The 276,707-nt window shown below is 49.6% G+C and overlaps 10 protein-coding genes and 1 non-coding gene across 27 annotated transcripts in view; 7 read left to right on the top strand and 4 right to left on the bottom strand.

Annotated features, from left to right (window-relative positions):
• PRPF4 (pre-mRNA processing factor 4) overlaps positions 1-8,520 on the bottom strand; it is a 9,158-nt gene extending 638 nt beyond the window's left edge. The window contains exons 1-14 of the mRNA XM_009093529.4: positions 8,329-8,520; positions 7,438-7,615; positions 6,716-6,902; positions 6,045-6,132; positions 5,256-5,335; positions 4,938-5,031; positions 3,970-4,064; positions 3,702-3,760; positions 2,972-3,095; positions 1,754-1,843; positions 1,115-1,237; positions 704-811; positions 501-619; positions 1-377 (exon numbers count right to left, since the gene is read on the bottom strand). The exon at positions 1-377 is cut by the window's left edge and continues 638 nt beyond it. Of these exons, the coding sequence (XP_009091777.1) occupies positions 184-377; positions 501-619; positions 704-811; positions 1,115-1,237; positions 1,754-1,843; positions 2,972-3,095; positions 3,702-3,760; positions 3,970-4,064; positions 4,938-5,031; positions 5,256-5,335; positions 6,045-6,132; positions 6,716-6,902; positions 7,438-7,615; positions 8,329-8,379 (1,590 nt within the window). The 5' untranslated portion in view covers positions 8,380-8,520 and the 3' untranslated portion in view covers positions 1-183. The remainder of the gene's footprint in view (positions 378-500; positions 620-703; positions 812-1,114; positions 1,238-1,753; positions 1,844-2,971; positions 3,096-3,701; positions 3,761-3,969; positions 4,065-4,937; positions 5,032-5,255; positions 5,336-6,044; positions 6,133-6,715; positions 6,903-7,437; positions 7,616-8,328) is intronic.
• A 142-nt stretch (positions 8,521-8,662) lies between these two features.
• Positions 8,663-14,370, top strand: CDC26 (cell division cycle 26). Its single transcript, XM_030232588.2, has 2 exons — positions 8,663-8,823; positions 8,891-14,370. The coding sequence occupies exons 1-2, from the start codon at positions 8,743-8,745 to the stop codon at positions 9,068-9,070; spliced, it is 261 nt and encodes an 86-aa protein (XP_030088448.1). The 5' UTR covers positions 8,663-8,742; the 3' UTR covers positions 9,071-14,370.
• Positions 11,382-38,898, bottom strand: SLC31A1 (solute carrier family 31 member 1). 6 transcript variants are annotated; one of them, XM_050980981.1, is made up of 6 exons: positions 32,293-32,396; positions 23,347-23,727; positions 18,438-18,590; positions 16,158-16,230; positions 15,599-15,767; positions 11,382-15,003 (listed from the first exon to the last, which is right to left on the bottom strand). In XM_050980981.1, exons 2-6 carry the CDS (start codon positions 23,512-23,514, stop codon positions 14,802-14,804), a joined length of 765 nt encoding a protein of 254 aa, XP_050836938.1. In that variant the 5' UTR covers positions 23,515-23,727; positions 32,293-32,396; the 3' UTR covers positions 11,382-14,801. The 6 variants fall into 6 exon arrangements, with proteins under 6 accessions (XP_050836938.1, XP_009091776.1, XP_050836939.1 ...); XM_009093528.4 differs by lacking the exons at positions 23,347-23,727; positions 32,293-32,396 and adding an exon at positions 38,796-38,898; XM_050980982.1 differs by lacking the exons at positions 23,347-23,727; positions 32,293-32,396 and adding an exon at positions 38,623-38,763.
• Positions 38,899-39,041: 143 nt separating this feature from the next.
• On the top strand, positions 39,042-64,940 carry FKBP15 (FKBP prolyl isomerase family member 15). Of its 5 annotated transcripts, none has more exons than XM_050980972.1 (29): positions 39,042-39,180; positions 40,334-40,443; positions 40,745-40,829; positions 41,358-41,427; positions 42,767-42,841; positions 43,879-43,977; positions 44,358-44,507; positions 45,199-45,267; positions 46,182-46,325; positions 46,753-46,898; positions 47,897-47,945; positions 48,625-48,744; positions 48,973-49,066; positions 49,759-49,862; positions 50,501-50,594; positions 51,319-51,428; positions 51,817-51,927; positions 52,555-52,649; positions 53,231-53,333; positions 56,559-56,730; positions 58,174-58,310; positions 58,701-58,856; positions 59,268-59,420; positions 59,711-59,803; positions 60,226-60,336; positions 61,135-61,242; positions 61,428-62,158; positions 62,584-62,674; positions 63,346-64,940. In XM_050980972.1, the coding sequence occupies exons 1-29, from the start codon at positions 39,128-39,130 to the stop codon at positions 63,418-63,420; spliced, it is 3,708 nt and encodes a 1,235-aa protein (XP_050836929.1). In that variant the 5' UTR covers positions 39,042-39,127; the 3' UTR covers positions 63,421-64,940. The 5 variants fall into 5 exon arrangements, with proteins under 5 accessions (XP_050836929.1, XP_050836928.1, XP_050836927.1 ...); XM_050980970.1 differs by lacking the exon at positions 39,042-39,180 and adding an exon at positions 39,304-39,621 and having other exon boundaries at positions 62,584-62,671; XM_030230157.2 differs by lacking the exon at positions 39,042-39,180 and adding an exon at positions 39,307-39,621.
• A 3,376-nt stretch (positions 64,941-68,316) lies between these two features.
• Positions 68,317-94,960, bottom strand: LRSAM1 (leucine rich repeat and sterile alpha motif containing 1). Of its 5 annotated transcripts, XM_050980974.1 has the most exons (25): positions 94,508-94,960; positions 90,317-90,499; positions 89,101-89,157; positions 87,448-87,492; positions 86,927-87,004; positions 86,061-86,129; positions 85,419-85,503; positions 84,074-84,195; positions 82,316-82,406; positions 81,249-81,379; positions 80,624-80,653; positions 79,917-80,039; positions 79,691-79,830; positions 79,115-79,159; positions 78,068-78,138; positions 77,218-77,317; positions 76,433-76,520; positions 75,732-75,806; positions 74,239-74,319; positions 72,286-72,381; positions 71,652-71,750; positions 70,487-70,618; positions 70,025-70,106; positions 69,711-69,859; positions 68,317-69,251 (listed from the first exon to the last, which is right to left on the bottom strand). In XM_050980974.1, the coding sequence occupies exons 2-25, from the start codon at positions 90,386-90,388 to the stop codon at positions 69,126-69,128; spliced, it is 2,187 nt and encodes a 728-aa protein (XP_050836931.1). In that variant the 5' UTR covers positions 90,389-90,499; positions 94,508-94,960; the 3' UTR covers positions 68,317-69,125. The 5 variants fall into 5 exon arrangements, with proteins under 5 accessions (XP_050836931.1, XP_050836932.1, XP_050836933.1 ...); XM_050980975.1 differs by lacking the exon at positions 74,239-74,319; XM_050980976.1 differs by lacking the exons at positions 77,218-77,317; positions 78,068-78,138.
• A 110-nt stretch (positions 94,961-95,070) lies between these two features.
• Positions 95,071-97,863, top strand: RPL12 (ribosomal protein L12). 2 transcript variants are annotated; one of them, XM_030233721.2, is made up of 7 exons: positions 95,071-95,237; positions 95,320-95,393; positions 95,702-95,800; positions 96,449-96,530; positions 97,080-97,166; positions 97,567-97,679; positions 97,767-97,863. In XM_030233721.2, the coding sequence occupies exons 1-7, from the start codon at positions 95,201-95,203 to the stop codon at positions 97,770-97,772; spliced, it is 498 nt and encodes a 165-aa protein (XP_030089581.1). In that variant the 5' UTR covers positions 95,071-95,200; the 3' UTR covers positions 97,773-97,863. The 2 variants fall into 2 exon arrangements, with proteins under 2 accessions (XP_030089581.1, XP_050836941.1); XM_050980984.1 differs by lacking the exon at positions 96,449-96,530.
• On the top strand, positions 96,171-96,298 carry LOC115484708 (small nucleolar RNA SNORA65). The gene has a single exon (XR_003945415.1). It is a non-coding gene; the product is annotated as a small nucleolar RNA SNORA65 (small nucleolar RNA).
• A 2,798-nt stretch (positions 97,864-100,661) lies between the features above and the next one.
• Positions 100,662-110,698, top strand: ZMYND19 (zinc finger MYND-type containing 19). The gene is made up of 6 exons (XM_030233097.2): positions 100,662-100,806; positions 101,059-101,118; positions 102,485-102,591; positions 107,322-107,462; positions 108,405-108,585; positions 109,993-110,698. The coding sequence occupies exons 1-6, from the start codon at positions 100,756-100,758 to the stop codon at positions 110,134-110,136; spliced, it is 684 nt and encodes a 227-aa protein (XP_030088957.1). The 5' UTR covers positions 100,662-100,755; the 3' UTR covers positions 110,137-110,698.
• Positions 110,699-114,795: 4,097 nt separating this feature from the next.
• On the top strand, positions 114,796-123,518 carry DPH7 (diphthamide biosynthesis 7). Of its 2 annotated transcripts, none has more exons than XM_018917844.3 (9): positions 114,796-114,986; positions 115,408-115,544; positions 115,976-116,063; positions 116,775-116,869; positions 118,416-118,582; positions 119,375-119,447; positions 120,239-120,304; positions 120,470-120,642; positions 121,584-123,518. In XM_018917844.3, exons 1-9 carry the CDS (start codon positions 114,849-114,851, stop codon positions 122,195-122,197), a joined length of 1,551 nt encoding a protein of 516 aa, XP_018773389.3. In that variant the 5' UTR covers positions 114,796-114,848; the 3' UTR covers positions 122,198-123,518. The 2 variants fall into 2 exon arrangements, with proteins under 2 accessions (XP_018773389.3, XP_050836846.1); XM_050980889.1 differs by having other exon boundaries at positions 121,385-121,719.
• Positions 123,519-124,347: 829 nt separating this feature from the next.
• On the bottom strand, positions 124,348-125,189 carry MRPL41 (mitochondrial ribosomal protein L41). Its single transcript, XM_009093524.4, has one exon. It carries the CDS (start codon positions 125,032-125,034, stop codon positions 124,627-124,629), a length of 408 nt encoding a protein of 135 aa, XP_009091772.1. The 5' UTR covers positions 125,035-125,189; the 3' UTR covers positions 124,348-124,626.
• A 132-nt stretch (positions 125,190-125,321) lies between these two features.
• On the top strand, positions 125,322-257,533 carry PNPLA7 (patatin like phospholipase domain containing 7). Of its 2 annotated transcripts, none has more exons than XM_050980884.1 (36): positions 125,322-125,463; positions 126,109-126,143; positions 128,531-128,596; positions 129,275-129,362; positions 129,916-129,998; positions 132,153-132,241; positions 132,583-132,723; positions 134,034-134,193; positions 135,652-135,732; positions 142,060-142,188; positions 143,488-143,568; positions 144,091-144,226; positions 145,164-145,256; positions 151,884-151,984; positions 153,163-153,309; positions 157,487-157,564; positions 158,388-158,593; positions 164,445-164,576; positions 167,299-167,422; positions 181,858-181,971; positions 194,625-194,685; positions 197,240-197,389; positions 207,755-207,818; positions 208,275-208,443; positions 209,527-209,709; positions 210,936-211,054; positions 227,512-227,668; positions 233,766-233,882; positions 237,861-237,930; positions 239,834-239,950; positions 241,855-242,003; positions 244,556-244,708; positions 247,006-247,113; positions 251,040-251,127; positions 255,691-255,791; positions 256,755-257,533. In XM_050980884.1, the coding sequence occupies exons 1-36, from the start codon at positions 125,442-125,444 to the stop codon at positions 256,830-256,832; spliced, it is 3,990 nt and encodes a 1,329-aa protein (XP_050836841.1). In that variant the 5' UTR covers positions 125,322-125,441; the 3' UTR covers positions 256,833-257,533. The 2 variants fall into 2 exon arrangements, with proteins under 2 accessions (XP_050836841.1, XP_018773386.2); XM_018917841.3 differs by having other exon boundaries at positions 144,088-144,226.
• Positions 257,534-276,707: the final 19,174 nt, after the last annotated feature.

The following is a 276,707-nucleotide window of genomic DNA, read 5'->3' as shown; positions in this document are numbered from 1 at the left end:
AGCCCCGAGACTTGACACCAACCAAGCCTGGGCCAACAGTGGTGCTTCAAACACACCCAAACTCCAGAGCAGCCATGACTGCAGCTGCTGTAACACACTGGATTCCTGCTTTTTTCTTTAATATAAAAAAGCAACCAAGAGTCATTAACGTCCCTGTCCCAGTCCATAACCAGTCCCTCTGAGCTACTCAGCTGTCCAGAGCTTGAAGGTTCTGTCGTAGGAGCAGGTGGCAATGAGCTGCCCATCCAGGGAGATGTCCAGGCCCATCACCTTCCCCTCGTGCCCCGCCAGTGTCTTCAGGGGGGACCAGCCAGGGTGGGTCCAGATCTTGGCCGTGTTGTCGTAGGCACCCGTGAGCAGGAAATTCCCGTGGTTGGCTGCACAGAAGAAAATTGCAAATGAAAACATGACATCTCTGCTCACCAGCACAGGCCTTGCTGAGCTACAGGTGTGGATGTGAGCTGCTGGAGGGGCAGGGCTAGGGAGCAGCAGGGACTCACGTTCAAACCTGACGCCAGTGACCAGGTTCTGGTGGGCAGGGATGGTGTAGATGCACTTCCTCTGCCGCAGGTCCCACACCTTGCAGGTGTTGTCCCCACTGCCCGTGGCCACGTGGTACCTGCCAAGGACGGGAGGCAGAGCAGTGTTTAGGGAGCAGAGTTTATACTCAGAACTCCCCCATCAGTGCCAGCTTCCTCCTTACCCGTTTGGGGAGAAGTTGATCCCGTAGATCTCCTTCAGGTGCCCTTCCAGGAACATGATACAGCGGCCTGTGCGCAGATCCCACACCCGGCCAAAGGCATCCAGGCCTCTGCAAGCACAGGATCACACACTGGGTTGGGCTGGGAGGGACCTTACAGATCACCCTGGCCATGGGCTGGGACACCTTCCACTGTCCCAGCCTGCTCCCAGCTCCATCCAACCCGGCCTTGGGCACTGCCAGGGATCCAGGGGCAGCTGCTCTGGGCACCTTGTGCCAGGCCCTCCCCTTCTTCCAGGGAAGAATTCCTAATTCCCAATATCCCCTCCATCCCTGCCCTCTGGCAGTGGGAGCCATTCCCCAGCAGACATTCCTGGTCCCAGGCAGCCCTCAGTGCAGAGCGAGGGCGCTCACCCGGTGCCGGCGAGAGAGCCGTCGGTGTGGAAGGCGATGTCGTAGACGCCCTTGCTGTGCCCCTCCTGGTGCAGGATCTCCTCCTGCGCCTCCAGGTCCCACAGGCGCCACGAGTGGTCGTAGCTGAGGAACAAAGCTCTCTTTAAATCAGAGTCACTCAGGCTGGAAAAGCCCTCCAGGACCATCAAGTCCAACTGTTAACCCAGCACCACCAAGTTCACCACTAACCCACGTCCCCAGGTGCCACATCTGGGTGTTTTTTGAACACTTCCAGGATGGTGACTCCACCCCTGGGCAGCCTGTGCCAGTGCCTGGCCACCCTTTCTGTGAAGACCTTTTTTCCCCAATATCCAACCTAAAACTTCCCTGGTGTAATTTGAGGCCGTTTCCCCTGGTCTCCATGTAACTCCAGGGAGAATAATACGATATTTCACCAACTCTGGGAGCATTTTATTCCCAGTGTCTCACACAGGGGCAGGGAAAGGAATCCCAACGACCTGCTGTCACTGACACTGCAGCAGCCCAGCTGTGGTCACAATGGCCAAGCCCTGCCTTGCTGTGGACAAGCCCTGGCACCACAGGGCCACCAGGCGGGCAGCCCATGGTCATTTCTGGAAGCCAGTGCCCAGGTGTCCGTACCAGGTGGTGCCCAGGAACCTCCCTGAGGGGTGCCACATCACACGGGCCACTCTCATGCTGTGTCCCTCGATGTCTGCCACCGGCTCATCACTGAAACAAGAACAAACCATTGGCCATTGGCCACAGGGGTCTGGCTCAAGCCAGGCCTTTGCCCACAGATTGGCAAAGAAGCTCTGCTGATGAAATCAAACCAGGCAGGAACACCAGAGCTGTAGCCAATGACTCTGAACTTTGCCTTTGGGCCACAGTCACAAAGCTCTGAGTGAAACCCTTTCTCCACACCTCCTGCTGGTTGTAAAGCTCTCCTGGGATTATGATGATGATTATTAATGAAAATTAACAAGGCCCTTGTCATTAGCAGTTTTGGAAGTACAGAAACAAACCACAAACTACCTGAACTGCAGGGAGTTCTGAGAACACAACATCCTGAACTGCAGCAACTCCTGCTGTTCTGCAGGATGCAGGCAGACAGGATGGAGGGAACATTCATTCTCCCAGAATGACAGGCAGCAGGTGAGGAGCATTCACACACAATCTGAACAGCATTGAAGTTTCTTTCCAACAGGTTAATTAAGAGATGTGGTCACATGAGCCTAACAATCCCCCTGTCCCTTTGCACAGGGGCACTTTTGCTGTTACAAACTGTGATTTTCAGCTAAAGATACACAACTGTGGCTCTGGGAGCTGCCTGCCCTTCCCAGGAGCACTGCAGGCTCCACTTCCCAATCAGGTGATGCTAAGACTCAGTACCTGAATCCTTCTCTTCCCAGGCCTGAGGGAGGTGCTGCCCATCTGCCAGAGCTCCTCTGTGCAGTTTGCACAATCTCTGTGTATTTGATCAATCCCTGTCCAAATCCTGGTGCTTTTCAACCACTCAAAAATTCATTTACTAATATCCAAGAGGGGCAATTTTCTCCTAAGCGAGCTGTTAGAATGAAACAGTCCCCAGACCTTCCATCCATCACCCCCAGCAGTTCAGCAATGCCCAGCAGCAATTCTGCCTCAATCCCTTTCAGACCATCTCCCTCACCTTGGCTCCCTAATCAGGGTGATCTCTCTTCCTGCTGAAGAGGGTGGCACATACTGAGGCCAGGGAGTGCACTGGGGTAGCTACAAGAAAAGGTCATATTGGCAGGAGGATGGTAAATGTCTGCAGGAACATGGAATGAACCCCAGCACAGCAATGCTGCAGCTATGCACATGTGGATCAGTTCTGACCTTTCCAGGTTCCAGAGTTTGACAGAGCCATCAGCTGCACACGAGGCCAGGCTCACATCCTTCTTGTCCAGGGACACTGTGGCCTTGGGGTGGAACACAATTGCCCCTACGTTGGTGCTGTGTCCTGAAGGGCAAGAAAACCAAAATTCAGAATGTGCCACGGGATCTTGGCCTGTTCTTCAGAAAAGCAGCATTCCCTTGGCACCTCCCTCACCAGTGCCAGTGAACTCTTCACTGTGTCCTCAGTGCAGGGTGGCATTGCCCTGTCACCCCCAGCCAAACTGCATTTCCAGGAGCACCCAAGGCAGAGCATCCAAACTGAAGGTTTGGAACCCTCAAAGTGCAAACAAAATTCAACATATGAATCAAAGGATTTGTCCTCACATCTATATTTAGTCCAAGTTGTGACCACTATTCAAAGAACCTCACTGTTGGTGACCTGCCCAAAACTGCTGCTGTTTGTAACCAGAGTAACTCAAACTAGGTTTGGAAACCAAACCAAATTGTTCAGAAATAGAAACAACAAACTTGGAGCTGAGGTTTGAGATGAAGGCCAGGTCTCCCTTCTCATTATATGACACATTCCCATGCTCCCAAGCCAAGGGATGCTCTCAGTAAGACAGAAATCTGCCTAAACACAACATTTTAAACCACAAAGTAATTCAGATGTGGGAGCTCAGCACAGAGAGGAACAAAAGAACCAAAAGCCTCAGTGAGAGCCCCTTGCTACCTCGTAAGGTGTGAACCAGGTTGCAGTCAGGCACAGACCAGAGCTTGCACAGCCCACTCCTGTGGAAGACAAGGAACGGATGTCAATGGAAAAGGACATCAAGGAACAGATCAATGTTCTTGTTCAACCAGCTCAGATCAATGAATCTCTGCTCAGCTCTAAAATGAGGTGATGCGAGCTCAGAGCAGCCTCTCACGATTCCCAAGCCTCCAAAACCATTCCTGTGGTCTCCCAGCCCCCAAAGCAGGTGCTGCCAGAGCAGTCTCACCAGCAGGCCGTGGCCAGCAGTTTGGAATTGGGGCTGAAGTGGCAGTAGGACAGTGGGCGATCGTCCCCAATCTGGCTGCAGAAGTTATTCAAGGACTGTAAGAAATACAAAGAAAATCATCAATAAATGACTGAAGTACAACCAGCCCAGAGCTATCCCCAGCCAAAGCTTGAGGTGAGGGAGGCAAATGTGCACAGGAGGAGGCAGAGGCCCTTGGAAAGTCAATTTCAAAGGCAGATGCTGCCCCAGAGCCACTCCAGCTCCAGGCAGGAGGGCCAGGGCAAGCCTGGCCCAGGTGGCCCAGCACAGCCTGGGGGCACAGCTCAGCCCCCCAGGGCCACTCATGGTGTGTGCCCCCCAGCCCCAGAGCTCTGCAGCTGCAGCTCTGACACAGAACTGGCTGGAGTTTGGCATCTGCCCACAACTCATCCAAAGAATTCAACCAGACAGACGGGGCAGAGGGGAGAAGCAATCCTCTGGAGTAAACAGGATTAGGGTGGCAGCTCAAGCTCTACCTGAGCCTCTCTGGTTAAGCTGGGAATCTGGCTTAGCTTGCTCAGAAAGGGCAGCTCAGAGTCATCCCAACCATGTTCAGCACCCAGAGCTGGTATTTGCCTTGCATTCCCTGGCTCCCCAGCCAGGCAAACCCCTGCCAGAGCCAGGAATACATTCGTTTAGCCTCACAGGTGAGTGGCAAGGCAAGACAGGGACGTCTCTGCACCCTCTGCCACATACAGGGACAAATTACATCTCCCTGGAGAGAAATTACATCTCCTCCTTCCTTCTCTGAAGGAATCAGAACATGCTTCAGAGACACAGGGAAAGAGGAAAAGCAGAACTTCCCAAGACTGCAGAGACTGATGTGCATGTGGACAGCACCTCAGGCAGCTGAATTCCTGCTGGGCTCCTGGAGGATCAGCCAAATCTTGTGAGCACAGTAGTGGAGCAGCTGCCAAACCCAAACCTACCCGCAGGGATTTGTGCAGCTCCTGCCTCTGGGATGTCCGGGTGGCCTCGGGGATCTCCTTGAGCAGCCGGGCCTCCTCCAGCCGCTTCGCTGCCCTGGGGAGAGCAAAGGTGGGGTGGCAGCCCCCAGAACTGCCCCTTCCCTGCTCCTGGAAATGCCTCTTCCCTGCTCTTCCCCCAAACTGGGCTAATGCTGGATCAGTCCCTGAGAGCTCAAGCTCTGGTCTCACTGGACCTGCCTCCCCACTCCCTGGATTTCCCGTGCTCCCCACAGTGGGATCTGCCCTTGCATTTGACAAATGTTTTCTGTTTTTTCTCACCTGGGGAGGGAGTAGTTGGCCAGCCACAGCCTGGCTGTTTTCAGACTGCGTGGGCCCTCGTGGTACCAGGTTTGCTGATACTGTTAAAACAGGAATAAAACTGATGGAAAAGCTGTGGTGCTGCTGCCCCTGTGTTCATTCCCCTCAGCTCCTCCCAGCACCTGCCTCCAAACCCTGCTGTGCTCTGCCTCTTTTTAAGGGCCTTATGCACAATTAAGCCCCAGGAAAAGGGATTTGGAGAGATAAATGAAACTCTCTGCCCTACAGATCCAATCCTGACATGCTGCCACTTCACTCAACATTCCAGATGAACCCTGACTCATCTGCATTTACTGACATGTTACTCCCTCCTTGTTTACACATCACCCAGTAAAAAGAGAAAGCCCAGAGCTGCAGAAATTATTTCTTACAGTACAGCTCAAAAATAATAAGGCAAAAGAGAGACAGAAGTAGAAAGAGTAATCAAAGGCAGAAACAGATGAAGCAGCAGGAACATATTTTTTTCTTCCCAAGTGTGAAGGAAAGTAAGGGACTTGCTCCAGTAGGTAAGAGCCCACACACCTGCTCTCCTGGTTTGCACAGAGAGCAGGGTCTGTGAGTAAAAACCACACTTGGTGCTCCTCACCGAGACCAAACATTGCCACAGATTTGCTGAAATGGGCAACACAGAAAAAGCCTGAAGGGATGGCATGAGAATCCAGAGGCGGGCCAAAACCAGGAGTCCTGGATATATCAGAGCTAAATATACCATCCCTCCCGCAGTACTGAGGAGACAGGAGACACCCTTACCTCTTCTTTGGACTTTTTGGACCTGTCATCATCTTTCCTGGTCTTTTTTAATGCGTCTGTACCAACCACTGAGAGGATGTTTCTTAACCTGAGAGGGAAGTCACGAAGCTGGATTTAGTCAGGGAATTGTCAGCTCACCTGACAAATATCAGTGTGACATTCCTTCTGCCTTGGGGTTCTTGGAACAGAAATCCCAGACTGGTTTGGGGTGGGAGGGACCTTAAAGCCCATCCAGTGGGCTTTCCCACCCCACCCCTGCCATGAGCAGGGATACCTCCCACTGTCCCAGGCTGCTCCTAGCACTGTCCAGCCTGGCCTTGGGCACTGCCAGGGATCCAGGGGCAGCCACAGCTGCTCTGGGCACCCTGTGCCAGGGCCTGCCCACCCTGCCAGGGAACAATTCCTAATTCCCAATATCCCATCCATCCCTGCCCTCTGGCAGTGGGAGCCATTCCCTGTGTCCTGTCCCATCCCTTGTCCCCAGTCCCTCTCCAGCTCTCCTGGAGCCCCTTCAGGCCCTGCAAGGGGCTCTATGCTCTTTCTGGAGCTTCCCCAGCTCTCCCAGCTGCCCTGTGGCACAGCACTGACACGGCAGGGCTCGCTGCACCCCAACTGCCAGGAAAAGCTCTGAGATTTGCCAGGTGGCCCCTCCCTGTGTACAGGCACAGCACCTCTCCCTGCGCTCCGCAGGGCCCTCTCCGAAGAGCGTGATGGGCTCTCCCAGGGCCCTCAGGCACGCCTTGACCTCGCAGTCGTCCGTGGACACGTTGATCTGCCGCGCGCGCTTGCGGCGCTCAAACTCCGCCAGCACCTCCGCCTGCCGCTCGCTCATGTGGTCCTCGAGGTCAAACACCTCCCCTGGGCACACACAGCCTGAGCACATGCAGCCAGCATGGCCCAGGCGACAGCCGGGGCTACCAGGGACCTCTGCAGGTCACCCAGATCATCCCCTGCCCCGGCAGGGCCACCCGCAGCAGGGGACACAGGAGGGTTTGGGACATCTCCAGAGAAGGACCCTCCACACCTCTCTCAGCTCTCCCAGAGTCCCTCAGCCCCTGGATCCTTCTCTCAGCTCTCCCAGAGCCCTGGGATCCCTCCCTCAGCTGTCCCAGAGCCCCTAGATCCTTCCCGCAGTCCCAAAGCCCCTCTGCCCTGGATCCCTCCTTCAGCTGTCCCAAAGCCCCTCTGCCCTTGGATCCTTCCCTCTGCCCCTGGATCCCTCCCTCAGTGGTCCCAGAGCCTCCCTGCCCTGGATCCCTCTGGAATGGGAAGATCCAAGCACGGAGCCGCCCACCCCTGGCTGCTTTGAGGTGATGCCCAGAGAGTAAGCAGAGACATTTGGAAGTGTCACATCTGCGGGGAGGGACAACAAAGGGTGTTCGCACATCCTCACCACTGCTGATGTTGATGTTGCCAGCCTCCATGGCAGCCTTCATGCCCTCCTTGCCCAGCAGCCCGGCCTCGCCCTTGGCCAGGCGCTCCCGCTCTTTCTCCTCCAGGCTCCCGTAGAAGATGGGCCCCCGCTTGGCCGGGGGAGCCTCGGCCTCCTCAGCAGCCTTGGCCTTGGGGGGCTGCAGGGAGAGCCGGGGGGGGCAAAGTGTGGGGACAGAGCACCCAGCAAACAGCCTGGCTGTGCCAGGACAAGAGGGCTGGGCACCATGCAAAGACCTCTCAGAATCCCAGCCTGGTTTGGATTGAAGGGGCATTAAAGCCCATCCAGTGCCACCCCTGCCATGGCAGGGACACCTCCCACTGTCCCAAGTTACGTCAAGCCCTGTCCAGCCTGGATTGGGGCACTGCCAGAGATGGAGCAGCCACTGGACATTGAGGTTTTTGCCTGAAGGCCAAACCACAAAAGTAAAATGCCACATTAAATTGCTGAAATCAGGTAATATTGGGTCCCCTTTAATAATTATCTGCAAAGGTATTTTTTGAAAAAGCTTTAGAATACGGAGCTTTTCCTCCTCCTGCAGCAGCACAGCCAGGAGCGATGCTATGCTCCAGCTCCCTGGAAGGCTGGGGAGTGCGCGGTGCCCGGCTACCTCCCCCCGGAGAGGCCTCACAGGAACTTCCAGGAAGACCAACCAGGATTAGGTGGAAGTGCAGGAAAACACGGGGGCCTTGGGGCTCCTTTAGAGCTCCGCTGTTACCGGTGCACCATAAACCCCGCAAAGCAACAGTAGTCGCGACTCCCGCGGCCTCTCCCGCTCCTGGGGGCCCGCGGGCGGCGCCGCGGCCGTGCGGGGAACGGGCCCGGAGCCGCCCCCATCTCCCGGACACTCACCTCGGGGGGCCGGGCCCCGCCGCGGGCCGCCGGTGCCCGCGCGGTGGCCATGGCGAGAGCGGGAACAAGCCTAGGAACCGATAAGAAGCTTGGAAGGGGAACGGGAACCAGAGAACAGGAACAGGGTAAGACTCGCCGCGCTCGGGCTCCGGCGCCTCACGGCCACTTCCGGATAGCGCAGGGCATGCCGGGAGGAGTGGCCACCACGCTAGTCCTGCAGGGCATGCCGGGAGATGCAGTGCTCTTTAAGGGAGAAACACGCAAGGCACGCCGGGAGACGCGGCGGGGTGAGGGTACGCGCGAGGCACGCCGGGAAATGCAGTACCCTCTAAGGGCGGGACGCGCAGGGCACGCCGGGAGGTGTGGGCGGGGCCCGCTGAGGTTGTGCTGCGGGTCGCAGTGCCTCCGGTTGCGATGCTCCGTCGGAAGCCGACGCGGCTGGAGCTGAAGCTGGACGACATCGAGGAGTTCGAGAGCGTCCGGAAGGAGCTGGAGGTGCGCGCGGGGCCGGGCGCGGGGGGCTCGGCCCGCTCCCGGCCCTGACCCGCCCGTTCGCCCGCAGAGCCGCAGGAAGCAGCGGGACGATGCCGAGGCGGCGGCGGGCGGCGAGGAGGCGGCGGCTATCGGAGCGCTGGGCACGGAGCACAAGAGCCGCGAGCAGCTCATCAATGACCGCATCGGCTACAAGCCGCAGCCCAAGGCCGGCGGCCGCACCGCGCACTTCGGCGCCTTCGAGTTCTGACGGGGCTGTCCCGGGACCCCCGGCAGCCCCGGGCCCCTCAGCCGGGGGTGCCTCGCCATTCCCCCTCTTAGCTGTTACATTTTTGGTTTTTAAGTTTGGTTAACACGCCTGTGAACGCCCCTTTGCCGAGTGTTTTGTTTTAAACAAACCCTTATTTTTTAAAATAAAATAATAATAATCCCACGACCTGGTGTAAATGGCTGCAGTGACCATGTGGGGGTGGAAACACCCGGACCACCCGTTCCTTGCTCCTGTGAGCAGGGGGATAAAACACCGCGGGAGGATCCTCTGGGAAAGTGATCGGGTGATCTTAAACCAGACAGTGGAGTGGCCACCTGAACCTCCTGAGAGAATCAATCTTAAATAGTGTTAGATCCAGGCAAACCCACAGGTTTATCTTGCTATTCTTTCACAACCTGCGTTTTTCTAGTAACTTGTATTTCACAGAGCTCACCTATGAGCTGGTTCATATAATTGTTTGCAACAGCATTTTGTGTTAAAATCAGAAGTGTCTGAAAGGAGAGAGGGAACTTATTTCTTCTCTTATTTCTTAGAACTTATTTCTTCTCCTTTCCCTTTTCTTCTATTCTTTCCTCTCTATTCTGCTAAATGAATCAGAAAATGTAAAATACTGTCACTCTTGAAAAGGCAAATCTTTGAATGATAACAAACACCAGATTTTCAAGTTATTTTCAGTGTCATCAACATGCCTGCGCACATTAGGCTCATGTGGATAGCACACACATACACAAAATCCCCCTTAATAATTTTTTAATCTTTTGAATCATCTCTGCATCTTATCACTTTGGAAAGTTTGTTAAATCTGTTTTGGCCCAAAGGTGCTTGTATTTACATGACAATCTGTACAAAGAGCTGTTGCTCTTTGTCTTTTTTTTTTACTACCTTTGGGAAAAATCCTTTTGCTGTAACATTAAAAGTACTGGGGTTGAAATAGTTATTGGCCCATAACCAGCAAGGTTTATTTCAGTGAAATCATAAGGGAAAAACCCGCCCTACTCTGGTGGCCCCACTGAGAAGAAGGTGCTGGAAATGTCTGAGAAGTGTTTTGGGATAAAGGTGCCACAGTTCTGGTGCCAGGCACTGCTCTGTCCTTTCCCAAGGCAAGCAGGAAAGAATCTCCTGTGTGTTACATCAGCCAGTCCCAAAACATCCCAGAGCTGCTTCAGTCTGTGTCACTGCTGGGCCCTGGACAGGGAATGGCTGCAGGCCTGGATCATGGGCTGCCCACATGCATGGGGAGTGACAGCCCAGATTCTCTGAGCAGCTTTTCCTTTGCACTTCCCTGTTCCATCTCCATCCAGCTCTGCTCAGCGTTACCCCAGCTGCCCTGGTTTGTCACCCCTGAAGTGGAGCTCAGGGCTGTTTGCTGCTTGGATCAAAGGCCACCAAACAGCTCCTTATGGCTGCTGGCACATGAAAAGGCCAAGGGCACGTGGATTCCTGCAGCTGGTCCCTAGACACCCCTCAGGAGGTGCTGGGCAGAGTGAGCTCAAATTTGGTTTAGGTGAGAGGAAGGTGAGGTTTGGGGCAGGAGGAGTCTGGCACACAGCAGGGTGAGCTGAAGGAAGCAACTTAAAAACCTGAGCAGCCTCTTGGTGCTAGGGAAACTCTGCTCCCTGCAGCCTGGGCAAGGAGCAGGGCAGGCTGCCATGGCCCTGGGCCTGCAGCAGGACACCTGCAGGGAATTCAGGAGCTGGAGGCTCTCCCTGCCTCTGGCCAGGGATGTTTCTGACCATCTTTAGCACAATGACCAGGGCTGGTTTTTCAGCATTCCTCCAAAGCAGACTTCAGTTAAATTCAGGCTTCCTGTGTTGTAGGTGCATCAAATTTCCGGTCAGGCTGGGAAAATGTACAGAACTTCAAACTTTTCCAACTTGAAAAGAGCCCCAGGCTGGCCTAGCAAAGAGCTGCATTTCCTGTCTAACACCACAGACAATGATCAGGGGCTGCTCTGCTGGGCTGGCATTCCCAGCAGGCCCCAGCTCTAAGAGTACAACACCTCAGGAGGTTGTTACAGCTCCCTAAAACCCCTCTCCAGGGCAGGCAGATCTGAGAGGCACCAATTCCTCTTTCCATCCCTCCCCAAGGCTGCAAAGTGTGACTGAGCTGGAACAAAGAGAGACTTCTCAGTGAATCTCCACATTCCATTGCAGCAGCTTCAGGGAGCTGGGGAGGCCCAGGGGATGCTGCTCCTCACCCAACCCCCAGCACCTGAACAGGAACACTGGGCCCTGCTGCTCCCTCCGAGGGTTGCACTGAGGACTGTTCCCAGAACACAGCCCCACCAGAGTAAAATGCAATCTATTTTATTGGTTAATTATGTACAGGAGATTCTTGATATTCACAGTAACACCAGACAAGTTACCCCCACAAAGAGCAAGAGTAAAAACAAAACTGACAGTCCACTGTAAACAAAACTAGAAATCCTGCTGGATTGGGTGGGACTGGCTCCAGACAAACTCCAAAGGCACTCAAAGAAAAGCAACAAAAGCCCTCTGAGGGACAGGGCCCGGATGCTCTGAGCTCCCTCCTCGGTGATATTCCGGAGGCACAGCGTGAGCAGGGCACAGAGACAGGCACAGGGTGGCACCCCCGAGCAGGACAGCACAGCCGAGCGCGCTGCACGTGGGTCACCCTTCCAGCCCTGCCCTCCCGTCTTACCAGGACAACTCAACTCAGCAGAGGGGCTGGGGCTGCCCCAGAGCTGCCGATCCCGCCCAGAGGGAGCTCAGGCTTTGCTCAGGCTCATGCACAGCACACAGTAACCTGGCTGAGGACACACCGTGCTGGCATCTGGTGGCAGGGGGGAGGCTGGGACGGGAGGTCGATGGCTGCTATGGATTGTCACATTGAACTGGGGAAAGCACAGCCATGGCAGGAAGAGCAGCCTGGACACGGCCCTTCCTCAGCTGTGCCCCAGGAGCTCAGAGCAGAGGGCACACAGCATGCCCTGCTCTCCTCAGCCACCTCCCCTCTCACCTTCCCTGGGCAGCCCAGGGTGCCCAAACCTCCCCTCGTGCAGGCCTGGGAGCAGCTGGGGCACCTGAGAGCCCAGGTGAGCCCTGCCAGGGCAGTGTCCCCTCCCTGTGCATGCTGCAGAAAGCTCTGTGCCCTCTCTGGGAACAGCATGGGCAGAAGAGCTCATTCTGAGGGAAACAATTCCAGGGGCACAGGTGGAACAAGAAGAACGAGGCAGAAAAGCTAAACAAGAACCAGACTGACACTGATGAGCCACAGCCTGATCTCCAAGTCATCCCTCAGACAATTTGAGTCTGGCCACTTGGATACACAGAAAAGTGGCTAAAAGGTGACAGCAAGATCAGGCCAAGCAGCTTCTGTTCCAAAGAAAGACACAGCAAGAGGTATATGAGGTGACCAGTGCCACCACACAGCCACTCCTCACTCCAGCCTGTGATTGTGATGGCAACAATTCCAGCCCCTTCCAGAAAAACCAATGGCAGCAGTGACAGTGTCACCCTGAACTCCTTCAGAGGCTAAGCCCTACAGTGCAAACCTCCCACATCAACCACCACCTCCAGCTTTTAACAGCTCCAGTTCTCTCTGACAAAGACTCAGATTTCCTCTCAGTTCCAGCAGGAGTGGGAAGGGATTGTCCATTTTCTCTGTCCAACACTAACATTCCTCCCAGCTCTCCAGGGATGGGGAGGGTGAGGTTTCCCCTCCATGATAGCCTGGAGGGTACAGCAGAGTTTCACCTTTGTGACAGGTGCAGAGAGGGCACCAGGAGGTTCTGTCACAGAGAGAGCTCCCTTCAAAGATCAGACTGGGGAAGGAAGCACTTTTCCTGTCCCTCAGCAGGAGGTGGCTAGAACTTTTCCATGAAAATAACTTTGCCTCTCTCACCCAGATGTGAATTTGCTAGAGAAAGCAGCTACATAGGAACCTAAGCCTGCTTTTAACTCAGTTCCTTTTATTCTCTAGTTGCGCTGTCCAGAGAAAACAAGATGTCCAAATAAACACTTGGCATCAGCCCAGGAGGGCTTTCATGAGGTGCAATTCAAGCCCTGGTAGCAGCAGTTGTGGATTTCCTTACAAAGGGTGGGAGGGTGGGCTCTGTGCAGGGACAGCAGCACCAGCACCATGGAGCACCCAGGGACACAGGGATGGCCTCACCCTCTAAGGCTCAGGGGCTAAAAAATCTCATTCCAAAGATTAGCTTTCCTCATATATCTGCTGCCAGAAGTCACCAGCAGCATCTTCAGGGAAAAAAAAAACCCTTCCTGTGTGTGCCCAGAGGCTTTTTCCCAGCAGGATTCCCTGTTCTCATGGCATGTCCCAGGCACCAGTCCCAGTCTGAAAGTGGTGCCTGTTCTCAGTGCCTTTCCCAAATTCCCACTGTCTTCTCTTCTAGCCAGTTACAGGTACAAAGTGGGCAATCTGGGTAGAAGGAAGACTCCAGCTTTGCACCCCTACCTCCAGCTTGGCAAAACCTTTTTAACATCCAGGTGCTAAACCAGGGCAGCTCCCCAAGTCTGGCCGGGCACCAGCCAGGCAGGAGGGTGGTTCTGCCCCTTCACAGCCTGTCCTACCTGGGCACTGGGCAGAGCCCACAGCACTGACTGAGTTCTTCACTGTCCCCCACTGCACTGAGAACCTGCACCTCCAGCATGGGCACACTGTGATTATCAAGACAAAGAGGAGTCATTTGGGTCAGGAATACCTTTTGATTATCCCACGCTGCTCCAAATTTCACCTGAGAAAACTGAAGGCTGCTGTAGTCCTGTATTTTCCTTCTCCTCTTCCCCAAATCTCTCCTTTACAGGAATGTGCTTGTTTCCCCTCTTCACCTCCAGCCAGGAATACCTTCCAGCCATTTTAACTTTAGTGTCATGAAATCATTATTTAGCTCTTGCCTCATTTACAGAACCAGTTTTAGTAACCCAAAGCTTAGCTCTATTCCATCCAGGTGCAGCTCCACAGGAAGTACCTGTGGGTTCAATGGTTTATTGGGAATCTTTTTGCCCTGTAAATGCAGAACTATTATCTGCTCCATAATTGGGAAGGGAAAGCAGCCCAACTCAAGTGTTCTCCCTGGAGGCTGAGTAAAGCTGCTGGATACATCAGATTAACAACACTCATCATCTCTGGTGGGCTTGGAGGGCAGGTTCATCCAACCCCTGAAGCACACAGTTCACATCCTTGGGTCAAAGTCCTCCCTCGCCAGGACACACCTGAGCGTGTCTGATGTGCAGCACCAAATCTTCCTCTGAGGCTGAGTCCTACAGCAAAAGGTGTCATTGGCCCCAAAAACCACAATGCCAGGGCAATCTCCTCCCCTGGCATTATGTACACATTGAAAAAAAAATCAAAATGAAAACAGCCATTCACACGTTATTGGCAACTGATCTTTTCCTACTGTTCATTAAACCCTCACTGATGAGCATTTACAATTTAAAAATAAAATGGTTTTGTTTTCCTTTTAAAATAATTTCTACAGTTCTGTCAGCCAACTAATTTCAATCACAGCGTAATCTAAGAATAAAGCAAATCCTGGCCAAGAATGGCTGCCATGGACTCTCAGAAGTCAAGGGGAGCAGCGTGTCCCAGCTCCTCACATCCCAGCATCCCTCCAGGAACCTGTAGTGAACTCCAGTTGATTTTCTTTATCATGATTCTCTTGGCAGCTTAGGAATGCTCCAGTCCTCAGGTGGCTGCACTGGGGATGGAGAGGCCTGTGGCACATCCAGTGCTAATGGCAGTGCTCTGTGATGTCCACCACCACTGCCTTCTTCCAGCTGAAGAAGAAGTACCCAGTGCCCGCTCCCGCGGCCACGGCGATGCACAGGTACCCGTTGTAGGTCATGAAGATCAGCATGAGGAAGTAGCTGACCACCACCTGGATGATGTGCAGCACAGTCTGCAGCAGGTGGGGCAAGCTCAGCATCTGCTGGCTGGGAACACAAACCCAAACAAGTCAGCAAATGGAACAGGTGGGAAATGCACATCCCCAAAGAGAAAGCTGCCAGGACAGCAAGGTGGGCGTGGGGTGGCACAGAAGGTGACACCAGCCTGGGCAGGGACTCCTGGCACCTGGAGCTGTGGTTTTGCTCACAGAGCAAAACAAGCATGGAGCTTGCTGGGAAGACACAATTTTTAGCTGAGAAACAGACTTTGCCAAGCTTCTTTTACCCCCCCTTACTCAAAAGCTGACTGGTTCCTGTTCTGCACCTAGGCCTTGACTACCTGTCAACAAAAGGACCCTGAGTGTTTTCTGTCAGGATCACTGGATGTAATATCCAAACTCTGTTCCTCAGAACTCCCCTAAACGTGTTCATTACAAAAACCCCAAGCCCATCTGGCTCCTTGCTGCTTTCCTCCTTTTGCATCATCCTCGAGGGTGCTCAGGAGTCCCCCATCCTCCAGTGCCATGCAGCACCGCAGTCTGGAGCCAGGACACTCTCCAGAGATCGAAACTGGCTGCAAAAAATTTCTTCTGTGCCAGTTCCACCTGCAGAGCTTTGCTTTAGAATGAAGTGCAGGCCTTACCCCACGGTTTTGTGTGTCTCCATCAGGATGGTGCCATTGGGGCCGGGCACTGGCATGGAGTTGTAGCGGATGCTGACTTGGGATTTCCGGAGCAGACACTCCCGGGCAATCTTCAGGCCTTCATAAAACATGGCCAGGAAAAAGACAGCCACAAAAGCACCAGCCATTTCTGACAAGAGAGGAAAGGAAACATTACTGTCTCTGGGCAAGAGAAATGTGTCAGCAGAGTCACTGTGTGATTGAACCCCACTGTGCTGCACAGGCCATGGCCAGGCTCCGTGTGCATGCACAGATAGGTGGGAAATGGGAATTTCATCCAGACTCTCACTGCAATTCCACCCATAAAGCAAAAGCAGCAATCACTTTTGCTAATAAAACCAAATTCTTGAACTCTACTAATATCTCCATTTTTCTTTCAACCCACAGATGCCATTTAAACCAGATTCAACACAGCATGTCCACAGATTTTTAGCACAAGTAACAAAGTAATTCCTGAAACATGGATCTGAAACACCAACTGCAAACCTTTTGTTTGGACTGCACAAGATGTGTTACTAACCTCCAGGAGAATTGATTGTAAGTCCAGAGAACAGCAATGGCACATTCTCACAGCTGAAGTGGAAAGTCATGGCCTGCCCAAAACACAAAGAACACCAAGATGAGCCTGAAGAGCTCACCTCGAGGAGCTCACAACAAGGTGTGGCAATGGGGTTTGTATCAGAACAAGAACTCAGATCCATTTATTTGTTCACCACCTAAACTCCAAGAAACTCTCCAGCGATCTGGTGTAACACACAAATGAGACAGGGATGAGATGCTCCAGGCTCCAGTTCCCAGCTCCTTCAGGCAGCCCTGGGCAGGAGGCCCTGTCCTTCACAGGGCTCCAGAGAAGTGCCTTCTCCTTGCTTTTGGAGCTCCTTTTCCCTCAGCATCAGCAGTGGTCAGGGACTGGGGATGTCTCCATGGAGCTCCTCCTTGGCTCCCCATCCCCTCTGGAACTGGGGACAGGGCACTTTCCCCTCCCCACTTGGACCTTGTCTGGATGATACAGGTAAGGGTTGCACAGGTGAGTCTGCTGGTCCTCTCCTGCACTGTGCCAGCAGTGTTGTCTCATGGAATTCCCAATATCCTGTGGGAAACAGAGGCCTAAACACAGCCACACAAGGAGATAAAGCCAGTTCACAGCTGCCCCTGGGTGAAAGTAAAGGCTCCTGAGCCTGCACAGTGAATGCTGTGGGAAGGGGAAACAGCAAAGATCCCCAGGCCAGCTGGAGGTGATACCAACTTCCCATCTAGGTAAAAACAGCTTGGCATGTCTTGGGCACAGCTGCACACAGGGTTTTCACATGGGAAGTCCTGACCAAGCAAGAGAAACTTCTCTTTGAACTTCCCTCATTGCTTAATTAAGGTTATTTGCTGAAGCTCAGAATTATGATTCATTTCAGCATCTATAAGAATCAGCTCATTTTCCCCAGAGCAGAATTTACTGTAAACCACCTTTTAGAGAGTACTTTCATCTCTTCAATGAATTGAACATATTTACATTTAAAACAAAACACACATAAATCAAAGAACTGCAGCTGAACCTGAGCCTGTTACTTGGTACCAGAGAGGATTGGGAAAACACACAATTAATCTGCTCAGTCTGTTATCTAAGATGCTGCACCTATGCACTGCCTTCCCTAAGGCAGATTTATTTGCAATATGAATTCAAAATCTGGTGCAATTACTCACAGTTTTCAGCTGCAGGGCAGGGCAGGGTCCTGTAACTATCCAGTCAACACTTGACATTTGTAAAGAAATGACATTTACATGGAAAGTAATGGCCCAGGGATGCCAATACTGAGCTGAGATGATGGGAAGAGCTTCACAAGGAGAGCAGTGGCAGTGCTGGACTGAGAGCTCCACGTGGGCCATGCCCACCAAGGTTGTTCTGGTGCTCTCCTCTCCTGCTGTGACACTGGTTGCAATAGAAATAAAAGCAGAGGTTCTTGGTTCTCTCCTCAGGCACAGAGCTGGCAAACAAACTCCAACTGATGGTTTGCAAAATCCACTCCTGAGAACACTCTCATATGAAATAGAAATGTGCCCTCTCTCCCCTGCTTTTGAAATTTAATCATAAACAGACATGTTTTAATAATCTGAAACTCACTCCAAAAATATTTAGGAAAAGGAGAAAAAGTTGAAAAAGTTCCTAGAACTGGCTACACAGAAACACTGACCCTCCAACCATCTCCATGGAAACTCTGACCAGAATCTCTGCAAAGCCTCAGTGATGCCAGAATGCACAAGTCTGAACCTGCTGCAATCAAAGTCAGCTGGAGCAGCAGGAATCAGGACCTTAATGTCAACATGGCAAAGAGCCCTGGCACTGCTGTGCTACCCAACCAAGTGTGCCCTGAGGGTTCAGGAGGGAAGGGCACAGAGGGAGCTCAGCACAGCCCCTCACATTGCTGGGCAATCCTCTCAGGGCTGCCTGGAGCTCCCACTGCCAGCCTGGAGAACTCAATCCATCTGTTTCCTGCAGGAAAAATCTTGCTTTGCATGTCTGCCCTTAGCTGGCTGCAGAGCAGACACTGGGCTGGATGCTGGAAAGGTTTTTTCAAGAAAAGATAATTTTGCCAAAGGATCTCCAGCTATGAAGTCCATTCCTGCTCTGTATCCCTCATGTCACTCCTTCACTCCTGAAGACCCACAATGGGATCTGGGCTTAACCTGGATGGATTCCTGCCTGCCAAAGCTCAGCTTCATTTGCAGCTCTCCAGAGCACAGTCTTTAAGATGACAGGTTACTCTGAACCACAGACAAGGGAAAGCTCTCTGGTTAATTCCCCACTTACCATCATCATCATGTCGTGGCCCCCATGTCCTGAGGCTGTGGTGGTGGGGTGATGATGCTCAGGAGGATGCGAGGTTGGCAGCATGGAGCTGTTCATGTGGTGAGACATCTTGAGGACAGAGAGATTCAGAAAGGCACATAGAAAAGTGGGACCCTGAAAAACAAACAAACAATGAAGCCCTTTTCTAAACAGAATGCGGTTTCTCTACTGCTGCTGCATGAGAAAATATTCCAAGGCACTGAGAACTGCTGCCTCTGGAAAACTCCTAGAGCTTCCTCATGGTCCTGCTCTGGCTACAGAGAGCACACAGCAGGACACTTTAGAGAAGGTGTGTCCCTCTGCAGCCTAATTTGATTGAGATGTCACCTGGGGCAAGTGCTCAGCATAAAGGAACATTTCTTATCTACATTAGGAAAAAAACAGAACCCCTTCCCAAGTGCAGTCTTGCAACAGGCAAAAATACCACAAGCACCACTTTAAATTGCATATACTAAAGGATCAGATTACAGGATTTCTCTTAATTGACAGTTATGCATTTTATTGGGAACATGTTTAACACAGAAATTGTGTTAGTTGGAACAAGACCTAATGTCAGGCAAAGGTCTGCAACAGCTACAGGCAATCCAATTTCATTTCCATGAGCTTTACATTGCCACATCTCCCCTGTAATCACATTACCCACATTGAGAGAAACACTCAAGAGGCTGCCAGTCCCAATCCTTAATCTGGTTACCACAAATCAAGGCTGTCTGGACACACTAAAAAAAATAAAAAATAAAAATACTCTCTTTGGTCACCTGTGGGCATGGCTGCTGCACTCTGGCCCAGCACTGCCTGGGCTGGCAATTGCTGGTGGGAAATTAAAATCATCAGGTTCAAACAGCAACAGGAGAGAAAATAACCTGGGAATACCAGTCAGTCCTGAAAGCACAGCATCTGTCCTATTGGACCCTGCCTTTATTCCAGTCCTGCACTGAAGTAAAACCAAAAGCAAATTTTGGACACTTCATCAAATTAAAGTTTAAAAAGAAATGAGATACAGACTTCCTTCAACATAAATCATCAGGAGAGTTTACAAGTGTGTTTTTTCATTTTTTTAAGCCAAAATGCAGCACTGAGTTTGAACAGGTAGGCATGGCTATATTTAGATTGAAGAGAGGAAATGAGACTCTAGAAGAGCTTTCTGAACTGCAAGTAGCAAATACAGCCCTGAAAGGCACCTGGTGGTGGAGCTAGCTCAGTGTATGGCAGTGACCCTGTGCAGGGGTCACTGGTGGCCCAGAACAGCAGTGCCAGTGCAGCCCCATGACAGGGGACATCCAAGGCCTTTGGGGTTAAACTGAAGCGAGCAACGAGAAATTAAACATTTGGGAAAGGTAAGGAAACAAAGTCAGCAGTGCCAGGGAGGAAGTCGAGAAAGACAGAGGTAATACCTTGCAAACACAGAAATTAAATAATGCAGGGAAGCACCAAGAAGTAACACCAGGTACTCACAGCTCAGGTATGTTCTCCATCTCTGTGCAGAAGTTTGTATCCCATCTCTTATTTCATCAGACAACCTCACAATACTCCCCTGGACAGTAAATTGGAATCATGGAATCCAATGGCACTGGCTAAAGCAGAATGAATTCCCTGTCCATATTTCTACTAATATCTTTTAACTCACTTTGTCCCTGATTTGTGCTTAAATATTGAGACCAGAAAAATGTTCATAGGGAGATAAATAGGAGAGAGAACAATGTAAGCAGCAGCTCAGCTGAGACAGAAAAACTTCACCAAGGGATACCTGCAGAATGCCCAATATGATTTCCATATGGCACAGCTTAGAGGGTTTTCCTGTTCAAGAGCTGAAATGTTCAGGCTCTAGAACTGCAGTCCCAAAACATCTGGGAAAAGAACTCTCTGCCAAAACACACAAACTTCAATTTGTCTTCTGCATCAGGGAAGGAAGAAGAATGGCCCAAGTGCTTTACCCAGAGGATCAAAGGTAAATGTGCTGGGAGAGGAAAGACGTAACACAAGAACTTCCCCTCTCCTGCAGCCAAAATCTCCTGGAATCACAGAACCAAGGAATATCCTGAGCTGGAAGGGACCCACCAGGATCGCCCAGCCCAGCCCCTGTCTCTGCCCAGACCCCCCACCAACCCCACCCTGGGCATCCCTGGCAGCACAGTCCAAAGGCTCCTGGAGCTCTGGCAGCCTCGGGGCCGTGCCCATTCCCTGGGGAGCCTGGGCAGTGCCAGCACCCTCTGGGGGAAGAACCTTGCCCTGAGCTCCAGCCTGAGCTGCCCTGGCCCAGCCCAGCCGTGCCCTGGCTCCTGTCCCTGAGAGAGCAGAGTTTTGAGCTGTCCCTGTCTCTTCCCTCTTCTCAGTTAACTGACCCATTGCTTTTCCTTTGAATACAACATCCTCACCAGCTACTGTCCAATGATTATTTATTCCTTTTAGGATTTCACATTCCTGTCAAGCTCAGCAGGTTTCAAAATGCTCCACAGAAGCCCTGGCTGGTTATCAGGTAAAACTGCCTTGGTGGCTGGGCTGTGTCCAGCTTTTCACTCCTTTCCTTCTCACTAATCATCATTTGTCTGCAGAAAGGGAGAAACAGTGGATGTGTTTGGGGATATTTACTCTGTAGGAACAAAGAACACAGTCAGGTGTTCAGGAGTAGCTGCCTGTGCCTGGGCAGGCCTTGGTACAGGTTACAAAGGGCAAGCTTGACCCTCACCCAAGTATCTCCTTCCCACCCTGCTATCCCAGTGCTCCAACACCAAATCCAAGCCCTTGCTGCAGCCACCCAACACTGAAGGACATTTTATGAGATCCTGAAAGGAGGAGGTATTAAGTAGCTTAAGAGGAAATAACCTCACCTGAGCCACTTCAGCTGTGTTTTGTGTCACTGAAAGTAACAGTGGATAAATTTCTGTTTAAAAAGAAATCTGTTCCAGTGAACAATCAGACTCTGATTTACAACTTGAGAGATCCCTACCTAAGTCTCAAAGTAAAAAGCAATATATAGGGCAGCAGCAGCAGCAACAGGTTAATGGGTGTCTAATATTCCAGGCTGCATATCCCTGGTTGGTTTACACAGCTCCTAAGAAACAAGCTGAGAGATGTGGAGCTCTGTGTGTCACAAGAAGGTGGTGCTTTAATAAGAAGGTGGTGCTTTAACAAGGCTGACTCCATACCTGAAGGGAAAAAAATCCACCCCCTATAAGTTTCTATTATTGTAAATTCTTTAAATAGGCTTAGCCTTGTACAAAGCCAGCCTTTCAGCAGGTATTTCTGCCTGAATGGGTGATTTGATCCTACTCCATATGTTTGCCCTGAGAGGGAGAGGCATTGGAGCAGATTCCTGAGCATGGAGCCCTGGAGAGGCACCTGCCACAGCCCCTGGCTGCTTCAGGCTTAGGTACTCTGAACACCTGAAGGGGACAGACCCCAGGGTGTACCTATCACAAGGGACACACACACACACACACACACACACACACACACACACACACAGAGTGATTTTTGTGCTCTGCAGTAACCTACTGCCTAAGAAAACAAACAGGGTGGAACAGGAGAGAGGAATGAGGAAATTCTCCTCCAGGGCTTCTTTCTTTCCCTCTTAGTGCTGTTACCCCAGGTGAGAGAAGACACAGCCTCCATTTCACAACCCCTCAGATTTTTAAGAAAAACTGCAAGACTCAGAGCTGCACACAGGACTTTTCTTTTTTTAAGCAGGAGCTCAGACAGGCCCTGCACACTCTGAGGTTTCTGTCCCTGCACACTCTGAGGTTTCTGTCCCTGCACTGCCACCGTGGCAGCTCTGCAAACCACGCTCAGGACAGGTGCAGTAGGAGCAGGATCTGACAGCAGCAAACTGTCAGCACCAGGACTCACCCCCACCCCAACCAACACCAAACCAGTGCTGCCTCACCTCACACACACCAGGAGGCCACAGTTTGCAACTCCAGGGCACAGAGAAGGGGAGGACAGGCAGGAGGTGCCAGGGCACATACGAGTGCAGGTAAAGGAGCTGGACCAGATGAGATGCCAAAGCCAGAGCAGTCCTTTCAAGTAGGTCTCAGCCAAAGATCACTGCCATTACCCCCTCCACAGCTTCCCAATCTATTCCTTCTGCTGCGTCCATCCAGAGTCCTGAAACTTCACAGCAAATCACAGTTTTTTCTGTGCAAACACCTAAGGAAAATACACCTTCCAATGCAGAAACACAGGACATGCAGAAAGAGGACACATTATGAGAAGGATCTAGCAAGCTCCCAGGAAGTACTTTACAATCAGCTCAGTGTCAAACAGATCTTCCGTAAAGTCCCAAAGGGAATGAAGCCCCTTTCTAAATCAGAAGTCCAACAGGATTAACAGTGGAGCCCTAAATCAATGCCCATTACAGCATCAACTCTTCCCTTCTAAACAGTGCCTCACCTTTCCCAAACCAGCTCAGAAAACCCAAGAAATAAAATTCCACTGGCTCTGCCCAAAAGGACCAGAGCCTTAAAAATCTCCTCTGCAGTCTCCTTTAGAGCAGTTTGTCCCACAGAGAAGGTGCTGCTGCAGTGGCCAGCACAGGACTGGCTCCTGCTTGGAACCCTCCCGACCCCTCTCAACAGCTGGAGTGATTCATACCCAAAGTCTCTCACCAACACTTCTGATAGCAAGAACAGGTCAGGAGGTCCCTCGCTTCTCCTGTACAAGTGAGAAACACTTGGCAATATTTACTAAGAATTAAAATCAAAGTTCTGAGAGAAAGCCAAGGGAAAATTATTAAAAATAGGAAGCTGGAAAAGCAAAGACCTGTTGCTTACATTATCACATATGGTTCAGTGCTGCATGACATAAAGGAATGCTACAGAAAAAGCACAGAAGGAATGGAAAAGGCACCCAGGAGTAGAGTTGCTCTACTTACAGCAGTACTGCTGGCAGACCCACCTCCACTGGCTCCCAGCTTGTGGTCCCAAGCCCAAACCCTTTTTTGTTTAGCAGTGCTGTCAATGGAGTGGGAGGGAAGCAGCAGCCTGCAGACACTGCAGCTCTGTTCACTGCCTCTAGCTGTGGGCTCCACTGAGCTCGTCATCAGGAGACCTAAGCACTGCTTTTAGTTTATTCAATTTCCTGGCAAACTTTTCCACTTTAACTGCTTCCTTTCCAAATGGGTGGACTTGTGATTCTTCCAGGATGCCAGGCAGAGCTCCAGAGCTGCTTAAAGGCACAGCTGAGGGACACAGCAGTTCCACCTGCTCATGCTGAGGCAGCACCCACCAACAGTAGCCAGGGTCCCTGGGCCAAGCTGTAAAGACACATTTTAAAGACACAGGGAACAAACACCACATTCTTCAGCAATGCAGCAGAACACGTGTTACAGATACACACTGCTGTTTCCCAGTGTGAAAATTCTCCCTGGAACTCTCCCAACTAGCTTCAGCAACCCCAGGCTGGCACTGAGACACAGGGAGGGACTGTGCTGTGCCCAGCACATTTAATTGCACACCTCTGGTTTTCCCTTGCACAATTCCTGAAGAAGGAGCTCTTAGAGTTATATTAAGAACTCAAGGAATGTTTGTGAGCTCACAGCAGAACTGTGGCTTGCCCTAGTACTGCCTCACCACCTTAGTCTCATCCTAAAGCTTTTTCCAGAAGTTTAAGACTTTGCAAAAGCTCAACACACCAGAAGGGGTTTGAATAAAGGGAAAGAGAAGGGCACAGCTCCAGAGCTCCAATACACACTGAGGGTGAGGCTGTACAAATTTGGATTTCCTGGGGCTTGTCCCTGATCATGGAAGTTTGCTGGATTCAAACTGGATCAGCAGAGCCAAGGAACAACCCACAGTGTGACACAGGGCACATTCTCCCTGTCTACCTGTGAGCAGGCTGAGCTATTCCCACCCACAGGTTCAGAGCTTCTGAAGGATGACAGGCACTCTGGAGAATGTCCAGCCAGAGATGCCAGAGGCTGCAGTGCAGAGAGTGGAGAATAATGGGCAAAAAAAAAAAGAGCTGAGCAGGGCTGCAAACAACATCTTGTGTTCAGGTTCAAAAGGGGACAATGCTTGGGCAGCCTCTATGGAAGGAATGCCAGGGTGGAAGCAGTCAGCAGGGATAGGCAGCCAAGCTGGGAGCAACCAGAGCCCAACTCTTCCAGCACAGGCAAAGAATGGACTTTTAAAATGATGTGCAGGCTTTCATGTTTTGTGAGGGAAGAAATCCACACAGATCTGATCATCTGCCATCACCTCCACTGAGGATCCCAGCTGGAACCATTACAGCACTGTTGTGGATGCTGAAGATAATGACAAAGTTTTGGCACATTAAAACCACTCTGCAGTTCATGAGACATGCCCACAGCTGATGGGATTTGCCCAGGCTGAGACAGACCTTTATTAAGGTGATCCTGAAAAATCCCACAGGCAGGATGTGGGAGGAGAAGGAAGCAAAACCACATCACCCACCCAGGGAGGTTTGGGGCTGATGCTTTAAGCCAGAGTTGCGCTCAGGTTCTCTGCAGCACAGGCAGATCACAGGGCTGGGGCCACCAGTCACACCTTGCAGTACCTGCTCCTCCAAACACCCACCCTTCAGGCCTCCTGGTTCCATCATTTACTTCTTGTACTAATATGTTTGTCCCTCTCTTTACCAGGTTGCTGCGTCCCCAAGGCTCAGGCCACCCCTTCCATATGGAGCCATCACACAGCACCCACAGATATGGCAAAAACCCCAAACAGTGCTCCAGTTCCACACTATGGATTCCAGTTGGGATGCTGGCTCACACAAGCTTCCTGAAGGTGCACCACATCATTTGGCAGCTTGATGCAGCTATATGCATTAATGAAAGTTTAATTAAAATGAAGATTAAAACAAGACTATGAAGTATCAGCCTATGTTCAATCCTTAAAGTCCTGTCCTCTGCTCTGAATCAAAGCATTCCTCAGCTAAAGCAACTAAAAACTAAACTACTAAAACTAAAGCAAAGCTGGTCACAGCCACTCAGCACAAGCCCCATTACTTGAGGGGGGGCCAGAGGTCTTCCTCTCAGCATGGCTATAATAATGGCCCTTTGATGGAGTTTATTTTCATAGCAAACCTGCCTGATCACTCTCTGTTAGAGGCTTTGCTAGAAGGGGATGGTCATTCCTAACCTCCCAGCTTCTGCAGACGCCTCAGGAAATCTGTAATCTTTGAACAAGAAGAAAAAATAACCCAGGACAGATTGTTCTTTACAGGACAATATACTGAACTTCATTAAGTGAAGCACACACCATGTCATTACCCACAGGCCCAGTGGAGTGAAAGGCAGCTGAAAATAACCCTGCAGAGCACAAAACCTCAGACTCTAAGCCTGCTAACATCAGAGAAAAGGCTGAGAAATGCTGGCAGGAGCTGTGTAAAGGTGACAAAATAATGGGGAGTCAGGCTGAGCCTCCCCTGTGGTCAAGCGTTTTCCTCAGCCATACTGAAACTGCAGGAGACAGCAAAGCAGTCAAAGGATCTCATGAGAGGCATGGTAAAACTGAGGAGTCCTTGCCAACCCCCTCCTGGTTGTAGACTCATTTCTGCAGAGAAGTGTGGCCCAGCCCAGGCGCAAACACCTGGAAGGCACACAGAGCTTTGCATGGAGATCCAAGAGTGATCCTCTACTGTCTCCATCAAGCTGAGACCAGGCAGTTACACTTACTGAAGGTACCTACCAACTTAACATTCCTATTCCTCTTCTATCCTACTCTACCCTACAATACCCTTCTGCTTGTGCTGGCCACCTCTCAACCCTTGCCTTGGCAGCTGTCCTAGGGTGACTGTTATCCCCATTCGTGTGTATGTAATTTATGCTGGATATTATGTTCTGTGCCTTTAAGACTGGCAGAGTGAAGGTTTTGTTTTGGGCCTCCTATCAGCTACTCGGCGGGACATACAGATAGCACCAGTGCATGTTGCAGCTTTTTTGCTTTTTGCCCTGCTTTTTTGCTCTCGCTGTTGCTTCTGCTTCGCTTCTGCTTTGCTTGCTCTTGCTTCTTTCCCCCCTTCTCATTAGTTACTTTAGCTAAACAATCCAAATTCCTTTCTGGACTGTTCCCCCCACCCCGTTGGACCTGCTGACTGCTCCGGACTGGGATTCAGAACACGGAAAGAGCGTTTACACCTTGTGACTGCAGCAGCTGCCTCAGCACCGGAGGGACTGACAACAGCAAACCCCCAGGAGAGACTTTTCTGAATTTGTCATCTTTCTCAGAGCAGTGGAAGAGTGGTGTCATCTGGTATTGCTCACTGTGTGTGCTGGGGGGGGGGGGGGTGGTGCTGTGATTGTCAAATAAACAGGTTCTTTCCACCTCTCTCTGAGGAATTCTTCCCAAACCAATTAGGGAAGGGGCCTGTGGGTTTGCTTTTGGAGAAGCCCTTTTTGGGGATTCTCTCCTAAATTTGCCCTAAACCAGGACAGCAGCACAGCTAAGATCCCTTCCACAATGACCACAGGAACCTTTAGCAAGAGGTGACAGAACCAACTCTGTCACACCTCAGTCTGTCCCTCACAAATCCAGCAATGCAGGGGGTAGAAATTCCCCTCATCTACACAGGAATCCCACACACATTCCCACACATCCCAGTGAACGTTTTCCTTTGAAAGAAGCACTGCAATCTCAAATTGATCCATGCCTCCAACTGTTGGGCCAACTCTTGGGGTCCCCATGTGCAGGTGCTCCCCAGGGCACCCCATTCTTGGCAGGACATGGGACAGCACCCAGCAGCACAGCTCCTTGCCCTCTGCTGTGGTGACAGTGGTTTGGAAGGTGCACACCAGGGTTGGGGCTCAGAGTCCAGCACTGGGTACATGTGACTGGTTCATTCCCATGCCTTTGCAAATGCAACACACTCCTTGCTCTGCCCAATGCATAACAGAAGGAAGGGCAGGACACCAGGAATTCCACTGGAATTTGGTCTGGCAGCTCCTGTGAATGCCACAGGGTGCAGGCTTGCAAAACAGTCTGTTTGGCAGATGTTGCTCAGGGCACATCTGTCACAGAAGCCTGGCTCAAGAGAGGGAGTTTGGGGTGCCAGACAGATACTGGAGGCTGTCACAAGGCTGAGGACACTTATCCACACAAGGGACCCTTATCCACACAAAGGACAACCAGGCAGAGCACAGAAAATCACTTTGGAGAAGTTGATGCTAAGAATGCCATGATCTGAAGTTTTCAGCAAAACCTGCTCCTATTCTCATAAAACAAATACTTTCAACCTGCATGAGCCCAAATTAACCTCAAGTCCCCAGTGGGACACTTTCCAAGGATCAGAGCACATTCCAGCATTGGCTGTCTTGAAGAACCCCAGCCAGGGACTATAATAAGCCAAGCAAATACGAAGTGGAGCTCAGGGAAGAAAGCAGAGCTCACTTGGCCTGGAGTCACCTGTGCACTGAACCAGGAGCAGAGGGCCAGGAACAGACATGTCAACCACAAGTTGTTTTTATTGCCAATAAATGCCAATCAAGATTGTATTCATAAAGGGAAACTGCTGTATCAGCAGGCACTGAAGAGGATAGTGACAAGGTGCCAATTAAAAGGTGATTGGCATCTCTTACATACTTCAGTTTCCTTGTTCATCTGCCACAAAACTTCCCCCTTTTCCACGTTACTGCTCCAAGAGAACAGCCCCCAGCCAGCTCTGCCCTCTGGGCAAAACCAGCAAGGACACCAATGTCCTCTGGGAGGTCAAAGCCAGAGCACATCCATTCTGCACTCAGGAGTGCCTTGTCCTGCTCAAGCCCACCAAGAGCACAATTTCTTCCATTCTGTCCATGGACAGTGTTTTTCTACCCCATTTTCATTTCTTCCACCACCAGCTTTTTGAACCCCTTATTTGCCCCACGCTGTCCATTGCTCCCCTTTCTGTCTGGGTGGATGAGGCAGCTGTCCCCCCTTCTGGCACACAAGAGCACAGACATTTCTGGGAAGTGGCAGAACTGAGGCACCTCAGGACATGCAAGAGCTGAGGAGTGACTGCCATTCCCACAGCTACCAAAGCAGAGGAGATGCTGTACCACAGCTGACTTGTGATTCTGTCATCTGCAGAGAACAGTACAGCACCAGAGATACCAAAACTGACACAGGATGCCACACTGTGGTGTTACATTTTAGCCCAAACAAACTGCTACACCACATTACAATTTCTTTATGAAACATCCAGGATAGAAGGCATGGCAAACACCAAAATTCCTTATAGCCAACACCAGCATGAATTCAGAGCTAGAACTGACAAGTTTCCATCAAAGGCAAACCCCAGGAGGCACCTACAGAAGCACTTCAGCACTTCCTCTGCGCACCAGAGTCTTCAGAAGCTACTAGCCCAGGTCTGTAGACCAGCGGGACACACCATCAGAGCTTCACCTCTCTTCCTCACATCACCAGGGGCATGACACAGGAACACAGCAACACAAATCCAGGTCACAAAGCTCACAGGATTCAGCACCCAGGGAGGAGAAATCTGGCAGGAAGGGAGGAAGTTTAGCCAGGGATAAGGTAGAATGGCTCAAAGGCCAGGAGAGTAAGAGCTGTGTTGAGATGGAGGAGCAGGAGGGTGGGTGGGGCTCAGTCAGGAGTCACCTGGATACCTCCTGCTAAAAACTCCCAGCACTCACTCCTCAGCTGAGGACAAGCCAGGATCCTGAGCAGGGAGGAGACACAGGACAGCACCAGGAAGTGGAGACAGAAAAGCAGGGCCATGTGACCCATCTTTTCCAAGATTACATAATTCCTGAATAAACAGATACTCCCTTATCCTCAGTGGTGGTTTTTGCTCAGATGTTACAAAACCAAACACAGGAATGGTGACCAGGGAGATGTGATCCATATGGCCAGAGAGCAGGAACCATCCTGCCGAGAACAAACGGGACAGTCCTGAGCCTTGTGATAGTCTTAAAAAACTTTTAAATATAAAAATATATTGATATTTGGAACCCCATCTTGCAAGACATGTATTCTGTAAGATTAGACAACTTCTGCTTCCTTAGAAAAAACAGGCCTAGCAGAGAATTTTACTTCCTATTTCATATGCCCTAATCAAGAACAATTTCTAGCTTGTACTCCTCTACCTATACCAGGCACTTTTTAAAGGAAGGGAGAAGTTTTCTCTCCAAATGAAAAAAAAAAAAAACCAAACCAAAAACCCTCAGCATTTGCATAAAAGGTTCTTTATCATGCCCACTAATTCAGCATCCAGATTCTTGCACATTCAACACCTTCTCCACCACTTGTACCTATGGAAAGGAGCCTGTCTCCCAAAAAAAATGTCTGTCCACAGGGTAAGGACACAGATTACTGTTTGGGGCTGTTCAGTGGCCACATGCAAAAGCACTCCATCTCTAAGGAATGACAGACATGTCAGGATGCAAGACAGAGAACTACTTGCAAGTTAATCCTGACAAACCATTGCTCCATGCTTTGCTGGAGTGGGAAGGACACAACAGGCTACACAGCATAAACAACTCTGGCCAGATTGATTTTATGGTGTCTTTGAGCCTTAAACCCTGTAAATCTTTAAAATAATCTCAGGAGACAAAAAATGAAATCAGAGTCAAGAAGTACATTCCCAAGAAAGGAAGCACAAGCTTCCTCAGAGCCAAAAGTAATTCAATGTGTCCTAGAAGTACATTAGTGGGCCTTTAATACAGGTGAAGGATCACACACAGAAATCACACAAAGAATGATTGGGTTGGAAGAGACCTTCAAGATCATTGAGTCCAACCCAGCCCCAACACCCCAACTCAACCCTGAAACACAGTGCCACATCCAGGCTTTGTTAAACACACATCCCTGGGCAGCCATTCCAGAACTTTATCATCCTTTCTGTAAAAACTTCTTCTTAATATCCAACCTGAATTTCCCTTGGCGCAGCCTGAGGCTGTGTGCTCTGGTTCTGTCAGTGCTGCCTGCAGAAAGAGCCCAGCCCAGCTGAGCACAGGCACCTTTCAGGAGCTGTGCAGAGTGATGAGGGCACCCTTTGAGTCTCCTTTTCTCCAGGCTGAGCATCCCCAGCTCCCTCAGTGGTTCCTCTCAGGGTTTGTGTTCCCAGCCCCTCTCCAGCCTCGTTGCCTCCCCTGGACACATTCAAGCATCCCAAGGTCCTTCCCAAACCGAGGAGCCAGAGCTGGACACAGCTCTCCAGGTGTGGCCTCAGCAGTGCCAGGTACAGGGGCAGAATGACCTCCCTGCTCCTGCTGGCCACACCAGTCCTGACCCAGGCCAGGATGCTGCTGGCCTCCTTGGCCACCAGGTCATACTGCTGGCTCATGTTCAGTCAGCTGTGGAGCAGTATCGCCAGGTCAGTTTCAGATTACAGATGTTATCTGTTACTGCCTCTTTACAGATGTTATCTTACAACAGCATAAATACCTTTATCTAACTAAACCTGAGGGTAATAAATGGATGGCACTGGTCTATTAGAGGCCTCATAAAAGGGAGTCCAGCACAGGTGATTCACTGGAGATTCCCAGATCTTACCCTACTTCCCCATTTTCTCACAGTTAATTTTCCATCTCTGGCTGCTTTTCAACATTATAATCAGACTTAGCCCAGAAAAGACAACACTTCTACAAGTTCTGAACCGACTTTCAGGTGTTTTGGGAATCTGAATAACAAGAAAGCCACACTCCAAAACTCCTGGTCAATTTTTAGGAGGCCATTCCACACATATATGACACATACTGGTTTAAGCAATCCACACACATTTTTCCATGTCCAGAACAGCCACACACACATTACCTTCCACCACACGGAAAAGTGTTCTTGCAGAGCAATTCTCTTTCACTCCTTTCTTTTCATATTTAAGCAGTTGTTGGTCTGTAATTACCCCTCAGAAGCATGTCCATGTGCAGACACAGCATCTTAAGGTGGCCACTAAACCATTCCCCTTCCCTGGAGCTGCCACGTTCCAGCCTGTGTCAAACCTTTCCTCAATAGCCATGTGCTGATGTCAGCTCCTGCTGGGATACCCTGGGATTTCCAGCTCCTGTCAAGGTCACCTTTGAAAAGTAGGCTTTGACTAAAGACCTATGAGCTCACAAGACTGACTTTTAGAAAAATACCTTTTCTTGTAGAGAAAAAATGGATGTGTGTTCATTACAGCACCATCCATGACTGTCCCTCAACACAAGAACCTGTTCTACCACAGCCAAGAATCAAATTCTTTTGTGCCTCTAACAGTTGTTTTGAAAAGCCTCAAGCTGTTCATGGGCAAATACAAGGTAGAACTCAGGTCACATGCAGCAAAATCCATTCCAGTGGGTTTTTAATTAAGCCCAGGAAGTCAATCTCTGTTTTGGCAGATGGTTAAGGCCAAATATCCATCACCAGAGGCACCTTCCTACTCTTGATCCATGATCTTGGCAAACAAGTGGATGGTGCAGTGATATATAAACAGCTTCCAGGTAGTAATGCAAATACTTGTAAGGGTTCAGAGAAAAAATTCATAGCCCCAATCCACAGAACAGAGCACTCTCCCTTTGAAAATGCAACTGAACTATTGGAAGTATTATTGAAACTACTGAGTCACTGAAAATACACTCTCAGCAAGGCAGAAGATCTCCAGTATCAAGAAGAGGAAAAGATTAATCAACTCAATTCTCTGGAAAGGAACTTATCTTTGGAAGAGCCTTGGCCTCGTGACACTCTTCTGACAGGAAGAGCCATGACTGTAGGGCATGGAAAGCCAAAACAAAAGCCATCAACAATTTTTCTATGAGTGACAAAACACCCTGGGAAAGAGCTTAGAATCCTGGCTTTTTCATCATTTTCAAACCCCCGGACAGCCACAAAGCTGCTAATCCAAAGCAGAAATGATTCAGAGCTAAAAAATGCTGAGTACTTACTCTTTCAGAGACAGGTTTTCCATCTACCAACTCCAGCAGAACCTTTTTCTCCAGAGAGGCAACAAGTCTGAGACTGATCAAAGTTTCTCAACCCTCACATAATGCTGACAAGCACATCATTATCTCTATCAAAGACTAATCATTAACTACTGCTCAGATTAGCTTAGGACCAGACCAAGCACTAGGATGCTCACAGAGAGATCCACAGAGCAGCAGAAGCAGCTCCTGAGTCTCCCTCACTTTGCACAAATGCAACCAGATTTTAGAACTCTCTGATTAAGTGCATTGCAGAGATTACTTTCCAACACGTTAACCAAAACACATTTCAAACATTCAAGTCTCTATCAGATAAATTAGTGGGTTGCTTGCTCCTGGATATCGCAACAAAGACAGCTTAGTTTATTTTAGTATTTAAGTATTTTAGTATTCAAACTGAGAGAGAGCAGGTTTAGATAAAATATTAGGAAGAAATTATTCCCTGGGAGGGTGGGCAGCTCCTGGCACAGGGTGCCAAGAGCAGCTGTGGCTGCCCCTGGCAGTGTCCAAGGCCAGGCTGGACAGGGGTTGTAGCAGCCTGGGACCGTGGGAGGTGTCCCATAGTAGGGGTGGAAGACGAGCTTTAGGGTCCCTTCCACCCCAAATCATCCTGTGACTCTATTTGCCCCATAATGAAGAAATTATGATTTTTCAAAGCTATCAGTCAGTTTTTAGGAGCATTGGGAAGTGAGAAAAAAAAATAAAAAAAAAAAGCCAAGGCAAATAAATAATCAATTGTGCAGAAATTCTTCAACACTGTTTGTACGAGACACACTTTGTCAGGGTCACTGGCTCTGGGACCCTTCTGCTTGGAAAGCTGGAGCCAACAACTGCTATGAAAAAAAAAAGGGACAAAGCAGAAAAAGTGCAAGAACAGCTGTGCAGTGCCTTGCAACACCAGGGGCCTTGTGGCGGGGGCTGTGGTTTCAAGCAAGAGTTACACAAAACGGGATCAACTGACAAGCAGTGCACATGATCCTGCTGTTATGATGTCCTGGAGGGTTTTACTTGAGGAATTCAGAAAATTAAGAAAAGTCAGGCTGCTGCCAAGAGGTTTTTTAAACTAGAAGCAAAATAATCAGAATCAAGTGTATTAGGCTTTACCACCCATACAGAGGATATCCCATAGACATTGCTCTGTGCCTTTTATGAAAAGAGCACAAAAATGGCTTTACAAGTATAACCAAGTCTATAACAGGAACATGAGGGCAGCTGTGAAACTCCCAACCAACTTTGTCTGCAGCTGTTTAGGTTTCAGCCTTACAGTATCTATAACATGCTCCTCCAGCACACTTCAGCCTCATGTGACACCACCTTAAACACTGAAGTTCAGTATCCTCTTGAGATAATGTCTTATCCCAAGTTAATGAAGGGCACTAAAGCCAGTGGTAACTTGATTTGTATAAAACTCACCTGGCAGTGAACCCAGAAATCAGGACTCAGTCCCCTGTCAAATCCATTAGTCCAGGAGCTCAGACAAACACAGGATTCAAGAAAACCAGACTGCAACACTGACTGAATTTTACTTGCCCTGCATCCTGAGGTTGGGTGTGTTCCTCTGGAGCTCGTGCTCCCACTTCCCTTATCACTTTGATGTACAAGGGTTGATTTACCCATTGGAAATGCTCTCCCATGGAGCCACACTGATGGCAGCACTGCAGTGTGACTCCCTGAGGGCTGCAGGAGAGTGACCTGGGATGGCTCCACTGGGTGCACTGGCTTGGAGTCTGCTCCACGTTTGTGCTTCTCCTTGCCAACTAAAAGATTCAAGCTTGAAAATGCAGTGCAGCTGTGCCAGTGAGCTGTTTGAGCCTCTTCAGAAGGAGGCTTTTGGAGCAGGGAAGGTTAACAGGGGAAGCAAGTGAGTGATGGGATCCCTGGCTCCCAGTCCAGCCTCTGGCAGAGCTCAGCCAGGGTGGCATGAGCTGCTGCCATTGTCCCAGCCAGAGTGCAGCCACCAATTAGAGACATCAGACAAGGAGCAGGCTGGGTCACAGGGATGAGCCTCTCCCTGAGGAGGCTGGAGCTGTATCCCTTTCCAGGAGCTGTTTTTCCCAGCTCTCTGGAGCAGGCCAGCCAGTCTGCTCACACCATTAGCTCAGGATGAGGACTGCACCTCACAGGTGGCCTCAAAGCACTTCTTAATCCTACAGAGCCAAGTCCAATTATATTTTCTCTAATGTGAAACAAGTCTGAAAGTGCATTTGCCAGGCACTCCTTCCCGCAACAGATGCAGTGTTTAGGCAAAAAAACCAGCCAAGACTGCCAGGGTTCCCTTTAACCTGGTTAGCCAGAAGATCAGCTAAATATATCACAAAGCTCATATTCCAAGCTCCTGTACCTTCATCAGAGAATGAGATCTGAATCCATGATAACTAATGAGTAAGTGTGGGAAAAGAAGCTTTATGGAAGTGAAGTGGCTCTTCTACAGTCTCAGGAGAGCTTGGGGCACTCACTGTGAGTTCCATGCCAGAACACCTCCACTTTGTTCCCAGTTTTCTCCCAACCTCTCAGGATTCACAACAGGACATGCTGAGCAAGCAGTGAGAACAGAAGAGCCTCAACCACTCAGAGCATTTGGCCTGTGCTGTAGAGCTACCATGGACTGCTCTAGTCACTTAGATAAAGTGAAAAGATTATATATTGTACAACTTTTTTAGCAGATGATAAATGCTGTTTACATCTGTGATACAGCAAATGTGAGGTTTTTCTAAGATTATATCCACAGAGAGGAAAAGAGCAGGAAGTAAAGCCATTGTTCTGGCAGCAGTCACAGTTGCTGAAGTGCCACTGGAAATCAGCTGGGGACCCTTGTAGATATGAACTGATAGCACAGGGAAGAAAAGACAATGGGAAATGACATTAAAAATAAAAAAGGAAAACTAAAAAGGAGCTATTTCATCACAACCTGCCAGTTCTAGATTGGCTTCTAAACCAGGAAATTCTAATTTCAGGACCAACAAATGAAAGGCTTTGGAAAGTACAGCAAAATAGGAGTTTAATTTCTTTACAACAACTAGTCCCATTATTCTCTACATTAGCAGATTCCAGCTTTCAGATGAAAAAAAAGGTTAATGAAAAAACCACTGGCATGGTGTTCTCCAGGACCTGATTGGGAACATTTCCAGAAAATTAGATTGAAACAAAAGGCAATGGAGTAGATTAACTAAGATTGGATTTCCCAGAGAAAAACAAGATAAACTAGATTGAGTCTTTTTCATCCTTCCCTAAGAAAAAATTGCCAAGACTCCCAGTGATTTCCTGGCAGACTTGTGGAGAAAGAAGTTCATGCTGGCAATGTGCTTCAGCTCAACTTCCCAAAATTCTGCTGCAGGCTCCTGCTAACTTTCAGGTGACCTTCAGGCCAGAGCAGGGAAGGCAGCTCTGCAGAGCCATGGCAGCTTTCTGTTGGGTAGAGAGGTCTTCATAGCAAATAGAGAAACCAAGGAGGAAAGGAGAAAATAGTTCATTTTAGTTCAAAGAACAAAAAATTCTGTCTTCTCTTGGACCTAATGCCTGACTGGAAAACAAGCCAGCTGAAAGGAAACTCCTCAGGGCCCTGCTCAAAACTCACCCTGTGAACATGGTAGATTTTGTCATTTACTAGTAATGTAAAACTGGCAAAGATCATTCTCAATGCCCTCCCTTCTCAGGCATTAAGCTTTTGTTCAGGGACACAGGATCTCACTAATCCAAATCTTGAAGTTACATTGTGAAGGGAAAAGTGAAGTGAAAAATCCCCCCAAACCTCTTTTCAAAACAAAAAACCAAAAAAAAAAAACCCCACAAAACTTGTCCTTGTACCACTGCAAGTCAGAGTCAGTGGTAGGGATGATACCTTTAAAACAAAAAAGCATACATGCAAAAGTGCTTGGAAAGGTGATTTAATTCCTCCTCCCTACTGGCAGAAATTATCCTAATTCCCAGCTTAGTTAACAACCTGGCCTAGATGAGAAATCTGGTATGAAATGAAAAGCAGCCAAATCTCAGTAGGAAGTGGCTGTACAAAACTCCTCCATTCTCAACCCAAAGGTGTGTGGGAGCCTGCAACTCCTGCCAGTTCCTATATTTTCAGTACCTTGTTTTGGGGGGGGAGAAGAACAAAAGAAGCAAAATCCTGCTTACCACAACAATTTTTGTGTTTGTAGCAAAAACCATCACTTTAATTTTGTATTGTACAGCAGAGCAGCCACAGCTTCACCAACAAATCCTTAGTTACAAAACCAATCTTCATTTAAACAGCAACATTCAAACATTATTCCCAGTGCCCCCTTTTTAATGAAGAATGGGGGGAAAATAATGCAGAGTCCAAAGCCTGATGAAAGCCTGAGGAAACAATACATCATAAATGACAGATTTGGGGTTATTAACTTGAATGCTAACTTACCCTATAAGATCCCATATTACTACTCATGAAAAATCCTGCAAAAGCTTTACTGACCTTAGGCTCAAGCAGAGGCAAGTTAAGATCAAACAGACTGAGAATCAACTTAATAAACACTTGTGAGGAGTGTTTCATCCACCTGGGCACAAAAAGCAGGACTAGTAAGCATTCTGGAGCTTGGAATTCGAGCACAAACAGGAAAAATTGGCTCTGCCTGGGAATTGTGTGGAACCACAAGCCCACTGCACACTCAAATACAGATGAGGACTATGAACAAAGCTTAAATTAAAAAAGGACAAGTGGCTAAGATGTGATGCTTGCTGAGTGCTGCTGGTTATGCTGCTACAGCCTCTTCCCCACAATGGTATTAAAACTGGCCAGTGCTGAATCCCAGTTAAAAAAAAAAAAAAAAAAAAAAAAAAAAAAAAAGGAAATATACACAGGTATAACATTGGGCTAGGAAGATGGTAAGGGTCTGAAAGGGCCACACAAGGAGCAGCTGAGAGCACTGGGATTGTTCATCCTACAGGGGAAACTGAGGTCAGAACTCACCAGGGGTTGCAGCTCCTCCTGAGGAGCAGCTCTAAACTCTGCTCTGTCCTGAGGGAATTGCTTCAGGCTAATCCAGGGCAGCTCAGGCTGGAGCTCAGGGCAAGGTTCTTCCCCCAGAGGGTGCTGGCACTGCCCAGGCTCCCCAGGGAATGGGCACGGCCCCGAGGCTGCCAGAGCTCCCGGAGCCTTTGGACAGCGCTGCCAGGGATGCCCAGGGTGGGGTTGGTGGGGGGTCTGGGCAGGGCCAGGGGCTGGGCTGGGGGATCCTGGTGGGTCCCTTCCTGCTCGGGATATTCTGTGATACCTGTACCTAAAAAACCTAAATTGAAGTGCCACTGGACTTAGCCACATGGGATTTCATCACTTAAAACTACCTTAAAAACCAACCAGATAGAAATACAGGAGCCAAAGCAACAAACTCTCTTCCTCCAAGGGAGCACATTCCCATAGGAAGGAAGTTCATGCCCACCTGCCTTACCAAGGTCGGAACAATCTCCTCCCACTGGGAATTTACACCAAATTATTGTGATTTTTGGTTTTCATTAACAGAAATAAGATTCTGACCCTTTCCAGGCATCATTCTAAATTCACACATTCTGCAAGATTATAACAATACCCTACTTAACAATACCCTTTATCTTCTTCCTTTAGAAGTGGAATCACTGATATCTCCTGAATTACTGCAAACTCAGCTCTACAACAGACCTGGCAACTTCCTGCTCAGACTCAAACATCCAGTCAGTAACTGACAGTACAAACTTCAAACCAGTGCCAGAAAGTACCCAAAGCCAGGAAATATCAACCCTTATTGCCATTCTGACCTCCAGCATTTTGTTCTTCTGCATTTCAACATCATTTGAATCTAAGGTGAAATTAAAGCCAGTCGGTCTCACAAAGCAGGTAGAGATACCAGCCCTCCAAGAGGGGGAAAACCACACAGGAAAACCACAACACGCTACAAAAAATTCATTAAGCAAACTAACAAAAAGGTGTATTTCCCAAGGTACGAAGGAAACTGCTTCAGAGGGGCGGCTCAGACGCAAGGAACCATTGGGATGTTCAGAACCCAGCGCATGGCTGGCGCCCTTGGGTATCCCAGACAGCGAACCTGGAGCACAGCAGCGCCCGGGGGTGCTCAGCCCTCCCGCCCGAGCCCCACGGACCCACAGGGCCCTCAGCAGAGCCATGGGGGCCCTGCGGCTCAGCCCGGAGCTCCGGCGGGTCACGGCTCCCTCACGGCAAGGGCAGTTTGGGGCCGCGGGGCCCGCCTGTCACCTTGGGAACAGCAGGGCCGGCCTGAGCGCCTCCCCCAGAGCTCGGGGAGCGCTGCCTGCACCCACACCGAGCGCGCCCCGCACCTCCACCTTCACGTCCCAGGGCTGCCCATCCCCTCGGGGCTCCCGGCGGCCCCAGCTCGAGGTCCCAAGTCCCGGCCGGAGGGGAGGGGGGGCGGCCATGGGGCCCCTCAGGCGGAATAGGGTGGCGGGGGCGCGGGGGGCACGAGATCTCCCCGAGCCCGTCCGTCACTCACCGCTATAGCGCCACGAGCCACGGCCTTCGCTCCGCCCCCACGGCTAAGTCCCGCCCCCTCCGGGGACCCATAAGTCCCCCCAAGTTCCCGCCCGCGGCCACTGAGCCTCGCCCCTTTCGACGTGTCCATCAAGACTCCGCCGATGACCTGTCATACAAGCCACGCCCTTCGGTGCAGTTAAGCCACGCCTCCACCCCGCACGCCCCTCCGCTTTGCCACTGAGGCCCCGCCCCCTGTGACGTGCAGCTCAAGCCCCGCCCCGCCCGCGCCGGTGCCGCCGGCCGTAAAGCGCTGCCGCCGCCCGCCCGTCCCCGCCCCGGCTGTCGCTGGCCATGTTCGCGGCGGCGGAGGAGGACGACGCCGATTTCCTGTCCCCGGCCAGCGGGTGAGCGCCGGGGGCGCGGCGGGACCCCCTCCCCGCTGCCGGGTGGGCGCGGCGGCCCGGGCAGGCCGCGGGGCCGTGGCCCCGGTGAAGGCCCGCGGCCGTGAGGGGCGGGCAGGCCGCCCCCTGTGCAGCCGGGCCCGCGGCTGGGGCTGCCCTCCTGTGACCGGGGGTGCCGCCGGGGCTGTGCCCCGCTGCCGTCCCGCTGCGGGAGCGCCGTATGGGCAGCCCGGGAAGGGTCCGGCTGCCTTTGCTCGGGGTCCCTCCCGCTGGGGGAGGCGGAGCCGCTCCGGGGTCGCCAGGGCAGAGAACTCGGTGTTTCCATTTGAGTAAGGAGAGGTGGGAAGTGCTGGAAGTGCCGCTTTGGGGCCGTTCCCCCGTGCTGGCCCCTCCCAGGCCGCTCCCGGGATCCCCCGGATCGCGTCTGTGTGCGGCGCATCAGGGGTTTGTATCACTGACTTGTTGCTGCTCCAAGAGCTGTAATTCTACTCCCCGCCCCCTTCCAGGAGCTTCTCTTGTAAACTCATACTCTCTTTAGAAAATTTAGTTATTTTTAAAGGACATTCACTGGCAATGGTGTCATTTTTTGGGTTTTTATTCCCTTGCCCCATGATATCAGGAATAGGTTAAGTGGAACTGGCCTTGAAGCAGTAAAATTGCAAACAATGTATCCTGAAGGAATAACCTCCAGCATTAAACCCTCTGCCCTTAGCTGGGAGAGCTTCTGCCATTTTAAAACTTAATGGGAGAATCTGTTTCCTGGACATTTAAAGACAAAAAACTCCAGGAGCTGAATGTTGGTTTCTCTGTCACATATTATTTGGGTATTGTAAGAATCAGCTATTTTATGTCAAGTTAGTTCTAGTCATTGTTTCAAAGTAACTTTTTTTTTGTTGTAGTTTCAATTCTCACACCTTCAGTCCATTTTTGAGGAAATGAAACACAGTTTTACCACTTTCCCAGCCTCTTCATATACAAGTTCTGCCTATTCAAAATTAGATGCTTAATTAACATAAAGCAGCTTAACCTGCAGCTCTTTGTTTACTTCCAAAGTGATGGTAAACACTTTTTATTTGTAAGACCCTCTAGTTAAGGGTGTTCATTATGTATAGTGTCCATGTTAAATAAGGTTAAATGGTTTTATATCCCTTTCTAGAGCCAGATTAGCCTCTCTCTTTGGCCTGGATCAAACAGTCTCAAGCCAGGGAAATGAATTCTTCCAGTTCACTGCACCAAAGCAGCCCAAGAAGGGTCAGACAGCAGCTGGTGAGTAACTGGGCTTGAGCATAGGGAACACACTCAGCAGCACGTGTGTGTGGGGAGAACAAGGGCCCTTGTGAAGAGCAGCAGAGCAAATAATTCCCTGAGCTTTCCTCAGGGATGTTTTCCTCCAGTGCCCTCCTGCACCTGGATTTTCAGCTGGCCTTGGGTGACTTTGGAATTCTAGTCTTTGTTTCTTTGTAATTCCCACTGGAGTTACTTCTCCTTGTGGGAAGGTACCTGTCGTGGTTGTGCCCCCAGGCAGTGCTGTGCCTCTGAGAGCTGTCCCTGGTCTCTGTCCCCACAGGGCAGCCCCAGAAGGCCCCGGTGGCCCCAGCGGCCTCAGGAGCCCCCTCGGTGCTGGTGGCCATGGCGGTGCTCGCGTATCGATAGTAAGTGACTCCTGCTGCAGCCTGTCCCTGATCCCAGAGGGGAGGTATTCCTGGATAAATGGGAAGAGGTGCTTGTTTTCAGCCATATCTGCATGGTGGGAATGCTGCAAGGCAGTGGAAGTTTCTGCTCAAGAACAGTTTCAGTTGCTGTGTTGCAGCTCTGAGTGAGGCAGTTCTGAGATAAAGAGCAAGCTCTGGGTCTGGCTGTGGCTGGGAGCTGTGTCCTGCCTGCTGGGCTGAGATCCTGCTCTGCTTCAGGAGGTTCTGTCAGATGCTTGTGCTTCATGCCCTTGAGAATTGAGGCATGAGCAGAGTGAGAGCACTAAAACTGTTTGATGCTACCATCATGGGGAAATGTTTCTGCCATGGATCTGTGAGAGCAGTTGTCAACTCGCTCCACGATGTGTGCTCTTGGCTCTAAGCTAAGCAAGGCTGCCTGACATTTTATACCTGGGAAAAGGGCTCTGAACTCTAAAGAATTCTGAGTTAGGGGCAGTTGTGCAGCTGAATGTCTCCCTTATCTTCCAGTACAAATGGGCAGTACTTGAAGCAAGGCAAGTATGGAGCAGCTGTAGTGGGGAACCATGCCACCAAAGAGGTGAGAGACACTTCCTTCCCTAACTCTGCCCTGCTGAGGGCTCACTGCTATGAGATGGTGTTTTCGTGAGCTCTCAAAGTGTTTTGCTTTTGGTGTTGTTCTCCTGCTGCCTTTCTGCCTCCTGGGTTTTCCCAGGGGCTCAGCCATCCACCTTGGTGACATCTTTCTTTCCTGCAGTCTGTGAGTTTGTAAGATCTCTTACAACTTGTGCCTGAAATAGTTTGCAGTGTTTCTGGAAGTCATATGTTCTTTTGGTATCAAAAACATCTTTCCTTCCCAAGTGTTCCTTGAAGAACACAGAACTGAGGTGCCCAGTAAATGGGTGTGTTTGAAAGCTACTTTGAAAACTCTCACCCTTCCCTGCTCTTGGTATTTGTGATGTTTCATATCCCCCAAGTCCTCATTCATGTCTCACTAAGTTGCTTCTGCTTTGGCAAGAACAAAATAAATCTTAGTTGGGTAACTCAGTTCGTGAGTCAGTGATCTGGAAAGTGTTGAGCTGTGTTGTTCTGGGGGAGCTGGGGTGCACAGGCAGTGCAGGAGGAAGCTGAACCAGCTTTCCTCAGGCTGCCCATGTGATATTACATCCAGCTGGGAGCAGTAACTGGGTCACTCCCAATTCACCACTGAACTGTGTCCAGTGCAGGTGCACAAAGGAAAACACATCTCCATAATAGATTATGTTTAGTAGACTCAAATATGTCAATAAATCTCATATCTGCATTGTTTAGCACTTGGAAAAGTCCCTCCAACTCAGTGTGTTGGTTCAATAGGTTGATGCAAAGATGGAAGATTTCACACACAAACCTCTTGAGGGAAAATGTCTTTCCCAAAAGGGTGGTCAGGCCCTGGCACAGCTGCCCAGGGCAGTGGTGGACTCCCCATCCCTGGAGGGGTTTAAAAGCCATGTGGATGTGGCAGCTGGGGACAGTGGTGACCATGGCAGTGCTGGGGGAGTGATCTTGGATCATTCAGTCTCTTCCAGCCTAAATGGCTCTGTGATGATTTGATGCCATGTGTGGTGAGTTCTGTATCTGGAAGGGTTAGTGCACCATCTTTTCCCCCTGTAATTGTGAAAAATGTGGAATTAGTTAAAGCATGTTGTTTATTATAAAACAATGAGTTTCACTTGCTTGGTTGCTGCAGCTAAATAAAACCTTTGAGAATAAACCAGTTTTAATAAGTGTCACAAAACTGTGTTAAGTATTTTTGCTGAGGTATATTTGACAAATAAATACTGAGCCTTAGTCTTTGCATGTGACAAAGCACCTTAGCATTGAAGACGTTTTGAGTTCCTGTTTTTGTTCTTTTTCCTTGTCTAATTCCTTGTGGAATCCAGTACAGGATCCTCCTTTACATCAGCCAGCAGCAACAAATCACCTCTGCAAGGATCCACCCAGGCTTTGTGCTCACGGTGAGCCTCTGGCTTGGAAAAGCCTTTTCTGATCACAGCAAACACAAAGTTGGCTCTAAAATTCTTCCTTAAGCCTTGGTTTATAAACTTTGAGATCAAATATCTGAGTGACAGAGAAGGAGGTGTCCCAGTGTGACTGCTCTCCTCTGTATTACACAAGAGGCTTTGGCTGGTCACCTCCTCAGATTTCCAAACCAAGGCTCCTGTAGGAGGTAAATTATTACCTGTGCTCACAGAGGAGTTTGGGGTTTGCAGCCCTGGAGTGGATAAAACCAGCAAAATTCCTTTTGCTGAGAATTTCGAGTTAAGTGTCTGAGAGAATACAACTGAGTAAGCAGAAGGAAATGACAGCAAGGAAATGTTTTCTCTCAGAAAATTTGCACTCAGCATTTTCCTGCTGTTGAGAACAATCTGGAGCATTATGAGCTCCAAAATGGAATCTCTCAGGAAGTTGGCTTCTGCCAGTTTTACAGAAAACTGAAGCGTTGGTTTACTGTTCTTAGCTTGTCATCAGATGGCATCAAATCTCTTCATATGAGAGATGGAAATTTCACTCTCAAACAATGAAATTTCTGTCCCAGCTTAGACCTTGCTCTCTAGTTTTTTATAACCACATTCTTGAAAAATTAATGGGTTTTATAGTCACTTCTGATGACATGGGTTTAGAAGTGAGGAGGAAGTGATTTCTCCAAATGATTCTGGAAGCCTAAATACAATAAACTATGAAATGGAAATCACTCTCACTTAAAAATTCTCAGTATATATCAAAGAACCAGGCTTCAAGGGAGTTTCTGAAAGGTTTCACCTTCCTGTGTGAACTGCAGCATGTAGGAAGCACTTAATGTTTGCTCACATATTTGAGTTATAATAATTCTTCCATGATAATGAGCACGTAAATAAAGGCTAATTTTGAACTTTGGCTGTAGAACAGCAGGGTTCTTGCTGCCTTATTTCAGTAGCTCTTATTTTAAGCTTCTTTTGGATGTGGGTTTTAGTTAATTTAATATCTAAGATAGAACTGATTTCCTCTCCCACAGGTTCAGCCCAACAATTACAGCACGTTCTATGATGATCAGAGGCAGAACTGGTCCATCATGTTTGAGTCAGAAAAGGCAGCAGTGGATTTCAGTAAGCAGGTAACTGCTCCCCTCTGGGCCAGCCAGTTCTGATGGCTGGTTTACAACAGGGGCAAATCAAGTTTTGTTTTCATTGTAGTTCAGCTTTGAGTGTGTGCATAACTGTGATGGAGACAGATCTGAGAGGAGCCTGCCCTGAGTTTTGTTCTTTAAAACAAATCTCTTTGAGGCAGGGAGCCTGTTGCTTCTCAAGATTCCCAAGTGCTGCATATCAGTGGTTCTGTAGAGCAGAGGGTGTTCATTCAGCACAAGGAGATGGGGAATGCCCTGGGAGTGCATTTCTAATGTGGGCTTGATCAGTACAGCAAGGAATGCATCAGATTAATGAGTGGGACTTGTCCATTAAAGGCCAGAGACACTGCTAGGCTTTCCCTCTGCAGGTGTGCATTGCCAAATGCAACAGCTCTCCAGCTCTGGACTCAGTCCTCTGCCAGGATCTCCTCCTGGGAGAAGGGCAAGGGGTGGAAGGAGGAGACTCCCTGGAGGTTGCCTATACAGGATGGCTGTTCCAGAACAATGGGCTTGGACAGGTAAAGATACCTCTGCCACTTTCTAATGCTGAGTGGGACAGTCCTGGCAGGAACCTGCTCATCCAGCATAGTACTGGTGTTGATGTTAAAGTGTACTTTGGACATTTGTGGCACTGTAAGTGGGGTAATTTCTATTGCCTATAGAATAACAAGGCATTCTGGCATCTTACAAAAAAATGTGCCTCACTGAAAGGGTTGTTGAGCATTGGCCCAGGCTGTCCAGGGCAGCACATCCCTGGAAGTGTTCAAAAACCATCTGGATGTGGTGCTTGAGACATGGTTTGGTGGTGAACAGGGCAGTGCTATGGGGATGGCTGGACTTGGTAATCTTAGAGGGCTTTTCCAACCTTAATGTTTCTGTTATTCTGTTATGTTCAGGGGGAGTTGATTGAAATGCTTTTAAACTTCTGTGGGCACTCTGACACATGAATATTTAATGTTGTGTTTTGCTTGACCCAGCCCTGTCCTAAAGCAAGTCTGAGTCTCCAGTTATCATTCACTTCATGAAATTGTACTTCAGGAAATGGACTAAAGCTCTGTCTTACAGCTGAGAATTAATTTTGGTAGTAGTTGGATGGGAAATAGCATTTAAGCAGAGGTTCTAAGAGTTGATGGAATGTGTTAAGCAGCATTCAGAATCTAGAAACAGTTGGGAAACCCATGTATTTTGTGTTCTTGTTCAACTCTCCAGGTGTTTGACTCTAATGTTAAGAAAGACAAGCTGCTGCGGCTGAAGCTGGGCTCTGGAAAGGTCATCAAGGTACAACTTGTGGCATTTCATTACAGTAATTCAAGTCTCAGAGCTTTGAATTACTGCACTTCTTGTTCAGGATTCATACCTGCTGTTTCTGTTTCATTTCTTAGCAATCAGTCTGTGACAGTGAATCACTCAAGCTTTGCACAATAGAGCCCAGTCTCCTTTTCAGTAGTGTTAGACAGGAGTTGTCCTCTTTGGTAAAAAGGAAATTCCTGTTTTCAGGAGCTGGGATTTTATTGTCTTTTGTTTTTTCTGGAAGTCACTTAATCCATTCCCTTGTTCTTGGGGAACCCTATTTCTAAAGGAAACAATTTTTCATCCAGGTGTTGTGATACTCCCTTAAGTTATTCCATAAAATCAGGGTTTGAGTCAGAGATGCCTTTGTTCAGGTAATTTCCATGACCTGAGTAATTCATGTATGACCTGTATAATTCAAATATGACCTGTTACAAGTTGTCTTTTATTGAAGATGTGCTATTTGTCTGCTTTGCTTTATCCTGTATCTTACTAATTTTGCCTGGCTGTTAGAGCCATCCTGTTCAGTGCTGACATCCCTTAGGCAGTTTGCAATGCTCTGACTTCATGTCCCTCATTACAACTATATTCTTTGGTTGCTTTGTAAATCTAACCAGAGTAATTCAGATCTCTTTGGAGTCCAGTTCTCCCCCAGAATGCTGAGTGAGTTTGCTACTGTGTGGTGGAGCTGCATCTTTATTCTTAAGTTAACACTGGGATTTACAACTGGCTTTCAGGATTTGTGGCAAGACAAAGGTTTAGTGCTGCACATTGAAAATAAACAGGATTTTGCAAGAATCTCTATATGTTTTGGGACCTTTGCCTGAAGTTGTCTTAATGGGGGTAAATAATGTCACTGATCCAAGTGTTGCTCTCTCTTCTGTTGCCTGTGCACACCAAAGGGCTGGGAAGAAGGAATGCTGGGCATGAAGAAAGGAGGGCGAAGGTTTCTCATCATTCCCCCAGCCTGGGCCTATGGGGCTCAGGGCGTGGCTGCTCGTGTCCCTCCAGACTCCACTCTGGTGTTTGAGGTGGAGGTCAGGCGGGTGAGTGTCTCCTGCCAAATGTTTGCTTTCCATCTGGTTTGTGACTGCAAGGGGCAACCTGCTGGTAGTATGAGAACTCCAGCTCAGAAACTGTTAGAAACCTCAGCAAGATGTGTATCTTTAATTCAAACAAACAAACACCCCTCAAGGCTGTTTGTCTGTTGTAACTGTCTTGGGATCTTTTAGGTGTCTTATTTGTGAGTCACTTGGGAAAACAAAATACTGTGGGAGGAATGAGAGGATGTAAAGACTCAGCTTCTCCAGCTCTGAATCAATTGGCTGCTTTTCCTTGAAGTGCACGAGCTCCACAGGCAGTGCCATCACAAATAAATTAATGACAATTTTTACAGGAACCCAGAAAAAACATATCTTTTTTTTTTTTTTTTTTTTTTTTTTTTTTTTTTTTTTTTGCTTCATGCTTTTTAAGGTGAAGCTGGCAAAGGAGTGCTCTGGTTCAGATGGGCTGAGTGTCAGTTCCAGGGATTCCCCTGCACCTTCTCCAGTTCCCAGCTCAGATGGCTTCTCCTCAGACTCGGGTTTAGTGCCTCCCTCCACCATCCCTCCAAAGCCTGGGTAAGAGGCAGCATGGCCTGAACAGCTTTCTGTGTGAATGCTGGTGATGCCCACCAGCACAGTGCTGCACTGACATCTCATTTGGCAAATGTGGGGCCTCTGTGCCAGCTCAGTGCCCTCCATGTGGCAGAGCAGTGCTTGATAACAGGACTTGCTGGAATTTTCAGCTTGAGTGATGACTTCCAGATAAAAGCAGTTGGAATGGGCTCCAGTAAAGAAAGTCATTCCAGCATTGCTGAGATCCAGTGGGATTGAGCTGTATGGGTGCTGCTCTAACAGCTGTCTCATCTCAGCTGGCATCATTGGCATCAGTTTGGACCTTCTCAGTCTCCACAATCCCCTGAAAAGAGGGTGTAGCCAGGTGGGGTTGGGTTCTTTTCCCAGGTAATAAGTGACTGGGGAGAGGAAATCACGTCTTAAGTTACTCCAGGAGAGGTTTATACTGGATATTAGGAAAACCTCCACTGATAGAATGGTCAGGCATTGGCACAGGCTGCCCAGGGTGGAGTTACCATCCCTGGAGGTGCTCAAAGAATGCAAATGTGGCACTTGGGGTTGGGGTTTAGTGCTGAACATGTTGGGGCTGGGTTAGTGGTTGGTGACTCAACCTTAGATGTATTTTCCAACCTTAACAATTCTATGTTCTCTTCCTTTAATTAAATGGGTCAGTCACCCTTTTTAGGGAGTCCAAGTAAGTGCTCCTCTTGTTGCCATTAGTAGTTTTTTGGACTTGGTTAAAATTATTTATACCAGAACATGGTTGCTAAAGCAAACAAAATTATCTTTCTATAATCAGCTGTTCCAGTGGGCCACAGTGGTGTCCTGAGCATATCTACAGATAACACTGTAAAGACTGTTTCAGAAGTGTGGGCTAAAAGAAATGCTCAGGATGTGAGAAAACAGCTTTCCTAGGGAGAGGTGTATTTAAGTGTTTATAAATCCAGAATGTTGGCTTCTGAATCCTTCTGGCTAATCTCCACTCCTGTGTGGCTTTGCAGGGAGCCAGCTGTCCGGGCCAAGTCCAACTCCATCAGCGAGCAGCTTGCAGTAAGTGCTGCCTTCTCCTATCTTGAAGCCTGAGTAGAGAAGTTCATTTTCACTTTAAGAATTTACTGCTAAAGATAAAGTGAGCATCATGCAAGACACTAGAATGTTCACCTTACAGCAGCTTTGGGCCTTGTTTTTGAAGGAATTAAGGGTTGGACTTGATAATTAATGGTTGGATTCCATGACCTTAAAGGTCTTTTCCAACCTTAATGATTCTGTGATTACCAGGACCTGAGGAACCCCAGCCCCAGTTCCTGCTCTTAAATGCAAAGTGACTTTGACCATGTGGATGTTCACAAGGCTGGTTGTCTTTTGGGATAAATGGATAAATTTAAAATAGATAACAAAGGAATTGGAGCATTCAGGATAAGTTTTTAGAGCTGCATGAGAAGACTTTGTGCCTCCAGACAGAAAAAGCTGCTGAGCAGCTTCCTGAACTCACACAGTTTCTTGTTGATGTTTTGTGCAGGGACAGATTTTCCTCGGTAGTGACAGCACTGTCATCCCAGAAAGAGGATATATAAAACAAGCTAGATTAACAATCCTGGTGCTTGAAGAGTAGATTCTCACCCAGTCATTGAAAAATTGAGTCAACATTCAGTCTGAGATTTTGAAGTGTTTGTAATACCCGAAAAGCCTGGGCTGAGACAAAGAGGGAGTAACTAAACGTTTCTTTTAGAACCCAGATGTAGCAAAGGCAAAGCTGATTTCTCGGATGGCTAAAATGGGACAGCCCATGCTGCCTTTCCTTGCTGGAACAGCAGGGAGCCAGCTGGACTCCAGTGACTCGGAAATAGAGGTACCAGTCACAGCAGGGTGACTCTTTCACTGCTTTTCCTACACTGGGGCTTGCTTCAAGTGGGATCTGTAGCAGTGGCTCTGCCCTTGTCCAGGGAAATCTGCTCTGGTTCTGTGACAGAAAGATTCCACTTGGGTTCCTGGGGTAGCACCTTGTCTCAGGTGACTTTGGGCTCAGGCTGCTGCCTTGTTCTTTGGTGTTTCTTGTAACATGAAGAAATCTTTTTAGGATCCCAATACTCTGAGAGGGACAACACAGCCAGTGGCTTCAACCAGACCCTCCCAGCCAGCTCAGGCAGTGCTGCCCACAGTGTCCACACAAGGTACCATGCTGGGGAGCTGCTGCACTCCCTTTCCACTCCAGGGGGGCTGGGGGAACAGAGCATTCCTTCCAGGAGCTGAGATATTAACTGGAAGCTTCTGATAAGGCTTGCTGATCTATGAGCCACTAATCCATGGAGCACAAGACAATCCTTGGAGCGTTTCTTCATTGCAGTCTTGTGCTTGAGGAAGAGCAGCCACCATGCCTGAGCTGTCCCGTCACTGGGCACTGAGATTGGTAGGCCATGGGATTGTAAATGGAATGTTACAGATCCCCTCCCAGTGAACAGTACTTTAAGGAATGATGGAAATCCAAGTGAAGGACAGCATGGGGCCGGATGTGTCTTCCCATGATGGAATGGTCACATCAGCTGCTGGTCAGCTGAGCAGCCTTCAGAGTCAGTCTGAGTCACACCTCGTGTCAGTAAACTTCAGAGCTATCTCTGGTTGAATGAAAAGAGGTTATTTAAATGGAGCTAGAAGTGGGACTTCTGTGAAAGGTTACTCTTTTCTTGACCTATTATCACTTGCTTGACTGGATTTAATTTTCACAAGGTTGCACACAGGCTTTGGTTAAACTTTTGTCAATTCAGTTTTTTCGTTATTGGTGGGGTTTTTTTGCCATTTCACACTAGGTGAATTAAATTCCTCTGAGCTGCTTTATAGCATGCTGACTTTATTTCTTCCTTTTCAGTACCTCAAGCATCTGGTGCTGCACCTTCAGTATCTTCTGCTGCTTTAATTCCTGCAGCGATCCAACCCAATTCTGCTCTGCCTGGAGGAGCACAGGGCTTTCAGGTACCAAAATGAAATCAAGGAGAATATTGGCACTTCTGTCCTTTGTCCTGAGTCTTCTCCATTGCTGGGAGCAAGGACTTTAAAATTAGGGTGAGATTTCCAGGCTGTTTCCTGTGACTCTTTGGCATTCTCAGGTTTTCATCATATACCTCTTAAAATGTATTCAGAAAGGGCTAATTTCTGTTTATGATGGGTTCTTAAACTATGGATGAACCAGGCTTTGTTAATACCTGGTTTTGTAGTGGATACAACAAAAACTTCCAAGTTCCTCAGCAATGAGCAGTCAAGTTGCAATCAAGTTGTGTTGTGCTTTTTTGACCCCTTTTTAGGAAATAACCTTGTGTTCAAATTAACATCAGAGGGACCTGTTCACATGCTGATCTCTGACTCTCACAAATGTAGGATGACAGTTTTGCTGAAATTTGAGTGAAAGTGGGAGCTAACTAACCCTCAAAAGAAGAGTATTATTTTCCTTTCAAAATGACTCTAGTGTCTTTTGACTTTCCAACTCCTTAATTATTTGATTTTTTTTTTCTTTCCAAACATCATCCTTGCTCTTGGGCTTCAAAAAATATGAAACTGTGAGGACATGGGGAAACAGCAAAACACATTCTAACCTATTGAATTTGTCCTGCAAGGCATATCCAGGAGTGGCATTTGCTTACCCCCAGACTGCTGCATCTGCCTCTCAACTCCAGCCTGTGGGTCAGATGTATCCTGCTCCTTACCAAGGTATGTTTTAAAAGGTACCTGCTTCCCAGAGGGCTGCAAGTCCTGCAGGAAACAGCTGGTGATGACGATTTATGACTGTGGCAGCACTGTGCTGTTTCACAAATGCTTATTTTTTTAATATCAAATAGGGGCAAGCACTTCCCAATAAATACCCATCTCTTTCTTACCTTGAAGAGCTTTGTTCTGTGTGAAAGGGGCTGGAATTTCTGTGTCTTCCTAAGACTGGGTATTACTAAAGGAGTTTGGTAGATGGTGCTTCTAGTTATAAATAGAACTACCAGCCAGGGAAAGAATTGAACTGTAAAAGGCAAAACCTAGGAAGGACCAAGTGCATTTAAAGAACCATCAAGTCATCCCAGTTGGTGAAGTCTTGGGTGAACTGAGCCTTTCTTGGAGCCTGTTTTTGCAGTGCAGTTTCAGAAGCTGACCTTCACTGCTGTGGTTTGATTGTGCTCCTGTATTGATTGCCCTTCTGTTGCTCTGGTGTGTCTGGGGGCTTTGCTCTTGTTGAGCTGAGCTGTCACATGGCTCAAGAATTTGCTGTACTCAAAGCTGCCTGTTGAGTTTATTTGGGAAATACCTACATTATTCATTTTCCAAATACCATGTCCTTTTCATTTCTGGGCTTTGCTGGTGGCAGGCTTCATGCAACCCAGCTTTTGCTGTGTCTCTGCAGGTATTTCCTTCCCCTTGTCACTGTAAATCTCTCTCCTTTCCCTTCAAGCCCCTGGAGATGTCACTTCCTTTTTGATGACAGAAGCTCGGCAGCACAACACTGAAATCCGACTGGCTGTGAGCAAAGTCGTGGATAAAATGGATCACCTGGCTGCCAAGGTATGGGTAAAATGGATCACCTGGCTGCCCAGGATATTTCTGCTTTCCAGGTGTGCTGAGAGCAGTTGGCTCTATTTAAGTGCCTGCATTAAGTGATACAGTAAATGAGTAAAATTCCAATATTATAACACCTTTAAGTGGCAGCAGTTCAGCTGCTGTGTGAAAACAAAGCTTAAGCTTGGGGAAAGGTGCTTTCTTACTGTCTTGAATATCATGTGATACATTGTTTGGAGGATTCCCTGACCTCTGGGAGTTGTCACACTTGATTCAGTGCCTGTTGCGTGCAGCTGAGCAGAAGGAACAGTGAAATGCCTCTTTGCACATGTCTGACTCTCACCTGCATCCATAAATTCATTTCAAATTATTTAAGACTGGTTTCTCCCTGCAGGTGGAGGAGCTGAAGAAGCAAAGCACTGCTAACAGCTCCCTGCTGCCTGGCATCTCCTCTGTCACCATGGAAGCCTCCATGATCATGAGCAACATCCAGCGCATCATCCAGGTGAGCGTGGCCAGCCTGCTTTCACTGCCATCAGCAGCTGGGGCTTTCATTATCCCTAATGAGAGCAAATGTCCAGCCACCCATGGCTTATGGTTTTGTGTGGTCAGAATGAGGATGAGACTTACAATGATTTCCATCCCTCTTTCCCCCTCCAAAAAGCTCTTCTCAGCATTTTGGGGTTTGGGTGTTTTCTGAGTCAGAGTTGTGGGTGTTTAATGGGCTGTGACAAAAAGTTCATGTGGGAGAAGTTCAGCTTCTCAAACCATTATGGATATAACCCCCAGTCTCCAGAAGAGCAATTTCACAGCTCAAGTACCATGTTGTAGAAACCACCTGCTTCTGCTATTCACCATTTAATTTTATGCTTTGAAGCCTTTCTGAGCAGCAGCCATATAAACTTGGGGTTTGTGGGTAAGGAAGTCAACCAGACACAATATTTTCTAGAATGGGATTTAGCAGCCACTGTGCCATGCCAGGATTCTGCTGAATGTGGCAGGTGCCTTCCTGGGCTGCTCCCACAGAAAGGATGAGCCTCACCACTGTCCTGTCTCTGTGCAAAACAAAGGTTTAGGAACTGCTGCAAGGAAATCTGAGTAAGCTGAATATTCATGCTGAGCTGTGCTTTAGGAGAATGAGAGACTGAAGCAGGAGATATTTGAGAAGAGCAGTCGGATTGAGGAGCAGAATGAGAAGATCAGTGAGTTGATTGAACGCAACCAGAGGTAAGGGGTGGGAGCCTCATTGCATTTCCAGACTCTCCAGCTTACACTTGGGCATAACTCAGGGGTGTTTGTTAGGAGATAGCCATATTCTGATATTTTGATTCTTTTTTTAAGGTATTTAAAGTGTAGGATTCCTCCCACCCCTTCTCTGCAGGGCTTATCCCCAGAGCTCTGGTTTACAGTAAACATGAATGTGTAAAAGGGGAAGAAAATCCCTCCTTCTGTCTTTGAGCACACTTGCCCTGCCTCTGGGAGTTTATTTTTGCTGGCTTTTAATGAGGTGAAGAAATTGTAGGGGGGACGTGGAGCCCTTTGTGAAATTCAGCTACCAAGTTACCAAAACTCTTGGAACATGAGACATTTTCAGAGAGTGAAGCACTTACCCCAGCTGATAAAAGCTCTGCTCTGCCAGGCACAGCCCTCTCACTGCTCTTGAGATTAGCACATCCTGTTAGATTGTCTGGGACTTGTCATGAATTCACCTGAGACCTCCTGTGCTTTGGAATGTCACCTTTTCTGTTGGAGCCCTTGGCTCCAAGCCCTGGCTTTCCAGGAATCCCACAGAGTCTCCCTGTTCACAGGTATGTGGAGCAGAGTAACCTGCTGATGGAGCAAAGGAACCACTCCCTGCAGACCAGAAATGAGAACACACAGGCAAGAGTGTTGCATGCAGAGCAGGAGAAGGTAACAGTGGCATGAACAAAGCCAGGGTTGTTGCATTAAAAGAAGCTGAAGTCTTGTTCGTCAAGGCAGTTTTCTTAGAAGGTATCTGCAGTTCTGAACTTAGTTTTGAGAAAAAAATGGATGTTTTGATGGTTTTCATGACCAAAGCATCACAGAGGATATAACCATTTCATACTGTCATTGCTTTAATACTGTTACCTTGTAGGAGAGTGTCTGATTTATTGCTAACTTTGTGGACACGTGGCCAATGTGTTGTGGAATTTTGTATCACAGGGCTTTTGAATTGGAAATACTTCAGTTATTTAGTTGCACTGATAGTTGCAGAAGAGTTTTATTCCTTTTATATAACTGATGTAGAGTGAATATGGATACAAGAAAAATATATTTCCTGCTGGAGTTTCTTCGTTGCACTTTTGTGGGTTTTTTAATGCTAATCAGAAGCTCTTTATTTCTCCCAGTAACACTTTGTGCTTTTATGACAGGAACTGTTGGGAAATAGCTTTTAAACCAGTGAAATTCATTTCTGCATGGCTGCATACCCTGAACCATCCCTATAGGCCAGCCTAGCCCTGGAGTGCTGCTCTGGCTCTGCCATTGCATGGTGCCTGCTCTGCTTTCTCAAGCACTGGCTTCTTAAATTGCACCAAGTCCAGTCTTGCTCTGTGCTCTCCTGCTGAGCTGTCTCTCTCCAGTTCAAATGTGAGGTGACAGATGTTTCCCCTGTGTAAGAACCACAGCTTGGTGCACCTAAAGCTGACCAGAACTGCAGCTTTCCAGTGGGTGGTCAGGAGCAGAGCAGGGAAGGGCTGAGAGCAGGCAGGGAAAGGGGCTGCTTTTCCACCCCCAGCCCAGGCTGCACACCCACAGTATGTAGGAGTGTGAGATATTCTAACCAGGAATAAGTCAGACTGAAATAATAAATTGAATTCCCTCCTCAGTGAGGACAGCATCCTGCTGGTACAATAAAGCTTGGGGAGGAGTCATCTTTTGGAAGTATAAGATCTTCAGGAGTCTTTTGGGCCTCATCTTCATCAGGACCCCCCTGACTGAGCAGTCACTGCCCAGGGATGATGTTACATGAACAGGCTTCAGGCCAGACCAGGAAAGCCCTGCCTTGCCCTGGGAGATTTCCCCTGGTCCTGTGGGAGTATTGACTGTAAATATGAAGGCTGGTATTCCTTCCTCTTCCCTTTATCTAGCCCAGCTTGCCTTGAGACTGCAGTCCCTGGATCCCCAGGAAAGAGGATTGACTGGAAGCTGTGTATCCATTGTTTACACACAGATTTGCTCACCATTTGGTTGCACTCAGGGTCACTGAGGTGTTGGTTACTCACTGCTTTGGGTTGTGGATCTTTGGCCCTGGCAGAGCAAGTCACAGCTTTAGGTGAAGCTTGTGGACCATAAGTAATTCCTCAGCTCTCCAGTGCAGGTCACAGCCAGGACTGCTCCCAGCTCTGGTATGTGACATACCCTAGGGATACCTTTAGTGTCTTTCTTTTTACATCAGGCTTCACTCCCCTTTTCTGTCTAAGCTTTTACAGTCCTTGGAGTAATTTAAAGGCTTCTCTGGCATGCCTTAGGCTCCTGTTATGAAGCATTTTGCTTTTCTGCTGATGAATGCCTCTGCCTTTCAAGTTGTGTTCTTAACCCTTGCTGTTTCCTGTTGCTGCTTTCTCTTCCCAGCACATGCTGCCAGTGGATCGGGGCTGGGACCAGGTGAGGCAGTGTCTGCTGACTGTGTAGGTGCTACATGGGTGTGCCCTAGCAAGTGCCAGCCCAGCTTCCTCTTGAACTAGAAACTGATTGGCATGGAAAGAATTGTCTCAGAGCTTGAATGAGCACAGATCCCTCACTGGAAAAGGGCTTTAGAACTGGCAGTGTCTCCCCACTGGCCCCCTCTTTCTTGGGGAGCCCTTTCCAAGAATTCTCTCACATTGCTGCTTGTTCCACTCCCCACAGGAGAGCAGGATCACTGGCAGAGCAGGGACAGGTCACCCAGGATTCCTGGTGCCTGAAAGCTGGAGGCTGGATCTGAGCTGTGGACATGAAGCATCCTCTGTAGAAACTTCTGTCTTGTAACACTTCCTGCCATAGGATCTCCTAATTTTGTTTTCTTTATTTGCCGATAAAGACAGAGGCGAGGGTTAAAGTAACCTTTAGGTGTCTTTAGCTGTGCCATGGGGTTTGGTTTTAGCTTGCCAGGAGTCAGTGTAGCAGTGGGACATTTGTGGAAGCACAGGAGGAAAGCAGATCTGGCTTTGGCCACTCTCTTAAATGCTGCCTCCTCTTTAAAATGAGTGGTGTGGTATCCCAGCCCTTCAGGTCAGCACATCCTGATCATCAACATAGCTGGAACAATTTTGCTCACAGCTCTTCTGTGCCAGAAAGTGCTGGTCCTCACATGGAGGGAATTCTGTTAGGGGGATAAAGCAGAGAGAAAATCCAGTTCTCCTGACCTTACCTGTTTCAATAATGTGAATAACCTGTTGGGAATCTCAAAATAGGCAGAGGTGTGGAAGCTGTTTAGGGATTCCCTGTGCAAATTCTGTCTTTGCAGAGCATCCTCTGAAGTTTGTGTATCACTCAGCAAGATTGGGAATGGGACTTTGTGTCTGTCTTGAGCCCCTGCTAACATTGTTTACAAGTTGTCTAACAAGCTGTGCTAGTGCCTGGTTTTATGTGAATCACTGACTCTCAGCAATCCTAAATCTAAATAGGTCCCCACATGACTGAGAGCTGTGCTGGGAAATGCCAGCCTTGCCCATGGGCAGCCAAGGTGACCTCGTGCTGTCTGGGGACAGGGTGCTCTCCTGGCTGGGACCAACCTGTGTTCAAGTGGCTCTTCAGTGATTTGTAAGCTTATGGAAGACAATTAGATGTTGGAGCCCAGGCTTTTTACTCAAATAGTTGTTTTCACAGCCTGAAAACTGAGTAGAGCCACCAGGCACTGGTACCAGGCTTAAACATATTTAACCTTTTCAGGAAAACTCACTGGGTTGGACTGCTGTAGTGATGAGGTTGTTGGTGGCCTCTTGCAGCTTTCTAGTCAGTCTGGACAAAACTGACATGGTAGAAAAGTCACTGTTGCCTCCTCACTCTGGAGATGTCTTCCCTCATAAGGTCTCCAGCCCTTTTCCAGCTCTTCCTGAGAGAACAGTTCTGCTGTTTCCTCACACATCCCTTTCCCCCCTCCCTCCCTTTTCCCTCCTCCATTTTGTGCTCCAGGCCAAAGTTGCAGAGGAGCTGGCAGCTGCCACAGCCCAGGTTTCCCAGCTGCAGCTGGAGCTCACTGCCCACCAGAAGAAGGAGATGGACCTGAGGAAGCAGCTCTCCTGTGCTGTGCAGGATGCAGAGAGACAGGAGGCACAGCTCAACAAGCTGCAGGCACAGGTGGCAGGTGGGAGCTCCATGGCTCTTTTCTTTGATAAATTGTAGTTTTTTCCTGTCTTCTGGGGCATCTTCCTGCTTTCCCTAGGATCAGTCACAGGGGATGGAAGAAGTATATGGGTGCACTGAAATATCTGAGGGATGTGCATCCTGGTCACCACTGAAGGCAGAGTGGGATGACTCAACAAACAAAATCATCCTGTTAAAGGGAAGCCTTTTGTAGAACAATCTCTTGGCTTTTCTGTCCAACATCCTGTAGAGCAGCCAGAGATGTTCCAGAGGATGGAAAGCTGAGATAAACCTGAGGTGTTGTCTTGGTTTGAAAAGCCAGGTGTCTGTTAAGGAAGGCAGGAGCCTCCCCTGAACTGGAAACTGTAAACCCCCTCCCTCCTAACTGCTGAAATTAAGTGGGGGGCTCTCCTTAGAGAGAGATACGGGAGTAGGAATAACAGTTCTTTGTTAGGGAAGAAAATAAACATAAAATAAACAATGCAGTAATACACAACAACACTGACAGAGTCAGAATAGGAGCCGACACCCTGTGGGTCAGGGTGCTGTTAGCAATCCATTTGGAATTGTGGCTGCAGCCCTCCTGCAGTGACAGCTGTTGTTCTGTTGGAGCAGGGATCCTGTAGAAAGGTGTAGTCTTCCTCTGAAGATCCAGTGGAAAAGGCAGCTGTTCCTCTGGGAATCCAGAGGAAAGGCTGTGTGTGGTGTCCCAGAATCTGATTGTATCCAGGTAGGAATGCTTGGCTCCTCCCTCTGGGCAGAGCATCTCCTAGTGGGATGCTATAATTTTTATCAGTCATGCAGGGAAAATCAATAGCCCATTAACAGCTGACATCTTCCCAGAGGGAGGACTGGTTTGTGGAAGAGAGAAAGAAAACAGCCCAATGAACAGAAGAGAACTGCCCCACCTCTAACAGATGGCAAATAGAACTCATCTTGCAGTGCAATCTAGGACAGGTGTTCATTCATTCCTCTGTGCTGGGCACTGCTGTGGCCCCACCTTGAACCCTGGGGTCCCTTCTGGACCCCACATGACAAGAAGGACATTGAGGGGCTAGAGCACCAGGAGAGGCTGGGAAAGGGCTCAGCCTGGAGAAAAGGCGGCTCCGGGGGACCTTGTGGTTCTGCACAACTTCTGCCAGGAGGGGACAGCCAGGGGCATCGGGCTCTGCTCCCAGGGAATGGGGACAGGAGGAGAGGGAACGGCTCAGGCTGGGCCAGTGGGAATTTAGGTTGGATATTAGGAAAAATGTCTTCACAGAAATGGTTGCAGAGCACTGGAACAGGCTGCTCTTGATAAATTCTAGTCCCCACTCCAGGCACAAGTGGAGTTGTTGACTGCACTGTGCAGGAGACTCCGTTCCCTCCCCATCAGCCCCCATCAATCCCCCTGCAATGGGACTTGCACCCAAGCTCACAGGGAAGTGTGGGGCTTTGTTTGCAGAGCTCCAGGAAGCCTCTCAGGACACTCAGAGCAGGTTCAAGGCTGAGAAGCAGAGCCGCAAACAGCTGGATATGAAGATTGCAGCACTGGAGGAAGAGCTGACAGACCTGAGGGTGGAAAAGGAGACTCTGGAAAGGGTATGTCCAGTGCCAGCAGCACAGTTTCAGTTGTTTACTGAAGGTTAACCCAAGGCTAACCAAAGGTTCTTGCTTTTAAATATGTAAGTAAATCTTGACTTATCTGCTGGCTGGTGGATCCTTTTTGCTTATGATAATTCATTATTTATTCTTTTATTTATTTATTATTATTGTTGGGTTTTATTAATCATTATTATTTATTTAATTTTATTTATTTAATTATTTATTTAATGTCTTACCCAGTAATGTGTCAACCTTCCTTACCTCTGAGATAGCCTCAGCTTGATTTCAAGTGATGAAGTTCCCTGCCCAAGGAACCTCCTTCTGCCTGAGGGAGAAAAGCTGCTTTGGTGCAGTCTGGCCTATTCTGTGTCACATTCTGTGTTGCAGAATCTTGCAGAGAGGAAGAAGAAATCCCTGTCAGAGAGAGCTCAGGCAGAGGAAGAGATGGAGGAAATTCGCAGGTCATACCAGCAGGAGCTGGACAAGCTCCGGCAGCTCCTGAAAAAGGCCCGGACCTCGACTGACCAGGCAGCAGCAGAGCAGGTGGGGACTCAGGGGAGCTGCTGCTCCAGGTCTGGAGTGCTTGTGGGAGCCTACAGGTAGGAAATAATGTGAAAATGCTCAGCTAGAGGAAGAATAAAAGCATTACCTGCTTGAATTCATGGGTTATTGTCAAACTGAGGAAAGGAGAGGCACCAAATTGAGATTGTAGTAGAGAGAAGAATATGGGACTTGTGAGGAGTGAAAGGTTGTTCAGAATTATGCCAAGAGGTCTGAAATCTGAGCCAGATCATCTGGCCAGCCTGGGGCTTTGTGGCTGAAGCTGAAGTGAGAGGTGTGGGTATGAGCTGGTGGCTGCACCCTATCTGTGGGTGTCCAGCCCTGGCTTTCCCCTCCTGTGCAAACACAGATCTGTGTGTGTGTTCCTGATGGTGTCTCTTGTGCCATGGGCAGCTGTCAGTGATCCAGGCAGAGCTGGAGTCCAAGTGTGAAGCCAAGTGTGAGCGTGCCCTGGCCTCAGCCAAGGAGCAGCACGCCCGGCAGTGCCAGGAGCTGTGTGAGCAGAGGGATTCCCTGCAGCACCAGGTGGTCCAGCTGGAAGAAAAGGTAAAGAGCTAATCTTCATTGCTGCAATGGGCACTAACGCTAGCAGCTGTTACCAACAGTCTTCTCCCACCTAACTGGGGCTTTCTAACTCCCTGCCTGTTATGGAGCTTGATCTCAGCCATCTGCAGGTGCAGGTGTTGGGTTTATTATGGAGGAGGGAGAGCCAAGGGGCTGATAGTGCTGAACTGCAGCAACAGCTACAGCTTCCACTTACCTGCACTGTCCTGAGTGGCTGTTTGGAGTGGGTGACACTGCCAGGAGCTGGACCTGCTCTGTTTCTTGTGTTTCAGCTGACAGCTATCAAACACTCGAAAAAAGCAGAGGAGCAAAAATTGTCTGAGGCTCAGCAACGTTTGGAGGAGCTGGAGCCTATCCAAGAGAAGGTAAAGGAATAACACAGCAGCTGGATGGGAACTGGAGTGCAGGGATCACCAACCTCAGGCTAGTCAAGAATAACAAGGATGGGAGTTCCAGAATATGGTGGGGAAGGGATAATTTTGTGTGGTTTCCAGCAAACCAGAATAGGCCCAATAAGAGACCCAGCCTTCATCTCACTGGGATCTCAGTTATGCTGCACCCGCCTATTCTTGATGGCACTTGAGCTGATGACACAACTGTCATCAGGCTCTCCAAGGCTGGCTTGGCTGTCCTTATTTTGGTGCTGTTGCTTTCAGCCAAATCTTTTATGATGTGCTTAAAACCCCACTCAGAGTTAGTGTCTCACTCCAGCCCTTGCCAGGTGACCCTCGAGGTGGGGCTGTGGTGTGAGGAGCAGCTCTGAGAGTGCCTCTCTCTCCCCTGGCAGTATTCAGCCCTGCAGGCAGACGTCGGGGCACTGAGGGCTCGCTACGAGCAACGGATCCGAGACCTGCAGAAGGATCAGGATGGATCTTCCCCTGCAGACTACACTGAGCAAGTGAGCTTGACCCTCCAGTACTTCTCCTTCCCGAGCAAACGGATTTATCTTGAATTATTTCTCTTTGAATTAACAGAAGAAGGAAAAGTATAATTTTCTCCACAGAGCACTGTGCTTGTAGTAACAGTCCACAGAGGAAGAAGGGATGGGATCTTAGAGTCATGGTCACACAGAATGGTTTGGGTTGGAAGAGACCTTAATGTTCATCAATTCCATCCCCTCCCATGAGCAGGGACACCTTCCACTGTCCCAGGTTCCACCAAGCCTGTCCAGCCTGGCCTTGGGCACTGCCAGGGATCCAGGGGCAGCCACAGCTGCTCTGGGCACCCTGTGCCAGGGCCTGCCCACCCTCCCAGGGAACAATTCCTAATTCCCAATCTCCCATCCATCCCTGCCCTCTGGCAGTGGGAAGTCATTCCCTGAGTCCTGTCCCTCCATCCCTTGTAAACAGCCTCACTCCATCTATCTGCTGCCTACTTTGTTGCCTGACTTTTATTTCTTGTTAAAACTCTACATTTGAGGTTTAGATTTAAAAACTAAAATAAGAAAGAAGTACCAGTCTGCCTTGGCTTTGTGCAGCCTGCCTCAGTTTGGGGGGATAAGTTTGGGTCACATAGTGGTTCTGAGTTAAGGTGGCCTGATGTGGTGAGGATTTCTGGTTTGGAAAGTAGATTATTTGACAAACCACCTGTGTGTTTGGATTTATTTTTAATTCCCTTGGAGAAGTGCCTGGTGTTGAGTGCAGTGCTTCACATGCTAATGAATTGTATCTCTGTTTCCTGTCATGCTCTTTTGCAGGTAAAGAAGATAATGAATGGTGTATTTCAGTCTCTTCGGGGTGAATTTGAGCTGGATGAGATGTACAGTGGCAGGACAGTCCTGGGGGTGGTCATGAACACTATCAAGGTATGACAGTGGTTAGACAAGAGAGAGCCTTGGGCTAAAACCTCCAGTCTGTACTGTGAGACTGAAATAACTGAAGGAGGATTTGTTGTGGGTGGCAAAGCAGCCTGGTAGGAGGAGGTGATACAGGGATCTGCTATGGTTTGTATGTAGGGTGTAACTTGTGTTCTCTCTACTCCCTTTTCCAGACTGTGACACTGCAGCTGCTCAACAGGCAGCAGGAGAAACCAGAGCATGGCAGTGAAAATGAGGAATCTGGCACAGGAGCAGGGAGACAGGAGGGATCACCTGGAGCCAAGACTGAGCACAGCCCATCACAGAGCACTGCACCTCCAGCTGACCCTGGGGAAGTGACCAGAGGCTCTCTGCAGTCTGAGCAGCAAGGCCAGGCTGCTGCTCACCCTGCTGGGCCCAGAGCTCCTGAGGAGGAGCATGAGACACAGAGCAGTGGGGTGCCAGAAGATGAGAAGGTTCAGGAGGAGCATCTCCCTCCCACAGCTGATTCCAGCCTGGATGCTGAGAAGGAGCCTGTGCTTGCAGGGCAGCCTGTTCTTGGGCTGGAGCAGAGGCTGGACAGTGTTCCCATCAGGAAGGCTGACCCAGAACAGGATCCCTCTGCTGTGCCTTTGCAGGCAGCAGCTGCAGAGCCTTCTGTTCCAGGAGCCAAGCCAGGAGAGGGGGATGAGGCAGCACCTCCAGCATGTCCAGCTGTGGAGCAGAAGGCAGAGGAGGCTGGGGGATGTTTGGAGCCTCCTCCCTTAAATGGGGAGGAGGGGAGTGGCACAGACCCGTGGGATGGAGCTGGCTCTGAGCAGGAACCTGCCTCAGTGTCCAGCAGAGCAGAGCCAGGCTCAGCTGTCCTGGGAGAAACTCCAGGATCTCAGGAACTGGACTCCAGCCCCAGGCAAACAGATTCCAGGTGAGGGGTGGTGCTGGGTGCCAGGGTCAGGTGGGGCTGGGACAGCAGCAGGCCCAGGTGTGTCCCTGCTGCAGGACAGCACAGCTGGGGGCTGCAGTCCCCCCAAGATGCTGGCACTGGGTGGCACCAGCCAGGAGCTGGTACAGACCAGGCTGCCCAGGGCACATTCCACTGGGAGCAGCCCCAGAGCAGCCTCCTGTCTGCTGGAGGCAGTGGAGAACATTCCCAGGGGAGTGTGCAGTTCCTGTGCAGTGATCCTGGTGCCTGCCAGTCCCAGATTTGCCCTGCAAACAGTAGGTACTGCTGAACAGTACCTGCCACAAAGGCTTCCCTCTGGCAAAGCTTTGCCATCTCTCAGTAACAGAACTTGTAAAATCAAATCCCATCCTCTGAGAGCCAGCTGCTCATTCTTTATCTCCTTGCAGCCTCTTTGAGGAGGACAACTTCTTTGAAACAGCATCTCCTAAACTACTGAAGCCTCAAGTTTCCTCAGAAGAGGAGGATGAGGAGGAGGTGGTATGTATTTGGGTGTTTTGAGTGTTTGCTCTGATTGAGGCATGGTCTGTAGCTTGTCTGTAACATCCTCCCTGTGGCAGTGGGGGCCTGGCTGAGCTCAGGGCTCCCCATCCATTCCCTGTGTAAATCAGGAGTGTCTGGGGTCAGTGACTGAGCTGGGAGGGGCTGGCTTGACTAAGGGAGTGGTAACAGACTCCTGCTGGCATGAAATCAGTGGGACTTGCCAGGTTAATTGAAGGGTTTTAGTGTTTGGCCCCTCTCCAGTCCCTTTTAGCCTGTAAGCAGCTCCTGGAATCAGAACCAGAGAATCCTCAAGGTTGCAAAAGACCCTTAAGATCATCAAGTCCAGCCATCCATGTAGCATCATTCACCATTGAACCATGTCCCCAAGTACCACATCCACCCACTTTTTGAACACTGCCAGGCTGTGATGACTCCACACTGCCCTGAGCAGCCTGTGCCAATGCTTTACATTCCTTCCCATCAATAATTTTTTCTTGCTACCTAATCTAAACAGCAAACCATCACATGAGAAATAAAAACTTGGGTAATGAGGCTTCTTGTTCCCAGCTCTGAGGAGCTGGCAGAGATTGCAGAGCAGTTTGTGTGGTGATTAGGAAATGCCAGGAAGCTGCTGGGGCTGAGCAGTTTCCCACTGGTGTGCCTTGCAGAGCATGAAGGGGCGTCCCCCTCCCGCACCGCTCTTTGGTGACGATGATGATGATGACCTGGACTGGCTGGGATGAAGATGTGGCTGCTGAGCCCTCTCCTCTGGGCATGGCGTCTTCCTGTGCTCTGAGCCCATGGCGAGCTGCCCACGTGGGACATTGGGAATGACCAGGGACTTCCCAGCTCTTGTCCTGCCGCTGGAGCGGGGCTGGCAGCAGGGGGCTTGTCCTGCACTCGTGGGTGCTCAGTTCCATCGCTCTGAGCTGCCAAACACTCTGGGCTTGAGCTGAGTGCAGGAGCCACCCACTGTCCCCCTCCCCTGAGCCCTGGATTCATTAATCTCAAACCTTTTGCAAATAGAAACTTGGTGAAGAGCTTCAGCAGAGCAAGTCTGGCAGGACCCTGCGGTGGCAACACCCTGTTAAAAAATCAGACTAAAATCTCCTTCCCCAGTGATGAACTCTTTGGAATGTTTCTCAGTCCCCAGGTGGCTCCCAGGGACCTTGCACCCTCTCCCCACTCTGTCTGAGCTGTGTGCCACTGGAGGTTCCCCCAGGAATCCCAGTCAGGTGTTTCTTGTGAGCCCCTGGGGGCTGAGGTGGTTCAGGTGGGCACTGACCCAGAGCTGCTGAGCCTTGGAGCTCTGGTAAAGAGCAGGGCCTGAGCAGCTGTGATGGTACAAGGAGCCCAGTCCCTGCTGTGTGTTAGACACTCACAGGCAGCTCAGCTCCTCTCCTGGGCCCACAGCTGAGGTGGCTTTTGCTGGCTGTGTTTCCCTGTGGGAGCAGCAGCCCAGCTCTGGGCTGTGCTGTGTGTTTGGGAAGTCATTCCCCACAGCCCAGCCCTTCTCCCGTGCCTTTGGCTCTGCTGCTGTTGAAGTGTGACCATCCCAGCACTAGTCAGACTGTACAGAGGGGTGGGACACGAGGCCAAGGCTGGGCTGGGCAGCCTGGGATGTCACCCTGCACTCTGAGGGGACCAGAAGGGGCAAGGAGTGAGGACAGAGCTGGGCAAACAGCCTGAGGCTCTCACAGCACTTTTATTCTCCACTCATGGGCACTAACACAACTCCATCCCACAAGTCTTTAAAATAAATAAACCCCTGCATATAATGAAAAGACTTAAAATAATTCTACTAATTCTATGGTTTTAGCTGCCTTTACAGTCTCTGACTGGAATCAGATCTCTGTCCCCCTAAAGGTGATTTCTTGGGAGGAAAACACCCAAAAGAGTACTGGGTGTTGCTGTTGGGGTGTGCCCCATCCTCAGTACCACAAATTGCCAAATGCAGATCGAACTTGGGCAGAGACCAAAGCCTGTGACAACCACTCTGCTGCCATGCAGGGTGACCTGAGCTGGGCCTTCCTGGGCATCACTCAGTGCTCAATGTGAGGGTGTTTGGAACTGGATTTTTAGGGGGTACTTGTGCTGCTCGGAGTGGTAGTGCCCTGTTGTGGCTTCTGGACCCATCCCTGCAGTGTCCCAGGGGTGATCATTGCTCATACTAACAACTTCACTTCTCATTCCCTGTTACAGATAAGACATGCTGAGAGATTAGCATTTCACTTCTTGGAAAATAAAGTGCAATTAAACCTGATTTTTTTTGCTTGCAGTGGCTTTACGTTAGTCTGGCTTCATCTGTCACCTGAAAACTGACTTTGCTCTTAAGTTGGGAATAATTGTACTTAGAAGCTGTTCTTGTCTGTTCTTGTTGAAGCCCTCTCCTGGGAAAGGAAAAAACGTCCCTTTGTGCTCTGCCTTCTTGGGCTCTCACACTGGACTGGGTTGGAGTGAGAAGCTGGAGCACAAAGAGCTTTGATGGTCACAGAGGGCACTTGCCTGGTTCCCCTCAGATTTTATGGGAGGGGATCTTTGGCATCTCCGGGGGTTTGCAGAGCCCAGTTCCTCCTGAGCTGCTCTGGGGCTGCAGAAAGGTTCAGCTCCACTGTGCCTGGGAGCCCTGAGCAGGGATTGGGGTGCAAGAGTTGGGACTGAAACTTGTTCCCCCCCACCTTCAGGCCCAGCAGGTACCACAACCCCTTCTGTTGGGCCGTGATCTGAATTAACCCTGTCTGTGCCTGTGGGAGCACCTGCCTGGGGTGAAGGGGGCAGCTCTGGGCTCCCAGGGGCAGTGCAGCCCCGGGGAGGGAGGGACGTGCCAGGGCCCAGAGACGACGATGCTGCTAACCGACGATGTCCGGTTAGCCCCGGACAGTGCTGGGGCTAACCCTGTCACCGGAGGCTGAGTTCTGGCCAGAGGTAGGTGAACCACAGAGAACTTTGCTGAAGATGTGCCCAAGGGGGTTGCTGGGGGCCGGGAAGGAGAGGACCCCTTGCTCCATCCTGGTGCTCAGCCCCTGCCCTGCCTGCCGAGGCTTAAGGACTCACAGAAAGCTGCGGACGCGGTGCTGGGCCCATGGCTGGCTTTAATGTCTCGTGTCTCATCTCTGAGCCCTTCCCCGGCTGCCTCCTCGCTCTGCGGCCACCGCTCCAGGCTCTCTCCTGCCGGCAAAGGGCTTGGAGTCGCCTTGGAACAGCTTCGCCCCGCGGGCAGCGCTGCGGGACCCTTCAGCCCGCCGGGCAACCTTCCGGCCCCGCGGCCCCACACGGCGCCTCCCGGCGAGAGGGCCCCGGGCCTTCGGGATGGAGCGTGAGCACAGCCGGACCCCGGAGCAGGAAAGTGCTGCAATAAGTTCATTTTTAGAGTCTGATGGCCGGGGGCTCTCGTGCGGGACGGCCGAGCGTCCTGCGGGCCCCAGGGCTGGATCCAGGCCGGTGCTGAGCCCTGGCCGTGGCCGCGGCCCTGCCCACCGTGTCCGCGGGCCGAGCAGTCCCTCAACCAGCACCGGCTCCATCCACCGGGCTGGGGCGGGCTGGAATGGCATGGGAGCCCCGCTCCGCCACGCGGACCTACTTGAGGAAGACGAGCAGGAAGAAGGTGGAGACGATGAGCACGAGGATGCCGGCGGCGAAGGCGAGGCGCAGGTTCTCCATGGAGGCCAGCGGGGGCTGCGTGTCCACCAGGAGCCCCCGGCCCAGCAGCCCCAGCACGAGGGCGTGGGGGGCCTCGGAGCCGCGGCGGAGGCCGCAGGGGGACACCGAGCTGCTCACGGCCAACACGGGGGAGTGGGACGAGCACTGCGCGGCCGCCGAGCGCGACGAGCCCTGGACGGGGTCCGGGGGGGCACCGCCGCCGTTCTCCGGCTGCCGCTCTCCCCGCGGGGTCCCCGGCTCCACTGTCGCGGCCGGGGCCGGCTCGGGCAGCAGCGTCACCGTCCTGCAGAAGGGGCAGCTGACGAAGGCCACGGTGGCGGCGCGGCACACGAGCCTGCGGAGGCAGCGCTGGCACAGCGAGTGGCGGCAGGGCAGCTCCTGCGGCCCCCCCGCGGCACCCCAGTACGCCTCGTAGCAGATGCCGCACTCCCGGCCGGGCTCGAGCCCCGCTGCCATCGCGCTCCGTGGGCACGGCCCGGCCCGGCCGCTTTTGAAGGCGGGGGGCGGCGATGGCCGAGCCCGGGGAGGGCTGAGGGGGCCTGGGCGGCCGCCCCCCCTGAACTTCAGCCTGGCCCCAGGGTGCTCGGCGGGCGCTGGAGCGGCACAGGGAATGCTCCACCTCCATCGCAGAGCTGCTGTCCCTTAAACACCTGCTGCTCTTTCCCTTTTCCCGTTCCGAATCCATCCGATTCTTAGCACTTCCCAAGCACATTTTCTATCGCTGTTAATGAACTTTAGGACCAGCTGAGCAGTGGGTGCAGCAGCCCCGTCGCGCACCCATTTCCCACCAACCCTGGAGTCTGTTTGTCACCCGGTGCAGGAGGTGGCCCTGGCCACAGGCACAGCCACCTCGGGGCTGCAGGGATCGACGGGGCGGCAACCCCCGACTGCCCGGCACTGCTGGGGCTGGCTGGGGCCGAAGAGTGCTTTTTAAATTATTATTTTACTTTCTCCCGCGGTCTCAGAAAGTGCCCGGAGTGATGCTCCAGCTGTTTTGTCTGACCCGTGGCTGAGCGGGGCTGTCCCTGCAGTGGGGCCGTGCTGGCCCTGGCGATGAAGGGCAGCCCGGTACTGCCGGCGCTCCGGGAGCGCTGGCCCCTCTTCATTGTCCCCGAGCGGACCTTGCCCTGAGCTCCCGTCACCCATCGCCAGCCCCGGCACGGCTCGGCGGTCACCGGACGGGATGGAGGGGGCGGTGGGATGGGGGACAGAGAGGATGGAGGGGCTGTAGCAGCCTCGCTGCTGCCGGCCGGGTGTCGGGGCAGCCCTCGGGACTCTCCTCCCTCTCCGGCCGGATCCGTGGGGTCCCCGTGTGGTCTCTGGCTGCCCCTGGGGAAGGGGCGCCATGGGGGGCTCCTTGGGGGGCTGCATCCTCTCCCTGCTCCTCCCTCAGGCCAGGGCTTCTGACTCCTTCTCCCCGACCCCAGGGAATGCCGAGGGACGGGGAGCAGGGAGTGAGGGCGCTCCATGACCCTTCCTGCCCCCATGCGGGCACCGCCCCAGGGCTCCCCTGCTCCATGCCAGCACCTGCCGCTCCGGGTGCAGCCCCTTGCCCCGCCCCGTAGAACCTGCCTGCTCTGACGGGCAGCAGCAGCAGCAAAACGTGAAAACAAAGGCTGGAAAAACATCCCCAGGCTGTTCCCAAGGCGCCGGCCCTGGTGCTGTGGCACGTCCCCAGGACACTGGTGGCACTGGGCACGAGCCACCTCCACAAGGCCACACACGTGTCCTACAGGGATGTTCTGCATGGGGCAGCTCATGTGAGGCAACCCAAGCGCAGGGTCCAAGGTCTCTCCTGTCTAGACATCCCTGGGGCAGCTCCACGATGAACAACACCCTGAGAGAAGGCCCAGAGCCTCAAATTCTTCTCTGACAAGATTAGAAGGATGAGGTGACACTGGGACAGCCGGGCCTGGGGTGGTGGCCCCGGCCCTGCTCCAGCCATCCCCCCCTGCAGAAGGAAAGAGGCAGCAAACACCTCCAGCAGAAACCAGCTGCAGTTTAATGGCTGCTCCTGGGGAAGGCTGTGGTGGGACTGAGCTCGTAGCAGCATTTTTATATTGCAGGCTCAAGAGCCGAGGAGGAACAATTCCGATAGGAATTGTTACTAACCAATGACAATGGAGCAGTTCCCACGCCCCCAGTGCAGAAACACCGTGGTCCTGAGCTGGGCACAGCCCCAGCCCTGCCCCAGTGCTGTCCAGTGGCAGCAGCACTTTCTGCTCCCTGCCTGCTTTGTGGATGAGGGACCCCCACGGGCTTCTCCAGGCCGGGGGCTATTGCTCTCTCCCCTCCCACAGGAGCAGGAACTGGGGGCTGGGGAGCTCCTGGCTCTGCCTGCCTGAGGCTGCAGACCCAGATACGCTCCTGTGGGGCTCCAGAGCAGAAGGCCCAGACCTTTGGCATGACAGAGGTGCATGGCAGCGTCAGCACACGAAGAACAGCACGTCCTGACCGAATGCTCCCACGGGAAACTTCCCTCCCCCACTCCGGGCAGCACTGCTGGAAGCAATCGCCGCGTCCCTGTGAGCCCCAGGGCCTTTCTGACGGCAAACACCTCTGCCAGAGAGGAGGAGCCACAGCTGCGCCTGGATTGTCACCCAGGCACGGGGACGCAGGGCGGGCGGGCAGCAGGAAGGGATTCACTGCAGGAGCCCGGGGAGCTGGGGGATGCTGAGGCAGCGCGGGGCCGAGCACGGGGAGGGCAGTGCCGGCCGTGGGCTGTTCACAGGGACATGAGCGGCAGCGGGAACAGCCCGGGAGCGGGGCCGGCGCCTCCCGGGCCGGCCTAGGCGCTGTGGAAGATGCGGACGCGCTGGGCGATGTCGTGGCGGCACAGGGGACACGAGTGCAGCCGCTCGCAGCAGCCCTGACAGCAGCAGACGTGGCCACAGGGCAGGAAAATCATCTCGGGCTGGGGGAGAGACAAAGAGGTGACACGGAGAGTGCTGCTGTCCTTGAACACGGCTCCCAGCACGGGGGAGCTGGGGAACACCCGCGGGGTCTCAGAGTGGGGGGCAGAGCCCCGCACCCCAATCTCCGTCCACCGTGGGTGTGCGGGGCCTGGGCTGTGCCGAGCAGGAGCGCGATGGGACACCGGGAAGGACAGGGCGGGGATGAGCTGAGCTGAGCTGAGCAAAGCAGCCCCGTGAGCGCTGCCCAGGGCCGGTGGGGGAGCTCAGCGAGCTCCTGCCAGAGCCCGCACGAGCCCTATCCGTCCCTGCCCCGCCCTTCTCTCCCCATCCCCGCTGCGATTCCCAGCCCGGCTGTGCCCGGGATCGGGCGGGATGAGCACCCGGGCACTGCCAGGGCTGCGCTGGATCCCGCCCTCCCTCCGCGCCCTGCTCCAGCCCCGGGCGGTGCCGGCTCTCACCTCCTGCTCCATGCACACAACGCACTCCGACTTCTTCTCGTCCCCCTGAAGCGGTGGGGCCGTGGGGGCCGCGGGGCCCGGGGGCTCCTCCAGGGGAGCGCTGGGCTCAGGCCCCGCAGGGACCTCGCTGTCCTCTGCCTTCCGCAGCTCTGCAACCGCAGCCAGCTGAGTCCCCTGAGCGCTGCCCATCGCCCCCGCAGCCCGGCCTACCCTCCTCACACACCCACAGGAGGTGTCTGAACCACAGAGCTCCCTGCTCCAGGCTCAGGTACCGGCTGTGAGTGTAAAATGTGGCAGAAAAGAACTGGGGGTACCTGGGATGGTTGTGGCCACGGCCAGGATCTCCCGAGCCCGCCTGAGGATGGCATGCTGCAGACCAGCCTCTGTCACACCGAGCTGTGGGGAAAGAGGAGGGTGTTGGCCCCAGACGGACAGCAGGGGGATGTCCCCAGGGGGACACTGAAAACTCCTGGGCATTGCTGGCAAGACGTGGCCATGCCAAAGAAAGCCCCTCTGCCAGGCACCAGGAATTCCCTGGTGCTATATCTACTACAGAGACCATCTGGAGGATGTTGGAAGATGGTGCCAGGCTGCAGCTCACCCTGCAGGTCTCTGGAAGAGCCACTGCCCACAGGGAGAGGCAGAGCAGCACAAGCACCTGTCTGTGTGGGGAGGTGACACAGCAGAGCATCCAGCCAAGCACAGGTGGATTCTGAGCAGGGACAGGAACAATCCCTGCTGGTGCTGTCCCACACTGTGGCTCTGCTGCCTCATACCTTCTCCAGGTCACTGGCACTCATGGTGCCCAGCGTTTCCAGGGATATTCGGTGGTGAGCGAAGATTGGCACGTACTGCTCAGCAGAGAGCTCCAGCAGCAGGGTCACCAGCTGCTGCTCCAAACCTTTCTCCTGCAAAACATGGAATGAGCTCCCCTGGGGCCAGGCAGCAGCTGGCCTGGGGCTGTGATCATCCCTGGCCTCCCCTGCTCCAGCTCTGCTGCATCCCAAACACGCCAAAGCCTGGAAGTCCAAGAGGTGGAGCAGCTCTGGCCCCAGGTGTTTTATGGGCATAGTTCAAAATGCTGAGGTCTGGGAACCACAGAATCCCTTGAGCTGGAAGGGACCCACCAGGATCCCCCAGCCCAGCCCCTGGCCCTGCCCAGATCCCTCACCAACCCCACCCTGGGCATCCCTGGCAGCGCTGTCCAAAGGCTCCTGGAGCTCTGGCAGCCTCGGGGCCGTGCCCATTCCCTGGGGAGCCTGGGCAGTGCCAGCACCCTCTGGGTGAAGAACCTTGCCCTGAGCTCCAGCCTGAGCTGCCCTGGCCCAGCCCCAGCCGTGCCCTGGCTCCTGTCCCTGTCCCAGAGCAGAGATCAGAGCTGCCCCTCGGGAGGAGCTGCAGCCCCTGTGAGCTCCCCTCACACATGAAACAATGCCCTTGGCAATCCATGTCTGCATCAGGCCCTGCTTTGCCAGCTCAGGCCGATTTACAGCACAGGCAGAGCTCAGATCAGTCTCCTTGTGCCCACCCTGAGGGGATTTTACCAGCATGAATTCCTGGCTCAAGCCATCAGGAGCAGGAGTTGCTGTACTCAGTCGTGTTTGAAGGGGAATTTGGGGAGCCAAGCAGAGCCCTTTGGGTGCTCAGCTGGAACAAGAAGCCCTGCCTGGAAGGTTTCTGTTCCTGACCAGCAGTCTGGGGCTGGGATAGCAGCTCCTGCTGGGAACAGCTGAGGTGTTGGCTCCACAGGGACCTGGGCAGCTCCACCCCTCCACAGGCAGGAATGAGGGAGCTCAGAGCACCGTGGGCAGCACTGGAATGAGGGCTGTGACCTGCTGTGTGAGGGCTCTGTGACCTGCTCCCAGCCTTAGCTCAGAGGGCTGTCCTCCCTCCCCCCAGAGCAAAGCAGAGCCACAGTGGCAGCAGGAGCAGCAGCAGCACCTGGAGTTTCAGGGAAAGGGGCTTCTGGTTCAGCAGGCGCTGGTACTGGATCAGCCAGTAGTTCTCCTGCTTGGTTTCGCTCTTTGCCTCCATTTCCAGCTGAAAAACAAACTCAATTAATTCAGCAGCCTGAGGGAACATGGCCAGGGGGGTTCAGGGATGGGTGTACAGGAGAGAGCCCTCAGCCTGGGCAGTGCAGGGGCCAGCCAGAGCACTGTGATGGGGGTCAAACAGGATTTCTGGCTCCTGCAGGCTGGCCCCACTTTGACCCCACACAGGGCTGTGCATCTCTCTGCTCCCTTTGCCCCAGGACCTGTGGCCTGGTCTCCCGAGGCTCAGGAGGGTCTGCAGATCTTCAGTTTTGCAAGACCACAACTCCCATCCCTTGTGCTCATCCTGCTGACCACTCCCTTCCCAGCAGGGTCACTGAGGGTGATGATGGTGCCCATGCTGCAGCAGGCAGTGCTGCTGTGCCCCCCAGGTTTACATTAGAATTTCCTAGGGCTAAATTGGATTCTGGACCCGGACACAGCCCTGCTCTGCTCCCCTTCACTCCCATACTGAGCCATGGACTTTCCCTGCAGCCAACCCAAATGCTTCCTCACCCACAGCACTGCATGAAGGGCTTTATTACCAGGATTTGTTGCAGTTCTTCCTCCCTTTGCTTCTTCTCCTTGAGCAGCTGCTGCAGGAGGCAACTGAGTGCCTGGCGCTGCTCCACGACTGCCTCCTGCAACAGGAGAGCTCTGGCAGCCACAGCCCCACACTGCTGCCACCCTGTCCCCTTCCCAGCAAAGCTCCTGCCAGACGCACAGCAGTCCCATGCTGTGCAATCCCTGTGCCCCACAGCTCAGATCCTCTCCTAGCACTGGCAGGGCAGAACCAGCTGAACCTGCTCCCTCAGCCCTGCACTGCTCTGCCAGCCCCAGCCCACCCTGGCTGCAGCAGCTCCTCCTCACCACATCAGGAGCTCAGCCAAAAGTATTCATGGTACCCCTCCTTAGAATCATGGAATCTTAGACTGGTTTGAGTTGGAAGGGCCCTTAAAGCCCATCCAGTGCCACCCCTGCCATGGCAGGGACACCTCCCACTGTCCCAGGCTGCTCTAAGCACTTCCAACTGAGAAAAGACCACCTGAAAGTAGGTCTGGAGTCCTGCAGGTGAACAGGACAGATGAGGTCCCCATGCCTTTGGGATGCTTCTTTCCCCTGGGGTCTCACCCCAAGCACAGCAGGGCAAGGCCAGGCATCCCTGCAGCCACTCCTTGGCAGTGGAGAGTTAAGTGGCTCAGGAATGTCCCATCATGTGGCCCCTCTGCAGCTTCAGTCCCAGCTCACCCATATCTGAGCAGAGATCAGTGGCCAACAGCCACAAGGACTTCAGATGCCCATGGACAGAGGGACAAGGATTCTGTTACACCTTAAAGTTTGGGGAAACCTTCACTGATCACAGAATAACAGAATAGTTTGGTTGGAAGGGGCCTTAAAATCCATCTTGTTCCACCCCCTACCACAGGCAGGGACACCTTCCACTGTCCCAGGGGGCTGCAAGGCCTGTCCAGTCTGGGATCAGCACCTGAACCCTGCACAGGGTCAAGGCCCCTGGTTAAGAGTGGAGCAGCTGCCCCTCCCAGGCCAGCCCCACCTCCAGGTGACCAGAGCTGCCTTGCCCTGACAGAGGCAGGCAGCATCAGCACCTCCAGGGAGGGAGAGGGAAAACTGATGACAGGAGGAGCTGCTCCAGCCCCAGCAGGGACCCTTTGGGGTGCACAGCACCAAGGGCAGGGGGATCCAGGCAGATACAGGTGTTCAGGCCTTGTTCCTCAGCTCCTGGTGCTGAAGCTGCAGGGCAGGGCCCTGCTTCCTGCACTGCCCTGCAGCTCCTGTCTCACCAGGTCACACCTGGTCTGCCCTGCACAAACTCTGGGTGGTCCCCACCCTCTGCCCTCCAACACCACAGAGTGACACAGAGGAGCTGAGCAAGTCCAGGTAGCACAACCCAAACCTGACACCTGAAGGATCCAGGACAGGGCTGGGAGGCACTGCTGCCTGAAGCCAGCACTTACCACTGCTCTGTGACAGCCCTGGCTGTTTGTCACTGATTGTGGGCTGACTAAACAGGTGACCTGACCTGGCACATGGCACACAGAAGAAAAGAACTGATGCAAATCATCACAAAACAAAATTTAAAGCCAAGCTGCTGAAGCTAAACCTGCCATTCCTCAATGTGTGACTGCTGATGATGTCAAAACTAAAACACAACACAATGTAAGAGAACATGCAATGCAAAGCAGGCAGGTGGTTTTGGGAGAGCCAACAACTGGATTGCAAAATCCTTCCCCACCCAGCACACCTGGAACTGCCCAGCCCTATCAGGGCTCCTCTGTCTCTCTGCTGAGAATGCCTGGGGATGTTTAGGAGCAGCAGTGATGTCCCACATTCCCAGGACACACAGGGGTTGGTGTGTCCTGTGCAGAAGGACCTTCTGACTGAGCATAAAACCATCTGGAAAATGCCAGGAGCAAGGGAAGCAGGTGGAGCAATCCCAGAGCAGGGAGGGTGGGGGGCAGCCCCAAAGCCCCACGTACCTGCAGTGTCTCTGTGTCCAGTTCTTGCCTCTTTAACTCCAGCTGTGTCAGCTGCAATAACTCTGTTTCTATTAATTTAATCTAAACAGAAGATGAAACATTTTTTACTGACATTTAAAATTACTTTAATTTATGCCCTTTTAAAATGAAGTCTGACTGGCAAGGGCAGCACTGCAGAGCACCCAGAGGTTGGGGGAGCTGCTTGTGCCCTTTATTGATGTGTGTGCTGAGGGTCCCTCTTCTTTTACCTGAGGAGCTGTGTCCCCCCACTCCAACTGTCTCTCTACTCTGAACACTTCTGCTCAAGTCAGAAGCCTCACACTGCAATCAGTTTGGGCACCCAAACCTTTTGCAGCCACCCTGGAATGCAGAGTCAAGGCCCTCCCAGCTCAAACCTCAGACTCCTGGGACAGTGCCCTGGTTTCCAGGTGCTCCAGCAATCTCAGAACAACACCTGTTCTTTCAGGTGGGACAACTGAGACACAGAGAGGTGAAGTGAGTTGCCCAAGGTCCCACAGCAAAGCAAAGATGAGAGCTCAGCTCACCCCTCTGCCAGGCCACCAGCTGTCCCCAGGCCACGCTGCTCCTGCTGAGCCCAGGGCTCTGCCCCTGCAGCACAGGGTGGGAGGGGTCCCAAGGTCCAGCCTTGGCATCAAGGCTGGTGGGAGGGGTGGGAAGGGTGAAAGGTCCAGCCTTGGCATCAAGGAACAAACTCCCTTTGTTCACAGAGCAAAATGCAGGGCCCTTATAGTGAAGTCAAGCAATGATGGGGAGCTGTCAGGCAGGTCACAGGCTCCCAGCAGAGGTTGGTCACTGGGGCACTCAAAATATCCAAGCCCTCAAGTTTATCCACCAAATCCTGAACTGAGACTTTTCTTCTGTGTCAAATCAGGAGAAGGAAGATTCTGGAGCACTGTGTCAGAAACCAGCAACCCTCCTTCCTGCATGCACCACTGCTGCCTTCCCACCTTCCTGCATCATCCCCTGCCGCTTTTCCATCATCCTGCATCCTACTTTCTCCACCAGGTCTTGCTCTTCCCCTCAACTACATCACTGCACCTTCTGCAGAATGGAGCTCAGAAAGGCAGGCTGAGAATGGGAAAGAAAAGGTGAACTGATGGCTCAAGGTGCAGCTCTGATGTGCTGGATGGAGATGCAGTGGGCTCATGTGGAAGCAGCAGCCCTGCCAAGTACACAGCCTGAATCATCAGAGGTGCAACTGCAGATCACCCCCAGAGCCAGCGCAGGTGACTGAAGGAGTGGCAATGCCACCATCTCCAGGAATCTAAAACCTGCTTTGACACTGCCTCCCTCAGAGCTGGAGTGTAACCAACACTGCCCAACTCTGTCCCAGAGCTCTCAGCAGCACCAGAGCTCTCCATGTCCTCAGACCCTGCTCTGTGCTCACAGCACTTTGCTCTTCCTCCCAGGATCTCTCCAAACAGCAGGATGAGCTGAAGAGGTGGTTGCTCTTTCCTCTGTTGCTGACTCACCTGGTTCCTGATCTGCCTGTGCATAAGATCCTTCTTCACCTGGAGAGCTTCAAAGGCAGTTTTCTGCATCTCAGTCTGAGGGACAGGGAAAATCCTGCTTAGTGAGGTGGTTGGTGCAGTTGCTGATGGGCTCAGAAGCTGCTGCCTTGCAGGGACTCAGGTAAAAGTCCCTGAGTGGTGCTTGCTCTGAGCAACAATGTCCTGAAACAGAGCTGAGAGCCCAACAGGTAAAGCCTACCCTGGAGACACACAGAGGAATATTAATGTTATTCAAACATTCATCTGGAATGCTCTGTGTGACCCCACCTCTCCTTTTCAGCAGCACTGAGTAGCCAGGCTGTGCTGCAGGGCACAGCTGCCCAGCACTTCTGAGAGCAAGCTTTGAAAATGCTTGTCCCAAGTCCCCCAGGAAACCTGCCAAAAAACAGAACTTCTGTCTCAAAATCCCCTCTTAATCATCGTGTCAGTTTTGCTTCCCATGGTCCGTGCTTCTGTCCTTTCTGAAAATTTGCTGGCTAGATAAAAAATAAATTTTTTCAACCACTCAATTTGTCAGAATAGAACGTATTTTCAAAGTTTAGCATGTAGTGTTAAATAAATCACTTCTGCATGCAGCCCAGCTCAGCCACTGCTGCTCCTGTGACCCCCTCTGGATCCTGCTCTCCCTCCATCCCACATGACCAGTTTGCTCCTTTGCCTACCTGCTGCAAGATCTGACTGACAGCTTTGTTCTGATCCAGCTGCTGCCAAGCCAGGATCTGCTGGAACTTCTGATCCATCTCAGCTAGGCTGCAAGGAGATGGATGTGACATGGAGTTAATGCTGAGTCTAGGGCTCAGAGGAAAAGCAGGCAATGGGGAATGAAGGAGGAGGAATTTCTTACTGAATGAACGGGGGAAGAGCAGTGGCACTGCACAGCTGAAGGCCACAACTTTAACACCTCCTTCCCTACACCCAAACCAAACCTGCACCACAGGCTCCTGTGGCCCTGCAGAGCAGGTCACAGGCTCACAAGGCTGGTTTTGGTTAGTTCCAGATGTTGGCAGATTAAAATTTTTCATCTTGTTGTAAACAGTGAGCCAGGATGCTCAGCAACACTCATGTGCTACTTATGCACACCCAGGACCCTTGAGGCAGCCTGGGAGGTGAGGCGAGCAGCTCTGGGCTACAATTTGGCACTGAACTGCCTCAAGAAACAGGAATACAACTGGTCTAACTCCATCCTCCATATTTAGCAGAATGTATAAGGGAAAATAAACAGTGCAAAAAGTGACAGCTCCCCTGCAGTGTGATTAACATGCAAATGGTGGTCATTAGAAGGTGGTTCATTTAAGGCAGTCTGACAGTTTAATTTGCAGTGTCCTGTGCTGTTACAGCTGTCCTGCTGCATTCCAGCAGCTCCAGAGGGTCCTGGTTTAATGGGAATTACACTGCTGAAAGAAGGGGATTTCACAGCAGCACCACCAGCCCCAGACAGCCCCTGCACCTGGAGCAGGCCTGGCTGACAAGGTCCTGCCGACGAGACTCGGAGGTCACTTGGAGGAGCTTGTTCTTGTAGGTCTCAGCCAGCATCTGCTGCATGGCAGCTGGGGACAGAGGGGACAGAGGGGGTGTCAGTGCCTGCCTGGCCTGGGTGTGCAGAGCAGGACTCACCCACCACTGCTGCTGCAGTCACTGCAACCAACAGAGGCTCCTTTCTCATTGCTCTTCCCATTTCACTGATTCCAGAGCACACCCACCCACCTGTGGCTCTTTATTGGGAAAAGAGCTGAGCAAACTCCACTCTGCCTGTGCCTGCACCTCTTCAGTGCTAAGAGAAGTCACAGAATCACAGAATATCCTGAGCTGGAAGGGACCCACCAGGATCGCCCAGCCCAGCCCCTGGCCCTGCCCAGACCCGCACCAACCCCACCCTGGGCATCCCTGGCAGCACTGTCCAAAGGCTGCTGGAGCTCTGGCAGCCTCGGGGCTGTGCCCATTCCCTGGGGAGCCTGGGCAGTGCCAGCACCCTCTGGGGGAAGAACCTTGCCCTGAGCTCCAGCCTGAGCTGCCCTGCCCAGCCCCAGCCGTGCCCTGGCTCCTGTCCCTGTCACAGGGAGCAGAGAGAAGATGGGCTCTGCCTGTCTTGAAAGGACTTAAGGCTGTTTCCTCTTCTCTTGTCCCTTGTTCCCCGGGAGCAGAGCCTGATCCCAATTTGGAGACACCCTTGTTTCAAGGAGTTGTAAAGAGTGAGAAAGTCCTCCCAGAGCCTCTTATTCTCCAGGCTGAGCCCCCTCAGCTGCTCCTGGTGTCCCAGACCCTTCACCTCATCTCCCCAAGGACCTGTCTGGACTCACAGGCCACTTCCCTCCTGCGCAGCTGCTCTGTCTCCTCCTGGGTTATTGCCATCAGCTGTTCCATCCTGATTCTGCCAACAAACAACACTTCAGGCACTCCTTCAAAAGATCCCTTTTCTTCTACCCACCCAGCTCAGAGCCTCAAGGCTGGGCAGGTTCACCCTGCTCAGGGAAGCTGGGCTTATCAGAGACACCAAAGCTCGGTGATTTTTTGGCGAAGAACCTCTAAGTTTTATGGGAGACAACATTCGCTCAAAACCACAAGGACAGTGGCTTTAGACAGAGAAATTGATTTTTCTGAGAGACAGAACATCAACACAATGTGCACATGCTCTTCCCAAACAGTGCCAGATCCTTCCTTGGCTTTCCTTTCTCCTGAGGCTGGATGAGCCCGGCACAGCTGGCCCAAGTGAGCAGTGCCACTGCAGGCAGCAGCCTGGCCTCCCTGCCCAGCACCCCTGTCCTTGTTCCAGCACATTTTCCCCACCATTTACCAGGTCAGGAGCTGGTGTGAATGGGGAACAGTCTGACAAACAACTGGATGATGTTCACCCAATTTACTGGGCCACAGCACAGCTGGCTGAAGGGAGGGGGCAGCTCACAGGCAGGGCAGAGCTGGGGACAGTCACTTTTGGTGCAGAGTTAGCTCAGAGTGTTGGCTCAATGGCAGATTTGCTTCCCACCTGCTCCTCCCAGCCTGAATACATTGCTGGAACACCCTCATATCTGCCTTGCTTGCCAGCAGATGGAGGATCTCTGTTGGTCCTTGATATTGGAACACAGAATTTTGTTCCCAAACTTATTATTTAGGACCATTCAGAGATGAAAAAGAGATAAAATCACCCTGTGAGTGGGTGTGCCAAACTGGGTAGGACCAGGCACACCGAGTCCAGTGTCTTGCCTCCAATAGTGACCAGAGCCAGTTGTAGGTATGAGAGGAACCTCACCTGACTTAGGGTGGATTCAGACTGTGACTTTGAAAGGCAGCTCCCAGCCCTCTTCCCAGCTTCTTACCTCTTTTCAGACAAGTTTATTTCAGAGACTCACCTCTCATTCTCCAAGGACTTCAAAATGTCTGAACATTGTTTTTGCCTAAAAAAAAAAGATAAAACAAAAGGTTTTCATCAAGCTGAGTAGAACATCCTGGTCCCCCAGAGCGGAATCACAGTCACAGAATCCTGACTTGGAAGGGACCCACAAGGATCATCCAACTCCAGGCCCTGCACAAGACCAACCCCAACAATCCCCCCCATGTGCCTGAGAGAAAACAGTTTTGCTGTCAGGCACAGCAGAGCAGCTTTCAGCAGGCTGGGCACCTCCCATCAGCACCAGCTCACATGGAGACCCAGCAGACACAGGCAGGGGCACCTTAACACTTCAAATTTGCACCTTCCATGAGGAATTTGAATTTCTTCCATAGCACTGCAAAATCCCAACATCACACATCTGTGAAACAGTTTTTATAAGCTGCAGGTTCCATATGCTTTAAATGGGTCTTTGGCAGTCCAGGAGCTAAGGCAGCTCCTCCAGACATCAATCCTGACCAGGTCCGAAACACTCAGGGGTGAACTGCTCAAAACAACATGACAAACAAAATCAGAGCAAGACCCCCTGGGACCCCACCTCTGGTTGTCCTCCAGCAGCTTCTGGATCCGGCTGGCAATGCCCTGCTCTGTGTCCTTCAGCTGCTGCAGCAGCTTCAGCCTCTCCTCCTCCAAACAGCGCTGGTGCTTCGACAGACCCTGCTCCAGCCTCTGCTGCTCCTGCCCAGAGCAGGGAAAGCAGGAGGAGGTGGTGAGTTTGGGGAAGGCAGTGGGTGCCCTGGAAGGGCCCTGTCCAGCACACCCACCTCTCTCACTGTCTGCAGAATCTCATCCTTGTGGCTGCTGAGCTGCTGCACCAGCAGGGCCTGTTCTCGCTGCCCCATGTTCAGGCGCCGCTCAAACTCCAGCTTCTCCTGCGCTTTTCTTTCCTGAGAGGAATCAGAAGAAAGATGAATGACAGGAACCTCCTTCCCCAGCAAGAACATATTCTGACAAAAAGGCAAAGCAAGGGATAGGAGTCCCTTGCAGAGAAGAAGGGAAGCTAAAGGGGCCAACAGGAGCCTTGTCTAAGGGAGGGGAATGTTCTCTCCTTAGGAACCCAAAAACTGGGAAGCAGAAGCTGCTGCTCCCTTCATAACAATCTCCAAACTCTTTCATGTCATGGAGCTGAATTCCCTGGGCATTGACTGATACCAAACCAGCCAATATAAACACGTGCAGGGAAGCCAAAATGCAGGTTGGGTTCAGCTCCACATGGCACAGAACTCCCTTGTCTGAAGGAAGCAGCCAGCCCCGAGCAGCTTGAGCCAAGGGCACTGGGGAACTGCAAGGCAGGAGCTTCTGGCTGTTTCAAAGTGAGCCATGCACAGGGGAAGAGACAGAGACCAGGGAAACAAAAAGAACAAACTGAAAGTGCAGCCAGGTGACGGGAATGAGAAACAAAAAGATGGAAAACAAAAACCAGAAGCAGACTCAGGCTGCAGACAAAGCAGTTGCAGGAGTTGATCCTTACCTTCCTCTTCTCATAATCCAAGAATTTGTTCTGAAAAATAAGCAATATCAGCAGACATTTATTCCAGAAGTACTATGATGTAGCTATTTTTATTCCACAGTACAGTCTCCCCATACTGAGGAAGATGAAGACATCAACCAAAGGTACAGCAACACAATTCCCAAGTCCAGTCACTCAGGCTTCTCCAGGGGCAAAGGCAGTGACTCTGCACTTGCCAAAGAGCAATTATCACAGCTACCACAATTATTGGCCCAGCCTCCCCTTTCCCAGGTAGGGCTGAACATGTCTAGCACTTGGCTGCGAAGCACAAGGTTCTTCTGCAGTTTGCTGTCCCCCAAAAACACACTGCACACTCCATGACCCCCTGTCCCTTGGCTCCATCACTGCTTTCAAGGATGGGGACAGTTCTTTGGGATGTGTCTTCCAAGAGTAAGTGTGGTGACACCAGCCCCAGCTGAGGAAGGACGAGCCACTCTTGCACACACTGTGCTTGGCTGCTCCCTCGATCCCAAAAGACACAACTCATGGAGGGGAAGGTGATGAGGGATGTTGAGCCAAGTGCTGTGAGATGCTTTGGTGGAGCACAGAGACAAATCCCAAACCCTCTGGTACAGGAGAGCCTCACCTGCCACTCCCTCTCCTCCTCCAGGTACTTCTCCACTGTCCTGTCCAGCCCATCCACTGAAGTTCCTCCTCCATCGCTCTCCAGCGTGGGGAGCAGGTACTCTGAGGGAGGGTAGTATGCAATTCCACACTCTGCAAGGCACCAGACACAAAATAAGTACATTTGAGGCTCAAAGAGCTCCTTGGCACCATGGCTGTGAGCTGGCTGCTGTGTGGGACTGCTTCTAGCCGTGCCCCCTCTGCCCACACACCAAGGAGTGCCTGGCAGGGCTCCTCCAGCTGAGGCTCATTTTGCCATTTAATGATGGCAAAAAATGATGGAGCTCTGGGGGGAGGTGGGGCCACTCCATTCCTACCAGGATTCAGCTCAGTGGGGCTGGACAAGGAGCTCTGGGAGGAAGGTGGAGCCAACTCCATCCCCACCAGGACAAGGATCTGTTCAGACACAAACACATCCTGTACACTTGCACGTGCAGGCTTGGTGACTTCTGCAGGGCTGCAGATGTTACTGCCCAGACCAAATAAGTTCTGACTGTCCTGTTTTTTCAGGGAATATCCCAATGTCTGGCAAGGCACTTCCCCTGCATAAAACCTCCACCAAAGCTCTGTATTGAACACAAATACAAACTCCCAATATATTATCTGTAAGTTTGAGTTTTCCATCTGTTTTCACCATTCTCCTAACAACCTGCAGGGCCCAGGTCCTTCCTCAGAGAAAATGAGGGCAGCAGGGACCTTGAGTGACTCCTGAGTCTCTCTCCTTGTCCCAAGGCAGTGACAGCTGGACAATGCCTAATCCTCCCACAGGAGAAAATCCAAATAACCACAGGAGATGTACTGACCTCTTATGGCCACTGAGACAGCCTGACCCAGCCACTCTGATTTTTAACAAACCACTCTGCATTCCAGTGTGGCAGGGCTCAGGGAAGGACTCCTGTTGTGCTGTTTGCCAACAAAGACAGGTAACCAGGTGTGCAGGGCATCAGCAACCACCCCAAGCAGAGCCCACACCATGTCTATTCTTCAGAAACACCATCTCTGGGCACAGCCCAGGGGCTCCTGGCTTACCTTTGCAGAGGAACTGCTGGATGGCCTCTGTGCCTGCACTGCAGATGTCAGGGGGTGGGTAGGTCATGGCAGAGGCATCCAGGGTCAGTGTCTCCAAAACAGAACACACAGAGCTCCAGGTTATTCTGAGTCCAGACAGAGGCCAGCTGCAGTTCTCCTTGCAGCTCCCCAAAATCTTACTTCATGTTACCCTAAATCCTAACATAAACATGAGGCTGTATTGAATCCTGTGGCAGTATCAGTCGTTGCTTTTTCTGGGTCTGGATTGAAGGCACTTGAGACAGGAATTCATGTTGGAACTCAAGTGTTTATTATTTCTTATCAGTAAAACAGTCTCACTGCTGTGAGTTCAGCAGCTTTTCATTAGAAGGCACAAAATGGCCAACAATCTCTTAGTACAAGGTCTTTTAAGACTGAACTATCCAATTAAGAACTGACACCTAGATTATTTTCCCTTTTAACCCAATAACTGATCCCACAGAGCTACAATGCAGAGTTTTCTGCCCCATTACAAAATGCCACCCAAATCCATGGAGAAGAAGGAAGAAGAAGCATGAAGAAGAAACCCAGGATGACACCCTGTGCCCTCAATCTTGCTTTCATCCACAACACACTAAAAATTCCAAAACCTCAATTTCTCACCTGGTGACACACCTACACTGCTCTCTATAATCTATTTCACACTTTTGTGGGTTCCAGTCTGTCTTGAAGTCTAGGAAACTTTCTCCATGAATGAGGGTCAAAGTCAGTGCTCCTCTGGGGGTCAGGGCACCCCAGAGCAGATAGAGAAATATTCCCAGTGCCCTGGGTTTCCACAGAATCCCTGCTGGGTGTCTGGCACCTTTCAGAGGTCACTCCACTGCCCCTTATCTGGAAGTTTCAGAGCTGGCATTCACTGAACATTCCCCTCATGCAGGCACTGGCACTTCATCTTCAGGTACCAGAGGTCAGAGCACTTCTCAGCTACAGACATTCCCTACTCCATAGCAGGAGTTCCCTTCAGCATGGGAGCAGGGGTGATACCAGGGCATGGAGAGGAATCCCATAAAGAATGAGGGGAGGAGCCACTTGTTTTGTCCTTCTGTGGCCACCAAAGGACCCAATGCTGCCTTGTGTAGGGAAGGGCACAGCAGGAAGGCCTAGAAGGAACCACTTTGCCAAGCACAGGGGGCAAAGCTTCACAGATGCCTCAACTCAGGCTATCCTCATGAGAAGTGAAGAAAAATGTTGTGTGAGACAGGAGAGCATTTATTCACACCTTCCTGCTGGTGTCTGAGCCAGCCCTGTTGCCTCACACTTGCACCATTTAGTACTGACAGGTTTGGCAGCCAGAAGGCAACATATCCATAAAAGTCTTGCTGCTTTTCCCATTCTGAATGTGCACTTCAGAGAGCCATAAACACATGAAAGCTGATAACAAGTTAGAGATCTGCCAGGGTGATAGAAGCAGGATTTGTGCTCTTAAATACAGCTCTGGAAGGTAAAATCCAGGGGTTCACTCTCTGGGGATCACTTTTGTCACAATTAAATGACAAAATGATCAGAGCTAAATGACAAAATGATCAGATTAAATGGTAAAAATGATCAGAAAAGACCAGAGCAGTTACAGAAAAGTCATTGTGGACAGTGTGAACAGCCCTGTTACAACTCCCTGCAGGGTATCTTGCCCAGACCCTACAGAAATCAATCCCCTCGTGGGCTGGATTTATTCCCAGCTGAGGGAGGCAGGCTGGGAAGGGCTGGCCCCAGGGTGGGTACCTGCAGGCTGCGGGCGTGGGCCAGCCCCCGGGGCAGCTCCTGCAGCTCGTTCCCGCTGACATCCAGAGCCCGCAGGCTCCGCAGGCCGCTCACGCTCCCGGGCAGCGCCCTCAGCTGGTTCCCTGCAGGGACAGAAAGGCAGCTAAAACCATGGAACCACACAATTCACAGAATCACAGAATGACCAGGTTGGAAGAGACCTTCAAGACCACAGAGTCCAACCCAGCCCCAACACCCCAACTCAACCCTGGCACCCAGTGCCACATCCAGGCTTTGTTAAACACACCCAGGGATGGGGACTCCACACCTCCCTGGGCAGCCATTCCACAACTTTATCACTCTTTCTGTAAAAACTTCTTCCTAATATCCAGCCTATATTTCCTTGGTGCAGCCTGAGGCTGTCCTCTGGTTCTGTCAATTCCTGGAGAAAGAGCCCAGCCCCAGCTGAGCACAGGCACCTTTCAGGAGCTGTGAGAGTGATAAGGTCAGCCCTGAGTCTCCTTTTCCAACCTTCCCAAAGCAGGAGCCAGCAAGCTCATTTGTTCCAACACCAATCCATAACGACACATACAGCTCATTTCCACAGGGATGGGGCTGTGCCAGGTCACACAGGGACTCAAAGGATGGCACTGCCCACCAAAGGCAATTTGGGATCCAGATCTCCTCAGCTGAGGTCACTGCTGCAGGCTGGATCTGTGCTATTTACCAGGAGAATACTTGAAACATGGGATGTTCTTCCCTTGGCCTAAGTCCCAGGGATGGGAGGAAGGGGACTGAGTGTGAGATTGCACCCCCCAGGTTCAGAGCCCAAGTGCTGCAGACAGACAGACAGACAGACAGACAGACAGACAGACAGACAGCCAATGATCTGAGCTGTCCTCCCAAGCTTCTCACTCACCACTGCCTTCCCTGTATCACCAACAGCTCCACATAACTAAATCTCCTTTTTTCCCAGATTTATGGCACTGCATAGCTGGGGAATGTCCAGGAGTCTGGAAAAGAGCTGTGACCTTTGTGCCTGGGCTGTGCAAGGCTGGTGGGGACACACAGGCTCACAGGAGCCAGCTCTGGGTCTTGGGGGACCCAACTGTAGTTCACTTTATCTGGCTGAGTGCTCTGCTTGCTTTACTGGAGGGCTTGAGGCTGACACATTTTCTGCTTAGATCATGTCTCCTGCCTTGCCAACTATTTGAATCCAAACCTTCCTTGTGTTCCTCCTCAGCACCCAGAGTGTAAACCATATGGTGCTTGTCTTGATTGAAAGGAATAATTGCTAATGCAGCTCACCAGATAATGAATGACCAGATAATAAATGTGCTTTGTCCAGAGCAATCCCATTCCATACCTTTCACATTGAGGACCTGGAGCTGTGCAAGGTCTCCTACAGATTGTGGAAGGCTTTTTAAAAGATTCCTTTCAAGGTTTAGGACCTAAGGTATTAACAGAAAAGATATTAAAAATATTTATCCAAGTCTCATGTCTTCTACACATCTGTGCTGCTGGGACTTTCAGACAACTTGAAATTGGTTGTAGATAGCACTTTCAGGGTTAAAAAATTGTATTTTCCACCAGCCCAGGATGAAGGGAACGCCAAGCTACCAGGGTCAGTGAGAAACCCTGCTCACCACCAACATCTGCTGCTGGATCCAGATGCAGGAACTGGGAATTGGAGTGTCCATGGCAGCCCTCCCCAGCTCCAGCTCTCACCTAAAGCTGTCCCCTGAGCAGAGAGACCCTGAGTGTGCCCTTAGACACCGCTCTGGGTTCTCAATGTAACCACCCCAGGGAGAACAGCAAAACCTGAATGTTTGGGGAGATCAGCAGGACTCTGCTTGCTCAGAGCATCTGCATGGCCATGGGAGCCACTTGAGCTGCACCAAGCTGGAGAACATAACCAAGCCTGGCTTTTCCTGCTCTTCTCCTGCTCCTTTCCTCCTTTTTTCCATGTCCTGTACAGACACCTGGGATGCAGCTGCAAATCTTTCACCTGAAGAGCTGCCAGCTGACCAATATCAGCAGGAAGTGATGCCAGCTGGTTGTCATGCAGATCCAGAACCTGGAAAAGCAGATGATGTCACCAAACAAGGTTGGGAACAAAAGTCATTAATTCTCTCACAATGAAAATTACTTTGCTTCCAATGGGGACTTTGAAAAGCAGCTCAAGTTTTCCAGGGGACATGGGTACTTAATTCTTGGAGGTCTTCTGGAAATTCAGGCATCAGTAACAAACAAGAGACAAGGGAGAACAGTGACACTGAGGGTGAGGGAGAACTGGAGGAGCCAACTGGATAAATCATTCCCTTGGAACCAGGCTGGCAGCAGGAATTTCTGCAGGATCAGTGAGCTGAACTGCTCTTTCGAAGCTGAACTGCTGCAACAGCAATGCAGGGAGAGGGTGGGACTAGACCTGGAGACCTTCCTCCCTCCTGTGGAGCTGCTGAAATGGCTCTGCCTCTTGGGGAATCCCAGCACCACGGAGATACAGCTCTGTACACCCATCACCAGTTTCCTTCCCATTCCAGTGACCCTCCAGAGCAGGGGAGAAATGGATCTACCCCACAACACACCCAGCTCTGCTTGACCATCACCACCAGTGAGGCTGATGAAGGAGAAACTGTGGGATTCTGAAGGGGATAAAAATGATGTGGGACTAATGGTGATGTGACACAAACCACTCAGTGGCTGCTGTCTGCCAGCCTGGGAGCTGAACCCAGAAAAGGCAGGTGTCACATCTGGTACTGATCCCTGGCAAAGCCAGCCAGCCAGGAGGGATTTGCTTGGGCTGGTGTGTTTTAGTGCAGCTCAAATCCAAGGAAAATAGGCTGCAGTTGAACTGTTAAGAATCACAATTACCTTCACAGTTATGAGACTCAGGAGGCTGCAGGACTTTGGAACTAAGGATGTCAGATTATTGGTATGAATAATCAGCACCTGGGGAGGAAGAACCCCACTGTCACATAAACACAAGAGACACCAGAACAAACACTTCTGTTGGGATTGAACTGGGGAGGCTGTATAAGAGCTCAGTATCTTATTCAGTATCATATAAAACATTGCAGTAGGAAATGGACTGTCAGAGAAGGTCAAACATTTTACATGAGATCTAAACCAGAGCCCAGCTCCTCACATGAGAAATACTCTTAGGTGGGCTAAACCACCTCTTCTTTCCTGGCAGAAGTTAACTGTAAAAAACACAGACAGGATTGATCTGATTCAAAATACTCTCTATGTAGTATCACCCAGGTGGACAAATTCCTGACAAGAAAATTCCTTCTGGACCACCATAAAACAACCACACACAGTCATACCAAACATGACAACAATAGTTAAGCATATTAATAGAATTATTTAATAATTTCTTATTACAACATTACCTTTTTTTGCAAGACCTTGCAAGTTGCAAAGGCCCCATAAGGAACCTAAAAACAATAAAAAATAGTCATGTCAGACTTCTCCTTTAGGCAGTTCTACATTGTCCACCTCTAAGTGTGAACAGCTAGACTGAAAATAAAAGTGATTCTTAAAATCACTGCCCTCTGATTTGGGCCCAGTATTTCTCAGAGAGCTTCCATTTAAACAGCTTCCAGTGGCTCTCCATGACACAACAGTGCCACAGAACAGACTGAGGCTCAGGCAGGACTTCAAGCCTTGTGTGATTTAATATTCATTGTGCAGATGAGCTCAGGCAAAGCTTCAGCTTTCTCATCACAGCAATGCATTCTGTGCTTTGGCAACCTCACAACCACTCTGCAGCGTGCTGAGAGGGAGAGGTGAGCAGCAGGCAGGACAGAGTGTCCCTGATGTGCCAGGAAAGGGACAGGCAGACCAAAGAGATGCCAGTTCAGCCTCTGCCAGGCACAGCTGGGCACTGTGACCTTCCCTGCAGCACAAAACCAGCAGTAGCCAGACTCCATGGTTAACTGTAAAACCAAATTGATGTCTCACTTCCTTTATTGAAACAACAATGAAAATGAACAACAAGACAGTTTTATGGTCCAAAAGGAGCTGCTGGGCACCCCAGATTAGCTGTGGCACTGAGTGGAGCTGGCTGGGTGGATCCTCTGTCTGCCACCCTGCCACATCCAGGCTGTCCCACACAGCCTGCAACCCACACAGAGCTGCTGGTGGCTCCTGAGCTTGGAACAAAACATCCAAAAGTCTCAGCAAAGCCATTTCACACTGCACAGCAGGCAGCTCTCCTCTCCAGGATGGTGTCAAATCTCCACACTTTGCTTGGCAAGGGCACCCTGTATTCAGGATCAACATTTTGGAAGCATGAGACAAGGAATAAAAATGAGAAGTGAGATAGAGATGGGCTTCTGCCTGAGGCTGGCCTGGCTGCCAGCAGGAAAAGCTGTGTCTGGGTGCCTGGCACTCTGTCACTGCCTGCCCACACACCAGCAGACAGATTGTTTCTCATTTAATTGGTTGCCATAAAAGAAGCCAAGCCGGGAGTGAGACTTCCATCCTTATCCAGCAACTTGGAAGCAAGATTGGGATTTTCACTGACACAGAAAAACAACCATGGGTGGCCGAATATGTAGCTCTAAGATCAGAAATACTCAACCTCTGGCACACCAATTCCCTCAGGACCAGCAAAATTTAGCCATGAGGTCCCAAACTAGGGTCAAACAAGGTACTGGTGGAGGGTATGAGACCACTCTGCCCTTCTATAGGATTCCCAGGACATAAATGGTGTTGAATGAGACAGAACAGGCTAACTCCCACCAAAAAAAAAAAAAATCAAAACAAAAAAACCAAAACAAAACAAAAAAAACCAAAAAAAAAACCAAAAAAAAAACCACAAAAAAACCCAAAACAAAACAAAACAAAAAAAAAAAAAAAAACCCAAAAAAAACAGGGAAGAAGCCCCTCAGAACTCAGGAGATAGAGGAAAAGGTGGAGCAGCAACAATTTCTGCCTCAAGGCTCACAGGCATGATAGTAAATCTGACAGTTGGTACCAAGAAGCAGACACAGAATCAGAGCTGTGAATGATGACTGGAAGGTCAGAGGTAGAGGACATACCTCTGAGAGCTCACATCTGGATATGTCAAGGGAGTCATCAGCACCAGCTTCTTTTGCCTGGAGAGGGAAGAAACACATCCAGAGAATCAGACCATGCAAAAATACAGCACCTCTTGCTGCATCTTGCCCAGAGAGTTTGTGGGCTCCCATCCCTGGCAGTGTCCAAGGCCAGGATGGACAGGGCTTGGAGCAGCCTAGGACAGGGAAAGGTGCCCCTCCTGATAGCAGGGGTGACACTGGATGGGCTTTAAGGTCCCTTCCATCCAAACCAGTCTGGGATTCTGTGATTCTGTTCCAAAGTATTTTCCATGTTCAAATCAAGTCCATCCAATGCAGCTGCTAACAGCAATGAACCTGGGCAGACACCACTCACCCTTGTCCCCAAAGCCACATCTATACACCTCTAGGTCACTTCCAGGGATAGTGACATCACCACTGTTCTGGGCAGTCTGTTGCAATGTCTGACAATGCTTTTCAAGAAAAAAAATGTCCCAATATCCAACCTGGGCCTCCCCAGGCACAGCCTGAGGCCGTTCCCTCTCTTCCTGTCCCTGTTCCCTGGGGGAAGAGCACTCCCCCCTCCCCCCAGCTGTCCCCTCCTGGCAGGAGCTGTGCAGAGCCACAAGGTCCCCCCTGAGCCTCCTCTTCTTCAGGCTGAGCCCTTTCCCAGTTCCCTCAGCCCCTCCTCATCCCTTCCCCAGGAGATTCCCTGGGCCAGAGCACCCTGGTGAAATCCTTCTCCAGGAAAACAAACAGCAACATCTAATGAGTTAATCCTCAGGGTGGCAGGAAGATCAGAATAATGGAAAGCAAAAGGGAGGCACAAGGCAAGGCAGATGTGATGGGAAGTCACAGGTTCCCTGGAAGGAAAAGCAAACTGGGAGATCTGCAAGGGCAAAGGGGCATGGAGGAGAAAGGAGAGCTGAGATCCCATCTGCTGCAGGCTGGCAGGAGGTGGGGTGGGATGGAGGATGCCCCACGGAACCACACAGAGAGGGATGGAAGTGGCACCAAGGGGACGTGGGGGTGGGAGGGCAAAGGCAGATGGGGAGGGCAGAAATTCCCTGAGGTGCATTAGGGAGAAAACCTGCCCTCTTAGTGGGATCAGGAATACAGTTACTGCTCATGGAACATGGCTACTGGTCATGCAGGGATACCAAATCACATGGAGTCAGGATCAGGTATGGAGAACAGAAATGACCCTGGCAGTGCTTACCAGGCACATTTGGTACTCAAGGCGCTTCCGAGCATCGTCGCTGGGTTTTTTCTTCCTGGAGAAGAGAGGCATCTTCAGCCCTGCCCCTGCCTCTGTCCAGGGGCACAGATGGTCACTGCAGAGAAAGGCTAAGGGATCCTGGGCTCTGTGTTTGCTGGGCAATCTGGGCTGCAGAACTGGGACCTAATGAGTTGGGGGGGGGGGAGATTAAAAAGAAAATAAATGTGTCAGCAAAGGTCTTTGTTTAGCTGGATCCCACAGGCAGTTCCAGCACAGGGAAATACAAACATGAGGAACTCAAGCCCTGCTGTGGTCTGAGAAGGGTTGGTTATCTTGGTTAGCCCTGGGATAGGCACAGAGAAAGACTGCTGAGGGATCAGAGAAATGCAGGGTCCACTCCAGGAATTAAAAATTAAAAAGCTGAATCAAGAAATCAAGTACCAGGGATAAAACCCAAATTATTTAAACTCAAAGTCAATTCTGGCACAATAAAAACTGAGTACAAGGATTCCAGTTGGTTCAAGTGTGAGGGAAAAGAAATTGAACCTGAGACAGGAAAGGCTGGTTGCAGGAAGATGCCAAAAGGTGGAATCAGGAGTGCAGGTGGCTGAAGGGAACAAACACCAGGCAGCTCTGGGACAGGGCTCTGACCCAGCAGGGGAGGAAAAGGAGCTGTTGGCAGATTTTGAGGGAAAGGCAGAAAGTTGTGGCTGGACAAGGAATGGGGAGAGCAGCTGGTAAGGAGTGGTACCAGTAGGGATGCGGGAAAAGAGATGGGGCCAGCTGAGCAATGACATCAAGGAGAAAAAGGGGTTTATTGTGGCTGCATAGGACCAGGGGGCACAAATGGGCAAAGCACAAAGAACCTCAGCTGGGGCTGCAGCTGAACAGGGGCTCCCAGAGGGACCTGGCTGGGAGGTAAGGCTGGGAGTTAGAGAACAGCAGGAGGGCAACAGCGAGCCCTGAACCTGGAGAAACATTTTAAACACTTGCAGTGACTTTTTAAACACTTAAGATATCTTAGCAATTAAACATCAGCACAAAAGAGGCACTGCTTCACCAGTGGAGCAGGAAGTGGCACAGCTACACTTAGCTCAGGGCTCAGTGGAGCTCAGGGGTTGCACATAAGGTGCTGGTTCTCTGCCAGCTCCGTGTCTGCAAACGGGAGCAGCTACTCACAGGATCCAGCCAGGGAGGTTCCCTCAGCAGGGAGAGCTCTGCCAAAACCTCTGTAAAATCTTTACAGAGATAAATCTTCACTGCAAAAGTAAAATAATTCAGTATAATTCATCCCTCTTCCTTTCACTGCAGGAACAAGGAGGCAGAGACATCCTGAGTCCCTGTCCTGCTGTCATAGCACTCACTGGGACGAGGCATGGGCCACAGCAGGAGGTGGCTACAAACTCATCTCCAGCAGTTCTGTGGCTCCTTCCCTGCCATCCCAATTTCTGCCTCTTAAACAAGCTCAGATGATTGAAATGCTGCTCAGAGCCAGCTCCCAGGAGAACTTAAAGGACTGAGCAAGAAGGGAAGCTGACTGTCAGGGAAATGCAGGGCAGAACCAAGGGCAAGACATCAGAGGCACAAACAAAAGGAGAATTTCAAGACAAGAAAGCAGAAGGCAAAGGTGCCTGCAATAGGATATACTTGAATTGGTGACCATGTTCAACTCTGCTGAGCATTTCTGCATGCCCTTGTCCCACCTCACCCTTCCCTATTCCACCCAGACCTCTTTGGTCATGAGGACAGTGGGAAATCACCAGTTTTCACCCAAGAAAACAGATAAAGACATGAAGGACAGTGAACAGGAAAAGAATCATACCAGGGGTCACAAGATGAAGGATCAGAGATTTGTTACATGCATTGAATAGCTCTCAAAAGTGGAAATTCGCTTTAGTGAAGACACACCAAACTCAGCAGCCAGGACTGAAAAAGGCCCTTGGCATGCAACCACTACATGTAATTTTTATTTATTACATTACTGAAAGAATTGCCTGTGCCCAGGCCAGCACCCACCCTGCAGACAGTGAGCACCCAGGGACACCAAACCCTGATCCCTGCAGGCAGTGAGCACCCAGGGACATCAAACCCTGATCCCTGCAGGCAGTGAGCACCCAGGGACACCAAACCCTGATCCCTGCAGGCAGTGAGCACCCAGGGACACCAAACCCTGATCCCTGCAGGCAGTGAGCATCCAGGGACACCAACCCCTGATATCTGCAGGCAGTGAGCATCCAGGGACACCAAACCCTGATATCTGCAGGCAGTGAGCATCCAGGGACACCAAGCCCTGATATCTGCAGGCAGTGAGCACCCAGGGACATCAAACCCTGATCCCTGCAGGCAGTGAGCATCCAGGGACACCAAACCCTGATCCCTGCAGGCAGTGAGCATCCAGGGACACCAAACCCTGATATCTGCAGGCAGTGAGCATCCAGGGACACCAAACCCTGATCCCTGCAGGCAGTGAGCACCCAGGGACACCAAACCCTGATCCCTGCAGGCAGTGAGCATCCAGGGACACCAAACCCTGATATCTGCAGGCAGTGAGCATTCAGGGACACCAACCCCTGATATCTGCAGGCAGTGAGCACCCAGGGACACCAATCCCTGATATCTGCAGGCAGTGAGCACCCAGGGACACCAAACCCTGATCCCTGCAGGCAGTGAGCATTCAGGGACACCAAACCCTGATATCTGCAGGCAGTGAGCACCCAGGGACACCAAACCCTGATCCCTGCAGGCAGTGAGCACCCAGGGACACCAAACCCTGATATCTGCAGGCAGTGAGCATTCAGGGACACCAACCCCTGATATCTGCAGGCAGTGAGCACCCAGGGACACCAATCCCTGATATCTGCAGGCAGTGAGCACCCAGGGACACCAAACCCTGATATCTGCAGGCAGTGAGCATCCAGGGACACCAAACCCTGATCCCTGCAGGCAGTGAGCACCCAGGGACACCAACCCCTGATATCTGCAGGCAGTGAGCACCCAGGGACACCAAACCCTGATATCTGCAGGCAGTGAGCACCCAGGGACACCAAACCCTGATCCCTGCAGGCAGTGAGCACCCAGGGACACCAAACCCTGATATCTGCAGGCAGTGAGCATTCAGGGACACCAATCCTGATCCGCCTGCTCCCTGCAGGCACCAGCTCTGCCTGAGGAACAGCCACACACTCAGGAAGGGCACAGAATGTTTGCTGGGTGTTTCCCAGTCTGCAGCTGCTGGGGTGATGGTGGATGACAGCAAAATAAAACCAAACGTTTCATTTTACTAACAACTGTAATTCAAACACAGTGACATAGCTCTGGGAGAAGCCAGAATTTCAAAAAATTCTGGACACCATAAATTCATCTGGGCACTGTAAGGAGGCAAGGTGAGAATGTGGAAAGAAAAGATGTTTTATTTAGTCTGGGAAAACACACTCAGGAGCACAGTGAGGCAGCAGTGAGCCAAGGTCAGCATCTGGGTGGGCTCCTGAAGATGCTGCCTGGCTCTGGGGGGCACAGGGTGTCAGCAGCCAGCCACAGGCTGCTCTGGCTGTCTGACAGGGTGTCAGCAGCCAGCCACAGGCTGCTCTGGCTGTCTGACAGGGTGTCACCAGCCAGCCCTGCAGGCACTGGAACAGGCCCAGAGGAGGCAGCATCTGAACTGCAGCTCTGGAACTCGCTGTCCTGCATCGTTTGCTCTCTGTGCTGGAGCTGCCACTCCTGCCACAGCCTGATCCTGCCCTGGAACAAATCTCCGCTCGTCTTCACCACTCCAGCTCTGCCTCTCAGTCCTTCCTTTCCCTCACCATCACTATTCTTCTCTCTGCGGGTCCCCCTCCCAGGCTCACACAGCAGCTTCCAAGCTCCTCGTCTTCTTTACCCTTCCCTCATCCAGAACAGCGCCGTTCTGTGCCCGAGGGCCCAGAACCTCGGAAGGATGGAGGACTGAGTCGGCGCTGCCGGGATTGTGGCTCGAAGCCCTCGGGCACCGGCCCGACACCTGGGGAGAGCAGCGACAGTGAGCGAGGACAGCGCCTGCTCCGAGACGGGCACCACGCAGCTCCGGGCACCGCTTGCTCCGGGGCCCTTCCGAGGAGCACTCCCGAGGCGCGGTGCCCGATGCCGGCCCGGCGCAGCCCCAGTGTCCCCCAGCGGGTCCCACAGCCCAGCCCAGCCCAGCCCAGCCCCGCTCACCGCTCGGCGCCGCCATCGCCGTCTCCCCGCCGGCTCACGTGATCAGCGGCACCAGCGAGCGGCGCGGCCAGAGCGCCCCGCCCCGGCCGCAGCGCCCTGCCCGCCGCGCCCGTGCGCCCCCTGGCGGCCGGAGGACCGCCCCGCCGGGCCGCGGGATTCCAGGACTGTCCCGGATGGGAACGATCCCCCGGGATCACCGAGTCCAGCCCGGGACTGATCCCCGCGTAATCCCCAGCGCAGAGCGCTGAACGCCACGGCCAGCCGTTCCTTGGACACCTCCAGGGGCGGGGACTCCACCGGTGCCCTGAGCAGCCCCTGACAGAGCCTCAACGCCCTTCCACATAGTCCATGTTTTGCAACAGGGCTGGCTCTATCTAATCTATCTATCTATCTATCTATCTATCTATCTATCTATCTATCTATCTATCTATCTATCTATCTATCTATCTATCTATCTATCCATCCAATCATGTAATTTATATTATATAGAAATACAAATACACATCTACAAAGATCCCGCTCTTCACCTCTCGCGAGATCTCGGCCGGTATTTATATCTTCCTGTCGCCTCGCGAGATCTCAGAGGGTATATGTTAGGCCCGCGGCAGCCGCGCTGTCTTTCTGCTGCCGCCGGAAGGCCTCGCCTAGCGCTCCGGGTTCCATCCGCCTCCATCCCCGCCATCCGCCGCCGCGATGCCGCCTAAGTTCGATCCCAATGAGATCAAAGTCGGTACGTGGCTGGCAGCGGGGCGGGAGGCGGGCGGGGGCCGCGGGGCCCGGTGAGCGCGGCTGACGCGGCGCTGTCCCCGCAGTTTACCTGCGCTGCACCGGCGGCGAGGTCGGAGCCACGTCCGCGCTGGCCCCCAAGATCGGACCCCTGGGACTGGTACGTACCGGGGACGGGGACACGGCGGTAGAGGTCGGGGGAGCGGAGGGCGGGAGGGACCGAGCACGTGCCGAGAGCCGTGGGGAAGCGTGTCCTGCTGGGGGAACGAGAGAGTCCCAGGGGGAATTTCGGCGGGGTCTGGGCGGGAGGGACAGTGCGCGTTCCGCAGGTGCTGGGGAGCAGCTGCCGGTGCTGCTCCGTCCTGGAGTACTGCGTGCAGCAGTACCGCACTCGGAGGGGCACCCGGCGCACTCTGGGGCTCTCGGCTTTAACCCGAGCCCGTGTGACCTCCACGTGTCGTCCCTCAGTCCCCCAAGAAGGTGGGCGATGACATCGCCAAGGCCACGGGCGACTGGAAGGGGCTGCGGATCACGGTGAAGCTGACGATCCAGAACAGGCAAGCGCAGGTACCGCACGCCGCAGGGGCCGGGCCGTGCTGTAGGCGTGGAGCCCACCCGAGCTCCGCCTGCTCCAGGCACCGGCCCGGATCCCGGCAGGGTTGACTCAGCCCTTCATCCTTCCGAGGTGGATAAAATGAGTGCCACACGGGGGGCGTGTGGGGGTCTTCTGGGAAGACCTTAAAACGTGGGTGGGGGGGTGTCTGTGGAGCCTTGCAAGGCTGCAGGATCCAGAGAAGCTATCCTCATGTGCCAAAATTCAACTTTCATCCTGTTGCAGATTATTTATTCATTCTACAGAACATCGAACCAGCAGAAAAGCTTTATTTAAAGCAGTATAGAAATATTTAATTAAAAATCTTGCCAACTCCTGTAGCCACCTGCCACCGTACCTGTTCTGATGTCTGTGGCTGGTACATTCCAGTGGTGAGCTGAGAGGAAGCCCCAGGCAGGAAGCAGTCCTCTCCTGCTTGTGGGGAGGCCTGTGCCGAAAACCTGGGAACAGATTTCTGCAGCACAAAAAACCCGGAGCATGAGGGAACTGATCAACCCCACACTGCTCTGGCAATTACCTTTGCTGAAATAATTAACAGGTTAATTCAATATCTTCATTCGTAATGTAGAATGGGGGGAGGAAATTAATTTCTTTGTATTTAGATAGAGGTTGTTCCTTCTGCTTCTGCTCTGATTATCAAAGCTCTGAAGGAGCCACCTCGTGACAGGAAGAAGCAGAAGAACAGTAAGTGTTCCCCTGGATTTGGTTCTCAATATTTTGGGGTTAAAAGAGAGGAAATACCAGTACCTTTCTCTGGGATTATTCAGCACAAACTGGCAAATGGGACACAAGGCGGGTTTTGGGCATCCCTGCAGTGCCAGAGTACCAGCTCTGCACATCAGCAGAGCTCAGTGTTTGAGGAAATTATGGCAGATTATGGAGTCATGGGCTGGTTTGGGTTGGGAGGGACTTAAAAGTTCATCAATGCCATCCCTGCCATGGCAGGGACACCTTCCACTGTACCAGGGGGCTCCCAGCCCCAGTGTCCATCCTGGCCTTGGGCACTGCCAGGGATCCAGGGGCAGCCCCAGCTACTCTGGCAAAGCTTGGGTAGAGCAGGCCCCTGCCCCTGGGCCTGTCCTCTGTCACAAGGCCTGGCACAGCCAGGGGAGCTGGCAGAAATGACAGCTTGGAAGGAGCAGTTGGGGAGTCTGAGTGCTGCGAATGGTGCTCCCAGAGGGAGCAGGGAGCTGGCAGTGCCCAGGTGCCCTCACTGCTGCCATTCCTTCCCAGTTAAGCACAGTGGCAGCGTCACCTTCGACGAGATTGTCAACATCGCGCGGCAGATGCGGCACCGCTCCCTGGCCCGGGAGCTCTCGGGTGAGTCCTGGGGTGTGCAGGGAATGCTCAATGCTCCATTTCCTGCGAGGGAGGGTTCCCAGCTGAGCTCCAACACCTGGGGAGGGGAAGGGCACAGGGAGTTTGCAGTGTCTTCCTGGGGGAGTCTAGGGTGTAAGATCTAGGTAAAGGGAATTGATGATCCCTGGTGAGCCCTGAGGTTCCAGCCTGCAGATCCCTGAGGGGAGAGGGGCAGCTGAGAGCTTTGAGGAGTTCTCTGTCAGAATCCAGACTGGCTTGGGTTGGAAGGGACCTTAAAGCTCATTGACTTCCACCCCTTGTCATGGGCAGGGACACCTTCCCCTAGCCCAGGCTGCTCCAGGTAAGCTCCTCAGATGTTTTCCCCTGGTAAAGCAGTAACAGGCTGTGTGTGCTGCTGCAGGGACCATCAAGGAGATCCTTGGCACTGCCCAGTCCGTGGGCTGCAGCATTGATGGGAGACATCCCCACGACATCATCGATGACATCAACAGTGGTGCCATCGAGTGCCCAGCTGTGAGTACCCAGCTCTGACTGAAATTAATGTACAACATCTAATTCTGAAAGACTCCACTAATGAGCTGTGTTTGCTTTTTCTAACAGAGCTAAGACTGCAGAAAAGGAAGTTGCCACATGAAGGCTCCTTCAGTTTTTTGTAGCGCTTTAAATACTAAAATAAAGACCCAGCTGTCTGCAAACATTTACTGGTTTGGTTTGTCCCTGTACCATGCTGTGAATTTTCCTTTGGGGAATCTCCCCTTGTATTCTGGAAATACAGCACCTTTAGTGGGGTGTGTCCATGCCCGTTCTGGGTGGATTGGGGCAGGGATGGAAGTGTGGCTGTTAAAAAAATTGAGTGAATAAGAGCAGGAGGTTTAGCCTTGCTTGTTCAAAATGAGATCCATTTGCTCCCTGATGATATTTGGGTCACTCCCCTGGTGACTTGAGAGCCACAGAGCCTGAAGTAGGGCTGTAGTGACAGGGAAGGGCATGATCAAAAAAGCCCATTTTAATCAAATCCACAAGCCCTGGCAGACCCCAGTTGTCTAGGACATGCCAGTGTGTCCCTGTCAGTGTGGAGGAGAGCTGGACCCTCCTCACTCCTAAAGTGAAACTGAGCAAAGCCTGACCTGGGTATTCTCAGCCATGAGAATGCCAGGAGCTCAGGGATGTGTCTGTCACCTGTCCCTGCCTGGTGTGGCTGTGTCTTGGGCACCTCTGCCCGGGCTCCCGGCCTGTGCTGGCCCCTCTCGCCCTGTCCCCAGCTCCACGTGCAGCTGATGGAGTCAAAACCAGCAGAGTTTGTGGCTCTGCACTTTCATCTGTGTTTTCCCCCAGCTGATTGTAGGGCCTTGTTCTGAGGCAGCCGAGAAGAAAAATACAGCTGAAATTCCAGGGATTTGCCATGCTGGGGGAATAGCTGGAGCTGTGTCAGGGTCAGGCTAGAGCTCAGGGCAAGGTTCTTCCCCCAGAGGGTGCTGGCACTGCCCAGGCTCCCCAGGGCATGGGCACAGCCCCGAGGCTGCCAGAGCTCCAGGAGCTTTTGGACAGCGCTGCCAGGGATGCCCAGGGTGGGGTTGGAGGGAGGGTCTGGGCAGGGACAGGGGCTGATCCTGGTGGGTCCCTTCCAGCTCAGGATCTTCTGTGGATTTATCTGGCTCCTTTTTTGGAACTGACCCTGTTACCATGTTTCAAGCTGGGAATCATTTGGATGCTCTCTGAATAGGTGTGGCTGTTTGTGCTCTGTAACCTGCCCCATCTCTCCAAGGGTTTGTGTGGCACAAATTCTGATAAGGTTCAGGGGGAGAAAACCTTTGTGTGGAGTGGCCACAGGCTGAGGGGGCTGCAGAGGTTGGGGGGGATCCCCATCCTCACCCCAGGCCAGCCTGGCTGCCATGCCAGGGGAGAGTTGGGTCCCTTCCAGCTGAGGCTTTCCAGGGGTTTCACACACCTGAGGCACCTGAGGCTGGGCAGCCTGGCAGAGGCTGCAGCCCCTTCAGCAGCAGCTCTGCTTTAAACTCTGTTAAACTCTTTGTGCCCCTACTGTTGAAAACCCACTCTGGAGTGAGCCCTGGGAGTCTCAGGAGCTGTTCAGCCTCGTAATGTCCACTTGGCAGTGCTGGAAACAGTTGGAAAAATGATTTCATTTCATTACAGCGAGTTCTCCTGGGACATGACCCGAAACCTTTCCTTTCCCTTGCTGCCTGAGGGCACATGCTCTGGTAGAAGCAAAGTAGTGCTTGGGAGGAGGGTTTGCCCTGCCAATAAATAATTTTTTCTAAATCATGCTTCTTCAAAAGGAGACAGAGGTTTCCAAAGATAACAGCCTACATTAACGTCACATTTAAACCCATCTTCTTAATTGAATTTAGTATCTTTATTAATGACATAGAAGAAGGGATCAAGTGCAACCTCAGCAGGCTTGCAGGTGACACCAAGCTGAGGGTGAAGTGACAAATGTGAGGGATGTGATGGCATCCAGAGGGACTTGGACAAGCTCTAGCAAGCTCGACAACCTCATGAGGGCCTCATGAGGTTTAACCAGGCTGAGTGCTGGAGCTGCACCTGGGTCTGGGCAAGTCTGGGATCAATCCAGGCTGGGGATAAGCAGATGGAGCAGCCTTGGGAGAAGAATTCCACAAATCTTGAGGGTTTTTTGAAGGAATGAAGATGTAGAGGACGCCTTGGGCTGATATCTGAACCAAAAAATTGCTGTGATACCCTGAAAGATCCTGAAGTAACCCCCAGTGCTGGAAAGGCTGGAAGTTCTAGCAGTAACTGCCCTGGTGGGGACCCTCTTGGGGTAACCCCACAACAGCTCTGGGGGAACTCTGTGCTGTCCCCGCTGGGCCTGGCCGCTGCCCCCAGGCAGGGCACGGCCCCGCAGCTGCGGCCGCACAGCAAAGCGCAGAGCGGCTCTCCGGGCTGCACCGGGAAGGAACGCCGGGCTGCCCGGGAGCTGCACCCCGGGATCCCGGTGGGTGTCCCCAGCTCCGGACCCTCTGATCCCTGCCCGAGCCGGCCGGGACGCGGCTCCCCCCGCAGGGCTCGACCGTCGGGGCAGCGCGGGGTGTCCGAGCGGAGCGTCCGAGATCCGGCGCAGCCACGCGGCGGGGCCGCCGCCGCCATGCGCCACCGGCACGCGAGCGGGGGCTCCTCGGGCCTGGGGGCGTCCCTGGTCCCTTCCTGACGTCCCCGGGGTCCCCGTTCGGCCCCCGGGGGGGGGCGGTCCCTTTAAGCGCGGCCGCGCCCCCGCTGCCGCCGGCACGAAGCTTCCCGCGAACGTGACGTCACCGCCCGCGCCTCCCGCGCCCGCGCCGCCCGCGTCCGCGCGCGGGGCCCCGTCCCACGTGACCCGGGCCGCGGCGCGCCGCGCGCACATTGGCCGCGGCGACGGCGTTCGCGGGAGTGACGCGAGGGCGGTGCGGGCTCCCATTGGTCGGCCTCGTGCGGGTGGGCGGTGGCGCGGGCCGCGATTGGCCGTGAGGCGGCGGGGGGGCGGTGGCGCGGCGGCCCCGCCCCCCGGGAGTGCGCGAGGCGGCGGCGCGTGGCAGCGGCGCGGGGCGAGCGGCGGCCCCAGCCCGGCCCCGCCATGACCGACTTCAAGCTGGGCATCGTCCGGCTCGGGCGGGTGGCCGGCAAGGTGAGCGCGGGGCGCGGCGGGCCGGGCCGGGCTCGGCCGCACAGGGCGGGGTGGGGGGCGGTGGGGCCGGGGCAAGGGGTCCGGCCGTGCGGGCCGGGGGGGCCGGCCGTGCTGTGCATTACCGGGGCCACGCTGAGGCCGTGCCGGAGCCGTCCGGGGCCGTGCCGTGCGCAGCCGGGACCGCACCGTGCGGTCCCAGGCCTTGCCGAGCCGTGCCGTGCCCGCGCTGACGGAGCTCTCGCTGTGTTGCAGACCAAGTACACGCTGATCGACGAGCAGGACATCCCGCTGGTGGAGAGCTACTCCTTCGAGGTGAGGGCCCCGCCCGCTGCCCGCGCTCCCCTCGCGGTGTTTCCCCGGGTTCTGTGACTCCCTCTCCGCCCGGGGCTGCCCCGGCCCCGCCGCCGCCCCCCCGCCCTCCCCGGGCCGCGCTGTAGCTCGGGCTCTTCCCTCTCCTCGTGCCCTGCTCCAACCCGGCAGCTCCTGGAGGAGCTGTGCCTGCAGCTCCCCTGACTGGCGGAAAAACATTTCACTTTTAACTTAACGAAGTCCCAACGTGGAGATTCCAAGCAGGAAAAGTTCTGGGTTTTCATTTTTTTCTTTTTTAATCAGACGAACGTTGTTGTAAAACATTTATTTATTTATTTATTTATTTATTGATTTTGTAGCGTTTTTATTTTCATACTATTTCTGTGCTTTTGGAAAACTGATAATTTGTCCTCCCGTGGACATTAAAATGTTTACTCTTTACTTAGTCTTGGATGAGGAAAACTTGTGTTATTGTACCTGATTATGTGTCCAGAAAAAAGTGTTTCCTCTTCACATCCACTGGTAAACGGGTTCTTCCAAGGCTTTGAAAATGAAAGACAATGGTTACAAAATCTTCAACAAATAAGTTTTTTTTTTGGGGGGGGGGACCATCATCTGCTAAATTTTTGCACTGCAGTGGATGCTTTGGGGCTGCTCTTAGGGATTTGGGGAGTTTGGGCAGTGCTGCTGCCTCTCCCTGTTTGTCCATTCCTCCCCTCTGGCAGCCACTGTGTCTATCTGTGTGGTAACACACCCTGACTGCCCCAAATGTATCAAGCTCTGGCTGTGCTTTGCGAGCTTTGAACAGCGTTGTGGAGTGTAGGAAAATGTGGAAATGATAGGAAAAATGGCAGAAAAATGTGAGAATGCAGGAAAAATGGCAGAAGGCCCTTGCTCTCCCAGCGAGGTGGGTATAGGGGCAGTGCTGGACCAAAGCCCTGGTGGCTCCCAGGGGCAGAGAGTGATTCTGCCATGAATCCCAGCCCCAGAGCTGCATTCCTGCTGTTCATTATCCAGGCAGCCCCATCTCCCTCTGCCCTTTCCCAGCCAGGCTCCACAGGGTCCATCCCACACCACAGCCCCAGGGACCCCTTCTGGGGGGATGGAGGTGCCCTTTGGCTTTCAGCACCCAGAGGTACCAACAGCTGGCCCAGGGAGCACAGGAGTGCTAGGGGTGTCCCCAGCTGGTGTCCCCCAGAGTGCTTTTGGGCCAGGCCAGGCTGGCTGGGTCCCCCTGGGGCTTTGGGCCAGCTCAGACCCCACCGAGCTCAAGGGAGGTGCAGGGACAAGTGTGAAATGTGGTGTCCATGGCAGTGGAGGGGTGCTGTGTGCCCCATGGCTGCTCTCACAGCCTTTCCCTTCCCTCTAGGCTCGCATGGAGGTCGATGCTGATGGAAATGGTGCTAAAATCTTCGCTTACGCCTTCGACAAGAACCGGGGCCGGGGCTCAGGGCGCCTCCTGCACGAGCTGCTCTGGTGGGTACTGGGGGAGCAGAACACCAGGGCTTCCCTTGGCTGCCCCAACTTGGGAGGGGTGATCTCTGCCCAAGGCCCCTCCGGAGAGTGGCAAACCCAGCCCAGGCTGCCCACAGGGTTTGGGTTGCAGGGTCACACAGCACAGCCCGTGGAACGTTCCAGGCAGGGAGAGCAGAGGCAGAGGTTCAGGGACACCCTGAGAATGCTGCCCAAACTTCAGCTGGGGGATGAGGACCTGCCCCATTTGATAGGGGAAGACAAACCTTTGAAGGTTTGTGAGGTTTTTTGTCTGCTGAGAACTGGCAGAGCACTGGAGAGAGGGAACTCCTGATAACTTCAAACTTTAAAGTGTTTTTTATGGCTTTCTGCAAAACTGCCTGAGGTGATGCTGCTGATGGTTCATTTCAGCTGCTGCATCTTAGTTTCCATACTCTACAAATCCCTGAAATCCTTCATAGGGTTCACATTAAGTTTCAGGGCCAATTTCCTCATTTGTGAGAGCAGCTCACCCTCTGAACTCATCTGTTGCTCCTTTTAGATGTTGGTGGGTTTGTACAAAAGGTGGGATCTGCTGAAGAAATCTTATTTATTTTAAAAGCCTTCTGGGAAAAAAATAAGAATATTTTCTATTCAGTTCCACATCCTTGGAAGTCACAGTGTCCAGGATGCCCTTTATCTTTCCAGGTTATCTTTTATCCCCTAAAACCAGGCTTTGCACCGGAGGAAGGAGACAAAAAGAATATCAGATTATTATTTCCAGTCTGCTTATTAAATATGGATTTTAACCTGTATCTGTTAATATTTAATCTTATTGCACATAGAGCTTTGTTGAAATTATGAAATTGGCTGCAATATGTAGAGCAAATCACTGACAGCTGCTGCTAACTGTGAACCTCAGACAGTCATAATTATTATCTGTAAGTAGCATTAAACAGCACCTGAAAATTATTCAGGTCATTTGTTGAAGGCTGTGCAAATGATGACATCCCAGCTATTTGTTTATGACACAGCCCAGCCATTGCCTCTGCTGGCTTGTTTTACTCCAATTAGGAAGTCATTTGAGCATATTCAGTTAGGAAATTCAAATTGTGTCACTCGAGCATGGGCTGTGGTTAAAAATAAGAGATTGTGTGTAATGGGGATTTTGGAGAGGCACAGAGGGGGGTGTCAGCTGCCAGACAAGCAGAGCTGCAGTTCTGAAGTTGCAGTCAGATTTTTGGAGAAGAAGATATAAAATATCTCTGGTGTTCCTGTGAATTCATCCTGGTCCTGAAGGTGTTGGTGGTGCTGATCTTCAGTTGCAGCTCAAACACTGCAGGTCACAGGCTGAGTCTCTGCAGGGGCTGTGAAGTTTCTGCCCCTTTTCAACAGAGCAATTTTGGGCTGCTCTGAGCACAAAGCAGGACTGGGGAGCAGGGTCAGGTCCTTCCATTGGTGAGGAGGGGCAGTGCTGGAGGTTTGGAGCCTGTAAGAGTCAGGAGAGCTGAGCAGAGCCAGGCAGTGATTGCATTTCCCAGTGCCAGCCTGGCTGCTTGGATGAATGAAAACCCAAGAAATGGATTACTGCAGGTGTAGGTGTGTAATTCAGTTACTCTCTGCACATGAACCCCCAAAACCCAGCCAATTGTGTGCCTCTGGTTTAAGATACAGTGAGTAGCATGTGGTAGATGCAAGTAAAACAGATTTTTTTTTTTTTCTAGTTCAGCAGGTATCTTTGGGGCTCATCATGAGGCCCTTGAGATAAAAATCCTGGATCTGCTGGATCTGCAGCAGTGACAGGAACCTTCTCCCAGAGCTCTCCTGCTGCCCTGTGCAGAGGCAACTGTGGGATCAAAAGGCATCTAAGAGCTGGAAGTTCCCCACATGAGCTGCAAAAATTCTTACAGGGAAAACTTCCTAATGGTTCTTCAGCCTCTCTGCTGCTTGCTGTGACTTCCACGTGGAGTCTTGTCTCCCCCAAAGCAGGGTTTGGGTGTCTCTGCAGGAGTCTTATCCCCTCTTCAGTTCCCTGTGGAGCAATCCCAGCTCTGTGTTCTGCTGGTGTAGAGATGTTCCCTGGGGAACAGCAGCAGCAGGGGATTAGTCATAAGTAGCACCAACTGCATGTTCAAAAAGACATCCAGGACCTGATTTCTGAGGGTTTTTAAGGGGTTTTTTTTAGAGCTCTTGCCATCTTTCTGCCTATAACAGGCTCAGTTCTGGCTCCTGGTGCTTGGAATTGCTGTGTGTGCACTTGTGTTCCAGTCCTGGGCTCTGAGGTGCTGAAAGACCAAAAGAAAAGGATCCAGATGATCCCTGAGAAGTCCTGGGGGAAGGGTTTTGCCTGGCATCTTGCAGGAGCTCAGGAGTGCAGGGGGAGGCAGAACATCCAGCTCTGCAGTTCTGGCTGCACTGCTGAGCTGTTAACAAGGCAGGTTCTGTCAGCCTGTCCTTGCTGCTCACTTTGGATGAGCTGGGATGGTCACAGAAATGCCTGGGGAGGGGGGTGCTCCTGTGTACAAAGCTTGGAGACAAGGGACCACCCTGAATTTGGCATTACCAGGTCTGGCACCTCAGTGCAGTGGTATTTAACGCTGACTGCTCACCAGCAAGGCCCAACTTCCAGCTTTACCTAGGCTTTTGTCACCTGAGGCCACAGAAAGCTGGCAGTGATGTAGATAAATGGGTTTTCATACAAGGAGGTAAAGACTGGCTCAGTGTGGGAGGGGATTTGGTCAGAATTTGCTTTTTGGGGTGCTGGGTGCAGATCTGGGCTGTGGAAGAGCAGGGGTAGCTGTGTGCCACTCTGCTGTGCCACCCCAGTGTCAGGGACAATCTCTCATAGTCCTCTCTCCTTCCCCAACTCCAGCAGTTTCTAAACTCATCTAATAAAATCAAAAATATTTCTGAACTTAGTCTTGGAATCCCCTTCCCTTTCCCCCCTGCACAGTCTGTTCTTGCTCTGAACTTCTGTCTCCTCCTCCCAGATTCCTGTCTCCTATCTGTCCCATCTCTTCAGCTGGCACTATGTCCCAGGCTCATTCTAAGAACCTTAACTCCTTCCCTGTCTCAGTATCTGACTGATGCTCACCTCCAGCAGTTCTCCACTTCTTGGAGCCCTTGGAACTCCTGATTCCCTTTGCCAGACCCTCTGCTGGCCTTCATCAACTCAGAAGTTGCTGCTACTGTAATGGCCTCCCAGTGCCAGAGGGCAGGGATGGATGGGATATTGGGAAGGAATTGGTCCCTGGGAGGGTGGGAGGTGGCCCAGGATCCCTGGAAGTGTCCAGGGCCAGGCTGGATGGGGCTTGGAGCACCCTGGGATAGTGGAAGGTGTCCCTGAATTTTAAAGTCCCTTCCAACCCACATCAAGCTGGGATTCTGGGATTCCTCTTTTAGGGCACTTCAGCAGACTCTTTGCCATAGTTTGTTTGCTTTGATGTGTGTAGTTTGGTTTCTTTTTCCCAAAAAGAAGGATTTTATTGGTTTTACCTTCAAAGGGAAGAACTTTTCCCTGTTCCATGAAGGCCCAGCAGACTCTCATGCAGGGAATTCTCACAGGAATTACCTGGTGGGAGCTGGAGCACATTCTGTGTGCAGGTGCTACTTGTAGCCTCTCCAGGGGGATTCTCCTCAAAAGTTTTGGGTCATATGTGAAGTGCAAGAGTTTTTCTTAGCCCCAAGGTATATAACTTAGACATATCTGGATAGATTTAGACCAAGAATACAAAATCCTACATTTCTCATTGTAAGGCACATTAAAATGAGTTTCCTGTTCTACTGTGTAATGCTGAGCTTTATAAAGGTAAAAAAAAGTGGGAATTTTTAAACTCAGGCAAATATCTCTTCAAAATTAAAATAACTGTTTGAGCTGGAATGTTCAGTGGAGGCTGAGCAGGACTCAGTGTCCAGGCTGGGCTTGGGTGAAGCTGCTGGAAGGTCTCCATGAGGAGGTGCTGGGTTACCCTCAGTGAGTTCTGTCAGCTCTGCTTGGTCCTTGTTCTCCTGGGCTGGGAGGTTCCTCATGGCAGAACAGTCATAGGGACACAGCCTTGTGTCCAAGCCTTGCATTTCAGCTGGGATGGGGATTCCTGCAAGAAGTGATACCAAAACTTGTCCAGGCGTGAGGGTGTTTGACAGTGAACTTGATTCTTGATGAAACAGAGAGAGGAGAGGTGAAAAGAAGGGGGAAAGGCAAATGGAAACTCTTAGAAGGCAGTAGGGAAGATTTCTCCCTGCAGCCATCCTGGCTTAGTCCTGCTTTGGGTTTCAGGCAAGTTTCGGGTGGGTGTCTCTTGGTCAATTGTGGAGTCATTTCAGACTTTCAGTGTGTCACTCACAATTAGTCTAAAAAGATTTGCACACTTGGTGAAACCTCTGTCCTGTTGCTGTTCAGAGATGTTTCTTCATAAATAACAAGCCCTGTGACACCACACCAGTGCCAGACTTGCACAAATGTGCCTGATAGAATTTCCTATGGAAATAATAAGCCAGTATTGGCACCTTCTGTGGAACTAAGCAATATGCTTGAAATTACTCCATACTCCTTTTGATTCTTTTGATTCAACTAATTTATAATTGAAACCATCTGCTGGAAAAAGGCACTTTCTCCTGGGAGTTCCCTGTCTGAAGTAGCCCCTGGAGTCTGTTTGCAGCTCCCAGTTCACATTGCCTCTGGAACTGCTGTGATGCTTTGTTTTATGGCTGTTCCTGTTCAGCACTGACCCTCAGGTTGGTTTTGTGTCCTGCAGGGAGAGGCACAGGGGAGGGATTGCTCCTGGCTTTCAGGTGGTGCACCTGAACTTGGTGACCGTGGACAACCGCCTGGACAATCTGCGCCTCGTGCCCTGGGGCTGGAAGCCCAAGGCTGAGGACATCTCCAGCAAACAAAGGTATGGCAGCACCTGCAGGGGAATGAACATCTCTTCAAATGTTGTCTCCTCCCTTCAGTGATTTTTGCCTTGGCAGAGCCTTTTTGATAAAGCTTTGGGTGCTTTACACGTCACTGTCCTGGCTTCCTCACCTGGGGCTCAGTCTGTGCTCGTGTCCCTGCTGTGCAGGGCCCATCCCACCCATCTCACCCTCAGGGTTGTGCCAGGCGGAGCAGGAAACCTCTGTGCCCTCCCAGCTGGGCAGAGGCTCAGAGAAATCTGCACCTCTCACTGCCTTGTGTCCCTCAGGCACTGAAATTCCAATAGGAACTGGGAACTGCAGAATGCTCCTGATGGAAGTTGTGAGTTGGGGTTAGACTCACTCAGGGGGAGTTCTGGGCTCAGCTTCCAGCACCTCTCAGCAGCAGCTTGGGGGAGCTTCCCACGGGCTGGGTTTCAGTGATGCCACTCAGCACATCACACTCTGTGCCAGGATGGATTTGGATAATCAGTGAATATCCAGACACACAGTGGGAGACCCACAGACTTCACATCACACTCTTCTCCTGGAACACTTGCAGCAGCAGCTTTAGCACTGGGGTGTTTAGAGCTGGTTAAACTGATTTTGAGAAGCTGTAGTGAATTACAAATGCTCTACGTGATTTTTGGGGGTTCAAGAACAAGAAACAGACTTAATGCCAGAAATTAATTTTGACTTGGTGTGAATAATTTTGCACAGCATTAACTTTGCTCGATATAAATGTTTTTAATTGATGCCTTTAAACTTTTGGGGTTTGCACTTAGGCTAAAATAACCATAAAAATACCCAATATGTGAGCAGTATGTGCAGTCTGAGGCTAAATACAATGTTAACCTTATTTATTAATAAATTTGGAATCACTGTCTCTGTATGAGTATTATGAATTGATGTACCAAACTTGTACTTGTTTGGTTTTTTTCCAGGGAACAAAGTCTGTACTGGCTGGCAATCCAACAACTTCCTACAGACCCCATAGAAGAGCAGTTTCCTGTCCTGAATGTAACCAGATATTACAATGCTAATGGGGATGTTGTGGAGGAGGAAGAGAACTCCTGCACTTACTATGAATGTCACTACCCTCCCTGTACAATGATTGAAAAACAGGTGGGTTCAGAGAGCTGGGAGTGAGCATGGATTGCCTTGGGCTAGTGGTGTGTCTAGGGATTTATTTGTTATTTAAAATGTAGAGCTTTACACATTCAGTGGCTAAAAGCAATGATTTTTCTTCCACTCAGGTTTTCTTTGGCCTGAACCTCCAGACCCTGTGATAGTTTTCAGTTTTCTTACAGGAGGGAATGTGGGTTTGAGCTGCAGCAGTGGATATTAGGGGGCTGCTGGGAGGAGGGTGATTTCTGCAGAGTGCACAAGAAGCCAGGTGGGAGCTTTCCTGCAGGGAGCAGAACTGGGATGAGTGAGCAGCTGTGTGAGGCAGTAGGAAGCATGGTATAGGAGGGTTTGGATGGTCATGGAATCAAAAAATAACCTGGTTACCATTTCCCGAGGTGAAGATGAATTGCAGTGGCCTTCATTCAGGGGAGAGCTGGGAGGAAAAGTTCTGCTGGAGGAAGATAAAGCAACATCAGGAGTGAGAGAATGAGCTGTGCAAGGGCTGTGCCTCTGTCACGCAGATGCCTTATCTATAAACAAGGGCTTTTCTTGTGATAGCAGATGCTGAGTAGGCTAAACCCATTGTGTTCCGCTTTCTGCTGTGGGGAAGGGAACATTTGCAGAAATGATCTTAAATTCCCTGTATTTGAAACAGAGGCAGCTCTGCCTTTTATTTGGGTCTGTGCCCAAAAGCTCCCTGCATAACAGTAACTTTGGCAGTTGCTGAACTTGTGCAGCCCTCCTGATAATTTCTGAATTTCAGGTGTTTGTAGTTGAAAACAGAACTTAAGTTGGTAAAGCATTGTGACAACGAATGTGTAATGCTCCAATATTTTGTCTGCAAATTAAGCCCATTTTACAGGAGCAAATGTACAGCCACAGAAATTGCTTCAAACCCTTCTGGTTCTCTGAAACTTATAGTGGGGTGTTTGTGTTTCATAGAATCCCAGACTGGTTTGGGTTGGGACTTAACAATTCATCTCATTCCATGGGCAGGGACACCTTCCTCTGTTCCAGGCTGCTCCAAACCCTGTCCAGCCTGGCCTTGGACAATTCCAGGGATCCAGGGGCAGCCACAGCTCCTCTGGGCACCCTGTGCCAGGGCCTCCCAGGAAGGATTTCTTCCCAATATCCCTCTCACCCTGCCCTCCTCCAGCTTCAGGCTGTTCAGCCTTGTCCTGTCACCTGTTTGTGACAGGCATGGAGAGAGGCACGGGGGAGGGATTGCTCCTGGCTTTCAGCTGGTGCACCTGAACTTGGTGGCCATGGCCAACCGCCTGATCGTGAAGCTCCTTGGGAATGCTGTTGGTTCCTCTTGGGAAAGCTGCTGGGGTGTCCCCTGGGGGGGATGCTGAGGTTCTCCTGGCCCTGAGCAGCCCCTCTAACAGCTCCTTTTGTTCCCAGCTGCGCGAGTTCAACATCTGTGGGCGCTGCCAGGTGGCGCGGTACTGCGGCTCGCAGTGCCAGCAGAAGGACTGGCCTGCCCACAAGAAGCACTGTCGGGAGAAGAAAAGAACCTTCCAGCAGGAGCTCGGCCCAGAGCGGTGACCGGGTGGCAGAGGCCTCTCAGCAGCAGGATTCCTTCCCAAAGGCATTGGACTCTTGCTTTTGCACAGTATGACAGACTGCTTATCAAAGCCAGAGGCACTGAAGAAAAACCCTGTGATGCTTGAGCAGAATGGCTGACTGGACTAAGCCAGCTCTGACTGGTGCTGTGGAAAGGGATTGGGTCTGCCTTTCCAGTATTATATTCTCAAGCAAAAAGACTACTGTGGAGCTCCAGGCAGGAAGCTTCTCATTATTTATATGTTAATACGTTTGTAAACTCATGTACAGTTTTTGTTAGGAATTCTTGATAGCACTCATTAACTGTAATGTTCAGATGAGAACATGTTGTTGGCCTAAAAGTTAAAAAAAAAAAAAAGAAAAAAAAGAAAAAAAGTCATGTAGCAAAAGCTTTTCCTCCCATGTGGCAGAAGTGTCTGTGGCAGTGCCAAGGCCGGCGGGCAGGCTCTGGCATCAGTACTTACTCTGGAGAACTCTGCATGGAAGCTCTATTTAAAAAAAATACAAACAAAAAAAGAGCAAACCAAGTAAAGGTTGGAATGAATCCATGTCTGCTCTCTGGCTTTTTCCCCTTCCCTTCCAGCTGCCTTCAGAGCTCAGTCAGCCCTGGCTGCTGGCAGTCCCTGCAGGCAGGAGCAGTGCCCCAGGAGCTGGCGTGGGGCTTTGGGATCCTCTGGGATCTGAGTCGGGGCACTGCAGCTGGGGCTGCCTCCCAGGGGCTGCTGGAGATGGACCTTGGAGCAGCCAGGATTCCCAGGGAGCTGGATCAGCTTTCTGTTCCAAAGCCCTTGCACAGAAGGCAGTTGTAGGGGAGCTCAGGTAGCAGCTGTGTGTGGATGTGGTTGCCGTCGTGGCTTCCCCGTAGCGTAGGAAACACTCCAGTCATGTGCAGAGATGTTTAAATATCTAATATTGGGTAATTTGAATTATTTATTCACTTTTTTAAGAGTTGTCATCAATCCAAGAATCACTTTCTGATTTTTTTTAATGTAGTACTGAGTAAAAATAGTATGGGAGGAGGATTTCCCTTGCAGAGCACATGCCTATTTTTCTTTTCATGAATAACTATTTTCTATTCCATTTTTGCCTTAGAAGTGTAAGGAACATCAGTTGAGTTTCCTGAAGAGCTAAATGGATAATATAGTGCCAGGTGTTAGTCTTGCTTCACAGTAGAAGAATGTGAGCTGCTGAGTGCTTAATGCAGAGCCTTTCTTGGAGTGTTTAGTGAAATTTTTTTTGTAAAAGCCGTTTAGAATTTTCATTTTTCAATCAGGATTCACTTTGCCACTTCATGTTGCAATGTTGGTCTTGCTTGTATTCAATTTGTTAGAAAATTGATCTGCTGTGGACTTCCAATATTATATTCTGTTTCTAATACCTGCACAGGAAGTTCTGAATTATTAACATTTGGGTGGGTTTTCATCCTTTGGCTTTAAGCATCTTGGGAAATAGCAAAAAACGTCTGAAACTTTCTGCTGGAAGTTCACTTGAAGGCACTTGGTTGAGTTGCCACTCTCAAACCACAGTTGTACTGTAACTTTTCTGTTCAGGCAGCCCAAAATGCCCTTTAGTATGACAAAACCAAGCAGGACCCAGACAAATTTTCCTGTAATGGGTAATCTTTTTTTTTAAAGGAAACATTAATTCTTTCCTTGAAGTGAAAAGCGGTTTTTGATTAATATAAAATGGGACATAAGGAATATTTTGTTCATTATTTGAGGTCATCCATTGACTAGAGCAGAAGTATTGACTTTTTCCCTTGCCTGTTTAAAAGGCTGCTATTTGTCCTGCCAGTTTTCCATTTTATTACCAAGAATCACGTTTATCAAAACAAAGTGCAGTCTTCGAGCCCTTAAACACTTGAGCAGCACCAAGCAGGGAAAAGTTGGTGCAGATGTTTCAATGCTGCTGCTGTGAGCACAGGGACAGGCTGCAGCCCAAGGCCTGGTGGGGCAATAGGGAAATTCCTCTGAGGGAATCAGGGATGGGTGGGACTCAGGGAAGGGGGGGACAAAGCCAGGATGGAGGTACTTGGGGAATTCCTGATCCCAGGGAATGTGGGAGGGTGGGGTACAGCAGGAGGGGAGATGCCCACAGGGCTAAAGGGCTGTGGGACCAACCCAAGTGGAAAGAAACTGCCCAGACATCCTGCAGAGGTTCAGGGAGATAACAGCTGGCTGTGTGATCTGTGAGCCCAGACTGTCCCTGTGCCAGAGGAGAGAAGTGGTTATGGGGATTTTGACTCTTGGGAAGGTCTTGAGGACAGACATCTTCCCTCTCAGTGAGGAGGGTCAGAAAGGAACTTGAAGGTGGCAGCTCCCCAAGCCAGCCCAGAGGATGGAGCTCTTGTAAAGGCCCTCCTTACTCACAGAGAAGCCCAGCTGGCAGGGATATCTGTATGGACAAGTATTCAAAAACCCAGGATTGGAGTCATTTATCTGGGAGCAGACCTGAACAGTTCTGATGAAGAACTGATTTTTCCAAGGGCTTCCCCCCAATGGAGATGTTCTTCATCCAAGTTGTTTCCTGCAGGGAAATCTGGTAAATCCAGCTCAGAGTAGGAGGCTGCAGTGTTCCTGATGCTGGCTGGAACAGAGGGCTGCACGCCCCCTGTAAACACTGTGAAATGTTGGTACAGGCACCTTCCAGTGCTCCTTCCTATCCAAGTAGCATGATATCCCCAATCCCAACATGCGGAAACACAACTGGAAATCCTGGCTGGGCTAAGAAACACCAAATATGAAAGACGGTAGATTGCAAGGCTTGGTGTTCTGATACTTGCACCTTGAAAACAGCATCTGGTTATGGTCTTAGTTTTCCTTTGTGACTTAATTTTAAATTAAACCCTTGGTAAAAGGAGCAGCTGAAAGAAATGTTTATGGGAGGCATGGAGATGGTGTAAGACACCACATGGGCCAGGAGCAAAGCTTCACTACCCAGCAAAACAGCATTGAGAGCAAAAGGAGGCTGGTGTGATTAAACAGGAGCATGTGGGACACTCAGAGTAAGAGAAAATCCTTGGTAAACTGAACTTGTGTCCAAATGTAAGAGATGGAAAGAATAACATTTTGGCAGGTGAAATGTGGAACAAGCAAAGAAACAAACCAACCCAGCAAAATAATGCAAAGAAAAATGAATATGAGGAATGTTCAAGTCATAAAACTTGCATGACTAGTTTTCAAAAAATCAGGAGCAGGGGGACTGCTGGAGTCAGCAGAGACTGATGCACAGCAAAGGGAAGGGCTGGCCTGAAGATTAAAGCCTCAGCAGAAGAAAATCCAGCGACTTGTTTGCATATGTGTTCCCTATGAAAGAGCTGGTGGAGTTCACACAGGAATACTTCCATATGGAGAGCTCCACGGGGAATCTGCTCAGAACAGAAGTGCTTTCAGGAGAGAAAGCACTTCTGTTCTGAGCAGATTAAAGTTCAGCTGAAATGACAGCAACAAGTTGTCAGGACCCACCTACGGCTCCGAGGGAGCTCAGGGACGAACAAGCTGAGCTCCCAGCTGGGATGGCGACCTCTCCCTTGGTACAATGTCACAGCAAATGTCACAGCAGCTTCTGGAAGGAATTTCAAACTACAGCCCCCTGCACTTCGTGAATTCATGGATGCTGTGATGCAGCACCAATGGCTGAATACCAAGGAGGAGTCAGTGTGGGTTCTGTACAGGGAAATCAGCTTCAAAACTTTACTGGAATTGCTTCCATTCCAGGCATCAACAAGCAGGGAAAAGGGGATTTGGTTGGGACAGTTTGCACTGCATTTAATGATGACTTTGCTTGGGGCACTTAAGGAAGAAAAGCTGCTGGTCAAAAAGGGAAAAGTCACATAGACAACTGTTTGAAAGACAGGAAAGGAAGAGTAGAAAGGAGGGTTTTTATTGTGGTGGGAAGTAAACAGCTGGATGTCCAATATATTAAAAAAAATAGAAAAAAGGTAATGTATAATGAAACTGACAACATCCACTGATGATATTATTCAGTGTAATGATAATAAAGGCTGAGTGAATTGCAGAAGGATGTCATGAGAGAGTGGGAGATGAAATTCAGTGTCAATAAATGTAGGGTTGGTTATGGGAAAACCGGCCTTTGCTGATTTCATTCAGCAAGACCTTAGGATCTTCAGGATTTCCGCCAGGGAACAGCGGCAGTGCAGGCTCCAGAGCAGCGCAAGGAGCGGCACCGCCGTGGGAATGGCTGCGGGGCGCATCCCGAGGTGCGGGACCCGCCCTGCGACGGGGAAAGGACTGAGGGGAGAGGAAAGGCTCAGGGCAGCGCCCAGGAGCGCTCCGAGGTCCGGAACAGCTTCTGCTCAGGAACGGCGGTACCAGCCCGGGTGTCCTCAGGAAGGGCCGGGCTGAGAAGGTCTCTAAGGGAGGCGCTGGGAGGATGGCGAGGAAAGGCGGATCCCGGATTTCTCTCGTGAGCGGCTGCGGGGTTCAGGGTACAGGTCCCTCCCCGGGGGGGCGCTGGAGCCGCAGCCCCTTCCCTCGGCAAGGACACCTCAGGCAGGACCTCGGACAGGAGAGGAGAACTCCGGGCGTGCGGCCAGCCCGGCCGGGGGAAGAGGCGGCTCCCCGGGGGCAGCTCCGCCCCGGGCCCGCCCTGACCGGGAAGCAGACGGGCGGCGGCCCCGCCTCCCCTCAGCCTCCTGGGAGCCGCCCCGGCGGCGCAGCAGGGCCCGGCCCGCGATGGCCGCGCCGTGCAGGACGCGCACGCTGCAGGTGGTGGACACGGAGTTCAGCGCGGACGCGGTGGAGTGGTGCCCGGTGGAGGGCTGGCACAGCATCCTGGCCTGCGGCACCTACCACCTGCGCCCGCCCGACCAGGTGAGCCCGGCCCCGCTCGGGGCGAGTCCACGTCCCATCCCCGCCCGGCACCGTTCCAGGGCGAACTCCCATCCCCGTTTCTGCCCGGTACCGCTCCGGGGAGAGCCCCGGCCCCATCCCTGGCCGACACCACAGCAGGGCGAGCCCCCGTCCCCGCCTGGCCCCGCTCCGGGGCGAGCCGCATCCCCATCGCCGGTCCCCGCGGCGAGGCCGTGCCTTGTCCCTGCTGGGGCGGCTCGAAGGGGAACAGAGCGGGGGAACAGAGCGGCCCCTCCGGTGAGCGTGGCTGGCCCCGATGGGGGCTTACATCCCTCAAGGCTGGGACTGAACAAATGGAAGCCTCAGCCCTCGCTCCTAGCAGGATCTCCAGAAGGCAGAAGCGCGGTTGAGCTTGTCCTTTTCTTTCCCGTGTTTGCCACAGAGCGATTCCCGGGGGAGCGATGGGGCCTGTGACCGGACGGGGCGGCTCTACCTGTACCACTACAACGAGGAGCAGCCCTACATCCCGCTGACCGAGATCCAGCGCATCGACACTGCCGCCATCCTGGACATCAAATGGTAACTCTGGCCCGGGCAGGCTCGGTGCCACAGCAGCACACTCTGCTGCTCCCGGCATCCTTTTTTGGCATGGCAGCAACAGCAATAGTTACTAATGGAACAGTTCCTGACTTCTTGGAGGGAAATACTTTCCAGTTTGTTCCAATGAGCAAAGACTGCCTTATTTCTGATTTATACTTTCTGCTCACTTCACTGGTCATGACTTTTTATCTCATTTATTTATATAATAACAAATAGTAGATCTCCCTTGTACAGAATCCCCTCTTTGCAGGTGTGTGGGAACTTGAGGAGTCTTAGCTTTTCTTACTGTGAGATTTTTTTTAGTCACATACCTTCTCCTTGTACATGTTGGAATTAAAGTTATGGCTTTGCTTTATTCCTAAAATACAAGAAAGATGGACATTGGAGACTTGTTTAACTTGATCTTTTAGGTGCCACATTCCTGTTGCAGAACATCCCATGGTTGGCATTGCAAACTCCACAGGTGCTGTGGAATTTTGCCACCTGACTGGAAGTGAGGTGGGTGGATGCAGTGCTTGCTGCTGCTGCTGAAGCTGGTTTTAACATGTTTGCTACATCTCTGCATTTACTGATAGTGTGTATAGGCTTGCAGGAAAGCTGGTTTCCATGGCTTCCTCAGCATGCTTAGCTTTTTAAATGCTTATTTTGTCCTCTGATAATGTTTGTCATAAATTCTATGAACTTGTTAATGGTGCTAGAGGGTTGGGCTGGGCTCTACCCATCTGCAGAGTGAGGGAGGAGAGGCAGGAGGAGGGAAGAAGCAAACCCTGGAAACAAGTATGGCCTTACTAGGAAACATCAGAAAGTGCAAAGCTGGTAAAAGCAGGGAGGATTTTTGGAGTGGAGTTTCTTTTGGTGGTGAGAGAAGAGGATGATCAAAGAGCAAAGAAAGCAGAGGCCAGTCTGTAAGGGAATTCAGCAGTCAGGTCATCACTTCTGGTGCACTTCATTGCTCCCTGAGAAGAAGCAGAGTTTAGGGGAGGTTTGGTGGGAGATGAGCAGCAGAAGGGTGGGGTCCTGTGTGTGCACGTTTGCCCCTCAGCCAGCACTGGATGATTGTATAGTGCTGTGGCACATTTCATTGCTTCCTTAGTGTGGGACCCTCATTTGCTCATCAGTCTCTGGAAAACCTGCTGTAGGAAGCAGTGCACCTGTTATTATGTGCCTGCTGTCTTCCCAGTCTTAATCCACTCCTTTTGTTTCCAGTAGAAGAACAGCTGCATGTTGGAGCCACGCTTCAGGGTGGATCTCGGGGCACAGCGCCTGGCCTTGTCCTTGGACTGGTCCACTGGACGAGAGCAGTGGTGAGGATGGGAGATGGAGGCTGGGGCTGGAGTCAGGGTGTGTGGGACAACTTTCAGCAGAAGTTGAGGGCTTGGATGAAGCAGTCTTTAGTGGTTTTGACTTTCTTGATCCCAACTGGCTACCTGGCCCTGCTCTAGAAGTAGCTCTTTCCAGAGCAAAGGTAACAGGAACACAGTGTGGCCACTGGAACAGGAGCAGACTAGCCAACAACAAATGGAAGGTTGTGCTATGGGGAATGGCAGCAGGTGAGCCAGGGATGTGTCTTCTGCTGCCTTTGTTAAAAGGAAGGACCAGAACAGGATGCAAATGGAGCTGCTGGTACCAGCTCTGTCTTAGAACAGCTGAAATTTTAGTGTGGAGTTCTCCTTAAGAACTGCTAATAATAGCACATGTAGGAAGTTTAATCATAGGTTAGTGAGAAATAGGAGAGAATTGGTTTGGAAGTGGCTCCTCCTCCTCTCAACTGCTCATAGATGAGATTTCAGAAAGGGCATTGCTGTGTGAAATAAGCTGAATTAGCTGTACCTTGAAGGGGGGGGGGGTGTTAATGTGTTCTGTGCAGATGAAGAGTGGTGCCTTTGGTGTGAGGCTGGAGACCAGGGGTGTCAGACAATTACTGCTTAATGCTGTAGGGCAAATTTGCTAATTAAAGCCATTTCTCTGTGTGCTGATGTGTTAATGAGTAAGTAGAATTGCCAGTCAGACTTCCTTCTTACATTCCTCCTTTTTGTCTCTGTCCTTCATGATAAATGATTGTTGCCATGATGAAATGCCCCTTTAAACCTGTCATTGTTGTCACTTGAGAGACCAGTAACTTCTCCTAGAAGCTAGATGTACATTGTTCACATCTCTGCAGGAAGGGGGTGGCCCTGTATCTTATGTGAGAATTTGGGTGATTTAGTGTGGTTGAATCATTTGATGCAGAACTGGAAAGAAGCCCCAGGCCACCAAAGCAGTGCCTGCAGGTGCAGGTAAGCAAACAGAAGGGACCTAGTTCATTTCAGGGAATGACAGAAAATCTGTGCACTGGGAATTGAAAAATATTTGCCAGTGCTCCAAGGTCATTGTGTCTAGAAACTGTAACTGTACTGTGGCACAGGAAGAGAGCAGGAAAGGTCAGAATCAGCCAGTGCTTTGGGTTTCAGTGATAGCAAGGAAATAAAACATCTCTTTGTACTCCAGAAGAGGGAAGAGGCTCTGAAAGGGCATTGTCAGTCTGACTTGGAGAAAAAAAATAAAGAACCCTCTTCACATGGAATTTGTTTATTGATGTAACGTGAAGCATGCAAGAAGTCAAGTTTTGCATCTCTCAGAAAGAGAAGAGCCAGTAGTGGTTCCTTCCCTGACATGGGAGTGAGTGGTTGTTCCCTGTGAGAGCAGGGAGTGGCAGCCACTGGGGCAGGTGATTTTAAGATGAAGCTGAAAAGAATTGTATGAATGTGTCATTCTTGCCACCATGCTGCCAGTCTCTGCCAGTGTTTATTTGAATAGAAATATTTGATTGTTGCAGTAATTCCCAATGTTTTTTTGTGTACCCTGCTGTAGTGGATGTCCTTTAAGAGTCATCAGCAGTGATTCAGAGGGGAAGCTGAATCTTTTCTCCATAGATGAATCTGCTCCTTCTGTGCATGTCCTGAACCAGTGGGAAGCTCACAAATTTGAGGCCTGGATTGCTGCTTTTAATTATTGGGACACTGATATTGTGTATTCAGGTCTGTATGGGCTGGGAATCTCCTTGGGGGCTCCTTGTGTGGGGATGTGTTCCTTGGGTTTTTACTTTCCAGGGTTGGGTGAGCTGCTTTCATCACCTCTTGAAAGAGCTGGGTCCTCTGATTAGGGGTGAGAGGCTTCTTTTCTTGATGGTAGAAAGGGATTGGAGTTAATTAGGAGAAGCTGTACCCTGAAAACTGTACTTTGGGTGACTGTTGGCAAAAAAGATTATATTCTCCTGCAGTATGCTAAGAGCCAGAGAGCTGTTTGAGTCCAGTCTTTATGACTTCTAATTCTTTTTCTTACCAAAGAGGAGGGTACCACCATATTGATACCATTTGTGTTTTCAGTGGTGATGAGTATTGGGAGCCTAATGTGATTTTTGGTGTGTCTATTAAATTCTGTGAGATCCAGGGCTGGAAAGCATCAGCTCTGTGTCACAGACTGCCTCGAGAAGGAAGGGACCACCAGGATCATCAACCCCATCCTGGATCCTGCCCAGACCCCCCACCAACCCCACCCTGGGCATCCCTGGCAGCGCTGTCCAAAGGCTCCTGGAGCTCTGGCAGCCTCGGGGCCGTGCCCATTCCCTGGGGAGCCTGGGCAGTGCCAGCACCCTCTGGGGGAAGAACCTTGCCCTGAGCTCCAGCCTGAGCTGCCCTGGCCCAGCCCCAGCCGTGCCCTGGCTCCTGTCCCTGTCCCAGAGCAGAGATGGGAGCTGCCCCTCGGGAGGAGCTGCTTTGCCCCATGCTCAGGGCTGGTGCTGAGGGTCACAGTGTTTTGTCCCTGGGCAGGAGGGGATGACAGCCTGCTCAAGGGCTGGGACACCAGGTGCAGTCCGGAGGCTCCAGTCTTCACCAGCAGGAGGTGAGTGAGACCTGTCTATGCCCAGCCCTCCAGCAGTGGGGTGGGAACATTTGCTGCTGCCCTGCCCCTGCCCAAGCCACTGAATTCAGACATGTGCAGTGATAGTGGATCCTCATTCTGCCTCCCTTGGGAAACGAAGGCATCTATTAGGTTTTTTTCATTAGAACAACTTCAGGTTGAAAATTTCTTCTATATGTCCTTTAACACAGTAAACCAAGTGCTGACTTCCACATGTGAAGAAGGTGGTAGTTTCTTTCTAAAAAAGGATCCTGATTTACACTTTTATTTGGGCAATTTTTGTGTGTGTTAAATTTGGATATATTAATATTAATGTTTTTTAGAAAATATTTTGTTCTCCACTGTTCAGTTATTTGAAGTGATCTCTTTTCTGTCTTATTTTTAAAAATGGTTAAAACAATATACACAGATCTCCAGTGGAATTCTGTATGTAAACTTAAATTACACTTGTGACGACAGCTATGGAAGTACTAATTTTGGGAGTAAAGTCTCCTGGGAATGGAGTTGTTCTGCTGGATTTCTTAGGGCCTTTGAGCAGCAGTTTATGGGGTAAATATTACTAGAAAATACTTGTGCTGAGAGATGGTGTGAATAGGAGTTTTGTCCCTGGGAAGGCTGTTATACTGTGTAGATGAAACTCTGCTTGGGTGGGTCATTGGACTGAAGTTTTGAGCTTACCTCTCCTGAGACACCTTGATGAAATAATGTGGACTGAAAATCCTTCAAATTCAAGGAAGAAGCCCTTCTCAAAATGCTGTCTCTTCCATCTGCAGACATTCCATGGGTGTGTGCAGCATTCAGTGCAGTCCCCACCGGGAGAATCTCCTGGCCACAGGCAGGTGAGTCCCTTCCAGCTGTTCTCCTCTGGTGTGCCCAACCTCCTCTGTTACTTGAATGTGCTGCTGCCTCTGCAGAAATTCCATGTGGTGCAGAGCATGTGGTCTTTCCTACCTTTCTTCTGTGCTCTGACCTGGCTGTGCTTTTCTGCCTGTTTGTGTCCCCAGCTATGACGAGCACGTGCTGCTGTGGGACACCAGGAACATGAGGCAGCCTCTGGCTGACACCCACGTGGAAGGTGGGGTGTGGAGGCTGAAGTGGCACCCAACGTGTGACTTTGTGCTCTTGGCAGCCTGCATGCAGAGTGGCTTCAAGATCCTGGACTGCCGTGGGAGCCTGGGTGAGTGTCTGGGGAGCAGAGGTGCTCCAGGGCTGCTCTGCTGCGCTCCTTCGCTGCCTCCAGGTTCATGGGGAGCTCCAGCTCTTGCTGGAAGGATTGAGATGGTGCTAATAGCCATAGGCTTCTGTTCCAGTTTGAGGTAACTTCCAGCTTTTCCACATCTGGGCACTCTCCTGGCCTGCTTGGTTGTGCCAAGGCCCTGTCACTGGTTTGTGTGCATTGTGATGGTTCAGAGAGGTGCTTCTGACTGTCAGGTGGTGCTTTCCTGTTAGCAGGAGTCACTGACCTGCTGGGGAATCAGTTATTGCCTCAGGAAGGAAGTGCTTTGCAGCCTGGTCAATCCAGAATAACATGAAAAAGCCCTTCATGTGAATCACAAGGTACTGCCATGGTGGAAAAGCCCTTTGCATTCACATTACAAATGCAGTCTGTCAGAAGATGGTTGGGTTCCTGGGATCTCCAGACCTTGAGCACATCAGCAGCTTAGGAAATGAGGAAGGCATTTCTCCTGTGTGGGGAAGGAAGGAACTCACTGTGAGAGTCAAATGCTGAAAGCTGACAGGAAGAACATCTGCAGTGTGTTAATAACCAGGACCTAGCAATCCCCCAGGTGTGTTCATGGCTCAGTGAAGGTGGTGGTGTGACCAGTCTTGTCTGTCTTGAGCCTTTGTAGGCACTTTGAATAATGATGCTCTTTAATCTCATGCATGTTAAACCCTCTTCTCCTCTGCTACTGACCCAGGAAGAATCAAGGCCATTAAGAGATGGCTGAAAAATGGTCAGAACCTCATTCCTCCTGGAATGCTGCACTCAGTGGTGAAGAAGGGAATAACCAGAGAACTCTTCCCATGAGACACAGCCAGCGCTGGAATGGCTGCTGAGAGCTCTGCCACAACCCACAACTTGTTTTCTAAGTAATTTTATCTTTTCTTTTTCCTAAGCGGAAAACACAGAGGAATGTATCATCCTGTCATCCTATGTCCTGCACAATTCCTTGGCCTATGGGGCTGACTGGTCAAGGCTGTGTCCAAGGGATTCCTTGCCTGCCAGCCAGGACCTTGCTGCTGCGTGCCAGCCTTCGGAGGAGCTCGTGGGAGCATCAGGGCAAGGAGACGAGAGGCTGAATTTGCAGGTCCAGAACCTGAAGATAATTTATGAGTCTCCTACAGCTACTTTTGATGTAATCCTGGATGAGGAGAGTGAAAGCCCTGCTGTGGCACTCACAGCAGGGGCTGGGCCAAAGCTGGCTGGGGATCCTGGACTGCTCAGGGGCTCTGGTTTAAAGGGAGGTTTAGATTTGGCTGCCCAAGGGGCAGATCCAGGGTCAGCCAGCAGCTCTGACTCAGGAGCCAAGAGACCGAATGGAATTGGCCTGGACAGAGGCAGTGACTCAGCCAGCTCTCCAGACAGCCCCAAAGAAATGAGCATTGTGGCCACTTGTTCTTTCTATGACAACATCCTCCATGTCTGGAAGTGGGAGATGAGCCTGGTGACCCCTCCAGATGTGCCAAGTCTCAGATCTCCATCCAAAGTAACAGCTGAAAGTTTGCATTGACCAGTCCCAATGGAAGAGGGAGGAAAACTCCTGAACTGAGAGTGACAGCTGAACTTAATGCCCTAACTTCTGCTGGGCTTTCCCATCTTACTGCTGAGCTTGGGAGTCCTTCAAGGCCAACACTGATGGGATTCCTGATGTTTTATTTTCAGCACAGAGGGAAGCCTTTGCTTAGAGGCCTGTGGTTATGGCCAGACAGGTTTATTTAGTTTTTCCTTTAATATCCCAGTTCCTCTTACAGGCTGCTGCTTTTGTACCTCAGATCTGAATCCTTTCAAGGCTGGTTTGCATTTCACAATGCATCTTTCAGCCTGTTCTGCTCCTTCCCCCACAAACCAGACTTGGCTGTGCTGCTGTGCAGACCCAGTAAGTGATTAGAAGGTTTCCTGAATGTCTCAGAAAAGCCCCTGAGCAGAGGCTTGGCTGTGTGATGGGAGAAGAGCTCAGACAGGCCAGATGCAGTGCAATGTGCTCACAGTGATGTTTAACAGAGAGAAGTCCTGGTTCAGAAGGAAGTGCAGACGGTGTGATGGGAAGTGCTGTGGGATCCTCCTTGTGAGGATCCTGGTGCTTCTCCATCATTTTCCATCACTCCTCACCTGACTGCAGATTCCTTTATCATTCCCAGCTGAGCACACCCTGGATCAGATAGATAAATCCTATAGTGACCCCACCATGTTTTAGTGCCACTCAACCACCCCCATGGCCTCTCCATATTCAGCTCATTCTTTCTGCTCTCCACAAAGCCACATTTAGGTCCAAAGTCAAGCTCAATTTTTAAAAGGTGAACAGCTTTAAGATCAAAACCTCCAAAAATTGTAAGTGGTGTTTCTTGACATCTTTTTAAATTTAAAATAAGTACAGAAACCAAAATCTTAACAGCATTGCCCTAACTACCTCCAGGAATGGCTGCAGGATTTCTCATGGTTGCTCCATTAGCTCTCTTTTTTTCACTGTGAAATATCAGCAAAACACCCTTTCTGGAATATTTCTCTATTCCTAGAAACAAAAACCAGCTTAAACTAGATCAGTAACTTTTAAATTGCGTGGTTTGTCTTTGAGGGTCCTAAAGAAAGAGTTGTCTGGAAGGAAAGAAACACCAGCAACAGGTCTCTGTGTAACAGTGCTGCAACTAAATGAGCTGCAGCAGATGAGAACTTTGCTGCTTTGTAACCCCCTTCTCAAGGGTGAATGTGTATTTTAGCAAACATTCTGGGGCACTGTTACATGAAGATTCATATTAGTAATGAAAACAAGAGCTTTTGCTAAAGAAAAAACATGCTATTTTTGGATGTTTGTAAAATAAAACAAATATAAGTGATTTATCTTCTTTTGGTTGTTTGGAGTTTTAAGAATCAAAATACTTGATAGTCCTTATGAGGACCTCCTGCCCTGGCCTGGGACAGCTCGGGCTCCAAGGGGTGAAGATTCTTTGGGAGTCAGAGTGGCCAAGCCAGTTTCCTGGGAAAGCCTAGGGTGTGTCCCTGTATCTGTTTTAAAGGTTGTAATGCCTTTTATTGCCCTGTAAGAGCAGAGGGAACAGCCCCAAGGCAGCGAGGCTGCAGCGGTGACACCCACTGGGACCAGCCTGGTTTAGGCTTTAGGCCAGGCCTTGCTTTGCTCAGAACAATGAGGTGAGCCAGTTATGATCTGCCTTCACAGGGGGTGTGAGGCAAATGACGTGGTCAAGAGCAAGCTGGAATCGGCAGCATAGGGCACAGGATCTCCTGCTCTCCAGCCTTGCATCCCCCTCCAGGCACCAGCCAAATGCCCTGGCTGGGCAGCAAGGCTCCCAAGGGAAGGGCTGAAGGGCCACGGCTGCCAACAGCAGCAGCAGCAAGGCAGGAACAGCCACTTGTGGGTGACTTGTTCTGATCAGCTTCACAGGAGGGGAAAAATGAGGAGTTCAGTTAGAAAAGCTGTGCCCTCCCCATCCCCACTGTGGCTGATCCCTGAGCACGGCTCATCCTTCTGTCAATGGGGCTGCAGCAGCCCCACTGTATCACAGCCCTGCCCAGCCCCGAAAATGTAGGGTTTTTATCCCCCCACCCCACCGTAAGGACTCAGCTGGCAGCCCTAATAACAGACAAAGTGCTCACCAACCATCCACTGATCTGGCTTCTTTTCTCCCAAAGTGAACGCTTTCAGTCTTAATTTAATTTTTAAAGTTTAATTCCTAAACTTTGCAGTACTTTTTATTTAGAAACGTCATGGACCCCTCATCCTAAGAACCGCAGAGAGGGCTCTGCTCAACTTTCAGGCACAACTGTCTCCCAGAAAAATCACCAGTCATGGATGCGAAATCAAACCGCAGATTTCACCAGGATTTAAATCAGATTTTACAGAAGAACAGGGCAGAAGGATTTGCTTAAATGTTCAGTGAAGGAGTCTGTCGCGTGCTGTCCCGTGAAGGTATCACCGCCCGCTCCCTACCGCACGTAGTTCTTGGGGAAGAGCTGGAAGAGCTTGCCCTCCTGCGTGGGCTCGAAGCCGTACTTTTCCAGGCTGTTCGGGTCGAATGTGCCGTCCTTCACGTCCTTCTCGATGCGCGGAGCCACCAGCTGGTCGAAGAGCTGCTTGGCCGTCATGGGCGGCTCGGAGCCCTCGGGGGCGCGGTACGACACGTAGGGCCGCAGCTTGAAGCCCGTCAGGTCGGGCACGACGAACTCGGGCACCATCTCCTTGACGAGGAGGAACTTCTTGTTGCGGGTGAGCACGCCCAGCTTCTTGGCACCGCGGCCCTTGTTGTGGCTCCGCGGGCCGCGCTTGCTGGTGAACGGCGACACGCGGTCGGCGCCGCGCACCAGCCCGCGGACTAGCTGGGTCAGCAGCCCCATGCCGGGCACCGAGGGCTGAGCGAGGCCGGAGCCGGCCCCTCCAAGCACCAGGACCTCCCCGAACCGCGCCGGGGCCGGGTCCCCCTCACGACCCAGAGCAGCCCCGCGGCGCTCCCTCCTCCGCACGCCCCAACACCGCCCGCTCCCATTGGCCGGGCCGCGCCAGCCAATCCGCAGCGCCGATGCTTCCCCCGCGCGACACGCGCGCCGAACGGCTCGAGGGGGGCTTTCCCCGCCAATCAGCAGCGAGCGGCCCGCGGCGTGGGCGGGGCCTAGCGCGGCCGCGCCCCCTGGTGGCAGCGGGCGGGGTCTGCTCTCGGCGCCCTTCGCCCCCGGCCCGGGGACCGAGAGCGCCGAGGGCAGGGACCGGCACCGGGAACGGAGCTGGCACTGCCACCGGCACCGGGATGATGGCGGGGGAAGGAGCAGGTGAGAGGGTGCCAGGGATCACTGGAGCGTGGCGGCGGGACGCGGGCCTGGCGGGCTGCTGGAGCCGCGCGGTGCCCCCGGCCGGTGCCGGTGCCCCAGGCCCGGCGGCAGGAGTTGTTGTTGTCTTGTCTGGAGCCCGTGTCCCGAGCTCTTGCCTGGCGGAACGGGGCTGGGACAGCCCCCAGGGCTGGCCGGCAGAGGGACCCGGGTCTGGCCGGGAGAGTGACCCGGGGCTGGCCGGGGGTGCTCATGAGGGTGACCCGGTCGGTGCCCGTCCGTGCCCGGGCGGAGTCGGGCTGTCCCCGGGCTCTCCCGTCCCGCGGGGCCGTCCCGGTGTTTGCTTTCTGTAGGAGCAGGGCTGGGTCCGGCTGTGTCCGGGCACGAAGCTCTCCCGCAGCCTCTGTCCGTGTGGGGAGGCTCCCGGGGAGCTCCTGCCTGCATTCCCGTGCTGTGGAGAAGGTTATTCGGGGGAAGTCCCGTCCCCCAGCGCTTCACTGCTAGGTTTTATTGCTCAGCACAAAGGGAGGATAAAGTTAAAAAATTGTTGTTCCCCTTGTGTTGTTCGAGAGTTTGCATCGGAAGCTGCGGTCATCTCCTAATTCAGTCTTCTCTTTGCTTTTGTCTTTGGTCCTGCCGCTCGTCCAGACATGGATGAAGGGGACGACAGCACCAGCCTTCAGGTACAATTTGTTTTGCTCTTATTTTTGGACTTATTTATTTCCTTGTGGGTGTTTCCAGAAGCTGAAAGCAGCTGTACCTAATTTGGTAGCGTTGGGACCATGCCTTTAGATGCTTTTACTTGGAAAGAGCCTTTCCTGCTGGGAGTTTTATCCTTTCAAACTTTTGAGGATTGGTCCCATTTTATTGTGTGTGTGTGTGTGTTTTGTTTCTTGCAAGCCATTCATGCTCTGCTTCATATTCTAAACTGTTTTAATAATGCTATGATTTAAATACTTTCATTTTTATCCTGAAAAAGGAGGAGTTGCAGAATTCTGGCAGACTGCACTTCTTGTGTTTGTTTTTAATCACCGATGTGAAACTCACAGACTAAAAAGGCACATGATGCTTTCCCTAGTGTGAAAAACAAACCCCATGAGAGGAAATAGTTCTCAAACTAAAAAACACACACAGTGTACTTGTACACAGTTAACAATGTTTTGAGAAAATCCAAATTCCGTAGTCAAAACAAGGCTCGGGTGCCTCTGAGCTGTGAGGAAGCCTTGTGTTTGGGCTAATCCCGATTTTAAGTCCTTGTTTTCGGGGCTCATAAGCCTTTCCTACCCCTGCCTGCCTGGGGAATGTGTCAGTGTTTGCCTTGGACTGCATTGAGGAGTGGTTGCACTCTCAGCAGTGCTGGGTGTCTGGACCCTGGATGGGTGTGAGCTGCACTTGTGGGGCTGCATGTTTGTGCTGATTGCTGCTCAGCGCCGAGGTCTTAAGGAAACTCGGACCTCAGGAGGCAGAGAAATGCTCTTTGTGCCAGTCCATGCTCTGGGCAGGTCGAGGTCTTTGTGCCAGGTCCATGCTCTGCTCATGTTCAGATGGAGACAGGGCCCTGCAGGGTGATCCCACAGGTGTTGTGGGTCTGGGGGTCCCTTGGGTGAGGTGAGGTCCTTGGGTTGGGGTGCTGAGCACAGCCCTCCTCAGAGAGGAGTGCCCTGGTGACTTGGCTGTGACCTCATTCCTGTGCCAGGAGCTGTCACAGCAGTCACTGACATGTCTCAGGTGTCTGCACAGCTCAGCCTGGCTGCTTTGCTTCCTCTGCTGGTCCACAAGGATTGCCCAGGCTGGGAAAGATCCCCCCTGAGTCTGAGCAGGGGAGTATCACACTGTCACTTGTGAAAGCTTTGCAAGAACCTCTCAGGGGTTCTTGGAGCTCTGAATTTCATCTTTCCCCTCTTGCTTTTCTGTACTGAGGCCCCAGCCTGGGCATGTTTGTGTTTTATTCTTTTCCCCATGGATTTGTTTCTCCTCTTGCAGCAGCAATGTGAGTGTCAGTTGGCAATTACTATTTTTGGTGTTATTTGAGATCAGACAGGCCCGGGGAGCAGCAGAACTGTCCATGTCCCAGTGTCCCTGACACTGTCAAGGGGAAATAAAGGCATTAAGTGACCAGAACAGACTTCCACCAGGAACTCTGTGTCACCAGGTGTTCTACCTGTTGCTGACACATCTTCAGCTTTTTATTTTTTTCAAAACCTTGTGACTTTTCACTGCAATCCCATGAGTAATAGTCTGATAACAATAGTGACAGAGTTAGTTTGACTCTTGTTGGGTTTAAGTGCTAAAGTGACCTGAGAAGACAAAGGGAGCCCAGGGATCTGTGTGAGGTGACTGGTCTGGCAGGAGTTTTCTTTGTGCTGTAAAACTGGAATTAGTTCCATTAGAGAGACCAGTTTGGTGACTTGGTGTCAAAGCTGAGTTTCTCTTGGTGGCAAAGCTGAGTTCAGCTGTCATCCAGGTCTGGAACCAGGGGCAGGAATGGGACCTGAGCTGTGTGTAGTGCTTAATTCAAGTGCTTTTAAGGCTCAAGACTTAGAGGGGGGGTATATTTGTCCTTGTTCTCACATTGTTTTCACTTGTTCCTAAGATTTGTTTTACCTTTCCCCCCTTTCTCTTAAGGTTTGGGTTGGCATTTGTGGGACTGTTTTAGGTGCCAGGTTTTATTCCTGGGTGACACTGGTGGACACAGGTCCCAGGACAGCACACCTGAGCTCATGTGCATGATCTGCTTTTTGTGATGACTTCAATATGCTGGTTTGTGACTTGTTTTCTCAGTCTCATAAAGTCCTTTGCATTCCATTCTCATCCTTGTTGTTCTGAATAACACAGAATGATGTTAAACACTTAAAAAAGTGTTCATCTCTGACCCTGGTTTAGGCTTGTTCAGGAATGCACTGAACTGACAGCAACACAAAACTCCTCAACTGATCCCTTTCCACTGAATGTTTCTGTTTGCAAAGTGGATTACAAGTCAAAGAAAAACACAATAAAGTTGGTTGAGATGTTTTCATGGGGGCTTTTCTCCAGCTGTAGGAAACTAATTTCCCCTTCCTTTTGGTGCCAGGTTGTGATGCCAGGAGGTGGGACCCCCATCCTGCAGTTTGTGGAGGACAGGATCCAGACCACTATGGTAAAGTAGAGCTGCAGTCAGCTGGGGGTGCATCCAGAGCAGCTTCTCCTGAGCTCTACGAGCTCTGCTGAGCTACTGCCAAACTCTGAGTGTTTATTTCTTTGCTGTCACTGTGCATGAGGCAGGAATTAATTGCTGTTAGTTACAATCACAGGCTGGTTTGGGCTGAAAGAGACCCTAAAGCCCATCCAGTTCCATCCCCTGCCAGGGACAGACACCTCCTACTGTCCCAGGCTGCTCCCAGCCCTGTCCAGCCTGGCCTTGGGCACTGCCAGGGATCCAGGGGCAGCCCCAACTGCTCTGGGCACCCTGTGCCAGGGCCTGCCCACCCTGCAAGGGAAAGATTTCCCAATATCCCATCTAACCCTGCCCTCCTTCATCTTGAGGCCATTCCCCTTTGTCCTGTCCCTCCATGCCCTCATACACCCCCTGTGCATTGAGTTGATCAGCTCCCAGATCTTTAGGGAGAAAAACATGGAATATTTGCCATGTGATCATAGGACTGGTCACTGGTGCAGTTTAAACTTCTTGCATATGAAATGTTTGAATTAAGTATTTATGAATGTGCTTGGCTTTTAGACATCTCACTGAGCTGTGTTCTTCAGCCTTTAAAAAAGTATGTAGTAACTTCTGAAGTTTGAAATTACTAACTTCTTTCTCCCTAAATTTCCCTTACAGCTGACTGGAATTGCAATTGGAGCTGCAGTTGCACTGTTGCTTATAGCAGTTGTTGTGTTTGTCGTGTACAGAAGAATGAGGCAGTCTGGTAAGTACTTGATAGTTTAAAACTTGTAAGTTTTAAACCCAGTTTTTCCTCCAATCTTGAGTCTGTTTGTAATTTTCTGTGGTAGTTGTTTGCTGTAGAGGTGTGGTTCTTGCAGGACAGCAGCTTTAAAGGATGAGAACTTAGTGTTGGTTCCCTTCCCCAGGCCCAGAACTGTCACGTGCAGGACCTGCAGGTTTTATTTCTTTGGGGTGAGCAGTGCCAGCCTCAGGACCAGTTGGGAATTCTGCAGAGGAATTCAACCCTGCAGTGATTTCACTGTCACAGATGGAGAAATGATTGAATTAGAGGTTTCCTTGAGGAGATGAAAACTGTCCAAGCCTTCAGTCTGTTTAGAGAGCTCTTTATCCCCTCTGGGGCTGAGGTGGAGCCTCAGGGCAGCCCTGCCTGGGTCTGGCTCGGCCAGAGCTGGGGAATGAGGGATCCCAGGGTGGTTTAAATCCCAAACCCTGCCCACAGGAGCTGCTCTGGAGGCTGTGCTCAGGTGTTCTCTCAGCTGCTGCAGGTGGTTTCTGATGTGATGCTTCTGTTGCAGAACAAGCTCAGCCCCACGTGCCTCAGTACAGGTTTCGCAAGAGGGACAAAGTGATGTTCTACGGGAGGAAGATCATGAGGAAGGTGAGGGCACCTGGCACAGGGGAGGGAAGGAAAGATTAAAATCCAGTTTGGGAGGTGTGAAATTAGAAACACTTCACTGGCTGAGCCTGGCCCAGGGCCTTCAACCTATGAATCTCCCTGGGATGTTGTGGATGTTTCAGAGCTCCTGCAGTACTGGCTGCATTGCTGATGGAGCAGCAGCAGCCTCTCTTTCTGGCCAGACCTTTCCTCTTTGAAAAATATTTGCAGTCAATGAGGGTAGCAATAAATCAATAAGTATCTAACTCCTGTAGGAAGTTGATGATTGTTCAACTATCCCAGAATCCCAGACTGGTTTGGGTTGAAAAGAACCTTAAAGCTCATCCCACTCCACGCCCAGCCATGGCCAGGGACACCCCCCACTATCCCAGGATGCTTCAAGCCCTGTCCAGCCTGGCCTGGGACACTTCCAGGGATCCAGGGGCAGCCACAGCTTCTTTGGGCACCCTGTGGCAGGGCCTCCCTGCCCTAACAGGGTCCTGGCTGTTCTCTGTGCTGCCAAGTCCAGGTGTGCACTCCCTGCAAACCAACATCTGTAGAAAAATAAAGTACAGGGAAGTAACCATCCTTACTCACCCTGTGTGGGGGAACACTTCCTTCTGTGAACTGCCCCAGCCTCTGCCTCCCACACTTCACTGAGGTGAATTCAAACACTTTGACTTAATTAGACACTGGTGGGTTTAATATTCAGTTCTGGAGCTGTTTCATAGTGGAAGAGATGGTTACTCCCTGAATCTTGCATGGCAGGTCAGCCTTTAAGTAGAACTTGGCCAAAAAAGCCCTTAGTGACAGGAAATTTTGTGTCTGCAACTTGATAGTTTTAATATTCTTGATGATTTTCATGTGCAACTTCATAATTTGAGTAGTTCTTAACCAAGCTGTTTATCTGTAACTCACATAAGTAAAGAATGCTTAGAATTCCACATGGCAAAATAATTTCAGGTAATTTTTTGTTTGAATTTTAGACCTTACTTACCTTACTTTTTGCTTTTCTTCCTGAGTAAGGCAGAGAACATTACACCCAAACTGGTGTGGGTTGCACTTCCTGAGGTTTTATAGCATACCAATATTTTATTTTCCAAAAAAAAAATCCCTTAAAACTAATAAAGATTCCTTTTGTGAGAGAAACTTTTTACAGAGATTCAACTCTTAGGGTAGCAAATGGAAAACTGGGAATGTTTTGAAAATACTTAATGAGGGGTTTGCTTGGTGTAGCAGTTGTGGTGTTTCTCCAGAGGGTGGCATCTGGGAACTAGGAAATGTAAGGAGAAGCCTTGGTTTGTCACCATCACAGTCAGATACAATCCTGGAATATCCTCAGTGGGAAGGGACCCACAGGGATCTCCCAGCCCAGCCCCTGGCCCTGCCCAGACCTCCACAAACCCCACCCTGGGCATCCCTGTCCAAAGGCTCCTGGAGCTCTGGCAGCCTCGGGGCTGTGCCCATTCCCTGGGGAGCCTGGGCAGTGCCAGCACCCTCTGGGGGAAGAGCCTTGCCCTGATCTCACAGAAGTCACAGAATCCCTGGGTTGGAAGAGACCTTCAAGACCATAGAGTCCAACCCAGCCCAAACACCTCAACTCAACCCTGGCACCCAGTGCCACATCCAGGCTTTGTTAAACACACCCAGGGATGGGGACTCCACACCTCCCTGGGCAGCCATTCCACAACTTTATCACTCTTTCTGTAAAAAACTTTTTCCTGATATCCAACCTGAATTTCCCTTGGCACAGCTGGAGGCTGTGAGCTCTGGGTCTCTAGCCTGACCTGCCCTGGCCCAGCTCCAGCCATTCCCTGGCTCCTGTCCTTGTCCCAGAGCAGGGATCACTGCCTTACTCCTTTTCCTGATGAGTGTTCCTGAATGAGAACCACAGCTAGCAGTCCTTCCCCTCTACCATCCCTTAGCACTGTAGTAGTTGATTGGTAAAATCAAAATCTACTCCACTTGCTTTATAGAAAGGAAGTGATCCTGAAGTGGATATTCCAATCCTCCAAGGCCTTACAGGAGCTCTTCACTCTGCTCACACTGTAATGGCTGGTAAATGTGTTGGTGCCTCAGCAGGGTTGGAATTAGCAGGCTGGTTTTTTTTGGTTTTGGGATTTTGTGACTGTTTTTGTGTCCATTATTCCCCCCTAGGTTACAACTCTTCCCAACTCTCTGGTTGGGAACACCGTCCCTCGCCAACGGATGCGGAAACGGGCAAAGGTTTTGTCTCTGGCTAAAAGGTACTTGGGACTTTGGGAAGGAGAAAATTCACATCGTGGGGGCTGGTTTGGTGTTTCTGTTTGTGGTGTGGAACTTATCCCTAGCAGAGCCCTATTCTGTAGCTGTTGGTTTCTCCCAGTCCTGTCAGCTATGGCTCAGCTGGGAGGTCTGCTGGACTGGGATGGTTTTGGTGAGGAAAGGCAGGAGGGTGGAATGTTTTAGCTAATTGATAATGTGTCACTTGGGATGGTGAATTTTAGAACTTATTATATGCTTATTTAGCATTTCCTATTAGTACAAATTTAACATTTCCTATTAGTATAAGAGAGGGAACACCCTGAACTTCCTTTTTCCTTTGTAGGATTCTGCGTATTAAGAAGGAATGTCCAACTCTGCAGAGGAAAGAACCTCCTCCTTCTTTGCTAGAGGCAGATCTGACTGAATTTGATGTCAAGAATTCCCACTTGCCATCAGAAGTCCTGTACATGCTTAAGAATGTCAGGTAATGTTAAATGGAAAGAGAAATTTAGAGTTTGGTTTTGATGGATGTTCAAGTCATGTAAATATTTGACAGTTTGTGTCAAATCTCAGATTTTACAACTGCATGGTCAGAATCCTGAGGGAGTTGACTGAAATTCTCTGAGCATAAGGACAAAATTAATGACTTTGAATTTTCTAGAACCGTTAAAAATATAGTTGAGTTTTTTGTAAAAATTTAAAAAATAGATGAGGGGAGGGAAAGGAAGTAGTTTAGTTGTCTCAGCTTGGGAATAGTGCTAATAAATGTGTTCTAACATGAACAGATTTAGTGCATCTTAAAACTTTTGTTTAGGCTGTATCAGGCAAATTTTTTTTTTGTACAGAAAAGCATTATAATTGGTAAATGTTAATTGGATACCATATTGACAGCTCCCTGGGCTGCAGGATCTTTTACCTCTCTGGCTGAAAAGGTTGCAAATAAATCAAAGTCAACTTAATCCCCACAGCTCTTTGGCAGACTAAGGAGAAGGGTTGGTCTTTGTGCCCCTTCAGCAAGGGGTTAAATTGCTGACACAGCAAAGAGGAGATCTTCCAATCTGTAATTTTGGTTTTGCTTGTGGATGTTCATTTTTCCTCTCAGTAGTGATATAATATAACCCTGAAGGTCAGTCATTCTCAAATAAAAATGCTATTTCAGTCATCTGAACTTGCTGCTGTGAAATTATGGTCTCCTATGACTAATGGATGTTGCAGTTGATGCATTGATCCCGATAAATGTGAGCTGTTGGAGCTCTGTACAGAGTGATCAGGTGTGAAACCCATATTTCTCTCTGCCTGGCAGTGACTGACTGGAGTCCAGGTGCACGTTACCAGCAGGAGATGGAATATTCCAAACTTGCAATTGAATGCAGATGACAGGAGCTTTTCCCTCTTTTCAGTATTTCTCCTGTGTCCTGCTTCCATGGACAGGGCAGCTGCACTAAAAGGGGAAGTTCCTGGGGTAACTTTTCTCACAGAGTGTGTGTATCAGGCAGGTTTTTATTTTTCTTCCCCTCCACAGGCCATGCTGCTGTTTGCTGGAGGAAGTTTGGCTGTCCTTCTGTCTGAGCCTGCATTCCTTGGAGGGCTCCTCCAAAGGAGCCCCAGCATTTCCAGCTCTGTGTTTCCTGCTGCTCTTGCACCTCATTTTGGGCAGCTCTTTGGGGCTCCTTCCCTGCAGCTGCTCCTCTGGGCTTCCTCTGCTCCTCGCAGCTGGGGCTTTGCTAACTCAGGAGGGTTTTTCCAAAGGCTGTGGTGATTTCAGGTTTTCCCTTTGCTTTTTCTTTGCTGCAGGGTCCTTGGGCACTTTGAGAAGCCCCTGTTCCTGGAGCTGTGCAAGCACATGTTCTTTGTGCAGCTGCACGAGGGCGAGTACATCTTCCGTCCCGGGCAGCTGGACGACAGCATCTATGTGGTGCAGGATGGAAAGCTGGAAGTTTGCATCCAAGAAAGTGTAAGAACCTGTTCAGACTCAGGTGTTTATTAGTTCTTAGTTGTGTTACAGTCTCACAAGCTGTGAGTTCTGCAGTACTTTACTCTAACAAGGTAAAAATGGAGCCCTATCTCTCTCTCTACAAGGCCTTTTAAGGATAAACTGTCCAATTAAGAAATGACACCCCAATTATTTTTACTTTTAACCCAATAACCAGCTACCCATGCCTTGCATTGTGAACTTTTTTATCCAATTACACAAAACCACCCAAACTCATAAAGAAGAAGGACTAGCCTCCACCCTAAAACCTCCATTTTGCCTTACATATATTTCTATATTCTAAAACCTTAAGCTCTAAGTTTTCCACCATGTGATATCCCACACTTCTATTCAAACTCCACACCCACAGTCCCTGTTCTATCATTCAATTTTGGAAGCCTTCTCCACGGCCTCAGGTCAAATGCAGTGTTCTCTTGGTGGTCAGTGCCTGTCAGCACAGAAAGTCTGAAATTCTCAGCATCCAGGGTTCCAACAAGAACCCACTGCTCTGCACTTCCTGAGAGAAATCTGTTGACACAGCAGATAGGCTGGCATGAATCATTAAGCACTGATTAAACTTAGACATGTGAATCACAGTGGTTTAGAGGGATTAATCCCAGCTCTTTGGGGCTGTGGTGTTTGTAAAGATCAAAGTTTGTAGCAGTCCCTCGTGTCTCAGATGAGAGAGCAGAACACAAAACTGATGAGGCAGCTGGAATGATCCTCATATAGGAGATGCAGAAGTTACTGAGGGAAGACAGGGTGCAAGATGGGCTTGGAAACATTCACCTTTTAAAGGTCATTACAGAATGGATTTGGGCACAGAGAGCAGGAGAGACCAGCCTCTCCTCAGAATAGTCCAGCAGGAGTCAGTGGGTTTGTCTGGGAGGTGGAAGAGTCAGATTCACTTTTGGGTAGATGGGAGAAAAGGTGGTGGTTTGTTTTCCATGTGAGTCTCAAAATGTTGAACACCAGTCCATGTCATCCCTTCTGCCAAGTTAAATTCTTAATTTTTACCTTCATCCTGACTGAACATTGAGTTTAACTTTTGCATGTGAGCAGTTTTCCAGTGCCTGTAAGTTTAATGGGCTTGTGTTTGGAAATTATACCAAATTTGCTGATTTCTGTGTATTTTTACATTTTGCTGCTCCTGTTTTGTACAACCTCTTGACAGGTAACCCCTCAGTAAAGGGAGCTCATTGTGCCTCTGTGTTTTGTTGGTGTTACACAGCAAAGACTAGCAGATCACATCCCTGGAAAGAACTGGCTCAAGTTTCTATTAATTTATCACTTTTAGAAAGCTGGTTTAAAACTCCAAGTTTGGAATTAGCACATTTCCATCAGAGCAGAGAGAAAAGAAGCACTCTAGCTTTCTGAAATGCTGCAAGTTTGCCCAAATGCAGCTGTGAGGCTGCAGTAATGCTGTGTGTGTGCTTGCAGGATGGAACGGAGGTGGTGGTGAAGGAGGTGCTGGCAGGAGACAGCGTGCACAGCCTGCTGAGCATCCTGGATGTCATCACGGTGAGTCCTGGCAGGGGCAATCCCTGCTGCTCCCACTGAGCCTGGCAGGGCAAGCAGGCCTTGGGCAATCCTAGGGAAGAATCAGGATGCAAAATGGGTTTTTTGATCATTCTCCTCCTCCCAGACCTTTGCAGGTGTAAGCTGAGCTTAGTGGTGTGGAGGGTGCTTGTGAAATGTGTGCTTGACTCGCTGCTTCTGATTGGCAGGAGGATCTGAGGATCTGATCCCTTTGTGTCTGGAAAACTGAGATTCCAGTTTGATTTGCTCAGATCACAACTCAGGCATGTCAGGAAAATTAATCCACAAACACCAGAGGGTTTATGTCCAAAAAGGAGACAGAGGAGTCCTTTTACTTTATTCCCATAAAGGGAGAGGCCATGGGGCATTCCCTGGGGTCTCTCACAGTTTTGGAGAATGCAGCCTCCTTTTTATCCCAATTTCCAGCCACATTCCCATTCCCTCTTTTCCCATTGGCTGAGGTACTTAAGAGGTTCAGATTTACCAAAACACCTGACACCAGAGATTGCCCTCTAATGTACAACCCTCCCTTTTAAGTTTTAATTCTTATGGAATTAAGGGGGTTTTCTTCCCCATTGTTTCTTTCAGCTTTCAATGTCTAATTTCATTTATCAGCAAACCTAAAGTTGATTTGTAAAAGCAAATCTCTTTTTCCATTCATCAAACAGTGGAACCCTTCCCATTGTTTCTTTTGTCTCCCAGTGCTGGTTTTATCCACCAGCAGACCCACAGCCTGTTTGTAAGGACAAATCCTCTATTCCTCTCAGGCAGGAGCAGGACCAGATTGGGGCCCAGCAGTCCCAACTTTTACATGTTTGATGAGTTGCTTAATGAATTTGGTTTTATTTAGTCTAATGAAAAAAATCTGACATTTGTTAGTACTGTAATTATACTGTGAAACCAGTTGATGGATTTATTTTGTTTTGTAACATCAGTGGTGCTGGTGGCCAGCTGAGGGCTGTGCTCTTTGGCAGGGGCCAGGATGAGCTGAATGCTAAATGGAAAGTGTTGAATTCAACATCTTTGATAATACCCAAGCCCTGAAGGTGTTTTCCTGAAGGATTTTGGTAGGATGGGATTTGAAAGGATGAAGATAAATCTAGTCAATAAGCTGTTCATGTTTACCTTGTGCCATGTTTCTGCCATGCTTGGCTGTTGCTGTTCATCAGAAGGTGCCATTGCTCTGTGTGTGAGGAGCTGGATGGCCAGGCCAGAGAGTGCTGGGGAATGGTGCTGCCTCCAGCTGGCAGCCAGTCAGCAGTGCTGTCCCTCGGGGCTCTGTGCTGGGGCCAGCTCTGTTCAGTAACTTTATTGGTGACATGGGTGAGGGGATTGAGTCTTTCATTAGTAAATTTGCGGATGACACTGAAAGCTGTGTCCCTCTGTCAGAAGGGAGAAGGGCTCTGCAGGGAGACCTGGCATGATTGGAGGGATGGGCAGAGTCCAGTATAATGAAGTTTAATAAATCCAGGTGCCCAGTCCTGCATTTTGGCCACAGTAACCCCCTGCAATGCCAGAGGCTGGGCATGGTGTGGCTGGACAGTGCCCAGGCAGAAAGGGACCTGGGGGGATGCTGGTCAGTAGTGACTGACCATGAGCCAGCAGCGTGCCCTGGTGGCCAAGAAGGCCAAGGGCTCCTGGCCTGGGTCAGGACTGGTGTGGCCAGCAGGAGCAGGGAGGTCATTCTGCACCTGTACCTGGCACTGCTGAGGCCACACCTGGAGAGCTGTGTCCAGCTCTGGCTCCTCAGGTTGGGAAGGACCTTGGGATGCTTGAATGTGTCCAGGGGAGGCAACGAGGCTGGAGAGGGGCTGGGAACACAAACCCTGAGAGGAACCCCTGAGGGAGCTGGGGGTGCTCAGCCTGGAGAAAAGGAGACTCAGGGGTGTCCCCATCACTCTCACAGCTCCTGAAAGGTGCCTGTGCTCAGCTGGGCTGGGCTCTGTCTCCAGCAGCACTGACAGAACCAGAGCTCACAGCCTCCAGCTGTGCCAAGGGAAATTCAGGTTGGATATTGGGAAGAAGTTTTTATAGAAAGGTGATAAAGTTGTGGAATGGCTGCCCAGGGAGGTGTGGAGTCCCCATCCCTGGGTGTGTTTAACAAAGCCTGGATGTGGCACTGGGTGCCAGGGTTTGGTTGAGGTGTTGGGGCTGGGTTGTACTCAATGATCTTGAAGGTCTCTTCCAATCCAGTGATTCTGTGAATTCTGTGAGTTAAAGGATTCTCTGAAGTGTTCTTTGTCATTTCCAAAAGCAGTCACACACCTCTATATCCACATTATCTGTACATCTCTATTATGTATATCTGTAGTTCCCATAAAACCTGTCAACAGTGATAACATTTTTTAAGTTTGGTCACAGTTCTCTCTGTAGAAAGGGAATAATTTGGACTGTAGCAAGTCTAGTTCTTGCCATCAAATTCATAATATCTTTGTAAATCCACATTAGTTACTTCCACCACTAAATTTTCTTTATGACACTATTCTAAATAACAGGGCCATCTTAAAGGAACATGAATACCAGTCATGTTCTTGCCTGTTTAAAATGAATATAAGAAAAGAAATCCTTGTGTAGCAGTGCTTTATGGCTTTGTTTTCTAAAAAAGTGGTTGCCATTCATTTTTTATCCTGTTGTTTTTTTTCATTTTTAATTCTCATTCTGTCATCTTTTTTTCTTTCTCTTTAGTTATACCAGTGGTAAGTAAAAAAAAAAAAAAAAAGAAATGATTGAAAGTGTGCTGAACAGAGTTAGCAGTCTGCAGAAGAATCTGTAATGAAAAAACCTTGAAATATTTTTTGCTAAACTTGTTCTCATTTATTTTTACAACTCTTTTGTTCCTCATTTCCCAGCTTTGTGAGCTGCTTGTTTCATTGCTGTTTTTCCTCTTCCTTATGTTCCTTGCAGACTTTAGGTAGAGGAGTAGCATGAAAATAGGCAAGGAGAGAGGAAGTAGCACTGGATCAAAGTAGAGGAGACCCCTCAGTGTCATCCCAAAACAGTGAGCGAGTCTTAGAACATCCTGCAGATCCCATAACCTGAATTGGATTTCAGTGCACCACCAAACACATGGCTCTGCTGTGCTGTGAAGAAAGGGTGCATTCAGAGAAGATTTCAGTTGTCTGAGCTGGATTTGTGATTCTTTTGACTGATTTTTCAGCACCTGAAGTCAGGCTGGTCCCTCACTTGGTTGAGAGTTGTGCAACAAAGTTGAGGGTGCTGCAAGAAGTGGCAAGATCTGGTTGGTGGACCTAAAAGAAAGGTCACACCTGAGGTACTTTAGTGATTGAATCTTTCAGCTTTTAAACTGAAAAGTCCCTTCAGTTCTACTCAATACAACGGTGGCAGTTGTGACATGAGCCTCCCCTTATTCCAAGAACAGATTGTTGCTGCTTTCTCCAGACTCTGAGGAGAAACTGGAAGCTTTTGAATCCAAGTGCTGCAGCCCCTTTCCTGGTATTCTGGAACATTTCTGAGGTGCAGTTAATGGCTTTGACTTGATATTGCCACAAATACCAAAGGAATCTCTGAGCTGAGCCTTGTTGATGTTTCTGTTTTCAGCAACTCTTGCTGGGAGCCTATGTGTGCAGCCAGAGCTTTTCCCAGAACAGTCAATGTTCATCCTGAGTGAACTGCTCCAGCAGAGATGTGATGCTGATTGCTGGAGATTTGGGGTTCACTTTTCTCTTGTCCTCCATGTGTAGATGCTCTTAAAAAAACAGGGGCCTGCTGGCACAGTTGGAATTCAAAAGTTGGAGAAAGAAGAGGCTGTGAGGGATATTGATCAAATGGCAGTGATTGGGGGGGGGGAATGAAAGGATTAAAAGAAGCTGGAAAATCACTTGGATAAAGGTGAGCCTGCAGGGCTGACAAGATGGATGAGGCTATAAAGAAGTGATTGATGGCAGCAAGAGCTTTGGGTGCAGCAGTGTTGATGTAGAGGATGTCAGGAAGGAGTGAAGGAAGACAAAACTCAGCTGTGAAAATGGGGAGAACATCTCAGATTTTTGGGTCCAAAAAGGAGCTACCACTGCAGGTGGGAGAAAGTGAAACATCCATGTCTCTTGCAGCAGATTTTTTGACCAAACTTGATGGGATTTGGCCATAAGCTGTCACTGGGGTTCAGCTGCTGCTTGGAGGTGATGCCTCAGCTCTTGGAATGAGACAGAAGTAAATAGTTACCTGCCCTGAGAACAAAAAGTTCTCTGTTGAAAAAAACCCTGTTTCATAACTGATTATAACTTAACTATTCTTGTCATCTCAGTGTGTGATTGCAAAATAGTATAATTTGAACGTGGCATTCTCCCTGTGCTGCTGATAACATTAGAGCTGAGAGAAGTGACAATTATGGAAGATTTCTTTCTCACACTCCCCTGACAGCTCTTGCATGTCCCAGCCCCATTAGCCATGGTGTTGGCCCTTTCAGAAGAGCTGCTCTCATGCAGGGATTTCAGAGAGGCAAAATTATATGCTGAAAACTCAGAGGAATGGGCTGTTCTTTGGAGAAAAAGGCTTCTGCATCGTTATCTGTTATTATCCTGAAGTGTTTATATGAGGTTGTCAGCCCTGAGCACTTTCCAGAAAAAATCCAAATACTTTACTGGGTAGAATGGGGACCAGAATTCTGGGATACCATGGTTCAGTTTTCTCTTTGGAATAATTAATGAAACACCATGAAACTTGATACTTATCATTGTCCAGCATCTAAAAATTTAATAATTTCCTTGGGTTTTTACTATATTTTTGCTGTAGAGATTGGTAGAAAATACAGTTGATGGCAAATGCAGTGCTTAAAAGCAAACTGTAAACATTTTCTTTTACATGTAAGTATAAGAAGTCCAAATTAATTCTTCATGTAAAGCCAGACTTCAAACTGGCCTGTAAAAGAAGATTGCTGCATTTATTTTTGTGTGCACCCAAAACACAGAAATGTTATTTGTTATTTTCTTTACTTAATTAAAAGCAACTTGGGAAAACTGAGGACACTGGGAGCTTTGTACTGTAGGTCAAAGAGATGTTTAAAATTTCAGATCCCTCAGGAACTTGAAAATCAAGGCTATTAATATCATCCCCAGATTTTATAAAAAGGTCATCTGAAGTTGGTGTAATTAAGAAATTGGTTCCAATTAATTTAATTTAATTTTAGAATCTGCTCCACAGAGCCTTCCAGACCAGCAGGCAGACAGAGCTGCAGCTTTATTTTCCAGATTGTTTAGAGAAAGTCTCTTTGGTTTTGCTGGGTTCTTTAGGCAGGAATTCCTTCAGAGTGCTTGTGCTGAGTTGTGTGATGCTCTGCAAGTCTTGCAGGCAGTTTGGTTTGGAATCAGCATTTAACATTTGTGTGTCAGGGCTGGGAAAAAGGTGCCTTGTGTCGCTCTGGAGGGGAAAAGCTGCTGGAGCTGTGAGGTGCTGTTAAAATAGAAACTCCATTTCTTCTCCTGCTCTGTGCTGCAAAAAGGCTCAGTTTATCTTATCAATACTGTGTAAATCAATATTTGATGGATTAGTAAATTAATTTATGAATTAGAGATGTTGTTTCCAGTGTTTATTAAGTAGGTGAAAGGGATATTGTCTGTCGTTTTATCCAAGTGTTTGGCAGTAGGTTTTTGTTAAAATCTGTTCTCATTTAAGGGGGAAGATCCAAACCCAAAGGCTTGCCTTCCAGTGTGAAAAAAATCTCTGCATTCTACCCACTTTTCATTTGTTTGTTAGTTCCCCATCTGTTCTTTGAGCAGGATGGTCTAGACCCACTTTGTCTCCAGTAAAGAGAAGCTGTTTGGATTTGTCACATGGAATATTTAAAGTGTGTATATCTATATATATATATGAAAAAAACGTATATATATATCTTGAAACACAAGAAGTCTGCCTGTTTTTTGTCTTCCTCCATTATGTCTGTAATTGCTGTACAGTTTTGTTGTGTTTTTCAGTGGTTGTGTGAGTATGGGTTTCTTTATGCAGCAAATAACTTGGTTGTCAGCACAGATAATAAAATCAACAAACCCTCTTTTCTCTGCAGCCTTGACTAGCTGGGATTTGAAAGGCTGGCTGTATAATTCAGCTGTGTCACAGCTGAGATCCTGGCACTGCCCTCCCCCTGATCTAGCTCTCTGGAGCTCTCATTTCCCTGCCCTGTCTCTGGTGCAGGTGTGAATTCACCCTCATTACACCCCGTGGTCCTGGAGCACCAGCTCAAGGCTCTTTGTGGTCAGAGGTGTCTTTCAGACACAGACAGCAGCAAAGCAGGAATTTGGGAGGAATTGGATTGGATCATTGATGGATTAACCCCCTGTCTCTGGAACTTTCTCTTAGGGTCACCCTGCTCCCTATAAAACCGTCTCGGCCCGAGCAGCCTCTCCATCCACCATACTGAGGCTTCCAGCCAGTGCCTTCCAGGATGTGTTCCAGAAATACCCTGAAACCCTTGTCAGAGTGGTGCAGGTAGGTAGAACTGAGGGGGAAGGGGAACCATTCTCATTTCCAGGTTACAGGAGGATGTTTAGAGGCTCAGCAAGCTCATCATCCATCCTTTGCTAGATACAGAACTGCTCATCTTATCAAGATTTAGACTTGTTCTGCTGTTCTCCTGGCTGTTGAGCCTTAGACTTAATAATCCAATAGTATCCCAAACAGGAAAAAAAAGTTATGTATCTGTATACCCTCATTGATTGAGTTTCTGCCTGTGGTACCCTCATCAGTAAGCCAGACCTGCAGTGTGAGTCTCTTGGTCCTTGGGGAGTAGAAAGGTGCTGGTGTGGGCTCTGCAGCTTGGGGTGCACCAGGAGGGCTCCAGAATGGTTGAGAGTCATGAGCAGACTGTCACATGTCCTGAAACAGGACTCATGGACCTTCAGGAGCTCTTTGGTGAGGGCTGATGCTTTGGAATGGTCACAAAATTCAGACTGACATGTGAATTTTCACCTTAGAAGCCTCTGTCAGCACCTGAGGGAAGAGCTGTGCTTTGTGTCAGTTGTGCTCATCTTCTGCTGCTTTGCAGGGGCTCAGAAAGCTCTCCAGGGAGCATCTCCTGCAGGTGGAGATGGTGCAGGGATCAGGTTAAGGATTTCCAGGTGTGGTGCCTTGTCCCACTGGTGTAGCAGCCACAGGGTGACCCCACGAGTCACTCTGGGCTGTCCTTTGCTTTGCCATCATGTCTGAATCTGTTTGTCCTTGCAAACTGTTCTGATCTCTGGATGTTTTATGAGCAACACATGAACCTCCTCATTCTTCTGGTTGAAGGAGAACAGATCATTAACACCAAATTAATTTGCTCTGTGAGAGCTGATAAAAAAGAGGGGATGGCTGAGGAGTGGGAATTAGCTGGCAGGGCAGAGGAAGGTGCCACTGATTCCAGTGTTAGCTTTGAGTGCCTGTGGGGCAGTGAGACAGGTTCTCTATGGGGAGAGCTGGAATAATTTTTTTAATGAAGAGGAAAATTGGACACAAATGCTTCTGTTTCAAGGCACTTTTGATGTTTATAGGAAACAAAAAGCATTTGGTGTTTGGGAGTAAGACTTTGGATTCTCGTGCCATCAAATGATTGTGAAGTCATTGGTAAATCATTTGAATCCATCTCTCTCTCAATTTATCAGCTGCTAAAAAGGAATTTCAGCTTAGGGTACAGTCTGTATTTTATGGAGTGCTTTCAGGTACCCTGGTGCATGATTGTGTCTAAGTGCCTGAGTGAGTGTGGGAGAATGCTAACTCCATTGCTGCTGCTTCTTTGTTCCCTGCTTGCAGATCATCATGGTGAGGCTGCAGAGGGTGACATTCCTGGCCTTGCACAACTACCTGGGGCTGACCACGGAGCTCTTCAGCTGTGTGAGTTTGGGAGGCAGGCCCTCTGCTCTCCTGGCAGGGCACACACAGGTTTTCCTTCTTCCAGAAGGTCATAAAACAAATGCTTCATACTAATTTCATAATGACAGTGCTTGAGGACTGAGGCACTTGTATAACCAGCCCATAAAACCCAGCCTACACTGATGCCTGGGGAATTGGTGGGGAGGCTTCAACTTCCCAAGTGCATCATTCCATGGTGATGAGTGTGCTCTGCTGGTGCTTCAGCACTTCTGATGTTTGCTGATGATGTCACCTCTGCCTGGAGCAGTGGGGGAAATGCTGCACCCGTGGTGGCAGAGGGTCAGGGAATGCTCAGAGTGCCAAGCTGGGAGTCCCCAGGCCCTGCTGGGATGCACTGAGGGAGCTGCAGATCCACCCTTGGGGATCTGGGGCTGATCAGCACAGGCTGAGCGGTTCCTGGGGGGTCTGTGCAGGCTCCAGGGTGTGGAAAACGTGTCAGGGAGGGGGTGGTTGATGTTTGCTTGTCCCCCCTGCTCCCAGCAGAGCCAGGGCACCCCTCTGATCTCCGTGAGCAGCATCACCGCTGGAGCGGGCAAGGCGGGGAGGAGACAGACACCCAGTGCTGTGGAGGAGGAGCGTGGAGAGAAGCTTGAAAAGTCTGGGGAAGCCCTGGAAATGGGTAATGCTTCTGGAACCATGGAGGAACTGTCCTCTGGGATCTTCTTTAGTTTTTGTACTACTCACAGGATCCCAGCCTGTGGTGTCCCCCGGGGCCTGCTCACACCCTGGTCATCCCCTGCCAGTCCTGGCATGGAACCCCAGACTGCCTTGGGATGGAAAGGACCTTGAAGCCCACCCAGTGCCACCCCTGCAGGGACACCTGCACTGTCCCAGGCAGGGACACCTCCCACTGTCCCAGGCTGCTCCAAGCCCTGTCCAGCCTGGCCTTGGGCACTGCCAGGAATCCAGGGGCAGCCACAGCTGCTCTGGGCACCCTGTGCCAGGGTCTCACTGCCCTGAACAGTAAAGAATTTCCTCCCCAAACCCAGTCTAACCCTGCCCTCCTTCAGCTGGAGGCCATTCCCCAGTGTCCTTTCACTACATTTGATCCACTGTTGATATCACTGCTATTGATCAGAGGATTTTTTATTTTATCAGAGTAGTTAAGGATTGTCTTAGATGCATTTCAGGTTTGAAGCCTTTAGCTTCAATGGGGAAATATTACTGTGCTCTTAATGATATTGAGGGATGAAGGAAAGGGGAAGAATAAGTGACTCCTCATTTTGAATGCAGAGAGAGAGTTGGGAAAATTCAGCTCTCTAGACACCAGCAGAAGAATTGCTGGATATGTGTCTTTTCAGCCTAAAGACTCAGTACTGAAGGTAAAGCCAGGAAAATAGATGGAGTTGAATTTTGCCTCTGCAGCTTGGAAAAAAAAATCATTAAATCAAAACCAGGAAAAAGATTTAATTTAATAATAAAATTAATATTTAATGTCTGTGTTTCAAAATCTTGAAGTCAGCCTTTCATAGTGGGTAGTTAAAGGTTCTTATTGTTAGTGAAATTGCTTTACTAGGGGATACCTTGTGTTTGCAACATTTGTTTTTAAATTTCAGACATGTTGAGGATTTCTGGTGCAGAAAACTCTGAGCATGTTTTCAGAAGAAGCCTTTCATCACCTCCCTATGCAGGCTCTACAGAGGCTTCTAGTAAGTAGTGCTTGGCAAAATTGTGGGGAATATGTAATTTATCTAATCATGGGGGAAGCCACATGATCTCTGGAGTGCTGGGTTAGATAATTTTCCTGTTTATGGTGGATAATCATCTTGCAGTCCTGGTCATGGTAGATAATCATCTTGCAGTGGTGCTGCTTCCTAACTTATTGGTCAAAAAATAATTTAGTAACAAATGGACTATTATCCCAGAGAGCATTCCCTTGCTGTCATTATCAGCAATGGGGAACATCGTTTGGCTACCAAGACCTGCAAATGAGGAGCTTTATTAATTGATATTACTGAAACAAACTGAATTATGATGATAGGCCATCATCTTTCACATAGAAGATGACACACGTTTCTTGCTTGGCTGATTGTCCCAAAAAGCACATTACATTGCTTTGCTGCTTTTAGAGGAATGTTCTTTAGAGAGGATAATAAAGGTGATGGATCATGGGATGCTCTGAGGAAACATTTATGAGGCTGAGCTGCTTTGATGCTGCAGTGTCATTTTGGGGAACTTCAGTTACTCCACTGTAGGCATTTTCCTCTGGGCCTGGTGTTTAGGGCAGCTTTGTGCTTCAAGGTGGAAAAACTGGAGTTCTTGTGGGAATCACAGAGCACAGGCATTTGTCTCTTTTAGATGAGTAATGAATTAACTACTGTCAGGAATCCATGCTCAGGTACTGTTAAGAGAGCAATGTTTAATCAGTGCAATAAAGGTGCCCTGGGTACTTTAGAAGATGCTTTTATTGTTCACCTTGGCTATTGACTTAGGAAAAAGGAACATACTGTGAGGGGTGGAAGGATCTGGAGACAAGGAAGAAGGAGGGAGCCAGGCTGAGGGAGCCCTGAGCACTGAGAGCTTTCCCCAGGGTAAGGTTTGTGTCACTTGTTGCTGCTACACAAAGCTGCTGGTGTGCACAGGGGAGAGCAGTGTGGAGTTCCTGCAGTTTTGACACTGGGGGCCTGATTTGTTTCCTCTTCAGTTCCTCTGGGCAAGTGTAAAGGGATCCACTTAGATTTTCATGGTTTCCATGTTACTGTCCAGAGGGGTGGATGTGATGGAGAAATAGGATTTTGGAGTAAGTGGATCATCTTTCTAAGCCAGGGAGGCAAATTAAGAGAAAATACTGACTGACCCACACAAGGCTTGGCTTGATTTTCACCTGTGTGAGGTTGTTTTACACTAGGAATTACAAAATGCATCAGCAGACTTAATTCAGTGGTAAATTAATTAATCCTTGCCCTGACCACAGCCCCTTCCCCAGGTAAATGAGGCAGTTCAGTGAGCTCTGCCTTGCAGCCCTGTGACATTTCAGGGACAGTCCCTGTGTGTTCTTAGGAGCTTTAATATGGAAGGATCCCTGCAAACCACTCAGTGGGTATCTCCATTTGTCCTTCCTTTCTCCTTCTATGTGTCATAAAAGTTATGCCAAGATACACAGAGCTTAGCAGATAGAGAGAACTAATTTTTACTGACAGAAGGAGCATATCTAATCGGGTAATTATGATTTGCCTCAGTTAACAGAGCTGATTTTTTCTCACTGTTTAGCTTGCACAGAAAGTGTCTTGATGTCTGCAATGAAAAGATCAAGATATTGCTTCAGATTCTGTTCCACTGCTTACTGTGTGTTCAGACTCCATGGAATATTGATCATGTTTATTATTAATTTAGAGAGGAGAAAATTGTTAGAGTCTACAAGTGCTGTTATGTCAACATCTCCTTGATTTGCTTGTTGTTAGAATTAATAAACACTGCTAAAAATTGCTCTGGGAGAAAACCCTTCTGCCTCAGTTGCTCCTGGGGCTGGCTGTAATCTGTTCTGGTTTTTTGTGTAGTTCTCTAGCTTGAAGCATAGCAGATGAGGGAACGGGATTCTGCCAGCTCAGGCTACTCTGCTCTGTAAGTGTAGTAACTTCGGGTGGAGAAAGACAGAATTAATTCATGGAAGCATCTGGGCTGGTGCACAGGGGACTTAGAAAGCAGAAATTAAACAGCAGGGCTTTTGGGATGTAACAACTTCACCCCTTCATTGTCCCTGCAAGTAAGTCTTCCTAACTATTTTTAAGTTAAACAGAAGTTGTCTTTCATTGTTTTGGTGTTTCTTCCCCAAAGAGTTGGAGCTGTTCCCCCACAGCCCTGACATGTGGCACTGGCAGAAGGTGGCAGGGAAAGCATCTCTACACCACCCAACCTGGCCTTGAATGTTTTCGTGTCATAGTTTTTTAACTTACAGGTGTTTCAGTAGGTGTTTTGGCTGTCCAGTCATTTTATTGCACACCTTGAAATTCTGTGGAGATTCCCTTGGTGAGCAGTGGGAAACCATGCTCTAGCTTTTTATGTATTTTCTTCCCCTGACTCATGAAATGGATTATTTGGATTTGTGAGACCATGCTCTATTTGTGAGAGGTCCTTTACAGCAAGGAATTAAAAACTTGTATCAGCTGTAGGTTTCCAGGCATTATTTATAAATCTGTTTTTATTTTTGTGGTCTGCTTTTTACAAATACTGACCTGGAAGTCAAGAGCACAAAACCCCTCTTGAACTGCAAACCTGCACCTTAAAATCTGGAATGAAAGTGTTGCTCACTGTGACCTTGACAGACACTTTATCTTTTCCTCCATCTTTGTGTAGAGGGTTGATAAAGTTTTAGTTCCATCCAGCTGGCAGCAGCCCAGTTTGTGGAGTCTCTCATTCCTTCCCTTTCACAAGGCAGGAATGCTGCCAGGGAGTGTGGCAGTTGCCATTGTATGGTGGTGTGAGGTCCCCAGGTCCAGGGGAGAGATGAGAATTTGACTCCATGTTCTCAGAAGGCTGATTTATTATTTTACGATATGATATATGAGATGATATTATATGAATGCTATATTAAAACTGTACTAAAGAAAGAGAAAGGAGACATCAGAAGGCTAAACAAGAATGAAAATGAAAGCTTGTGACTGACTCAGAGAGTCTGACACAGCTTTTGGAGATTGGTCATTAATTAAAAACAATGCACATGGAACCATTCAAAGATGCACCTGTTGGTAAATGATCTCCAGACCACATTCCCAAGCAATCAGATAATTATTGTTTTCATTCTTTTCTGAGGCCTCTCAGCTTCCCAGGAGAAGATCCTGGGCAAAGAGGATTTTTCAGAAACTGTCATGGTGACACCATTGTTTGTGCAGTGCCCATCCCAGCAGTGTGGGGATCCCCAGGCAGGATCCATCCCTCTCCTTGCCCAGCACCTCCTGCTCTCCTGGCTGGGTGTGCAGCTCATCCTGCAGCAGCTCCAGGAATCTCCCTGGGCACCAGGCAGAGCTGCTGCTTTCAGCAGACAGCAGCTTTCATCCTTAAATGCCTCCTTGTGCTCCTCTCCCTGGGTTTTTAGGGTGCAGGGCTGGGGAAATGCTTTCCCTGCCTGTGGGGCCAGAACCTGACTGGGTTGAAAATGCTCTTGGTGTGTTGGGGCTCAGGAGTTTGGTCACCCTGGGATTTGGGGGGGCAGGGAGATGGACATGGAGTCAGATCAGCTCATATGGAGCTGCTCTTTCTGCTATCCCAGTTTATTGTTTAGAGCTGATTTGGGGTCTGTAATGCTGCAGTGTGCCATTCACAGTGTCTGAAAAATCCCTTTGCTGAGGATTTCTCTCCTGGGAAGCTGCGAAGCCTCAGAGAAAAGGAAAACATTTCTTATCTCATTTGCTTCTCCTGTGCTGTGCTGATGTGGAATGTGTTTGGAGATTGTTCACCCACAGGGGATTGTTCCATTGCATTCTGCTGGGAGTTGTTTGCACTCTTTGGCCAACCAGGGCCAAGCTGGGTCAGGGCTCTGGAGAGAGTCAGGAGTTTTCATTATTATCTTTTTAGCATTCTGTCAGTGTCCTTTCTGTATTCTTTAGTTAGTGTAGTATTCTTTAATATAATATAGTATTATAAAGTAATAAATTGTCCTTCTGAGACCATGGAGTCAGATTCATCATTCCTGCCTTTGTCTGGAGGGAAGGCACATACAATAGTGCAGTGTGCAGGAAATTCAGTTAATAGCACCAACAGCAATACTATTTATTTTTATTTTATATCTTATGGCTTGTTAGTTCTGATGACAATCAGCTTTGGGTCAACTTGTTGGGTGTCTTGTTTGGAAGTTGATCATTAAATGACTTTAGTATGATCCCAGTGGCAGGTTTGATTGTTTATATTTGTAGATCACAGGATCATAGTTAAGGTTGGAAAAGGATCTTGAAGTCCAGCTGCTAGGCCAGCACCACCCTGTGTTCACCACTAAACCATGTCCCCAGGTGTCACACCCCTGTGTCCTTTGAACACTTCCAGGTCTGGTGACTCCACCCCTGCCCTGGGCAGCCTGTGCCAGTATTTTACACCCCTTTCCATGAAAGGTTTTTCCTGATATCTAATCTAAACCTCCCCTGGCAGAACTCAAAGCCATTTCCTTAAGATGACATGGAAAGTGTACTCTGAGGTAAATCTGAATATTTGTGGCAGTGGGATTCTTCCCTTGGCCTGGCTGGGGTGGGAGATAGGAGTCAAGCCCTTCAGAAATAAAAACTGTGGATTTGAAATTCAGTTTATGGAATTCAGCCCTTCATGGTAGGGTGGTATTGTCACATGGTGGCAGGTCACAATGGTGTAAATTCTGGTTCCAAAAGCCAACTTCCCAAAGCTTGGGGCAATCCTGGGCAAATTCAGGTGTGTGTCTCTTGGGAGGGACAGGTGGGGAAAGAATTCAGAATTAAAAATTTGAATTTGTTAGGTGACAGAATTTATCACTCAGGAGAGACAATTGCTTTTCCAAAGAGCCCAGCTTATTCCTGAGCAGCAATTTCTATTTATAAAAACAAAAGTGTAAGAACAATGTGGTGACTGAAGGTAAAAGGTATAAGGAAGAAAATGTAAACTTTTCTGAATAGTCTACTTTGGAGATATATTAGGCAGAGAAATAAGGTTGAAATTATTACAGAATTATTTGTTAAAGGAAATTGCAATTCCTGCATGATTCTTAAACTCATCTGCACATCTTCAGGCTGTGGGAATCTTGTTCAAGGTTTTCACATAGAAGGAGTTTCCCAGTTATGTTTTCATTATTGATGAACTCAGAGAAGTTCCTGGAGGGTGGATGAGACAGCCAAGGACCTAAAGTAATGAAGATGTATTAAAATTGGGAAGTAAGGAATGGAAGTAGTATTGACTTCAAATTTATTAATTAAATAAGTGAGAACCGAAAGGGAATTTCTTACATAACTTTCAGCACCAGAATTTGGACAAGTTGTAGAAAAGATTTGAAATTGTTGGGGACAAAATGCTTTGTGTGTAGAGACTTTTAGAAGTTACTGATCATCATTTTCTCCCTATGAAATGGCAATTTATTGGGTGCAAAAAAATTCTTGAGTTTGGTGAAAAAAATATTACTAAGAATAATTTCCTAAAAACAGTGAGGAAAATTTGATGGATTTGCCTTTTCCTGGCTTCTTCTGCTATTATTTTTACTTATATTTCTATTTTTTATTATTATTTTTAGTATTGTAATAATTGTCTGATATTCTTCCTATGTCCATCCCCTTGAGCAGAGCCTGATTTTAGGACATAGAAGGTGACCTGGATTGATAAAGAAAGGACAGCTACATCCTGAGCACTGTGACTTCCAAGGATGTAGAACTAAATAGAAAATATGCTTAATTTTTCCTAAAAGGCTTTTAAAATAAATAAGATTTCTTCAGCAGATCCCATCTTTTGTACAAACCCACCAACATCTAGAAGGAGCAACAGATGAGTTCAGAGGGTGAGCTGCTCTCACAAATGAGGAAATTGGCCCTGAAACTTAATGTGAACCCTATGAAGGATTTCAGGGATTTGTAGAGTATGGAAAATAAGAGTAGGAGCTGAAATGAACCATCAGCAGCATCACCTCAGGCAGTTTTGCAGAAAGCCATAAAAAACACCTCAAACTTTTAAGTCATCAGAGCTTCCTCTTTTCAGTGCTCTGCCCGTTCTCAGGCAGACAAAAAGCCCCACAACAAATCTCCAAATAATGACTGCACCCTGTGGCAATTCTGGGATGTGTCATACACCCAAGTTCCATGGGAGGATTTCAAGTTCCAGGTCAGAAGGTGATGCAGTGTTCACAGGGGTCCCAGGATGAGGGAAGAGACGAGAAAATTGACTCCATGTTGAGAAGGCTTGGTTTATTATTTTATGATATATATTATGTTAAAACTATACTAAAAGGATAGAAGAAAGGATTTCATCAGAAGGCTGGCTAAGAATAGAAAAAGAATGGATAACAAAGGTTTGTCTGTGACCCAGACAGTCTGGACAGCTGGGCTGGGATTGGCCATTAATTAGAAACAACCACAGAGACCAATCCCAGATCCCCCTGCTGCATCCCACAGCAGCAGAGAATCATTGTTTGCATTTTGTTCCTGAGGCCTCTCAGCTCCTCAGGAGGGAAAATCCTAAGGAAAGGATTTTTCATAGAACAGGACTGTGACAAGAAGGAGCTGGGAAATAACAGGAACATGAAGGTGCCACGTTGCTCCCCTTGGTGTGTTAGCTGCTGTTTCTGAGAAGCTGCAGTGCAGGAGGTGCTCACAGCAGGATTTCTGTGTTGCTTGCAGACAATTCCAGCGGTGCCAAGTCTGACATGGACATGGCCTACGAGAGGGCCAGGGTGCACCTGGCTCCCGAGGACGCCGCCGGCAGCCCCAGCGTGGCCAAGGTGGGTCTGCTCCTCCCCAGGGCCCTGCCTGCTTCCTGGCTCCATATTTGCTTTGTGGGATTGGTCAAAAAACTTCTAAAGTAAGTTGTAACTTGAAGTTCTTGGTCTGCTGCCTGGGATGTGAGCTGATGGCATCTTCCCATTGCCATAACCAGGTAATGAGGGTGGTGCTGGAAAATAAAACAGCTCAAGGCACATTCCCAGCAGTCCTGTTTGTGATTTGTACAAAACCCCCAGCTGGTGATACTTCCTGCCCTGCCCTTCTGCCCTTCCTCACCTCCTTCTGCTTGCAGTCATGGAAAGGTTTTCTTCCTGCCTCCAAAACGCTGCCCTTGTGGCTCTCTGTGAGTTGGGATATTTGGATTTACAAGTTTGGGTTGGAAGGCACCTCTGAAGCCCAGCTGGTCGAGTCCCCCTGCCATGGCCAGGGACACCTCTGCACCACCCAACCTGGCCTTGAATGCTTTTGTGTTATGGTTTTTTAACTTACAGGTGTTTCAGTATGTGTTAGTGGCCTTTCAGTCATTTTATTGCACACCTTGAGATTCCCTTGGTGAGCAGTGGGAAACCACTGCTCTAACTTTTTATGTATTTTCTTCCCCTGACTCATGAAATGGATTATTTGGATTTGTGAGACCATGCTCTGTTTGTGAGATTTTTATTCTTACAGCAAGGAATTAAAAACTTGTATCAGCTGCAGGTTTCCAGGCATTATTTATAAATCTGTTTTTATTTTTGTGGTCTGCTTTTTACAAATACTGACCTGGAAGTCAAGAGCACAAACCCCTCTTGAACTGCAAACCTGCACCTTAAAATCTGGAATGAAAGTGTTGCTCACTGTGACCTTGACAGACACTTTATCTTTTCCTCCATCTTTGTGTAGAGGGTTGATAAAGTTTTAGTTCCATCCAGCTGGCAGCAGCCCAGTTTGTGAAGTCTCTCATTCCTTCCCTTTCACAAGCTGTGATGAGTAACTTTGTTTGATTCAAGTGTCAGGCTGTGCAGAAAAATGCAGGGATAATGAAGTTAGGAAGCTGTTGCTTTTTTGGAAACCTAGATTTCTTTTTTTTCAGACCACCAGTTGTGGCAGGTAGAGAATGCAGACAATAAAGGCCAGTTTTGGTAGGTGCCAATCTTGATGTTTCACCTGATCCTTGCTGTGTTTCTTCTCTTTGCAGTCGATACTGAAGAAGACAGTGACAGTGACAGAAACTCCTTCAGCAGTTTTCCATTACAGTGCTGTGCAGGACTCCTGTAACAGCAAACACATCGATGCCATTGTGGAAGCAGCAAAGAAAGATCTCTCAGCCCTGATGAAACTTGATGTGAGTTATTGCAAGGGGAACTGGCTTTGCTTCTGCTTTTTATTTCCTTCTGCCAGGAACTGAAAAGTGGATTTGTCTCCTCAGTGTGCTGGAGATGGGCTGGATGTTTTACTCAAGAGCCTGTTGAAGTCATTAGAAGGGTTGAAATAAATTTGAATTATTCTGCCATTTCAACAGAGCAGGCTGGAATGCAGTGCATGAATCTCCCCTCTCTGTGCAGTTAGCCCTGCAAGCAGCACATGTGCAGTTCCTGCCACCTCATGAGTGTGGGAAGTTACTTAAAGGTCCAGGTGGTTGCTGGACCCATGAATCCTGGTGGCACTGCATCCCAGGGAGTTGTCTGGGTTTGGAATTGTCCCTGTCCATCTCCCTGCTGGGTCTGTGCCCATGGCAGGATCTGTGCCTGATCCCTGCTGAGCTCAGCCCCTGCTGAGCCCCTTGGTGGTGTAAGAAGGATTGAAAATTGTTTTCATCATTCCAGCTGCATTTCATTACAGAGGTGTGTCTGCTCATGTGGATCATCAGACAGTTTGGGAAAGCTCTGCATCTGTCTCAGTCAGCCACAGACATCCCTGGTTTGTTCCAGCCTGTTCTGCAATAATTCCAGTCTGCTGCTGCTGCCAGAGGCTGGGCACAGCTGCTGCACCTCCCCCTGCCTTCAGAGCTGTCACCAAACAACACTTGCTAGAACTGAAAAGATTTTACTTCTAGATTTTAGCATTCTCTCCTGACTTCCATAATTATTCCCCTTGCAGCTTCAAAATCCCTGTCAGGGTCTTTCAGCTCCCAGTTGTGAGACTGGGGGTGCCTGTTCCACATCCTCACTGATCTGAGGTCTCTCAGCCTGCAGGAGCCTTCCCTGCCTCATGGTGTTCATTTTCAGGATTTTTCGGGCATTTATCTCCTCATGAAAGGCTACAGACTATTTTAGAATAAATTATTGTTGCAGAAGGAATAAAGTAGGATTTCATCTGTTCTGTTCTCGATCCAACTATCAGTTCATAAGCAAAAATGCCAAGATTACTGAAGCTCCTGATTACAGCACTTTGCTGTTAGTCTAGAACAAATTTCTCAGTAATTACCAAGTAGCAGTTCAGAGATAAAATTGATTTCAACAGTGGTCTTAAAATGCAGCACCTAATAGGCAGAGTTTGTAACATGAAGATCTAAATGCTGTGAAATAAGGTAGGATTTTCAAGCACCTTAGTTTTTCACAAGCAAATTGGAATCTGGTGAGATGTGGCCAAATGTCAGAAATTGAAAGCTCAATTTTTTTTCCATATAGCAAAACAAAAGTTGATTCTTCTACAGGCAAGGCAAGAAGAATCTTCCTGTGTACAAAATATTTCTGTTCAGTACTGCTTACATGAAAGAAAATGAGTTCTTGTGAGGTCTTCTGTTAAAAAAAAAAAAAATGAGATGGAAGCATTTTAAATTGTAATTTTTCAGAGCAGCCAATCAGAGTGAATAAAATGGAGATGTTTTGAGGACAGATGGTAGCTTTGGGTTTTTTTGGTTGTTTGGTTGGTTGTTTTTTTTTCCATGTGACAGAGAGAGAGGGTAAATGTCTCTAGAAAGACAGGCATTATTTCAAATAGCCTTTAGGCATCTGACTTCAGAATTAAAATTTTCTTTTTTTCTGTTGTTTTAAGTAACTTGAATTCCTTGGATCTCTGTCCTGAATGGTTTGCAATTTCCTACAGTTTTTGAATGTTTTCAGCTTTATCTTTGGGGAGGGTTAAGCAGTGTTGCAGGGCTTCTCTTCTTTGTGAGTTACAAGGGAGTTTCCTTTGACAAAAATATTATTTGTCCCAGTTAATTATTGTTTTATTTAAATTGTTTATAACTGGTTTATATTTTCATTTCCTACCATAAACCCCTGCTAATTTGTTACCCAGAAATAACTTCTGTTGCTTCTTAAATTTACCATTGTAACCAACTTTGAGTTTCCTGCTGCAGTCATTTATTACAGTCCTGCAAAGACAGTAACTTGCTGGGAAATGGAGCTTTTTGGAGTAATTATTTCCCTTATTTTCCCTAAAAGCTCCTGGCTGGGGGCTCAGTGCAGGTTTTAGCCTAAACCCTGTAGCTGTGCAGTGCTGAATTTGGGTTTGCTGGTCTCACCCATTTGAGAGAGACAGGATGGATTTCATTTGTCATTTCTCTCCTTGTTTCCTGGGGCAGTGATTGCCCAGCCAAGGAGGAGTCCAAGGTCTGCCTGGAGGTCACTCAGTCCCTCCCATCCTGAGGCAGAATCAGATACTGCTAAGTCATTTCTGGCAGGTTTTTGGCTCAGCTGCTCTTAAAGATCTCCAATGCTGAGGCTTTCACAGCTCTGAGTGCAATCTATCCCACTACTTAAGTAGTCTTAGACATGAAGAAAATCTTGGCAGCAATTTTTTTTTTTTTTTGAGCTGATGCAGCCTGAAAATGCTCTTGCTAAGTAGAGCTCATGGGGGAGCCTGAATTCCCCTGCTGAGAGGAACTTTCAGAGTTACAACTTTGGCTTCAAGAATAGATAATACTATACAACCATAAATGTCTAAATATAGAAAAAACATTATAGAAATTAGCTGAGTTGCTATTGCTGAACTGAAATATTTTGACAGGTGCTTGTCAGGTTCTCTGCATTGGATATGTTCCCATGAAACAGATTGGCTTTAATAAAACTATTTTTGATGAAAATCAGCAGTAAGTGTAAAGAATAATTGTGATTATTTCACTTGCACTATTTCTTTTTGACCCAAAATATTCCAGCCTGGCAGAACAATTACACTGGTGGAGTGTTTACACCTCTGCTGTGCTGGCTTCCTGCTGGAATGGAGTTGATGACTGGGGTCACATTGTGCTCTGCTCTTATGCTCGATTGGTTCTTCTGTGAGTGCAGCTTTTAGTGCTTCTGCCTCTGAGGCAGAGCCTGGGCCCAGCCAAGCACCCAGGGAAGCTGTGAGAGGCAGGGCTGTGCTGCCTCTCTTCAGCCTGACCTGTGCACTCAGAACTGAGCCTTGTTTTCTGCCCCAGCCCATTCAGGGTGGTGATAAAACGTTGAATTTCTAAAGATTTATAAGAAGGCTGGAGAGGGACTGTGGGCATGGAGTGACAGGACAAGGAGGAATGGCTTTAAGCTGAAGGAGGGCAGGCTGACATTAAATATTAGGAAGAAATTCTTTATTTGAAGCATGGTGAGGCCCTGGCACAGGGTGCCCAGAGCAGCTGTGGCTGCCCCTGGATCCCTGGAAGTGTCCCAGGCCAGGCTGGACAGGGCTTGACAGCAGCCTGGGGCAGTCCCTCCCTGGACTGGATGAACTTTAAGGTCCCTTTGAAACCAAACCAGTCTGTGACTGTGATTTGCTGGTTTGAGTGAAAGTTATGCCCAAGCAAAGGTGGCCTGAGGCTTTAGGGTTTGATCCTGACTGCACACAGGACCCCAGATTGTGTGGGCAGTTCCTTGAGATGGAAAGGAAACTCTCTCTTGTTTGGGTGTCTGTTATACACTCATGGTTGTGGTGGTGAAAGCAGTATTTGGAAATTTTAGGTTCAGCCATCTCATCTCCTTGACATTGCAAGGGATTGGGGTCCAAACTGAGGGTGGCTTTTGGGAAGACCCTTTGACCCTTTCTTCCCATGTGCTTTTCAGCTGGGAGTGAAATTCCCACTGTTGTGTGCCTGAGCACAGGAGCTGAGCTTGGGGAAGCTTTTGTTGGACAGTGTGTGTGAGAATGTGCTCTGCAGGTACAGCACAGCTGAGCTGGGTGCCCAGGGCTGGCCTGGCACAGAGCCAGTGCTGGATTATCCTGTCCAGGTACTCCAGGATACAGAGAGTCTCCTCTAGTCTCACCTTCTTTGCAAGTAACTTGATGTTTCATGGTTTTCATGCTGATACAGATCTCTTTTCATTAAAGACCCTTTAAAGAGTCTGGGGGGAAATTGATGAATAGAAAATCCTTAAGAATCCAAGTGTGATCAATTCAAATGGATCATATCTTCTTTCATCTTCTGGAAGAAATATTGGGTGGGTAGAGAATGATAAAAATAGGTGCCATATTTTAAAGAGTTTCAAGTACTTGTAACGTAGTCTGAACTGTTCTTCTTACTTTATTTGGGTGGTTCCTCACATTCTGGGACCTTTACCTGTGCACAGAGCAGTAAATTGTACCTCCAACCCTTTCTTCTCCAGAATCCTGCATTGCTGAATGGCAAAGTGACATTGCATCAGGTCACTGCTGGCACTGTGCTGTCCAGGCAGGGAGATCAGGTGAGTCTGGCTGGGTCTGTGCCTCTCCAGGAGGTGTTTCTACACATTCATGGCAAATAAAACATTCCCACCTGTCCCCTCCCAAGCCACCTCTTCTGGAGCTGAACCCCCCCCAGCTCTGGATCTTCCTGCTCACAGGACTGAAGCTGCAGCACAGCCAGGGTGGGGCTCTGGGTGTTGTCAGCTCTGATGGACCTCATGGGAAGCTGTGGAGTCATCCTTCATCCTTCCTCAGGAGCTGTGGGGACTGGGAAACCTTCTCCCACACCTGCACTTTGGGCTTTGATGATGCCACTCAGTGGCAGTAAAGCCCTCATACAAAACCAGTCCAACATTACTTGTTGATAGCAAAGTGTGTTTAGGATATAACAAGCTTCATTTCTGATAATCCTGTGTAAATAGAGGAGCTTAAGCAAAGCAGATGATGGGCAGCTCCAGTTCCACTGCTGGGCTCTGCTCTGCTGACCTGCCATGGCCCTCATCCTGCAGCTGTGATTCCCCTTTATCTCCTCCTCTCCCAATTCTCTTGTTATTCCTTGATATCTCAAGATGCTGCCTTCATTTTTCATAACCACCCAAAGAGAAATGCATTTTTCAATATTGTGCCTGCTTAGTTTTAAATATTCATACCCTGCTTTTAATAATTCACTATTGTGTCTTATTTTACCACCTAATTGTTCAAAAGCTATAGGGGAGCTTTCTGGGAAACAGATTGGTCATGATAGCTCTGTCACTGGGATAATTGCTTTTAAAATCTGGGGTGGGGGATTTTTATTGAGCTCTTTTTTTATTTTCGTTTGTTTTCCCCTCCCATTTGCTCCAGGATGTCAATGTTTGCTTTGTGGTCTCTGGGATGCTCCATGTGTACCAGAGGAAGATTGACTCTGAGGAGGACACCTGCCTTTTCATCACCCACCCTGGGGAGCTGGTGGGCCAGCTTGCTGTGCTCACTGGGGAGCCCCTGATCTTCACCATCAAGGCCAACAGAGACTGCAGCTTCCTCTCCATCTCCAAGTCCCATTTCTATGAGTGAGTTCTGCCATTCAAACATATGTGTATCTGGGGTTTAAAGTAGTTTTTAGAGGTTTTTTATGACTCTTTTGAACAAAGGACCAGGGGAGTGAGTGTCGCCCTGTGCTGGGTGCTGCTGGGGGGCCACTCATCAAATCTTGGGGTTAATTTTGGGCTCCTCACTTGCAAAAAGGACATGGAAGGGCTGGAGAAATTCCAGGGAAGGGGCTGGATTCCCCAGGAGAGGCTGAGGGAGCTGGAAAGGGGCTCAGCCTGGAGCAAAGGAGGCTCAGGGGGCCCTTGTGGCTCTGCACAGCTCCTGACAGGAGGGGACAGCCGGCGGGGTCGGGCTGCGCTCCAGGGAACAGGGACAGGAGGAGAGGGAATAGCCAGGGGAGGTTCAGGTTGGATTTTTGAAAAAACTTCTTCACTGGGGGAGTGGTTGGACATCTCAACAGGCTGCTCTGGCAGTGTGGAGTCACTGTCCCTGGAGGTGTTCAAAAAATGTGTGAACACCTGAGGGGTGGCACTTTGTGGTGTGCTTTAGTGGGCCTGGAGGTATCAGTTAAAGCTTGGACCTGGTGATCTTGGAGGTCTTTTCCAGCTGGAATGATGCCATGATTTTAATCCCAGTGTTGGATGTCTGTGCTGCTGCAGGTGCATCCCACAGCAAACCATGTTTTTATGGGGTGGATTTAGGTGTGTGGGTGAGCTGTGGTCCCTCTGTCAGGTGGTTTAACTCCAGCAAGGAGCAATTCAGGGAACATGGCAATATAAAATGCCTTAGAAAAAAATCTTTGTTCAAGGCCTGTAGAGCACTTAACCTAGTGGTGTGGGAATTATGGCCCAAGTTTCATATACTTCATAATTCAAATTAAAAAGTCTGCCCAGAGCCTGCACTTTGGTGGGTTAATTGCTGCTTTGCCAGGCCCTTTGTCTTGGAATAATTATTCCTTTTTGCTGGAAAATCTCCCCAGTTCTGTTCCCAGACAGAGCCAGGGAGTTGAGTGTGTTATGAGTGATTGTTGTGGGTGTAACTGTGGGGTTTTAATGCTCACTAATAGAGCAGATTAAGGAATAATTCCCCTGGGGAAGACAGGTTCCTTCCTGGACCTTGGAAGTAGCACCTGACTTGGGACTTCATGCTGAAAAGGGAATATAGGTAATTAAAAATGCAGTATGATGGCTGTGGTTAGCCTTGTTGCCAATAATAATGATTAATGCCCTTGATTTATCCTGTGATCTTGTAATTTAGAGTTAGAATTAGTTCACACACATCATTTGTGTCTAATGCACAATTTCCTTTCCTAATCTCCTTTTCCAGCTTCTGGAATGTTCCATGAGTCCTGAGTTACACAGAGCACTTCTGGGGGGTGGTTGTGTTTTGTAGGCCCCTGCGATGTCCATCTCTGCACAGCTTCCTGCTTTCTAAATAATTGTTGTTGTTTCTATTCCTCACCAGCTCCACCCCAGCATCCTCACTGTGGGATTTTGGTTTTCCCATCCCAGGCAGGGGCTGTGTGGCTGTGGAGCTGAACCTGCTGTGCTCAGCAGGTGCTTGTTGATGAGCTGTGTTTTTCCCAGGCTCTGAGGTGGTTGTCAATTCTTTGGCCTAATTTCTGAGAGATGCTTCCCACTTGTGCCATTCCATGTGGTTCCAGGCTATTTCTCCTAAACAGCCACTTTTTCTCTCTGTCTTTTCCTGCTGTTGTTTTCCTGCTTGTTTCTGGCTTCAAATTTCATTATGTTGTCTCAGCCAGTAAGGCAGATTCCACCTAGTCCTCTTTTTTTTTTTCCCCCTTGTTTTTTTTTTTTTTTTTTTTTTTTTCTACTCAGGGCTGGATTCTCTGTCATTTACTGAAGCTCATTTTCCTGAGATTTCTCTTCTCTCTCAAGGACTGAATTACTCCTGTTAATTCCAGCTTACCTTTCTGCTTCCATTAACCCTTACCAGTCAGGGATCAAGACCCATCAGTGTATCATCTCATCATTATTTTTGGGTCCTTTCCAAATTTTTTTTTTCTCCTTTAAAGTCTATTATCTGTTCTCAACATTTTACAAGCTTTGTGATATTCCAGCATTTCATCTTCACAATTTGTCCTGAAGCCCAGGCTTTATGGCACTTCTGACTCCTGGGCCCATATTTAAAAGTGACATTGGAGAAGGGCTTTGAAAAGCATCAGGTTTCTTCTATTGGTTCATTTTTGCTTTGAATTCTAAGAGAAAGAAAAACTTTTAATACAATAGAATGTAGTTCTTTTTACCATTTTAGTGTAAATTCTGTGTTCATAGTTCCACAATGTTCAGAATTCTCCTTTACCTGGAATCTCAGAGGAATTATTTTTGTCTTAATTTGTTCATTTTTCTCTTACCTTACAGGCTAGGTGAAATTTGACAAGAACTCCTGTTATTCTCCAAAATTTCATTCTTCTTTTCCTGTCACATGTGTTTCTCCTTTTCCTCTGTGCTGCCTTGGAACACTCTGTTTTTTCTCAGTAATTAATGCGAGGGTGAAGCAGAAAGCACGTGGTCCATGGTTGTCATGAGGCAAAGAGCACAGCAATGGAAGGAGCCCAGGGTGGAGAATTGAGTGGTGGATTAAATCCTTCCCATGTCACTGCAGGGCAGGAGCCTTTCTTGGGCTGCTGCCATGAGAACATGGCTGGCTGTGGATGCAGGGCAAGCCCAGGGGTGGCACCAGCTGGGGGTGTGGTGGATCCAGGGCTGATCCATGGAATGTGCCTGCAGTGCTCTCGGCGTGCAGCTCCTGGAAAAGGGGAATCAAGTTGTCACCAGGATCTCCTGGGGGAATGAAATCAGGATCTGTGCTACCAGTGGCTCTCTCACATTTTCTGCTTCTGTAAATTTCACACTTTGGAGGCTCAATCATATGCACTTGCCAGAGAAGCAGGAAAGCTTTGATTTTTATTTGGTCTTGCCAGCTAAGCTGAAAATCCCATTGCAGCCACATCCCCAAGAATATCTGCAGAAGCTTCAGACTTTCACAGAAACTGCTTAGCCCTTATTTTTACACTTGGTGAGCTTTCTAGGAAAGAATCCTCAAAGTCCCTCCAGAAACCTCTGTTGTGCAGAGCTTTGGATTTTAATTTCCCAGTACCAGGCATGTGCCAAACAGAAGATCAGGGATGTAAATGCCCACGTGAGAGGAAGGAAACTGGGCTGATAATGGGAAAAAAAAACTCTTTTCTCTTCTCCTCCTAAGGGTGGGCCTTACCTTCTGTGGTAATTCTCTTGTAGAAGCTGCATGGAACTGAGGGACATGAGAGAACTCCAGGTGGAAAGAGAAGAAACCTGTTAGTTTGCATTTTGAATGCATTAAGTATTAAGAAATGTATTATGAGGGAGGAAAAGAGTAAGTGGCTTTTATTGATGACAGCAGACAGCCTGTGTGGGAGGAGACTCTGAGGGCTAAATAAGCTTGTGGAGTAAAACCATGCAAGATTTTTAGGGGCTTTATTTAACTTTTGAATCTGCTGAGAAGGGGGATAGGGCTGGGTGTTTTCCATGTGTCTGTTGGTATCTTGCTTGGGATGGCATGGAAAAATCACAGCAAGAGAAGAGGATCAGGAGAGAAAAGCTGTCCTGCTTTTTGGTAATGGTGTTTGCTGGCTGGATCTTTAAGTGTTGTAAATGTAAGAGCAAGTGTTTTGTGTTCAGTTTAATTTACCATGTAGACATTCAAGTGCAGGTGTGTGAGTGGGGTGAATTCAACATGAAATTGGGATATGTGCCTGTGGATCCCTGCTCTTTCAGGGCTTTTAGGCTTCATTATTGCAAAAGCAGTAATTGGAGCTCTGGGTGAGGAGAGCAATATCCATGGGAAGCTCCCTGTGTGCTGCACTGTCCCACAGTCCCTGGCAGCTCTGGGGCTCTGGCTGCAACAGTGGCACTGATGAGGAAGAGTTCTGGTGTTGGAGAGACTTCAGGGCAGGTTCTGTGCCCCATCCAGGCAGTGCAGAGCTCCTGGGGAGGCTGCTTTTGTTGTCAGTCTTGGACTGTGGATCTCTGCTTGGGCTTTCTGTGATTCTGCAGGGTTGCAGTGGTCCACAAGAGCTGTAATCCAGGTAGGGAACAAGGAGTGGCAGTGCTCCTTCCGTATCTTTCTCTCTTCCTCAGTTATTTAGGGGTGAGGTTAGATACACAGCTGACATGATTTGTGCTCAGAGAGCACAAAAAGGAGATTTTCTTACCAGTCTGGCACCTTCCTTGTGAAGGGAACGTGGATGCAGAAAACTCAACAAGGAACCTCAGGAGGTTCCAGGAGTGCTGGAGCTGCCCCTGGGTCAGGAGAACCCCCAGGACCAACCCAGGCTGGGATGAGCAGCTGGAGCAGCCCTGGAGAGGGACCTGGGGGTGCTGGGGGTGAGAGCTGGAGCTGCCCCAGCCCTGAGCCCCTGCCCTGGGCTGAGCCCAGCGTGGGCAGCAGGGCAGGGGGGATTGTGCCCCTGTGCCCTGTGCCCAGGTGAGAGCCCACCTGCAGAGCTGCCCCAGGCCTGGCCCAGCCCAGGGAGGAGCTGGAGCTGCTGCAGAGATCCAGAGGAGGCACCAGGGGGATCAGAGAGATGGAGCAGCTCTGCTGGGAGGAGAGGCTGGCACAGCTGGGATTGTTCACCTGGAGAGGAGAAGCTCTGGGGGGACCTCAGTGTGGCCTTGCAGGGCCTGAAGGGGCTGGCAAGAAACATGGAGAGACAATTTACAGGGGTCTGGAGTACCAGGACACAGGGAATGGCTCCCATTGCCAGAGGGCAGGGCTGGATGGGAGATTGGGAATGAGGAATTGTTCCCTGGCAGGGTGAGCAGGCCTTGGCACAGGTGCCCAGAGCAGCTGGGGCTGCCCCTGGATCCCTGGCAGTGCCCCAGGCCAGGCTGGACATTGGGGCTTGGAGGACTCTGCTTGTCCATAAGAAGGTGTCATGCAGCTCCCTCACCTTTCTGTGTGCCCTTCTCATGCTGGGGCTGCAGACACAAATTGACTGCTTTGTGAGATGTTATTTCTTTTCGGTGAAGTAACTGTTTTTTAGTAGTCTGCCCTTGATGCTGCACAGGGAAGACGAGCTGCCCTAAGAGGCAGAACAACCTGACACGTGTGTGATCCATTCACCCCTGGGAGTGCTTCAGGAGGTATTTGAGTGCTCACTCCCACAGTGACAGGGTGAAGTAATCTTCAGTCTAAAAAGAAGGAGAAATTAGACATTCCTGAGCAATTCCCAGGTGTCTGTGAGAGTGATTTTTGCTCGGCCTCACAGTGGAGTTTGAGGTTGTCCTGGCAGAACCTTTTCAGTTTTTCAGTTTGAGGAACATACTGAATTTCATGGTGTCTTTATTGTTAGAGACTTTTAAGCATGACTAAAAACATTCAGTGTGAAGATAGGGAGTTTTATTAGAAGATATTTCAGCTCTTTGTGGTCCTTGCAAGAGGGAAAGGGAATGTTTGAAATGCAGAGCAGGTGTTTTATTTTTAAGCACCTCAGACTTTACATATAAAAAGATTCTGATGTGATATGTGGGGGAAACTGAGCCACAAGCAAGCGCCTGAGATGGGCAGAGCAGCAGGGAGGGAAGGTCTTGAGGACAGGATGAACATTGTCCTGAGTCAGGAGAGACCTGTGTGAGGGGGAAATGAGGAGGGTGGCTCATACACAAGAGCTCACATGGCTCCTGTCCATCTTGCTGCTCTGGGAGACAGCAGGACTGGCACCCTGCTCCTAGGACAGTGCCAGCTCTGAGTGCCATTTCATTGGGGCTGGGGGTGGCCTGGCAATTCCTGCCCAGCTGCACTGGGGTGTGGTGCCTGTAGGCAGCTGTTCCTGTTGTGGGGACTCTCAGTAACTCTTTGGTTTTTCCTCAGGATCATGAGGGAGCAGCCCAGTGTGGTGCTGGGGGTGGCCCACAGTGTTGTCAGGAGAATGTCCCCCTTTGTCAGGCAGATTGATTTCGCCCTGGACTGGATGGAGGTGGAGGCTGGACGAGCTGTTTACAGGTGAGATGTGGACAAAATTGTGTGTTTGTTGAAATTTTCCTGCTTCATGAGCTGTGCTCCCTTGGGGATGTGGAAATTGAGAACCTCAGGCTGTATTTATCAACCATTCTATTGGGTTTATTTGTTTGCCTATTTTGAGATCATTTTCTTTCTTCAATCTCTTGTCTCTACATGTTGCTAAATTATTTTATATTATTCCTCATCTTTTGTGTTGTCTTGGCAAGCTGTTTAAGTGATAGCATTGATTAAGACACAGTTCCATGTTCTGGTGGTAGTTTCTGCACTGTTGAGGGCATGAAGATCTATTGCTCAGAGGTTTTCAACCTTTCTGAAACAAACAGCAAAACTCAAAGGTAATTCACTTAGGCTTATTCAGCAGTAAATTGAAAATAGGAATTTTGTGTTTAAGGGGCAAAAGTTACCTTGGGAAAACTTAGTTTTATGGATATGTACTAGGATGCAATGGAGCTGTTATGTGGTTGCTGCAGTGGTGGGAGAGTAACAGTCTAATTAGAACATGATCTGTATAATTGTAATTTTCATAACCATACCTGCAGCACCAATGCCAATTTAAGTTTTGGATTACTCTGTACATCAAAACACTCCTAGCAGTCAATATCTTGTTAAAATCTTCTGGAATTCCTTGCATTTGTTTTAACTCTACCACCAGAATTATGACATTCCCACCAGCACTCCTGATTGTGCCAGCAAAAAAATTTTGGTAGACAAAGGTGTGTGCACCAAATCTGGAGCCACCTGGGGGTCTTGTCTTTGACCTGCAGAATTCCTCTGCACATCCACATTGACCTTGCAGTGGGAATGAGCTCCTGAGTAGCCAGCCATGAGCCTGTGGTGTCCCCTGGGGCCTGCCCCACCCTGGTCATGCCCTGCCAGTCCTAGCATGGAACCCCAGACTGGCCTGGGTTGGGAGGGACCTTAAAGCTCATCCAGGGACACTTTCCACTGTCCCAGGCCGCTCCAAGCCCTGTCCAGCCTGGTCTAGGGCACTGCCAGAGATCCAGAGGCAGCCACAGCTGCTCTGGGCACCCTGTGCCAGGGCCTGCCCACCCTGCCAGGGAACAATTCCTTCCCAAGATCCCACCTAACCCTACTCTCTTTCAGTTTGATGCCATTCCCCCTTGTCCTGTCACTCCTTATCTCAGCTATCTGTGCACAGCCTGTACATTTACACATTAAACCCATTTCCAGTCACCTTTTAACAAGTTCCTGCTCCGTTTCTCATTTGCTCATTAAACATCAATTAAACACTTTCCTGCATCTTCCAAGCCAGGCAGAGAAAATCCACAAACTTATCCAAAACCTCCAGATGCATTTGCTGAGCAGGGACTATTCCTTTATCAGACAGGATGACCCCTGTGTGGGGAGAAATGATACATCTGACTCCATCTTATCAGAAGGCTAATTAATTACTTTATTTTACTATATTATTCTATATTATATTACACTATATTACATTGCATCTAAACTGAATTTGCCAAGCACTCCAGTGCACTGAACTGCGCAGTCTCATGACTGGCAGCTGACAGTCCCAACACACAGACACACACACACAGACACACAGACACACACACACACTTGGCCTTTGTCTTGATTTAGGGCAAATTTGGAAGAAAACATCCCAAGGGGGCTTCTCCAGAAAGCAAACCCACACAGCCTCTCCCCCCATCTGGTTCAGGAAGGATTCCTTGGAGAAAAGTGGAAAGAACCTGTTTATTTAACAGGCACAGCACCTCCAAAGACACAAAATGAACAATACCAGGTGACAGCACTCTGTCACTGCTCTGAAAAGGATGACAAATTCAGAAAGTCTCTCCTGGGGTGGTCGCTCTGTTATCAGTCCCTCCAGCACTGGGGCAGCTGCTGCAGCCACAAGGTGCAAACTCTGGGTGTTCCTAGGTCCCAGTCTGGATCAGGCTCGAGTGGGTCCAAAAAAGGGAAAGGAAAAACAGTCCAGGGAAAAATTCGGACTGCTCAGCTAAACTAACTAATGAGCAGAAGCAAAAAGCAAGAGCAAAGCAGAAGCAAGAGCAAAGCAAAAAGCCAGAGCTGCACTAGGTACTGCCCCATGTCTGTGTCCCACCAGCCGTGGGGGAGCAGCTGATAACAAAACCAAAACAAAACATTTGCTCTCCAGAGCCAGTCTTGAAGGCACAGAACACAATATCCAGCATGAACAGAACACAGGAATGGGGATACAAGCATCATAACATCACCCTAGGACAGCCCTGATAGGCCAAGGAAACAAAACACCATCACTCTGGGTAAACAGTCTCCACATTGCATTCTACTTTGACACAAATACAGGCACAGCAAATGAGATAAGAATTGTTTTCCCTTTCTCTGAGGTTCAGAGAATGTGAAACCCAGAAATATTCTTGGGAAGAATTGTGCCTTGCTTTTCTCTGTGAAGAGAAATGTGACGCCATTCCTTGATGCTGGTTGTTGGTTGCAGTCTGGCTGTGCCAATCCTTGATGCTGGTTGTTGGTTGCAGTCTGGCTGTGCCATTCCTTGATGCTGGTTGTTGGTTGTAGTCAGACTGTGCCATTCCTTGATGCTGGTTGTTGATTGCAGTCTGTCTGTGCCAATCCTTGATGCTGGTTGTTGATTGCAGTCTGGCTGTGCCAATCCTTGATGCTGGTTGTTGATTGCAGTCTGGCTGTGCCATTCCTTGATGCTGGTTGTTGGTTGCTCTCCCTGCAGGCAGGGGGACAAGTCTGACTGCACGTACATCGTGCTGAACGGCCGCCTGCGCTCCGTGCTGCGCATGGACGACGGCAAGAAGCACCTGACCGGGGAGTACGGCCGGGGGGACCTCATCGGAGTGGTGAGAGGGGCCTGTCCCTGGGAATTGGGGTTTGCTCCATGCCAAACACTCTCAGTGCTGCTCCCATCCCTTGGGCAGCTTTAGGGCTTCCAAAGTTGAAAATGTGGGAAACTCCTTTCAGCCTGGGAAGTTTTTATAGCGGTTGGCGAATGGGGTTGAAAAGAAAGATAAACCCAAAAAAGGTTGTGTCCTGCCCAGTGCTCCTCTGTGCCATGGGTTACTTTCCTCCCCTTTCCCATTCCGGCCTGTTAAATTGGGGCTGGAATAATTGCAGGAATGTGCACTAACTGGGGATTTGAATAAACTTAGTGCCATAGGAGAAGTCAGTTTGGATGAGCCCACCCCAGATGTGTCTAGTCCAACCTCCTCAGAGTTAGCAGAGCTGACTTCAAAGCTTTTTCAGGTTTTTCAGGGAGTGTGTGATTATCATAACTATTAAAGCAACTGTTCATTTCAAAATTGTAGTATTTATCCATGTTTAATTTCTCTCTTATGTTCATTTTTTCTTTCTCAGACCTAGTTTTGTTTCTCAGACCTAACAGCAGAAATAGGAGTCATAAATATGTGTGGCTTGTTTGATTTTTATATTTAAAATCAGAAGATTTCTGAAGTTCTGAGCTTGTTGTTCAGGCCCGTTGCTGCTTTCTGAGCTGAAAACTAAGCACTGAAAATGTATCTGTCTATAGGCAGAATTAGCATAGCTCTGAAATTAGCATAGCTCCCATTCCCATGTGAATTGGGATTAATTCTATGGGAAGAAATTCCTTTTTAGAGGAATGAAGGGGAAAGAGGAGTCTGAGAAAGCCCTTAGAAAGCTGATCCAAAATTTTGGTTCTGGTGGTGCTCCCAGCAGAGACAGGTCTGGGCTGGGCTGCTGCTTGCCCCATATTTGATATTTCCATGTGCACAGGGTTTAGGGATCTCTTCCCACACTCAGTGCTGCTCTGGCTGAGGGGTTGTGTTGGCTTGGGATTGTGTTTGGAGAAGCAGGTCCCTGCTGGAATGTGCTTCTAACACAACTTTTATTTGTTTTTTTTCCTTTCTTTGGGATACTTATTAAAGGTAAAATGACATGGTTTGACAGGAACTGAAGCTGACATCTTTTGTAACTAATCACAATGGTGTGAGGCCTTTCGGTGTGTGAAGAGGGGATTGTCAATGTCACATCCAGGCATTTTCCTGCTTTCCTCTGCCTGTGGTGTTCTGCAGCTTTTCACTGTCAAGCTCCTGGAGTTTTGCAGAGTTCCCAGGTTAAAAACAGACCTGTTCTACTTTGAGAGCAGTTTTGAGTGACAGGGCAGCATATGGTGCTCAGAGGGTGGGCAGGCCCTGGCACAGGGTGCCCAGAGAAGCTGTGGCTGCTCCTGGATCCCTGGAAGTGCCCAAGACCAGGTTGGATGGAGCACCCTGGGACAGTGTAATGTGTCCCTGCCCATGGCAGGGGTGGCACTGGATGGGCCTTCAGGTCCTTTCCCACCCAAGCTTTTTTACAATTCAGTGGTTCTATGAAATGTCCTAAACTCCACCTTTCTGAGCAAGGCTGTGCTGGTTTTTCCAGGCTGGCCCAGCTGTTTCTCTGGGCAGCAAGGAGGAGGTGGGTTGGTGGAAGAACTGGGCTGTGTTTGCTGTAGCAGGGCCCTGTTTGCAGTGAGTGCCCAGGCAGGGCTACAGAAATACCCGTGCAGTTTGTGCCTAAAGCTCAAGTCACTGTTTTGGATCGTGAATCACGTTGGAGACTTCAGTGACTCTGTGGACGTTGTCATCTCCTTCCTGCCCACAGCTCCCAGCCCCACTGACTCACTCTGCCATTTGTTGGAAGTGTCTCCATGCTCTGGCTGCCTTTTGCAAACATGGGGGAGGATCTGTGAAGAATGCCAGCATTATTTCAGAGGGCATTAGCAAAGCGATATTTTTGCTTTTAAAAAGTTTTGTTTATCCCCTTCTGTGGAATCTGTTATAAACCTTTAAAAACCTGCTGAAGGGTTGGTTTTTTTTCCCCTGACATTAACATAATTGGGGTTCTGGGTGCTTGCAGGGGATGAAAGCAGCAGTTGGTGTTGGTAATTTGTTTTTTGGTGAGCTGGTGGCTTGATCCTCCCTGAATGCCTCTAAGACCCTCCCGTGTCACCCCAACTGTGGGCACCAAGCAAACAGAGAGTCTTGCAGTTGATGGCTTTTTGTTTACTGCCTCTGTGTCAGAGCTTTCCAAATGCCACGTGTCATTTGCATAAGAGATGAGGCTCTGCCATTGCTGCTTGCAGGAGCAAAGCAGCACAGGATGAAGGCTTTCAGACAGGATGGTAATTTCCAAGCGTGTGCGTGCGCTCCCGGGGCTCAACTCGTGGCTCAAACTGTTTTGTTCCCTGCACTGACTCAATGGCATCTGTTTCTGAGGTCTGTCAATGCAGGGGGAGAAGAGCAGATTAGAAACTGAGGTTTCCTTCCCTGTGGAGTTCCTTGAGGAGCTGACAAGGACAGTTCTGTCAGGGGAAAAGGATCCTGACTCTCAGGGAGACTTTTTGGAGGGACACTGGCTATTGATGGGCAACTCCAATCACTGTTTTTGGGCAAAACTCACTTTAGAAACTTCCAAGGAATTTTTAAAGGACAATGATGAATCTGTTAAATAATTCCCTCCCTGTTGAAACGCAGCTGACATAAGTCTTGCTTTCTAGAGACTAAGTTTTGACTAATTTAGGGGAAATCTTTTAATTTGGTGGTCCATTGCTATAGATGCACTTAGGGAAAAATGTTGAAATGTGAATTTTATCTACCAGCTAAAGGGTCATGTTTCTTATATTATTATCATCATTTCTGCCATGCCCTGGGTGATCCCAGAGGAGATCAGAGGAGACATCTGTGTGTTGATGGAGTGGAAGGGCTTCTCTTCACCCAGCTACTTGTTTAAAATGCTTATCTTAGTCTCTCAGTTCTTTTTTTGATGCTGCTACTTTGGTTTTGATCTTGATTAAGCACTGGAAATTGTAGTTTTTACTCTTGTTCTCTTCACCTCATTAGCACTTTGTTGTGTGTGAGAGTGGATTCCTTTTAATTGGATTTTTGTGCCTGTCAATAGCAGGTGTTGGCCCAGGCTCTGAGGGTCTCTTGTTCCTGGCAGTGCTGCTGAGACTGGGGCAATTCTCCCCTGGTTTATTCCAAGCTGCAGGGCAGGTTGTCAGAGCTCAGGGTCACAACTCCAAGCATGTGTTGAGGTGGCTGTTCTTTGCTTTTTGCACTCCTGGGAGGACAGCAGTGGGTGAGGAGAAGGCAACAAACCCATCAGAGCCATTCCTCAGAGTAATCTGCTGCTGGATTGAAATTGTTTGTGCACTGCCCGTGCCCTTCAAACAGCTGCAGGGGATGGAACCTTCAATGCAATGAGGTTTTTATGCAAGGCCACATTTTGTCTTCATTGAGTTCTAAAGGATAATTGTGGTGTTGGGGAGATGCCTGAGTGCCAGACAGGTCTCAGGGGCCTCAGGGTTAACTCCAGGTACTTTCCAGAGCTGGGCTTTTAGGTGGTGTAAGCTGGGTTTACTGGTAACCCCTCCCAGGACTCTGTTGTGTGCAGGGTCTGATCCAACACCAGTCAGCTTTCCAAAATACCTGCAGAGGGGAGCAGCTGCAGCCATGTTTTGATTAATTCAGCACCTTTCCTCTTCTCTTTAGCAACCAGAAAGTCCCTCTTATCAGGAGGGCTGCACACCATGACTGCTGAGTGCAGAAAGTGCTGAACCAGTGCAGAGGCATTTGTGCACTGACTCTTGGAACACAGGGAGAAATTGCAGAGAAGAACCCTCAGCTGCCAGTGCTGCAGCACACTGGTCCTGCTGGGCAGGAAATCATCTTTTACATTCTTAGAAATAAAACATTTTAAATATTTTCAGATGTTAAGCTGTTTATCTAATTAAGACAGCTAAATGTCCGTGGCAGTTTTTCTTTCTGAAAAGTTGAAAGCCAAGAAGAATCTGTAAATGGCTTATGATTTCCTCAGGGGATTGGAGCATTGTCCTTTGGAAATGGCATACTGTTAGAAATCTTTAATTGCTGTGTAATCCTCAAAGGAATCACACAAAGGGAACTATCAGGATTACACTTGTCAGGCTTTTGTTCTTTATCAGTATTAATGTTATCAGGCAGCTCCAAACCAGCTGAATGTCACTGCACCCTCCACATTAAGGCTGCTTTGCTCTCCCTTTTTTAAACGTGCATTTTTTACCAATTCCTTATATTTTTGTGGTTTTGTCAAACCATGACTACTGCATTTGCTGAAGCTGTAAGACAGTACCAAGCTATTTCAGGTGGATTCAGATTATTGCCCCTCAGGCACACTGTGCACATACTATAGTTGAGGGAATTGGTGGTGGGTGAGGTTCAGGAACAGAGATGGAAGACATGGTCCTGAAAGGGATTGTTCTCTCTTTATCTTTTCCTCTCTCTCTCTTGCTAATATATTTCTAAAAATGATTATTTTCCTAGCAGCATCTTAGGTGTGAACTCATGTTTAAAACAACCAACAAAAGCAAAGCCAAAAAATCCAAACCATCCACTGAAACCCACAAACAGCAAACCCCAGTGTTTGCCAGCCCCAGAGGGAGGCAGGGGGAGCCTGAGGAATGAGTTCACATTTGCACCACTGAATTAGTGTCAGAATGAAATGAGAGGCTGTGTCCTGATTTCCAAGCCCATCTTGAGAGTGTTTTTGTTAAACTCAAATGGCAGAGGGCTTTATGTGCTGGACCATGTTATTTTTTTGAGAGTATGGGGAGCTCTGATGACAGATAGTGATGGAATTGTGACCTGCTGGGTTCCAGACAGGTGATTTCATGCATTGGACTGTCATTCCTTAGTATATTGGGTGTCTCCTTCTGCTTCCAGCTGAACTCTGTTTTGGTAATTGCAGCTATCAGCTCACTCTTGATACACATCCTGATCCTCTGCAGGACAGTTTTTCACTTCCCTTGCCTCCTTCCCCTTTCTCCCTTCCATTTTAAGGGATGCCACATGGAACTGGGCTGGCTGGGAACAGCAAAGGCTAAAATGACACCCCCTTGAACCCTGGAAAATGCACAAGGCCATTGAAAATTTTTGTTTTCCTTGATAGAACCTTTTTTTTTTCTTTTCTCTTTTTTTTTTTTTTTTTTGCAAGCATCATTAAATAAAAGCCACTGAGGGAGAGATAAAAGTGATCCTTGTCATCACCACCAGAATGCTTGGATGGCACTGAGTGGTGGGAGCAGAGTCCAGTGGAGGTGGCAGGAAGGATTTTTGGAGGAAGAGTCAGCAGTGGGAAGGGTCCATGATAAAAGTTCCAGCCAGTTTTGGGGCTCTTGTGTGAAGCTGAGTTGAAAGCAATTGGATCTCCCCCTTCTAGGAAGTATCTGAGCAGCTCATCATGGGTTGTTCTCTCTTTTTCTGTTCTGGAAGTTCACGTATCATTCACCCAAAGAGGAGCAGCCTGCCCAGGGCACTGCACTTGCAGATCCTCTTCCAACAGCCTGGAGAAGTGTGATGGTTTTGTTGGGTGTTTGGTGTGGGTGTGTCAGGTGGCTTCTGACAGGGTTTTTGGTGGTGTTTGGACTGTAATGTTGGGTTTAGGGCAGCACAACATGCATGAAAGTTCAAATCTCTCCTATAGCCACACATGTACAAGGAGTAAAACTGAAATACAGGAGGCTGGGCTTTTACCAATTCCCTTCCTAGCTTTAATCTTCCTTTTTTTTTGTTCCTTAATGATGTTCACAGCTGCAACAGGACTGTCATTGCACTGCTGCAAAGTGCAGGCTCAGTCCTTTGGGGAGAACCTGTGGGATGACTCCATCTGCCCTAATTACAAAGCACAGCAAGCTCAGCCTTGTTTCATTTTTACCTTTATTTTACATCTGCTCTTGCATATAGCCATGTACAGATACACAAGACTTCCATGCATGAGTGTGTGTAAGCCTTTCATGGCTTTTTAATACATTTATCTGTTAAAAAAAGGAGAGAGGGAGGTTTGGATTCTTCTTTGCACACAGCAAAAGGGCTGGATGTCCTCAGTCACGGGGTTAGCTTGGCACACAGGAGATTGCAGAACGTGGTTGTTAGAACAACTTTGAAGGGTACATGGTGTTCTGAGTTCATCCACTGGCACTGCTCCCACAAATAGCATCGATTTGCAGTTTGTCTGGTTGCTCTTCCCACTCATTCAGTGCTTCCAGCAGTGTCTCCTCCTTTGTCCTTTTCTGATACAAACAAGTTGATATTTCAGGTCCTTCTGAGCTGGGGCTGGAGCAAACACTGTTGGGATGAGCATCCCATGCTGCTCCAGGTGCAAATGAGCTGGAGAAGGCGTGAGGGCAGCGTGTTCAAGCCAAAAAATCAATGTTCCATGTAGTGATTGGTTGCCCTCGTGTAACATTGGTGATGTTGCCGCCAGCTTCAGTTGCAGCAGCAGCAGCTCCTGCCCTGGGCTGGACAGACACTGCTGTGACAATGCACAGGTGGCTCTTCTGTGCTCTTCCAGTGCTGGTGTTGGCCTTGTGATACAGGTGTGCTACCTGTCAGCTGCCTCACAGCTGTCCCTTCTCCAGAGCCCCCGAACTGGCAGCAGATGTCAGTGTTGGTGTTGCTTCTCCATATCCCTCCTTGGGTGTGTGTCCTTTCATCCCTGTCCTTTGTGTCCCCTCTGGGCTGGCCCTTCCCCAGCACCCTGGGCTGAGCTGGTGGCTCTGTGTAGAGCCTGGGCTGGGCTGGGCGTTTCAGGATGGAGGGAGGAGTTCTGGCAGATGGGCTCTCCAGAGGGGGGTGGCTGTCTGTGCTCCCCAGTGCCACCCAATTGTGTCCCTGTGAGCACAGGCCCTGCCTGCTCCCTTGATGCTCCTGGTGGGAGCCAAGCCTGTGCTGAAGAGAAGACAATACAAGGATCAGGCTCATTACCAGACACTGGTTGTGACTGTCTTGGAGGAGAATTTGGAAAATGAAGAGTTTCACAGAATGTCCAGGTTGGAAGAGACCTTCAAGACCATCGAGTCCAGCCCAGCCCCAACACCTCAACTCAACCCTGGCACCCAGTGCCACATCCAGGCTTTGTTAAACACACCCAGGGATGGGGACTCCACCCCTCCCTGGGCAGCCATTCCACAACTTTATCACCTTTCTGGAAAAACTTTTTCCTGATATCCAACCTGAATTTCCCTTGGCACAGCTGGAGGCTGTGAGCTCTGGTTCTGTCAGTGCTGCTGCAGACAGAGCCCAGCCCAGCTGAGCACAGGCACCTTTCAGGAGCTGTGAGAGGGATGGGGGCACCCCTGAGTCTCCTTTTCTCCAGGCTGAGCACCCCCAGCTCCCTCAGGGGTTCCTCTCAGGGTTTTTGTTCCCAGCCCCTCTCCAGCCTCGTTGTCCCCTCTGGATGCCCTCCAGGTCCTCAAGGTCCTTCCCAACCTGAGGGGCCAGAGCTAGACACAGTTTAAGCTGCACAATTTAATAATCCTTGGGGTCCTGACCTGCTTCTCAGGGTCTCCTTGTACCTGGTGCTTTCACTTGTGTGCTCTTACACAAGGGCCTGGAGGAGGTTTCCCGTGATGAGGAGAGATTGCTGCTTTTTGTGAGCTGGCAGCAAGGAAAAATCAATGGGAGAGGAAGAAATATGATGTGTGAGAGAATGACAGATTCTTGGTTGGAGTAGTGGCCGTAATGAAGAGGAACTGAAGACAGTGTATTACAAAATGGATGGGATGGGATGAGCCAGTGGTGTTAATGTGCTCCTGGCTGGAGGCTGAGGAGAACAGGCCTGTGGCTCAGAACATTTGCACTGGACATGTCTCCTCATGCACTGGTTCTGCTTGAAATCTCACTTGAAAACAAATAATCTCCACAAGAAACTACTTGGAAATAATCTGCATTTTTAGTGGCTGCTGACTGTGAGAAAAGTCACCCAACAGTTTGTTAAATTTGTCTGGAGAAGCAACATTTTCCTGCCAGCAAATTGCCTGCCCTACACCAGCCCCAGCTTGCTCCAGGAATTCTCAGAGACGCTGCAGCCTGAGCAGCAGAACTGTGCTCATCACACTGGGGCTGTGCACACACAAAAATTAAGCAAATAAAGTGATTTCTTGAATGCAGCTCAGAAAGGAATTTGTACTTAGAGCAACTGGCAGAATCTGCCACTTGCTGGTTTTCACTTCCCAACTTTGTAATTTGGAAAGCTGTGAAGAACTGTTAGGAATTGCTGTTGGAAATGAAGTCAAAAGAGGTCATGAGAGTATAAATTGCATTTCCCCTCCCCGTAGAAGATGTACAGCAACACTTTTTCTTCAGCAAGAACTTGTAAGGCAGCGTTGTGAATCATGTGCATCGTATGGGATGGAGGCAGCAAAACCTGGTTTTGTCACTGTTTGATACTGAGCTAAGAAAAGGTGTGGGAATCATGAAATTCCAGACTGGTTTGGCTTTAAAAGGGCCTTAAAACTCATCCAGTTCTACCCCTCTGCCCCTTCCACTCGATTGCTGAAAACCCCTCCCTATCAGAATTCACTGGAACAGTACAAAGAGCACAGGTGGATTTTTAGGGGCTTTTTTGGGGGGTCTGGGGTGTTTTTATTTGTTTTGTTATTGGAACAACAGAACCACAGCAATGCAGGAGGGCCCTCACCCACGGCCATATCATGGTCAGTTAGAAGAACCACAGAGTGTGTAACACTGGAAATGGTTCTGTGCTCTCCCATTCAAATATTCCAGCGTTTGAGACACTGCCCCTGTGCATTCCCCCAGATTAGAGGGAGTGGAAGTGAAGGCAGTGATGGCTGACAGATTTCTGAGGGTGGGCTGGAGATTGAGAGGGATTTTGAGGATGAGGAGCCAGGGGGTTGACCTTGGAGACAGGGGAGTGGTGGAGGGAATATTCAGCATTTTTGTAGGGCTGCTAAAACAAAGCACAGCAGGATTTCAGAGAGATGGAGTTCCAAGTGAAATTAGCACTGCAGTGTGGGCTTGCTGAGTTTATTGCATGAGAAAAAGCCAAACAACACCAGATAATGAGGAGGCAAAGAGAAGAGCAGCCAGTCCAGGCAGAGCAGAGGACGTGGTGGGCTCAGCAGTGAGGGAACTCCAGGAAAAGCAGAGGATTCTTGGAGGGACAGAGGAGCAACAACGATGGCAAATGCGGGAAACTGAGAGAGAAGCCCAGAAATGGGCAGTGAGCTGGAACTTACTTAGAAGCTTGTTAGGAAGGAGGAGGAGGAGTGGATGTGACATGAGAAGAACAGAGAGGTACAATTGCCTCAAGCAAGAGAAGGATTCTGTTGGCCTGAGCTGGAGGAGAAGTGGGAAAGATTCCACTGGTTCTTTTTTTACTGGAGCAAATGCTGTGCTCATGCTGGTGAGGTTGAGTGATGCTAATGGAAGTCTGGGAAGGAGCTCAAGAGAGAACCTTGGGTGATTATGAAACCAAATACATAAATAAACATTCTCTCCAGTCAGGTTCAACAAGATCTGAAAGATAATAATGCTATTTCTTGAAACATTCGGTTGTTAATGTTATCGTGGAGGTGGTTTTGTGTTGTTTGCTGCAGCTGTGGTGGGTGATCAGAATGTTAAATTTCTCTTTTTGTGACCAAGGAAATAATGCTACAGTCTTCTGATCACAAGTGGATTTTGTTCATTTTGAAGTTCAAGCTGGATCTGAGTCTTGTACTTTTACAAACTTGGAAAAGCAAGAAAACCTGTTCCAAAGGTTCACTGGGCAGAGGAGTGCAAGGATTTGAACGTGGTGAAAGGCAGAAATGATTTTAAATACTCAAATGGCACGAGACTTCTGGTTTTTCCTAAGCAAGAAGAAAAATATCCTTATTTCTGTACAGCTGATATCGCAAATGGTTTATTAAAATATACAAAGTGTTATTTTTCAGGGGAGAGCTACAACTCCATGTTAGAATGCTTTTGATCTCCAGAGGAGATGGAAATAGCCAAAACCAAGTGGGTTTGGCAGATTTCCATGTGCAGGAAGTCTAGAACCAGTGTAAAAAAGGCTCTAAAACCACAGGGTGTGAAGAGGGGAGAGTGTGGTGAAAGTTGAGAATCATCCTGCAGATGATCCAAATGAGAGCCCTCACACTCCAGTGAAGAGGAAGTATTTAATTACTTATTGAATCCCAGAATTATTTGGGTGGGAAGGGACCTTAAAGCCCATCCAGTGCCACCCCTGCCATGGCAGGGACACCTCCCACTGTCCCAGGCTGCTCCCAGCCCTGTCCAGCCTGGCCTTGGGCACTGCCAGGGATCCAGGGCAGCCACAGCTGCTCTGGGATAATTAATAAGTGAATAATGGGGACTATTAATAAATATCGAGATTGGGAACTCAGATGATTATACCCAAGGGGAGAGCACAGTTTGAATTTCCTTGTGTACAGTGTCTGGGACCCAGATATTTTCCATGCTGGAACATTGGGGTGTATTTAAATGAAAATATCAAAGATTTCCATATGTAAGAACAGTCCAAGGTCCAATTTCTATAATCACTTGGGATTTTCAGTCAGCACTTGCAGGGGTCTCTGGGACTGGTGGTGGTACAAATCTGGGTGTTTGGAAAAGGTCTCCCTGTGCCCTCTGCTCTGTCAGGAAGACAGAGTTACACTTGGGAGCTCAAAAACCCTCCCTGTGGCTGTGTTTAAAGTTAAAATTTAATTGCCTTTTCTACAAATTTACAAATTTCATCTTTTCTGAAAGGCTCAGGAGCCCCTTGGAGCACAGTTGGTTTTATGCACTCATATATCACAGAAATTGTGGCAAAGGATCTGGGACAGTTAGAGCGTTTTTCTCCTTGATCCAAATTAAACTCAGTCAGGAGCTGAGAGGAAAGGTTTTATTTTAACAGCTGAAACTCTTAACCTGCTTTCAGGAGGAGGAAGGTAAATTACAGAGCCAAGAACTTGTGATAAAAAGTTGGTGGTAGGGGAGGGAGATAAACCAGAACATCTTATACAGCCCTTTGGGGAGCCTTTAGAGGGTTTGTTTCTCCATAAATGTATGTACAAAGATGATTTTTTTTTTGCCCTTCTATAAAATTAGTTTAAAATGTGATGACAGAACAAAACATCCCTGGAACCTGGGCAAAAACAAAGGCTGGGGCTTGCAAAATGAAGGTGCTTTAAATTTCCCTGTGCAGTTTCCCATGCAGAGCAGTTGGTGCTGGTGAAATTCAAGTTAATATTGGCAAGTTGATCTCAGTTTTATGGATTAATGGCAAGTATTTGAGCTCAAGATATTTTGGTTGGCTGGATTATCCATTTTGTGAGCATGGAGCCTTCCAAGGAGGGATCTTGGTGGAAGTGGGATCACTGAGCTGTGTGTTTTCCACAAGGCATTATTATTATTATTATTATTATTATTATTATTATTATTATTATTATTATTATTATTATTATTATTATTATTATTATTATTATTATTATTATTATTATTATTATTATTATCTGGTGCTCATTTTGTGTGTCTGAGCCCATAGTACTGTGAGGAATTAATTGGTTCTGTTGGAATTTGCTGTCAACATAAGCTTTGAAAAAAATCCTGAAAGAAAGCCCCAAAAATCAATCAGACAAATAAAACCATCAACCCCCAACCTCTAAACAACTCAAAAATCTCTAAGCTGATATATTATTTATTTATTTTTCTAGTGGAAAATTAAAAATGCAAAGTCATGTTCACTTTGATTTGAAATCAAAAATCAAAAAGTGAGTAAATTGCATTTAGGGAGGGATTTTTCTGGTTGAGTTTTAACCTCAGTAATTACAGCTGCTACAGCAACAACCATTCTTTTGGAAATGGCTGATGTATGGATTTTAAGCCCAAAAAACCTTGTCTGCTGCTGGAACTCCCAGAATGGAGCACGAGGCTGTTCCTGAGCAGTTCAAGGTTGTGTCTCCAGGGTTGATAAGTCACTGCCATGTGAAGAGACTTCAGCAGGAAATTGCATTTCTGCATTTCCACACAGCACAAGAGGCAGTGGCAGGCCTGGGGCAGGTGGGGATTTGGGCAGCAGCTGCATTTTGCTTTTTTCACCCCAGATTGTTTTATATGGTGGCAGATTCTCTCCATAAAGGAGAAAATCTCTGTATAACTCTCTTTGTGTCACCATCTTCTTTATACTCCTACTGTCAATAAAATAGATGTTTCTAGGTGGAATAATTGGGCACTGCTCAGGTAGATGTGCTCTGGTGTGGATTTTCCTTGTCTGGACACAGCCCTGAGTGACTGCTTGAGCAGGGAGGTGGGGCTGGATGAGCTCCAGTGCTCCCTTCCAGCCTGAACCATTCAGGCATTCCTCTTTACACAGCACAAGCAAACATACATATGTTTAAGAAAGTTAAAATAATGGAAAAGCAATGCTCATTTTTGGCCCAAATGTGCTGATCTGCCCCTAGAATCCCAGGCTAGTTTGGGTTGGAAGGGACCTGCAACTTCATCTTGTTGCCACCCCTGTCATGGGCACTTTTCACCACCTCAGGTTGCTCAAGGCCCACCCACTCTGCTCTCACCCCTTTTATTTTTAGTTTTTAGGAAGTCTCAGTTATTTCAAGGTCATTGGTATTCAGCTTCCAGAAGTAAAATGGAAATGTTTCAGGGTGGCATTGAGGAAAGACAGCAGTAAAGAAATAGGCTTTTCCTGGCTCTTGGATGGCTTTGTCACCATTGGCACTGAGGGGTAGAAAGCTCTCAGGACTGCTGTGGTGCTGAGCTCACTCTGGGGGTTGTTCTGGCAGCTGTTGAAAGCAGCTCAGACAAAACTTTCCCTCTGGGGACTCCCTGGGGCTGTGGGTTCTGTTTCTGTCAGAAACTGCAGCTGCCCCATGGCAGAGGGATTTGGGCTGCAGAAATGGTTGTGGCAGCTGTGGTGCCTTGGGTGACACCTCTGGGACAGGCAGGGCTCTGCTCCAGGTGTGTGGGAGCAGCACAGGTCCTTGGGAAGGGTTCAACCCCTTGGTGCTGCTGTTTGGTGTTGGGTACAGGCTGGGAACTGTCCCTGGTGCTCTCTCTGTCCCTGTGCTCTGTCCCTGAAGCTGTCCCTGTGCTCTGTCCCTAGTGCTCTGTCCCTGTGCTCTGTCCCTGAAGCTGTCCCTGTGCTCTGTCCCTAGTGCTCTGTCCCTGGTGCTCTGTCCCTGGTGCTCTGTCCCTGATGCTCTGTCCCTGTGCTCTGTCCCTGTGCTCTGTCCCTGAAGCTGTCCCTGTGCTCTGTCCCTGTGCTCTGTCCCTGTGCTCTGTCCCTGATGCTCTGTCCCTGTGCTCTGTCCCTGTGCTCTGTCCCTGGTGCTCTATCCCTGTGCTCTGTCCCTGAAGCTGTCCCTGAAACTGTCCCTGAAGCTGTCCCTGTGCTCTGTCCCTAGTGCTCTATCCCTGTGCTCTGTCCCTGAAGCTGTCCCTGTGCTCTGTCCCTGATGCTCTGTCCCTGTGCTCTGTCCCTGTGCTCTGTCCCTGAAGCTGTCCCTGATGCTCTGTCCCTGTGCTCTGTCCCTGTGCTCTGTCCCTGGTGCTCTGTCCCTGGTGCTCTGTCCCTGGTGCTCTGTCCCTGTGCTCTGTCCCTGATGCTCTGTCCCTGAAACTGTCCCTGAAACTGTCCCTGGTGCTCTGTCCCTGGTGCTCTGTCCCTGGTGCTCTGTCCCTGGTGCTCTGTCCCTGTGCTCTATCCCTGAAGCTGTCCCTGATGCTCTGTCCCTGGGCTCTGTCCCGTGCTCTGTCCCTGAAGCTGTCCCTGATGCTCTGTCCCTGTGCTCTGTCCCTGTGCTCTGTCCCTGATGCTCTGTCCCTGTGCTCTGTCCCTGAAGCTGTCCCTGTGCTCTGTCCCTGATGCTCTGTCCCTGGTGCTCTGTCCCTGATGCTCTGTCCCTGTGCTCTGTCCCTGAAACTGTCCCTGAAACTGTCCCTGTGCTCTGTCCCTGATGCTCTGTCCCTGATGCTCTGTCCCTGTGCTCTGTCCCTGGTGCTCTGTCCCTGGTGCTCTGTCCCTGTGCTCTGTCCCTGTGCTCTGTCCCTGGGCTCTGTCCCTGGGCTCTGTCCCTGTGCTCTGTCCCTGTGCTCTGTCCCTGGGCTCTGTCCCTGTGCTCTGTCCCTGGGCTCTGTCCCTGTGCTCTGTCCCTGAAGCTGTCCCTGTGCTCTGTCCCTGTGCTCTGTCCCTGATGCTCTGTCCCTGGTGCTCTGTCCCTGGTGCTCTGTCCCTGTGCTCTGTCCCTGTGCTCTGTCCCTGGTGCTCTGTCCCTGGTGCTCTGTCCCTGTGCTCTGTCCCTGAAGCTGTCCCTGGTGCTCTGTCCCTGTGCTCTGTCCCTGTGCTCTGTCCCTGGTGCTCTGTCCCTGGTGCTCTGTCCCTGGTGCTCTATCCCTGTGCTCTGTCCCTGGTGCTCTGTCCCTGTGCTCTGTCCCTGAAGCTGTCCCTGTGCTCTGTCTCTGAAGCTGTCCCTGTGTTGCAGGTGGAGGCCCTGACCCACCAGCCCAGAGCCACCACGGTGCACGCGGTGCGGGACTCGGAGCTGGCCAAGCTCCCGGAGGGGGCCCTGATCTCCATCAAACGCAAATTCCCCCAGGTAAGGGAATTAAAAGCATTTTCCTGTCTCTCTCAAAGGGCATCTGGGAGGTTCAGGCTGCCTGTTAGCACCACATCCTCTGGGTTTTCTGAGTGATTGATGAATCCTGAGCAACCATCGCATGCTCCTTGTCTGCCTGAGCGGATCCATCCCAGACTTCCAGCAGCTTTCCTTGCTCTGTCCCCTCAGCAGCTGTAGCAGGTTTTTATTGCAGGGCTGCTTTGTGTATCTGGGAGGAGTTCTGCTTAAATGCAGGAAGTTAGCAAAGTGGAAATCACTTAGTGCTACTGATGGGAAATGGAAGTTTGGCTTCTAAAATCCCTTTAAAAATGTTATTCATTCCTCCTCCTCCTCCTGGGGATCAGTCCACCCTTGGCTCTCTGTACCTTTATTTCCACAGTTTTGATATTTGGGAGGTGGGTTCCCTCTTCCTGCCATTTTAGGTTTTCAGTCCTCATTCTGCAGCTGCCAAATCTGTCTGCGTCCTGAAGACTCTGATTGCTCCCTTTGAATCCATCAGCTCATCCATCTTCTTTAATTCACTTGACATTATATCTCTCTCCTGCAAATTTGGAGACTGACGGACTTGAAATTTAATTCTTTTGTCCCTAAGTGCATCAGGGACATTATACTAAGCACTAAATCATTGCATTGGCCTTACAGGCAATTCTTTAATGCTGTTACTTCACATTATTTCTGATTTGTCATTTTGCTGTCTTGAAGACCTAGGCTTTTTTTAAAATCAGAGTTCTTTTAAAAAATCCTGCAAAAATCATAAACCTGATTTAAATACTTGTATTCTCTTGTTTTCCTAGCACTTATAATAACTTTTTAAAAAAACTGTACAATATAAAGCCTCAATTCAGGCATTTTCATAGTACCAAAATGGTGGAGTTTTATCTGTGTTATTGCCAGGAGAATTTAATTATGGCAATAAGTGTTCAGAAGTTATGTCAGTGAAAAATAATCTTTCTGGTTTCCCTGTAAGGATTATTTTTGCTGAAGTGTTTCTGGACTTCTGTTGGGGATTATTAAGGCACTTTTGGTCCCTGGAGCTCACTTGAACAGACCTGTGAGTTTATTCCTCTCTATTTAATGTGATTCCCTGCCCAGGTTCATGAACTGGGAGCTCAGTACAGAGCTCCCCACAAACTGGGGACATGCCAAACATGTGGCATCCACTCTGGAGCTGCTGTCAACCATCCCTGTCCTTGTGACTGATCCAGGGGGGAGGGAATGACCCAGGGAGGACTCAAGCCCACCTTTCTGTTTGTGTGGTGGGTGATTTGAAATGTAACTGCCAAACATACAGACTGTAAATTTCCAGTGTCTCAGACTGGTTTGGGTTGGAAGGGACCTTAGAATTTATCCTTCCCAGCCCTGCCATGGGCAGGGAACCTTCCCCCAGACCTGCTTGCTCCAAGCCCATCCAGGCTGGCCTAAACACTGAGCACTGCTCTGCACTAAGGCTGGGTTCTAATTCTGCCTCTTTATCTGGGGCAGGAATTTATTTCAGTGTCTCTCTTCCCTTTCTGCCAGCTGGCAGAGCTGTTTTCCCCTGAACAGTGATCTCTGTGGAGCTGTGAATCTCTTTGCTTTGCAGTTAAAATTGAGCTTGAGTGTTACATTTATAGCACAATTCAAAACATTTATTTGTAATAGAATTCAAATGTCTTCCCATGTATAAAGAGTAAAGCCCATCAGCCTCAAATTCCTGACCTTTTTCAGTATGGAATCAGTTTTCTCTACACTTGCCTATAGTCTGGCTAATTAGTTGCAATGAAACAAAATGCTAAAATAGATATTTTACGGAAATGTGTTGCAACACAGGTTGTTAGAAAGATACATTCGTGCTGCTGTTTGAGGTCTCACAATTCTAAGTAGATGTTAAACTGGTATGAGATGTGAGAACTTGCATTTTTTTTTTCTATGGGATTGTTTTAGAACCCTACTAGAAATAGAAAGAGTAACATAAGACTGACTTTCTGTAGGTTATTTATGCAGTTAATGCCTTAAGACTGTCTTAAAAACTTAAGGTAAAATATTTTAATATGATTTCAGAGTCCTTGTGTGTTCATGTTTTTTGTCTGTTAAGTCCATCAGGAAATGCTTTGGGTTGGAAGGAACTTTAAAGCCCATCCAGTGCCACCCCTGCCCTGGCAGGGACACTTCCCACTGTCCCAGGCTGCTCCCAGCCCTGTCCAGCCTGGCCTTGGGCACTGCCTGGGATCCAGGGGCAGCCCCAGCTGCTCTGGGCACCCTGTGCCAGGGTCTGCCCACCCTGCCAGGGAACAATTCTTAATTCCCAATCTCCCATCCAGCCCTGCCCTCTGGCAGTGGGAGCCATTCCCTGTGTCCTGTCCCTCCATCCCTTGTCCCCAGTCCCTCTCCAGCTCTCCTGGAGCCCCTCCAGGCCCTGCAAGGCCACACTGGGGTGTCCCCAAAGCTTCTCCTCTCCAGGTGAGCAATCCCAGCTGTGCCAGCCTCTCCTCCCAGCAGAGCTGCTCCATCCCTCTGATCCCCCTGGTGCCTCCTCTGGATCTCTGCAGCAGCTCCAGCTCCTCCCTGGGCTGGGCCAGGCCTGGGGCAGCTCTGCAGGTGGGCTCTCACCTGGGCACAGGGGCACAATCTCCCCTGCCCTGCTGCCCACGCTGCTTTGGGTGCAGGTAAGAGAGGAAGGACAGAAGTGATGGAGCAAAACTACAGGGTAGAAAATTGGGAGACAGCTAGAAGAGCCAAATAAACTTTAAAGGATTTTACTGGAGAGAAGTGCTTGAGCTGGAAACTGATAAATGTTGTGCAGAGAACAGGGGCTGGTTCACTTTATTAGAAAAAGAATCCAGGCATTAGAGGATCAAAAGCTGCCCATGCCTGGACAGTGTCACACAGTTGCAAAAAAGCCCTAAACTATGCTAGCAGAATGCTTTTTGGAGTGAAGGAATTCTCATATTCTCCTTGATGCTGGAAAAGCTTCAGCACCAGCCTTTGGCAGCACATCTGAAGGCAGAGACAGACCAAAGGAAGAGAGTCTGGAGGACAAGGAGGCAGCTGAGTGCTGGTTAGAAATACTGACCTATAAAGACAAAAAGCCCATAGAAGGTTAAGGGAAGACATGGTAGCTATTTTCAGATGTATGTAGTTGTCTTTTTCTGGAAAGGGCAGATGCTGCTCACCATACTGGAACAGAGCAACTGGGACTGAACTGAAATGGCAGCAGTTGCAGTGAGAAAAAGCTCATTCTACTCTCCAGAAAGACTAAAAGATTGTTACTTGTTTTTATAACCTCTTCTAAAATGATCAGTGGAGTTTTGCTTAGTGCTGAGCAGAGGGATGGACCAAATGAATTCTCTCTGTCCTATTTCCTTGGCTGTTATTCTAGGAGAGTGATTTATACACAGGGTTTATGATGTTGTTTTCCCCATTCAAGCAGAAGTAATAAAGTAATGAAGGGATAGCAGGTGCAATAGCTCTGAAATAATTGACTGGGTAGCAAGAGCTGGCTGGTGATTCAGCAGTGGTGGAGGACTTCCCTCTGCAAAGCAGAAAAACACAGGGCAGGAGGCAGCTCTGCCTCTATCAGCTCCATGCTCCTGCACTGCCTGCTGAGGGTGAGTTGGCATGAGTCTCACTTGGTGAGCAATGATCAGAGAGAGGTGCTGGTCCCCAAGTCAGGTGAAATCCTGTCTTAGTTCGAGGGAGAACTGGATTTTTTTGGTGTGCCTCTTGGCAACTTCTGCAGAGCCTGAATGGTGTGTGTGTGTGTGTGTGCACAGAATATCCTGAGCTGGAGAGACCCACCAGGATCATCAAATCCAACTCCTGGCCCTGCCCAGACCACCCACCAACCCCACCCTGGGCATCCCTGGCAGCGCTGTCCAAAGGCTCCTGGAGCTCTGGCAGCCTCGGGGCCGTGCCCATTCCCTGGGGAGCCTGGGCAGTGCCAGCACCCTCTGGGGGAAGAACCTTGCCCTGAGCTCCAGCCTGAGCTGCCCTGGCCCAGCCCTAGCCATTCCCTCAGATCCTGTCCCTGTCATAAGGAGCAAAGATTGGAGCTGCCCCCTCATAAGGAGGCTCCAGACAGTTCCTATGAGGGCTGAAAACCCCTTTATTTTAGAAATCAGTGGGAGGACTCCATCCTGCAGACTCTTTCCCAGCCATGCTGTGTTTGTAGGTGATCCAGGAAGGGTTCCAACTCTGGAATGCATTGTAAGAAAACATTACCTGGTGCGTAAGAAAATTGTAGGACGTGGGTGGTGCTTGCCAGTGAGAACTGTGGGAAATGAGGGAAATCGTGCTCTGTTAGTCCAGGCAGTCATTCCAGTTCCTTGAGCTGAGATGTACAATCTGGAGAAGTGGAATGGCTGATCCTTGGGGGACATCTATGTTGACTGCCTTCTGTTTTGTCTCCTGGAGAGCTGCTTTGGTCCTGGGAGAGGCAGGAGCTGATCTGCTGGGATCTTCCAAGTGACCCACCATAGCTCGGGTTATCTGAGGGCTGAAACAGACAGGTGAATGTGGGGAGCCTGACCTCAGTTATAAATAACAACCAAAACCCAGATTATGTGCCCAGAAACAACAGATGCTGATTTCTAGATCCTGCTCAGTCTGCAGAAGTCAAGCTTACATAGTGTGGCTTCTCAGGAAAGCATCTCAACCTTGACTCACTCTGAATATGGCATCCTAGACATTCCCAATGGAAAGTGCTCCATGGTGCCAAACTCAATGCTTTTGTGCAGCCTGGTGCCCCCAGCTCTCCAGCACAGCCCTCAGGGTTCTCTGCCAGCCAGGGCATTTGCTCCCTGACAGCCTGTGCTCATTTCTGGTGCCATTCGAAGCTCTCCAGCCTTACAGGAGTGGAGAGGAATTGATTCTTTCTATTTTCATCCCTGCCTTCAGTTCTGGAAAGTAGGACAGGGAACCAGCTCACGATTCCTGGCACCACAAAGCAGCATTGAGGCAGCAGCGAGAGCACAAAAATCTGTGAGCAGATCACAGAGATGTTCCAGCACTGCTGCAGAGCTGGGATCATATTTCCTAGATTAGCTTTGACTCTTTTGAGCTGAGTTAGTTTTTAGAATTCTAACTTGGAATTTAGACCTGCTGGTTGCTGAGAATCTGCTTGGGAGCTGTGGGGGCTGAACTGTGAGACAACCTTTGGCGTGCTGGAAATGCATGCTGAGAAACAGAAAGAGTTTTTCTGCATCTTTTAATTCTCTGAGTCTGCCCTTGGGCTTTAAATATATTCAGAACCTGTCATCCATCTCCAAGTGGAGTTCTGCTATCTTCATAGGAGTATTTGAGGCAGAGCCTCTCTGAAGTGGCTGGAGCTTTCCCCAGGGTTATCTGCCTTACCAAGTGAGCTCTGAAATGTGCCCTCTTTTCCAAGTGCTGCCCACAAGAACTGGGCAGGTTGTGTGTCATGGCTTAGGCTAGATGTGGCACCGGGGAGTAGGTCAGGAGAGGCTGTGCTTCTGGATTTTTCTGTATTTGTTGTCCTGGTCCATTCCAGTAAGTGTTCCTTGATTGTAAGAGGAGTGGATGTGAAAAGGAGAGAAGGAATTCAGTGGGAACACCATGGTCACTGAGCGAGGCTGGCAGGAGGGGGTATTTAATCAGCACTGGTGCCAGAATGACTTTTTTCTTCAAGACACAATTGATCCCAAGCATTAGAAGCTCAAACAGCCCCAGGATTGCAGCTTCAGTTCCTCTGTGGGCTTCAGCAGCACTTGAAAAGGTGCCAGGAATTGTTGTGAGGGAGCGTTGAGGATTTGCTTTGTCACAGGCTGATCAAACGTCAGAGTTTCAGTCAGAGACCCCTTGCTAAGCTCCCTGAGTCCAGGACAAACCAGTGTTTATCTGATCTGGGGCCATGTGAAACTTCAATAACACCCTGGTTTTATTCAAGCTGAGGATCTAATTTACCTCTACTCCTCCCTTGTCCCTTAAAAAAGGCCCTTAAGAAAGCTGATCAAGGATAATCTCAGCTCCTGGAAAGAGCTTCCCAGAAGCTGTTCTGTGGATTTGTGTAGGTAAAAATGGCTGTTTGCACTATTTGACTGCAATTGTTCTTATTTGTAGAGCAGCAAACCCTTGGCAGGCCTATTTTTCATAGCAGCTCATCCATAGAGTCTCTGTGTGGCACAAAACCCTTTTACAGGTTTTTTACCCTTTTTAACTAAATCACACCTGGATGTGAAGCTCTGCAGTACCCTGCTGTGGAAGCACTAATGGATTCCTATTTAACATATTTAATTTCTCTCTGGTGACCTGTGTCAGGGGAGGTTTAGATTAAAATGAGGAAAAGGTTCTTCCCCCAGAGGGTGCTGGCACTGCCCAGGCTCCCCAGGGAATGGGCACGGCCCCGAGGCTGCCAGAGCTCCAGGAGCCTTTGGACAGCGCTGCCAGGGATGCCAGGGTGGGGTTGGTGGGTCGTCTGGGCAGGGCCAGGAGTTGGATTTGATGATCCTGGTGGGTCTCTCCAGCTCAGGATATTCTCAGAGTATTCTGTGATTGCAGTTTGGGGGTGCCTGTTAGGTGACTGAAGTTTCAAAAGCTGAACTAGGAAGCATCTTATTGTTAGACTTGAAAGGCACTGGAGAGTCCACAGCTCCCCTCCAAGGCTCCTGTTCCCTGCAGCATCCGGGTCTGTTGGGTCTGGATGGTGGTGTAGGATCCAAAGAGGAAAACCCCATTCAGTTTGTAGGGCTGCACACATCCCTTGGCTGTGCAGGGCTGACACAGCCATGGCAGGTTCATTCCTTCAGCCAAGGCTGCTGTCCTGGCCCAGGCACCTGCAGGAGACAATGAGAGGAACCTGCCAGGGCTGGGGAGGCTTCCTGAGCCTGGCCCTTGGCTTCTGTGCACAGGAGCTTTGATTTAAAATCCCAGACAGTGAAAGCTGAACCCTGGGGCCGGGTAGGGCTGAGGTGATGAATAGTTTGGGGTTTGTATGTTTTCTTCTTACATACAGTTTTGTGTATTTCTTCTGTTGTAACTAAAAGGGATTTGTAAAACACAGGACCCTTCATCAGTTATTTGTGGCTGTGAATTTGGATATTGGTGTTGATTTTGTGAAATTTCCTCCTGATTTAGAATCCCAGAATGTTTGGGTTGGAGGGGACCTTAAAGCCCATCCAGTGCCACCTCTGCCATGGCAGGGACACCTCCCACTGTCCCAGCCAGCTCCAGTCCTGTCCAGCCTGGCCTTGGGCACTGCCAGGGATTCAGGGGCAGCCACAGATGCTCTGGGCACACTGTGCCAGGGCCTGCCCACCCTGCCAGGGAAAGATTTCCCACTATCCCATCCAGCCCTGCCCTCTGGCAGCCATTCCCTGTGTCCTGGCCCTCCAGGCCCTTATAAATAGTATTTCTCCACCTTTCTTGTAGGCCCCCTTCTTGTATAGTTTTCTCTAAATCAAGAGTTACCTATGATGGAGGAAGCTTTGTTTGGATTAGTTGTTGTCTATCAGCAGATAATTCAATTTACCAGGCCATCCCATAGTATTCACATCCCATAGTATTCACAGATTGAAATAAATGTCCACAGGAAAATATTTTCCAACTGCATTCTCATGAAAATCACTTCCAAAAGAGCTTTTTGTAAATGAACTCTTGAGTTTCACAGTTGAATAGGAACAAAAGCTTTAACCAGAACACAGACTTGGAGGATTAGCAGGGGTAGTTTGAAATATTTAAAGGGATTACAGGAAATACAGCACTGCAAAGTGACTGTAACCTCTTGGTGTGGGAATTCCAGTGGCTATGGAGCAAGTGGTGCTCTGATAACACCTCAGCCCCAGGATGGATGGAGCACTCAGCTCTGTGCTCCACCAGCAAGAGCAGAGCTGAGATCCTGCCTGGCCACATCCTGCTTTTGAAACAGGAATTAATCATCCTAAAGAAAGGAAATGCAGCCCCTTGGGATGTGGTGTTGGGCCTTGCCCTGCCACAAATGCAGAGGCTGCAGGTCTGTGGAGTAATTGAACATTAATTAAGCACAGGGAAAATTAATGGTTTCCCAGAAGCTCCACTGTAGCAGGTGGAAGAACAGACTGTCACAGTAGACAAGAGATGTTTGGGGGAGCCTGAGTGGGTCTCACTGGGATGGAGTTGATCCAGAAACGGCCAGGAAGGTGAGATGTTTTTGGGTAGGTGAGGTGGTGCATGGTGAGCTGGGTGGGAGAGGTGGAATTGTGCTGGGCGAAGTGCTCTCCAACACCATTTGAGAAACAAACTCTTTCCTGTTTTGCCCTGCACAAAAATGTCTTGGGAGTTCATCTGAAAATGGGAGTGGGTGGCAGGAGGAGGAGAAATGGTCATTTTCCTTGGAAAGTGTCTCACCTGAACATCATCCTGCTCTGGGCCAGGGTGATGAGGTGAGAGCTGCAGTGGTGTCTGCGGGAGCTGGAGGAGTTTGGGGCTTTTGGAGAGTGGCACTGATGCACCTGGAGCCCCAAGGAGCTTTTGAAATGGAGATTTACTCAGTTTTTTAGACCTGTAGGGTCAGATTTTGTCCTTCCGGCCTGAAAACTCTTGCATAAGCTCAGGAGAGTGGGGTTTTCTGTGCTTTGGGGATATTTTTGATGGTGAACTCAGTCACCTCCCTGACCTGGGCAGACCCTATGGCTCCAGACTCAGTCCATGAGCCCCTGTAGTGCCTCTTTAGGTGCTCTGTGACCTTCCTGAGTCACCTCCCAGCCTGGGCAGGGAGCAGGGGGTGAGAAGCTGTGTTCCCTGGCAGTTTGGGGAGCTCTGAGCAGACCTGTCCTGGCAGCCAAATGTCCAATCCACAGCTCCGCTGCTCGTTACTGTGATTAACTGTGATTAACTGTGATTAACTGTGATTAACTGAGCTGGCTGCACTCATTGCTAATTCACTGCTGTTCCTAATCATGAGGAAGGATTCATTCCCCTTCCTCACTAACTAAACCGAGCTCAGCTCCATCCCCAGCACGAGGGGTCCAAAAGCTGCATTTGCTTTACTACAGGCAATTAACGATCCTCACCTCATTTAGGAACCTGCTGGTGGTGTTTGATCAGTCTGGGCTCTGACTCGCTGCCTTCTTGCAGATTTTTCTTCAAGCCTTAAATTGAAGCTGCCTGATCCTGTGCCAGCAGGAGGGGTGTTTGCAGGGCTGGGTTCTGAAGAGGCTGTAAAATCCAGGATGTGCCTTAGGGTGAGCACAGCAGACGCTTCCGACCAGGAAGGCTGTCTAGCCCTGGGTGATGGTGGAAATGAGATGATTCCACTTGTGCAGATGTCTGGGAAGTGTTCTGGGCTCTTCTGGCACTGTGGTTGAGAGAGGCTGCTGTTCCCATGGGGAAGGGGGCAGAAGGCTCTGGGAGAAACAGTGCCCAGGCTGTCCCTGGCTCAGGCGTGCAGGGCAGTGCTGGGGGCTGCACCCCCAGAGGAGGGAAACTCGCTGTGTTCTCCAGGTCACTCCAGTTCCTGGCCTACCCCTCTGCCAATTCCCAGAGCTTTCCTTGAATTGTTAAGGTTGGAAAAGTCCCCCAAGATCATCAAGTCCAGCCATTTCCCCAGTGCCACCTTGACCCCCTCTAACCATGTCCCCACATGCCACATCCACACTTCCAGGGACGGTGACTCCACCACTGTCCTGGGCAACCTGTGCCAGTGCTTGACCTCCCTTGCAGTGAAGGCTTTCCTAATTTCCAACTAAACTTTCCTGGCACAGCTTGAGGCTGTTCCCTCATGTCCTGTCACTTTTTACCTGGGAGAAGAGACTCAGCCTCACCTTGAATTTCCTACAAAGTGCAGCTGAACAGGAGGGATAAGGGGCTGCTGAGTCACAGCCCAGATTCTGCTCTGAGGTACCCACCCTATACCTGCCCTTTTCCTCCGTCTCCTCCAGACAATTACTTGGAGTAATTGTTTCCCTTCAATCTTTGTCGTCCTGCTCCTAGCCCAAGGGCTAATTCCTGCTTGTTCCCTGCCCAAGCCATCCCTGTCCTCTCCCAGATCCCTTGGCTTCCTTGTTGTCTCTTGGGCTGCATTGAGCTGTGCTGCTCCTTCCCGTGTCCTGCTGCTGCGTGGGAGTGAGAATAAAGGGGCTTGGAAACCTGAAGGATGAATTTTTCCTGCTGCTTTTCAGTTCTCCCCAGCTGCCCTGAATTTGGGGAGAGCTGCTCCTGCTGCCCTGCACACTGAAGGCTGCAGGTCGATCAGGTCAGGTCTGCTGTCGATGGAGGGATGTGATTTGTATTGACTTCTTCCTCAGAGGATGGATGAGTCCCTTTTAGAGGAAAACATTGCCTTTTTGTGAGAGGATATCTGGTGTATGTAATATAAAACTCTGTGGAAATTTCAGTTCTGAGCTCGGATCCCAAATTGATGTTCCTTGGACGTTGCCATGACTGCGACAGAGTGACTCATCCCGTTCTGGGGAGCAGCTTTGCTTGTTGTACAAAGTCACCAGGGAAATAATTTTCCCTATCTATACATACCAAGGCTGTAAGGTTTGCTCCAGCAAACAAGACAAATAATATTTCCCAGTAATAGGAGCGGCCAACTGGAAAATGGGACCAATAGGTTCTATTCTTAGTTCCATCATTAACCTTGGACATATTTTGTAACTTAGCTGGAGCTCTCCTTAGCTGCCTGTAAAGCAGAAAAAGTTATAAATACAGGAGATGGTTTTAGTAAGTAATTAAAATTCTGATGCTTAAGTGCTTCAGAAGTGTAAGATGTTCATGGCACCTCCCAAAACTGCTGAAGGAAAGTCCTGCTGTGCTGCTGCATGTTTAGGTGAAGCTTGTGAGCTGGGTATAGCAAATGTGCTCTGGGGACCGATTATTTCCTTTAGCAAGGGCCACCGGTGTCTATTTTTGTGAAGAATTTCCTGTTTCCCTGAATTCTCCCCATGGCTGGGTTAGTTTTCTGTAGCCTTTGGGGAGTCTCAGAGCCTTGGAGCTTGGTGGTGTTGAGTTGTGTGGTTGGGTGATCATCAGATTCTGTTGTATTGTGGACAAAGGGAAGCATTTTAGATCCTGCCTGAGATTCCAGGACAAGGCAGGAGGCTGGGAGCTTTCCTGCTGTCCTCCCCACATGGGTGGCAGTGGGCATGGGCACTGTGCCTGCTCCTGGGGCAAGGAAGAGGCACTGCCATGGGCTTTGTCCTGGTCACTGAGAAGATGTTGATGTAGCATCTTCACCAACTTGCAGTCATGGCTATGGGGCAGAACTGGCCCAGAGCAGCTGTGGCTGCCCCTGGATCCCTGGAAGTGTCCAAGGCCAGGCAGGACAGGGCTCGGAGCAGCCTGGGACAGTGGAAGGTGTCCCTTCTCCCTGCAGGGGTTGAAGTGGGTGGGCTGTAAGGGGTTTTTTTCACTCAAGCCATGCCGTGAAATCCCTGAAATAACCTTGGTAACTCTTTTTCTCTGCTCCACTGTAAGTCACCCTTGTGCTGGAAGCCTCTGTTAGCTCTTTCCCCTTTTCCCAATGAGGACTTAAAACACATCAGTGCTTTATACACAGCATTTCACAGTGCAGGGGAATTTGCTGCATTAGATTTTGTTTTTTAGGCAGGATGTATAAATGACTCAGGTGGGCATCCTGACTTGTCTTGATGTCTACCTGGCCCTTGATGTGAAAGCTGCATCCCAAAGTGACTGTTTCTGTGGGAACAGGGTGTGTTTATCCAGGATCCCAGGTAACAGGGCTGCTGCTTGTTTTGCCTGTTGACCTTGCAGAACTTTTGTTGTGGCAGTTGTTTTGGGGTTTTTTCATGTCCTCCTGAGCTATTTTGACCTAGAGTTATTTGTCTGGGAGAGGATATTTAATGATTGTTCTATTAATCCTTAATGCATTTAAATAACTCTTTTCCTTATTTGGTAAAATCTGTGTAGAGCATTCAGAATCAATGCTGCATTTTCCATGTCTGTCACTTCTTAATATTGCACGGATTAGTCTTTTCCTATCCCACTACTCAGGAATTATTGATTGGTCATGTTGGAGAGAGGCTTGTCAGTTTGGAGATACATTTGGCTATTGGAATATTAGTTTATATTTATGTGAGTCCTGCTGGAAAAACAGCTGGGAGCACATCTGTGTCTTCAAACATGAATTACCAGGCAAACATGGTTTGAGGGGGAAGACAATTTCTTAGGTAGTTTGTTTTGATTCTGTAGGTGTTTAGGGGGTGTATTTTTTCCCCTTTTTTTTCCCCAAATATTTTAAATTGGCTGCTGTAAACCATTCACCAGGACTGGGGAAGGGTCTTGGACCTTTTTGAGCCTTTAGCACCTACAGAAGGTGCAGCACCCACTGAGCAGTGGGAGCATTTAGAGGGGCAGGTGCACTGCAGAGAGAAATAAGGAGAGCTGGAAATGCAATTTGACATGTTTGCCCAATTAATCTTTTTTTTTTTCCCAAAGCAAGTTAAATCCTGCCTGTTCTGGGGTTGCTTTGTTTTCTTGTTTTTCCAAATTAAAGTAAAACAAGATAAGAGAAACCAGGACAAATGACCAATCACCACACATTACAGCCAGGAAAGAAGCTGCAGCTGCAAACCCTTGACTCTGTGTGGTTCAACTTGAGGGAACATCTTAAAAAAGTTTGGAAGTCTCCGTGTGGATGCTCTACTTTCAGTACATTCTGCCTGAATGTTTCTTTTTTTTTTCCCTTTCTCTTCCAGGTTGTGACCAGACTTATTCACTTGCTGGGCGAGAAGATCCTTGGCAGTCTGCAGCAGGGAGGTGAGACTCATTCCTGGACTATTCCCATTGATGCTGGGGCTTCCTTGGAGCCAGACTTGCATCCTTAAATTTGGAAACAGGCAGTGCATGCTTGGAAAGGAAATGCACTGCTAAGTTGCAGCCTGAAGAAGAGAAGGCTCCAGGGAGAACTTAGAGCCCCTTCCAGGGCTCCAAGTTCTTAAGGGGCCTGCTCTTAAGGCACTCCAGGAGAGCTGGAGAGGGACTGGGGACAAGGGATGGAGGGACAGGACACAGGGAATGGCTCCCACTGCCAGAGGGCAGGGCTGGATGGGAGATTGGGAATTAAGAATTGTTCCCTGGCAGGGTGGGCAGACCCTGGCACAGGGTGCCCAGAGCAGCTGGGGCTGCCCCTGGATCCCTGGCAGTGCCCCAGGCCAGGCTGGACAGGCTGGGAGCACCTGGGACAGTGGGAGGTGACCCTGCCCATGGCAGGGGTGGCACTGGATGGGCTTTAAGGTCCCTTCCAGCCCAAACCAGTCTGGGATTCTGTGGTCTGTTACAGCTGCAGGTGCACGTGGATGGTGATTTCATTGTATCTGTGTACACACGATGGTTTTGGCAGAGCATGGCTAACTGGGTGTGGGAATTAAATGATTTACAATTGAGATACAGAATTGTTGCCGCCTGTGTGCAGTGAAATTTCCCTGGAATTTTTTGCAAGAGCAATGTGAAGGGAGCATTGGAAATAGCAGCTGTAATGGGCTGGAGTCAGAGCACAGTGCTGAGCAGCAGCAGCACAGACTGATTTCAAATGCCTGGATTTGCAGTATTTTAATGAATTGTCTGGGAGGAAATGGCCTGCCATGGGTTGCTTCTGCAGCTTTGAGTTTGTGGCAGCACCAACACAAAGTCTCTTTACTGACTGAAGGGAGTAGGAGGGAATTCTCCCAATTTCCTTGAGCAGCATTTGAAAGCAAACAGATGCCCCTTAACTGCTGGGGGTGTTGTGGGGCTCTTTGATGCTGAGGATTGTTTGGGTTTTGTTTGGTTGGGGGGTTTTAATTCCTTCAGTTGCTGATTTTGCCAAATTCCAAGGAGACTGGAAATGAAGGTCACCCACTTTCCTGTTTCACAGCATCTGGGGAAGGGAATCTGCTCTTTCTTCACCTGCTCAGCTCTCTGGGCACAACCACTTGTGCACAAATGCCTGGTGATAATTGTACTTAAACTTCTGTGCCTGCTGAAATGCCTCTGTGGCCCAGGGCAGAGGCTGCACTGCTTGGGAAACAGGGCAAAATGGGGGAAACATAATGTGGGAGGAAAATTAGTGAGAGTAACAGGAGTTCAATCAGAGAATCACCATTGAAGTTCTGAGGAGGGAAGGGCCTGTGGAGATGAAGGGGTTGAGCTGTGATGTGGAACCTGTTTGAACCCACAGATAGCTTCTTGAAGATCACCAGAAGGTTGGGGAAAACTATTTAATGTTCTGTGCAGAGCTGTTTTAGAAGATTTGAAATGAATAGCTCAATTGCTGAATATATTTAAAAAAAAAAAAAAAAAAAGTTTATCTGATATTTCTTTGTGGCCTGCAGTGGTCTGTCACTCTGGCATTGAGCCTTTGAATGGGTTTGCACAGGGGATATCAAGTATTTCCACATGCTCAGCTCAAGAATTCATCTTGATGGTACATCTTAGGCCTTTGCTGGGTGAAACGAGATAAGCAGGATGTGAAATCCCAACTTAACTTCAAGATTTTTGTGTGTTCTCAGAGCTGAGTTGACAGGCATTAGAAGCAGAGTGAGATTTTCTGAGAAGGCTCAGCTGAAGAGAAAAAAGAGTATCAGAACAAGAACAGTTTGTAGAACATTGGCCTTGACCAGCTCTAAGCTGTCTGGGAAGATCTTGATCTTCCTCACATGCATTGCAGATTTCTCTCAAAATCTGCTTTTCCTCTGCCCTTATTCACCAAATTATATTAAAGATAGTAATAAGGTACTTTGCAGCTACTTCAGAGGTTCCATATTTTAACACTCCTAAGCCCATATCTGTAAAACTCTGCATCTTGCAGAGAAGGGAGAACAGGTAGAGGTGCACATTTTCTATAGGAGCTTTGTTGAAAACAGCTATTTCCTTCCTTGCTTAGGATACCATAAGAAAAGGATTGTTAAGTTTTGGAAAATTTTGGAATATTTTAATACTGACAACAGGTTTGGAGGTTTTGTTAGTTAAGCTAAGTCCTCTTGTGGAATCAGTTCCAAAGTTGTGGTAATGGGATTTTAAGTGCCTTTTTAGCTTTGTCTTCCTGGGTCATGTAGATCCATGTTTCATTTAACATATTCCTGGCATATTTTTAAATTGCCTGACTTCAACCCACACATGCTGTACCAGCAACCAAAAATGATGGAAACTGATCTCCATCCTCTTAAAATGAAATATGTGGGAACTCTGCTCTCACATGCTCTGGAGGTTTGTGTTCCATTTCTGTGACATTGAGCAGCTTGGTGACACAGTGACATTTTCCCTCCTGCTTGCAGGTGACATTCCACGTTTTGCAGCCTGGCTGACTGATGTCAGGTGTTTTCTCTGTGAACAGGTCATCCTCTGGGACTGCACAGCTCCAGCAGCAAGTGGGATGCAGGGAATCCTGCCAGCAACCTGTCCACGGTGGCGATCATGCCGGTGTCCGAGGAGGTGCCGCTGACAGCCTTCACCCTGGAGCTCAAGCACGCCCTCAGTGCTGTGGGTGAGTGTTCATGGTGGCACCACAGCACACAAACCCTGCTGGCCACCTCAGAGTGCCATGAGGGGTCACAGGGGCAGAGGAAGGAGCCAGTGGTGCATGAGCTCTTGAAGCTTCTGAAGTCTGAATTTATGTGCAGCTTATGGTGGAGCCTTGTTACAGTGAGAGCTGCTGGGACCTGTCACAGGGGGTCCATGCTGTGTTACGGGGTAGCAGTACCTGGGGATGGTCACAGGGCTGGGAGATTTTGGAGAGAATCCTGTGGCTTTATAACAAAGGAGGAGAGGGAATTTTTATAGGGCCAGGTCCCCACAGGACGGTGGGGAATGGTTATAAACTCAGGGCAGGATTAGGTCAGACCAGGGAGAAATTCTTGTGAGGGTGGGGAGGCCCTGGCACAGGTTGCCCAGAGAGGCTGGGACTGCCCCATCCCTGGAAGTGCCCAAGGCCAGGCTGGGACATCCTGGGACAATGGAAGATGTCCATGGACAGGTAATCTTTAAAGTCATTTCCAACCCAAACCATTGTGTGATTCTGCAGCAGTGATCAGGATCAGCCTTTTCCATGCTTCTTGCTTCTCTGTTCCCATCCTTAATTTGCTTTTAATTACAGTGGAAAACTTTTGTCTTAATGACTTGGAAATACTCACCAGCCTCTCCTCCCTTGTCTTGGCTGCCCTCAGCTGCCCACAGTCACTCCAGGAGACACATCCCACACCAGGGCACTGTTCCCATGGCACCTGAGGGTCTGGTTCTGTCCAGCTCGTGGGTGAGAGTGTTCCAGGCCTCCTCAGCTGAAAAACTTCATCTAGCAAAGGGTTTCTTAGCAGTTTTCTTGCATTGTGGTTGTACATGAGTGGTAAGGACAAGACTTGGTGGAAGAGGATCGTGGAGGAGATCCACATTGGCACTGGAAATCCGAAGTTTAGTCTGAAACCATTGTCCCATTTGTTGCCAGCTTGTTTGTCTGTCTCATGCCCACAAAACCATGTGTTCAGCTCATGGCTGAGTCATTAATTGCTTTATCCATGGGTGAAGTTGCTTATGCACATTCCAGTTCCTCACAAAACTCGTGTATTTAACTCAGAATTCATTTTGTGTTCATTAGGGTGTTTGACATTTCCTGAACATCCTCTTTTCATCCTCAAATGCTGTTACAGATCTCTTGAGTGAATCTCCTATAGTCCTTTGAGAAATTATTAGTCTGCTCTCTCATGGCTTATTTAAAAGTACAGGTTATGTGGTGCTTGAGGTGGAACCACTTACATTTTTGGGTAATTTTCTTTCTGACTTGTAGTGTCTGGAGCTGACACTCCAGTTTGTGCTTAAAAATCTTCAGGGTGAACAGGCAGAGGAAGAAGCCAGTGGTGCATGAGCTTTTTAACCTTCTGAAGTCTGAATTTATGTGCAACTTTTGGTGGAGACTTGTTACAGTGAGAACTAATTTGTGGGTGTTTGAAGATTCCTCTTATTTTGGAGATGGCAGAAAAATGTTATAATGGAGCTGTATTGCTAATGGGGACTCCTTAGGGATCACTGCCAGCTTGTTTTGATGTGTGACAACACTAAGAGCTTGTAAATAAAACAAACAGAAACTTAAGTAGGTAGATGGCCTGTTCAGAATAAAAACACCCCTTTGGGCTGAAAGCAGCAGGCAGGTGCCCAAGGGGGTTTGGGGGGCACTCGGCCTTTCCTCCTTCACCCTTTTCCCTCCCTCCCCTGCGCCGTGCCATGCTGGCAGCTTGAGATGGTTCTGTACACCCTTGGCACCTGAAGTTGTTGCCAAAAGGGAGCAGACGGCTGCAGTGGGAAGAGGAAAGTGTTGTGGGCAAACACAGGAGCCATCTGGTCCCAAACACCGCTGGCACAGGAGCGCCCGGGCCTCGCACCAGGCCTCGCACCAGGCCCTCAGTCCCTCAGCCCCTCAGGCACTGCAGAGCTCTGCAGGCCTGGCCTGGCCTGGCTGGGGACAGCCTGCAGCTTTTCTTTCTTTATTTAGCAGAAGCAATGTTTTCTTTTTTTCCTTCTTTTTTTTTTTTAACTTGTAGCTTTTGTGTTTCCTCCTATGCCCTCTGGCTCAGGGTTTTTTGGGTGTTCCTCACCAAGTGCTGGGAGCCACATACAGGCAGTGCTTGGCTTCTTGACTGGAGGGATGGAGATGGGTTTTGGAATGATTTTTTTTTTCCTTCTTACTTCCTGCAGCAGAAACTGAACTGAGTAGTGTCGTAAAATTTTACTTTCTCTTCAGGTTGTTTTCTTATTCACCTGCACATTTGGCATGAGGGGAGCTGTTGCCCAGAGCAGCTGTGGCTGCCCCTGGATCCCTGGCAGTGCCCAAGGCCAGGCTGGACAGGGCTGGGAGCAGCCTGGGACAGTGGGAGGTGTCCCTGCCATGGCAGGGGTGGGATGGGATGAGTTTTAAGGTCCTTTCCAGCCCAAATCATTCCATGATTCCATGTGGAAAGGTTTGCACTGGGGTCTTGCTGAGCAGTTGCTGCCACCTTAGCCCTTCCCTGAGCTCCCAGCTGGGCTCACCTGGGGTTTGAGTGTGAGCTGGGATCAGATCTGCCCTGGCTTTATGGAAATGAGAGCTGTTAATGTGCTTGACAAGGCTTAATTGAAAATCTTCTCTGAAAGGAACTCTCAATTTGGAAAATTGCTTTGAACATTTGCTGCTATTCACAGTTTTTTTGGGTTTGTTTTTGTTAGGTTTTTTTTTCCTTTTTTCCTTGAACCGACCTTTTTTCTAATTGTAAGTTAAATGGCAGCATCTGATTACAATACTTGACTTAACATTTAATCCATACTTAACATTTGATCTGTATAATTTCATTGCTCTGGGCTTCAAATCTGTTCCAGAGCAGTGGAGAGCAGCCTTAATATGTGGGGAGAACAGCTGGTTTTAGCTTTCTTCTGCAACTTAATATATTTATTGCAGAAAATTCCTTCCCCTTCCTGTTAATATGAACTTAGCAGGATATTGCAGTGATGCTTTGAATTCCCCTGCTGCAGGCTGGAGAGAAGGATAGAAGGAATGAGGAGGATGCAGGGAGGAACACTGAGACCTTTGCAAGAATCATCAGCTGCTGCAGCTCTGGGAGGGAGCCTGGCTTCGGGATGCAGGCTGACCCCAGTCCTGCTGGGAATGCAGGGTGGGTTTTAACACAATATAACACTTAAGCAGTGGCTTTCCTTTTCCTGGAATTGGCATGAGAAGGCCGTTGGCAGTGCTTGGAGTTGGAGCTGGTTGCAGGTGAATTTATTCAACAGGATTTTGGGGCTTGTTTTGGTAATTTTTAGCTGCTTCTGTATTATTAAAGGGATATAAAAGTAATGACAACTAGAAGATATTAGTTTGATAGTGAATATTTACTGTCCACAAAAACTGAAAAAGTACTCAGAATCTTTCTTCCCCCAGAAAGAAAAAAAAATCCACTTTTGCCTGTAATGAGACATGACTAAGTAGTTTTATTGCTTAATTTTTTTTTTGTGGGTTTAATTAAATTTATTTTTAAATTTATTTTTTTTTTATTTTATGTTTTGATTTGTAATGGGAGCAGCTCAGGTGAGCAGCCTGCTCTCCCTCGGGGGTGCATTCTGCACACAGGGAGCACCAGCGTGTGTGACCACCTACAGCTTTCCCCAGACCATTTGTGCTGGTTCCTTTGGCATTTGGTTTCTGTGATTTATGATAATTTACATATTGTTTCCATACAGTGGGATTGTGTCCCAGTTAAATGCTAAGGGATGTTTGTGCTTCCATGGAGCTTCCAATCACAGAATGGTCCAGGTTGGAAGGGCCCTTAAATCCCATCCAGTGCCACCCCTGCCATGGCAGGGACACCTCCCACTGTCCCAGGCTGCACCAAGCCCTGTCCAGCCTGGCCTTGGGCACTGCCAGGGATCCAGGGGCAGCCACAGCTGCTCTGGGCACCTGTGCCAGGGCCTGCCCACCCTGCCAGGGAACAATTCCTAATTCCCAATATCCCATCCAGCCCTGCCCTCTGGCAGTGGGAGCCATTCCCTGTGTCCTGGCACTCCGGGCCCTTGGACAGTCTCTCTCCACCTTTTCTGTATCTTCAGGCCCTGCAAGGCCACACTGAGATACCCCCAAAGCTTCTCCTCTCCAGGTGAACAATCCCAGCTGTGCCAGCCTCTCCTCCCAGCAGAGCTGCTCCATCCCTCTGATCCCCCTGGTGCCTCCTCTGGATCTCTGCAGCAGCTCCAGCTCCTCCCTGGGCTGGGCCAGGCCTGGGGCAGCTCTGCTGCTGCCACAAGCTGTGATATGAAAAGTTTATTTGGGACCTGGCAGCAGCAGCTGGACCTGCCTTCACCTTGAGACAGAGATAGAATGAAAAATGCTCTGGGCTCTGTGGGCTCAGCAGGTCCTGCAGGGCACTGACCCCCAGGTCCTGCAGGGCACTGTGACCCCCAGGTCCTGCAGGGCACTGTGACCCCGGGGCTGCAGCCCTGCTGTCCCCTGGCTCCAGTGTGCCAGCCCTTCCTCTGTATCTGGGGCTCTGGGTCTCCAAGAAAGCAGGCTGTGCAATATCCCACTTGCAGAAAGCAGGAGCAGAATTTTCCAGCTCTGGAGTGCTGGGAAAGGGGGCAGGTTTTGCTGCTGTGGAATTCATCATGCTGATGAATTCTGGTCAGTGTTGATGCTGTCTATTTTTATTATTAATTCTTTTCCTCTTAATCTTGGTAGAGCTGAGAGCATCTTTTGATAAGAAGTTCTTCTGCAGTATTCAGATTTTTTAAAAGTATTTGCCTACTTTTTTGTTCCTTTCCTGAGACCAGCTAAAAGACACCACATGGCTGTGCAAATTCTGGTTCTATGTGGGAGCCCTCTGATCTCATAGAATTTCAAACTGAAGTAGGGAGGGATTCAAATCCAACATATGTGTCTCTCTCATTCCTTTCTGCCCTTTAAGTTTTCCTTTTCAGTTCTAAAAATGTATAATGTATTGGACAGCTCACTGAAAAATCTTTGCTAATAATTTATTGGAGTTTTTAATTACAATTCTGCCTGTCTTTACACACAGATTAGATTTAAATGTGAAGTGTTCACTGTGGTGCCTGAACCCTGGCACCACTTAGTATTTTTTTGCTGGACAAGATCCTCTGACATCCAACTCATTTATCAGTTATGTGACTTAGCCACATAATTTTGAAGACTTTTATTAGGCCAAAATTAAATTTTCTTTTAATGGAGTCCAAGCAAGTAAATTTTCTCTGCTGATATTTTTTCACAGTGTGTATTGTACTGGCCTTGTCTTCTGATGTGGGTGTGTTTTTCAGGTGAGGTCGATTTGAAACCATTTCTGAGCCTCAGAAATCACTCTCTGCCCTCTGGGCCGCTCATTTCTCGAAGCAACTCTTGGACCATGTTTTATTAGACTTAGAACTAGGACACCTGTACTCCTGCTTCTGCATACCTTGGTGTTTTGTGGAAAAAATGACTGAAGTGAGTCTCTTGCTCACTGGCCAAAAAGGGAGGTTTTATGGGTTTTATGTCTTGTGTGATGTTTTTTCCCCCCTCTCTGGGGCAGGCAGAGGTTGGAAGCTTTGCTGCAGCCCTTCTCTTCAGTGCCCTTGTTTGTTAGCAGAGAAAATGAACCAGACCTCTGGCATCTGCCAGCTTTTCCTTCTCTTCCCTCCTGTTTCATAGACTTCTTAGTTTTGTACTGAAAAACAGATGGCCCTGGAGTATAGCTTTAGATGCTCCAGGAGGTTTTCCCAGAAACCAAAATCCCTGGGCCTGGGGTGAGGCCACTGCCTGCAGTTCTCTCACCTGAAGCACAGAAAACCTGGGCTTCAGGATCCCTGTGATCTCTTGGCTGACAGAAGAATCCCCCAGGCTACTGAAAGTCACCACCTCAGGCTTGAGAAATCCAAAAGGCTGAGAAAGCTGTGGATAGCTGGAGGCTCAGGGAATGGCACTCAGTTTTTCTTGCTCTGATACTCCTCCCCAGCAATCTGCTGCTGGCTGCTGTCAGAGACACACACAGGGCTTGGAGGAATATTTCATGTTACCTCACATCACCTCTCCTGTTCTTCACTTTGAGCTGTTCTGATCCCATTAATAGAACACTGAGGGGTGCAGGGATGTGTCCCTGATGCCAGCTCCAGCTGGAAGCTGCCCATGGGGCTGGTGCCAAGTTTGGAGTGGGGGTGCTTAGAGGTGTGTGATTGTGACAAGGCCCTTTAAGGATGCACTGACACATTGGGCTGCTCACTCCTGCCTGCAGGTGTGGCTGTTCCAAGGGCTGTGGATTTGAATCATCACAGAATCATGGAATGGTTTAGGTTGGAAGGGATCTTAAAGCCCATCTCACTCCACCTGCTGCCATGGGCAGGGACACCTTCCACTATCCCAGCTTGTTCCAAGCCCTGTCCAACCTGGCCTTAAACCTCCAGGATGGGAATGATATTTTTTCATTACTTGGTTGCTTGCAGCAGTTTAGTTGAGATAACACTTTGTTGGTTCTGTTTTCTGAGCTCACATATGTTGGTGTTCTTGGTCTCATTAATGGAGGGGTTTTAATGGCTGATTAATTGGGAGCCTGCTAGAAACTAGGAGTGCAGAGCAGATGGTTGGTATTTCTGAGACAAAACAAGTTGGTTCTGTTGGAAGCATCACTGTGTTCCGTGCTGGGGATGAGTGAAGGTCTGGGAATCTTTGTCCCGTGTCCCTGGCACGTGGAGGGATGGGGTGCTGGGCAGGCTCCTCCTGAACTGGCACAGCCAGGGTCTGTCTGGGCACCCTTGTTTGTGTCCTGTTCTGTGAACTGCTGCTTTCCCACATCAGAAGTGAGGTCTGGATATGATATTTAGGTCTCTCCAGTGCTTGTTCTGATGTTGTCCACAGCCAAGGTACCTCTGGCTGAAGGAGCACAAAGATCCACCCTGCAAACTCTGCCTCTCCCTTTGGATGAAAGCTGTTCTGGCTGCAGGTCACTGGCATTGATGATGTCCCCTGGGTTTAGTGGTGTCCCCCTGGAGGCTGAGCCCCAGAGCATCACTGGGGACTGATGCTGCCTGATCTCAGTGCCTGGGGCAGGGGGGTAACAGGCAGAGGTGCCCACGCTGTTCCCTTGGTGTTGGCTCTCTTATTTAGCATTTTTATTGCATTCCTCAGTTCACTTGGCATTCCAGGCTGTTTGCCTTTGCCTGCTAAACTTCCACCACTGCCAGAAAGCTTTGTAAGCCACATGTCCTGGAATACAATTTTAATCCACCTGTCTTTTCTCTTTAACTGAGAACTCTGACACGTTAGTGAACATTGATGATCACTCTGCTGCTAAATGCTTGCAAATTGCCCTGCACTCTGTCCCTTGCAGTTCTGTCCTATGCAGTGCCATCAGTATTCCCTCTGGAAGACCTCTCTTATCCCCTTGTGCCATTTCAAAGCTGTACCAACGCTGACACCAGGTGAACAGTGAGTCAGATGAAAGAATCTGTCAGTGTTAAAGATGTGGTAATAACTGCCTCCCCCAGCACTGGGGCTGTTCCCTGCTGTGGGATGGCTCAAGGAGCTGCAGAGGGAGGAGGGAAGGGCAGGCTAAGCCCAGATGTGCTCTGGGAGTGCTGCTCATTCCCTCTGCTTGGGACTTGCTGCTTTCATGGGAACCAGCTTCCAGAACTTTTATTGGAGGAGGGGGAAGTCAGATTCTATTCTTGAGTCATCCTCCTCTCTCTGCTTTCTCACCAGCTTTATCTTTTGGTCTCTGCTTGTGGGATATTTTTGTCCATTTCTCTTTACTCTTCTTTGATAATCAGTGTAGCAAAGAGCAAATGTTATTTGGGTATTGGAAAGTACAAGATGGAAAATGGCACCTGGGAACTTCTACGAGTCTAAGAGTAAAGTTAATTAAATCAGAGTGAAGCCTTGGCAGCAGGACTTGAGCACTGAGGGGGAATGTCTTGGTTTGAAAAGCCAGGTGTCTGCTAAGGAAGGCAGGAGCCTTCCCTAAAATGGAAAATGCAAACCCCCTCTCTCTGAATTATTATAATTTTGAAATTCAGGAGCTCTCAGGCAAAGATATGGGAATAGGAATAACAGTTCTGTACTAGGGAAATTAAAAATACAAATGTAATAGTGCAAACAAACAAAAACTACTGCCAGAGTCACAGCATGCCCTGACCCCTGTGTGTCAGGGTGGTGGCACAGTCCCATCCCAGGGGGGCTCAGGGTGGTGGCACAGTCCCATCCCAGGGTGGCTCAGGGTGGTGGCACAGCCCCATCCCAGGGGGCTCAGGGTGGTGGCACAGTCCCATCCCATGGGGGCTCAGGGTGGTGGCACAGTCCCATCCCAGGGGGGCTCAGGTGGTGGCACAGTCCCATCCAGGGGGGCTCAGGGTGGTGGCACAGTCCCATCCCAGGGGGGCTCAGGGTGGTGGCACAGTCCCATCCCAGGGGGGCTCAGGGTGGTGGCACAGCCCCATCCCAGGGGGCTCAGGGTGGTGGCACAGTCCCATCCCAGGGGGCTCAGGGTGGTGGCACAGTCCCATCCCAGGGGGCTCAGGGTGGTGGCACAGTCCCATCCCAGGGGGGCTCAGGGTGGTGGCACAGTCCCATCCCAGGGTGGCTCAGGGTGGGGGCACAGTCCCATCCCAGGGGGGCTCAGCCCTCCTGCAGTGCCAGCTGTGGTTCTGCTGGAGCAGGGATCCTGCACAAGGGGGGAGTTTTCCTCTGCAGCTCCAGGGCTGCTGGAGATGGGCCTGCTCTCCCTCTGGGAATGCAGGGCAGCAGAAAGCTGCTCCTCTGGGAATGCAGGGGGCAAAGGCTGCTGGGCTGTTCCCAGGGCAGATTGGATCCAGGTAGGAATGCTTGGCTCCTCCCCTGGGCGGAGCAACTCCCCATGGGATGGTGGAATTTGATCGGCCCTGCAGGGACACTCCCTGGCCATGGACAGCAGAGATCTCCTGGAGGGAGGGTTGGCTGTGGGAGAGATAAAGAAAACTGCCCCATGAACAGAGAGAACTGTCCCAGCTCTGACATGGGAATTGAATACACACCCCCAGCCATATCTTGCATTTGTAACCTAGGACAGGGGAGATGAGTTGACCCTGAAGGTCAGGACACCCACTTCCAGATCTGTACTTGGGGGGTTTTGCTTTTTGAACACAGAGGTGTGAATTTGTGACCTTCTCCCATGTTGGTTGTTCACAGTTCCTTGAGTTTTACTGAACGCATTATAACCTTGCCTTGAGACTCCTCACATAATGAAGTGTTTTGTTATTTAGTACATAAATTTCAGTTCTGTTGTTAATGAAACAGTGAGGGATTGCACAATGAAAACATGAATACAAAGTGACTGCTCTGTCATGTTTTGTAAATGTGAATTTCTCTCTCAGTAAGAGACAGTTAATATTTTCTCTAGGTGTGCAGTTATTCGCTTAAGTTTTCTTTTCTTTGCATTTTTTAGATTTAGCTGCAGTCACCCTACCACAGATGGCACAAATTGCTGCTGCACTAGAATTGCTAATAAGAAAATTAAACTAAAGTGCCTGCAAGAAACTTTATGTGCACCAAAATTCAGCTCAGATCTAAGGTTGTTGCCAGATGTGTCTGTGTCTAGTGGAGTCTGACTGTGCCCTTCAGATTTGGGAATGTTTTTGGGGTTCCTGTTGGCACGTTGAATAAGGAGTAGTAATGCTGCAGAGAGCTTGAGGATTCACCTGGGGAATTGGTTCAATGCAGGATGAACAAGTTCTGTATTTTGGAAAGGTGGGGGGAACAGATTTTTTTCTTTGGAAGCAGGATCCTATCCTTCCTGTGGCTGTAAAGGTCTGTGCTCTTCTGAATGCTGAGGTCGTGAAGATGCAGCTGCAATAGGAGCTGTCACCAGAGCTAGGTTGGACAGGGCTTGGAGCAGCCTGGTCCTCAGGAAGGTGTCCTGCCCATGGAATGGGATGAGCTTTAAGGTCCCTTCCAAGTCAAACCATTCCATGGTTCTGTGATCCTATGTGACCCTGAGGAATGGGATAACAGAGCTTGCAGGTTGTGACTAATGCAGTAACAGAGCTCTGGGAATAGGGAGAATTGGAAGATGTATTCCTAGAAAAGTGTGAAAATTTTTGTGAAGACTTTGTGCCAGCTCTGATCCATCACTACCTTCAAAGCAAACTTTTGGAATTGAGTTCTTGGAATCAGAGAATGGTTTGGGTTGGAAGGGACCTTAAAATCCATCCCATTCCACCCCCTGCCATGGGCAGGGACACCTTCTACTATGCCAGGCTGCTCCAAGCCCTGTCCAGCCTGGTCTTGGACACTTCCAGGGATGGGGCAGCCACAGATTCTCTGGGCAGTTTTCTCCAGGAGCTCAAATTGAGGTGTTCACAGGTCAATTTCTTTGTTCCCCAGGTCCTGCCCTGCTGCTCACCAGTGACAACATCAAACAGCGCCTGGGCTCTGCTGCTCTCGACAGGTACCTGCCCTCATCATTGCTCAGGGAAATGCAGAGACACTGAGCCTTTCTTATAAATACACAGAGTTTGGGAACAAAATCCTGTCTTCTAACATACACTGAGCCTTCTGCTGCTGGTGTTGGAGACAATGTTTCAGGAGTATTTGTGCAGGTGTGGGTGGGTTTTTCCCACAGTTACTTTCTCGCTTGTGAAGTTGGAAAAGCTGAATTTCTCTTGAGTGTGTTCCTGCTTAGGGATGCTGTGGAAGCATTACTGAAGTGGGGCATCACTGTATCCTCCTGCCTTGGTATTTGTCTAATGGTGTAAATCCTGGACAAAGAGAGGCAGCAGTAGCTGGGAGCAGATCCTGGCTGAGCAGGAAATGCCACTCTCTCCCTGTGTAAGATTCCCTCTCTTCTCTTGGGAGCTGTGATATAACACCAGTTGAATTCTCTATTTTCCTTGTCTGTCGCCAGCATCCACGAGTACAGACTGACCAGCTGGCTGGGCCAGCAGGAGGACATCCACAGGATTGTGCTGTACCAGGCTGACAGCACCCTGACCCCCTGGACCCAGCGCTGCATCCGCCAGGCTGACTGCATCCTCATCGTGGGGCTGGGAGACCAGGAGCCCACTGTGGGAGAGGTGTGGGAGCTGCTCCTTCCCCTCCTGGCACTGGGAACAGCCCAGCTCAAAGCAGCTTGCTTCACACTCATGTATTTTCCTGGGTTTAACACCCAGTGAGGCATAAATAATGAAATATTCCTGAGAAATGCCTGTTAGGAGTAGCAAAAGAATTGCATGAGAATCCTCTGAGATGGCAAGTTCTATGTAGGAGTACTTCCAGCAAAGTTCTTTTGCTCAAAAGAACCATTTTACCATTTTGGCCATTGGTAAATCAAAAATTGCTTTGAAGCTCTGTGTTTCTGCCCAGAATTTCTTTGGGCTTTCACAGAGAGGGAGAAATTCTTTTCTGCCTGGATGAAATTCATGGTGTGTGCTTAGGAAAAAGTAGATCTAAATCGCAGTGTTTGAATTATTTATTATATTTTATTACAGATCTTAAGCTGTAATTTTCCCCCTTACTATCTATTTTTATGATTTTATGTTTTATTACCAAAGTCTTCTGACCAGGCAAAAATTCTTCAAGAAATTTTAAAAAGGAATCACAGGTGGGGTTTTTTAGGATGGTGAAGTGCTGAGTCTGACCTGCAAAGAGCCTGGGCTGGTCCCACGTGCAGCTTTCATGTGTGTCCTGTTGTGTGGGCTCTTCCTGCATGGATGTAGGAGGCAGGAAGCACAGGCTGAACAAGCTGCCAGAAGTTGCCTAAAACAACAAAAATAATCAAAATCAGAAATGCAAGGAGAAAAAAAGTGGACTGTTGGGAAGGGAAAGAAAAAAACACTGAATATTTGTGGGCTTGAGTCTGACTTGGGCAGCATCTCCCATTGCAGGAGCAGCTCCTGCCTGTGCTGTGCTCTTAATGGCCTGGTTTAAGTCAGAAACATCTAGGTTTGAATCCTTGGCTGATTTTAGGCCTCTGTGTGCTATGTAAGCCCAGAGTTAACAGTGTTGTTGTGTAAATCAGTCACGTTTGGGGGCTGTGACTGTGCAGAGTGGGATTCCAGTGGGAATAGGGCTGTGGGGTGTGTATGGATGTATTTCACCCTGAGACTGGAGCAGCCAGGGCTCACTGTCCTTTCCTTGGGTGTCCATGGCTGCTGTAGCTGGAGAGGATGCTGGAGAACACAGCAGTGAGAGCCCAGAAGCAGCTGGTCCTGCTGCACAAGGAGGATGGGCCCCTCCCGTCCCGCACTGTGGAGTGGCTCAACATGAGGAGCTGGTGTTCTGCTCACCTCCACATCCACTGCCCACGCAGAGTCTTCTCCAAAAGGAGCCTGCCCAAGCTGGTAAGACATTCCTGCTTTGATGGCTGGTCCCTTGCTGTCTCTCACTTGATCTGTAATTTGTGTGTCAAAGGGGATCTGGGGTAATGGTAGTCCACCATATTCTTACACACACAGATTTAACAATGCATTTTGCAGATCCTCTGAATTTTGCCAAGCCCAATCAAGGTAATCTTCAAAGGTAAATAGATAATTACAAAGTCTTGGCCTGCTATAGTCAGCAGTCTCACTCTGGCTCTCATTATAGTTTGGGCTATCATCTCCATAATTGTAAAAACTGGTTTTGGAGACCTGTAAGGAAGAAAAACCCATTCCATTATTAACAAAGGATATTTCTCAGAGGAGTCCCACTGAAATATGAGACCACACTCTTTAAATCTGTTTGACCTCAATTGGATTTAGGGAACAGGGGTAAGGGGACCAGGCTTTCTTTATAGATGCAGACTTGGCTTTTTGATATCTTGAAAGAGTAGTCACTGTCTCAGAGTCCCAATGAAAGGAGTTGAGTCCTTTTTGTTGGGAGCATCCCTGTGCTTCCCAAAGCTGTGTTAAACATGAGGTAGAGGCAGTCTGGGGTGCTTCCCAAGAACTTTAAGTCCTTGTCAAGGAAAAGAAGGAGCTCTAAAGGAAATTCTGTAGTACCCCCAGCAGCTATAGAAGACTCAGAGAGGCCACTGGCCACTAAAACTGTTTGGGTGGTTCACAACCCCCTGTTCCTTTGAAGAAGAGCTGTAACAGAATCATTGATGGCTTCAGGCTGGAAAGGATCACTGAGCTCCTCCAGTCCCACCTCCCTGCTCAACAGGGTCCCTGGGGCAGTCACTGGGGTTGTGTCCAGACAGGCATGGAGAATCTCTAGTGAGGGAGATCTCAGAGCCTCTCTGCTCTCTGTCCAGTGCTCAGTCACTGCACAGGAAAGAAATTTTTTCCTGCTGTCCAGGTGGAACTCCTGGGCATCACCTCCTGCCTGTTCCTCTGGTGCCATTGCTGGGCCCCACGGAGCAGAGCCTGGTCCCTGCCCTGAGCCCTCCCTGCACACAGGGACACACAGGGGTGAGGTCCCCTCTCAGCGTTGTCTTCTCCATGCTGAGCAGCCCCAGCTCCCCCAGCATTTCCTCACAAGAGAGAAGCTCCAATCTCAATCTCATCTTTACAGCATCTTTTAGCAGGCTGCTGCTGGCTGCCTCTGCCCTGGCTGTGCAGTGACTGTGGCTGGCTCTCCTCTGCAGGTCGAGATGTATGAACGCGTGTTCCAGAAGGCTCCAGACCGTCACTCCGACTTCTCCCGCCTGGCCCGGGTCCTGACAGGCAACGCCATCGCGCTGGTGCTGGGCGGCGGAGGGGCCAGGTAGGGCATTGTCCTGGGCATCCTGGCTGGGCTGCAGGGGCTCAGGGCAGCCTGGCTGGGCTCCAGGGGCTCTGGGGATCCTAACTGGGTTTCAAAGGGCTATGGGCATCCTGGCTGGGCTGCACAGGGCTATGGGCAGCCTTACTGGGCTGCACAGGGCTCTGGACATCCTGGCTGGGTTGCACCGGTGCTCTGGGCATCCTGCCTGGGTTGCACAGGGGCTCTGGGCATCCTGCCTGGGTTGCACAGGGGCTCTGGGCAGCCTGACTGGGCTGCCCAGGGCTCTGGGCATTCCGGCTGGGCTGCACACAGCTATGGGCATCCTGCCTGGACTCCACAGGGCTCTGGGCAGCCTGGCCTGGGCAAGGAGACCCTGCCCATGAGTGGGACAGGATGGGTTCTAAGGTCCCTCCCAACCCAAAGCCCTCTAGGATTCTGTGCTGATGCATCCACCAGATCCGAGTGCTGTCCCTGGGCTGGGACAGATCCCTCAGGATAACAGATCCTGGGACACCAGCACTTCTCTGCAGGCAACATTTGGTGGGGGAGACACTGAGAAATTACACAAACTTAGCCTGCTGTGGGGATTTGTGCAGAATTTCTTCAGAAGGAACATGAGTGTTTGACCTCTTGAGGCCTCTCATAATGGTTTAATACCAGGAGATGACCAGGGCACGAAAGATGATGTTTCTTTCTGTTGGCCTACACTTTGGATTTTTTTTCCCTTATGTTTTCTTATATTAGGAAATGGCTTGCAGTATTTCAAAGCTCTTCAAAGTTTGAGCAGTAAGAGGAATTATGTCCTCTAATGGAGAATGTTCTCGTCTTTATAATCCTTCAAACCCCCAGGTACCCATACACTTTGACAGCCTTACCTTACAGGAAGGGTGTGTTTTTGCAGACACAAGGACAGGATGTGTGCTGAGCACTCTGTTAGAATTCCATCTGAAACCCCAGTGAGCTTTAGAAATAAATTACTGCTGGCATTTTTCTTTGGAATCCCTTTTTACTTGAAGAGTTTTCTTTTGAGACAGAATTGAGTCGCCCTTTGTCTCAAGTGAGTGCCGCCTTCGTTGTCTCCATCACTGTGTTCTTGAAGCCCTGCTTTAAAAGAGTGCTTTGAAATACAGCTCTCAAAAAAATAAAACCCCTAATTTGCACACAGTCTGTCTGTTCAAGTGCTCAGAAATATCACATTTCTGTCGTTGGGCCAGCGCGTGCTTCAGGGGAGCCTTCGCTGCAGGAAAGGCTGGAGCTCCTTTGTGCCAGCTCCTCCTGAGCAGTCACTGCTGCTGAGACAGCCAGAGCTGGTTCCTCGAGTGTCTCACAGGTACCTTGATCCTGCTCCTTTTCACAGCCCCTCACCTGGGCTGGTTTCAGGATTTCATTTCTGAAACAAGCTCTGTCCTGTGGAGACACAAAGCAGAACAGCAGAGGGGAGCTTCTGTTTTATCTGAGTATCTCAGGAGGCTTCTCATCCACTGATAGAGAGCATTTGTGGTTTGTTATTTGTTCCCAGCTGATATCTCTGCCTCTACCAGAGCCTGTGTCATGCTAAATATGTGCACTCCTGTACTGCTGGCAGCACATTTTGCTCCTTCTCTTCCTTCCTTCTTTAACATTGCTGTAATTTTTGCCAAACTATTTTTTTTTGTTTGTTTTTTGTTTTTATTTTATTTTACTACTTAATTTGCAAGCTCCCACCTGCGGGTGTGCAGGATCCGAGGTAAGGAGGAGCAGGGTCACTGTCTTGGTCCTGTGTTGTCCCTCTCTGCAAAGCTGCTCTGCTGCTGTGTTGGCTTTGGGGTCTCTGGATGCTCATCCCCCATTCAGCAATGAGCCATGGGCCATTAGCCATCACTCTGCTCATTTCTGTATCCCTGATGGGGAGGACTTGAAGAGGATTTAGGGCAGAGTGGATAAATGGGATATTTCTTCCTTCTCTGAAACACTTTCTATGCCACAGACTGAGATGCTTGTTCAGGGGTTCCAAGCTGGCACAGGGATAGTGTGAGCACTGTGTTTTCCCTGGAAAGGTACAGAATGCTGTTCTAGTCATTAAATAATCATCTAAACTGTGGTTAGATAAAGATTTTTTTGAAGTGAGAATATAATTAAGACTGGGGAAAGGACAAAATTGCTCTGAACCATGTAAAGGTTCAGAATTACTCTGAACCTCTGCCTTTGGAAGGGCAAAGTAAATTCTTAGATTGCCCATTTCTACTAACAAGGGAATTTCAAGAGATTAGATTAGGTACTTAAAATCATCCTGTGGTTAAAGCACAGTCAGACTGAGAATGTCTTTGTGGGTCTCTGCACAGACTGTTGATGGCCTTTGGATAATAATTACATGAATATCCTCCCACCTTGCTCTCAGAGCAGTAATCATGCAGGTCACACAGCCAGGGAGAGGTGACAGTGACAGGGGCTGGCTGGTGGGTATTTGTTCAAGGCATTGTGTTCTGTGACTCCAGTAATATCAATTATTTAGTTGTTATTTTGGGAATGTTTGTCTGGCTTCCCAGTGACAGCCGGATTGGGAGGTTTTAGCAAGAGCAGCCTCCCAGTAATTATCGTTGTGGTTTGTCATGACAAAAGGCTCATAGGAACTAAAGGTTTTCTTTCTCCTACGAGCATAAAAATAAAACAACTTGAAGTGATATGGTTCTAAAATTACAGTGTTTTGCTTTTGTTAAATGCTAACTTAATTTTAGTTAGAAACGTGGAGTTTGAGAGAAGGAAAGGGGGTTTGGGTTTAGGAAAATAATACCTCTGAGGTGTAGTTGCAAGAATAATGACACATCAAGCCCTGCAACAAAGGCATAAACCTTCCATAAATAATTGTCCTGACCTTTAGCCCTCCCACGTACAGCCCACCCCTTCTTTGGTTTGACTCCCTTCTATGGTTGTCTTAGCAAAGATGTTTGAAAACTAAAACTTCTAGGGAGTAAATAATTATTACAGAACTATCTGGGAATCCTTAAGGCTTTGGGAGAAGAATGGGTTAAGCTGTTCAGAATCACAGAGTATCCTGAGCTGGAAGGGACCCACAGGAGTGGGGACAGGACCCCACTCCTGTCCCTGCACAGGCACCCCAGCAACCCCACCCTGGGCATTTCAACCTCTCCTGAGGAGCTGCTGTCAAAGGATATTTATAGATATTTCATCAGGGCATCTTTTCATTTCTCTTTTTATTGTTTAGTTTTCTCCTCAAACTTATTATCTCACCTCAGCACTTGATGTGTCAAGTAGCTGGGATTTTTTGCATGCAGTTTTTCTGCTGACTCTGCAGATGTGGGCAGTTCATTTTGGTCAGGTGGCTTCTTTCAGCAACTTGTCCTTCCTGCCCTTCCTTTGTTTCCAGCTCTGGTCCTCTGGAAAGGGAGGATAAAAGTAGGAGAAGCAAATTCTGCCCTTTTTGTTACAGGATCTCTGTGTCTGGTGGATGCTCCTGTTGTCTCCTGTGTCTGTCTGTGCTGCTGCAGCCTGTGCCACGTGCAGGGTGCTCACACTCCAGGCTCTTAGAGAAGGAAAAACAGGCAGCTGGTCACTCATGGGCTGCTGCTGAGCTCCTTAAAGCCTGGCTTTATCTTCCTATTCAATGGCTTTACCCAGGGGTGAAGAGGCTGGGAGAGTCCCCGAGAGGCAGATCTCAATTGTTCTGCTCTCAGGAGATCACATTTGCTCTCTGCACTCTGGGTTTGACTCTGGGATTGCAGGGACAATAAACCATGGAGGATTTGCTGTGGCTGTGAGGTTTGGCTGCAGCTCCAGCTCACTCAGGCAACTTTTAGTAAAAGCCTGCTTGTCAGTCCTGCCTCCTGTCTCTGCCACAGACACTGATCTGTTCTTCCAGAAGGCACAAGGAATTTGTTTGTCCTGTGTCTGCACTGGGCCAAAGCCTTGGCACAGGCAGGATGGCAGAGCTGCCTGCAGTGCCTGGAAGGGATGCACAGGTCGCACTGTCCTGTGCAGGAGGGCAAGCAAGGAGCAGGTGGGATGTGCCTACAGCCACCTGGGGACGTGGTAGATGCTCACATGCATCTCCAGGAGCTTCTGTTTGGAGGCTGAGCCCGGTGTGGCAGCATTACTTGGGAGGGTTTTGTCCCTTTGTGTTCTGAGCAATCAGGGCAGAAAAGAAATGATGCAAAGCTCCCAACACACCATAAGGAAATTTTTGAGAACTTGAGAAGATCATGTTCCTTTTCTGACTGTTGGTGCTTTTAGCCTGCAAGTGTGGCTGGGAGGTGAGGAGCTCTTGCCTGGGAACAAACCCTGTGGTGCTTCCCCCGCTCCAGCCTGCTAAAAGAGGAATCAAGTTTGGGATTGATGGCCTGATCTACCCATGTAAAACACTTTGAGGCAAGTAAGTGCTGTGCTGTGAGATCTGATATTCCTCCTCAGGTTGTCTGGGGAGCTGCTGGCTGCCTTCAGCAGGCACAGGGACGTGGTGCTGCTGCTCCATGGCTGGTGACACAGCATTTTAATTACACACCCAGCAATGAAGTGCTGGCCGAGCTGGCAGGGTACAGAGGCTGAATCTGCAGTATGCCCATGTGTGAAGTCAGAAATGATTAATAAAGACACCAGTAGGTTTTGGGGGATGATTTGTTTTTCTCTTTGGTTTGTTGCTCTAACATGGAGAGGAGCCTTAAAGCAAAACCCTTGTCATCCCATCTTGGTTGAGGGCAGCTGCTTCTTAATTCTGTCCTTTTCTCATACTAATTGGTAACAGACAGGGTTTAGTGCTTACTCTGTTACTTAGATGCTCAATGCCTTCTCCTTAATTGGATTTTGCCATCTTAGCTCTGAGAAACTTTCACTTCTGCACTGCATGGTGCAGGTCTGGTGTTTGCAAGAGGGTCACTGCAGGTAAAAGAAATTTCTTTCTTGTCTCCTGTGAAATTCTCATCAACTTTTTTTTCCTGAGAGGAGTCATGAAGCCACTGTTCTTTCTCTTGCTTGAATTTGTTAAGGAAAAATTGACAAGCTGACAGAAATAATGAACATTTCAATTCTCATCAGCGTAATGTGGTAACAGTGGTAATGGCTGAGGAATGTGCTGCAAAGAAAGGAGGGTGGAAATAGCACCTTTTGGTGCTGTTTAGTTCTCTCAAGACCAAGTGGCAGCATGGGAAGGTCTGTTTTCAGCACTGCTGCTGTGGAGAAGAGCTGAGATCCCTTGTGCAATGCCATCTTTTGCTCCATGGTCCACAAAGGCAGAGAGAAGCACAGGGAGAGAAAACAGGGAAGACTGCACAGAAAATATCTGAGCTTAGTGAGGGTTTTAGAGCCTAATAAAGGGGATATCCCCTGGGTCAGGACCAAGGTTTGGCTCCAAGGGGTGGAAGGGGCTGGCCGGTGGTGCAGTGGTAGAACTGATACCTCATAGCCCAACTTCCAGTGTGTGATGCAACATCTGAGGAATAAAAAGCTGAAATTTGAGGTGGAAATGCTGCTCCAATGACAAAGTTCTGTCCTTGGCATGGACAATTTGCTCCCATGGTGCTGGCAGCTCCCTTCCCAGGCTGCAGCTCCTTTTCCTGCATCGTGATTATGAAACCCTGGGGATCAGTCTTGGGCAATACCAGAACCTCCTGGGGACACTCTGAGGTTTTATGGTGCAGGTGCTTTGGAATCAGTTCCAGCAGTTAAGGAAGATTAATTCTTATTCCTCAGCTAAGACAGGTAACTAATGATAGGAGGCTTTTTACCCCTATCAGGAGGAGAAGTATGTGCATGGATCTGGTTTAAAACTGCCACTGCAGAGCTGCAGAACTTGGGATGGAGCTGGTGGGCTCCTAAGATTGATCACTGAACCTCAAATAGAGAGGGAACTGGAAACATGGGGGCAGTTACTTTCTTAAACTAGTAAACCTGACCACAGGCACCCAGACAATGTGAACTTAGGGTGTGTGAGAGGAGAGGGGAGGAATTTGCTGCCTGAAGGAGGCAGCTCCAGAGGGGAACACTTGAGGCAAGTGCCAGAAACACTGCCAGAAAGAACAGAGCAGTGTTTCCCCCTGTGGGACCCTAAAGACACTCAATATAGAGATTACAGAAGGGATGAAAGAAAATCCATTGGGAGTTTCCTGGGCTCTTGATGTTCCTCACATAAATTGGGACACAGTAAATGTTTTTCAGCTCCTTCTCTGGGTTCAGAACTTAACATGGACTGAGTCTGGTGAGGGGCACCAGGAGGGATCAGGGGTCTCTGGAGCCCCAGTGCTGTTGTGGCCAGTTCCTTGTGTTGGAGCAAAAATGTAATATCCTGAGAACTTCTCCACTCTTCCATTTCTATCTAGATAATACACAACATATTTTCCCTTTCTTTTTTTTTTTTTCCCACCTGGCTGTGACTGCTAGTTTGCAAATCTCTTTTCCCTTTCTAACACATCCAATCCTTGAGATTTCTCAGTTTCTTTGCACTGTTTTTACTCCACACTCATTCCTTCTTGTATTCTTTACATCTGCCCTTTAGTTCCTTTCTCAGTCTTTGCTTTCAAGTCCTCTCACAAATTGTGAGATTTTCACCTATTGTGAAAAATGGCAATTTTTTGCCATCTTGGTGTGTCCCTGTGTGTCAACAGACACACACTTGGCTTTGAAATCATTCCAGATCATGCAGTGAGCTTCAGGACTGCACCAGATTTGCAAATTGGTTATTCATTGCAATGTTTAAGTTGTTTCCAGTGGTTTATAATGGGCCAGAGGCATCCCCTTCATTTGGTGTGTCTGCGTCACAGTGCTTAAAATTCACAGGGCACGGAGCTGACAGCTTGAAATGTGGAAAAATTGGATGCAGGGTTGTGTTTTTTTCTGAAGTGCTCAGAAAACAGGCTGAGAAAATGCTTGTTCTGAAGTAAATTATGGAACAAAACTGTTGCTAAAACCATTGTTCATTGTGCCCTTGGCTAGGAGAGGTTTGGAAGGGCAGCTCCAGCCTCCCCAAGGTGCTCCAAGCTCTGAAGGGTTCAGTCACTGGGGAGAGGAAGGGACAGGCAGGATTTTGTGTGGCTGGGGTTCAGCTGCTGAGGGGTTGAGGGAATGGCTGAAAGCCTCAGAGCTTTGGTGAGCCACAGTGTGGGCAGTGGGCAGGTCACTGCTCACCTCTGGAGCTCTGAAATGCCTCTGGGGCACTTAGGGGAAAGAGAAAAACAAACCATTACCAGGAGGAGTTGGTTGGGGTTTCAGCAGGATGTTGTTATCTCAAAATGGAAATGGATTTATGCTGCTGCCTCCTGGGTTGGATGTGTCTGGGGAATTTGCTTGAAACCATCCTGCCATCCAGTTGTTCTGATGGGGTTGACTCTTCACTCCAGCAGGCACAGGGGTGACCAGGTGACCCCTTGGGCTGTCTGGGTGCAGTGCCAGGATGTGGTCAGTGTTTATGGAGGGGCTGCAGAGGGTTCGTGTAGAGGTTTGGGGGTATCTTTGCCTCCTCTGGCAGGAGGGCTCTGGGTGCTGGGCTCTGCTGGGGGCTGGCCAAGATCCCTGTCTCCAGCCTGGTGTCTGGCAGCCCTGGATGGAGCCTGTCTGGCACAGACTGGGCCCTTCTGCACTGGGTTCTCACCATTTCCTGATTGCCATGTACACAAGACAAGAGCAAGGATTTTTTTTTTTTGCAATTGCTGTCTTTTCTTTCTCTCCCCCTGATGCAGTCAGGCAGCATCCCTGAAATTCCTGTTCCATTTCCAAGTGCTTGCTGAAGGTACTGAGCTGGCACATCAGGGCTGTGCTTTCCTCTGCTCTAGCAAGACAGGTCCTGAAGAATATGTGCTGCTAAAAGGATCCCATCCCTCATCCTGATCGTGCTCTGAAGTTCCAGCAAATTAAGCTGAGATATGAAAGGAACTTGAAAAATGCTGCTTCTCTGGGTTTAAATGGAAGAATCAGGCTTGCTGTGCAGCATCTGCAGTCTGTCAGTGCCCAGTAACAGCTGAGGAAGCAGGATTTCTGCAGCAGGGAAGTAGCAAAATGATACAAAAGGGGCTCAGTCTGCTTTGTGTCATGGAAAATAAAAACACTCCAACCTCTGAATACTTGAAATATCTTTCCTCCAGTTCCTGTTCTTCAAAGTAATCCCTTTGTGCACCAGGCCAGTCTGTCTTTTGACTTTGGAAAGGCAGAAAGTTGGCAGCTCTGAGGTTAATCCTGTGGCCTTTGCAGTTTTCCCCATCATGGCCAGCCCAGACTGGCTGGGAGCATTTTGGAGGAGGGGAGGCTGTTTGGTGACCTGTGTTATGGCTTTTGTGTGTGTGGATAAATGTCTGTACCTCAGTGCAAGTGGGGTGCAATTTCTCTGTGTCATACCCCTTTTTGAAGCTCAGCCTGATGCATGGGGGGTTTCAGAGCTTGTGATTGCTGCTCCAGGTGCTCAGGGAAGTGTCCTGTGCTGGGTGTCTGTGCACGAGTGGTGCATCCATTGCCACGTGCAGATAAACCAGAGGGAAAGCTGAATTCCAGAGTCAGACTTCTGGATTCCCAGCATCTTTCAAAAGCTAGATTTGATTCCAGGGCAATATTCAGGAGGTAAAATAACAGAGAAGCAGCATAACTCTTTATCCTTAAAGATAAAACTGCACCTTTGACTTGGTGTTTTACTTCTGCTGCTCCTTTGGAAAGGCCAGAGGAGTAAGGTAAGGAAGGTGGGCTCCTTCTTGGGAAAGATGATGATAATGCATGTTTGGATGTCTAATTTGAGTCTTATCCAGGTCAGCCCTAGAGTTAGGTTGGCTGAACAAATAGAAAACAACCCCTAAAAATAAATCAGTGAGTTTATTTGCTGTTGTAGAGCAAAGCTCCTGAGACATGGCTGGAGGTCCTGTGGGAGCCTGGGGCTCTGTGTTTGCAGATGGCTGGGGAGAGCTGCAGCCTCCCTGCTCCTGAGAGGCTCTGCTGGATTTCTGCAGGGAGGGACCATCCTGGGCACGTTCTTTGTGGTTAAATTGTGTTTGTGCAGAGTTCAGAGCTCTGTGAGCTGGGGGAAAGGCACAGCCTGTGGCTGCTCCCAGATTCCCAGACCTGAATGCCAATTGCTCAGAGAGCTGTGGAACAGTTGGGCCATCACGTGCCCACAAAATCACATGGATTGGCACCCATGGAATGCTTAATGATCTGATTTTTCCTTTTCCCATCTGCAGCACCTCTGTAATTGCTCATTTGCTCCCATCTGCCAGGAGGTTGAAGGTTATAACAGCTTCTATAAACTCTCCAAGCAGCGGGAGCTTGGGAGTAATCAACTTCAAAGGTATTGCTGAAAAAAAACCTAAAATTAATTGCAGGTGCTTTAGTTGGACTCTCCTGTCCTGATCTCCAGTCTTTCCCACCAAACTCATTTATTCACAGCAATGCCTTGATAAATAGGTGCAATTAAACAAGGAGGTGGTGGAGGTGTGGGTCAGCTCTTGTTGCTGGTTCTGCACCTTTTTTTAGATGTAAATGGATGTGCTGTGTTCACTTCCCATGGAGCAGCTGTAGAGCTCTCCAGGCTCTCTCTGTGCTTTCTGGAGTATGGTTCTTGCACTGCTGTGATTTTGGGGAATCTCTCTCCACCCCTACCTGGGCAGTGAGCTTTCCTGTTAAGAAAAAGTAAATTCTCTGTTCTATTCCTTGAATGTTTTGGTCATCTTTCTGCAGCTTCCAGATGTTGTGCTCAGAATGGGTTCTTGCAAGGCTTTAATAAGTAAGTCTCAGAAGGGTGGGGAAGTAGGATATATTTGTTTTCCAAAGAAATTATCTTCCTTTGCAGATGATAACTGAATTGTTCCTTGGCTCAGAGTAAGGAACAGGATTTTGTGACATCCCCAAGTGGGTGCAGTTTGTCATTCAGCCACTTCCCTGCTCCTGTGCCCCTCTCCAAGCCAGCTGGGATCAGAAAACAAAAACCTTGGTGCATTTTATAATTTACTTTGACTATTTTGTGCTTTTCAGCCCCTCCAGTGCCTTCCTCCTGTATCCCTTCACACCCCACGGCTGGGTAGCCCTGACAGCTCTCCTAGAAGGGCTGAACACATTTTTCTCATTTATTTCTGTGTCAGGCATAAATCTCTGTTTAAAGCTTGTTCTAAAGTTAGTGTATAAAGCAGAAACAAGATCAGGGCTATAAAAGGACATTGTATTTGGATTTATTTGAGGAAGGGGATTTCACTGGGCTTGTGATGAATAGGAGATGCTTTTTCTGCCAGATGTGCATGCCTGGCACAGGGTGTGATCTCTGCAGCATGGCAAGGCCACAGGGAAATGGCTCCTGAGCTCTGGCTTAAGGAGTTGGTGGGAATCTGAGGGCAAAGCTAAGAGGGTGGATAGAATGAGGTTGTTGTTAATGGAGGGGAAGACAAGAAAAATTCAGGTCTCTGGATCAATATATGTGGGCTGTGGAAGGGAAGAAGCTTCCTCCAGGGCAGCTGCTGGGAGAGATCTTGCTGATTGCTGGATGTTGGGATGAGACCCCAGTAATGTGGGGTTATTCCCTCTATTTAGCTTAGAAATGGTGCTTAGTTAATTAACAGTTCATTAGTGTTGTCAAGATTGGAAAGTTCCTTGTAAGTGCTCACGTAGAACTGCAGAAACTGAGGGGTCTGGGTGCTGTGCTCCTTTGGAGCTGGCAGAAAATCACTGCAATAATTCTGGCTGATTTATGATGCTGGGAAGTTTTATGGTCAGGAAGGCTGGGAAATAATATTATTGGAAAGATATAACTGGAATTAGATTTCAAAGCAATGTTTGGGTGTATTGCTGCTGCTGCTGCAAGAGCTCAAAGGTGCCAACTGGAGATAGTCCAGTTACAACTTGTAGCAGACTTGCTCCATTTCTGAGCCAGTGACTGAACCACTCAATGCCAGGATCAGTCACAGAACACACCAAAAAATGCTGCTGTTTGTGTAAAGAAGAGACTTTTTCCTTATGTCACCTTTCCTGATGCCACTCCATGTGGCTCTTGGCATAAACAACATCCAATTTCCACTCACCCCAGTACAAGGAACACCTCCACAATGACTCCAAGAAGGATCTAGAACTACCACCACCACTCAGTTAATGGTTCTGTAGTGCTCTGGGAGCTGCAGGCTCAGTCACCAGCCTGTTTTGGGTTCCCTGTGTGCTGGACATGGTGGATTTCAGGGGGTGCTGGCCAGTCCTGTGGGCTTGGAAGCTCAGGCACCTTCAGTTTGTTTTGTGCTCAGAGCAGGGTTGGGGGGTGGTTGCCCGAGGTACCACTTTTGGCACATCTCCAAAATGGGCACAGTAAATTCATAGAATTGCAGAACGGTTAAGGTTGGAAAAGACCTTTACGATCATTGAGTCCAACCATTCCCCCAGCACTGCCCAGGCCAGCACTAAACCCTGTCCCCAAGTGCCACATCCACGTGGCTTTCTAACCCCTCTGGGGCTAGGAACTCCACCACTTCCCTGAGCAGCCTGTGAAGGGCTGGACAACCCCTCCAGGGAAAAGCTGCTTTTATGGCTTTGCTGCTTCAGGAGTTTTAAGCTTCTGAGGGCATCTTAATTCAGGTTTGTTGGGCTCTAATAGAGTTTAATAAAGTCCCCTTGATAATTGCTCTGTTTTTCTGCCTCCTTTGCCAGGAGGAAGGCTGGGAAGACGCCCAGGAAGCTGTGTCCCACTCTGGGGAGGCTTTGGTGGGAGACACAGCAGAGCTCTGCAGCAGCCATGGCCTTAATCCTTCTTTAGCCAAAGGAAACAGCATTTCTTCAGAGCATTCAGGGAGATCTCCTTCATCCTGCTGAGTCAGGAGGAGAGACTCAGGGGCTGCTGAGGCTGGATTCCTCTTTGAGTCCAGCTTCCTTCTTGAAGCTGACATGGACTCTGGAGGTGGCTGAGCTGCAGCCTTGCCTGGCTGTCCCCTTAGTGTTCCCTCTGGCTGCTCCCAGGCTCGGGGTGTTCTTTCAGACACAGGCAGCATCCTGCTGGTGTGTTAAACGTGGCTCCTAGGAGAAATACTGGTGCACAAAATAATGGTTTTGCATTGATTGTGTTTCCTTCTGCCCCTGTTCCTGCTGGCACTCTGATCTGGGATGTCCTGCTGCACTGGCTGCCTTCTCCTGAGTCAGATTCATCCCAGCTCTGGCAGCACGTGCAGGGCTGGCACATGCACAGCTCACAGGGGAATTTTCCTTCTATCAGTTCTGCTCTGGCCTTCGTGCATTACAGTCACATGCCAGCAGCACTTCCCCAGGGGATGAAAGCAAGGGCTCATTTCAGCAGCAGGAATTTTCCTGTTAGACCTTCTGGCAGAAAGGCTGAGCTCTCTGTGCTGTGCTGAGGTATTTAGGGAAGCAGGTCTCCAGCCCTCTAACTCCCCTCCCTGCTTTGTGGTAATTTCTTTCCCAGAATCACAGAATATCCTGAGCTGGAAGGGACCCACCAGGATCCCCCAGCCCAGCCCCTGGCCCTGCCCAGACCCCCCACCAACCCCACCCTGGGCATCCCTGGCAGTGCTGTCCAAAGGCTCCTGGAGCTCTGGCAGCCTCGGGGCCGTGCCCATTCCCTGGGGAGCCTGGGCAGTGCCAGCACCCTCTGGGGGAAGAACCTTGCCCTGAGCTCCAGCCTGAGCTGCCCTGGCCCAGCTCCAGCCGTGCCCTGGTGGCTGTCCCTGGTCATGCAGAGAAGGGATCAGAGCTGGCCCTGTTTTTTCCCCTCACAAGGAACCTGCAGTGAGGTCTCCCCTCAGTCTCCTCTTGTCCAGCTGACCAGACCAAGTGACCTCCTTGTGACCATGAGTAGTAAACAAGGAATGGGGTTGGAGTTTAGCCAGCACAGCTTCTGGAGGCTCACTCAGCACAGGGATCATGATTTGGGGAGTGCAGAAAGCAGCACCTGGGGCAGCTGATGCCCAGGGCAGCCCCTGCTTTGTGTTGCTGAGGTCAGGCTGAGGCAGTGGCAGGGCTGAGAACAGAGCCTGGCTCTGGCTTCAGCCCCTCCTCGGGCTGGGTGATGCTGGTTCAGCTCTCTCTGCAAAGGGCATTAATGAATCAGGTCTGTCCTAGGCACTGAATACAATGGAAAAGAGCTTCTGTTCAGATCCTGATTGCACCTCCTGGGCAAATCTTTGAGTTCTGATAAAAGTTATTTGAAAGTCATCTTGTAGATCATTGTTCCTAGGCCCCTTGTCACTGTCCTGGGGCAGTGCTAGTCCTGGCAGGGGAGGTGCTCCATCCAGCTGCTCCTTCAGGCAGCTCTAGGGTGAGGGGAGCTGCATGTGCAGCTCCAGGGACACTCTGTGTGTCCATCCCCTCTCTGGGGTGCTCCTTCCTCCCGTGTGACAGCACTCCCCTGCTCCCCTGTCTCTTTCCTCTGCAGTGAGTGACACTCAGCTGTGTCACCTGGAGGTTTCCCTGTCCCTTGTTGTCATTGCTGTGCAGGTACAGCGCTGGCATGAGTTATCCATCTCCCTTTGTTCTCCTCTTGCCCAACACTTGTATTTCCACATTTCCCTAAACCAGGACAGGTCCCCTGTGAAATTTGCCCTGGTATTACAAGAAGTGCACAGTCCCTGGGGGTTTTCTGCACTACTCCTCTGGCTGTTAACATGGATCTTGCTCCTGGCTTCAATTCCTTTTCCTCTTCAGTTTGCAGCTGCCCAGTGCAGCTCTGTGGGAGCCCAGGGATGCTGTCAGAGGGGATGAGTGCCTGGCAGGGTGCTGGCACACGCTCCCCCTGGCAGCCTGCCCATGTTTGTGGAGCTGGGAAGTGCCCTGGACAGAACCAACTGCAAGGAGTTGTTTAGAAGTCCCTTGTAGTAACGTTGCTGGGGCAGTGATGGCCTAAAGCTGTAGGAGAAGGGGGAGAAAAAAAAATCCCCATTTCTGTCTTTCAGGAGCTCAGATGGTACCTGGAGAAAAGGAGGGGCTAAGGCACATTTGTCTTTTTTCAGGATTTAGTTTGCAAATTCCAGGAATGTTCCTGCTTAGGGTGTTGGAGCTGGAAGAATGAGCTTTGTGGTTGTATATAAATGAAACATAATTTACTTAGGCAGCTTATGGGAGGTTCTTTTCCAAGCAAGAAAAGGACTTTGATTTCTGTCTTGCTTTGGGATCAGTGAATCTGTTGGAGATCTGTGGCTGTCACATTAGTGGGATATTGGCAGGGACTGTGGATGCACCAGGAGTGGATGACTTGCCAATAAAAGTAATAATGATCTTTTGTTATCCATGCAAAGGCATCATGCAGCAAAATAGGAACAAATCCAGAGTGCTCACATCAAATCCTTTGTATTTATGGATGTGTGAATCAGGAGGAACAGTTAAAGGGAGAGAATTCAGTGTGGAGCTACTCATGGCCTGTTTAAAATTGTCCTCCAAGCAGGAAATGCTTTAAGGTGCTTCACTTAAAGGTACTCTAGGGTGCCCTAAGAAAGGCACCTGATGTGGGCTGTCTCCAAAGGGCAGGAGGTGCAGGGAAAGGTCTGCTCCTTGTGGAGTATCAGGGCTGAGGCAGTGGGAAGTGCCAGGCACGAGCAGCAGAGTGCCAAAATAGCTGCACTCTAAACACCTAAAAACAATGAGCAGGAGAAAAGTATAATTCCTTTAACTCAGGTCACCTCGTGGGAAGAAGCAGTAGGAGAAGAGGGGAAGGGGAATGTGGAGAGGAAAGTGAAATGAACCATTTTCTGCTCTTGGATTGCAGCAGCACAGATCTGTCATTGAAGTCATTTACACCCAGGATAACCACGAACCTGTCCCAAAGCATTTCAGCAGCTGGAGGGGATTTATTTGGATGGAAAGAATGTGCTCAGCATAGCTTGGCCAAGTGACACCTACGGTGGGCTTGGCAGCTGTTAGCAAGTATTTATAGGATGTAAACAGCAAGGGGAAGGAGGATGGAAATAGAGCAAACTGTGGGGGACAAAAAATGGGATGAAAATGGGAAAACAAAGGTTTTTTTACTGCTTTATGGCCTAGACTGCAAAGCATCCATCCAGGTGGGATGAACTAATCAAAAATGCTTCTTATTCACTGGGCAGAGCATTTGAAAGCAGAGAGTGTAGCTTTGGACTGCTTGGAAGGGCAGTTCACCTCCAGTGCAGTGTTCTTTGGTTCTGTGGGATAGGCAGGGATCCCTCTCCCACTAGGGGATAAAAGATCAGATGTAATCAGATGTTCATAGGATCAGATCAAAGGTTCCACCTCTGCTCTCTCATTTCTGATGGTGGGGAGCAGCAATTAGCAGCTTCTGAGCCTCCTGAACACCAGCTTGCACCTCCCATTTGTCATGTTTAGTAGCCACTGGCAGCCTGGTACTTTTGATTCATCCTTTCCACATTTAAATCCACTTGTGATTTGACCTCTCCAGTATGTGGTAACTGTGGCTTCCCCAGTTTGTGCTCTGTGTACACCTGTCTGCAAATTCTTTCCTTTCCATTAAAATCTCTGCATGGTGATATCATTGCTGACCCTGCATGTTTCCCATCAGTCAGGATCTTCCCCAGTCAGTGATTCCAGTTTCCTTTCTCCTCCTGTGAAGCCCATCCCATATTCTGGTCACCTTTTGTGCTTTTCTATGTCATTTTTTAGTTCTGCTCTTTTTTTGGGTGAGAAGTCTGAGCTTGCTCGTGGTTTTCCAAACCCTGGCCCATCCTGGATGTGTGTTCTTATGTTTTCTGTTTTATTCTTTTTCTTTGATTTGCCAGTTGACCTTGCACTGCACAGTAGGTTAATATTTTTCAGGGAATATCCCCAGGGGTTCCCAAATCCATGTGAGCAGAGCTGGATGAGAGCTGGTTGCTGCAGGGGGGTTGCTGCTTCTGTTTTCCTCTTGTCCCATCAGTGCTGAGGTTCATCTGTTGTTTATCACCTGTCTCCATTGTTGCTCAGAATTCCTTCTGCACTTGAAATCAAGGAATAAGTTTACTCTCCTGAAGGAATCTGTGTTATCCTCAAAAGTTGCCTCCTCATCTGCCCCTCTCCTGGGCTTGTGTGCAGACTCAACCTCTGCCCTCTCATCACTGTTTGTCTCTGCTTGCTTTTGTTTCCACCTTCAAATTTCATTATTAATCCATGTGGTGCCCCTTCCCAATACCCCAGGCTGGCTCAGTTTCTGTGGAGAATCACCAGGAAGGAAACTGGTGGGAAGGGCTCTGAGCTCCAGCCTTTCCTGGGTGCTTTGGGGACCCCAGTAGACTCTGCTCCCTCAGATCCACGCTGACGTTCCCTCACCCATCCACCAGCTCAGCTCTTGGCTGCTGTCATCTCCCTGCCTTTCCCACCGATCCAGGCTGCGTGGTCGTGTTCCCTCGGATCCTCTGGGAGTCTCTGGGAGGATTCCTGCATTCATAATGTTTGTTCCTGGCACCGGGGCTTGTTTAGCAAGAGATTGGCAGCTCAGCTGGCGCGGGCTCGGCTTCCTTAGAAGGCACCATTCATCACCAGCCTTTACACTCCTTCAATGACTGCTTGGCTGACTGTGGCTCTTCTCTCCCTTCCCTCCCTCCCTGGCACAGGGGCTGCTCCCAGGTGGGCGTTATCCGGGCGCTGATCGAGGCTGGGATTCCCGTGGACATGATCGGGGGCACGTCCATCGGCTCCTTCATGAGCGCCCTGTACGCCGAGGAGCGCAGCTACAACCAGATGAGGATCAAAGCTCGCCAGTGGGCCATGGTAAGCACTGCCAGTGGGAATTCCCTCCCCTGGGAATGCTGGATTCCCTCTGTGGGAATGCTCCCTCCCCTGGGAGGGCTAAATTCCCTCCCCTCGGAATGCTGAATTCCCTCCACTGGGAATGTTCACTCCCCTGGGAATGCTGAATTCCCTTCACTGGGAATGCTGAATTCCCTCTACTGGGAGCACTGAATTCCCTCCCCTGGGAATGTTCCCCCTCCTGGGAGGGCTGAATTCCCTCCCATGGGAATGATGAATTCTCTCCCATGGGAATGCAAATTTCCCTCCCATGGGAATGCTGAATTTCCCTCCACTGGGAATGCTGTGCTTCCCTCCTCCAGTGGAGCAAGGCCCAGGCCCAGCAGGGCACGGGCAGCACCCCAGTAAGATGCAGCCTCCTGAAATTCAGTGTGTGTGCCACTGAACAAGCCCTGCCTGGCAGTGATGGATCACCTGGAAAAGCTGCTCTGTGTACAAGGAGTCAGGAGGCAGCTGCCTGGCTTAGCTCTGCACCAGTCCTGGTCACACTGTCAAGGCACAGATATGTTGTTTCAGTGTGCTCACCTGGTTATCTTTGTTTTATCTTCTCTTTTATATGTTGGGGCCTGTTTCCTTTCCAGCTCTCAACAAATGTGTTTCTCTTTTGTGTAATTCTCTCTCTTTCTCACATGCTGTCATGTGTCAGTGGAACTGAGTGACAGAGGTAATCCTTCTCTAAATAACTCCCAAATGTGTCACTCCTGGTCCTGCCTGTGCACTCCACAGCACTGGGACTCTGGGTCAGGAGAAGGTCCTAACTTTCAATATTTAGTACAAACAAGAACTTATTTTCCAAGTTAACCCAAGTTTTGGGAAGGTTGTTTTAAATAGTGACTTCATTGGGTGAGTTTATTTATCATGGAATCAAAGATTGGTTTGGGTTAGAAGGGACCTTGGAGATCATCTCATTCCACCCTTGCCATGGGCACGGACACTTTCCACTATCCCAGGGTGCTCCAAGCCCCATCCAGCCTGGCCTTGGTTTTAGTTATTGATCAGATGTTGGATGAAAACTGTCCCAGGTGACAGTGGTTCAGACTGACTGAAGGTGAGGTTCTTTCTGAAGTTTGCTGGTTGCAAGTTTGTATTCTTCACATCAACCCCACATTTTCCTGTAGATTTTCTCACTGAAAATGAAATGACATAGGGAATTTTATAAATGAGATTAAGAGCCTTAGGTCTTGGGTTTCAGGGGGAAACAAGAGCCTGTCATTGACATGTGGACACTGTTTATGTCTCCCAAGGATCTTCTAATCTGCCATGGCTTTGCAACAAAAATTGTCTCTGGGAAGATGGATTGTGTGAGGGACTGAAGTGAAGATTGAGGCCCTGGGATGCTTGTGCTGTCCTGGTGGGCAGAGTGCTGTGGGACTGATTCACCTCCCCATCACTGCTTGCCAGAAGAATATGGATTTTATGCTTTTTATTTAAGAACTGCCTGTGCCTGGCTGGCTTGGGAAGCACCCAAAACATAAACTGTTTATGATCCAGAGCAGTTTACTGGAATCACAAACCTGGGGGAGGTTAAAGACATAAAGCCAACTGCACTGAATTCTGTCAGACATCCCTTAACCTTGCTCTCTCTCTCCCACCTTGTGCTTCCAGGACAGCATCTGAGTGGGTGCTGATGCCTCCCTGGTGTGCTTTCCCAGCCCCGAGCTCTCTGAGGCTCTCTGCCCTCTCTCCCAGCTCTTGGTTAAGCTACAGCCATGGAATTCTCTTCTGTGCATTTGTCCAGAGGATTCTCTTCCTGTTTGTCAGGTGTACCCTGTGCAGGGCATGAGGCAGAGGTGGAGGTTTCCTGGGCTTCTCAGGACTGTGTTCTGGAGCTTGCCAGAGCTGGAATCACAGTCACTTTTATCAGGAGTACTGAGAGATTAAATGAATTTAATCTGTTGATTGACTTTTGAGCACAAATTGCAAAAGCTCAGAGAACATTTCACAAGATAAAAGGCATTTTTTGGCCTGGGGCTGTTTCAGGTATTGGTGACTTGAAACCTGCAAATAAGTAGTGGAAGAAGTGATTGACCTCTGTTAGAGCAATCATTTCATCTTATTAATGAAGAACTGATTTTCATGAGGTTCTTGCAGGTCCATGTCCAGCCCAGAAATTGTCTAAGGGTTTGAGGAGGACAAAAGCAAAGCCTGCTCTGTTGGAGGCCCTTCCCAGTGGTACCAGCAGTGTCCAGCAGAATGGCTGCAGACTGAAGAGAGCCATGAAATCTCCTCTCTAAGATCACAGTGTGCAGAGTTTGGGGCATTAGAAATCCTTTATCAGTAGCTATTCTGAGGTGTTGACTCTTGTATGGTGTTAATACTGAGCAAGGAGAGGGGAAAGGAGCCCCAGTGTGTGGGAAACAGCCAGGAGCTCTTTTGGGGATTCTTGGAAGATCTGCTTGAAGGCCCTGAGGGTGAGAGAGCTGAAATATCCCCCAGATAACCCCCAAATATCCCCCAGATAACCCCCAAATTCCCATGTCCCAAATGGGACCTTCCCTGCTGTCCCCAGAGCAGCCCTGGGGGTGGCTGTGCAGAAGATGCCCCAGGAGCAGCCAGGCAGAAAGGCTGGAGCATTCCCTGCTCTAGGACCTGCTGCTCCTGCTCCTCTGGAGCTCTGAGCCTGTGCTGGTGAAGGTCACTGCTGAGTGCAGCCCTGGGGCCACGTGGGAAATGTCTTCATTGGCATGGATTAGTTAACTCTGAGCTTTTCTTATCTCTCTTTTTAATCCATCAGGCTGAATGCTGTTTGTCCTGTATTTATTTCTCTTTTTTGGTATTTTTAGAAATTGGCATCTCTCTAGCTGTACTTGGGGCTGGGAGAAGGGATATTTTTAATGGGATGTGTTTTCTGCACCTAATGAAGCAGTGAAGAAATAAATTACTCTTGTCAAAATACAGGGGGAAATATGAAAATTCCCAGTCAGATTAGTTACTGTTTATTGTCTCTGTGTCTTCTGCACCTCTATTTTACCAGCAAAGTGAACAAGCCAAAGTTTTAGTGTTTGCAGATTGTTGTTTTATTTAATTGGAGGATTAATATCTCAAAGTAGAAATATTTTACAAAGACGGAATATTCTTAGAAAGGAATAGTTATAGATGTGTTTGGGGCTAAAACACTGCTCCTAATGGGCATGGGGCTGGCTGGGTGGGACACTGCCATCATTTGCTGGTGGCACTGACAGCCCAAATAAATGTGGGGATTCTGCCCAGGGAGTCAGGAGGTTCTGCCTCTGACCCTGCTCCACTTGTACATTGGGAGATCCTGTGCTTTAATGAGCTGATCTGGCCAGAAATCAGTCCTTGCTTTTTCCCTGTCATGCCAAGGGAAAATGTCTCATCCAGCCCTGAGTTATATTTTTATTGTATTGATTTAACATTTTTTTTCTGTGGGAATTCCTTTCCTTGTTCTATTGAAACTTTATAGGTGAATGCTGAGAAGGCACTACATGATCTTTTGAGTAGTTTAAAAAATACTGGATCTGTTTGAAATTTTTGTTGTTGCATAAGTTTTCCTATAACCTTGGTGGTTTTTATAGTCAGGAACATTGAAAAATCCTGGGATTTCAGCTTTTCACACCAGTTTGCCACAATGCTGCAAAGAACAAAAGAGCCAGAGATGACAATTCCTCTTGTCCATCATCACGTGCCTTTGCTCTTGTCCTTCTGCTCTGTGAGCAGAACCTTGTCCCTTCCTTGCTGAAGTCTTCTACACCCTAGAGTCACTTAAAAATGATTTTAGGATTGAAGGTCTTTTTAAAAGAAAGCTCATCTTGTATCAGAGCTGTAGTAATGGAAGTTCATGAGAAGTTAATGAGGAATTGGGAAGAAATTTCTCCCAGCGAGGGTGGGCAGGCCCTGGCACAGGGTGCCCAGAGCAGCTGGGGCTGCCCCTGGATCCCTGGCAGTGCCCAAGGCCAGGCTGGACAAGGCTGGGGGCAGCCTGGGACAGTGGGAGGTGTCCCTGCCATGGCAGGGGTGGAATGAGATGAGTTCCAAGGTCCTTCCAACCCAAAACATTCCATGATTCCATGACCTGCAAGCCCTGAGAGCACTGACAGAGCTGGCTCAGGGCTGAGCTTCCCACCCTGGTGGTGTCAGGGGATGAAACTCTTGGAGCTGCTGGAGCTGATGCCAGAGCTCCTGGTAGGAAGTGGAGCAGGAGCCAGAAGGCTCTGTCTGCCTCCCCAGAGGGTGATCTTTAACTGAATTTATCTGGGGAACAGGAGGTGGTTGCAGCTATTCCTGGAAGGCTGAGGGAGGCTGTTGGCCATCAGCTTCAGCTAAAGGGCATCTTCCAGCTCTGAGAAATGAGAATATTAAGAAATAACTGTTAATTGGAAGTATTTTGTCCATGGGCAAGACCACTGTCAGGATCAGGAGAAATGTGGAGGCTCAGCATCATAAATATAATTTACAACAAGGGAAGCCCAATGGCTGCTGCTGAGTGGGAGAGGTTTTTCTTCAGTATTAAATAAAGGGCTCTTTGTAGATGCCTCTTCCCCTGATTTAATCATTCTGAAGAGACCTGATCCCTATTTTAGGTGCAGCACTAATTCCATCTCCCTCTGAAGCTGTGGGTAGCATTCTATAGTTAGGTTGGCACACTGTCCTCAGCACATCAAACCCAGAGTGAAGATGTGAATGAAGCTTCATCCTTGGGTTTGTGCTCAGCCTTTTACATTCTCCCACACTTCCTGTTCCCATCCTTGTTCTTAATGATCTTTTTTTTATCCTGGCACTCATGTTCTCTGGGCTGATCCCTGACAGAAATTTGAAAGCAGCTGGACATGACAATGTAGGCTGATCCTGCTGCTCTGAAATCACTGCAGAGTAAAGCCAAGTCCAGATGTTGCTCACAGCTGCTCTAACAGCTGGCAGGTTTGAGGCTGTTTCATGTGTCTGCCTGGGAAGGATGCCCTGATCTCTGAGAAGCTGTTAAATTACAGAGAACATGTAGAGAGAGAAAATATTTCATCTCATGGAAATACTTCATCCAGTGACATCCTATTTAATTTGAAAGGAAATTATTGGGGTTTATGTTCTTCTTTTACATTTTGACTATGGTGTAATATATTAAACATTGAATTTTGTTAAGATTTATTAGTATTTGACAGCAATGGCCTAGTTATGGGCAAATTCTATGGCCATAATGCCCTGAAGTTTAGGGATTTTCATCATTTTCTCTTGTAGGTCAGTACACAGGTGTAATAATGCAGTTGAAATGGAGAGAAAAGGAATCTGTGAAAGCTTAATTCCAGGATCTGTGTGTTAGAAGGGTTGGTGTGCAGGGACCTGCAGTGCTTTAAGAAACCTGGTGTGGTTTGGTTTCCCTTGCTGGTGCTGGATTTGCAGCAGTTAAATGCTGGGTCCATAACACATCCCAATAACTGACTTTGGGAATGACAAATAATGGACCCTGCTGCACAGAAAGTGTTAAAAGCTCTATGACATGTGCTTGACTGAACATTGTTGGCGTCCCAGAGAATCCCAGACATGAATTTCTAAATGCTTCCACTGAAGCAGAGAAAAGCTTTGAATCTGGAAGAAAAATTGACCCCCCAATTGACCCTCCAAATGAGAAGAGATGGGTGAAGCAATTCGGCCATGGATTTGTGGGTTCCTTCCCACAGCACTAAACCACACAGGTGCTGTGGGAAGGATAGTGGGGAGGAAGGCAACTCAGACCATCTTTTTTTAATAGAAAAAATGTAAAGGTTGGAGCTGCAGCATCCCTGGCCTCGTGCACAGGCTGAGGGCTGTGCTGGGCACACAGCTCTGGGCTGTTCTGGGCACAGGGAAGCAATGCTCCTTCTTGCAGAGCTTTATTGCAGGGCTTGCTTCTGCTTTGGGGTTTACTAAATGTAAATTTACTACACGGGGAGCTCCTGGTTGTAGATTTTGCAGTTGTATTTCTGTCCCCTCAACAGTTTCTGCACTTGTGATGCTTCCAGCATGTGGGCTCTGAACTCTGGAATGGGATGTCTCTGGAATTGCAGCCTCAATGCACATATTCCTGTGCATTCTGACCTTTGAAATGCCTTTTTTTTTTCCTTTTTAGGTTATGAACTCAGTGTTTAGGACTATTCTAGACCTGACATACCCAATAACTTCTATGTTTTCTGGAGCAGCTTTTAACAACAGCATCAACAACATCTTCAAAGATAAGCAGATAGAGGTAGGTTGTTTATTCATCTTATGGACAGGAGATTATGTCCCTGTGTTCTCTTGGAACAGAAATAGCTTTTTTTAATGCTAATATGGAAATCTGGAGCTGTTGGGTGACTGAAAATGTGATGAAACTGGGAATGTGGTGGTCCATGGCTGCAGGAAGGAGCTTGTTCTTTCTGGTGGATTTAGGAAACACAAACTGTAGATAATTTGTAGCTATTTTAGTTTGACAAAGGGATCTCATTGTCTGAGAGAAGAAGTGAAAATTGTGACACTGAAGAAGAACAGCTGAGACTGCTTCATCATTATTTTCCTGCAAATCAGGTCTCAGAGACCTTCAGGGCACACCTGAGAAGGGCTTGAATTGGGTTGTGATGGCTTTGGCTTTTTTGAATTTTAGTTTTGAAGCTGGAGTGAGTTTTTCTGAGCTGCCTACTGAAAACTGCAGGAATGGCAGAGTCCTTTGTGTCCTGGTTTGCACTTGGTGACCTTTTTGTAGTTGCTGGGTGTTGTGGGGTCCACCTGAGCCAAGAGCCACCTTTGGAATGCACCCCTCCCCCTTCCCTCAGCAGCAGCAGATTGTAAAGCACATTATCAGGGTTTGTCTTCCTACATTACCCAGCTCAGAGAGTGTTTGGGTAGCCTTGGAATTTCACCTGATTTGCAATTTTAACCAAATTATTCCTGTGTTTGCATCCTTGTGATGAAAGATCATGTAGCAAATTAACACTGTATATACTTTAAATATATTTGGTAAAAATACTCCAAAACATTCCCTACCTAAATGCAAATATGAAAGTGATTAATCATCATGTGGCTTAAAATAGCAGTTTGCTGTGCAGAGGGGATGGTGCTGGAGACAAGCAGGTTTTAGAGAATCCTGGAATCATCAAGGTTGGAAAAGGCCTCAGATCCCTGAGTCCAACAATTCCCCCAGCACTGACAAGGTCACCACTGACCCCTGTTCCCAGGTGCCACATCCACATGGTTTTGAGCACTTCCAGGGATAGTGACCCCACCACTGCCCTGGACGGCTGTTCCAATGCCTGACCACCCTTTCCATGAAGAAATTTTTCCTGCTGTCCAACCTAAACCTCCCCTGGTGCAACTTGAGGCCATTGCTGTCTATCCCTGCTTTGGATTCCAGCAGTCAGTTCATTGTACTTCCTTTTTAAGATGCAGCAGATTCTTTCCTTAGGAATTTCAACAGCTGTAGTTGCATATTCTGGTCTTCCCTTGCAGCCACAGGAAGGTTTTGTGTGAGAGAAATCCAGCCCTGAGGCAGCCAGCAGCAGCAGCATCTCTGTGCACGTGTGCTGACCATCACCTCCCCTCAGTCCATGGCCAGGGTTTCCTCTTGGGGGAAGAATAAATAAGGAGAAGAATAGGGAAGAATAAATAAGAATAAATAAATTCCCTCAGATAAATAAGGAAAAATGTTGTGTAGCTCAGCAGGAAAGGGGGAGTTTCTCCTTCACTGCAATTCCCACTCTCTCTGTGGGGTAACCAGTCCTAGAACTGGGAGCTGCCCTGGGGTAACAGGAGACTGAGAAAGGAACAGGAGCTGAGCCAGGAACCTTGAAAAGGTATTTTATCAATGAATTTAAAGGATCCAAACTACAAACATCGATCTTTTCTCCCTAGCTGGGGTGGGTTTGGCTGGGTAGCAATGATTTCTACCTGGAAATTCCTATCAGTAAAAATTAATTACAGCCCTACAAGCAGAGATTGTGTTTGGGTGCTTGGCCACAGCTACTTCTTCCTGGGAGGATCTGTAGTGATCCCAGGCAAACCTGGGAACTTCCTACCAAGGGGCTGAGCCTCATGGCTCTAGAAAAGTTTAAAATTTAGAAGTTCTGGGCCAGATCCTCCTCTTTGCTGCTGTGGCTGTGAGGTGACCCCCCTGTGCTTCCCACAGAATCCTCACCCCTCTCCCCCATGGGAGGCAGGAGCAGGAGCGCTGACGTTGAGCTGTTATTTCTGACACTGGAAGGGAGGTTTCCATTTTCTCTGAAATTTGCTCTCTGCCAACCCTTGCAATGTGGGTGTCTCCTGGTTCCCAGCAGTGCTGCTTGTGTGGGGGTCTTGGTGACAAAAACCCCATCACTGCTTCCAGCCACAGGCACTGCCCAAGCTGGGCTCATCCATGTGAGACCCTCACAGGGCACACCCAAACCCAGGATGGGGCTCTTGGACACACAAACCCAGGCCAGGGTACTTGGAGGAAATTTATCAAGAAATAAAGCTATTTTCTTCTTGAATTACCCATCCTTCTGTGAGAACATCAGCCTCTGGAATTTTTATTCTCTGTTTTGGCAGGGGGATAAGAATTCTCCAGTTTTTATCCCCGTGCCAAAATGCCCTTGTAAATCATCTCAGCTGGGGGTTCAGCTGTGAGGAATCAGACAAGACTTTTATTAAGTCCTGTTTCAGACTTGAATGATGCTCTGTTCCAAAATCAGTGGAACAATCTCTGAGCAGTGAGGCTTTATTGCTGCGTGGGAGGGCTTGGGTTAGTTTGCTTTGTGCAGGTGTTTGCAGGAACATGAAAGGAAGTGTCAGAGAGGCTTCTTCTCCCATTCCCCTATTTCTGCTTAATATGTGCTTGATGCACTGAGAGGTGCAATCCCCAGAATATCTTAAGCATGGAGAGGCACCCTGATTCTCTTGTAATCACACTTTATTCATCCACTTTGCTCTGGCATTTACATTGGGGTTGTGATACTGGTGCAGTGCTTGTGAGCCCTCCCTAGTCCCACCAGCTTTGCAGAGCTGCTGAAAAGATTAAAGTCAGCAGAAAAACCCTTGCTTCTTGGCAGTGCAGAATTTCAGGCTGAACAGCACAGAAATCACACCAGGAGCTGCAGCCTTGCCAGTGAGGGAGGGCTTCCAGCTCCAGTGGTCCTGGAGTCCAAACCTGTGTTTGGTTTGGGTTTAAGGCCCATTAAAGCTGTGCTGGAGAAGGCCCAGACACCGGGTCCAGTGAACAAAGGCTGCCTGGGAGAGCAGGTTTTCCTCTTCAGCCTTGATTCAAGGTTTCTGATTGACAGAGCAGCATCAGCTGTTCCTGGGAACAGGGCACAAGCTCAGTTTACTCAGACAAGTCCCTCCTGCTTCCCCTTGGCAGCTACCGTTTCACCAGGCATCATGGAAACTTTCCAAAACTGTCCTCTCTCCAGCAGAGCCCTGCACACTTGGGAGGTCACCTTCCCCTTTGCTTTTTCCAGCAGGTGGGAGGTGAGACCCAGCTGAAACCAAAGGGAGAACTTCCCCTGCCAGGAGCAGGCCAGGGCCCCTTGAATAAACTCCCAAAGCTCTTGGCTCAGCCATTCTTTTTGTGTCTCACCCCCCTTCTGTTCCACACTCCCCACTGTTGTGTTATCCTGCAGGATCTCAGGCAACCTCTAGAACCTTCTTGGAGATGTACCTTGCAGGGTCCTTTGTTCCTGTAGCCAGTGCTGCAGAGTTTGGTGTTGTCCTCTTTGATTCCAGAAAATCTTCCATTTCCTGCTGAAGTGATGACCCCTGGCTCCATCACCGGGAGGTACAAATTGGCCATTGCTCAGTCAGGAGGCCATGGATGATCCTGTTCTTCATGTCCTCCAGTACTAAACAGCCTCAGGATCCCTTGGGATGGGAGTGACCATCAGACCCCCACCCTTCACCTGAAACTAAAACAAAAGCCCCCTGCAGAAGGTGGCTCTGGTTTGTGTGAGGAGCTCTCTGTGCTGCTTCTGCACACTGCTGGAACAAGGGGCTCTTGCTACTGCAGAAAGGACAGGGGGATTTTTTTCTGCCCTAGTTCTGAATGAATTGTTTGCATGAGAGACAAATGCATGAATTTAAACACAGGACTGAGGAGGTTTCCTTCGTCCATGCAGGTGTGTGTCTGTAGCTCTGTCTGTAGCTCTGCTGTGTGTCAGGCACAGGCTGTGGTCAAGTGCAAGGTGACAGATTTAGTAAATTTGGGACTCCTCTGTTGCAGGATCTGTGGATTCCTTACTTCACCATCACCACTGACATCACTGCCTCAGCCATGAGGGTGCACAGGGATGGTGAGTGTGGCCATGGCCTCTCCAGGCCTTCAATCACCATGGGAGCTTCAGGGTCACCCCTTCTTCCTGGAATTTGTCTCACCTTTGAAATTTGTCTTTCCTTTTGTTTCTCCCTTCTGTGTTACTTGTGAGCACCAATCTGGTTGTACACAGGTGACAAGGGACAGGGCTGCTGGGAGGGAATTAAATAAGACGCTGCATTCACTGTTTGGGGAGAAAATGGCTCCATTGGCACCTTTCTGTATACTGAAAACTTCCTTAAAGTGAACTGTGCAGGTATTTTAGCCATAAATCATACTTAAAGCAACCAAAGCCTCTGACTATTCAAATTCCCCTAAATGGAGCTGTCTTCCCCCAGAACAGGCTCTGCCTGAAGCAGGGGCTGATTTAGGCTCTCATTTGTGGTCAGTCCTTTCTGTTTCTCACTGAGTAAAGAGGGGAGGAGGATCTGAGGTGCCTGGGATGTGTCCCTGCCTTTGCCTTTTGTCACTCAGTGACTCAGCCTGCAGGGGAGACTTCAAGGTGCCCCAGATATTCCTGGGGGGAGCTGCAGCCTTTGCTGCCACATCTGCTGTTTGTCCTGGGGCTGGCACAGGTCACACTGCTCATTCCTGCCATGCCAGGGGGGATATGGAGCTGCTGAAGGACTCTGGCTTTGATCAGGGCAGCTAAAACAAGCAGAAAAAGGATTAACCCTTCTCAGAGGTTTTCTATTCCCATTCCACAGCAGGTTAAGCCAGTTGAGGTCAGGAGATTCACTCCAGCCAGCTGCTTGTCCCCGTGGAAGTTTAATGGAAGGAGGGGAATCAGCTGGAGAATGGTTACGGTTGTCTCCACTGAATGGAGATAAATTAAGTTCCCAGCTGCTGCCATTTCCCATCTTCGTTTGGTCTGTGAGGTGTAACACACGTCAGCAGTTTCCTTGGGTGGAAGTTCCACTACAACTATTAATAATAACCCCCAAATGTGCCAGCAGTAACCTGGGCTAACAGCAGGAGTGCTGGGGTTGCAATTAGAAACAGAGCTGTTATCTTTTTTAAAAAGAAAACACCAAAAGAAAATCAATTCCCAGGGAATTTGCTGGGAAGAGTTGCTGTTGGAAGCATCAGGCAGTTAATTACTGAGTAGTGATTTAGTACTGCAAGGCTCACTTATCTTGGTATTTTAAAGATTCACTTCTCAGACAAGCCTCTTGGCCTGTGGAAATGCAGTGTCTTCCCAATTTGGTTGATGCAAATGTTAAGAGAAAAATCAGTGTGTAAGAGCCTTAAAGCAGAATGTTTTACAGGAAACACGGCCAATCAATTTCTACTTGACTAAACTTTGTTTCTAATAGCTTAAAGGATTATTACTGTTCCTTACAGCACCAACAGAAATGGCCCAAGAGAAGATAATGATCCCCAGCAGGCATTTGCAGTGTTTCACAAGACAAAACATTTGCTTGTTGCAGAGGAGGAAAAACAGAATTTCTGGGGGTTCTACAGCTTGAATTTTTCAGGTTCAGATCCTGCTAAAAGTCGGGGGTTTGTGGATCTCTGTAGAACACAGTGACTGCAGCTGCACTTATTCTGTCAATCCCCCTCTCCTCAGGAGAAACCTTTTCCTTCCCCCTCAGCCCCAGCTCCACAAAGCCCTGGTGCTCCCTGAGATCCCACAGGAGGCAGTAAATGTGAGGAATGGGCTTACAACTTTGGACTTTCTGGGGCTTTGCCTGATGTCTGCATAGTCTTTGTGTTATCCTGGCCAGTAGTATGATACAGAAAATAATAAACTGTTTTAATAACTTCCTCACAGTGTTCTGAGGAAAGCCTCTATCTCTTGATTATCTTAATGAGTGCAGCAGCCTCCCCCCTGCATGGCAGTAATTAATGCTGGCTGATTAATGCTTCTGCCCTCCCTGCAGGCTCCCTGTGGAGGTACGTCCGGGCCAGCATGTCCCTCTCGGGGTACATGCCACCCCTGTGTGACCCCAAGGATGGCCATCTCCTCATGGATGGGGGCTACATCAACAACCTGCCAGGTAGGAGCACAGCTCATGGGGGGAGAAATTCCCAGTCCTGCCCATCAAAGAGCCTGCGAGCCTTGGGGCTCTTGTGTTTTCCCTAAAACACAGAGAAATCTCACAGACACCTTTAACCTCATGCTGGTTACTGGAGTCCTTGCTCTCAGTTTTCTGGATATTCCCTTTATCTTGGCTTTATTTACACTTTTTTTAATGAAGTATTTCCTGATAGGCAAATTCTGAACATACAACTCCCTCAGTTCTATTCAGCTAAGTCTAATTTAGTGCTTGCTGAAGGGAGAGAGGAGGAATCAAACCACAGACATACAATCTACCTTGGAGTTTAATCAGTTAATCAGTAAATCACTTAATCAGTTAATTAAGAAATAATTCTGAGAGAGCAACAGCATTTGCTGCTCAGGCTGGTGTCACCTGGAGCATATGGCAGTGGGGGAATCATGGGGCCATGGAAGGAGGGATGTGGGCTGTGGGATGAGGTCTGAACCCCCCAGCAGGGTCCAGGGGTGTGAACTGGCCGTGTTTGGGATGTGTTTTGTGTCAGGTTTCACTGCAGTCATGAGGGTGGGTGGCTCAGGGGTGGCTGAGGCAGCAGAGCCCTGCAGGGTCACTGCAATTTGTGACTCAGGTAAAGAGGGAGGAACCTCAGGCAGAGACTCCCACCTGAGCAACCCGAGTCATTTACATCTTCCTGTCACACTCTGACTTTATTTTTCCATCAGGGCTGTATTTACCTAAAACCCAGAAACTTAAATAGCACAAAACAGATCCCCCAAATCAGCATCTCCATTCTCTGTGCTTGTAAGCAAGAACTGTGGACTGCAAACCAAAGCAGCTCTTGCATCTCCACAGCTGGAGAGGGTAAAGAGCAGGCACAGGCAACCCTGGGTGGGAAACAATAGACTGAACAAGCCCAGGAATATAAATCCAAGTCACAGAACAGATCTGATCTAAAGAAATGTCTAAATTAAGCCTCTAAATTGGCTCTTCAGGAGCTGTGGTTATCCTACGCAAAACTATTCTGGAAACTGCAACTATCTTGGACTCTGGGGGTGTGAAAGAAATAGAAATCCATTCTGTGAGGTTCATGTCCTTCTCTTCCCTCCCCTGGCACTTCCCTAAATCCTTACCCGTATCCAAAGACTGCAGCTCGTCCTTTTACTGACCTTGAAGTGGGAAGTGTTGCCTCATTTCTCTTCCCACTTTAAGATGTGAATCCTTCTCTTGGATCCCAGAGCTGTTCTCAGGCTGCCATCCAGCCTCCCCTTGCTGGCAGGTCCCTGTCCTGCTCCTCCCATTGTCACCTTCTCCCTGCAGCGTTGGCACTGCTCTCTCTAAGGCACTGCCACTTGTTCTCTCTGCAGGTCCCCCAGGTCTATTTTTGGAATTAATGTGGGTTTGATGTGCTCTATCCCGTTATACCCAACGTGGTGTCACTGCCCTGGCGCTGTGTGCCCTGTCCCCTGCTGCCTGACCTCAGGGAGGGTCAGGTCATCCCACTGATCTGGGGCAGAACATCCCCTGTCAGCAATGTTCCCCAGCAGTAAGGACTCACCCTGGGGTCACTCAGGGCTTGGTTGGTGCAGGATTTGGGATCCCTCCCTCCCCACAGAACCTCCCTGAGCGGGAATGGTCTGGGCAGAGCTGCTGTAGAGTTCATGTGGAGTCACAGAGTTGTTTAGGCTGAAGATCCCTCTAAGGCTGAGGCCAGCCATTCCCCAGCACTAACCCATGTCCCCAGGTGTCACCTGCACCTTTTGGATCCCTGCGGGGATGGGCACCCATGGTCACGTCTGTCCTCGCAGTGGGTGCGACCTCAGGTGCCACTCCTGAGCCATGCAGATCTGTATCTGCACCTGGGGCAGCAGGGAGGGCACAGGGGCTCTGACACCTCCTGTCCCCAGCTGACGTGGCCAGGTCCATGGGGGCCAAGGTGGTGATCGCCATCGACGTGGGCAGCCGCGACGAGACCGACCTGACCAACTACGGCGACTGCCTGAGCGGCTGGTGGCTGCTCTGGAAGAGGTGGAACCCCCTGGCTGAGAAAGTCAAGGTACTGGGGCTAGGCTGGAATGGTTTTCCAGAGCAGTGGGAGGAGTGGGAAGATTCCCTCCGTTACTCAGGTAGCAAGTCTGGGCCAGATTTGTTGTTTTGCTGGATTTCACAGAATCACTGGGTTGGAAGAGACCTTCAAGATCATTGAGTCCAACCCAGCCCCAACACCTCAACTCAACTCTGGCCCCAGTGCCACATCCAGGCTTTGTTAAACACACCCAGGGATGGGGACTCCACACCTCCCTGGGCAGCCATTCCACAACTTTATCACTTTTTCTGTAAAGAACTTTTTCCTGATATCCAGCCTGAATTTCCCTTGGTGCAGCCTGAGGCTGTGAGGTCTGGTTCTGTCAGTGCTGCTGGAGAAAGAGCCCAGCCCCAGCTGAGCACAGGCACCTTTCAGGAGCTCTGAGAGTGATGGGGACAGCCCTGAGTCTCCTTTTCTCCTGAAATTTGAATTCTTGTTCAAAGAACTGGCCAGTGCCTTGGCACCACAGGGAAGGCAGTGATGTGGGAAGAGGCTGGCAGAATTCTTAGAGCAAAGAAACCTTTTGTTGGAGCTGCATACATTCTTATGAAGTCAGAATTTATTAATTTTACCCATAAAAGCAGTAAATCTGTCCAGCTCATTTTCTATCCTGTATGTCTCTGAACTGCTGATTTAGGGAGACTTTAGCACTTGGCAGTAATTAAGTGCAGCTGATAAACATGGATTTACAGAGCATGATTTTATTATTTTCCTTTCGTTGCATGTGCTCAGGCCAACTCTCTTCCTTATTCTGCATTTCCTATATTACCTGGCTCTGCTGCTGTCCCCCAAGTGAATATTGATTTTAATTCTTTCCTCCCAATTGCATTCTCCAGTTGGAATTGGTCTCAGTAGTACCCAGTGAAATACTCCAACTGCCTGAATGGCAGTAGGCAACCATGGAAACATGGAATTCCTTCTGAACACCAAAAAACACTTCTTTTTTTTTTTTTTTCTTTTTTTTTTTAATGTATTTATTGGTTGTGGTGAAACACTGGCCAGACAGAGGGCTGGGAGTTTCCATCTGTGAAAATGGTCAAAACTCAGCTGGACATGGTCTTGGACAAGCTGCCCCAGCTGGCCCTGCCTGGGCAGGAGGGATGGACTGGATGATCCCAAGGAGTCCCTGTCCACCTCAGCCATTCAGCAAAATCTCTGCCCTGGCACTGGACAGATCAGAGGATCATGGAATTACAGACTAGCTAGGGTTGGAAGGGACTTTAAAGCTCATTCAGTTCCCCCCTAAGGCTCCAAGCCCTGTCCAGCCTGGCTTTGAACACTGGCAGGGATGGGACATCACTGATTTCTGCCTTGGAGGATCATTGTGCTCCTCACCTCAGCACAGATCTCTAAGTTCTATATATATTTCACTATATGCTGGAATGAAGTCTTGGTTCAAGCTTGTTGGAAGGCAGTTCCTTTCCTGTGCTGACCATGGATATTCCTCCCTGCCTGCCCACACTGGGACCCAGCTGGAGGTGCTGCTGTGCCAGGGCATCACCACATGCCAGCTGTCTTGGTTTGATGAGACAGGTGTCTGCTGAGGAAGGCAGGAGCCTCCCCTGAAATGGAAAATGCAAACCACCTCCCTCTGAATTATTATCATTTTGAAATTAAGGGGCTCTCAGGCAAAGATATGGGAATAGGAATGACAGTTCTGTACTAGGGAAATTAAAAATACAAATGTAATAGTGCAAACAAACAAAATCTACTGTCAGAGTCACAGCAGGCCCTGACCCCTGTGTGTCAGGGTGGTGGCACAGTCCCATCCCAGGGGGGCTCACGGTGGTGGCACAGTCCCATCCCAGGGGGGCTCAGGGTGGTGGCACAGTCCCATCCCGGGGGGCTCAAGGTGGTGGCACAGTCCCATCCCAGGGGGCTCAGGGTGGTGGCACAGTCCCATCCCAGGGGGGCTCAGGGTGGTGGCACAGTCCCATCCCAGGGGGGCTCAGGGTGGTGGCACAGTCCCATCCCAGGGGCGCTCAGGGTGATGGCACAGCCCCATCCCAGGGGGGCTCATCCCTCCTGCAGTGCCAGGTGTGGTTCTGCTGGAGCAGGGATCCTGCACAAGGGGGGAGTTTTCCTCTGCAGCTCCAGGGCTGCTGGAGATGGGCCTGCTCTCCCTCTGGGAATGCAGGGCAGCAGAAGGCTGCTCCTCTGGGAATGCAGTGGGCAAAGGCTGCTGGGCTGTTCCCAGGGCAGATTGGATCCAGGTAGGAATGCTTGGCTCCTCCCCTGGGCGGAGCATCTCCCCATGGGATGGTGGAATTTGATCAGCCCTGCAGGGACACTCCCTGGCCATGGACAGCAGAGATCTCCTGGAGGGAGGGTTGGCTGTGGGAGAGATAAAGAAAACTGCCCAAAGAACAGAGAGAACTGCCCCAGCTCTGACAGACGGCAATAGAATACACACCTCCATTTCCAACCTGAGACACCAGCTCACTTCTCCTCCGTGCTGAGCACACTGAACACATTCTGAAACCCACCTGGAGGAGCTGAATTTGTGAATTTATGCTGGGCAGGTGCTGAACATGGCCGAGATCCAGACACGTCTGGCCTACGTGTGCTGCGTGCGGCAGCTGGAGATGGTGAAGAACAGCGACTACTGCGAGTACATCCGGCCCCCCATCGACCGCTACGGCACCCTGGACTTTGGCAAGTTCGACGAGATCTGTGTGAGTGCCCCGAGCAACCCAGGGCCCAGCCCTGCTCCTCACAGCCCTGCCCCTCACTGCCGGGCCTGTCTCAGCCCTGCCCCTCACAGCACTGCCCCTCACAGCCCTGCCCCTCACAGCCCTGCCCCTCACTGCCGGGCCTGTCTCAGCCCTGCCCCTCACAGCCCTGCCCCTCACTGCCGGGCCTGTCTCAGCCCTGCCCTCACAGCCCTGCCCCTCACTGCCGGGCCTGTCTCAGCCCTGCTCCTCACAGCCCTGCCCCCTCAAAGCCCTGCCCCTCGCTGCCCTTCTCCTCACAGCCCTCCTCCTCACTGGCCCTCACTGCTCTGCCCCTCACTGCTCTGCTGCTGTTAATTAGTGCTGCAGCCGGTGCAGAGCGCAAGGATTGCGTTGGCAGAGTGAATAATTGACACTCAATAATGCTGTGGAATGATATCCCAGCTGGGAGATTGGATTAGCAGCAGGAATTGAGTTTGTAATCTTGATTCTGTCATGACCTGTGAAGGGATGGGTTACCTCGCTCTGTTGTGTGGCAGCACGGGCTCAGCTGCTCGTTGAGAGCTGCTCTGGGCAGTTTTGGGGTTTGGCATTGCTGTGGGCTGGGGTTTGTCCTCATTTTCTCCTCCTCCTGGAGTTTGTTGTAGCATGAAAGGTTTACGGAAATCTTGTCAGGGAGGCCTTAAATCCTGGAAATAGAGGGAAACGTGAAAATACCTGGTTCTGTGAACATTTGAACACTTCTGTGAATAAAGCATCATTCACAATTCCTCTGCACCCCTTAGAGGGTCAGGAAGTGGCACCAGTGTCAGGGTGTTGAAGTGGTGCTGGCACTGGGCTGTGTTCGTTTGTGTCAGAGCCCAGGAGGGACAGAGCTGGCTCCAGGTGTGCAGGGAATTGTCCTGCTAACATTATCCAGTGTTCACAGCAAAAATGTCCCTGCTCAGGCAGGACAGCAAAAGCCATTCTTGCTCAGTGTCTCCTGTCAAGAAAGTGATTTTGCTGCCTCCTTCCATTCTTTGTCTGCTTTAACTCTGCAGGCATCTTCCATGTCCAGATATTCCTTCAGAGCTTTGCTCCTCTGCCAGGCTGGAAAACCCCCACTCCTCCTTGCAGTCAATCTCCATTACACTTCAGTGAGAAGCTGTGATGCTCCTTGGCCTGCAGACTGATCTCTCTGGTTCTGGCTTAGCAAACACTGACCAACCCCAGAAGCACAGCTTAGACCTGCAGATTCCCATCTGAGAGACTCCTTAGGACACACAGCAGCTACTCTAAACCTCCAGCTGATTTCCCCACTGTCAATATTTTCTCTGGGATTTTTGGTGCCTCTTGGCTCCTGGGCAAACACTGCTGTCTGCTTGTGGATCTCGGACTTGGCTGATAAATAATTCTTTGTTCTTTGCCCGCTGGAGAGCCCTGGCTGATGTGAAAACCATGACAGACAGGTGTGGTAGTTCATCACAGGAGCAGATCGTGAGCTGTCACCTCCCTGCTCTGTTCTAAAGTGCTGCTGTTAAAGAGATGTAAAAGCACCAGGCAAATTTTGTCAGTGCAATAAAACCTGAGAAAAGGGCAGTTCCTCACAAGTGTCACTGTCTGTGAGCAGGTTCTTGGCACCAGACACTGCAGGAATGGAGGGGCAGCACCTCCTGGATCCTCATTCCCTGCAGCACAGCTCAGTAACTTCTGACCACAAGGGAGCTTTAAACTGTGCTGTCCAAAGGGAAGGACAGTCCAGACATTCCTTTATCCTTAGGGGCTGGGAAGTACTGGGGGGGGGGTTTATTTCAGCTGTGTGCCTGGATTTTACAGGAAATAGAAATGGGCATCAGCATTTTCCAAGGAGCTGAAATCTCTTCATATCAAACCCCTCGTGTTCAGCCCCAAGCAGGGGTGGCTGTTCCTGCAGCTCTTCTTCTGGCTGTTTTGGGTCAGCCTGACCTGCCAGTGGCAGAGCTGTCAGCTCCTTTTTCTCCCCTTAATCACCCCCACCCTGGGCTGGGATAGATGGTGAGAAGTGAATTCCAGTCCCAAGGAAGCCTCTGAACCCTCATCCAACAACTGGAGGAGAGACAACACCAGAGGTTTAGTGCTGCTGCCAGAACCAGGGCTGGAGATGCGACCCAGGGCTCCCAAAACCTGTTGCTCTGTCCTTCCCATTTGATTTTTCAATGTCATTTCTACTGTGTTCTGAGAAAGAGAGTAAAACTTGGAGCAATGGGTCTTTTCTTTCCAGTTGGTTCTGTGCTAATTGCAGTTATTAATTACTTTCTTTTCTCCTGATTTTTTTTTTCCAGGAAGTGGGATACCAGCATGGGAAAACTGTATTTAATGTGTGGTGCAGGAGTGGAGTCCTTGACAAGATGCTGAAGGACAGGCAAGAGACCTGCAAATCCAAAACTGATGTAAGTGCTCAGGGAAAGGCTCTGTGCTCCTGGAGCTGCTCAGGGCTGGGGCAGGGGACAGTGACTGCCCTGAGGTTGGTTCACAGCTCAGTGCTCTGGATTTCTTGGCAGGAAAGTTCCAGTTGGTTTTAAGAAACAGTTAGCATCTTTTTGAGGAATTTGGATAATATATGATAATATAAGGGCTTACTGAGCTTCCTCTCCTTTGAATCCCTCTGATTTGAAACCCAAGTGCTACAAAGGCTTCATGTTTTACCCAGTAATTCTTTTTTATCATCTTTTAGAGAGGGAAATGAGCAGTAATTTTTTAAGGGATGGCCAGAATGAATCATAGCTGTCATGAGCCTCACAGAGGGAAGTCAAGTGAGGTGAGAGATGACACTGAGGATTTGCAGCTCTCCAGGGGTGGGTGGCAGAGCACCTTGGCTCAGAGATAGGGAGGGGATGGATGGCAGGATGGACATTGGGCCAGGGATGAGGGGTGGATGATTCCACATCCAGGTGCCCTCAGTGTCAGCAGAGGCTGTGAGTCACTGAGGGGTGGAAATGGCTCTGCTGGCAGGAGATGAATGTCACCCTCAGTTCCAGGGGGACTTCCCAGCATCAGATGGATCTGCCCACGCTGCCTGGCAGGGCCAGAGTGGCTCTGGAAGGAGCACACAGGGACTGAGCCCTGGAGGAAACCACTGGAGATCCATGAGCCTGAGGAGCCCCCAGACTCCTCAGCCTGGGGGTCCTCCCTGGGAGCACACCTGGATGAGGAGGTGCTTCAGCGTGGCTGCACAAGATGGGTCCTCAGTCCACCTCTGGCACCTCCTGATCAGCCATGAGGGGCTGGGGTTCAGGTTTTGTGTTAAAGTCCCAAGGAGAAGTCAAGGCAGGGAGAAATGTGTGTCTCAGAGTTGGCTGTGTCCTACTTCAGCCTTGCTTTTATCACCAGCCAGTAAAAAGCCTCAAACATTTTCAGGGCTGTGACAGACACTTCTCTTAAAGAAGACTGCTTTTTAAACTGCCCTTTTTACAGGATTCAGTAATGGAGGGGAATATTTCACTTAAATCATGCTATCACAGCAGCATGATGGACATTTATCACACCTACTCTGGCTTCTGTGGCACTTCAGTGCCCTGGAGAGCAAATCTGTCACCTCCTCACTGCAGACACAGCCTGGCCCTGCACTCACTTGATAATGAGGCACCAAGTGCTGATTGTTGAGGTGCCACAGCATGGAAATAACAGGATTGGGAGAGTGACTCACCAACCCTGCCAGGTTATGGAGCAGGGGCCACGGGCTCTGTGCATCCCAAGGACCTGTGGGATCATCTGCTCATCCTTCTAAATCTCCAGAGCCCTCTGAAACCCAAGATTTTTGCATCTGATTTGTGTTGCAGGAGATTTATTTTTATGAAGTTACAATTGTTGCAGCTCCCACTGGGGTATTTTTCTTGCTTTTCTTAGTCCATTAGAGTCACTTAAGTCCTTTAGCTGTGTTATCTCCCAGGCAGAGCAGCTGATATTTTTAACGTGCCTTTCATTAGCAAAGGTTTTGATGCTTTATGTGTTTTAGTTCTTCATCTATTTCTGGAGTGTTCAACATCTGAGAGCTGAGTGCCATTTCTTACTGTCTCGTTTCCATGTTGTGAGCATTGCAATTTTATTTAAAAATCCAGATATTTAATCATTTAGATGCTTCTCCTTTGCTTTGATCATTTAGTCCTTGTTTATCTTGTCTCCAAAATGCAAATACTGAAGACACAAACAACAGGAACCTTACATAAACTTTACTTTGAGCAGCCCTTACTCCTCCCTAGTATGGAATGCTGCAGCACCATTAATTGGGGCTGCTTGGGGAAGTTCTGTCTACAGAGCTGTTATTCATAGTCAAAGCTAAATATAATCCAGTGGACTACAATAGTAACTGTCTTTCTCCTCTAATTTATTTCATAAAGATTGTGCCAAAGAGAAAACTTTCCTCCTTGGAAAAAAAAAAATACCAGAGAAGTCTGAGAGTAGGTTTCAGGTGGATGTGAGCCACTTCTTTGCTTTGTGTTATCTGATGGGAGGGTGATTTTGTCCTTAAAAGTAGTGAGAGGAAGCACTGAAACACTAAACTCGTTTGTAAAGCACCATATCAGTGTGGGAAGACACCTGGTTTCCCACAAGTGATTTTCCAGTCCTGGTGCTGAGGCTTTGGGTGCAGGTGCCCTCAGACAGGCTGACCTGGGGGACAGTTGGGGGACAGATGCTTCAAGGGTGCAGTCCCACTTCATTCCCATCCATCCTCACCACAGGAGCTGCAGATGATTTTCCTGGGGCACACTTGGGTGCTGGGCCCTGCAGGATTTTGTTCAGCTGTTCATTCAGAGCCCTGGGCTTTTATCCCATCCAAAGCCTGTCCCTGTTCCCAGGGACAGCCTGGCACTTCTGCCTGAGTGCTCTGTGCAGCCACCTCGTCCTCCTAGGTTCTGGGGTCCAGGGACAGCCTCAGACCTGGCTGTGTCCCTGTGGTGTCCCTCACTGAGCTGTGTGGCACAGGCTGGAGCTGTCAAGGAGCTTTTCTTCCCTGTCCTGGAAACGAGCTTCCTGCGGATGCTGCACTGGGAACGTTCAGATTGGGTGTTCAAAGTGAGCCTGGGCTGACTCATCCTTTCCAGCAGTTCCTTAACAGTCACAATGAGCTTCCCAACTTCTTTCTGTTTTAAGGTGTGTCTCCTGAGCTGCTGCTGATCCATTTCATACAGGTACCTTTTCATTCCTTCCAGGCTTTCTCTGCCCCCGTTGCTTGTCCTGGATCTGCTCTGTGTTGTGGCTGTTCTAAGTGACATCAAAATCAGCTACAGATGAAAGGTCAACTGAGAGCACTTTGCTGCAGCAGCAATGGGCTGCTGCTGTGACCCCACAGGGGCTGTGTGATTCACAGGCTTGGTGTTCTTGCCGGAGGAGCAGAGGATTGTTCACAAAACCCCCTATTAGGAAGCTGCCCTGGCTTGGGAGCACATGGGCAGGTCTGGGTGTTTGGGAGCACAACTGGCACAGCAATTCTTGGCCAGTTCCCTCTGCCTGCTCTCCCCCATCCTCTTCCTCTGGGTTGGCGTTGTTGCTGTGTCCATTTAACTCACTGGGTTTAAAAAACAGTGAGAGGTGTTCAGGTGTCCTCCTGGTTACCTTGTGCCCACCCCAGAGAGGGAGGGGGGGCTGCAGGAAGCCTGAAAGGGCTCTTAAATGCCAAAGTTGGGTTTTCTTGGAGGAGACACTGGAGCAAGAACTTCTCAAAATAGAGAACACTCAGCCCACTGCTTGGATGAGACAGAGTGAAAATAGCAAGGGTTTACTGGAGAGAGGAATTGCAGTGGGAGATGTCTCTGCAGGCTCTGGCTCGCTGCAGCACCTCCAGCAGTGGGGCTTTTAGGGTTCCTGGGAGTCCTGGTCACCCCAGTGCCCACCTGTCCCTGCAGCTTCTGTGGCATCACTCCAGCTGAGGGATGGGCCACTGTGTGCCCTACCTGTTCACCTTCTCCCAAAAGCAGAAGCTCCCTAGGGGCTGCACCTGGCCCAGCCAGTCCCTCTCACAAAGGGACCCTGATGGAGAAAAACACATGGAATGAGTTCTGTCCATGCCAGGGCCCAGTCCCTCCTGTGCTTGTCTCTGGGGTCTTTTTAATAAGGCTTCTTGTTGTGTGGGTGGAGTAAGAGCCATTAAAAGCATGTCCCACTGTTGGGAATCCCATCTCTGCCACCAGACCTGCCTCAGGAGAGCTGCTTGCAGGATTTCTCACTGATGAGTAATGAGGGGGCAGCTGTGGAGAATTTGTGCGTCTGGAGCTTTGTCTGTTCAATATAATTTTTATACAGTCTCAACTTGTTTGGATTTTCTGGGTACATTTCTGTGTACATTTGCTGACAAACCTTCAACTTCTCTGTGTTGCAGAACGTGACCTGTCCCACCACGTCCTTCACAGACCTGGCTGAGATTGTTTCCCGCATCGAGCCTGTCAAGGCTCCTCCGCTGGCCGACGGTGAGGGACAGCTCCTGCCTGCCTGCCTGCCCTCCCCGTGCTCAGTGAGGGGCCTGCTGGGCACTGCCAGCCACTCCCTGCTCCCCTCAGAGCCCTGGCCCTCTGTGTCCCCCTCCTGCCACCTTCTCTGGGACAGCAGGATCGGTCGGGGTGTCCTCAGCACCTGCTGCCAGCCTCTTCCTGGGCAGCTCCCGGGGGGAATAATCCCTGCTGGAGTCTCAGCTGAGGGGATAACACAAGTGGCAGCTCAGCTTCCATCCCCTTAGGCTGTCCTGTCCCCTTCTGCTGGCTCCATCCTCAGCCCTGTTGGGCAGGAGGAAGCTGAGTTAAAGCCCTGCCCCAAGGATGTTGAGCTGGGGGCAGCCTGAGTTAAAGGCCTGCCCCAGGGATGTTTTCCCATGTTGGATTGGGGGCAGCCTGAGTTAAAGGCCTGCCCCAAGGATGTTTTCCCATGTTGGATTGAGGGGAGGCTGAGTTAAAGCCCTGCCCCAAGGATGTTTTGTGATTAGGATCAGGAGTGACTCACTGGCTCCAGTGCTTTTTGTGTGCTCCTGGTGTGGGAGCAGCAGTGAATTGGTGAGGAGCTGGTAGCAGCTGCTGCATGGTGACACAGAGGTGCTCTGTGCCCCGTGCTGGCCCTGCCCTGCAGAGCAGCTCCCTGATTATGGATCTCCCAGATCCAAAAGGATCAGAGCCTTGCAGGCCTGAAACCCCTGAGTGTGTCACCAGGGCTGGAGCTCTTTCTAAACAGTCTCTTCCCCTCCTCCTGATTCTTGTTCCTGCAGAGGGAAAGCTAAAGTTAGCAGTGCTCCCATCTGTGACTGTTTGCAGAGATGTCCCTGTGGTAATTTGAAATGCTAATTACAATCATATGCCTTATGAAGAAAATATTAATCAAATGTGGTTGAAGCAGCCATTGTGAATAAGAGTGAAGAGTTCATGGTATGTGGTTATTTAAGGCTCAGGCACTGACACTTGCTGAGATTTCACCAGAGCACTGGGACAGATCCTCCTCCTTTCTGGAGCTCCTGATTATTCCCCCTTAGGCTCCTGCTTTCTGCTGGGCAGGGCTGTGGATGGTGTGTGGCAAATGGAGCTGGCACCTTCTGGGCTGAGGAGGGGCAGTGCAGGGGCTGCTGGGCATGGGTGGCATGGATGGGATGGGCAGGGGCCACGTGCTCCTCCTGGGTGCTGAAATCCCTTGGCTGTAGGGTCTGAGGAGGGGGTGGCAGCAGAGTTGTGCACGTGCTGGGCAGGATCCGTTGTGCCGTGTGGCTGAAGGGACCCTGGCCATGTCTGGGTGGCAGTGACAGCAGTGACATTCTTTGGTGTCCTCTGTGCATGAGACACTTGCTAAAGAGCTGTGGGGGAAGGTCTGTGGTGAGGTGAGCTCAGGGGGAGGGTGGCACCTCCCTGCAGTGGCCTCGTGGCTGTCAGGGGCTGGTGAGCTCTGGCATTGCTCTGCTCTGGGGGTGAGGAGGCTCTGAGGCTTGGGACCTGGGGAGGGGAGGGGGCAGGGAGCTGCTTGGTGGCCTGGCTGAGACCCTGCACTGTCACCTTTGTTCTCCCTGGAAATCCCTTCCTGAGGGAGGTCTTGGATCACAGAGGCTGAGAAAGGCTCTGCCTGTTCTGACAGCACACTGCAGGGCTCGGGCTGGCTGGGGAAATCCTGGCAGTAATTTTGTTCTAAAGCAAGCAAAGGGAAAGGCTCAAGTTCTGATGGGTGGGGAAGGGTCAGCACACAGGGTGAGAAGCCTGCATGGGGCAGGAGCTGTGTGGGCTTTGTGGGGAAAGGGCAGGGGAATTCTTTCTCTCTTGAGCACACTGAGAGCATTGACCAAAACCATTTAAAAGTTTTTTAAAAGGGAGCCTGTGCCTCAGGCAGGGCTTAGCAGAGGGACCTGAGTGCTGGGGCACAGGTGACTCATTTCACAGCAGTGTTGGTGGCCCTGTTCCCATTCTCCATCCCCACCTTCCCTCAGCCGGGATTATCCCTCTGCCCAGCTGTGGTTTGGACCCACAGAGCTGTGGCTGTGGCCAGGGGAGCTCAGGTGCCACTTTTGGGGGTGGCTCTGTCACATCCCTGCTCAGGCTCCCCCTGTGAGGGGTTGCTGAGCCCAGGAGATGCAGCACTTGTAGCAATGGTCATTTGCATAAAGGGATTTGTGGAGGAGAAATGTTCATGGTGGTGTCAAGTGCCTGGATTTGCCATTAAGCTGGAGCAGGAGACGTCCCAGCACCTCTCAAGGGACACAATTAGCAGGCACCAGCCACCTCTGCATCTTTGCTGCTTAAAAAAAACTTTTCTGGAGCAGCACTAATGCAGCTGAGGCTGTGCTGAGCTTCCAGGTGCTGACTGACCCCTCCAGGCACACCACAGCTGTCCCCAGCTGGGGGTTCCCTGCAGGAATTGGCCACAAAGCTGAAACACCCCAGCTGCAGGAGCATGAGGCAGATCTCTGGGTGGGAAATGCCCTTCCTGCAGGGAATGTGCTCACCCTGCTCAGGGCAGGCTTGGGGACCTTCCCAGGGTGGAATCTCCTCCAGGCTGAGCTCTTTGGATGCTGATGAGCTGAACAGAGCAGCGAGGCCTTGGTCCTGCTTGGTGCTTCTGGGAGGTTTTGTAGTGCCCAGAGCAGTCACTGTGAGCCTCAGCCATGATGGAAGGTGATGTTTTGGGACAGCAGGGCCACCTCCTGCTCTCCCTTTCCCCCTCCAGCACCCAGAGCTGTGCTGTGAGGGATGTGAGAAGGGTGGCTCTTGATTCTGTGTCTGTAGAAGGATCTGGTAAGTGCTGAGTAGTTCTGGGAAAATCAAGGAATTTAGTCTTGATGGCAGCTGGTTTTATTGGAGGTATAAACTCCAAACTCTTGTTTGTGGTGTCTCTTGCTGTTCAGACGAGTTTCCAGTTTCTCTGGTGTATTTTATCAAAGATTATCATGAGTGTTTTTAGTAAAAGCTAACAATCATTCTCTAATTCACAGTAAAAAAAAACAACAAAACTAAAAATAATAAAAGAAAATAAAAAATACCTAATGTCTTTCATTCCAATGTTCTAGCATTTGGTTGTAGTTATGTGCTAGGAGAAAAGGCTGTGGAACAGACTGTGCTGTTGTCTTCAGCATGGAGCAGATGCTATTGATGGCTCCCAGGAGAAATACTTAATCAAGGATCTGGTTTAAACAGGAGCCCCTCTCTTCACCAGTGGGCTGCATCCAGGTAGTGCCTCAGAGCACATTGGAATTAACTCAGGAAAGGGGGAGAAGAGCTGGTGTCACACAAATGTGATTTTAATGATGACCATAAAATGTCATTTTCATGCTTAAGCTGCATCCTGAAGCTCTGGGTGCCAGCAGAGGAAGGTGCTGCCTGACAGGGGCTCTGCCCCACTGCCCACGTGCCCTGGTGTCACCAGTGGCTGGGACAGGCTCTGCAGGGGCTGGGGGGGAGCTGGGACCATCAATGGCTTCCCCAGCCCAGCACATTCCTGGAGCTGCTCTGGGGAGCCAGCCCTGGTGCAGGTGCAGTCAAAAAAGGGTTTGAGTTGGGAGGAACCTTAAAGCTCATCCACTTCTACCCCCTGCCCTGGCAGGGACAACTCCCACTGTCCCAGGCTGCTCCCAGCCCTGTCCAGCCTGGCCTTGGGCACTGCCAGGGATCCAGGAGCAGCCCCAGCTGCTCTGGGCACCCTGTGCCAGGGCCTGCCCACCCTCCCAGGGAACAATTCCTTCCCAATAACCCATCTGTCTCCATCTTCCTTATGGCCATTTCTCCTTGTTCTGCTCCTCCAGGCCCTTGGGAGTTCCTGCTCCTGCTGCCTGTTTTGCAGATCCTCCAGGTGATCTCCAGATGCTGGGAGAGGTGTTGGCTCTGCCCTGATGAGTCCTCATTCCACAGGAACGGGCTGGGGCTGGGCCCTTCCTTGTACATCCTGCTGCTGCTGTGCACAGCTCTTGAGACTCCCTAAATTATGTTAATCTGCTGGGTTACTGGAGAAAGCAAGTGATTGTCCTCTGCAGAGAGGAAGGGAATGTAAATGTCACTGTCCCTGTGGAGCAGAGATTGTGAGACACTCAGTTATCAGCTCCACAGCAGGCAGAGCTCACCCTAAGCCTGGGATCCCTGTTCCAGAGCCTGTGACCACCGGGGGTTTGGCTTGGCAGCTCAGAGGCTTCTGAACGTGTCCCACGGGTCTGGTTGGGCTGAGGGGGGGAACACAGCAGCTGTGCTGTGAAGGACATTCCCCAGGGAGCATCCCCCCAAACCTGTGTCCCTCTGGGAGCTGGCACCCACCACAGTGACCTGAACAGTGGGACAGGGCTGCTGTGCTGTTGTTCCTTGGATTCTGGAGGGGTCCAGGACACCAGCTGACAGAGAGGACGTGGTTCATTTTTATGTGCTGGGGAGCTGAGATCTGTGTGTGAGCAGTCCCAGTTCACTGAGCTGCAGAGAGCTGGCACTGTCCTGCCTGTGCTCAGTGACAGTGGCACTCATTCCTTTCCCAGCTTCCTCTGCCTCTCTGCTTGCCAGTTAAACCCTGTGCTTTGTGTCTTCTCTCTTCAGATGAGTCAGACTACCAGACTGAGTATGAGGAAGAAGTTCTGGACAGCCAGAAGGATGATTACCTCGACTTCAGCAACCAGGCTGAGGAAGACTCTGACTCGGTATGAACCCCACTGGAACAGGCAGAGGCCTTCATTGTTGGGTCCTGGCTGAGTGGTGTCAGGTGGATGTGTTGGGAGAGATGCTGAGAGGAGCATCTGGCAGGGGCTGGCTGAGGAGGACTGTGCAGAATTGCTTTTTGTGACTACAGACACAAAATGGCACATGCTCACCCTCCTCAGGCTAGTCCCTGCCACGTGTGGCAAAACCTGGCCACAGTTAAATCCTGGTCCTGCAGCTCTCTGGGTTTGCTCATGAAGTGGCTCAGGGCTGGAGAGGCTGAGGGAGCTGCTTCCTCCAGCCTGGGGGAGAGGAGCTGAAGGGAGGATCTGCCAACGGGGTGGGTAGGGAGAAGGTGGTTATGGAGGAGATGCCCATCAAAAAGCCAGGAGGGACAGGCACTTTTGTGCTGAAGGAAACCCTCCCTGGGGCCAGTGGGAAGTGCTGCCCTGTACACACAGCTGACACCCACCCTGGGCTGTGTGGAGAGAGGTGGAAATTCCACCCTTGTAGATATTTGAAAAGCAAACCCATGAAGAACCAGCTCCAGCACTTGAGCCAGCCGTGCTTAGAGCAGATGACTGGATTTATCTTCCAGAGGTCCCTTCCAAGCACAGGGGTTTGATTCTGTAGGCCAGCAGGCCCACCCTAGGGTAACTGTGAGACCAGGTGTGCTGAGCAGCACAGCTCAGACAGGTCACATCCCTGCTGCTCTGACTGCAGCAGGGTTTGGAAGGTGCCTGTTGTGTTAGTCGTGACCAGTTCCTCAGTGGGAGCACAGCAGGGATGGGGAAGGGCCCATGGGAGGGTGTCAGATGGTGACAGTGTTTTCAGAGAGGAGCTGGAGTGATGGGGCTTCTGTTTGCTGGGCTTACCTGAGCTGGTGGAAGGGAGATGAAGAGGCCAGGTTTAACAGCTCAGAGAGGATGCTGAAGTTTCAGTTTGTGCTTCTTTTTCTCCTGCAGGATGAGGAGATGCAGCTGAGGAAGCGCAGGAATGTGCCCAGCGGGGAGGGCCAGAGCAGCACGGGAGAGCCGGGGTAGAGCTGGGAGAGGCCGAGCTGCCAGCTGGGAGCCACAGCCCAAACTGCTGACAGAGCAGCCCTATTTATTTATTTAATGCTTCACCAAACCAATCAAGGCCCAGATGAATGAAGCCAGAGTTCATCCTTCTCCAGCCAGGGCCGAGCACTCAGCACCACCTGCACCGAGTCCTTTGGAGCTCTGGGCAGGGGGGCTGCTGTGGGCCCTGCTCCTTCCTACAGGTGCCAGGAGCAGCATGTATTGATCACAGACTGGCAGAGGGGAAATGTGCAGTTCAAAGCTGCCTGGATTCTTGCTGCTGTGTTTTTTTAGGCACTGTTTTGCTGCCAATGCCCAAAGAAGCCAGGGACCTCCCCCTGCAAGGTGCTGGGAGGGCTCTGTGCAGCAGCACTGGAGAGAGGGAGGGGTTTGTGGGTTGCAGCCTTGCTTTCTTTTCACACGAATCAGGTAACTGTGTAATTAACTCCTCAGTGACTTCCAACCATGTACTGGTGAGCAATGCTCTGACAGGAGCAAATCTGAATGTATTTCACTTTGAATCTAAACCTAAGAAATCAGTGTGAAGAGTGGCCATAGAGCCTGGATCCTCGAGTCAGCAGCAGAATACTGACTGACAGATCATGGAGTTGACACTTGCTGGGCAACTCTGGAATCACCACTTGGCTGTACTTGCCCTGATGAAATAAAGTTATTTTGCTGGATGGAAATGTCTCTGTTTCTTTGCATCAGGTCCTACAAAGAGAAAAGTTGTCAACAACTAAGAGCCTGACTTGCCTCTGCTTATCTCAGACTTGCAAAGGAACACACACGGTTTCCAGCTGTTCAGCCCAGCAGGAGTCACTCCAGGTATTGTCAGGCACTGGGAAGAAATCTCCAGTGCTCTATCCCCAGGGCTGGAGCTGTCCTAGCAGTTGGATCCTGTCCAGACACCCCCTGGTGCTGGCTCGGCTCTTGTCACATCTGTCATTGCCAGTGGCTGCATAACCGAGCTGATTCTTGCTTTGTGGCAGCTCCAGCTCAGCCCCAGCTGTAGGTGCTGTTTCCTTGAAGAGATTTGTCATCAACCAGAGTACCAAGGACACCCCCAGAGCTGCCTCCTTCCCTCAGCTCTCCTGGCCCTCCAGTCACCACCAGAGCTGGACAGAACCCTAGGGCCAGGAACGTGTTTGGTGAGGACTGAGGTTGTAAAAGCTGTGATTGAATTGTGACCTCTTCTCTGCATTTAACCTTTCTTCTCCTCTACCTGCCCTGCATTGTGCTTTCCTCTGTCACAAAATCCCAGGTTGGTTTGGGTGGGAAGGGACCTTGAAGCCCATCCATTGCCACCCATGCCATAGTCAGGGACTCCTTCCACTGTTCCAGATTGCCCCAAGCCCTGTCCAGCCCGGCCTTGGGCACTGCCAGGGATGAGGCATGTCCATGAATGTGCAGCCTGTGCCCAGGGAGGCTGCTCCTCTTACACAAGATGTTACTTTGAAGTGTCAGAGCCCCAGGTCAGTGTTTTGTTCTCAGGTGAGACCACCCAGCCTGGCAGCATCTCCATGTGGGCCATGGCCCATCCAGAAGCAATGGAAGCAGTTGGAAGCCTTCCCTGCAAGGATCATGCAGACCTTTGGTGCAGATTTTAGTTGATGCACTTGTGCAGAATTTGTTGCAGTCACTGGAGGCTTTTCCCTGCTATTGCAAAGAATTCATTCTTACAAAGAAAACTTGAAAATGTCTTTAGAAGTGAAGGTAGAGCAGCTGGGGGCTTCTGTGGAGGTGCAGGCTGCCTGTGGAGCTGGAGAGATTGAATTTCTGTTGGGGCTGGTTACAGGAAGGTGGTGCTGGGTATGGGAAAGGCTCTGAGCTGGGACCAAGCCTGGAAGTGAGTAAAGGTCAGTGCAGGTGAGAGCCCACCTTCCAGCAGGTCTGCTCTGGGCAAACATCTCATGCAGCAGCAGAATTCAGAGATTTGATTTTTTGGTGATGGATTGGCAAACCAGGTGTGAGGCCCTTCAGTGTCTGTTTATAGGTGGTTACACTCCAGGAACCTCTCCCTGGAAAATGGGGGTTAGAACTGGAGCACAAACCCCAGAGATTAATGAGGTCCTCTGGCTGCCTTTACCAATCCCCTCCTGGGCCATCTGCCTGCAAAGGATAAAGCCAAAACCAAAAGTGCCTTCAGCAGAGGCTGGATCCAACCTGCTGGCAATGGACTGTGATGGTCACAGCCCTGTGCTGTGCTCGGTGCAAGAGCTGATTCCACGTGTTCCCTCTGCCCTGGGCAGCCCCAGCTGGGGCAGAAGAGGCACCATGGGTTTTGTGCAGAAGAATGAGAGCTCTGTCAGTCTGGACCCAGCTGCTCTTGTTCCAGAAGAGCTCTTCCCCTCTGTTCAAACAGGTAATTCATTTCCAAGCTGTATGTGTTCCCTAGAAACATCCTGTCAGCCAGATGTGCTCCTGGAGCCTGGGTGGGAACTGCTGGACTCATTGAGGGACTCACAGAAAACAGACAAATATTAGGCTGCTGAGTGTGCTGATTAGAACCTCTCTATTTGCTTTGTGTCCTGTACCATGGGAAAACAGCACTTAGTTCAGATGTATGAACTCAGGAGATGAACCTCTGATGTGAGACTGAAAGTCTTTGCTAAATAATTGATCATGTTTTTCCTCCCTGCTGCATCTTTTGTAGCTGAGATACAGAATGTCCAGCTGAGCTAGCTGGACATTAAACCAATCTGTTATTCCATGCTGAGGAATGTAAACCCATAATGGGACAAATCTAAAAGCAAAGTTGTTTTTTTCTATCTTGCTTTGCTGCTGGCTGGGTCCTGCCCAGCTGCTCACATCCCAGAGGTGACCGTGTGTGCAATTCCATCTCAGGAGGTTTTAATCAATCCCTGCCCACGTGGACAGCAGCCCTGCCCTAAGGAGCCAGTGCTGTGTCACCCCCTTGTCCCCCAGGCCCTGCTGTGCTGGAAATGCAGTGGGAGGAGGTGGCTGGAAGAGCCTGAGGCTCCTGGCCCCTCTCTCCTGGCCCAGGCCAGGTGCAGGCTTTGCCTGAAAGCACCCTGCAGTTTCTTTATGGGTGTGTGACATCCCCATAAATGTGAAATCTGACCAGAAGTTGGATGATTTCTCTTTGCTGGAAGAGCTGAAGTGTTACCCCGTTCTCAGGGGTTTCAAGATGAGGGAAGAGACGAGAAAGTTGACTCCATGTATCAGAAGGCTTGATTTATTATTATATGATAGATAATATATAAAAACTATACTAGAAGAATAGAGAGAAGGATTTCACTACAAAGCTATGCTAAGAATAGAAAAGAATCTCAAAACAAGTCTTCTCAGACCAAGACCAGCCGGACAGGTGTTCTGTGGTAGGCTCTTAATTGGAAACAGTCTGACGGGGCCAATCACAGATTTTCCCGTGGCATTCCACAGCAGCAGATAAGAATTGTTTACAGTTTGTTCCTGAGGCCTCTCAGCTCTCAGGAAGGGAAAAATCCTAAGTAAAGGATTTTTCATAAAACATGTCGGTGACACTGAAGCAGTTGGCGAGGTTTCATTGTGGGTGAGGAGGACACAGAGCTTGTTCCCACAACAAATCTGGTGCCAGCCAGTGCCAACCCTGAGGCAGCAGGGTCAGAGCAAGGTCCTGTGGAGCCACAGCCAAGAGCAGGACCTGAAGTGGGAATGTTCCCCTCAAAACCTTTTGGTGGCACATGTGAAGGGAGGAAAGCCTTGACTGAGCTTTCAGAAATGTCTTCCAGTGATGGATTCACAGCAGATCAAGCCCCCATCCTGAGCCCCCTGCAAGCAGCTGGAGTGGGGGAACACCCCAGGCTCTGCAGTGACCAGGGCTACTGCACAAAGGGATTCAAGGCAGGGATTTGGGAACCAGGCTCTGTCTGGGTTTGAAAAGCCAGGTGTCTGCTAAGGAAGGCAGGAGCCTCCCCTGAAATGGAAAATGTAAACCCCCTCCCTCTGAATTATTATCATTTTGAAATTCAGGGGCTCTCAGGCAAAGATATGGGAATAGGAATAACAGTTCTGTACTAGGGAAATTAAAATTACAAATGTAATAGTGCAAACAAACAAAATCTACTGTCAGAGTCACAGCAGGCCCTGTGTGTCAGGGTGGTGGCACAGTCCCATCCCAGGGGGCTCAGGGTGGTGGCACAGTCCCATCCCAGGGGGGCTCAGGGTGGTGGCACAGTCCCATCCCAGGGGGCTCAGGGTGGTGGCACAGTCCCATCCCAGGGGGGCTCAGGGTGATGGCACAGTCCCATCCCAGGGGGGCTCAGGGTGGTGGCACAGTCCCATCCCAGGGGAGCTCAGCCCTCCTGCAGTGGCAGCTGTGGTTCTGCTGGAGCAGGGATCCTGCACAAGGGGGGAGTTTTCCTCTGCAGCTCCAGGGCTGCTGGAGATGGGCCTGCTCTCCCTCTGGGAATGCAGGGCAGCAGAAAGCTGCTCCTCTGGGAATGCAGTGGGCAAAGGCTGCTGGGCTGTTCCCAGGGCAGATTGGATCCAGGTAGGAATGCTTGGCTCCTCCCCTGGGCGGAGCATCTCCCCATGGGATGGTGGAATTTGATCAGCCCTGCAGGGACACTCCCTGGCCATGGACAGCAGAGATCTCCTGGAGGGGGGACTGGCTGTGGGAGAGATAAAGAAAACTGCCCCAAGAACAGAGAGAACTGTCCCAGCTCTGACAGATGGGGATAGAACACACACCCCTGGGGACGTCTTTCATTTGCAACCTAGGACAGGTTCCCTCTGGAGAGGGGATGCCATGGAGTTTGGGCTTGTCCCCACCAAGAGCTGATGGCAGTGGCACTCCTGTTCCCAGGGCAGCACCCTGGGGCTTGGTGCAAGCAACAAATTCAGCTGCTTCCTTAAAGCAGCCACACGAGCTCCTAGAGAATCCCCAGTGGGGTTTAGAAAGAAGGAACACGAGGCAGCTGGAAGCACCTGTCCAAACCCTCTAGGAAGCCCTGCCCAGGCTGGGCGAGAGCTTTGATCTTAGCAGTGGGGCTCTGGCTCCTGCCCAGCTGGTTGTGACAGCTCCTGCTGTGGCTTCTCAGGTTTCTGTCCCTGCGTGGGGCCGATGTGTCCATGCAGCCCCTCCGGGCTCTGCTCCCCAGGCAGGGACAGACAGGCTGTGGTGGGGCCCAGCGATGCTCCTTCCCTGGCAGACGTCATTCTGCCTGCGTGCTGTTCCCAAATCAATCTCCTCCTATTCCCTCGTGCTCCCTGACCTCCCCCAACGTGTGATTTTCCCCTGCCTGCTGCCCCAGGGCTGTGTTTGAGCTGTCGAGATGCGGGGGCTTGGCTGCACCGCTGGGTTCCACTCGCTGTCGCTGGAAGAGCTGTGAGAAAATCAGCAAACAAGAAATATATGGAAAATGTTTTCCTCTCCCTCCAGGGCTCCATGTGGCAGGACTGACACCTGCCAGTGCCGCTATCCCAAGAGCCCCACCAAAACATGGCCGTGGGGTGCCAGCTTTCAGCATGGGACAGTGGTGACCCTGGGCACGAGTCACTGGCACTGGTAAGGTGATGTTTGACCAACAGAATTTTGGGGTGTTTTGCTGGCACCAAAGCCATAAATATCCCTTTTGCTGGCACCTCCCATAAATATCCCTTCCCAGCTGTTCTGGAGCTGGTTCTGCTCCCACTAGGACTGGTGGGGTTTGTGTTTGTGCTCTTTGTCCCTGTCCCCTCCTCAGGTCATGGAGGATGTGACCCTCTTTTTCCCAGTGGCCTTAATTTGGGTTTTAGAACAGAATACACCATAAATACTCATATGTGTGTGCCAGGATGGTGCCTGGAGGTTCCTTGCAGGCAGCAGGAGCAGCATTCCAAACACTGGGAAGGCACCTGTGGCCCCAGTGTCACTTAGCTCAGACATGGCATTTGCACATGGCAGAGCCACAGTCACCACTCACCACTGCCACCAACTTCAGCAGGGACAGCTTTTAATTAAGCCTAATGCACTCAGGGGTTGTGGGCAGAAATGAGCTTCCCATCAGGAAGCAGCTGGACCCCCAGCTCTGGAGAGGCAAGGGTTTATCCCTAAGGAGCACCATTTGTGTCCACTGTGCCCTCTAGACAGAACTGTGCTGAGCCCTGGATGGCACAGAGCCCCTGGCACCAGGCAGGAGTCAGTACTGGTGAGGTACAAATGCTGGCAGTGCTGCTGGAAATCCTGGTTTTTGGGAATTTGTCCCTGGCAGTGTGGCTGCCAGGGAGGGAGGCTCAGAGCACTGCGGGCGCCGCTGTCCTAGTGGGGCCGAGCGCAGCTCCCCGCTGCAGCACGCGGGCAGGGGATAATTTGGGATCTGCAAGAACACCAAATGTGCATCAATTTTAAATGTACCATAAATGACACATTTTTTTCCTTGGATAAGGCACATTGGATGTGATGCACAGAGTCAGGGGAATGTGTTGAGTAAGGCTGGTGCAGCTCAAGCCACCCTGACCTGGATGAGCTCCGAGCTGTGCCCGTGCTTGAGCACGTTGCTGCTGCCTGGTCCCCCACGGGGGTCACAGGTGACCCCAAATGCTCTGTTTGCCCTTGGCACTGCCTGCCAGGGTGCTTTGCAGCCTGCTGGACCCAGGGAGGCACAGTGAGGTGCTCTGTGGCACTGTCTGTGCCTGCGGCTGCGTTTGCATCCAGTGTGAGGTTTCACCCCACCTGGCATGTGAGCGTCCAGCTCTACATGGGCTGAGCTGCCAAACCCTCCTTGCAGTGACTAATGGCTGCCCCAAGGCACAGGCTCTGGGGGAAGGTTTCAGCTGATCACTGCCACTGCCAGAAGGACTGTTTCTGCCTTTGGAATGAGAGTTTGCCCAGCCTGTGAGGGATGTTGGCCCTTGTGTGGTTGGAGGAATCGGGGAAGGACACGTGTGTCGGCTCTGTTGTCCTTGGCATCATTGTCCCCTGTCCTGTCTAGGTGCTTTCCCCTCTCCCTCTGCTGTGGGTCTGCTCCCCCAGTGTGTGACCAGGTTGTTGCTGCTGTTCCTCTCCCCAGTTAGGTTCTGGAGTAGCTGGAAGTGATGGGTGGGTGCCTTCTTTGCCTTTCTCTTCTCTTCTCACCCTGAAACTAGTGCCCTGTGTCTCATCTCCAGCGCTGTCACCTCGTGGCTGTAAAATCCACCCCCTTCCCTTGCATCCTTGCTGGAAATAGAAAGCTTTTAACACAGCAAAGTTCAGAAAAGCTTCTAGAGCTGGGCTGGCAAAGAGATGGACCCCTGGGATTTTGGGGGTAATGAGGCAGGAAAGAGCTGGCAAGGAGGACCTGTGCCAGCCTCGTGGTTTGGTGCCTGGGCTGCAGCCACGGGTGCTGACACGGGGTTGCACAGCCCAGGCAGGCACAGCCACCTCCGAGACTCCTGCTGGGACACGTTCCTGGGGCTGAAGAGATTTTGATTCTGAAAGCAGAGGGGAGAGCTGAGCTTTGCAGGGGGTGTTGGGGTCAGTGTGTTTCTTTCTGGAGCTCTTCTGCAAGGAGTGAACCTTGTCATGAGCTCCAAGTATCAGGAAAGAGGTTTCCAAGTGCCCAAGAGGGAAGGTCAGGACAGATTCATCAGCTGCCCAGTGACACTGAGAATGAGCCTGGTTCCTGATGGAGTTGCGAGCAGGGAGGACACCAGAGCCTGGGCATGAACCACACATCCCATCAGCTCCACTCCACATCCCTGGAAGTGTCCAAGGCTAGGCTGGAGGGGTCTTGAGGCAACCTGCTCTCGTAGGAGATGTCCCTGCCCAGGACAATGAGATGCTTTGAGGTACCTCTCAACTCAGTCTGTGATTCTATGATCACCAGAGTCAATCTGGGGGCTCCATAAGGCCCAGCTTGTCACACAATTTGCCCCACTGTTAAGCTGAGTTGTGGAGGAAAACTCCCTTGGGCACCCAGATCCAGGCTGTGCCTGTGCCAATCTGGAGCTGCTGATTTTAACTGAGGCAAGGGAAATGTGGAAATGCAGAGCCCAACCAAAAGGCTGTTGAATCCCTGCAGAGCAGCACCCACCTGGGAGCCCTGCACATGTCCCTGCTGCAGACAGCCCTGGCTCCCATGGGACCTCCTCCTCCTCCTCCCCCAAATCTGCCCCTGGCTTCTGTGCGGACCCTGAGGAGCCAGGGTGCCCTGGGGGGCTGTTCCTGGGCCGGCAGCATCTTCCCAGCACGTGGGGAAGCAGCGGGGCGAGAGCTCTGCCTCCCAAAGTAGGTCACGCTGTGAGCTCCAGCGATGTCGTGGGCAGAGCTAAAGATCCCGGCGGGGCCATCCCTGCCCCGGAGCTGCGCGGGGCCGCGGCCGTGCCGTGCCGGGCTGGGCTCACCAGGGTCACCAGGGTCACCACGGACACCAAGGACACCGGGGCCTGGGGATGCTGGGGCCAGGCTGGCTGAGGAGCTGGATGGAAAAACCCCTCTGGGGCTGCAGGTGCAGGATCCACGGGAAAAAATGTCTCTCTGCTGATGGTGTATAAAGCATTGCAAGGCACCTGGCAGGAGGGCCCCTGCTCCTTGCACAGACCCTTCTGCCAGCCTGGGATGTCTCATTTCAGCCTCCTCATCTGCCCCTTGGCAAAGCCCCTCAGCTTCCCTTCATTCCATGTTAACAACTCCTGGCAGAAAAGGATGTCGGGGAGAGGAATGTGACCCCAGCCTGATGCAAGAGCTCAGGAAAGCAATTCTCTTTCTCTTGGGAAAGTGAGTGTTTCTCTTTTAGTGTCATGGCTTGTGGAGGGCACCAAGAGGATGAGGACAAGTGCTGCAGGGACGTGCATGGAAGGGTCCCTGTGCTGCTCGAAGGTGGAGGTGACAGTGAGTTTGAGCTGGAGTCTGTCCCCATGACTTGCTCTCCATGGGGTGTTTGCCGCTCAGGGGCTTTGTCCATGTCCTCTCTGGGGTCTTGTCTGACTCCTTTGCTACTTCAGCTGTCCCCTGGAGGCACCTCTGCTGTCCTCTGCCCGCCATTCCTTGCACAGCAGAACTGTCCTTCTTTCCTCATCCTCTGCTCCAGTCTCTGCACCGGGGGCCAGCACTGTGGTTGCTGGAGTGATGCAAAACTAGCTGCTCTGAGCTACTTTCCCCTGTCTAGATTTTTTTGTATCCCATCTTTTTTTTGATGAAACCTTTCCTCCCATCCTTTTTTTTGGATGAAATGTTTCCTCCCAACTCTTTTGGATGAAACCTTTCCTCCATTCCTGTTTGAAAGCTGGCCTATTTTAACACTGCCAAGTGAAAATGGGTTGTGCACAGAAAAGATCCCAGTTGCTCTGTAAAACTTCTCTATCATAATTATTCACTGCCAGTCCTTCTGCTCCCAGCAGCTGTATAATTTATCAGCTGTGTTTTGTGCTCATTTCTCAATCAATGATGAAAACATTGATTAGTGTCAGGCTGGGACTGACTTCTGCAGAATCCCTCTAAATCATCTCTGTTCACTGACGAGTCCTTGTTTTGGAGCTGGATTTGCAGCTCTCCATCCATTTAATGTGGGCTTTATTGGGATTGTATAGCGCTAAATTTGTAATTAGGGTGTCATAGGATATTAACTCAAACACGTTGCCAAAAGCTAAGCCAATAATGGCTACATGGTAACCTTTATCTACAAACTTGTAATTTTCTCAAAGGATGAACTGAGGCTCATTTGACAAGACACTTTCCATTGCAGCACGCTGAGGGGTGTATTTTTAATCCCTGAATTCTCTATTAATTGAATCTTCGGCGTCCTCTCCATTTTTCTATCTGGATGTGTTGTGCTGGACTGAGCAGCTGTTAACCAGGGCAGCCAAGCACCCTGTCAGCATCCTGCCAAACCTGGCAGCTCCCAGGCCTCCAGACCTTCAGCAGCAGGAGGAGGTGGCTCAGCTCAGCTCAGCTCAGAGCACTGCTCGAGGGCCCTCAGGTGCAGCTCACACAGCTCTGCTGTTCAGAAACCCCACAGATGGCACCTGAGACACTCTGGGTTGGTGTTAGACCACAGAGAATTTCATCACCCTCATGTCTGACATTCCCATCCTTTCCAAACACAGAAGGGATCCACTGAGGGCCTTGTACCTAGCAAACCTCCTCATCTCGGAATGCTGGGGCCTCTCCATGCGTGGAGATCTTCAAAATTCACCTGGGCAAGCCCTGAGCAAGGCAGTGTCACTTGGACATCAGCCCTGCTCCAAGCAGGATGTCAGACTGGAGACACCTGAGGTTGCTCCTGGCCAAAATCCTGTTATGCTTTTCTAAGTCTATCTAATGAGTCTATAACATCATTAATGTTTCTTTTGTTTCTAATGTATTTAGTAAACAACTCTTTACTGACAGTGGCTTTGCCAGACATGGATTTTCCTCTGTCCATTTACCCTCCTCTACCAATAGCTCTGCTCCATAGCTTGATATGGTTGCTTCATATTGATTAGTATCTATTCCTTTCTTCCTCATCATATTTAGTGTCATTTTTCTTCCAATGGCTGTTTTCAGGATTGCCAATTTACAGGATGGGCTTTCAGCCAATCTTACATTTTCTTGACTCTGCAATATCAGCTTTTCTGCCCTGTCACAAGCTTGACTCAAAGAACTGCTGCTTTCCCACACTGCAGAAGGTTTTTTTTTTCCCCCACAAATTCTCAGAATTGCCACCATCTCCATGAGGTTTGTAAAGCTGTTGGTTCCATAAGTGATGAAGAGATCTGCAAGCCCTATCAGGCCTTGGAGGGTTAGGTGACTCTGTGGCATGTCCCAGGCAGGAGCAGAGTGCTGAGCCCATCCAATCTGACCTGGTGGCCAAGGAAGGTTCTGCTCCACCTGGTCACACCTGCACTGCTCTCCCTGGAAATCTGTTCCACTGCTTCACAATCCTTACACAGTTTTTCTTCAGGTGGAACTTAAATTTCCCCACCACAGTATAACCCTGTTGCTCCTTGCCCTGTCCTGCCTTCAGCCTTGTACATAACCAGAGTGTGTTCCTTCAGTCTCCTGGGGTGAATCAGTCCCTTTTTCAGCCTTTGCTCACAGCTTGCACTCTTGCACCATCTGACCCCTCCTTGTGCTGCCCCTGAGTCCAAATCTCCCGTGAAGCTCACAGGCTGGGGTTGTCCCAGCCCTGCCCAGCCCACACAGGGCTCTGTTACTGTTATTTCTCGTGCCATGACATTCGCCTGTTCTGCACAATCACAGCATTTCTGACTCTGGTTCCACTGAAGATTTGCAGCAGCATCCAGGTCCTTTCCTGCAGAATGGGTGATGGATTGAGCTGCTGCCCATCCCAAGCTCACTGCCAAATCCCACTCAGCACTGCTTTGAATCATTACAAACCTTTCAGGGCTGCTCTTCCTGCTCTCCACAGGACAACTTGGAAGTGGGGCAGAAGGAGGGACAGCAGAACCTGAATGCACACTGTGGCCACTCCTCTTCTGTGCCCTGAGCTATTTTGTAGCAATTGTGGAATCTGTTCTCTTTGCCAACAGGGTCTAAGCTCTGGGCTCTTTGCTGCCTGTGCCTTTGTGTGATGCTCCAGCTGAAGCAGATGGCACCTATTTTGTTACACCCTCACCACGGCCAGGAGCTGCTGATGGCCCTGAATGTGTGTGCATCCCTCCTCATCCTCCAGCTGAGCTTTCTGAGTTATCCTCCCCAAATGTTTCTCCCTGCTCCCTCCTGCTCCTTGCTCTGGACAGGATCAGCCCTTGTTCAGCCTCATGACAGGCAGAAGCACCTTGACAGAAGGAGCTGTTCCTGCCATGCCCTGGCCCCCATGGAGGGTGGGAGCTGCATTCCCTGCTCCTTGGGTGTGCCCTCAGAAGCTCTTCCAGCTTCCCTCAGGTGTGTCACCCGCACCCCTTGGTGGCTTGACCTCACAACTACTTGTTGTCATCTGCTGTAAGCACCCTGGATCCAAAGTCTGTGTCACTGATGAAGATATCTGGCAGCACTGGCCCCATACAGACCCCCGAGGGGCACCACTTGTCCCTGATCTCCATCTGGACACTGAGCCATTGATGGTCACATCCACTCTCTGGATGCGACCATCCAACCAGTTCCTGATGCACTGAGCAGTCCATCCGTCCAGTCCACATCTCTCCAACTAAGACAGAAGGATATTGTGGGGGACTGTCTCAAAGGTCTTACATAAGTCCAGACAGATACCATATTCTGTAGTCCCCTTGTCCACTGCTACAGATGATCTGAGCCCTTCTAGCAGCAGATGTTTCATTTCAGTGGTTTCATTTCTTCACTTTTAGATACAGCAAGGGTTGGACATGGTGCAGGGTAGGATTGGAACAGAGTTTTGGGAGTGAGGTGGTTCCAGGGACATAATCATACAAATTTTCCCATAATCATAACATTTTTTCTTCCATCTTAGCTATGACACAGTCGCTTCAAACTTCAGCTCTTCTTGTGCTGCATGGTGCCAATGTCAGGACAAAGTCAGGCTGATATTTTGCCAAACAATGAAATACTGAGATGTGGATGGAGCAAAATCTGAGTAATCACTGAATCATTGAGCAATCAATTACCCCCGATCTGCTCCTGGAGCTGTTTCTGGAATCCCGACCTTGAGGAACTTCCATTGTAAGGGCCAACTCCTGCACCTCCACACTGCTGAGCAGTCCCTGGGACCAGTGGGAGTAAAACATGTCTCTGGTAGGTAGAAAATTAGCTTCCCTTCACCAGGAGGGTGGTCAAGTGTGGCAACAGGTCACCCTGGGAGGGATAAACATCCAGCAAGTGCCCCAGTGTGGCCAAAAGAAGTTATTGTGCCAGATTTCCAGCAAAGACCTCGAGACAGCCTCCGCACCAGGACTTCCAAAATTCTGTGCAGGAGTTAAGGAGTCTTTTCCCTATATGGCACATCCATATTGCTGTTTCCTTTGTTATAGTAATTGGGTTTATTATTTATTGCAGTTTACTCTGAGGGATTGGTTTATGTTAATTTGATGTAGCCAATAGGAACAAAATGACATTACCACCCTGCTCAAATCCTCCTTTCTGCTACAGGTGATGCTCCTTGCTTTTGTTTCTCTCCACCTGCTGGATTATTTTAAGGGAAAAAGAGGTATCTAATATTATGCTGCTCTTGAAATGCTCACTCTCCTGTCAGCTCTCCTGACCCAGAAACATGGTCTCACCCATAGTCTTCCCCTCCTGGGCAGAGGGAGTTTCCTCGTAGGGATTTAGGATCAGGCTTTTGAAAGGGCCCCACCCAAAGTAGGGACATTGACCACAGCAATCATCCGTGCTGAGGCTGTGTCTTTTCTTTGATTGATTGGGGCGTGCCCAGTGCAGTGGTGGAGCCACCACCCCTGGAAGGATTTAAAACACGTGTAGATGTGGCACCTGGGGAGATGGCACCTGGGTTTGGTGGTGGCCTTGGCAGTGCTGGGGGAATGGTTGGACTTCATCATCTGAGAGGCCTTTTCCAATCTCAGTGATTCTATGATGCTGGTACTTCATGTTTCAAACCCTCAGTCCTGACAAGGCTTCCATTTGAGATACAAATCTAATAAATAAGTGGCATGGCTGAGTGCTGAGACATCCTTGTGGCTTGCCTGTGACCTGGTGTCACCTGACTGTTGGAAGGTCAGCGAGTCCCAGATGGAGCAGCCCTGTCAGGAAGGCAGCTCAAGATTTCAGCCAGCAGAGTAATAACTAATTGAATGTATTTCAATCATGAGATCCACAGAAGGAGAGCAAACTCCACAGAGTAGAAGGAAATTGCATCTTAGAGTAATCTGAATGTGGGTAGATAATTAGGCCTATATTTCATGGGAACATTTGCTGGGCAACATAATGAAAAGGCCAGCAACATAATTTTCTTTAAGTAGTGTGATGCCTCCCACTGGGGTGGTGCGGTGCCAGGGCTGGTGCTGCAGTGCAGGAGCAGGGAGAGGCAGTGCCTGAAGCTGTGGCACAGTGGTGCCAAGCTGGAGCCTGTCCTCCCAGCTCAGAGAAAGCTGCTGAGGCTCCTGCCCTGCAAAGCAGCGGAAACCCCACAGCCGCATCACTTTTCCACCTTTCCAAAGAACACACCAAGTCTGCTCAGGTTGTTCTTGCAGAGCCAGGCAGAGCCAGGCAGAGCCAGGCAGAGCCAGTGGCTACCCTGGGAGTCTCCCAGTGGAAAACCAGGCTGCTGCTACTGACCGAGTTTGGAACTGCTCATGCCCTGAGTCCTTGCTGAGCCAGCCTGCGAGGTCAGTGGAGGTGAGGAAGCAGCTCTGGGGCTGGGATTTGAGGAACACACAGGTGTGTGTGCCTGGGAAAGGCCCAGCAGGAGTGCACTGTGCCTCCCCAGGCACGCTCTGCCAGACAGGCTGCTGCTCTCACCCCAGGACAGTGCACCCCCCTGAAATCTCCCCAGACTGCCACTATGTGTGGGAAGTAAGCCCCCAAGACCTTTTTCAAGGTTTTTTCCCAAATTTGGGATAAAAATCTCTGCTTTTCCCTATCCTCCTCCCACAGCTGAGCACAGAGCCTCCCTTCCAAATCTCCAGTTTGGGAGGGCTGCTCTGGCTTCCTCTGCCAGGACCTTGCTGCCTTGTGCAGGAGCAGACAGATAATGTTAAACAGTATCTGACCTCTTCATAATGCAGGCAAAATTAGAGAACTTGGGGAAATGCAGTTGCTGAGGAGGAAGGATGAGAGGGTTTAATCTTTGAACACACATCACACTCTTTATTATTTATTGTAGTTTATTCTGAAGGATTGGCTTATGTCAGTTTGATGTAGCCAATATGAATGAAGTGACATTACCTCCCTACTCAAATCCTCCTGCTATAGCTGATGCTTCTTGCTTTTGTTTCTTTCCACCTGCTGGATCATTTTAAGGGAAAAAGGTCACCCTGTGCTCAGGGTCTCAGTGGGCTGAGTTCCCCTCCCAGCTGGGACATGTCACGTACAGAAGGCAGGGCTGAAAGGCTGTACCCAGCCCTGGCAATTACTGATTAGGTGTTTTACTAAAAATAGCTGGGGGTGAGCTGGCCAGCAGGGGGTCTGAGTGCCCTGCATCCCAGCTGGTTCAGAACTGTTCACCCAGGGATTGGGACTACCTCTGGGGCTGGGTTTGAACAAGCTTTGCTGATGCCAAATGCTTGGCCATGTAATAACAGCTCTATGCAAATGAATCCACTCAAAGAAAAACCATAATTCTTGACAAACTCCAACTTGTTAGCTATTGATTTTGCTTTAGTGATATACAGCCTAATTTTAATTATACCAGTGTTGGGAGAGTTACTTTCTTACAGCTCCTTATTCGAGTGAAGTTCGGACTTGAATTTAACAGCAACATCTTGAAAGGACTAAAGTGGCCAAGCAGGAAGGTGGAGTGGTGATATTTGAGTGACCTTCTGGCACCAGGAGACCTTGAGATTCCCAGGCACTTGGCCATAAGCACTGTCCTCAAACTCTTTTCCAGTGCTGTGTGAATAAACCCCATCAGCTCTTCCAGCTCAGTGTTGTAGGTTTATCACCAGCTCTCAGGGCTGCTCTGGCTTGTCAAAAGAGCTTAAGTGGGGCAGAGTGTTTAAGGAGAGCGGGCACATCAGTTTGTCTTCTCTTTTCAGTCTTGTGCTTTGCACCTTCAGTAGGAACACACTCAGGCCAGTTTTCTTGTGCAGAGAAATGGGAGCAGAAGGCAGGGGTCTACAAAACATCCCTGCCCTGTCCTGTCTGTGCCAGTTCTGTGGTCTGAGCACATCATGTTCCTAGGGAAGCACCTGCAGCTTTAAGCTGTGGTGATGTGAGCCCTGGGAAATGTCTGTGGGGAGGGGTCCCACACCTCCCTTGGCACTGCTGACCCTGGTACTCTGCCCTTCCCTGGGTGATTGACTGTGTTCTCTGCAGGGACCACAAACAGTCCTGGTCTCAATTTGGACCACAGGAACTGCAGTCATCTCACATGGGCCATTAAACACCCCCCTTTATCCTGGTTTTATGCTTACCATACTGCTGAGTCTCTTCCCTTCTCCTGGGTTTATGGTCCCACCAAAGCCAGGTTGAGGCACAAGTGGAGCTGGGCTGGATGATATTCAACTGAACCTGGAAGAAAAATAGGCTATTTCTGAGGATAAAGATCAGTGCAGAGCCCAACGCTTGAAGAGTTGGGATTGTTTTCGTCCTGTCTTTATCTTTGTAATTATCTCCTGTGGATGTCCTGAACCTATTACTTAGTTATTCACTATCACAAGGTCTTTGTATAATTCTTCAGTGTCTCATGTATTTATGACCCTGAATGCCTTAACATCAGCTGCAAGCTTTGTCACTCCTTTTTTTTTTTCCCAATTAATTTTCAAGAAAATTATTTCAGATTATTTCTGAAAAAGCTGAAATGAGCAGAGCCCTGCCCAGGCCCCTGTGGGGCTCCTTTCCAGTCCTCCCTCCATTCGGGAGCTTGCTTATTGAGAGCTGTTCTTTGGGATCTTTCAACCAGTTATTTATCTATTTTAAGTATTTTCTGTTAATCCCATGGTAGCTGCATTCCTGTATGGAACTCGTGTGACAGACCTTTTGGAAACCCAAGCAGACTGCACCTCACACTTACCGAAGCCTCTAAAGAACTGCAATACGTTTATCAAGCATTCATTTTTCCAGGAAAATCAACATTCTTTCCTTCCCAGTACTTCAAATGTATCCAACTCTGCACTAATGAGATTCTTAGTGACAATTTCACTTTGCCCAGGAGGAAACCTCAGACTTCAGGGTCTGTCTTAACCCCAAACCCTTTGCATTTGTCACCTTGAAGCTCTCAGACAGTGAGGCTGTTACACACAGTGATTACATGCTACAATTAAGTAATTAAATTGTTTCACCTCTGAGCTCTCACTGGGCACTTAGGTGAACCATCTCAGCATTTGCACTCTCTAGTTTGGCTATTTATTCCTCAACTTCTTCTGCTGACACTTGAACATGAGCCAAATCCAATGCCACGTCCATATAAAGATGACTTTTGGCACAGGAACATCTCCAAGCTTTTCTTCACTGGCTACAGATGCAAAATATTCATTGTTTTTCTGTTCTGACCTTATCTCCTACGAATGCTTCTCTTGCACCATAGCCAACTTCTGACTCTCCAGCTTGACGTGCTTGAAGAAGTATTTATTATTGTTTGCCTCTCCCTTTTGCAGGTTGCTGCTGTGACTGGTTTTGGCTTGCCTTATTTCTCCTTTTTTGCATTTAAATTGTCAGGATACACAGTTTTTGCTCGTTTAGACAAAAATGACTTTTATAAACATAAAAAGAATGGTTCATGAAAGTCTGAGTGTCAGAATCTGATCTGAGATCTAGACCTAATAGGTTTGAGGTTCTGGGCTTTCTACTGGACAGAGATGTGCTGTTTTGTTTGACAGGATGAAGAGACACCAGATTTTCAAGAGTGATGCTTTTCTCTGGACAAAACCTATAACTGGTTGGGATGGACTTTGCCTGGCTTGGGCTTCCCTGGTAGAAGGAGGGAACATTCTCTGGCCAGCTGGGGTTATTTTGGAAGGTGTTTTGGGGTGAGATCCCACAGGAGCCCCGTGAGTGGAGGTTTGGGGCTGGGGTGGAGGGGCTGTGAGGCTCCCAGCCCCCTCGGCCCGTTTGCCTGTGTGTCTGTCTGGAGGCCCTGTTGCCATGGAGAAGCCGTGGGAACTGTCTGCCTGGCTCGCCTGACTTTTTTCCTAGCACGACGCAAAGGCATCTCTCCAGTTGTAAAGGGCCCCCTGGCTGCTCCTCTTCTGGGGTGTCCCAGACCCCTAAATGCCTGGGATAAACCCAGAGGCAGGGAGGAAACCCTAAAGGAAGGCAAGGAAGAAGCAAAACCAAGAGGGCAATCTGCAGGGCTGGGCTCCTGGGGTGCTGTGGAGTCATGGGGCTGGGTGCTTCTCCAGGGCACACAGCCCGACACAGGAAATTCCCTGTGGATCCATGGGAATCTTCCCCTGTGAGAGAGGTGCAGCCCTGGGACATGGACCAGAGCATGGTTTGCATTTCCATCCTTGGAGGTGTTCAAAACCCACTGGGCCAAGCCCTGAGCAGTCCTTGGCGTGAGCCTGCTCTGGCAGGCAGAGCAGAGGGGGAGACCTTGCTGGGGAATGGGCAAGGGAGAGTTTGAGGGAGCTCCAAGAGGCACAAGTGAGAGCAGTCTGACCATGGGATGAAGATGGAGGCATCCATCTGGATGCTTTTTAATTCTGGGAATTGATAGCACTGGGCAAAGCTTCATGGAGACTGGAACTGCTTGCATGGCTCCAGTTCTCTACAAGTGGTTTTTTTTTCAGTTGCTCATTCAAAACAGGTGGATTTTTTTCTCCTTTTCTGTTGTAGGAACTCTTTTGTGACATGACTGTACAACAAAAAAGAGGGTGGGGGGAAGTCATGAGTAGAAATTTAATTGGAGTCATATTCTGGGGGGGAAAAATCCAATGTATTGAGGTTGGATTTTGTTTTCTACATGAAAAATGTCACTGTGAGCAACTTTGGGGCGCTTCCAGGTAGATCTGGTGAGAATTGTGTCATGGATAGAGCAGACCTGCCTGTTAGTTTGGAGGGTGAATTCTATTTTAAAGGAATAGCATTTGCCTCAACTGGCAAAATATTTAAACATAGAAATAAAGAACATTTTCCCCATCTAGTTTACATACAGGGGAAAAAGGGTTGGGAAACACAGACTGACCTTATTTGTTAAGCATTTCCATGTCTGTATTGTGCACATGTCACTTTTTCTGCTTACAGCTTGGGCCTAAGCAAAGATACAGCTCTGAAAATTTGTGATTCATAGGGAATTGTTCAGATTGTGATAAAATTCTGCTTGGTGAGGTATTTGTATCCCACTCCTCGTGTCCACAGAAACCAGGAGAATTGGGTACCTTCTTCATCTTTTTTCTTCTCTCTATGGAAATTATTTTTCAATGGGTAAATTAATAGACCAAACAGACTTAATTTGTTCAAATCCTATTATATTTTCTTGCAGATTTTACTTTGGAGTCTATGGAGAGAGAGGATTGAAGCTTTTCCCCAATTTTTGGTCTCTTCATGCAGGGTCTCTGAAGGACAGTGAAACATGAGCTTATGCTGTAGCCCTTCCTCAGGTACAGACAGGACAAGGTGTGCCTGTCACTCCTTACTTCAGCTGCCTCTTTTCACAAAGCCTGTAGGAATTTTAATTATCTATAAAACTTCTACCCCTCTGTCCAATATTATTGAAGGAGTGGCTCTGAGTTCTGGGTTTCCTGCACTTGCCTGCAGAGTCAGGGGGACAATCCAAGTGCTTTTTCTGTATGTAATTTGAATACTGTATAAGAATTTGCTGCCCCAGTCATTCAGGTACCCTGAAAGTAGATTTATAAAATACTTTTCCAAGGAAAAACATATTCCCAAACCCCCCTAGGGATCGAAACCTACACCCATGAAATTGATCTGGAGGCTGGAACCCCTCTGCTGTGAAGAAAGGCCGGAGGAGTTGGGAATGTTCAGATGGAGAAGAGAAGGCTCTGGGGAACCTTATATATTGAAAGGAGGATTGTAAGGAAGATGGTGGGAGAATTTTTATCAAGGCTAGGATAAGAGGCAAAGGAATAGATTTAGACTGTATGATAGGAAAATTTTTATGATGAGGGTGGGCAGGCCCTGGCACAGGGTGCCCAGAGAAGCTGTGGCTGCCCCTGGATCCCTGGAAGTGCCCAAGACCAGGTTGGACGGGGCTTGGAGCAACCTGGGACAGTGGAAGGTGTCCTTGCCCATGGCATGGGATGGAGCAAGTGTTCAATGAACCCGAGCAGTTCTGCCACTGTGTGAATTGAAAATCCTCTAAGGCTGGGCTGACTGGTTGATCAGCCCCTTCTGTTGGGTTTGTTTTCAAGCACTCGATCATCTCAAGGCAGGTGTTTGCTCTGGCAGGTGACACTGGGCACGAGGGG

Source organism: Serinus canaria, chromosome 17 (assembly GCF_022539315.1).
Source record: "Serinus canaria isolate serCan28SL12 chromosome 17, serCan2020, whole genome shotgun sequence".
In the NCBI taxonomy this organism is placed as follows: domain Eukaryota; kingdom Metazoa; phylum Chordata; class Aves; order Passeriformes; family Fringillidae; genus Serinus; species Serinus canaria.
This window is presented reverse-complemented; position numbering and strand designations above follow the sequence as displayed.

Bases quoted from the DNA above. Each gene is read 5' to 3' on its own strand.
- CDC26 (XM_030232588.2), top strand. From the start codon at position 8,743: ATGCTCCGTCGGAAGCCGACGCGGCTGGAGCTGAAGCTGGACGACATC. The intron at 8,824-8,890 runs GTGCGCGCGGGG...GTTCGCCCGCAG, and splicing joins GCGTCCGGAAGGAGCTGGAG to AGCCGCAGGAAGCAGCGGGA.
- SLC31A1 (XM_050980981.1), bottom strand. From the start codon at position 23,514: ATGACGAGCTCAGTGGAGCCCACAGCTAGAGGCAGTGAACAGAGCTGC. The intron at 15,768-16,157 runs GTTAGTAACACA...CTCTCTTGTCAG, and splicing joins TACAATCAATTCTCCTGGAG to AAATGGCTGGTGCTTTTGTG. The intron at 15,004-15,598 runs GTAAGGCCTGCA...TTGTGTTCCCAG, and splicing joins GAGACACACAAAACCGTGGG to CCAGCAGATGCTGAGCTTGC.
- FKBP15 (XM_030230157.2), top strand. From the start codon at position 39,398: ATGGGCAGCCCGGGAAGGGTCCGGCTGCCTTTGCTCGGGGTCCCTCCC. The intron at 52,650-53,230 runs GTAAGGGGTGGG...CCCTGTTCACAG, and splicing joins TTGATTGAACGCAACCAGAG to GTATGTGGAGCAGAGTAACC. The intron at 62,675-63,345 runs GTATGTATTTGG...TGTGCCTTGCAG, and splicing joins AGGAGGATGAGGAGGAGGTG to AGCATGAAGGGGCGTCCCCC.
- LRSAM1 (XM_050980974.1), bottom strand. From the start codon at position 90,388: ATGCCTCTCTTCTCCAGGAAGAAAAAACCCAGCGACGATGCTCGGAAG. The intron at 87,005-87,447 runs GTAATGTTGTAA...CTTCCTCCCCAG, and splicing joins GCAAGGTCTTGCAAAAAAAG to GTGCTGATTATTCATACCAA. The intron at 81,380-82,315 runs GTAAGCCAGGAG...GGTGCCTTGCAG, and splicing joins CCAGCAGTTCCTCTGCAAAG to AGTGTGGAATTGCATACTAC.
- RPL12 (XM_030233721.2), top strand. From the start codon at position 95,201: ATGCCGCCTAAGTTCGATCCCAATGAGATCAAAGTCG. The intron at 95,238-95,319 runs GTACGTGGCTGG...CTGTCCCCGCAG, and splicing joins TCCCAATGAGATCAAAGTCG to TTTACCTGCGCTGCACCGGC. The intron at 95,394-95,701 runs GTACGTACCGGG...GTCGTCCCTCAG, and splicing joins AGATCGGACCCCTGGGACTG to TCCCCCAAGAAGGTGGGCGA.
- ZMYND19 (XM_030233097.2), top strand. From the start codon at position 100,756: ATGACCGACTTCAAGCTGGGCATCGTCCGGCTCGGGCGGGTGGCCGGC. The intron at 107,463-108,404 runs GTATGGCAGCAC...GTTTTTTTCCAG, and splicing joins GACATCTCCAGCAAACAAAG to GGAACAAAGTCTGTACTGGC. The intron at 108,586-109,992 runs GTGGGTTCAGAG...TTTTGTTCCCAG, and splicing joins GTACAATGATTGAAAAACAG to CTGCGCGAGTTCAACATCTG.
- DPH7 (XM_018917844.3), top strand. From the start codon at position 114,849: ATGGCCGCGCCGTGCAGGACGCGCACGCTGCAGGTGGTGGACACGGAG. The intron at 118,583-119,374 runs GTCTGTATGGGC...GTCCCTGGGCAG, and splicing joins CACTGATATTGTGTATTCAG to GAGGGGATGACAGCCTGCTC. The intron at 120,643-121,583 runs GTGAGTGTCTGG...CTTTTTCCTAAG, and splicing joins GGACTGCCGTGGGAGCCTGG to CGGAAAACACAGAGGAATGT.
- MRPL41 (XM_009093524.4), bottom strand. From the start codon at position 125,034: ATGGGGCTGCTGACCCAGCTAGTCCGCGGGCTGGTGCGCGGCGCCGAC.
- PNPLA7 (XM_018917841.3), top strand. From the start codon at position 125,442: ATGATGGCGGGGGAAGGAGCAG. The intron at 207,819-208,274 runs GTACCTGCCCTC...GTCTGTCGCCAG, and splicing joins GGCTCTGCTGCTCTCGACAG to CATCCACGAGTACAGACTGA. The intron at 251,128-255,690 runs GTGAGGGACAGC...TTCTCTCTTCAG, and splicing joins GGCTCCTCCGCTGGCCGACG to ATGAGTCAGACTACCAGACT.